The sequence below is a fragment of the Tachypleus tridentatus genome, chromosome 9, assembly GCF_004210375.1.
Source record: "Tachypleus tridentatus isolate NWPU-2018 chromosome 9, ASM421037v1, whole genome shotgun sequence".
Lineage (NCBI taxonomy): Eukaryota > Metazoa > Arthropoda > Merostomata > Xiphosura > Limulidae > Tachypleus > Tachypleus tridentatus.
In genome coordinates, this window is record NC_134833.1 from 112,951,767 (window position 1) to 113,186,180 (window position 234,414).

The window sequence follows — 234,414 nt, forward strand, 5'->3', positions numbered from 1 at the left end:
TTTCAATACTCGCACAAACACACACACATAGTTCACTTTTCTCAAGCCTTATCTGTTCAGTTTTGGATGTTTTTTAAAGCTGTCTGATGCAAAATTAAAACTGGCTAACAACTTAATCACAGTTTAATACCAAATATGCTTATGCCTGGAACATGATGTTGCACAGACGAAGTTTGAGATGTGCCTTTCCAATCAAATTTGCACTGATTGGCTAAAGTTGTGGCTAAACACAGAGTGCCTCAAGCACAGCAAGATTAAGTAAATTTCTGGTTGCTCCAGTGTCCCCAAAGAGCTCACCCTCGTTGGCAACTAGGTCTAATTCAGTCTCTTCTCTATTAAACCAGTAGGTGTTGCTGAAACCACTACTCATTGCCAAATTTCCTGCATCTGCTGTGGTGGTGTTGGCTTGAAAGGTACATGTATATGATGATCCTGTCTGACAACAAGACATAAACATATACCACAATTCAAGCAGGTACTCCTTTCATTACATCAATAGTACATTCAGGAGTAGAACGTCGGCTACAATGGTGATGTACAGTCATGGCACTTGGGTTACAGAAACTCTGCTGATTCAGTGGGAATAATGCTTCTAGCATCATGTGGTATTGCCACATTTGCTGCAGTGAAACTGGTGTGAGCAATGGATGAACGTGTTTTTGTCGCTACGTGTTTTTACAGGTTCTGAAAGTTGTTTCACAGCAAGGCACACGGCTGCAGTTGCCAGTGCTGCTGACCTCCTATTTTGCTCTTGCATGCAACTTGATATGACCACCCGAATTAATATCACCGTTGGAATTACCTCTGTGAAAGACAAAATGTCTTCAGTCTCATGTGGAGCCACCTGGTTTTGCTGAATATATTATTGGCAAACTAACTTGTCAACACGCACCTCTTTATGGCATTAAGAATAAATAATAGGAAATTCCTTTCTTTGATATCTCCTTACATTGTCCACAAATGTTGGCAAGTTTCTCTTGTAGACCTCACGTTAAAGTTGTAAAATTGACCTTATAGATTGCTAAGCTTTATACATTGTTGAATCTGTAGCAAAACGTACTAATAACTGTGTTTCTTTAAGTCATTCATAGTCCAATTGTTTTAGGGCCTCGAAAACTAGACTGTCTGAGTTTAACATCAGGCATCATACCACTTGTCCCTGAGCCCATCCATTCCAAGTAATATGTTTACTTGAAACATTTGATGAAACAGTTTAAGTTTTCCTTTGCTGCTTCCTAGAATACCAACAGGTTTATCTGCTTTATCTCAACTCTGCCTGACGCCCACAAGCTACAAATGCTCAATACGCTACTGAAAGTTATCCAGGTGTTCTCACAAGTTCATCTACTTCTTGAATTCCAGAGGCAGATATAGTCTGACACACAATAACACTGCCATCATTACATCTTGAACTGTGGTACTACACTTCATTATCATACCCCATAGTTTCCTTAGCCACTAGGTATTGTATCAAAGTGTCATCAGAATACCCTGCTACGCTTCTGGCAATCTTCTATGCATTCTCCATTATGTTGAGATGACACCTGCTTTGTATGCTGGTATTGTGGTTAACTGGGCCAAACGTCATACATTGTGACCTTACATAGCACCTTGCATAAGTACTCTAGAGTTACATAGAAATAATTCCAATAAATATTAAGCCCCAGAGACCATTCATTATCATTATGACTCATCTCTACTACCCTATTCTCTTGTACATGTGGTATAACTATTCAAAATAAACTTCACAATAAGAAGTGATTTAGCCCTGGCACCAAAGCGTTTCTTTTTAACTACTCTCTGATATTCAGGTGCAATCTGTCCAACATAAAATCCAATAGTTCCCTCAAAATACAGGGTCAGGACATTTCAGCAAAGAATAAATTGAAACTGAATGACAGAGGAAAACAAGAAGATAATTTTTTTTTAAAAGAAAATTCTTTATTTACAAACCATGTTATGCCACCTAACCTGATTGGCCGTCTTCTGTCTCATTTGACTAGTGAAACTGAGCACTACAAAAATGAAAAAAAAAAAAAACAAATCTAGAGGAAACTACTGACCCATAGAAATAATCCCAATAAGGAAGTTTGAGATCACGTGCACCTATAGCTAGATAGCAACCACAAAGAACCAGGCCTACTTTTTCTTTTTAAACTAACAAACCTGAATTTTTATTTCAAAGAGTGAAAAGTTGGAACACTTCATAGGTTGCAAAATGATATATAAAACAAACATATTCTCACCAGCATAAGGCACAACACCTTTGAAGCCACTGTGGTAAAGTAAAGAAAATTAGGTATCACACGAGTCCACCCACAGGTTACATACCTCAATCAGACGCCTTCCTTGAATGTTGTATTAGGACAGGAGAACAGATTTTTGTATTATCTATTTAATAAAACTATCATCTAAAGAGCTAATAAACAACACACACACACATTATCTTGAGATATAAGATCAAATTTTGCAGTAAGTAGCCTTTACTTGTGTAAAAGGATTAGTGCACACGCGGGACCTTTAAATACAATGTGAACGAAACATCCTAGCTACGTGTAAAAATTGTATGGTATTTAGGGAAGCATTACTTGAATATAACGAAATAAAGCTATGTTCCTAATTATTTATGAAATTCATGACTATTTCACTTATTACTTATCAAAACCTTAAAATGTTGAAGGTTAGTTTTATTGATACATCAGCACAATATGTTGAATGTTTTTTGTTGTTGTTGAAGAAAATTGTTGTTATGTCTCTGGTTGTGTTTTTGTTTTAGAAATTCCCTAATGTTTTTTCTTCTTTAATTTTGCTTAGCTTGTTAGTTAAAATCATAACACTGATTTTTCTTATTATTATAACCTTTCATTTTTAAAATGGTATGAAGTAATAATAAATTTTTATGTTTAATTTTTTATTTAAACTAACAAACCTGAATGTTTATTTCAAAGATAGAAAAGTTGGAAATCACTGGTCTAATATTCCTAACTGAAATAAGATACTGATTTCAACAACTGCAGTTTCAGTCTAAATCCAATACTATAAAAAGTACTAGCAAAATGTTATCCTATATTAATTCACGTTTTGTGTTTGTGAAAATATTTGTTCAGAAACCTCTCCCACAGTTTTGGAGCTGGCAGGACAAAACGTGGCAAGTGGACTTGAATTTTATCCTTATATATATATGTGTGTATATACACATGTTGTAGGATTCATACCAAGAAGAGCTAAATTGTGCTCAGAGAATCATCTAGCGATGAAAGGGTCTGCACATAGATTTATAGGATCACTGAACAAGAATCAGGCTTCAGATATTGTGTTATTTGCACCAGTTTGTATCCTGAGGACATCATGTTTGAAAATGTGTTTATATCTCCACCAAAAGCTGGTGAGACAACACGGGCATATGTGCTTAGATACCACAAATTGGTTCTGATGGGTTTTATTTTAGGACCCTCCTCTTAAGGTGTTTGCAGAAGTAACTGGGGATAATAGAGAAGCTTGATCAGAATATTGGAACCTTAGTGAATCGTGAAGGATCCTTGTAATCCTACGTCAGAAGGTGGGTACTTTTATGTTAGTGGTGATAATTATATAATTTATTTAATTAAAAATATTACATAACAATTTATTATGTAAATTGCAATCCAGATTGGCATTTACAGAAAGTGTCATTTGTCAATGTAGCAGTAACATGTTCCCTCATGTGAACCATGCATCACTGGTGATGTATTTCATTGACAATGAAGACTTACGATTGAAATATGCTTGTCACAGTCCTTTAGGACAAATACTATTTGAGTTTAAAAAATGTAAAGCACAAAGACACAACACCATGAAAATGGGAGACCTTCAAAATTTTCCATTGGAGTAAAGAAGTTCAAAGATATCAGGACACTAGAGGGCTTTCAAACAATACCCATAAACATAAATCCTCTATCTCTCTAATCTAAGTGTTTTGACGAAGATTGAAATATTTTCACCAATGGAAAAACCAAAAATAATTTGAATCTAACAAAAGTTCACAAAAAAATCGATGACCGTTTTAATGATAAAGATAGTTAAAGTAATTGTTACAATCTTGCTATATTTACATTTCTGTTTCGCTTCTTATGGTCATCAACTTTATTTAGGTTGTATTTACTTCTGTAGAAATTGACTGTTACCAATGGAAACTCAACAAATTATTGTATGTTACTGGTATTCAACAACACATAGGTTTAGAAATTGATTTTGTTTTTATTAGAAGCATATTACTTTCTGCCTTCGCTTGTTTCAATTCATTAATTCTCTCTCACATTCTCTCATTCTATTCTTTTTAGCCGCTGTACAGCGGCTCATAAAATAGCTCTGAGTTTTTGTATTTTTTCCAAGTACAAACTTTTAACTCAAAGCTCCGTTGTATCTTGACCGATTGGAGGTCTAATTACAGTTTCGGGCTCAGAAGGTCAAATCCTTTCAAACTACCCAAGATCAAATCGATTAATTTAATCTTGTCTAAAATAATCTCAGTTTGAAAGTAGGCTGGTAGAAATTCTGATGAGTATTAAAACTTAACTGATTATTGCTGGCGCACGAGAATATGGTTAAGGAAAAAGATAAAATGGTCTCACAGATGGATTTATTCTAATCCTGACTAAAATATTTTGATGTGCCGCAGCTACTGAGAATTCCATCTTGTTTTTTTCTTTCATTGAGGTCCCGTTGTTTTCGTTCCTTTCTAAAACCTATGTCTTTTTGGCTTTGTACCCATTTCCTGTATATTAGATCATGACGTTTCATAACCACAGAGGATTTTGAAGTCTCCATATCCACTGAAAGTAGAAAAGTGATGATTACAACAGCTAAATCCAATCATTTTTTAATGATTTCGACTATTGTAATTCCCTAATTCCTTAGAGATTGACCAAATGTCGGTCATTTTCTCACATTCTATCAACTCCAACCGATGTTACATAACAATAACTAAAATCACAACAATCCCATTCGATCACCTATCTGTAAGGTTCCCTGATACAACTCCAAAAAACTTCCGTATCTTTAGCCTCCTTAAACAGGATAATGAAATTCCAGCTCAAAGTCTGGGGTAGTTTTCTCAAAATCTATGATCTAAAACTAACTGCATCGTTCCTTACAGAAACTTCTTAGCATGGAAATTTCAGTAAGTAGTGCATTGTCATGAACAAAAGAATTGCTATAGACGACAGAATAAATAGTTTCAAGGTCATTAAATGTTTAAAATGTGAATGATCGTTAGTATCCTAAATATCTTGAAAATACAATAATTTGACTTTTTCTGATGAAAGAATTATTATAAAAGTCAAGGGCATTTAACAAGTAAAGCACGCAACAATTTGTTATAGAAGACAAGTTAAACATTTAAAACTATCTTCTGACTGGTTAGTAGTTTATAATACTCAAAAAATATAACTGTTTTTAACCTTAGTTCTTAGTGCAAATTATGGAGAATTTAACACTAATATGTGTTATTTCTATGATGTAGTTTGCATTGTTTATTTTATTCTATCATTCTATGTTATTTTGAACCTAAAATCTATAAAAGCAATGATGAGTAAAATGTTTCATACTAGTCTAATCAGTTTTCCTCTTTTGTTTTGTTAATATTTAATATATTTTTCATGACTGCTACTAAACGTTTTTTGCATTATAAAGTGAAACAAAATATTTTAAAAACGCTTTAAAATAAAATGTATTGAAAAATATTATTTTAACAGTTAGATATCCTTCCAATCAACGTATTTGTATACCATAAATTTGATAATACCTCTTAAATATTGCCGATTGAAATTGCATCTAACTTACTGAAATGTACTTGCTATATCTACATACAATTTCGAAAGTTTGGTCAACCACAGGTCGTGGTATGGATATAGAGTTAGTTTTAACGTGGCATTTCTAGCTTCAGTATAAAAGAAAGCAAAAGTGAATTTTGTTTGTTGCCTTTTTTTCATTGCTAGCAATATTTCAACGAAACAGAACGGTCCACCGCAGCAGATAATAAATGTGCAATACGAATCGTTTTAGGCTTCAAGACCAATGCTTGCTCTTAACAGGTAGATGATATGCTCACACTAGTATACCAGCCCCACTTTCTCACTTGTAACATGGTTTTGTTTAATTGTCGTTTATGCTCTGTAAGACGTTTTTGTTTTAAGCCTAGGAATGATTTTTAACAGCTGTGATTGAGCATAAGGTGATTTTGTGCTCTCTTCTCTTTATATATTAAAAATTAAAAAACAGTTCTATAAGCTTTATAAATCTATGAATCTTTCTATCTATACATTTGTAACGAAATAAGTTGTTCAAGCAGAACATATTGAAACTCACTTGAATTCCCATACATCTCTTGTGAAAAGTCTAACTAAAAACTGTGATCATTGTTCCGATTACTCTTTACGTTTTCCTGTTTTCACAAAAGACTAAAATTCTAATTTTAAATATGCGTTAGTATTTGTTATGATGTTTTTATAAACTGGAGATATGGTTTGAATTCAGTAGTTTAACTTCATATAAATTTGGTATTTTTTTATATATTGTTATTTGAGAGTATTAAAGATGCCCATGAAGCTAATAGACAAACTGACACTGTGAATGTACTAAAAAGGTTATCAGAAAAAAACCCAAAAACGTTAGCGGCTTATTTTGTCATTTTTATTTGTTTTCATATAAATTTATATACCTATATATATTTAATATTATTACGAGTTTTGAAGATTTAATGTTCTCCTTTGAGAATATTCTAATTGTACTTGATAAAATAAGCTCTAATTACACAGCTTTCATCTTCCCATTTTATCCAATCACTAGTGTATATCTAGGTAAACAGTTTTATCGGGAACGTTACCCGGACCCTCCCTTCAGACACGCTTCAGCCTCTCTGTCTAGCTCTACTAAGAAAAACAACATGTTTTGCGTTCATAAAACACTGCTTGGGTTTCAAGACGATATTTGATGTAATAGAATAAGGATTTAACAATATTCTATTCCACAGGCTGTTTCCAAAGCTACCACAGGGGCTAGTGTCGTGCACCTGACGTTAACAGTTGCTTAGCAACTACTATAGCTTCTGTTTCCTTGAACGAAGCAAACATTCGAGCTGGTTGTGCTGTCATAGCTGTCTTTAAAAGATTCGGAATTGTAACTTGGTCGCGTCGTCGAGGGAGAAACAAGTAATAGTTTACCATGGTGTGGTTTCTAATTCCCAGCTAGAAAAACTGCGCCCAGCCATCACGTGTGGACGGCTGGAAATAACATTCTCACTTGTGAGGGTTACTGTGTTTGCCACCTGTAAGTCGCAACAAAACAGAGGGAACCTCACGTAAGTAAGGAGTGAATTGTAACCTTTTCATCACCACATTTTCTGTAGTTCTTAAAATCAATAATAAACGGTGAAAAATAATTATTTGCTGAAACCCAAGGCTATATCTTTGGGCTATTTTTCTTAGCATCTATAATCTTTAGTATCTAACACAGTTCTTCTTATAAGAATTTTTATTAAATAGCATCAAAGTCCATGTAATGAAACCTGTCATTCACATTTTCAGTAGATCTGTAAATGAAAACAGACCTGTTAACAACTATCTGTCTTTACTTGTATAAGTTCATTTCATAAATAATTAGAACATTTTATATTCCTCTAGTCACAACACGGGATATTTTGTGTTTTATATTACGTTCATATGTGTTTAAAACTGAAAAGTTTGAAACTAAATATGATAATTGTAATATATCTATAATTTTATGGCTTCCCTTGCTTCTAGAATGTTTTATTTTCCACTTTTTCTGTGTGTTAAACCAACAACCAACAAGTTTAAGACTGCATCTTTATTGTTAGCTAATTTATTGAAAGTTACTTTTATTAAAGGAAAGTTGGACTTTCGTTTGTTGACTCGGTTCATCACCAAATATCATTTACTTATGTACCTTACTAAAACCAGTTAATGTCTCATTAATTCACGTTGTTGTTAACCATCTTGGTGAAACAACAATTTTATCCTGAAATAAGTTTTGTTTGTGCAAGGGGCTTTGAGTTGGATAAGTTTTAAAACTGGTTACTCTCTGTTTCGCTGAATCCACTAAAACAGCAACTATGTCGTTGGCTATCCTGATAAAACAACAACAACTTTGCGTGAGATAATTTCTTCGTATACATTGACTCTAGAGTTTATTAACAACAATGGTTCTAGTTATTGGAGAAACAGTTTTACTCGTAGCTCAATAACGTTTGCCTGTTACGAAGAGTTGCTCTATTTATCAACAATTACAACCATGTAATGTGAATGTATTGAAACAATGGTTTAAAACGAAAGTACTGCGTTTGCGATTTTTTAAAGATTGTTTTTACATCTTTTTGATAAAACATGTTAAGGAAAATATGTTTGAATTTCACACAAAGCTACACGAGTGCTATCCGCACGAGCCGTCCCTAATGTAGCAGGGTAAGACTAGAAATCAGCTAGTCATCATCATACAGTCTTGAGTTACTATTTTACAAACAAATATTGGGGTTGACCGTAGCATAATAACGCCTCATGGCTAAAAGGGCGAGCATGTTTCATGTGACGGGGATTCGGGTCAGTGACCCCCAAATTACGAGTCGAGCGCCCTAACTACTTGGCCATGGCAAACAATTATAGATGTTATCTTTATTATTAGAAGTTGTCTTATTTTTCAATAATTTGAAATTAACTAAATATAATGAATTAGATATACATTTTTCAAGCTGTTAATGAAATTTATTCAATTTTTAGAAAATAACGTAACATCAGACATTTGTTTAAGCCAACCTGACAATTAAGTTTTATAACATTACTGATGAGTCTCAAATCCAACAAAATGCGTTACCGAAATAAAAACTAACGATTAAACTGAGTAGCGCCCTCAAGTTCAAACTGTGTTAGTTCAGAACACTGGAAAAATGGCGTTCTCCAACGACTGTTTCCCTCTCGCTAGTACAGCGGTAAGTCTACGGATTTACAATGCTAAAATCAAGAGTTCGATAGCAGATAGCCCGATGTGGCTTTGCTATAAGAAAACACAAACATACCAACGACTTTTTTTTTATTTGCTCAAAATAAGTTATATTTGTGAGCCGCTCACACATACCTAGCTTTGTTTCCTCATTGTCCAACTTATACTTCAGGATAGTTATTTAATGCATTTCGGTGGACCTATATATCCTTTACCGCAAAACATTGAGGAAAAGACCATCTTATAAATGATTTTAGACTATAAAGTTTGGTAATGTTTTTGCGTGTGTTTCTGCCATCCATTTGTAGTCCCTTTAGTAATTACCAAATGTATGTTATTTCTTGAGTGTCTTACGGTAATAAGTTATTAAACCAACCAAGCGTTTGTAAGTTTGTTTTTGAATTTCGCACAAAGCTACACGAGGGCTATTCGGGCTACGCGTTCTTAACTTAGCAGTGTAAAGCTAGAGAGAAGGTAGCTAGTCATTACCATCCACCGCCAACTCTTGGGCTACTCTTTTACCAACGAATAGTGAGATTGACTGCTACATAACATCACCCCCACGGCTGAAATGGCGAGCATGTTTGGTGCAACAGGGATTCGAGCCCTCGACCTTCAAACTACCTGGGCAAATCAGGCCATGTTTCTAAGAATCTGCTCAAAAGACACCATCAGTTTGAGTATTACATTGCGCTAGTAATTACTAATCACAGTATTCATACTTCACTGACAAAAAATTAGAAAAAGCGAGCATTTTCTTAAGAAAAATTATTTTTCTGAGGAGTAGTACACGGGCAAAGTATTATGACTGTGCTGATATAAACTGTAATGTTTTTTATATATTAAAAGTGAAACCCTTTACTGTGAAAAATAACACTTTTTAAGAATTCCATTTTTAGCACTATATGTACAAATTACATCATACATGAATAAAGATATAATCAAACCCTCACGTACAGTTCTAATGAAGGTCACAAGGAGATTATTTAAAATTGTGTTCTATGTACATACAATAGTTATTTTCTACTTATTTGAATCTTGAATACGCAAATTGTGAAATATTTATGGGTTTTTGTTTGCGGTGCTATTTTATATTTGGCACCACATCGCATTTATTATTTCGATCGCATACAAAGATAGATACACGTCCGTTGGTGTAAGATAATTTAGGGTTTTTTCTTTTTGTTTCAGAATTTCGCGCAAAGCCATCCAAGGGTTATCTGCGCATACCCGTCTCTAATGTTATACTGTAAATCTGGAGGGAAGGCAACCAATCAACAGAAACTACCGCCAACTCTTAATTTTTCTGATCGAACAATGTTCACCACTCTTAAAACGTTGTTGCAATAACGAGCATTGAACCATAAATCCTCTATTTCTCAGTCTTGGTACATTAACCACTACGCCCCACTTGGTCCATTATAATTATGAGATGTTTAAGGTAGTAGTACTGTAAGTTTATGAAAATATTTAGTGTTTAATACAAATGAATCCTTGTGATTACCACGTGATAGTTCATATAAGCTTCAACGATGTTGATAGCTCCTATTAAAATATTACCTTCCATACTCTTATTATATAATTATTGTTTTAATTAATGTATTATTTTGAAGAATGTTTAGCTCTTAAATGTAGAGAGTCGTAACAAATTTCAGAACAAAATGTGGAAACCTTTATATATATATCTGTTATATATATATACAGGTTTTTGATTACAGGGGAAATTAGTTCTCGGTTCTCAAATCCGTTGAAAATCAATTTAAAATTCTAGATTTGGTTAAGCAACAAGTGGTAGATACGTTATTCCCAGGTTTTTCACTTCAAACATTATTAGTTAAATTCTAGACTTGAGTTTAAATTATTTATTTTCCAAAACTGTACGTAAAATACAAACGATTTTGCTGCTGTTTATATAATGAACAAGCAATAAAGGATAATTGAAATTTATAATATAAAAGCTATAAGATGACAAAATCACCATCACTTCCAACGTTCATTTTTGGGCAAATCAAGCATCTCATGGTCGTCAAGGGATTTCGAAGGTAAGTGATTCGTCATTAAACCTAAATATACAGTGATTTTACATGGTCTTGTCTCAGCTGCTGTTTCGAAACGAATTACGGGGTTAATGCCATTCATAGTGCTTATGAGATATGCTTAGGCCGCAAATTGAACACGCTTATGTTCCACTCATCTGAAAAGACATGAGGTAAAAAGAAGAGAGATAATCATAGTAGTTGTTGCTAATTGGCAGTATTTTAAGGTGCCATTAACAGAATCTTAAATCGTTCCAAGCCAATAGTATAAGTGCTCCAACAGCTCTACAGTTATAAGCAGCATTAACAAACGATGACCACATGTTGATTGTGGCAGTCGTGGTAATTGGCCCGAGACTGAATTAGACGTTGAAGACGTGATTTCTGCATGTTAATCTAAAAAGCTTGAAACAGATTTCGTGAGTCCGAACGGCATGTCAGACTTTTAGTGAGTATATTCAGCTTATGACTAGGCGCCAGCCAGTCTAGAATGATTTATAAGCTTGTCCAGTGGAATAACAACACAAACAAGTTGCTCTTCATCCTAAATAGAGGCAGCAGACGAATACTCCATTAGAGAGAGTCCTAAGTCTCAATCAAACGTGACGCATACTACAATGGTAGAAGAATGGTGTTGGTAAGAAAAAGCATTGAAAGACGTATTGGTTTCTACACCTTTAGCAATGGTACCACTAATGCTACACTACATTCTATGATCTTTTGTTCTGCACATAGTGAAGTTGATCCTGCCTTCAGCCTAATAGGTAATAACACCTGCCTTTAGCCTAATGGCTAATAACGCAAGCCTTTAGCATAATGAATAACAACGCCTGCCTTCCACAGCGATAAAGCGGCTGACAATCCTTGAAGAAAGGCAGGTTGACAGGAATGACCTGCACGTTTACCAGTATTTAATCTCATCTAGCATGAGCAGAAAGCGTTTTGGTGACATCACACCAAATACCAAAGATGCCCTAGAACAAGAGGTCCCCAACCTTTTCTATACCGCAAGCCACACTCGGAAACTAGATGCGATTCACATTGTCGGCTCACTGGCTTATGTGACCGGATTACAAGAGTTTTTTTGGTTTCATTCTGTATTCAGTAACAAATTATTGGTTTATTTTACGTGACTCGCTGTTTCAAGCCACCTCAAGCGGCTACTGGAATAACATGACCGTCAGCTACATACTGGGCTCCCCCGCTTTAGAAGTATTTCTTTCAGAGAAGCTCTTACAGACATCTCAGGACATAATCAACACCCTGGAATCATGCATGCAGCATCAGTATGAAACTGCTCTTACTGTTCATGGCGATCATTCATTACACTGAAGTGAAATGACATAAACTCTAGAGAGGTGCATTTATCTCTCCCAAATGTTCACCTACAAACGAGCGTAGGTTGAACGACTAGTCTCTTTATTTCAGTTACAAGACAAATCACATAATGAGAGAAGTAACTGACATCATTTTTCAATAGTGGCCGTACCTTGTCGTAACTAAAATGTTGTAACTCACATTTATCCCCTAGTCGCTTTGTTCAGCTTATTCCATATTAATTTGCAGTGTGTTTGTGAACTTGTTTGTCTACAAACTTTCCCAAAGCTAGTAAGACCAAACTTAACAGACGTAATCGGAGTAATTCAGGGTATGTCTTTATCAGGTGTAATATAATAACATTACTAAGAAGGAAACGAGGGACTGAAATACACTTGAAATGGTACCCAGCACGATGGAGGTCGAGGAGTAGTTTTTCATGTTCGCAGAAATCGAATCTCTCATAAGATATTGTGTTCCTGGCTTCCCTTGAAATCTCGGGAAAATTAGGAAGATTCATTAGTACATTAAATCCTTAGTGTAATATGAGGGGGGTTTGATCTTCGCAGCTGAACACGGGTATTGACGTTAGAGATATCAGTGTGAGTCAATATAATAAAAAAGAGTATTTTTTTACATTACTTCAAGTAATTTGTCACATTGTGGGTGTAAAAATATATTTATCACTAATTGCAAACAACAAAACAATAATTCGTTCTAAAGATATCAGTATACAATAGAACAATCCTTCAGCTGGTGTCACTTGACAAATCAAATACATGTGGTTAATAGTGCATACAACAAGATGTATCAGTGATAAGAACATCGGACAGACGAGAGAAATATTAAAACAACATAAATTCAAAAGATTTAAAAACAGAACTGGAAAACTTCCTACATAAACAATGGGAATTTTATCTATTAAGAACTAGACTACTCACGTAGAATATTAGCCACGTAAATAATTGACTAAGGACTAGACTATCCAAGTAGATGATAAGAAAATTAACCTCGTAAATGATGGACCAAGGACTAGAATACTTAATGCAGCTGATAAGGATACTAACCACATAGATGATGGACTAATGAGTAGACTACTCACACAGAATATTAATCACGTAAATATTGGACTAAGAACTCGACTACTCACGTAGATGATAAGAATATTACTCACGTAAATGGTGGATTAGGTACTAGCCTACTTACCTAGATGATAAAAAGATTACACACGTAAATGTCAGGTTAAGGACTGGGCCTCTTATCTAGACGATAAGTAGATTATTCATGTAGGTTATTGGAAGACAACTCACGTAAACAATTGTAGGACTAGTCCTGTAACCATGAGAGGACTATCCATTTAAACGAAACATGAGAACAATGGTACACAACAGCAATTTGAAACCGAACAAAGGCACTCAACAGAATAAATACGGCAACCTAAAACCGAGTGACTAGGTGCAATAATTATGAAATTTTGTATACCAGTTTAAAATACTACCTAATTTTACACGAAAGTTATCTACATTTATTGAAAATAGCTTTAAATCCTATTAAACAGAAGCCACTCCTGAAAAACTGATTCATTGGAACCAGATTAAGAAGCTTATTAAACTTGTCTTGATAATAAAAATAAATCAGTTAAGTTTGTCTTTAAAGAATGAAAGGTGATGAGGAAAATGTAAAGACACATGAAATGCATTTCCACCGAGTTAAAACTGAACTGTGATACTAACAAACTGTTCGCTACATTATAATTATGGGTGCGTGTTTATCTTATAGCAAAACCACATTGGGTTATCTGCTGTCGCTACATTATTAACACAGTTACTGTCGAAATCACTTTTTGAATTTAAAATAATAATAAGTGTATTACACGACTTATTATTACTGTTATGTATAATATTAATTTTATAAGCGTAAAGTATCATAATTCAAACACGTAAAACTTTAAGAACAATAATAACAACAATGTCATTTCCAAAACTAGAAACACAATAATATAGAACAATTTGATATACAATCGCCAGTAAAGCAAAATGATATACCTCAGCACTTACGTAGTTTTGTATAATACAAACAAAAATACCTGTCCCCAGTGATGGGAAATTTTAACTTAATATCTATTAGTTTAAATTATTTTTTGGACTTTAACAAGGTTAATGGTGTTGCACTTTTGGTTTCACTTAGAGCTCTGAGCTACTTATACCTCCCACAGGTAAAGGTAATTGTTGAGCATTTCGGTCATGCTAAGAGCCGTTCAACAAAAACGTAGGGTAAATCTGCTGTTTTGTTCTTTAAAACGCTTCAAAGTCTATAACATTATTTAACGAAGCTGTTAGGAAAATCCCATCTAATGTTTTTCGTAAAATAGTGCCCTACAATTTCTTAATGTTATAAAAAAGAAACGGTGGGAGACATATAACTAAAAGTATACAAACCATTTCTTCACTTCATTTCTGCATTCTGTACAGTATTTTAAACAATTTCAAAACCGCATTAAAAAGTTTTGAAACAACGGAAATCCACATAAGTCATCAGACCAAGAGCTGTCCACAGGTTAGCTGGCCGGACTGTGGAGCTGCGATTGACAGCTATGAGTGTCATATACAAATTGCGATTAAATGCCATCGTTCGAACACAGAAGAGTACCCAAAGAGTTACCTTCACAATATACAGACTCAGTACCTAACTTTTTCCATTACAGCCCCGGCAAGCTTACAGGCTGTACAGAAGGTGTATGTATCACAGTTAATCTCTTGGTTGTGACTGACAGCTGGATAAACTATGAAATATCCGTTTGTTTTGTTTGTTTGTTTTAAAACAAACAAACAAATCTTCTATAGTCAATGTTACGTCATCCAAACATCAGTTTCTTTGTTTTTTGGAATTTCGCGCAAACCTACTCAAGGGCTATCTGCGCTAGCCGTCCCTAATTTAGCAGTGTAAGACTAGAGGGAAGGCAGCTAGTCACCACCACCCATAGCCAACTATTGGGCTACTCTTTTACCAACGAATAGTGGGATTGACTGTAACATTATAACGCCCCCACGGCTGAAAGGGCGAGCATGTTTGGCGCGACCGGGATGCGAACCCGCGACCCTCAGATTACGAGTCGCACGCCTTAACACGCTTGGCCATGCCGGGCCCAGAACATCAGACGTTGTGTATAATTTAACGCGCGATACAAAGAAGAAAAACTAATTAAACAGCATATCTTGGATGTAAAAACAGCGAACACGATCACATAAACCAAGAATTAATGTACTTAATAAAATTACATCACTCTACGAAATGTAGTGAGACACCCATGAATATAATAACACCATGTAAATTTTATGCTAGTTTAAAAGCAGCCTAAATATCCCATTTTAATCTCTATACTTTTTTTTGTCAAAACTTTTAATGGCATGCTGAATATCTAACCCTAAAACTGTATAAGACGAACTGAATTATTATTATTGCACAAATTAATGCTAATGTTAGTATATACATATATATAATGCATTTATCAGCAGTAAAGAAAACTCGATTTTTCTTTCCCAAGTTCTAGTTTTATTGGAAACCATTACGAATTAAAACTAAGAGATGGAGAACTAATACTGGTGAGCTTTTTATTTGCTTTTATCATCTTTCCGTTGACGTACAACGACAATCACTATTCTTGAACTGAAACATCTGGAAATAAATAATTCAAAAAAGCATGGTTTGATTTATTTGAAAGACTGAAAAAAGACTATGGATTATATTACGTGTGAGTTTGTTGAAACTTGATAAAGATCAAAGGTCTCGTCTGTGTCTTCTTTGGAAAACATCGATGCTGCAGTTGTTCATAAACTGTTCGAAATATTCCAAAGGTTTCGAAGAAAATTGAAACCTTAGTGTTGAAGCAGAACGTTTTCATAACTACAGGTGTGATTTTATGAATTTCACGCAAAGCTAGGCGAGGGCTATCTGCGCTAGCCGTCCCTAATTTTGCAGTGTAAGACAAGAGGGAAGGCAGCTCGTTATTACCACCCACCGCCACGAATAGTGAGATTGACCGTAACGTTATAACGCCCCCACGGCTGAAAGGACGAGCATGTTTGGTGTGACGGGAATTTATAACTACAGAACTGAAGATTTACCATAGTAACAGTTTGGTTTTTGACACCCGATATCAGCTTATTCTGGAGTAAGAAATTTAATTATACTTAAGTACAACCTTAGCTCTTGACAAAAATAAAAGAAACAAAATATAAATAATGATTAAAATTATTTTTGTTATGAAATGTTAAATTCTTGTTTTTAGTTTACTACGAGTTTTATCATTGTTTGTTTTGTTGTTTTACCGATATTTAATACTTAGCGTGTCAGGCTGTGTTTTGGTAGATCCAAGGTTGAAGCCCGGAATATAAAGTTACGTTCGCTTTGCTCTTTCACATCTGAGAGTCAAATCTGTCATTCGGTTAAGAGTAGTCAAGTAAACAGCAGGTGCTACTGACTAGTTTCCTTTTCTTTGTGATCAGTTGTGAATTAGGGAAGCTATGATCAAACGTTGAACTCTCCAACATGGCCGTTTAACCCGTGTGTCGGATATGGAGCTGTTCAAATGGAACATACTAAATGTCAAACAGCTGAAAGAGTGTTTTTAACTGCGATGTTCAAATAATGTTCTTTTGTTTCCTGCTCTTTCAGAATCAGCACCCAAATAAGCCACACATTTAAAAACCTTATCTATCTAATGAACATACTTATGGCCAAACTGATCTTGTACGATTAGCTGGATTAATAAAATACTTTAATTCAAAACAATACCTCGTAAAACTAAATCATATAAAAAGTTCTTCAAAGTGATGAGAAATGTTTATGTTTTTATATTTTTCCAATTCTAGAAATGTACGACTCATCCATTGTTTTACATTAGGTATGAACTCAAATGTAAGGTCCTTCTTCCACGTTTAGCTCTGAGTACTTAATAAGAGTGATGGCCAAACCCTCAGCGTAGTTGATGTTGTTTGTGATTAAGCACTATCTATGCTTTGCCCACCACAGGTATCGAAACTTAGATTCTAGCGTTGTAAGTCCACAGACATATCGTTGTGCCCCTGGGGAGTGGCGTGGTTGAAAAGAAACCACTTTCTGAACACCATCGGGTTCTTATGACCCCGAATTCATCTTAAATTCAGGACCACAAAACGTAAACCGAAATATGTACAAAGTTAAACTGAACTAAACTTGTGTGTGAATGGTAGGGTCCTGCTGACTGACACTTCCTCTGGTCAGTAGTTCAAATCTGAGGAATAGTGATAAATTACGTCAGTAGTTCTGCCGTTAACAGAAATTCAGTTAAATGGTATAAAGTTTAAGCCTATTCCTTCCCGACATTAAAATGTCGTATTCTTGAGAAGTACGATATGTGAGAATAAACCCTTAATTCAGCATTGTTATACTTTATTAGTTATACTTCATTGTTATACTTTATTAGTTATACTTCATTGTTATACTTTATTAGTTATACTCACTGTTATACTTTATTAGTTATACTCATTGTTATACTTTATTAGTTATACTTCACTGTTATACTTTATTAGTTATACTTCATTGTTATACTTTATTAGTTATACTTCACTGTTATACAGCGGTCGAAGAAATAATCAAAACTAAACACTTGAACAAAATACTAATTACTGTCGTTCCTCACTGACTAGGCGGCTAATCAGATAAATCAGATACTGAGTATTCTTATATAGTGTTGAAAACAGCGTTAATTTAAAAACCGCACAATACCAGTATTAGTGTCCTAACTTTACTGAAGCTAACTTCAGTGTTTGTTTGTTTGTAATTGTGCACAAAGCTAAACAGCAGGCTATCTGTGCTCTGCCCACCACTGGTATTCTTACCTGTTTTAGCGGTGTGCTACTAGGGGGGATTCCAGTGATCAAAAAGCATTAATGTCACTAGTAGTGTCATAACACTGTTAAGGCCAACACCAGCGATCCTGCTTACTAATACACAGTAAACGTTTCAAAAGTGTCCAAGCCGATACCAGCAATTATGGTTACTAATATACAGTTAACTTTTCAACAGTATTAAAGCTAACACCAGCGATCATGGTTACTAATATACAGTTAACTTTTCAACAGTATTAAAGCTAACACCAGCAATTATGGTTACTAATATACAGTTAACGTTTCAATAGTATTAAATACAACACCATAAATCATTCTTACTAGTATACAGTTAACGTTTCAACAGTATCTAAGCCGACACCACTGATCAATCATTATTACTATTATAGCTACTGTTTCAACAGAGTTAGCATTAGTGCTCAAGGAAAGACATTTCTAAAAGTATCTTTCACACAGACAAAACTCATATGTCTCATAAGTTCAGAAAGAAACAGTACTGTCCTAAAATTATTGAAATAAATAAATGTTGAAACCAAAATGAACTTACAAAACAAATGATCGAAATAAGTCTAATAACATGATATAAATTTGCATATAATATCTGTATGGCGACCGCTTCGTTCGCGTTTGGACATGACGTGTCTTTATAGTTAGCTTGACCGGTTCATATCTTGTTAATATAGAACGAGCTCTGAATTTTGAGACTGTGGGTGTGCTCTAAGAGTGACGGCCAGATTCCATATTCAGTCAGACAAGAGTTTGTTTGTTTGTTTGTTTGAATTTCGCGCAAAGCTACTTGAGAGCTATCTGCGCTAGCCGTCCCTAATTTAGTAGTGTAAGACTAGAGGGGAGGCAGCTAGTCATCACCACCCACCGCCAACTCTTGGGCTACTCTTTTACCAACGAATAGTGGGATTGACCGTCACATTATAAACCTCCCACGGCTGAAAGGGCGACCATGTTTGGTGCGACTGGGATTCGAACCCGCGACCCTCAGATTACGAGTCGAACGCCTTAGCACATTTGGCCATGCCGGGCCTAAGACAACAGTAGCCAAGATTTAGTATTGGTTGCAATTCACTCAATCCCTTCAAACTGGTCTAACGGTTCAAAACTGGAGGAAGCCCCCTGTATAGCTTTACATGAGAATTCTAAGCAAATAAGTTATGCAGCCTTAACGTTCGATTCAGCATCGAGTAGTTTCAAATAACACACTGAAACTATGATGTAATATGATATACTGAACATTGTGAACTTCATTATTATTAAACAAACTACTTTTCGGGACTGTTTCTTAAAGCCCACACTCTGTTTTGCGCAATATTTCTTAACATCTACTCTAGAATATTCTATTATACACGCCTTTTAGAAACGGTACTCCGACAAAAAGGGGCGTGTCGCAAGATGCCTTGTGTTTCATTATGATTAATGATAAATGGCTGAAATACGAGTCACAGTGAATGATGTATACTGACGTAATAGCTAAAATGCTTGATTTAGCTGTCAGAAAAACTGCTCAGATATTCAAGTTGCTTTGTTGATAAAATAGTTAAGGTGTAACAGACAGATAGACAGACGAACGGACGGACACAGATAGATAGTTACTTGAAAGACTGTTTTCCATGGAGGATCGCGTATCTGAAAATCAACTGTATTATCACAGATCTGGAATAAAACACAAGCATTGAGAAGAGATGGTACATGTGAGTATGTTTTGCACTCGTGTAAATATCAATTTCCGTAACTGGAAGATCGCGATGTTGGTCTTTCAACGAACACATAAACAACACGTCAGCAGAAACGTATTAGACGTTTGTAGTCAGCGCCAGTACTCCTTTGCACAGGACGTACTGGCTACTACAGCCCATAAGTTCGAAATTACACCACGATCCCCTATAAAGGCAGACGTTCAGCATGAGCAGAGCGACGCCACTGATCTCGTTGTCTTTAGCCCTTCCCAGAGTAAAGTCCAACCAAGCCGAACATTGTTAGATTTAAGTAATGGCTCAGAGCACTTCTTTCGGTTTGTGTTCACCTATTTCCTCTAACATTACATCATACTTTCAGGCAAAATCAGTTGTTTTATTGAGGACAAGAATAGTGGACCATCAGCTGTAAAGAAGAAAAATAAGTTCCAACAATACTTTGCAAATAATATTAAATATCCACAAAACTCGGATGCAAAATGTTAACACTATTATTAATTACTATGAGTAAGGCCTCACTTTTTCACAGGTTCATCAAACAGTATTTTATAAGGAAAGAATGTTTATTGAAATACAGTTTATTACGTCACTTTTTACTAACACAGGTGTTTTATTCGAAAGATATCTATTCCTTGTTGTTAATAAATACTCTCAAGCAAATAATAGGTTTCCATTTGTCATGAATAACCAAACTCAAGTTAAGAGTGAATTATTCATCTGTGAAAAATAGCCATTCACAATTTAAAATGAAATTTCGATTTGTTTTAAACTTAAAACTGTTTGCTTGTCAACTGCGAGTTTTGAGTCTTTTTTTTTTTTTTTTACAAATAACTGTTCTCGACTTAATAATAGGTTTGTAAATAACTATTTCAAAAATAACAACCGGATTTCTGTCTATTGCAAATAAACAGCATCAAGTTTATAATGAGTTTTCTGTTTTTCTCGGATAACTGTTTACTAGCTAATAATGGATTTTCCATCTCTTAAAAATATTTCTGGTTAACAGTGATATCCATGAACTGTGTGAAACTGTTTTCAAGTTAATGTCTTTTCTATGTGACGTAAACAACCATTTTTAATTAATCGTGGGTTTTCTGTTTATTTTAAATAATTTATTCTCGTATTATTGTTTGTTTAGAATTTTCGCGCAAAGCTACACGAGGGCTATCTACGCTAGCCGTCCCTAATTTAGTATTGTAAGACTAGAGGGATGGCAGGTAGTCATCACTACTCACCGCAAACTCTTGGGCTACTCGATTACCAACGAATAGTAGGATTGAACGTTATATTAAAACGTCCCACGGCTGAAAGGGCGAGAATATTCGTTGTGACGGGGATTCGAGCCCGCAACCCTCGGATAACGAGTTGAGTTACTTAACTACCTGTCCATGGCGGGTCGAAAAATAATTATTCCCAGAATTTAAATTACTACTTAAACTAATTAACCGTTTATATGGTCATTCTAAAACGAATAATTGGAGTTTGCGAGTGCTGAGGGCTGTACGTAATTATTTTTAAGTTTAATTGTTTTGTGTACTTAGCATAGCGCAAAGATTGAAACCCGAATGTTAGCATTAGAAGCTGTCTAGGTTAACGCTGATCTGGTGGGAATTTGTGGAGTATTTCCAAATTATTCGTTTCTTTCGCAGCCAGTAAATGTTTATTCTTAAGGTGATAACGTGTTTTGTGCGTGTTGTTGTCAGTAATCCTTCTCAAGTTCACAGTGTTTTTCCATTTATCTATTGAAAGTTATTATTACCAAACAGGAAATAAGGCACTCGACTCATAATCTGAGGGCCTTGGGTTCGAATCCACGTCACACCAAACATGCGTCCTCTTCCAGCCGTGGGAGCGTTTAATGCGATAGCCAATCCCCACTATTCGTTAGTAAAAGAGTACCCCAAGAGTTGGCGGTGGGTGGTGATGACTATCTGCTTTCCCTCTAATCTTACACTGTAAAATTACGGACAGTTAGCGCAGATAACCATAGTGTAACTTTGCGCGAAATTCAAACCAAACCTGGATTAGTTCTTGGGTTTTCCACTTACTTGCACTTTTAACTGTTATAATTATTCATTTCCAATTTTCTACGGACTTTTTTATCCGTTGTAAGTAATTATTCAGTAATAGTTCGTTTCCATCAGTTATATGTAACTTATCCAAAAATGATACTACTACTATCACAGAAACTTTCAAAACTTTTTTATTCGATTCGAAAAATAGCATACAACCGAAACTTTAAATAGTTTAAACAGGGCAAACATCTTATCTGTGTATTAAAAATCACATTGAGCTGGAAGTTTTCATAATTATTTGTTCTTTACTTCGTTATAACAGCGAATTTTTTGCGTTTGTTCAAATATACACGAAATTGAAAGAAAAAAAGAGTAATTATTATTTTAGTTTAGCAAGTAGAATATAAATAAAAAAGGAAATATTCTATGTAGTATGGTTGCACATGTTTTTTGTACAAATACTTATTACTAGTAGCCAAAATGTGTCACATTCTTTCTAGACATGTGTGGACTGTGAGTGTTTTGATCGCTACCCACACGGATTCGCTTATAAGCAATAAAGTAAAAGAAATTTACCTTGTCTGTCAAATGTTATATCGTATTTTCATAAACATATAAAAACATATACATAGATTTAATGGTGTTTGGAAATGAGAATGTTATTACTGTAGAATTATCAATGAGGTTATATGAACCCCATTATCTTGCGAAGCACGTTTTTTGTTTTGTTTTATTTTCAAACTACTTGTACACCAAATTGCTTGCGGACTCAGAACTTCGTTGGTAATAAAGTTTCTAATAACACCTGAATAAATGAAAAAAACTTAATAAGAAATACACCAATACTGCGACTAATCCCATTAATCACTATTGAGTTTCTCGTGTAATTAAATGGAAAACAAATGATCAGACACAATCTTTTAAAGTTCTTTGTAACAGATGCAACGTAAAAAACGCTAAATATGATGCAATATATGAACTTCAACCAGAATTTCAGACCGAAAGTGGACACAATATAAGACTAATAGTTCAACCAAACAACACTCAACTTAAAGGAGGTTATTCGGTAAATTGTAAAAAATTATTATAACTTCTGATATAGAAAGTTATTTAACTTCTTTTCAAACCATTTCAAAACTCAGGGGCACAGACGTTGAGAAATACAAGCCAGAAAGATAATGCTGAGTTACTTAGAAGATCGCTACTTCTATTTGCGGAATGTGGTACGACTTAAGGAATTATACATGCATACCTGTTAGTAACAAAACGGAAAATAATAGCTTTAATATTTAATAGGTATTTATAATTCTTAAATAGTATTCAATGAAAGTTTTTCTCAAGTGTCATTTTTAGAGAGAAAAATACATTTCGCTTGCCCCAAGTACAATTTTGGAAATCTTGAAAATTCTACCAATCTAATGACTTTAAATATAAAGCATAATGGTATGCACAAATTATAGTGCAACTTTTATTAATCTCAGTTTACCGTTTCACCAATTACGCTACATGTGAAATTTAAAACTTTCCTCAAACACCGTCTTAAAGTTGAGGATACATACGACGATTTGAACAATAATTTTTAATGACAAAATAATAATATTTATTCAGTACGTTGTTCAAGCTAGTTGATAAATTGAAACATAATCCTAAAGTTAGTTTAGCTTGTTTGGTTTGAATTTCACGCAAAGTTACGCGAGGGCTATCAGCGCTAGCCGTCCGTAATTTAGTAGCGAAAGACTGGAGGGAATACTGGTCATCACTACCCTTCGCCAACTCTTGGCTATTCTTTTACAGACGAATTGTAAGACTGACCGTCACTTATAACGTCCCCACTGCTAAAAAGGCGAGCATGTTTAGTGCGATGATGGTTTGAACCCGCCGCCCTCAGGTTGGGAGTCAAGTACCCTAACCGTTATAAAACTGTCAGTCAATCCTACTATTCGATTAAGAGTAGCCGTAGCGGCGGTTGGTGCTGATATGCTGCCATCTTTCTGGTCAACGGGTATAATTTTTGGTCTGTTCCCGGCGTTGGGACGCTGCACGTTTATTTTGGACTTATAAATGAACACAGACGAGTGCTATTCTGTCTTTAGCAGTGGCAAGCACAACTCAACGTTAAGTTCGAAACAGTGGGTCGTATTAGTACATCAGTATTTAAGCAGCCTTCTGAGCACACTGCAGTAAGATCAACACAATATATTAGTCATTCGAAATGCTGTTGCTGCTAACAGATATTAGTGTAACCTATCGTCCAAGGTCAGGGAGTCCACAAACATCAGTGGACACTTGTGGAGGTACTGTACATCATTGAAATTCCTGATGCAGGAAGCATCAGTGATACAAGTTCCTGGAATGTTGCAATTAGGTTTTTTATCATGGCCAACAGAGCGAGAAAGTTTGCACATCTCCCTTCATAACTGTCCCTTAGTTTCTTTTGTTGTATAGCTGATTAAAGCTGACCATGGAACATCCCATGAACAGGCGAGACCAAGTTCATTTTCCACTGTTATATTCATTATCCACAGATGTGTAACCTGCACCACAATTGAACAACCCTTTCGTTCCTCAACGATCATCCTATGATATAGTTTCTGAGTCATTTTTCTTTGACGTATTTTCACGTATTTTGAAAATGTCAAATGCCTTTTAAAATAAATATCGATCATAGGATCTCAGTAAAGATAATATAATACAGGTTGTCGATCGATATGCAAGCCATAATATTTGGTCTATGACTTATGCCCCATTTTTAATCTCTTGCAGTTCAAAAGAATTAGGTTTTAGTTTTGGTTCCTTTCACTGTGTGACTGGTTAGTAGGAAGAAATGCAAAAACCATATCCTAAATAGACAATAAATAACAAAGAACAATTTTTTTTCATTTTTGGACATGTTTTGAAGTTTTCAGTTTTCACCTTTTACTTTTCCTCCTTTGTCGTCTCTAGATTTTTGAAGTGATAACTTTCAGAACAAATTTACCAAAGAAAAATGAAAATTTTATTTTGCCATATTGTGTACTTTGTATAAATATATATAGAGGGAGTAAGAGAGATAAAGTTACAGTGACTACGAAACTAAAGTTTTATAATATTCAAGTTTTCTAATAAAATCAACTTAAATTAATTAGAGTTTTATGAGTTTTTTTTTAATTCGGATCTAAAAGGTTTCAAAGATTATACTTATTACAGATTCCGCAGATAAGGTCAATAGTTACTTAGCAACTTATAATTATAAACTCTGGAACATTCGCGAAGGGTTAATAATTCTGCTGTCCTTGCTAGAATTTGGGTTGGGTATGTCCTTTTGGTTAGTTTGTCGGTCTGTGGACGGAATTATCTGAAACCCGAAACTTTGTTCCTCTGAACACGCTGTTGTTCGGACAAAGAAATCCCTAACTTGAAAACAATGTTAGTTTATCTCTGTCATTTTATTCAAATGAGCTAGTTTTCACTAAAGTAGAAAAGCATTTTGTGTTTTTGTAGGATTTCTATTTCAATAAGTTTTGTTGATGATATAGAATCTATAAGAAAGACAGTCATGAACGATTAATATCAGAACCAGACGTCACCTGTCAACAACAGAAACAAAGACTTCGACAATCTCATTGTCAAGTGAAACAAATGTAATACGTGTAAGTTTTTCATGCCACGAAGCTGTTTGATGGTGTATCATACGAAAGTATTTTTAAAATTGCTTTTGAAGAGATTTATGCAAAATCTTGTTAGTTTGTTCCAGATTTTTTGCGCAAAGCTACACATAATCCTTTCTCCATAACTGTCCCTAATTTTGAACTGATAGACTAGAGAGAAGGTAGCTCTTCAGCATCACCTATTGTTAACTCTTCGGTTAATCTTATCTGACAGCATAAGTGAATTTAAACGTCACTCTTATAACGTATCCACAGCCCTAAAGGGCGAAGCGCAGATTTTTGCTTTAACGGGGCGTGAGCTGTGATCCTTGAATTTACAGTCTAGGCTCGCTAACAAGTTGGCTACGTCCAACGGAAAAATCTAAGTATAAAAATACACATTGGCTAATTAACAGAATGATTTTGCTTTGTCTGTAAACATTCAACGTTAAGTTCGAAACAGTGGGTCGTGTTAGTACATCAGTATTTAAGCAGCCTTCTGAGCACACTGCAGTAAGATCAACACAATATATTAGTCATTCGAAATGCTGTTGTTGCTAACAGATATTAGTTTAACCTATCGTCCAAGGTCAGGGAGTTCACAAACACAGTGGACACTTGTGGAGGTGCTGTACATCATTGAAATTCTTGATGCAGGAAGCATCACTGATACAAGTTCCTGGAATGTTGCAATTAGGTTTTTTATCATGGCCAACAGAGCGAGAAAGTTTGCACATCTCCCTTCATAACTGTCCCTTAGTTCGTTTGTCGTATAGCTGATTAAAGCTGACCATGGAACATCCCATGAACAGACGAGACCAAGTTCATTTTTCACTGTTATATTCATTATCCACAGATGTGTAACCTGCACCACAATTGAACAACCCTTTCGTTCCTCAACGATCATCCTATGATATAGTTTCTGAGTCATTTTTCTTTGAGGAACTAACACTCCGAGCTTATGGCATGCAAAATGACTGGACAACGTAATAATTATCTAATGTACACTTGTTTCATACAAGAATCCTAAAGACGTAGATGTGCCTATAATGTTGTATCCATGCACAAAAGTGTCTATTGTGTGATCAAAACACCGTTAACAGAACCTACTGGTGATAAAGAGATTCTCTTTCCTAACTGCCAAAATATCTTGTACTTACTTCGGATGAATATTGTTTATAAACTTTCCTGAATATTTGGGCCTGTTGCCGTAATTTTCAACTAGAATATGCCATGAGAGAGATTTGGGCAATCCTTAAGGAAACCATTCTCGAGGTAGACAAAGTAACTCAAAGTTATGATCTCAGTGTTAAACAATTAGTTCTATAGTGCCATTTTCAGAAACCAGCTGAATAGCGCTGAGTAATTATCACTTTTGCAGTTTAGTTCTATGTTTGTAAATAATCATAGTTACGACTGTTGGTCATCCCAATTAGATATTTTCTAGAAGGAAAAAAGTGAGGAAAACAAATACAGAAACAACAGAGATAAAATAGATGGCTTGCTGTACGTATATTAACTCAGTAAATAATACGAGACATCATACAATAAAGATTGGTTGATTAATGATAGATAATTTGCTGTTCATGCATTAACATACAAGAAAATAATTTTAATATCTGGAACTAAGATCTGTTTTATTAATAACTAAAACAACTGTAGTCTATTATTTTTCCCTCGTTGATTTTTCCAATAAGCATTTCACTACACAACACATAAATATATATGTGTCTGTACAGTATCCAATTAAATGATCACACGTCTTCTTTTACCGACTGATAATTTGATTTGCCGACTGAAATTGGATGCTCTGTGATACTTTTGAAAGTTTTGTGATGTTGTTTTTAATAAACAGAAGTACCTGAGAAGCTGTTTGAAATGAATTATGGCAATTTTAAATTGGAGAGTGTGTGTCTCTGTGCTTTAAGGTTCCATCACAACTACATAAACCAGAGTGGCCTGATATGCAAGTATTGCAGTTTTTTCTCAATGAAATTACTTGAATTGACCTGCTGATGTTTCGTGGAGTAATTATAACCGAGAAAAGAAAAAGGAATACCATGTGGAATATCTAACGTATTATAATTTATCTCGGACGAGTCTCCGATTTATTTTGTTACGTGCACCACCTATTAAGATTTCAAATAGCCGGAAAGTTAATTCAGTGTCGATATGTATTAAGTTTGTGATATTTGCCCACAAGATTGATACACACAGTTTTGTTCCTTAACACAAATGTTTTAATATACAAACAACAATACAATTTATAATGACGCTTATTACAAATAGCCATACGCCCCCAAGTGGCAAAGTGGTATGTCTGCAGACTCACACCGATAAAAATCCGGGTTTCGATATCCATGGTGGACAGAGCACAAATAGCCCATTGTGTGGCTTTGTACTTAATTGTAAACAAACAATTAGTTATTACAAATAATTATTCTTATACAAAAAATTTACAAACTCACAAACAATATTCAGTCTTCTGTCTGGTCTGGAACTGAATATTTTATTGACGGTCAAAGTCCATGACGAGCAATTAATTTTATGTTGATACACTTCGCTTGACAGGAATGCTAGCTAGCTCTATTCTTAGCACGCGAGTTTTCCCGACGACAGTATCTAATGTCTTCGTAGAGATACTAACATCAGAAGTTAATTCACTGAAGTTTGTAGTGTTCGAAATCTATGAACATTCATGGTCAAATATCTGTAGTTTCCCAATTAATAAGCGTTTATTACAATTATAACTTCCGAGGCTTATATCATACTGACTGTAGCGAACAAACAATATTATTTTACTATCTCATGGCGCATCGATTTATAATATTTAGGCAAAGTTTTAGAATGTTCTACTGGCAACAATACTTGCAATCACTAGTATTATACATACATCGTACATTGTTGATTCTTATGCTCGAGAACCTTCTACAAATTTAGAGAACAAGCGGAACTTGCGCAACACACATTTAACAATATACGTTACATGCATCAAACTGAAACAATCGTAGATATTAACATAAATGTATAACAGCAAATCCGTTACAAAGTTCACAAGCCTAATAGGTGTATTTAACGTTTCTAAGTTTTTACTGCACGAAGACAAATGTATAACTAACAGAATGGTTGATTTATTTCCATTTTTCATCCCGGTAAATGCGGCATTAAGACAACAACAAAAATAGTGAGTGAATATCTGTAATTGAATACGAACACAGGGTGCTCAGTTTTTATATGTTATATGTTAATCGAAACCAAATGTACGAACTAAGTACCCGAACAAGTTCAATTTCGGTGCCTTTTTTTAATAATTTAAACTAGTCTGAATTTTGTTTAATCACTCAGTACCGCAGTTGAATAGACGTTTCTTGATCCCTCATGAACGTACTCGAACTTGTCAGTCTGTAAGTCACACAGTTTGCTCTACGGAATGTTCCAAACTCCTTACTTACTTGATAACCAGGATGTAAAGAAAATATTATGGAGATCATTTCTGTTTCTCATAAATTAGTTACGTCACCTCCATTTTATATAAATTAATTACATTATTCTTGGTTCCTGTTACAAATTATGATTGTAAGTTAAAACTTATATTCGTTTCACAGGTATTCAAAAAACGCAAAAATACATGTAGTTGCTATAATTATTGCAGGTACTGACAATTAGCGTTAATAGTTTTTAATTTTTGTCTAATAACCTTAACATCTGTGACTGGCTTGACTGCAGCAGATGTATTTCTGCAGGGTTCTCTAAAATATTGTCTCAAGAATAAATAAAACGAAACTTATCTTATTTGTTGCTCTTAAATTCTTATGTCATACTGTGTCGTAGCCTACATAATTCTTCTCGTGATTCATGCCATTCGCACGCTTTACTGACGTTACGACACTACATATTGCAACGTTAAGCGCTCCTTATGTGACGTAATTTTAATGCCCTCTGACTAAGACAAACAATACATTAATGTATTGTGGTGCGAGTGGTTAAGACAGGTGACCCCTCCAGGCGGCCTTCGAACTCCTTTAGCAAAAAAAAAAAGGTATCAACCTCATTACGATAGCCACATACTAGTTCTCAGTTTTTTGTAGTATACGTATGTCCATAATATAACATAGTTTGACTTTTCTCAATTAGTCTTATAAAATTCCATTATGTCTACTGTCATAATTTTATAGCTATATGTATGTATATTTCCACTATAATTACTGCTTAGTAGAAATAACGCCTCCAAAATGATACCGCCTCAGTTATTTTTTTATGGTGTAACTTGCAAAATATTAATTTACCACTTTTTAAAATGAATTCCATTACAAAATGAAATGTTCTCTTAGCATGGAAATTTAATAACGACCCTCGGGAGGCCATTGCTAGTTGTCCTTGGACTGTATTCGTGTAAAGAAAACAGATAACAGAATTTCCATTAGTTTAATGAAGCTCGAGTGTCGCTGCACGAGTTTGTTTCCATAATATAATTCGTTCTCTAACCTGGCTTTGAAATGAAACTGCTTCCTTAACAATCACATCCATGTGCAACATTCCACATAATTTTAAAGTAGCGCTTTTATACTCTTGTCATTAGGATAATACCAGAATGCACTCACATATGCAGAGGTCGATTTTGTTTGCTTGCTTATGGTTAAGCTTGCAGTTACATTATGGGTTATATGTGCAGAGGTCGATTTTGTTTGCTTGCTTATGGTTAAGCTTGCAGTTACATTATGGGTTATATGTGCAGAGGTCGAGCCTTAATTTTTAACGATATAGACCCACGAACTTGCTACTGGGCCACAAGGGCGCACGGAAACCAAAACTATAATTTTATGACGTAGATATTGGCACTGTTTATTAGCTGCCAAACATTCGAAATGCTACATGTTCACTGGTACAGCGTTCTACCAGTATTATTATCCTAATGTTATTTCTTGTTCCTAAACAAGGCTTTTTTTTTAGTGAACGAGTTCTTTCTTTTATTGTCAGGTAAAAATAATGCAAATTCTACTCCCTCAATGCAAAAAAATGTTTTAACTCCCAAACTGAAAATTGTACAGCTTACACGGTTCATGAACTAACGATAGCCAAGTTATAGGCCTAACTCACAAATGGAAGCCAATAGTTACTCATTTATTAAGACATAATAGTCACTAATTTGTTAAAACCTAATAATTACTCGTTTATTAAAACCTAATATTTACTCATTTGTTTAAACCTAATAGCTACTCATTTGTTAAAACCTAAATGTAACTCATTTGTTAAAACCTAATTGTTACTCATTTGTTAAAACTTAATAGTCACTCATTTGTTAAAACCTAATACTTACTTGTTTGTTAAAACCTAATAGCCACTCACTTGTTAAAAACTAATAGTCACTCACTTGTTAAGACTTAATAGTTACTTGTTTTTTAAAACTTAAATGTCACTCATTTGTTAAAACTCAGTTGTCATTACTTGTTAAAACATAACAGTTACTCGTTTATTAAAACCTAATACTTACTCTCTTGTTTAAACCTAAATGCCACTCATTTGTTAAAACCTAATTGTTGCTCACTTGTTAAAACTTAATAGTCACTCACTTGTTAAAACCTAATAGTTACTCACTTGTTAAGACTTAATAGTTACTTGTTTGTTAAAACTTAAATATCACTCATTTGTTAAAACTTAATTGTCATTACTTGTTAAAACATAACAGTTACTCGTTTATTAAAACCTAATATTTGCTCACTTGTTCAAATCTAATAGCTACTCATTTATTAAAACCTAAATGTCACTCATTTGTTAAAATTTAATTGTCATTACTTGTTAAAACCTAAATGTCACTTATTTGTTAAAACCTAATTGTTGCTCACTTGTTAAGACCAAAATGTTGCTCACTTGTTAAATTTTCTCTCGTATCTACAACACAAAGCAAACCAATTAACAACTTGTTAAGTCAAAAATCGAATGACAGTACTGTAACACAATTACTAACTAATGAATGGACCAATTAACTCGCTGATATTTTTTTCATGTTATTAAAACCATTTTCCCCAAGTTTCTCGAAAGTTCAAGACTTCACGTCAAATCAGCTTAGAATATTTTCAAATGTAACGCTTTATCATTACTTTATGCTAAAATTCTCTTTCTTAAAGAAAACGTCTAAGCTACAATAAATTAAATCACAACTCACAACATTTTGCTTCATTGTCCAACATATTAATCTCCAGATCACGTCCAGTCTTAGTTATTTTTGCATTTGAGCTTGTGCAAACTGCAACTCCTGTTTTTCTCCATAAATTACTTTTAAAAACAGTTGATTATTTCGTATCTGTTTTTAATTTTAATTAATTTATAGTGACATAAAAACAACTTCATCAACTATGATACTCTGGATACTGAAAGGTTAGTGTAACTAATAGACACAAAACGGCAACAAAATCAATCTCTTGGTCCATGATACTTCACAAAAAGTGCAAGCGTTAATAACAACAACAGTGTGCATGAACAGGTTTTAACAAAATACTTAACGAATATGTTTGTGTATGTTTACATGTTACTATTCGTTTGACGTAAGTGAAACGAGTTCTAACCCTATACTTCTTAATCTATTTAACTATTCATAGTTTCAGTAAATAGCGTGAAGCTCAATTAATTATCAAGTTCACTTAGTTTACATTAGTTTTGCAAGTGAGAATCCTAAATATAACGCATTATCTTCGAATGTTGAACAGTTGATCACGCTTTAGGAAGATTTCAAACTTTACTGAAATAAAATCTCCATATTCCAGACTTTACTGAAGTAAGCCTCGGTATTCAAAATTTATTGAGATAAACCTCTATTTCCAGATTGTACTGAACTAGAATATTTATTATTTAATGTACTCGTCGAATAATTCGACATTTTAAGCAAACAGTTCAGCTTCCAAAGTTCTGCTTATTTGGACTCACATAAATTATTTGAACCTAATAACCTTAATTAATCAAGTTTAGTAGACTATTGTCTCACAATTGAGTGGATTAAAACATCATGATAAAGATATACATATATAACTTTTCTTAAATGTCCGTTAAGTTTTCACAAAGGTTTTACTGGGCCATGGAGAGACACAGAGGCTATTAATTGGTAACATTATGATTATTTTTTTTCAAATGGAGAGTTACTGTTATTAAAGCGAACATTACTGTTGTAGTACTAAACAACTAAAGATATTTGAACATTGGAAACTCACAGACATGATATGTGTTACAAATTTCCAACTTAACTGCATATGTTATTTTTATATTTCTATTAACTAGCTCATCACAAAATCCGAACGAGAAGTGTGTAGGAATGACATTTCACATTAAATGTATTACATTGCACGTAAACAACATTTCTGGTTGTTATAGTCCAGTCCAGTTTTCTAGTTCTGTTATTAGAAAGTGAGTTGTAGAAGACAAAAGAAAAAGGCATAAAATGTTATTTTTAACATGCTTCTAGTTTGAAATCCGCAATGGATAAATTAAGAAGAATACGGAGAACTGTGATATTAATCACGTTTGTTTGTTGTTAAGCGCAAAAGTTACACCACACATGTCCTCCCTGTCTTAAGTATTCGAACCAAATTTTTAGCGTTTTAAAACCTTAGACTTATCGATGAGCCAGGGAAGAGAGAATTTATGACAAATATTATGTTTATTATTGTTATTTTAGTAGTTTCTCATGTAATTACCTATTCACACAATAAAATTCTTATTAGTGTTTTTCTAGCCTAAGCGGCTTAAGCCTGTATAGTTTGATGGATTTTAATATATTTTTTTCATATTGGTACTTCAGGTACTTATTGTCTTGTAGTAGTTTTATTGTGCCATTGTATGTGTTACAAATCATTACGTGTATTTTTTGGGCACAGTAATAAGTATAATTACGTAATATAATTTACAGCCACATAGTTTTGGTGAACGTGTTACCATCATTGTACGTGCCTTGGTGATGGTAACACGTTTTAAGTTGTTATTCTTAACTACAGATCTTTGTTTTTACGAAAAGGGCTAGCATGAGGGCTTGCATATGCTACCAGACTAATTTACTTGTCTGGCATAGCCTGGTGGTTAAGGTTCTTGACTCGCAATCTGAAGGTGGCAGGTTCGAATTTCCGTCATCAAACATGCTCGCCTTTTCAGCAGTAGGAGCGTTATAATGTGACGGTCAGTCCTACTGTTCATTGGTACAAGAATAACCCTGGAGTTGGCGATGGGTGGTGTTAGCTAGTTGTCTTCCCTCTAGTCTATCACAACTAAATTAGGGACGGTTGGCGCGGACAGACCAGGTGTAGCGAAATCCAAAACAAACAAATACACTTCTTTTCTTCTTAGTTGGGTCTTAACACCTAATAACCTTCACAGGAATCAAGTTTTTTCATTAAAAGCGTTGTCTAGACTACCTCTTGTATCTGTCGCTGACACGGGCGGCTCTCAACTTAGGTGAATATGTGAAGAAAGGTCTTAATCCTTAGTGAATAAGTTGTTTATGTAATACACTACAGCCTTCGCTAAAATGATTCGAATAATGTGGAAAAACTAAACAAAATGTTTAGCTTCTGTTCAAGTAGAGACATAAGAAAATACTGATTGACTAGAAAAGAACTGAGAGATATTTCTACAACCATATAGCTCCAGAACTTAGAGATATTTCAACAAATAAGGCTTCAGTGAAGGTGTGGTTGATTAGTACATGCACAATGTACTTATTATACTCTACAACCCACTTTCCTGCTTTTCATCGGACGAAACTGACGTAACAGGTGTTTAAACACGACTTAAACATTTTCTACCGCACTCGATGAAGTACTTCAAGTACCTGTGCGTAAACCCATTGGCCCATAATTCGAGTACCTATGAATTAGTAGAGTAAGCCCAATGGTCCTTAACTTTGACCCTGTTGACAAGAAATATATTATGGGTTTCTTACTACAGTAGTAATTGAGTTAACTTTAAAAAACAAAAGAAATATCTTAACGAATACATTTGCTTACTTTGACGTCCTCTGCGTGCGTGTGCGCGCGCTCTCTGGCTTTCAACAGAAATCGACTCGGATATATTTAATATTAGAAAGAGTAAACTCACCAACCACTTCGTATCCTAAGGAAACAAGTAAATCGTATCGTGCAACGCTTTTCGCGTGCCAAAATGTTTTAGCGTGAACCAAAGTGATCAAGTTTGAAGATCGCAAAAAGTAATAAAATACTTATTTTTGATTATCTGTATTATTAGAATGTTTTATTAACACACACGCTTAGGACGATACTGTCTTTTAATAGCTGTATATTCACATTAACGTAGTTTATTCATGTTGCCGAGTTTGTTTTTCGCACGTAAAACACCAAAACGTTGAAAGTTAAAATAACGTACAACGGTCACATAGGTAAAGTCAAGGTTCGCGAAGGTCACTGAGATAAGGTAATTGTTTATTATAATTCGAAGTCTAAGGATGTAGACGTTACGGAAACGTTTAATATACGGATATATTTTTTTCTCTTTCACTTTTGACCCCCGTTAACAGCGGTAAGTCTGCAGAATTACAGTGCTAAAATCAGGGGTTCGATTCCCCTTGGTGGTCACAGCAGATAGCCCACACACTTTCACTTTTTTTGTTTAGGATACTAGACTATTGATGTTTTATTTGCGCAAAACTACATAATGGGTTATCTGCGCTATGCCCACCACAGAGAATTGAACCTCTGATTTTAGCGTTGTAAGTCTATTAACTTACTGTTGGACCTAGGTGGAAGAAAATGACCTAGATACAAAAGAAAAAAAAGGAGCACCCCCCTCCATGCAAATGCAATTTCAAATTATTTTTAAACTGGTTATATAAGTTTCCGTGAAGTATCCGTATCTGTATGTATATTATTTATCAATCCAAAAACGTGAACAGCACAGAAAGTCATGAGTATAATAGTTTATGTACTTCTTTGAAGCGCGTTGAAACACTTTGATGAGGCGTAAAATGGAAACAAAGTACGCCCCTTAAAACAAGTGTGTTTAATTATGCACGAGAGAAAGTAAGTGTCTGTTATGACCATTCGAAACAGCCTTATTGTTTCGATATATTGTTTAACAAGCAGCAATGGTGACACCCTAGCCATGCTAAGGATAAACTTCAACATGTTGTCATGGAAACAGGAGAGGCTAGTGCACGGTTGTCATGACGATATGTTCACTATATTACATAGGTTATTAATGAATAACACTGTTAAGACGAGTTTGTAGGCGAACTAATGGTAGTACATGTTAAGTGCATTACTATGACTGAGAGTAACGCTTGAGAGAGCAACTGGTAACACTAACAAGAACATTGTTTTCACTCCCACTTTTACAATACCACAGATCTTTCTTTTCAGAACCTAACAGCTACTGATGAAAGTGCAGACGAGAGAGTGATCTGATTAACGTTAGTCGAATGTTCTAATACTGTCACACGCAACCTCAGCTCAGCAGAGTTGCCCTGGCTTGTGTTTAATTTAGTAAATGAAACAGCTCCTTGTGTGCCACACCAAATATGAAAGGAAATGTTTAGTGTCAGCGACAGAAAGTCAAAGAGTAACTTGTTTACTTGAAGTCAAACTTAGTTAACTTCAGATTTTTTTTTTCCTTTTTCTTTCGTCCTGATTTTTAATATCGTTTTCCAGAAGCATTATATATGTTTATATTTACTCTGTTGTCTGTGTCTTTTGCCACCCTACTCTAGAGCTATATTTGTAGGCGAAGACCCCGTAAGGGATTGAATGTTGTCGAGTTTAATTCTGGTTTAGGGTTCCAGGTCTCCTAGTTCTTTCTAGGGTTAGGAGTTAAACGTTGTGTTTCATTTTGCAGTTTTAATTCATGTAATGAAACTAATAGTGCTCTTCTATTAAAAACACATAAAATATGCTTTGGGCACACAGAGAGACATATAACGGTTCCAATGACGACACCACGAGCCAGGTGAAGGTACAGCTCTGAAAAATCACTTCGTCAAAAGTTTATTTTTATTCGAATTTGGTCATCCACGCATTGTTATTTCTCAACTACTACAGAAATATACTAAAATTTTCTAATGTTACATATCCAACATCAATCACCGTGAACAAGGAAGCTGATCTCCTGTCTTTCCCTAATGTAATCCACACCGTAAACTTAATCGTCTTCATTATTAGAAATATGAAGACATCACTGGATTTAAATTACCTAATCAGTATCCTCAAATATTTTAATCCAGATCTTTTAGATAAGCATAAATGATAGCATGAATTAGAATTATTGTAAAATAATGCTTACCTGTAACAGGTAGACCGAATTATGATGATTGCATGCTCTATTAGTTAGCGCGTGCTCGGACTATGGATCTAACAGCTCGTGATTTTTGTACTGTTGCTACAAAAACACAATCAGCTATTTGCGGCTGTAGGTGCGCTTTAAGAATGGCAATCAAATCCCACTATACGGTGAGAAAAGAGCAACCAAAGAGTCGGCAGTGGCTACTGTTGACAAGCTAAACATTACACTGTGTAACCAATTTTTACCTTTTCTTGTTCCTGGGCAGAAAGTGTTATTTCTCAATTGCTTATGGCTAAAGTAAATGGAAAAGATCCATTTTTCTCTTCAAACTTTGCTTTTGTGACCTGGGTAATGAAATTTTTAAATTTACCCATTTTCCACAACATTCCATGTAGATTCAGTGCTGAGCAGCTGATAGAGAATTTTCTCGAACTTACAAAAATTTTCAAGAACTTTCTAGAATTTAGTAGAGGCCTCAAAGCTGTGCTACTCCATAACGGGAATAAGTATCCGTCGCTTTCTCTGGCTGATTCGGTGCACCTCAAAGAGGAATACAACAGTGTCAAGACCTTGCTAGAAACCTTGAAGTGTGATAAGTATGGCTGGGAGATTATCGGAGACTTCAAAATGGTGGCATTCCTGATGGGTCCCAAGGAAGCTTTACCAAGTTTCCCCGTTATCTTTGCCTTTGGGACAGCAGGGACACCGTAGCGCACTACAACAGGAAGCATTGGCCACAACGGACCGAGTTCTCTGTGTGGAGGCACAATGTGAAGTGTGAGCCACTAGTGGACCTCCAGAAGGTGTTGTTCCCACCATTGCACATACAATTGGGTTTTATGAAACAATTTGTCACAGCTCTTGATAAGGAGTCTGCAGCCTTCAAGTACCTTCGAGACTTCTTCCCTAAGCTGTCTGAGGCAAAGGTCAAAGCTGGTGTCTTCGTTGGACCACAAATAAAAAAGATCCTGGAGTACACAGAATTCTCCAAGAAGCTCAGTAGAAAGAAAGTAAAAGCTTGGGGCAGCTTTGTCGCAGTGTTTCAGGTCTTCTTGGGCAATCATAAGGCTGAAAATTATGTGGAACTGGTTCAGGCTTGGGTGAAGAACTATGGAAAAATTGGCTGCAGATTGTCCCTGAAAGTCCATATCCTTGATACTCATCTTGATAAATTCAAGGAGAACATGGGAGCATACTCAGAGGAGCAAGGCAAGCGCTTCCACCAAAACATACTGGACTTTGAACGCCACTATCAAGGAGCGTATAACGAAAACATGATGGGAGACTATGAAAGTGATTTACATAACAGTCGCAAGTCTCGAAAAATTACTCACTTCTAAACATTTTTGTATAACTTTAGTATATATACATGTAAATCTTGATTCATATGTTGTTTTTTCAGACCTTAGATAAATGAAATTTTCCCATTTTTACATAGAAAATAGGTTAATTTCTAAATTTCATTATCCAAGTCATAAAGGGAATAATGGCCATTTTCTGTACTTTTACAACATAAGCTATGAAGAAATGACACATACTATCCAGGAACAAAATTTTTGTTACATAGTGTTATACATGGCTATACGCAAGTAACCGTTTGTATAACTTTGCACAATAATTCTAAAATAAAGAAAGTTAGAGTGATAAGTACCGTAAAGCTTATAACCTGGTACTAGTTACGGTTTGGTTATCACGTGAACAAGTGCCTTTCATATCACAGGGTATTTCAACTAATATACAAACTTATTTAAGCATGTTTTTTTCCGTGCGTATATTTAAGTGTGTGACAGATTTATTGCTCTTAATAACAGCTGATGTGAACATAAAATGTAGTAATACGTTGTCCTGGATATAAGTCGTGACGTCACACGTTACACGTACATAACGTCAACTTATTTGGTTTTCGGTGAATTGCAGAACAATTAATACATCTAGTGCAATTCTACCATGTGTAGCTTACGGATTGAACGTTATGTTATAACCCTTTCAAAAACAGAATATTTGTAGGATGAGATTGTTTAAGCCAAAAGGCACAATATTGCGAATAAAAAAGCAACCAATATTCTTCGTAGAAGAAGAAAACGTCTCGCGTGTAAATCATTCAGGAAAACAAGGGTTCCAAAACTACACAGAAAAGAATACCTTATCCGCAAGGGGAACCTCCGACTGAACCGTCCTTTCCAACGAAGGTGGACATATCTCCTAGTAATATTAATAAAATAATAATAAATGATTTTGAATTCACGCTTCGGAACGAACGGCTATTTTAATTAGTCACAACAACTGATTCACGTAATTGAAATACTGGAAGCTGACACATAGTGGAAGGTCTGTAAAAAGATTGTGAAAATGCATGGTTTAAGACCGACCTCGCCGTCCTTCAAATGTACTTGCTACAAGGAAAATGTAGCATCAGGAAACAATGTGTAGACATTACCATCAGATTATGCGCGATCGATAGTAAAGGAAGTTGTTCCAAGGACAGCACAGAACCTGAAACATCGTTTTTATAAATTTCGGTTAACTCTCTCTGAAGAAAATTATAGTATCTTGTAAAATCAAGTTTGGTTACTCTCAGCTGCAAAAATCGACCATTTGCGAAATCACTTTCCTCTATTAATTTAGTGATTTTCTTTCTTACACCCTTGTGCAAATTAATTGAAACAAGACGGAAAATTACGTTTTCTTCGATTTTTTGTGTTTTATTTCTGAGAATCCAAAAATTACTCACAAATTAATACATGATATGACCGCCTTTATTTTTCAGAAGATTATTAATCCGCTTTGGCATCGAGTCCACGAGTTGACTGCAATCTTTACTAATTTTGGATCGCGGTACCACACCTCAATTATGGCCTCAATTAGCTTATCTTTCGTAGTACAGTCTTTCCCCCGAAGTCTTTCTTTACAAATCGCCCAAAGATTTTCAATAGGATTTAAGTCCGGAGAGTTTCCAGACCAGTTCAGCACCTTTATTCGCGTTGTAGTCATAAAATTTTTCACAAGTTTCGATGTGTGGCACGGAGCCAGATCTTGCTGAAAAATTCCAGATCCATCTGGAAATATCTTTTTCAATTCTGTAACGACTCTTCTCTGCAAAACTTCGATGTACTGTGGTCCTCGCATTATACCTTCTACGATATGTAAGCCTCCGATGCAATAGTAGCTGAAAAAACCCCAAAACATCTTCTTCAAGGGATGTTTTACGAACTGATTGATGTGTGATTCTCGAAGTTTCTCACCTGGAGATCTGCGAACATGCAGACTTATTTGACCCTGTACGAAGAAATGAGTCTCGTCACTGAATAACACCTTCCTCCATTGTTCTTGCGTCCAGTTCTTGTATTTCAGACCCCATTGATACCGTTTTTTTCTTCATTGAGTTGGTAAGAAGTTGTTATTTGACTGGTCTCCTTGCCCTTCTAACGCAATTTCAAATGGCGTAATATTCCTCAAAATTTCGTCATGTATCTCAAAAATAGATCGACCGTACTGCAAAACATAGCTAATGATACCGTCTGTGTGAAAAAATGACTACTAAAGGAAATCAGCGGGTCCAGCGAGCCTACACCGGCCGCCATGCTGAAAATATTGTAAATTGACCATTTGCTTCAATTAATTTGCACAAGGGTGTAAATGTTTCAGTTTAGTGATAAAACAGAAATGTCAGGTGGTTATAGTATCATAAATAGGACCGATAGTCATATGGCAGAACAGCGATCTCCCGGGGATTATTCTGCTCTACTTCAACCCAACGACACACGCGCCCTCTACAACTCTATGAAACACATGTAATATGTATGTAAATTACCAATTCGCTTTGTTTGTTTAGTCGGTTTCTATGTGATGGCTGTGCATATTAAAACCAAAAATACCATATAAACTATCTATACATCAGTATGAAAACCGTAAAACCAAACATTTATACTGTATCTGAACGTAATGATACCTTATTACAGCAAAATCATATAATTTTATTACCTAAATTGGAAATTTACCTGTAATACTAAATGCGAAGGATAAATTAAACGATAAACGATAAATAAGTTGGATATATGGGATATTTAACCTGAGTGGCACGTGGTAATATACATAAACTAAACAACTAAAGCAGAGATTCTTAGATTTAGGCATACCTTAATATTACAACTACTAACCAGGAAAGGGCAACCAGTCAACCATCCACTTATCGCAAGGCTACTCTTAACCAAGCAGTAGGACGTACGACCGCAATGAAAGCATAGAACGCCATATTTCGGACTCGAACCTTGGACTTTCCGATACGTAACATGTATCGCTAACCATAGGCCACAGCCGGCTAAATAAACAAATATGATATAGATTTGATGTTAGCATTTATTTACTTGTTTTCTATTATTTTATTTACAAGTTCATTGAAATAAATAATAAATGAGAGTTTGATATGGTAAATAAACATCGTTAGAGAAAATACTATAACAATACAAGTAGCTGTGCTCTCTCAGTATTTATTGGTAGGTCAATATGTGCTTATAGACTCACATGTTACAATGTATGTTAAACATATCCATACTCACTTTCTTAGATTAGATATTGATAATGCATGTTTATGTTTATTTATGATAAACTTCGCATTGTATTTTATACAAAAAAGCCTTGAATATTAACTGAAATACGAGACTGTGTATTAAAGTTATCATTATATATTTTAGTTCTATACAGTATTTCAATTGTATCTCATATTTCTTGACCAGTTACCAACTTCCAATTTATGTAAGTCATTTACAACAGAAAAATACAAGTTTTGTTTAGCAAACGCTTCAATACTTATGTAATAATGATATTGCTCTCATGTTTCTTTGAAATTTCTGTCAAAGTACTATATAGTTTCACAATAAATGTAATAAATACTACTGAGGACAAACATATAATAAAAATAGTTTCAATTTCAATGGAAAACTAGAAAAAGCACTAGAGATAAGGTTAGTGAGACACCCACAGCCAGGTTAACTTTCATCAAGAAACTGCAAATCTGATTGGTCAGACTCATCCAGACAAGCTGTGTATCTTCACAAGACAGTACAAATCTGATTGATCATTCACACCCAGAAAGGTTTTCATAAATTATAAAAGTACATATGTTGACCTGAAGATGACCTAAATCAGGTCGAAACGTTGTTCTGTATTTTATTTTAATTAATATTGCTAATAACCATACCAGCCACCTTGAAAATAGTCATTTAGTGTGTTTCTTTTTCCTCCCTCCTTAATTAAAATATGAAAAAGTTTAGTGTTCTCATTATCTAGTAAATGGTTAAACACACCCAGATAGACAAGGTCTTTTCACAAAGCACCACAGATCCAGTTTTGTTACACGTAACCAAACACTCGTGTTTCTTCACGAAACAGTAGATACCAGGTTAGTTGGAGAAACCCAGACAGATTATGGCTGTTTATTGGTATAAATTTACTCTTTAACATACATATCAAGAATGTGAACTTTTATTTATTATAAATTTGCATAGCAGGAATGTGAACTTTTATTTATTATAAATTTGCATAGCAGGAATGTGAACTTTTATTTATTATAAATTTGCATAGCAGGAATGTGAACTTTTATTTATTATAAATTTGCATAGCAGGAATGTGAACTTTTATTTATTATAAATTTGTATAGCAGTAATGTAAACTATTATTTGGTATAAATTAACACAACATATATAGTAGGAATGTGAACCATTATTTGGTATAAGTTCACACATTACACACATAGCAGGAATGCAAACTATTACTTGGTATAAATTCACACCTTAACGTACATAGCAGGAATGTAAATTATTATTTGGCATAAATTCACACCTTAACGTACATAGCAGGAATGTAAATTATTATTTGGCATAAATTCACACCTTAACGTACATAGCAGGAATGTGAACTATTATTTTGTATAAATTCACACCTTAACATACAAAGCAGGAACGTAAACTATTATTTGATATAAATGATTGTTCAAACACGTGATGTATGATCTGATGTGTATAACAAAACAGTTCTCTTTGTTAGTTCAAAGTGAGTTTACTTACAAATTAAAACTAGTTATAATCAATGATTAACAATCTAATACATATGAACCGCTATGGATGTTACACCAAAACATTTATTGTAGTCAAATTCAAAGAATTTAAAAAATGTTTGCAATACTAGTACAAACTTATATTGTTTAGAGCTCTTGTATTCACCGATGGCACAGATTTATAGTACACATATTTAGCAATGGTACAAACTTATATTGTTTATAGCACTCTTATTAGCAAGGATTCAAATGTGCAATGTTACAATACAAGTATTAGCTAATAGTACGAGCGTCTATTGTTTACAATTTATTTATCCAGCAATGGTACAAATTTATATTGTTCACAACACTGGCATTTAACAATGATACAATCTCTTATTATTTACAACACTCCTAATAAATATGGTACAAAGCTATATTGTTTATAACATCCATATTTAGCGATGATGCAAATATAGAAGTTTACAATACACGTATTTAGCGATGTTCAAGCTTATGTTGTTTACAGCACTTATATTTAGCAATGGTTCAAACCTATACTGCTTACATCATTTGTAATTAGAAATTAAAAAAAACAACAAACTTGTGTAGTTTACAGCATCCACAAAAGATACGGCACAAACATATATTTGCCAGAATGGAAAGATGTATTGTATGCAAATAAAACAATAATACTGACAAACACTCTAATACACTTTAATAGAACCTCAGAAACAGTTTAATCATTTTTTTCAAATATGCTTGTTCTTAAATGCAGTATTTTAATTCGTGATGACGAAAGACCCACTTGAAGTAAAAATGTATTCAAGACGTCTAGTATGGGTATTAAAACTTTTATTACAATAAAGTACATAACAACGTTTTGACATTAGGTCATCTTCAGGTTAACCTAATACTCCTACCAACCGTCTTCAGAATAGTCTTTTAATGTCTATTTTTCCTACATCTTTAATTAAAATGTGAATAAGTTTATTGTTCTAATTGACCAGTATTTCACTGAAAATGATATCAAGTTTAATTTGGGTTTGCCTTCCTATAATTGTATAGCGTGCATAGATTGATTGTAACGGTACATTTCTATACCCTTATCAGCATAGATTATTAGCGTCTGACCAAGCGTACCCCTGGTAGTTAATTTTTGCAATAAAATAAATCTGTTTATTATGTAGTACACGACGGTTAAATTTGATATTCGTTTCATGTTTTTCTTGATCATAGGCTCTCAGCCGTATCGTCTATGGTTCCTTCTGGCGGTAAAATATTTGTTGTTGTTGAAACTATACATTCGCGCTCTTTCCGATTTCTTACTCTCACGTGTCTCAGTCGGCACTAGCTTTTGTTTATTGAGTGTGTTTACAGAGTCGAAATACCATTACGTCACCTTTTCTTACTCTCAACGTGCAACTGATTTTTGTTTTGGTTTGGTTTCAGTTTCGTGGGAAACAATATCCAATAAGATACTGATTGCACTCGCAACCAATAGCATGAAAGTAAGAAGAACCTATTGGCTTCCAGTGATGCTTCTTTTGGCTGGAATCTGAAACCGTGCTGAAACCGGCCGTTATTGACATAATCAGTGTACATATAAAGAGATTGCATCATCTTCCTGCGCCGAGCTAAGATGCTCGTTATAAACGGACGTTGCCAGTAACTCTTAACCAATCTACTCGCCATCAGACAAATTCGGTATCAAGTCTAGGAATAAGCACAGTTAAAAAGTCACTTATTGTGCGGATGTGTTTTTCATCAGCTTTGCTGAGCTGACTAAGTGATTAAAGTCAGTTTGGTCGAGAAAGTACACAGACGGATAGTTTTAATCAAATAACCTTCATGTCACTTAGGTAAGAAGAAGAAACAACAACAAGGAACGCCACGTCCATTGAGCATCACATTTCTCTGTATATGAACGTGCGATGTTTCCCTTCATTAGAACCCCGCGTCAGTGTTCAAACTGAATTATGTGCTCTGAAAGGTTTGCGCTAGAATGAAGTGATATTCTATTTGAGTGACAGGAGTACGAGGAACCGCGGTTTACAACTTGTCGATATAACACTCCTTAGATGTAGACAGCCAACTCTCTAAGAGGAAATAAAAACCATTACAAAACCCTTCGTCAGCACTTTTCTAAGAAAAACTCATCTGGTTCCGGAGTAAGTATCAACTCTCGTCTCCTATCATAAAATAAACTCAAATCCATCCCCTTCCATATGTTTGATATAGGATAAAATGTATACCATAAAGAAATAGTAATAAGTACTATTTTTTTCACAATGAGCACACATGTATTATATATATTCTTTTTTGTGTGTGGTAAGCAGTTCGAGAGAATTGTCAGGAATGTTTGTTCCTTTATTAATTTATTGGCCTCTTAAAGTCTCCAGTTATAAGGATGGCAGCAGATTTTATTTATTTCTTACTCTCTTAGTCTCGAAAGACACACTTTAAAATTGTTTTTTATTTATTAACCTCAAACGTTTCCACTAATAAGTATATCAATATTGTTTTTATTCAATCAATATATTCAAACGTCTCCAGTAAAAAGTAGGACAACATTGCTTTTTTATTTATTAGTCTCTAACGTCTCCAATAAAAAGTATATCAACATTGTTTTCTATTCAATAGCTTCAAATGTCTTCAGTAAGAAATATGTCAACATTACTTTTTATTTATTAGTCTCTAACATCTCCAATAGAAAGTATGTCAAAGTTGTTTTTATTCACTAGTCTATAATGTCTCCAATTAGAATCATTTCAACATTGTTTGTTCTTTATTAGTCTCTAACGTCTCCAATAAGAAGTATGCCAACGTTGTTCTTATTCACTAGTCTCTAATGTCTCCAATTAGAATAATTTCAACATTGTTTGTTATTTATTAGTCTCTAACGTATCCAATTAGAAGTATGTCAACATTGTTTTTATTTACTAGTCTCTAATGTCTCCAATTATAATCATGTCAACACTGTTTTTATTCACTGGTCTCTAATGTCTCCAAAAATAAGTATGTCAATATTTTTTTATTCACTGGTCTCTAATGTCTCAAAAAATAAGTATGTCAATATTTTTATTCACTGGTCTCTAACGTCTTCAGCGTGACGTATGTCAACATTGTTTGTTATTTATTAGTCTCTGACGTCTTCAGTGTGAAGTGTATCAAGATTGCTTGTTATTTGTCTATAACTCTTCAGTGAGACGTATATCAACATTATTTGTTATTTATTAGTCTCTAACGTCTTCTGTGAGAAGTATGTCAATACTGTTTTTATTCACTGGTCTCTAATGTCTCCAAAAGAAGTATGTCAATATTTTTTTTATTCACTAGTCTCTAACGTCTACAATAAGAGGTATGCCAACATTGTTTGTTATTTATTACTCACTAACGACTCCAATGTGAAGTACATCAACATTGTTTGTTATTTATTAGTCTCTAACATCTTCAGTAAGAAGTATGTCAATATTGTTTTTATTCACTAGTCTCTAATGTCTTCAAATAGAAGTATGTCAGCATTGTTTATTATTTACTAGTCTGTAATGTCTCCAGTGAGAAATATGTTGACATTTTATTCTTTATTCACTAATCTCTAAAGTTTTCTTTGAAAAGTGTATCGGTATGGCTTCTAAATTATTCACTTTTCTATTGGAGGATCGACTTCTGACAATGCAGACATAACAAATGTTTCTTAATCCCTGAGGTGAGATGTAGAAACTAAAAATGCAAAATTTATCTACGCAATCACAACTTTCTCTAAATGTAGAAAGGTAATCAAAGAAACTACTAAGATCCTCTCGCCTATTTACACAATAGAACTAGGTTTTTCCACTATGCTTTCACATTAAGTTTTTCGTGGGAAAGATTGCTGTAATATAGATCATGCTATACTAAACTAGAGAATATGGCATTATTGTTATTAGTATATAATACCATGTTTTTCTCAGTCTAGGCTAGAGTTATTTTAGAGATTGGTATCTATTCAGATTTTAACACACATAAAGATATCTTCCCAGTGAAGGCACCACATGATGCTCTTTTTTTTTCAAGTTTGACACTGGATGTGTTGAAATAAAAAATGTTTCACTCCATTTAATTCGCGTCAAGTCTATTCCTTTGTGTCAAAGTCAGTAGAGGTTTAGAAATTCGAATGTTTTCCCCACAATACATTTTCTCGTTGTGTTAAGCTTCCGTGATCCTATGGTTCATATCCAATCAGTGAACCAGAGAATAACATCCAGTAAAAAGAATGTAACTACTGTTTTTAGTCACTTAGTTTCTTAAAACCTACTATGTAAACTATTTTATTTTATTTATTTATCTATTTCTGAATTTACAGTGATAAGTACTGTTTTGTTGATGATATTTTTAAGCTGAGTTTCTGGAATGGTCGTAATTTTCCGTCTTGTTTCAATTAACTTGCACAAGGGTGTAGGTCAGTTGTATACAATTAAAGTAACCTTTATTTAAACCAAAACACTCCTTTACGGGACTTGAAAATAAATCATGTTGGATCTACTCTATCAAGACTGACTACATTTCACTTAGTCGAATTTTAACGTTAGAGCAACTAACACTGATCTTGTCACTATTCATTTCCATTCAAACGTAGGAGGAAACTGTGACCTCGAGACCTCACCTGACAACAATGGAGGGCACTGCTGTCGATCTTTATATACAAGATACAAATTTAGAGCTGTACCTTCATGATCAATGTGTATATCCCTAGTGGAATGACAGCTAGGACGAAATTAATTCAATGACTTTCTTTACTGGGTCTTATGCTAAAACTGTACGTAAAATAAAATGTAGAAAATGCATGGTATGCCTCATACCCCTCACTCACCCTTCTGTCGGTGTGGTCCACACATATACTATCGTCATCACCGTTTCAACTTTCGTTTGTTTCTAATTGGTACCAGTTATCATAAATAACGCTTTTAAACTAATAAAGTACAAAATACTATTACATAATGTTTCTGCGACAAATATAATCAGAACGAATTAAGTTTCAACAATAAAAACTAGCGTAATTATGACCTAAATTTAAGGCACCCTTTTGAAACACACAAATTATTAAATTATTATCTGCTGAACAAAAACATGAATGGATATAAATAATTTGGCAAGAAATTCTGCTTTAGTAAAACATTAAACCGGTGATGTTATAGTATCTGTGTATACCGCACAGTGTAGTATAAATATTTGTAGACAGCATGCTATAGTAGCAACTCTCTCTCTCTCCTTTGGCCCGGCATGGCCAGGTGGTTAAGGCACTCGACTCGTAACCGAGGGTCGCGGGTTTGAATCCGCGCCCCACAAAACATGCTCGCCCTTTCAGCCGTGGTGACGTTATAATGTTACGGCCAATCCCACTATTCGTTAGTAAAAAGGTAGCCCAATAGTTGATGGTGGGGTGGTAATGACTAGCTGCCTTCCTTCTAGCTTTACACTGCTAAATTAGGGAAGGCTAGCGTAGATAGCTCTCGTGTAGCTTGGTGCAAAATTCAAAACAAACAAACAAACAAACTTCTCTCTCTTATAGGCTTTTCCTCAAAGTGTAATTAATTAATTGATTTTAACTTTAAAATCAATCAAATTTACTAATTCAAAGGCAAACGAGTACTGTAACCTTTTCGCACTCTTGGAAAAACATCTAACACACACAGCTCAACCGTTTAACAAAGAGCTTGGTTTGGTTTGAATTTCGCGCAAAGCTACACGAGAGCTATCTGCGCTAGCTGTCCCTAATTTAGTAGTGTAAAACTAAAGGAAAGGCAGCTAGTCATCATAACCCACCGCCAGCTCTTGGGCTACTATTTTACCAATGAATAGTGTTTAGTAGAGAACATTCGCTCTGAACTTCGGCTGTTTTCGTAGTTGCTTTGATATTCCTCACCTCATCTCCTCTGACTGGATGTTGGTCAGTCGATGTTGATGTCACGCCATTGTACCCAGTAATAGTGGTAACATCAGGTTTAGTAATCTAGAACTTAGTAAACCCCAAGATGATCGCTTTGTGAAAGCTTTATTTGTTTGTTTTTGTGTAATCTTCTTACTGGAGTTCTAAGCACATCTAGAAGTACTGACGCTTGGTCGCATCACATGGGATATTTCTGGAGCATTTCACGGGAGTAAACAACAGTGATAATGTCTGCTGCTGGACTACCTTGAGGCTTAGCTTCTCCAAGTATATCTCTTTGGTGTAGGCCAGAACCTAGAAGGGCTGCTCATTATTAACCTAAGAGATATAATGAGCCCTCCAATATCCAATGCATCAGCAAGTAATACATCTTCAACCATGTACTCAGCTATGATAAATGTCAAGCTGTCAAGTTTCAGGAACAACATCATTGTAAAAGAAGTCCTGGTTTTACTGATTTCATTGAAGTGATCCATTACAGAGAATAAAAGTAGTTATGGAAAGCTGACAAAATATAACGGAGACCCAGTAATCATTTAAAACTTTAACCTGTTCTAAAATCCTTTTCAAGATTGGAAAATAATGATAAATCATATCTTGATCAAGTGACATTTGTATAGGTCTTGCTTGTACTAGGCTCTAGATCTTCATAGAAGATATATCCCTAACGCCTATTTACTTCATGGTCCCCAACCTTCAATGCGTCTGGTTATCACATGGATAGAGTTTTGTTCCAACAGAAAATGACAGGGTGAAAATTGCAAAACTTATTTTTTTACCATTAAAATCCACAAATATCATATTGTTTCTCCTGATGAACCTTTTTTCACTTACAAGTTTTTTTTAGCTTCCACAAAGTTTTAACAATGACACTGTTATTTTCACATCTATTAGTAGTCTCCAAGCATGTATTTTATGCATTATAACTGCACCTTACATTAAAACATTTTTTTAAAATATTCCAAAAGCTACATGTTTATAATATTCTATCATAACTAAATAAAACACTCAGTATGTCAAGTTTACATTTGTTATGATACATAAGTTACCCATTAATTAAATATGATCCAATCTGTACTACTCTGTCATTATGAAAATTTAATACTTGATATATATTCTGATGTTAAATTCAAAACATTTCCAGTATTAATGAAAATAACAGATGCACTGCAACACCAGAGGTTTTCTTGCCTCTAACTCCAATGTTTCCTCACCTAGCTAACCATGAACAGCCACTTGAATACTTTCAATTAATTTCTTATCATCAGTTAAATACACAAATGTGAGATGTATCATTGTTTTCCCTGACTCAGTGGTCTCAACTTCTGATTTCTGGTTGAACCAGTGAACTAGAGGTTTGTCTGTAACATAGAGGCACTACTTAATGATGTGCTCAGTACTATTTTGTGCATCGTTTGTCCACTGTAGCTTGTATATCAGTGGATTAACCTAATAAAGTATAAGACATATTTCTTCAGCCAAATTCGAGCTTTTCTTGTGGCATCATTATGTGCCAATAACAGATTCACTTTCCATGCTGGTATATCCAATCCTTTATCATCTTGTTATAGTATTTCTTCTTAATTTAGCAACCTTTCCTTATTGTTTATGTACTAACTCTTGTGTATCAACTAATGCAGATCTTAACTATTCCACATATTCTTGAGGACACTGTGAGACATCTGCATCATGTACTCGGGAAGCAAGATTTCCTGTCCAAACACGAGTGCGTACGGTGAATAATCACAGTCATATTTCCATCAAGACAATACCAGATGTTATCTCCAAGAGAATGACAAAGAACAAACGTACCAAGTATGATACCAACTTGACACAAAGCAAGAAATAACTATCACAAACGAAAAATTTAGAACAATTCTACAATAAAGTAAAAAGTTAGAAAACGTTGGTTTTGCCTACATAATATATTTGTTTATTCACTATAATATTTTAAATTATTCAATGAGAAGTATGTTTGTATTATGCTTACCTGTTTACGTGTCTATTAGCCGTCCCCCGCCGGTACAGCGGTAGGTATGTCTTTGGATTTACAACGCCAAAATCAAGAGTTCGATTCCCCTCGATGGACTCAGAAGGTAGCCCAATGTGGCTTTGCTATAAGGAAACACACTCGCACACACTTGTATATTAGCCTTTACTTAAAAAATCTTAAAACACTTAAAGTGTGGATTTTGGATATGAAGGCAAGTAACATTAAAATCTGGCATGTTGTTCTGACACAGTTTGTGAGTTATTGGTAGTTAAATGGCTTATTAATAACAATCTTATAAAAATTACTTCCCTTTTGAAAGGTTTTAGAAATAATAGACCTAATTACTTAAGGACGTTGTAGGTTTGGTTATCAGCATTAAGCTAATACAATGGGTTATCAGCTCTCTATCCACCACTTGTAATCGAAACCAGAATTTCAACATTGTATGTCTGGAAACTTTCAACTGGCCCACCATGGAACGAAATTACTTATGAAAATATTTGTTCACGACTTTCATGGCTTGCGATCTTTATTTACACATTAGTTGATATAAGGCCTAGCCATGAAAAGTGAAAATAAGGTACTCCTAAGTGAATTTTGTGCAATTCTTAGGGTTTTTCACTAGATAACTATTTTATATAATTTGTTACGTTATTTATATCTTTCTTTAGATTACTTTCTTGTTAGTGATAATAACAACTTAAAGGTAACTATCATTTTTCTGTTAAATAAATAATTATTCACGCTAGTTACCTGTTTTTAAAAAAGTTATAAAATTAAATATTCCACAAGTCGCTAACTTATATTTTTAAAAGCAGTTCACAAGATATTCATTGTTTTGATTATGTGCATCATTTCAAAATATAGTTTTATTAATTAGTTATATCTTTATCAAAGCGTGTTATACCTCCAGTTGTCAACAAGTGAAATTTCTCTATGCGTGGTCAGCTCTTGAACGCGCTAATCATTCTAGTTATCTAACTGTCGCTGTGAATATATATTTATTCCCCCTTAATTAATATTTTAGGTGGTGATTCGTTTCGGACTGTGTAGGAACCTGTGCCTGCCTTCACTAGTAGTTTCTCGAACTGCTTTCACAAACTTTTACTCAGTAGTTAACAGCCACAGGTAAAGGAAATTCGTTACAATTAACAAATAAAAGTACCCTTTTTTTTTTTTTTTTTCTTTTAGATATACTGGAAGTTCTTAAACAGTTATAATATTAACATTGTTCATCTTTTCCTCAGAACACCGGAAACTGTATCCGTACATTTTTAGACATTGACTATCAAAACATTTCATTTTTCTACACCGGACACTGATTGAAGAGGCTACTTCTATTCGGAACTACCACAAGCGGACATCAGTTGCTTGTCCAAACATCTCGACGTAAGGCACCCCCTAGATGTCCTTGGACAGTAGAAGCGGGACGGAAGTCAGTTTTGACCCGTCTACCCCTGGAAACAAGTTCGGTCACAGCCAGCCATACATCTGGAGTTCCATGGGGGCTAGCTTCTCATTTTTGTCCATTTACCAACGATTAATTCGGATGATTCGCAGAGCATGGTCAGGCCGAATACGTAAGTGTATATCAATTCAATAAATACTAATTTCTCTATGACGTAACAATACGTAATTAATATCATTCTCGCATTTCTCCTGAGAAGTGAAACCGGTTTAAATAAATATATATTGTTTGTTTGTAAGCCCAAAGTTACATAACGCGCTATCGGAGCTCTGCTCACAACGGGTATCGAAACCAATTTTTAACGTTGTAAGCCATTAGACTTACCGCTGAGTTCCCAGTTAGGTTAAAGGTTAGTTTACGGACTTACAACACCAATATTCGGAGTTCAATTTCCAATAGTAGACACAGTATATAGTTCAATGTGTCGTTGAGTTGGTCCCCCGCTAGTACAGCGGTAAGTCTACGGATTTACAACGCTAAAATCAGGTAGCCCGATATGGCTTTGCTATAAAAAAAAACAGAAACACACGCTTTGAGTTGAAACAAACAAACAAACTTACCTCGAGATAACTTCATATTATATATGTAACATCTAAAGCTTTACAGCTCATTTATAATGTATTCACATGGCTACACATTTGAAATTAACACTCGAAAGCTAAGACCATATTTTGCTACACGACATATTGAAACTATCATAATTCTGTAGAGATTAAAAATGGTGAATAAGTCTTTATCAGCCGTCAGTTTAAAGAGAAGTGGCCAATTGAAAATTTATCAAATGTTGGCAATTCCTTTCCTCAACCCCACCTTTGCATGAGCTCTCATGAAGTATTATCGGGTAGCGAAATCACTGGCCGCTATTAAAAATTTAAAATAAAAAACTGTGAGTTAAATGAAATGCTAAATGATGTATTTACATATAGTATCAATTATCAAAATGACATTTTAAATAAACCACGTGCTAAAAACCGCAAAGGAAACACAAAGAACTTCACCAATGAAAAAGTCGTAAATCACTAAACAATCACTGATTGTTTTTTTGCCAAAGGTAAAATTTAAAATAATCGCGTTCTGTCCGATATAAACGTTTTTCGAAGCGTTTGTTTGTAGTTAAGCACAAATCTACACAATGGGCTATCCCTGATCTGCTCACTACGAGTAGGAAGATCTGGTTTCTAACAGTTCAAGTCCGAAGACATACCGCTGCGCCACTGTCCTCTTTGCAAAATTAATTTTGCTTTAGATATATAGGCCTGGCATCGCCATGTGGTTAGGGCACTCAAATCGCAATCTGAGGGCCACAGGTTCGAATTCCCCTGCCACCAAACATGCTTGCTTCTTCAGCCATGGGAGTGTTATAATGTGACTGTCATCCCAACTATTCGTTGATAGAAGAGTTGCCCAGAATTTAGCGGTGGGTAATGATGACTAGCTGTTGTCTCTCTAGGTTTTCACTGATAAATTAGAGACGACAAGCTCATACAGACCTCGTATAGTTTCGCGTAAAATTAAAAACAAGCCAAACCTTATCACGTCATTTACCTAAAATATGTATGTTCCTTCCCTATACGTTCAGGAGTGCACACTAGTAATTACTTGTATACTTAATTACGATTTCCGTACAGTAAGCAAAAATCTGCTTAATTAATTAAAATATTATCGTAGAAGATAACACACATAATGCATACAGTTATTTAAGATTCAAATCTATATCGTGTCAACAATATATAAATCATTTTAGTAATACGTGTGATATAAAATCACAATAGACTGAAAAGAACTTAGTTCAGTAAATAAAGTTGTGCGTTAAAGTATTATCAGTTATATTATGAGGTTATATTATTCACGTATTAGTAGCAAAATTGATACTCTGTCAAATAAGGTGTTCTACACCGTAAGTTCATTCAACTGTAAGATTTAAGCACCAATACCCCACGTAATTATTGGTTGTTGTTTTTTTATTTCGCGCAAATCTAAACGAGGGCTATCTGCGTTAGTCGGCCCTAATTTAGCAGTGTAAGGTAGAGAAAAGGCATCTAGTTATCACCACATACCGCGAACACTTAGGCTACTATTTTACAAACAAATTTGGGATTAACCGTCACATTATAACATCCCCACAGCTGAAAGGGCGAGCATGTTTGATGTGACTGGGATTCGAACCCGCGACCCTAAAATTACGAGTCGAGCATCCTAACTACGTGTGCATGCCGGGTCTTTTAATCATTAATAAATACTTCTGAGTAAAAGTGAAGAATATGATAACGTGTTAACAACACTATACCTTCTATATCCAGTGTCGACGAGACCTTTCGATAACATCAGGATATTTCAAATCGGCTGTAATACGAGAGACATAGTAGTGGATAAGATGCTATTTGCGAACTTGACGAAGTTCTTTTCTTGTGTGAGAACACCTCACATTAGGTTAAGGATTATTTGCACCATATTTTTATTCATTTTGATACCATATATATTATAAAGTTAAAAGAGTAACTGCCAAGTCCCACACTTAGTCAGATGTAGCCCAGGAGTTAGCAGTTCGTGCTGTTGACTAGCTAGTTTCACTATAGTCTATAATTTGAAAATAAGGAATAGCTAAAATAAATGGTCCTTTAGTACCTTTGTACAAATGTCTCAAAACAAGCAAACTGACGTTTTGATTTATGCCTTCATCAGAAACAATTTGTTGCATATATAGGAGTAGTTAGACTTGTATTTTACTCACCAATGGATGTCGTCTTAATAGGAATTGCCAGGCAACAAGGAAAGGGGGAAATGGCTAAAGACGATGACGTCACCAAATCTTGTGAAAGCCTCAAATAAATTTCGTAGCTTCAGACAATGTTCCATAGAACACCTGGCTATTTCACTTTACTTTCAAAAGTCAATAACCATTATAACATATTCTATGTGGACCCTAATGTCAAACTAGCTAAACTTTGACTGTTTGGAAATACAAATATCCTCACGTATCAGACCCATACAGACAGTGAAGGATGATGAGCTTATTGTCTCATCACGTCATTAATGGGTAGAAAGAAGAGGTGGAAAACCTTTATTAAAATATAAGTCATTTAGAATACATTGTCACTATGTATTTACACTATATTTAATATTGAAAATAAATGGCTCAAACTTTGCATAATCATATAGTTTCTACGTAGAAGTAATGTTCACCAAACTTTAACTGGAGTTTATGTATGTTACTGAAATTCAAAAGTCAGCAAACATAGTTCTTTCACATTTCATACTGGTACAAAACATTAAATGTGTATTCACGATTTCTGAAGGAACATTTTACGTTAATTATTGCATACTTTCACTGAAGTTCAGTGAAATGTTCAAACAATGTCATTCAGCTTAGAATAATTTATGATATTCAAATAAATGTGAAATGTACGAGATTCCATTATACAGTAATGTTTAGAAATATGAAATATACGAGAATTCGTTATACAATACAAAGAATTATGTGCTACAGTGATAACTGATTCCAAGTAGTGTTGATAAACTCTTGGACAAGTGTAGTCTACAATATATTGTCTAATTGTTACTATAGTATTAAGAAGCTTCCATGTACATGTTATACTTGTTCACTGATGCTTCAGACTTGGAAAATGTAAATTTTCAAAACTGACAAGGATATTTTCAAACATTATTACGTTATCATGTATTATCTTTTTCACCTAAAAACTGATACCAATCTCAACTTTATGTATGCTATCCTACTTAAACTTCTTAGTTTAACAGAGCAGTAAATCAAGTAATCACTCTTTAACTATTTCAAATAGATAGTTCCTCACGTGGATTTTAAAATTGTTATGGTATCACGAATTATCTTTCATTTACACTTTATTGATAGACCATCAGTTATATAAAAATCATAGGTTACAAATCAGCGGTCTGTAACTTTTTTTATACGAACACTCAATTCTCATCATGAACTAATATACTGACTTTAGTATATATAAGTAACATCTGAAACTTAAGTATAACACATACTGAAACGAAACTTCAAAATAAACTGATATTATTTACGTGAACATCTTCGTTTATACATTACTAAACTATAAGTATTTAACTTAATCTTCACATAAATTAAACATCTTAGTTTATAAGATACTAAATTATATCTATCTAGCTTAATCTTCTCATACATTAAACATCTTAATTTATAAGTTACTAAACTATCAGGTCATCCCTTAAGTAATGTCCGATTTTAGGTTCAGAAAATAAGAAAGGATTTTAAACGCTTTTAATATTATTTAAACAATAATGTATGTTCCGTTATTATTAATTACTCCCTGTCAACGATTCATAAGCTTCTGAATGCCACTTCTACAAAATTCTGGGGGTTTAGTAGACAAGAATGTAGAGAGGGTAATTTTGACATATTCATGTGTTCCAAGCTCTTTTCCATCAAGATAGTTCTGCAAACTTCAGAAGAGATGATAATCAGATGGGAAAGGTCTGGAGAATAAGGAGGATGTGGAAGTTTTTCCCAGTCTAACTCTTCAATCTTTGCAGATGTGATTCTTGCTGTATGGGGCCGTGCATTACCCTGGTGTAACACAACACCTTCGTGATTGATCAAGGCAGGCCTCTTTTCTTTCAACGCAACATTCAAACGCTCTAACTGTTGACAATAGAAGTCTGATGTAATCTTTACATTGAGTGGCAGCGACTCAAAGTGGATCACACGAACAATATTCCACCAAACGCTTAACAAAACTTTCCTAGGGTGTAGGTCCGTTCTGGGCTGTGTTTTAGTCAGTTTACCTGCACTGAGCCATTGTCTGTGGCGCTTAACGTTTTTATAAAATATCCATTTTTCATCTCCAGTTATTGTTCAAAAAAGGTGAGTTATGTTCACGAGAGTGCAGAGAAGTGCAAATGTCACTCTTGCTCTAAATTTGGATCCTATCAGATCATGGGGGACCCATTTTCCAAGTTTTGACACCTTTCCAAGCTGTTGCAGATGACGGTGAACTGTTGAATGTATTGAATTAAGCTTCTGTGTTAGTTCTTCAACTGTTACAGCACAGTATTCATCAAGTGCAGCCCGCAGTAAGTCATCACTAAACACAACAGGACGACCTGAACGTGGCACATCATTTAAGCTGTAGTCACTTGATCTGAACTTCTGAAACTATCTTTGACATTTTCTTTCATTGAGAGACTCTGCACCATAAGCACCTTGAATGTTTCTGCTACACTATTGCCTTTTTTAAACTCATAAAGCATTATATGTCTAATATGCTCCTCAGACACATTCATCTTCATAAGAGTTTATTTAATTAATGATTTGAAAAAGTGGAGTTGGATTAGTTTCTTTTAGTTGTCTAAACATTTTTATACACGTTCTGCTACATATTTTAATCATTAAAGCCATCTACAAAAACAAAAATGATAATATACTTTCTGTATTAAATTTCGGACCTTACTTATGGGATGACCTGATTTGTGTATCTAGCTTAGTCTTCTGAAAGATTAAACATCTTATTTCATAAGTTACTAAACTATATTTATCTAGCTTAGTCTTCTCATCAATTACTTTTCATGAATATCATTTTTAATCACATGTTCAAATCATTGTTTATATTTGTTTCTTCATACCTTGAAGTTACATCATTAATATACACTGTTGGCGAAAATCTTAAGGCCAATGAACATAAAGAAAAAAATATGCATTTTGCGTTGTTAGACTCAACAACTTATTTGAATAGAGCTTCGAAAAATGACGATAAGAAAAGGGAAAATAAAAATAAAAACTTTGTTAGCATTTCATAGGGAAAATGTGAACACTATGAAATTAGCCTAAATACCAGCTGGTCAAAAGTTTAAGACCATACCAAAAAGAAGTTCTTAATAGGGTAGGAAATGACCAACAAGAGGTCTCAGTACTGAGTTGCAGGGCCGTCATTGCGAATAACTTCAAACATTCGCTTTGGCATGGTCGATATAAGCGTTTGCAGAAGGCTGGCTGGAATGATATTCCAAGTGGTGAAGATAGTTTCACAAAGATCATGCACTGTTTGGAACTGACGTCCATTTCTATAAACTTCCCTTGCCATCCACCCCAAAACATTTTCAATGGGGTTCAGTTCGGGCGAACAAGTTGGATGGTCCAAAAGAATCACGTTATTTGCCATGAAAAAAGTCCTTTGTCCTACGGGTATTGTGGATTGCAACGTTATCCTGCTGAAAGATTCGGTCATTTCCACACAAACGAGGGCCTTCAGTCAATAAGGATGCTCTCTCCAACATGCCAATGTAGCCAGCCGCTGTTTGATGTCCCTGTATAACCTAAAGCTCCATTGTTCCATGGAAGAAGAAAGCACCCCAGATCATGAGGGAACCTCCTCCACTGTATTGTGTAGAAAATGTCTCCAGTGGGATATCCTTATCGTGCCAGTAACGTTTGAAGCCATCTGGACCATCCAGGTTAATTTCTTCCACTTTTCTACATCCCATGTTTGATGCTTCTCAGCAAAGTTTAACCAAGCTGTTTCGTGGTGTGGAAGGGGGCGTAGTCTTTGAAGACGTTTCCGGTTTTAAAGCCTTTCTCTCGTAGATGCCGTATTATTGTTCTTGAGCTGCATTCTGCGTCCGTAAGGGCCTTAATCTGGTTCGATGATCGGCTGATATCTTGTCGGACAACCCGTCGAATCCTCCGGCGAAATTTTCTTGGGCCGACCACTTGAAATTCTCGTTCCGTATCCCCCAGGGTCTTTTAAGAAATTTGCAACAGCAGTTTTACTAAGCCCAATCTCACCAGCGATGGTACGTTGAGAGAGATCTCGCTTTTGCAGCTCGACAATTCTGCCACGTTCAAAGTTTATCAACTTTTTAGCCTTTGCCATGTTTTTACCAAATGTAACACAGGAGATGTCAGTGGGAAATGTTGACAACTCTTGTACTTTAACACAAATCACTAAATTTCGTTACGTGTTCACCGATTAACGCTTCGTTTCAGTATGGTCTTAAACTTTTGACCAGCTAGTATTTAGGCTAATTTCATAGTGTTCACATTTTTCTTATTAAATACTAAAAAAAAAAAAATATTTTTAATTTTCCGTTTTCTTATTTTCATCATTCGAAGCTCTACTCAAATAAGTGGTTGAGTCTGACAACACAAAATGTATATTTGTTCTTTATGTTCTTTGGCCTTAATATTTTGGTCAGCAGTGTAAATAAGTAAAATCACATATTTAATAAGCATGATGAAACAGTTATGAACAAAACTTCAAGGTAAACTATTATTCTATTTACGAAAACAGTTTAGTTTATAAAAGACTGACTTACAGCTCAATATAACTATACATTTGGTATATACTTGTTCAAGCGTGCTTGAAGTCCTAATAAATGAAACATGAGGGACATTCTCCAAAGCTATAAAAGTTTTTGTTTGTTTTTATTTTAGAAACTGTACGAAACATATGATGCACTTGAAATCCGTAAATGAATTGAGTGTTCATCGTGAGCTGAACATTAGACCTTGACACTCACATTACTTCTTGTTAAAACAGACTTGTCTCACCATCCGTTACCTGTAATATATGTAAGTAGAGACTGTGAAGTATCTGCCAAAGATAAATAGATAGCTATTATCACGAATACCTAAACATTGGAGAATAGTTAAATGTTTGATCGTATGACTGCATAAATAAAACATTATGACTATTGGTTTCACTTTTGTTTCTTAGTCACATGACCACTATTTCAGAAAAACAAGTATTATGACGTCTCCACAAAATAGAGACGAACCAAAAATTGTATTTCCGTATCTTTCAAACTTCTTATAATAAAACAAAATAATATATATCTTTCAATTCACAGTTTATGAATCCATCATATTTACTGTCTGTCATTATATAATAAACTTTGAAAGCAAAACAAACTGTATGCCCACTCTACATGAATTCTGACAATGACGAACAGATTCTGCATGTCATTGAACTTAAGAATCAGTAAAACAAATTTATATATTCTTACATTTTACATGGGATCATAGAAATATAAATGTATATTCATAGAATTCTCAAATGTTGATGGTGAATAGGAAATTATTTTATACTTCTAATTTATTACTTTCTGGTTTTTGATCTAGAACTCACATATTGGTCGTTCATTATAATTTTACAAATATAACTCACAGATATATACATAGCTTAGCTCCTTGAAAGTGTAAATCTACACATGTAAAGAAATATCAGTATTGTCCATCTTACAACTTGGATGCTTAAAATCAGGGGTTCGATTCCCCTAGATGGACTCACCAAATAGCTCGATGTGACTTTGCTATAAGAAAACACACACTTACAACTTGGATTGTGTTCTTCAATTTTAATTGAGGGACAAAATCCTCTGATAAGTTGACAGCATAATAACCTTTGATATTTTCTTGTCTTTTATCCTAAGAAGCTTGAAAGACACGGAAACAGCATTTCTGGTTTGTCTGTCCATTTTGTAGAAACGAATACAATACCTGTTTTTTTTTTCAAGTTGTTTACACTTGAATAATGAACAAAAGTGAAACCACAGTATTTTAGAAGTCTTTACTTATATATATTACAGATAACAGATGGTGAGACAAATCAGTTTTAAGCTGTACGAAGAAGTAATGTGAGGGTCAAGGTCTAATGTTCAGCACTCTCTGAACAGTCAATTCATTTACGGATTTCAAATGCATGATATGTTTTGTGTGGTTTCTAAAATAAAAAAAAAACTTTTATAACTTTGGAGAATACCCTTATGTTTCATTTATGGGGACTATTAACATGCTTGAACAAATATATACCAAAGGTATAATTATACCGAGTTATAAGTTAGTATTTTGTAAACTAAGATGTTTTCGTAAATAGAATAATAGTTTATCTTGAATTTTTGTTCATAGCTGTTTCATCATATTTGGTAAATATGTGATTTTACTTACATATATTAATGATGTAACTTCAAGTTATGGGGAAAGAAATATAAACGATGATTTGAACATATGATTAAAAATTGATATTCATGAAAAGTAATTTATCAGAAGACTAAGCTAGATACATATAGTTTAGTAACTTATAAACTAAAATGTTTAATTTATGAGAAGACTAAGCTAGGTGCATGTGGTTTAGTAACTTATAAAGTAAGATGTTTTCGTAAATAATGTATTAGTTTATTATGAAGTTTTGTTTCAGCAGGTGTTTTACTAAGACTGAGATCTTAATTACATATACTAAAGTGTTTTTTTGTATAAGAAAATCACAGAACAGAGATTTGTACAAGTTTTAAGTGAAAAGATAAGTTATATATGGAAATGGTCGATAAACTAGATGTTCTAAGCCTATTAAGTGAAATATTGCATGACTAGTTTCCTTTGAATCATTTATTCATTGACATAGTGACACGTCTTTGGTATGATGTTTCATGTTAATTAGTTTAGTTTACATATGTGACAGCGAATTCAGTTACGGATTTCAAAAGTATGATATTTTTGTATAGTTTCTAAAATAAAGAAACTTTCATAACTTTGGAGGATGCTCCTTATGTTTCATTTATGGTGACAAATGTCATGCTAGAACAACTATCGAAAAGAGGTATTATTATGTTGGACTGTAAGTCAATGTTTTATAAATTAAGATATTTTCATAAATAATACATCAGTTTATCTTGAAGTTTTGTTTCAGCATGTGCGCTATACTTAAGTTTAAGATTTCACTTACATTTACTAAAGTCAATATATTAGTTCATGATGAGAAGTGTTTGTTTGTTTTTTGAAATTCGCACAAAGCTACTCGAGGGCTATCTGCGCTAGCCGTCCCTAATTTAGCAGTGTAAGACTAGAGGGAAGGCAGCTAGTCATCACTACCCACCGCCAACTCTTGGGGTACTCTTTTACCAGCGAATAGTGGGATTGACCGTCACATTATAACGCCCCCACGGCTGAAAGGGCGAGCATGTTTGGCGCGACGGGGATGCGAACCCGCGACCCTCAGATTACGACTCGCACGCCTTAACACGCTTGGCCATGCCGACGAGAAGTGAGTTTCATATAAGAAAGTTACAGACCACTGATTTTTATATAACTGATTATCTATCTATAAAGTGTAAATGAAAGATAATTCACGATACCATAACAATTTAAAATCCACGTGAAGAAGAGTCTGTTTTAAACAGTTGAAGAATAATCATTTGATTTATAACTAAAAGTTGTTTTTTTACCATTATAACTGTCAAGTATTTTTAGGTATCTCCCCAGTGATACAGCGGTATGTCTGCGGACTCATACCGCTAAAAACCGAGTTTCGATACCTGTAGTGAGCAGAGCACAGGTGGTCCATTGTGTATCTTTGTGCTTAATTCAAAACGACCAACCGACGACGACCAGCAGTGAAAAGTACGTTTAAACAGGAAAGTGTACATAAAGTCCGTGGAACTATACCCCCTATCTCCTCCCTCATATTGCGTGGCAACGCATACTGAGGCGACGGCATCCATCAGACAGTAAAGTAAATTCCTAACTATTACAGGTCAACAACAGCAGTGGTTTATATATTAACAGTTGTAGCATTTATTTTTAAATATGCTCTACAAACTCTAAGAAACGTCTTCTTATATTTTTCTCAAAGAAGGCTCTTTATAACGCAAACAAAATGAATAAAAATAAATTGCATTATATGCATAAAAGGAGAATAACTTTATTGTTTTTCACATCCTTTGTGAAATATCCTTCCATCAGGCACTCCAACAAAGTGTTTATATTCTTTGTTTGTTGTTCACAATTGCTGAGCCGCTAAGGAACAAGTTTGTTAGAACTCATGTGTATTGATCTGTATAACCCATATACTGAGATCTGTCACCGTAAACACATATGTTATTTAAAATATTACCGTATGAGAGAGATAGACAGACAGATTTTATGGATGGAAGGAGAGGCGTAAGGACTACTGTATTAACCTACAGACATAGTTGTTCAAAGAATAAGATATGCATCACTAGAAGGGTTATTAATAAGTAATAGCATTCAACAACAAAAAATAGTGCGTTCTACGCGTGTTGTTGTAGTAATTTATTAAAGAAGGTTTCTAAAACCCTAGAACTTCCAAGGTATCGTGACAAGTGAGCCTTTTTCTTAACTTACAGTCACGCAAGTAGCTTTTGTACCTAAGACAAATCAGCTAAATAATTCAAAATAATCGTCACAGGTTCCCACCGAACTGATATACTGTGAAAATGATCGTCAAGGATTTTGAAAGGATTTATAGCTTTTTTCTTTCTGTTGTTGTTTTAATAAATTATCAGTAACTTTCGGGTTAAGACACACTAACTGAATACATTACGGATAAAAATTAACTCATTAAACAGGCCCCACTTACCACTTTTACGGACTTACAACATTAAAATCCAAGTTTCGATTACCCACGGTAGGTGCAGCTGACAGCCCAATATGGCTTTGCTATAAAAACAGAAATAAATGAACACTTTAAATGACCCAACTAATTCAGTACTCTCATCTAATTAACAAAATACAGTGTCATAAAACAGAAATTAACAACGATAAGAATGTGTTGATTTGTAAGGTGAATGCCCTTGCTGCGAATGGCATTTTTGGCCGTAATCCCAATAATATCTTACGAGGTTCGGCCTGTTAGTCCTCAATCCGCATTACTACGACAACAATGCCAAATGATCTTCAAGATAAGAATAAAAGAAATACATTAAAATTAATAGGTTATATAATTTAAACAGTTAATTTATAGTGTTAATTAAACTAATATTAAGTCCAATATGGCTTTGCTCTTAAATGAGCAAATAAACAAAATCAATGAAATATTAAACATTTGTTAAACCAGTAGAAAATAAACTGTTGTAAGAAACCACGTGATACTGGAATCATTCGTTTATACACATTTAGCGACCTTCCAAAAGTATGTATCCTCGAGTTGAATCAGCAACAAGGAAAAAGTTTTAAAATACTAGCTGGTAAAAAAAAAAGATCAATTTCATTAATGAGTTATTTTATTCTTTATTAATAGGCTACGTTTCAATTGGGGAAATCTTTTGATCAAACAAGGTAACGTTTTTTGTTTTAATAACCTAACTGTGGTGGAAGAAATCATTACGACGAATTTAAAATATTTTCTTTATATCAGGTAAATACTGTCTAACAAGTAGTAAGTGAAATTCTGTAACAACCAAACCGGTAGAAGAGAGGTTCATTTAGATCTAAAATTACACTTATGGTATCATGCATATACTTTTAAGTCTGGTTGTGTAAAACTGATTTTTGGATTTAGTGTAGTTTAATTAAAACCAAGTTTATTTTAATTGTTCATACTTCTTATTAATGTTCACACGTTAATGAATTGAAACTACTGTTTTCTCTTCTTCTCCACTACTGTTATGTATTTTTGGTATAGAGTTGTGCTTATAAATTCGTGAAACTATTTCTGTCAGATTAGATTTCATTTAAAGTATTTAAAACAATTCAGATTCTACAAAGCATGAAATCATATTTTTTTGCCAAGATGTGCTTGGTGACTCAGCAGTAAGATCCATAACTCTTAACAATAAAGTTCAGAAACTGATCCATGCAGATACTTCATTAAACAGTTAGAGGCTTGATATGGCCTGGTTTGGGCACCACATGACTCATAATCTGTGAATCACAGGATCGAGACGTTATAAAGTCATAGTTAATCACTATTTGTTAGTAAGGAATAGCCCAAGAGGTGAGGAGGGTGAGGTTGGCTGACTTCCTGTCCTACAGTCTGTTACTTCCAAATTAGGAACGGCTAGTGCAGATAGTCCTCGAGTAGCTCGACATTCAAAACCAAAGAAACGAAAATTTGTGCTTAAACAAATAGTACTCTCGCGTTTTCCTTGATGAATTGATTTGCACTTTGTTTTGACAACCTAAAAAATGTTGCTATAGTTTCTTTGGTCTGAATACCCACTATCTATTCATAAAGTAATTGCCTACAGTACTAAATCACTTGCCTAAGACTCGTAATAGAAAGATTAAATCACTTCGGTAAGTTTAAGGCCAAGTTATGGGCCCATTAAAACTCATCCTTAAGCCTTCTTTTTGTTTCATTTTTTTTTTAAAGGAAAGTATAGTTTAGTCAAATTGAGATCTCAGTATTTTCTTTTTTCCGGATATAAAGAAGTTCTATTCTGTTATGCAAAAACGTTTTTGTAATAATTTTGCCATAAAATGATATATTTCCTGATAATATAGGTTCTAGTGACGTCTTGTGGGCCTGAGAGGTAAAAACTTTGCAAGAAGCATAACTGTATTTATGAACTATATAAAAGAACTGTTTATAGTTCAACCATAAAAAAAAAAGTCATGTTGAATGTGATCGAAAAGACGTCATAATGGCGACAAATTAAACATTTTTGGGTCTGCTTCAAAAACATTTATAACAGAAGATCGATACGAAATGTTCAGCCCTGTGGAAAAGTTACTGTCAAAATAAATTAGCAAAATAATCACATTTCCTACTACGGTCTTAAGGTACATCTGTTCTTACTATAAGTTCACATCTTTACTATTTAACATAACCAGAGATGTACTTTGAATTTCATGCAAAGATACACAAGGGCTATCCCCACTAACCATAGAGGGAATACAGTTAGTCATCACCACCCACCAACTACTGGGCTACTATTTTACGAACGAATAGTGGGATTGAAAGTCACATTATAAAGCCCCCACGGCTGAAAGGGCGGACATGTTTGGTGTGACGGGGATTCGAACCCGCGACCCTCGGATTACGAGTCGAGTGCCTTAACCACCTGACCATGCCGGGCCTCTATATAGCCGTAACAATGTTCGGTAAGATTCTTTAGAAATGGTATAATTTAAATCGAAATATGTACCTGATTTTTAAAAATATAATCGTATATGAATAGATAACCAAGCATATGTAGCAATAAAAAGATATTATTACTTCTGTGTAAAAAATAAAATAAAAACTGCTTCAAACCAACAAAATCAAGTATTTCTAGCTTCTTAAACACAATACATTTGTTGCTACAAATATTACAAAAACATTGTTAACAGAAGATTAAAAACATGAATCACATTCACCATTTGTTTGAAAAACAAGGTGTATTTTGTTTGTTAAAATTGATAAGAACCGGTTAATTAACTAATTAACCAGATATTCTCCTCACATTTGAAACAATTAAATAAAAATTAAAACAAAATTTGGATCATTAATCATTTAAAAATGAAAACGTATAAGTTTGAGAAAACTAAGTCTCTTTTTCTACTAAGCATTTGTGCTTTTTTTCTAGTATAGTGGAAATAATAAAAGATACGATAACTAATAAGCCACAGTTTATATTGTAAAAAGTGGCACACGTAGAAAAGATTCGTTGTATTCAAACATACAATGTTCAGTTAGCGGTTAATTAATCTACAATAATGGAAGACTATTGTAGTAGGCCACCCTTTCTGTTACAAATCTTTCTAAATTTTCTGAGAGAGAAATGACTCGGCCTTTAGAGTGACGGACTGTGTATTGGAAAGTTCGATTCTCAGTATACCACTGAACACGTTTCACACTTTTAGTTAGGGGAACGCTATAAATGTGACAGTCAGTTTCGCTATTCACTTAAGAACAGCTAATAATTAGATGATGAGTGCTGCCCTCTACCTGATCGACATCTCTATGTTAACCCTCCAGTGATTGACCAGTAAATTAAAAGACTTATGTTGCTAAAAACCGGGTTTTGATACCCAAAATTAGGATGTTAATTAAATTACATGTACTGCTGGAATTAAAACTACATAAGAAAATATTACACACGATGCCCACCAGTAACACAGCGGTATTTCTGCGGACTTATAACGCTAGGATTCAGGTTTCGATACCTGTGGAGGGCAGAGTACAGATAGACCATTGTGCAGCTTTGTGCCTAACTTCAAACAAAATATGTTACACACAATAGTTGCGCAAAAAAAACAACTTGTATTTGAAATTTCGTATTAAACATTTCTTAATGTGAAATAACAGTAATCAGGAAACGATTCCACTCACTAGGAATATTTTTAAAAACAGGTGTTAATACATACGCGGTATTTTTCTAACTTCTACTGCAACTGCGTAAAACTTTACTATATCAATACTCACATATTGAAATGTTCAATATAAAAGTACACAATTTGCTACCTTTCCATTTGTTTACATTTTATCTATCTATCACATTGCATTTCTCTGTCCATCTACCTAAATCCATTTATTTTTGTCTTTCTATTTCTTTTAAGAATAAGAATAGGAAGCATAAGCTATAAATGGTGCACGAAATTTTTGACGAAGGAACTCGAGAAGCTCGTGAAATTATTGATCAGTGTGAAAAGAAACAGGTGGATCAGAGATTGCAATTTGATCCTAAATAAAGTAGTTTATTTCGTATGATACGTGTATCTTCTATATTTAGTGTTGAATTACTGGTTAACCTTCTACACTCACCACATACCAACTAGCGCAAAACCCAAGATAATTGGTTGAAAAAGAATAACAAGGCGTAAAAAAATATTGTACTTTAAGCTCAAGAACCGTTGTGACTTTTTTGTCGTTCCAAACAGGTTAGTGTTTAAACCATACAAGTCTATGGTCAAAAGTAAAAGAAACATGCTTTATTAATATTTATGAAGTTTTTAACCCACCATTTGGTAGCCTAGATTAATTCAGCTGTGTGAATAATGTTAAGATATTGTACACAATTTATTACTCAGTGGACCAATTCTCTAATGGTGATAGTATACATTTATTTTTCTTTTCATGAAGGTAAAACCACTAGAAACCAGGTTTCAATAGCCGTGGTGGGCAGAGCACAGATAGCCCACTGTGTAGCTTTGTGATTAATTCCAAACAAACAAACATAAAGGTAAAATTGATACTATAATCTGTGAATAAGTAAAATTGTAATTCATAATACAAGCCACAGCGGAACGAAGGATTTATTAGGTCTCAACGTCATAGATTATATTTTGAGTTGTGCTTTTGGTGAAAAAAAAAAAGTATTTAATATCATTATACTGTATTAAGTTTCTATCAGAAAAACTTCGAATCGTTCAATAACTTTGTTTCTAAATAGTAAGACCTTCCCTTGAAACCTAATTGTAGCTCAATTTAAAAGTACTTGATAGCAGATATTTAAGACATTCATTGATAGGTTTATTTTTTTAAAAAAAAAAGAAGTAACTTTTGTTTCCAAATGTTTCAATTTTACTTTCTTTAGAGAAGAATGGATAAAAACTGTTTCCTTTTTTTCTCTCTTATTTACTTCAAAATAGCGAAAAGTAAAACGTTCTTAACGAAGCACACACTCAAACACGTGACTATTCAGTTTTGAATTAGCTTATGCGTTATCTTAAGTAAGAAGATAGCAAAACATTCATGACTGAAACATTTAAAGGTCACATGGTGTACGTCTCTGGTAGATTGTTAAAGCAGATTATTGATGACGAAAGGTAGCTTGGTGGACAGTAACGGCCTATCGTTGAGACACAAATATACAGGACGATGTTTCGAACGTCTTCCTGAAGACGAAAGGCGGAACACTTTCAAAACTTCGTCCTGTATAACTTGTTTCTACAACAGATAGTTGCTATCCATTAAACTAAACTCTGGGATATTTAAGTCAGGTGTTATTGTGTTAGTTAGTATATCTATCATACAAAGAATATTTAAATCGCGTATTACTGTATTAATAATTTATCATACAAGGAATACTTAAGTTAGTTATTATTGTGTTAGTTAATAGATCTACCATTCAAGAAATATGTAAATCATGAATAACTGTATAAACCAGTAGAGTTATCAAAATATTGGATTAATTTTCATGGTTAACGTCTCTCGGTAGTACAGCGGTAAGTCTACGAATTTACAACACTAAAATCAGCGGTTCGATTCCCTGCGTAGATTCGGTAAATAACCCGATGTGGCTTTGCTTAAAGAAAAACACTGGCATGCTTCATGACTAAACAATAATTAATAACACTAAAAAATTTGGGTAAAAATGATAAAGAAGCATAAAACATAATAATTACTGTTAGTGGGAAAAAACTAATTAAATAAATTTCTTAAGCGTGGTACCCGTGATTTTCATTTGATATAATTGTATATCATTTAAGAGTGTTAAAATTCAGTCCTGATGCACATGCTCCAAACATTTTATAACAAGAAATGAAAATATTCTCTCTTAGCGCGGCATGGCCAGGTTGTTAATGTAGTCGTCTCGTAATTTGAGGGTCATGGTTTGGAATCCCCGTCACACCGAACCTGCCCGCCCTTTCAGTCGTGGGGGCATTATAATGTGATGGTAAATCCCATTATTCGTTGGTAAAAGAATAGCCCAAGAGTTGGCGGTGGGTGGTGATGACTAGCTGCCTTCTCTCTAGTCTTACATTGCTAAATTAGGGACGGCTAGCGCAGATAGCCCTCGAGTAGCTTTGGGCGAAATTCAAAAAACAAACAAACAATCTTCTCTCTTTTGAAGGGCTCCCCAGTGACTCAGCGGTATGCCTGCGGACTTCCATCGCTACTTGATACCCGTAGTGGGCAGAGCACAGATGGCCCATTGTGTAGCTTTGTGCTTAATTTAAAAACAAAAAAAAATCTTTTGAAAAGGTTGCTGTCCTTTCTCTGGTCATTTTTATTTATTGCCAATTCTTCTGCACTTATTTACAAGAGATGAAACTGGCGGTATAAATGAAATTATACATGTTTTAATAAAATTTGAAGGCATGTTTGTACCAGTAATAAGTAAAGTTTTACTTTAATTTTGTTATGATATAATATGAAAGTAAATATATTGGTAGGATTTAACATATTTTTATCCCTCTCCCAATCCCCACAACATGTTTCAATCAATTTTCGTTTGACATGTCAATTTTATGACCTGTTGTGATATTAGCATTTACATTTGACTTCTAGTACTGAAAGTCGAATTCAACGATTCTTTGGTAAAACTCGATGTATACACCGAAGTGGGCCGAATAAGACCCTTTGGTTTAACGTGGTAGATGATGATTCGAATTTTCATACTTTCTACTTTGTCACCGTTAAATATATATATGTTTATTCTCCTCGCATTTTGTGTCCAAGGATCCATTATTAGAATGGTATTCATATCCTGCTTTTCGATTACACGAGTTGACGGCGGGTGGTAATTGTACAGCTATCTTTCCGTTACTTTGTCATTTCCAAATTACAGAAAGCGAGCGCAGGTAGTCGTAAATTAGCTTCGCGCGAAACCCTACAATAAATAATAAATGCACCAACTTTGTTTGGGCTACGTTACAGACAACTTGTAAAATGTACTCAACTTTTTTGCACCGTGGTTTGTATGGTGTATGAACATAAGATAAACAATTTATTATGGAAATTAATAAACAGATAAAACGAACAGTAAATATTTGATCAAAAACTGGTACTCTTTGATTTTCTTATATATTTGGCTTTAATATTAAAATAATTTTTGTGTAAACTACAAAAATATAATAATACTGCAAAGGATCTTCACCAAAAGTGGTATGGAGGTCCATTAGGTCCATGCAGGGTACATAATAATTTCCTGTTATACGACTTTTATTGGCGTTTTTGCATTTTTCACCAGTACTTCGCCCTCTGTTGATGGACCTTCACGAAATTTGACATAAAAATTTGTCGAGTATATGCAGAGAAATATACAAGCATGTGGTTTCACGTTGTGTTCTGTATTTTTTTAGTGTGAGTTTTTCATTGTTACATATAAGAAAGAAACTTTATGTCTCACTGAACTTTCATTTATTGTATATTTATACAACTTCCATCCAGAGAACAAGTGCTGTAGCTAGTATATTATAAACTGGGCGTTATTTGAAAGAAAACTGTATATTACACCTTGTAAATGTGTAGGAAACTCACAATCGATACAGTTAACCAACCACCAACGTGACATTGTTCCCTCGAAAACACTAAAGAACAATAATTTAAAATGGACCAATAGCTCGAGCTGCAATATATTTCAACTATGAAAAATAAACACTAAACGATTTTTGCAGTCAACTCGAGCTATTATTCATAAGTAACGATGTCCAGGATATCAATCTCCGATTATGCCAGTGTAAAAGTGGTGAAAGCAAGGAGCTTGAAATTAGTTTACTGTATTTACACTATCCTACTAAATGTCACGAGACACTGAGTTACGAGTCAAACATATCTTTATTCCAAGAAATTAAAAATGTGTTAGCCTGCCTTTGGCCTTAATGATTGCTTTAATGCGTCGTGATGGTACTGTGTTCTACTCTTCCTCTAAAGCGTTAGGAAAAGGGCGGTCTCAGCCTTTTCCTAATTCTGTGTTCCAGTTCACACCACGAGAACCACCCCAGACCTTGATACCGCCACCTCCAAACTTCGCTACTGGCACAACACCCTCAAGTAATAAGTGTTCTCTTGGTATTCTTCATACTCTGCCACGTTCATAAGAGTGGAAGAGCGTGAAGCGTGACTCGTCGTTCCACAGGACTGATTTCCATTGATCCATGGTCCAGGTTCGGTATGTGTTGCTCCATGCCAATCTACAGTGCGCATTTGTTTTTGTTATCGACAGCTTGTGAATTGCAGTCCTTCAATGAAAATTCATAGGATCCAGCTCTCGACGTGTCGTGAAACACTAATAGTATTGCATGTGGCTGATTGCATCTCTAAACAGATTCTCTAGAGTCTAACGGCGAGTTGGGGTAACCAGCCTTTTCAAGGATCGTCGGCTCCTGTCAGTCAATATTTTTTGGGAATGTTTAATTGTTCTGCTGTAGCAGATTTTTCCCAGATGACATCCAACTGACCTGGCGAAACTCCACCAGCTCTTTCCTTAGACTCATCATTCGACATACAAATGCAAATTGAGTTCTGAACGCCCCAATAATAACATTTATAGGTCAAGTTGTTTATATATTTTTCGCCACATCCATTCTCCTACAATCAGAGGTGTGTCCTATAACTTTTGGTATGACAATATACGTTTTTGTGCGCTAGCGATACATCGCTTATACCTGATTCGATTTTATTACTTATCAGTATCTCTACCAGCCTATCCTCAAATCGTATTTCTTTCAGGCGCGTTTATAGAGTAAATGAATCTATAAGATCTAGAGCGTGGCTAACTGTATCAATCAAAAAGGTTTGCTTTCCTGAGTCCAAAACAGTAATTAGATCCCAAATCGGTCAACAGATGACCAAGCTATGAGCTAAAATTTCATACATGAAAAAAAGCAAACAAACTCATTGTCGTCCTATAAACCGCTAAACGGAGACTAAAAATACCCTCATAAGTACGATAAGCGTCATAAATCTCAAACGTAAAAAATTAATCATTTATTGAAACGAATATGTCAATCTGTTGATAGTAAAAACCCTTAGGTTTCAACATAAGTAAACATCCAAACACCGAGTTAACCATTAGGACCTCTCGCACATACAAGTAACAACAAAAACGATAGCATAAATGCGGAATACGACCCAATTATAATTAGCGTGTCAAATTGTAGATCGAACGGTCCAGGGTTCGAGCCACGATGTCACTGAACATGCTCTGCAAACCAATCCTGTTGTTTTTTCAAAGCTGAACAAATCATTGTAGATTGCAATTTATTTGTTGATGTTCGTATCAATTAAATATAATCACATATTTTGCTGCAATCAGTAAATATATTATTGATTTTGCGAAATCTGCTTTAAAAACTATTAAGTTTTGACCGTAATTTTCCTACAAAAGCATGTAGTACACTATATTTGCACATCTCTTAGGGTATCTAGAGATTAGCCTTCTGAAAAAGGCAAATTTTCATACTGCGTTATTTCTTTATCAGCTCAAACTGCCCTTTAGTTAGTGACAAAATATGTGCAAAAAATAATACCCCGAATATAAATGTGTATAACTTGATGAAAACCAAAAGTTTCCAAACATCGTCCTCCACACGTGTTTTTACAACAGACATTTGGCATCCATTCCAGATTACTTGCCATAAATATTCTGCCTAAACAATCTATCAAAAAATAACTTGATAACATTAAATATATATATATAAATTATACCCGGCTTATCTCTATCTTTCGATTTGTTAAACAGTGATCAATTACATCAAAATAGTACCTCAAACAATAACTTGTATTGTGCTAAAGAAAAGAATTTGAGAAATTTCAGTTATTAATTTTAGTAATTCTATGTCGACCACGTTAAACTACTTGTTAGCAACAAACGTGCTTTTCAAGTTTAAAATATGCTTTACCGTAGTGGAGTTACATTAATATTTGTAAGAGTGGAGTCAGATTTCAGCCGTTACTCAGAACATTGATGAAGGACTAGCAAGAACTAACAAGGATTTGTTTGATTGCTTGCACCTGAAACCATAATAAATGAATTTCAGTGTAGCAATCGCAATATTTTGTGTAATGCGGATATACGAAAAGCATATGTAAAAGTTAAACCTTAAATAATTTTGCACATGCCCAGTATGGAAATGTTATTCGTGCGTAATGTAGTTTTAAAATATTTTGTAAAAATAACCCTTTCTAGTAAAATCAAACTGTTTATTAACTGCTTTTAAAGTAGTCTTTTCTTCGATCTTTTCTGTATCTTTCATCTCGGTTAGAGTCATCTAAGAATTCTCAAAATTAAATTTCTGTCGTAGTTAGTTAAATTTGCGTGTATGATGATTCTACTTCCAGTACTTGACCGACAGTTGTAATTTATTTTTCTCATTTCATTCCACCGCCATAAACTTGTTTACTGTAGTGTTGAGGCGATGCCTGCGTGCACGAGAGTAACGACCTTACGTTATAACACATTTGTAGAGGAAATCATAGAGAATAATTTGATCTTAGCCCATGATCCTTACCGATACATCAAAAACTTTGTGCAAGAAGTCCATAAATATAGTGGAAAAGGTGTACAGCATACACTGGTAGTGTCATAGAAATGAAATAGAAACTCCATAACCTGAGCGCTTTCGAAAGGTGGACCCTTCTTCTTCAGGGGCAAACTAGAAGTATCATATATACTATTAGGTTAAAGTTAATTATTACATAAAACAAAGGCCTGGCATGGCCAAGCGCGTAAGGCGTGCGACTCATAATCCGAGGGTCGCGGGTTCGCGCCCGCGTCGCGCTAAACATGCTCGCCCTCCCAGCCGTGGGGGTGTATAATGTTACGGTCAATCCCACTATTCGTTGGTAAAAGAGTAGCCCAAGAGTTGGCGGTGGGTGGTGATGACTAGCTGCCTTCCCTCTTGTCTTACACTGCTAAATTAGGGACGGCTAGCACAGATAGCCCTCAAGTAACTTTGTGCGAAATTCCAAAACAAACAAAGCATAAAACAAGCATTATGAACAAAGTAAAAAACAACCTTACCAATGTCTTATGAAGACAATGTTTGTCACAGAGAATCAGTACGTCTGTAACTCAGCGTAAAAGTAGTACTTAAAGCTAATAACTAGCGTTTGTACAATAAGTAAAGTATACGCTATTATTTATTTGAAGTTATTAGTTGGGTACGTTTAATATATTGACACTTTTTGTATCTTAATATTACAGTATTGTTACAGAGATTATGTTGCATTGTAAATGTAATGCTTGTATTAAAGACTAAGCCGAATCTCCTATGCTGGTCGAACCTCATGAGATATTATTAGGCTTACTACCTCATTGACAGCGAGAGTGAGTATCTAAGTGATAAACCAATGCATTATAATCAGGGCGGCATATAAAGGTAGTTAGGGCGTTCGACTCGTAATCTGAGGGTCATGTGTTCGAAACCCCTTCACACCAAACATGCTCACCCTTTCAGTCTTGGGGCGTTATATGTACGGTCAATCCCACTATTCGTTGGTAAAAGAGTTGGTGGTAGGTGATGACTGCCTTCCCATCTAGTCTTACACTGCTAAATTAGGGACGGCTAGAGCACATAGCTCTCGTGTAGCTTTGTGCAAAAAAAAACAAACAAACAAGTATTACAGTTTTAACGACTGAGAACTTAAATGCAGTATATTCAATCAGCCATGTTTGTTACCAGCTTGTTTTATTTTTGATCGAAGTAAAATGCCTCTTGTGATCGGAAGTTTTTGATTATTGAAGCTAAACTCAGTCACTTACGTCTTACCAATTCTCATTATTTTGATAACAGGGGAACGAAATTTAGATTTATTTTATTAAAGGAACTGTTTTCCTCCTCACTGTTCCTCCTCAATTCGAGTACAGAATAAATACTTGCTAATAACTTTAACGTTTTTGTAATTATAATTTTACCATATTTCGAACAAAATGTTATAAATAACTAGAGACGAGCAGGCTAAACATATACAACCTACGCAAGCATAAAGGAAGCCAGATAGAAATAAAAAGTTACAGCAAACGTCAAACTGACTCACTCTGCCGTTGAAACAGTAAAATTATCTGTTAACTTAAACTTGGCCAAGGTTAACTTGAAGTGTGTTATTAATGAATTTAATCATAATTGATTAAAGTGCCTGAATGCTGTAAATAAGTTATTAACAGAAATTATTAACAATTTTTTATCGTGATGGTTTACGTTACCTTCTTGGTTGCTTCACCGCCGATTCAGTAATGAAGTAGGTGGCGCGGCTAATTCTAAAAGCCTTGCAATTAATTGTTCATAAAATATTCTTTGATCTGAGAAAGAAAAATGACTAAATCGAATACGTATATTATATACGTATATTAAAGTAAAAGGAAAAATACATTAATATAATGATAATGCCAAGTGTATACTATTGTGATACAATTATTTCTACTCGTAAATTTTTATCTGAGGTATTATTTCTTGACAATAATGAAAGTTTATTTAAAAGTTTAATTTCCGTAATTTGTCTGGCTCTTAGTTGTTCAACCACAAAATAAATTAACAGTTACTATTTTTCATTTGATATATTTAGATTCCAAACGTGTTTTTCAGAAAACCCAACAGAGGATTTAGAGACGACAGTTGTGCGCTGTAAACCTGACGGGATCGAAACTCTCTGTCGAACGACAAAGTTCAGTAAAAAAGAGTTAAAATTCATGTATCAAGGATTTAAACAGGTTAGTAGTTGGTGCAAGAATGATTTTTATTCTTTAAAAAAAAAACGAAAAGCATTAAACGGAAAAATATCATTTAAGAACTAAACTAATTCACATAGAATACTTTATTCCTTTATTCTACCATAAACGTAAGAGAACCATAAGAAACATTTTGTTTCACTAGAAAATATAAAGTATTCACGTGAAACAGTTGACTTTACCAAAAATCAAGGTAAAATATTTCTACAGAACTGTTCACTTGTTGGCTTGTAATAAAATACAAAGCTACACAATGGATTATCTGTACTATGTCCATCAAGGGTATCGCAACTTGGTTCCTAGGGTTGTAAATCTGTCGGAACGCATTTTTACCAAAAACACAAAAGGTGCAAATAAATAAGTTTATTTTATTATATATATCTTACAGAAAATTAATACTGATAACGTTAAGTAAACAAAATCAAAAGGAAGGACTGCGTTAAAAACAGCAAATCCAAACCTTTGACTAATTATATTAGTTTGTTATAACCTAACAACAAGCCGAAACAAAAATAATAAACAAAAAACACTGCAATAATTGAAAAGATCCCAGGGCATAAGCTATAATGTGGGATATAAAAGTACCCTAAGTTTTGGAGGTGACTGCGGACGTAGAACCCGCATTGCGGTGGGGATACACCGTCTATCGGTCTTAAATTCCTTAATAAAGGAGTACCAATAGATATAGAATACAAATTAGGAAAGCGAAATGTGGATGCTCAAGCTCACAACATTCCACATCTATATCACCCTTCATTGTCTACAGACAGTTAAGAGAAGGTGACTGCTCTCCAAAGTAAAGAAGAAAAAAATAATTGAAGAATAAGAAAAATAAGGTCCTCTCATTTGGGGGTAAGTAAGTTAAAAACTTACCACTTGAAGTTAGCATTCCAGTCCCAATTATGGTAGAAGGGCACTAGCTGGTAACCTAGTGAACGAATTATACTAGTGTGAAGAGTCCCATTCAGTTATTTAAATAAACTAGTATAGCTTCCAATCACCACCCATTTATTAAGTCTACTGTGACTATCATGCTCTAAAGAAGCCTTTATATGTGACAAGGTGTAAATCATCACAAAGTAGTGCCAAGTTGTTAAATGACCTTATTCACAACTAAAAATAGTTATTAGAAATTTTCATTTCTTTATATTTATTGAATACATTATTATATTTGTTACAGAATAGTTTAATAATTTTATATAAATTTTCTCTATTAAATCCATTAACTATTAATTTTTGTATCAGTATTTCATCATTACTGATAAAATATTGTAATATATTACAAACTTTACAATATCTGAATAATTGAGAAAGTTATAATGCTTACAACAGAAGGGTATGGTATATTACTATTAAAAAAGGGTAAACCATAAATTGGAAAGGCAAAATATTTTCTTCTGAAAAATATTTACATTGACACCCTTATCAATTATTTTAATTTCTAAATCTAAATAATATGCCTCAGTGTTAGATATTAAATTATTTTCAATTTTTAATTCTGCTGGATAAATAGTGTTAGTAACATTATTTATTTCAGGATTATTTATATTAATTAAATCATTTATATATCTGTAAGTTAAAGTACTATTATGAGAATAGATTTATTGAAAAGTGCTCAAATCCAGATATAAATTTGCTATACAAATAGAATAGTTAGCTCCCATTACGGAAACTTAATATATCTTTTATGTTTTGGGAACTAAATTTTCTTTCTTTAAGTTCTATAAAAGGATAACAGAAGTGTTCTATTAATAAATTTAAAACAAGAAATAAATATTTTAATGGCATTGTGGTGTGCAATGTGGTGAAATCAAATGTTTGAATATTATTTATTTGTTCACAATTTTTTAGATATTTTAAAAATAGTTTGATTATTTTTATTATCCCAAAAGCATGTTTTTTTATTATTAACACTTAAGTTTTTTATTTTATCAAGTAAAATTCAATAATTTATTTAATAATATAGCAATTTTTTTGCAAAACACTTTTAATTACTAGAACATCTAGCGTTTTCTTACGAAATTATGTACTGTTTTTCCAGCCCATTTATTTCATTATTTATATGTATGTGTCTTAAGCTCTAGTTGTTGTTTTTAAAAAAAAATATGAATAATTTGTTTGTAGGTAATCACAAAGGTATACAACGTACTATCGGTAGTCTACCCGCCACCTCTATCGAAATCCTGTTTCTGGCGTTATAAGCCAGCAGACATATCACTGTACCACAAAGTGACATTTTTATGAATAATAATTTGAAGCTTCTGTTCACTGAGATGAAGTGACTATATTTTGTAAACACCGAGCAATTAACACTTGAACAATGTCATTTACTCACCTAATACATATACAAATTAATTTATATACTGCGACTTGGTCAAATTTCAACGCTGTATATTTTTTTTAAATATTGATATACTAATAGCAGGGGCCTGGCATGGCCAAGCGCGTAAGGCGTGCGACTCGTAATCCGAGGGTCGCGGGTTCGCGCCCGCGTCGCGCTAAACATGCTCGCCCTCCCAGCCGTGGGGGTGTATAATGTGACGGTCAATCCCACTATTCGTTGGTAAAAGAGTAGCCCAAGAGTTGGCGGTGGGTGGTGATGACTAGCTGCCTTCCCTCTAGTCTTACACTGCTAAATTAGGGACGGCTAGCACAGATAGCCCTCGAGTAGCTTTGTGCGAAATTCAAAAACAAACAAACAAAAACAATACTAATAGCAAATACATATGTTAATAGTAAATATAATCTACAAACTTCCTAATCTTACACCAAGTTATACTGAACAATAACAGACCCAAGCACTTGTTGTAAGTCGACTCAGAACCCATTGGTTATAACAGTGAATTATACAAACGAAAATAAGAATGTTCTCATATTATCAGAAAATATACTCTTCAAAACAAGAAACGCAAAAGGGATATTTTTGTTATTTTAAAGAGAAATATATGTAATAACGTTACAAGCTCAGAGTATGTGATGTTACACGTGTTAAGGCACTGATTGTCAGACCAAAATGACAATAAAAATTGTGCACTTTGAAAACGGAAGTAAAACATCGGATTTTTCGCCAAAACGCATGCGTGTCCAATAAATTTGTTTGAGAGATCTGCATGTTCTGCAAGTGCAACATGTGCAAAATCCCTATAAAAGTGACGGGTTCTCGGTTTCCATAGCTCAGTGTTAAGCTACCGACACGCAATACAGTTACGCCAAGACTGACTGAAGCACAACGCAACAACGCCATTGGTCGCATGGAAGCAGGCGAATCTCGATCAGATGTTGCTAGAGCTGTGAATGTCCACCCAAGCACCATCACAAAGCTATGGAATCGTCACCAACAACATGGATCAACTTGTGACCGTCCACTATCTGGCAGACCTCGTGTGACCACGCCCGCACAAGATCGCTACATCCGGTTACGTCACCTTCGGGATAGGACCACCACTGCGACGTCTACTGCCTCAACCATACCAGGGCTGCGTAGGATTTCCGATCAGACCGTACGCAACCGTCGACGAGATTCTTAGGCCCCATGTGCAACCCATCATGGTGAACGTCAACGACGTTTTTCAACATGACAACGCCCGTCCTCACACAGCCCGACTCACCACTGTCTTCTTGAGACACTACAACATCAACGTTCTTCCCTGGCCCTCCAGATCACCAGATTTAAACCCCATCGAACATCTTTCGGACGAGTTGGACCGATGTCTGCGACGGCGACAACCTCAGTCGCAGACTCTACCTCAGCTTGCATCAGCTTTGCAGGCTGAGTGGACAGCCATTCCACAGGACGTGATTCGTCACCTCATCGCTTCCATGGGCAGGAGATGCCAAGCAGTTATTGATGTTCACGAGGGGCATACTCGTTATTGACGTTGAGTGACGTTAAACTTCACCTAGTGAGCGTGGACTTCGCCTTTGCAGACTTTGGATGTTCAGCAGTGAATGTGCAAAGTTTCACACATGTCATACAGAACTACCCGGAATAAACTTGTTAACAATTTGTCTCATATTTTGCGTTTTGCGTTTCTTTTTTTGAAGAGTATATTAATTATTCTAACTTCTTACTGGTAATCTGTAAGTCGGAATAACAGGGAAAAAAGTATTAATGAAAAGTACAAGGATTTGACGTTGAAGAGATTTTAGAAAGTCTTTTTGTCCGTTTAGAAGGGTTTGGTTGTTTGTTTGTTTTTGGAATTTCGCACAAAGCTACTCGAGGGCTATCTGTGCTAGCCGTCCCTAATTTAGCAGTGTAAGACTAGAGGGAAGGCAGCTAGTCATCACCACCCACCGCCAACTCTTGGGTTACTCTTTTACCAACGAATAGTGGGATTGACCGTCACATTATAACGCCCCCACGGCTAAAAGGGCGAGCATGTTTGGCGCGACGCGGGCGCGAACCTGCGACTCTCGGATTAGGAGTCGCACGCCTTACGCGCTAGGCCATGCCAGGCCCCGGTTAGAAGGGAACAAACCCCCTTCTCAAACTCTTCCCACCCGTGGGATGCTCTTCTTTAGCCCTTCATTTGCACTCCTCTTTTAAAGTGGTGGTCAATCCCACTATTCGTTGGTAAAAGAGTAGCCCAAGTGTTGGTGGCGGGTGGTGATAACTAGCTGCCTTCCCTCTTATCTTACACTGCAAAATTAGGGACAGCTAGCGCAGATAGCCCTCGTGTAGCTTTGCGCGAAATTCCAAAACAAACAAACAAACTATACTGCTTTCATTACTATTGGCCCCCCCAGTGGCTCGGCGGTATGTCTGCGGAAGTACAACGCTAAAAACCGGGTTTCGATACCCGTGGTGGGCAGATCACAGATAGCCCATTGTGTAGCTTTGTGCTTAATTCAAAACAACAACAACAACATTAATATTGTCTAGATTTAAGTGAAATATTCGTAGCCGTTTTCTCTTTAGCGACTTGTAAAATTATTGTCAATAATAATAATGGAGGCTGTTATAAATATTTTCAACTAGTACAATTGTGTTTCAATGGCTTCTATATTTGTACGATGTTTGAACGGCTTAGAAGAGCTAAAGTTGGTAACAAAGGGCAACTTAGAAAATTTTAGAAGATGGAAATTTCGACTTTTAAGAATGAACGAAGAATTAACCCTTCAATCTTCACAGGAGTTTGTTCAGTATCTGTGAATAGATTTTGGCACAGTATACATAGGTGTTTTTGCTGTAGACTTAAGTGGTCGAATGACTTTGAAGAGAAACTTGGCGAGAAGCGATAACAAAAACTGGTAAAATCTCTCTTTCTCTTTGAGGATGAACATAAAAATAGTTCTATGACTTTTGTAGAAGTTTTTTAGTATGCTTACCCAAGTTGAATAAATTATTTATAGATATTTTTGGAGGCTTGTGAAACAAGAATAATTTAAGTAATAATAATGTGGAGAACAAATAGATCAATTTTGAATTTTGTCTAACGATTGGAAAATAAACATTTTGGTTATTATGAATATTTTTTAGCCATTGATATGAAAGGTCTTGAGAAACAAATATTCTTTTAAATGTGTTCTATTAGCTTGTTTGTTTGTTTTTGAATTTTGCACAAAGCTACTCGAGGGCTATCTGCACTAGCCGTCTCTAATTTAGCAGTGTAAGACTAGAGGAAAGGCAGCTAGTCATCACCAACCACCGCCAACTCTTGGGCTACTCTTTCAACAACGAATAATGGGATTGACCGTAACATTATAACGCCACCACGACTGAAAGGATGAGCATGTTTGATGCGACCAGGATTCGTACCTGCGACCCTCAGATTACGAGTCGAACACCTTAATCTACCTGGCCATGCCGGGCCTGTTCTGTTAGTATTTTTATGAAATTCCACGCCGAACCCTATTATGAACCACTATCGTGATTAATGATATTATCCTCCTGTAAAGCGAACGAAAATGAAGTTTAACCTTTACGTATTAACTGAAAGAATGGAAAATAAATGGCAAAAGTGAGAGAAAATGCATCTTCATACGTAGATGCAACTGCTATCAATAGATCCTTGAAAATGATTTAGATGTTTGTTATATTTTGTCTTTTAATCTTCAAACAAATATAAGTATTTGATTTTTTAAACTTGTTATAAAACTTTACATGAGAAAAATGAGCTCTATCATACATGTCATCACCACCTACCGCCAACACTGGGGCTACTCTTTTACCAACGAATAGTGGGATTTACCGTCACTTTATAACACCCACACGGCTGAAAAGGCGATCATGTTTGGTGCGAAGGGAATTCGAACCCGTGACCGTCAGATTACGAGTCGAACTCCTCAACTCTCCTGGCCATACCGGGCCATTTCGACAGGACATTGGTTTGTCTTCCCACACAAATAACTCACTTTATTATAAATCGTTTTTTGGCAGCTTGTTATTAATCGTATTTTGCAGGAATGCTTGACAAGTACATCGAATATGCAAGATAAATTTTATTGCTTTTTCTGCAATTTGTTTTTTTATACAGAAATGAAAAGAGACTTACAGTTCTGTTTGTGTTTTCATATAGCAAAGCCACATCGAGTTATCTGCTGTGTCAAGCGAGGGGAATCGACCTCCTGATTTTAGGGTTGTAAATCCAAAGACTTACCGCTGTCCCAGCGAAGGACATTTACAGTTCTTAACGATTACTGAAAAACAAATTACTCAAAACTTTTATTGCCGTATAAAGAATAAAAACTTTATCAAGCTTTCAGACTGACAACATCTCTTCTTCAGAGGTATACATAATAATAATAATAAAACGAGAGATAAAATGATACGAGATTTAACGAGATTCGTCGTATGCTCTTCTCTGCATTGTATTTTCGACTTTCACTGTGCAACGTAAACCGCTACCTACTCACTAAAGAAAATTTCTGAAGACATTTATGCCAATACCTGGTGTTTTTATGTTTGTTTCATGACTGAACAAAATACGTATATTTCTAAGGTTGTACTATAGAATTATATTTAACATTTATAGTTAGATATATAAAATAATTAATGTGGTACTCATTACGCTTCTAAAATAATTTGCCAATTTATTCATCCTTGTATATAAATATTTAGAATCACCACAATTATAAAGTGTTAGAATAGACGAAACGAACGTGAACTCCTAATAACTTTTTTGTTTGCTCAACGTTTCGATTCCACGTCTTCATCAAAAGCTTTTGTTTTCTATAATGTACTTTACAATTCAAACTAACACCACTCTATTCCTAGAATGTAACCGCGTGCAGGAGTGTATGTACTTTGCTATTGATATTGCATGCATTATATTCCACCCAGCATTATATATCTAAAATAAAAAATGTAAAAACTTAAGTGTTTTACTTGGTTATCAAAAACATACAGGTAATTTTTGACAAAATGTTAAAACAAAAGGTGTTTTATTTGGCAATGAAAAACATGTAGAATGTTTTAAGTGTAAATATGTGAAGCGTTTTCTTTTGTTATAGCCCCCCGCTAGTACAGCGGCATGTCTCCGGATTTACAACGCTAAAATCAGGGGTTCGATTCCCCTCGGTGGGCTGAGCAGATAGCCCGATGTGGCTTTGCTATAAGAAAAACAAACAAACAAATTCTTTTGTTATAAAACATGCAGGTAACTTTTTAATGTCAATAAATGCTCAAAAAAATCTGACAATAAACAATAACTTTCTTCCAGAAATAATATGCCTTATTAGCGAAATTAGTGGGATTTGAATTTAACATCCAAAAAGTAAAGAAACGTCTTATTTGCTGACATCTTGTAAATAAAAACTTAATAGGAAGTTAAATGGATTTGGTTATGTTCAACGATATTTTTTAACCTAATTTTCATCTAAAATTCATATAAATAAAGAAAAATGTTAAACTTATATTTCCACAAAACTCTTAAAGAATAATGCAGTGTTTTATTATGAAGTTCAAAGTTTGTCTCAGTTGTCATCATCAAGTTTTAATAAAGAACGGAGTTCATGTCATAGACAGATATGTACAGAATTTTTAATATTTGCATATGACAAACATTTGGAATACTTGGCCCCACTGGCCTGTGCCACTCTAAATTTATTTTGGTGAGGCCTAGCATGGCCAGGTGGTTAGGGCGCTTGACTCGTAATCGAAGGGTTGCGGGTTCAAATCCCCGTCGCACCAAACGTGCTCGCCTTTTCAGCCGTGGGGACGTTATAATGTAACAATCAATCCCACTATTCATTGGTAAACGAGTAGCCCAAGAGTTGGCGGTGGGTGGTGATGACTAGCTGCCTTCCCTCTAGTCTTTCACTGCTAAATTGGGGATGGCTAGCGCAGATAAGACTTCGTGTAGCTTTGCGCGAACTTCCAAACAAGCTAAACCAAAATCATTTTATTATGGCTTGTGTTTGAGATTGCCGAGTTCTTACGAAGATTGTTTTATTTTAAAATTTATCATGCTGAATTTATATGTATGACCATTGTTGAGTTAAAAACATCAAAGATTCTGTGAAAGTAACGACTTGAAATTACTTTTCTGAAGGAAAAAAGCAGTCAAAATCTCAAGTAAAATGTAGAAGTTCCCATAATCTCTAGCAAAGCGTGCGCGTTCTGAGCTTATTAGAATGTATCGTCTGCTGCTGTACTGCTGTTGTTTGAGCTGCCTTCATTCGAAGCGGGATAAATCGCTTTTAAATTTGATTGAATAATTTAAACTTAAAACTTCTTTGTCGTTGGACTAGTATGTATACTTTATTACTGTGAGAAGCGATTCAGGCAAACTTCTAGTAGTTTTGATCTTGAATTTTGTTGGTTTTGGTACCGCAATCTTAATGTGGTTGAACTTATTTTTAGCTGACCTTGACCGAATTAACTTATTAGTTCATTTCGGACTGGGCAATCAAATAAACTTCAGCGAATGAGGGGTATGGGTTTATCTCTAGGTTTTCTTCTAGTACCTCATTTGTCTTACTAGTTGGTAATTAATTCATATTATCTATCTTAAAAGAAGTGTTTCTAGTTTAATATTTATTTAATAAACCACTCACAAAAATTTTATTGTTTTTTTTGTTTGTTTCTACTTTTAGGCTTGCCCAACAGGTATAGTAAATGAGAACAGGTTCAAGGATATTTATTCACAGTTTTTTCCGCAAGGTGGTAAGTTTTTGTTATTTTAATCTTACTACGAACTATAATGTAACAGTGGTTTCTCTTTTATTTTATATAACAAAACCAAATTTAATTAAACTAAACTACAGGCTGTCAACTGTTAAAAGTAATTAAAAGTCGAGTTTTTAGGTTTTAATATTTCATTGGATTCTTTCACTAATATAATTTAAAACGTTTACACGATTAATATCTGTAATCTGTTAACTGTTGCGAAATATTTTCAATTCAATAGATAAATATAAAACAATTTTTTATGTAATTATCATTTGTTGTTCAGTGTTTGCAATGGTCTTTACATTTTAAATTATATTATTGTTTGATTATTTTTTCTATTTGGAAGTTCATTGAATGAATCTCGTTTTTGTTTGTCTTCCAGAAGCAGGCCAGTATGCTCATTACGTGTTCAAGGCTTTCGACCAGGATCGTAATGGTACAATTAGCTTCCAGGTTAATACCAATTGTTTTTTTTATTTTGATTTAATATAAAGTGTTAAAGTCCATCTTTTACAATTACAGATCAGAAAGGAAAATTGCTTACGCAAGTTAAAAGTAAAAAATAACGGTCTTCAGTACCGGATCCATAATAAAGCTCATCTGTGTGCACATAAATATGCTGAAACTAATAACAACAATAAAACAGGTGTCAAGCAGCCAAAAACAAAATATGAAAACACATTGCACTCACGCATTCTCGAACAGGGTATTTAGTTAAACTTTTTTCCCAAAAGTGTGTGTGTTTTCTTATAGCAAAGCCACATCGGGTTATCTACTGAATCCACCTTCCCCCCAATAAAGGATCATTTTTTATAAAATACGATAATCTAAGTTTAATCAAAATGCTCCAACTTAATCATAAAATCAATAGTAAAACTAGTAACATCATTTACGTCTGTTTATTAGTTATTGCGATACTCAATCAGAATATAAATCTCTATTATAAGCATTTTTGGTGAAGGCATAAAATAAGGTCACTTCTTCAAGAATGTAAACAAAGAACACAGTTTGATTTTAAATAGCTCTTCCTTGGACATGATCCAAGTGGATAATCCTACTATGGTTGTCTTACTATTTGTAACTTAATTATGCATTTTTACAGAGAAATTCAAGGGAAATAATTTCAGAAGCAAATCAAAATTCCGTTGGTAAATTGCTATTTGACGAAAAACAAAGTAGCCAAGGTCGTTATATTCATGTAATTAATGATCAACATACTACTTATGTTCCAGTTCTTAAGCATTAAGAAGACAAGCGACTGATTTGTTCTTCGTGCCCTTCCAGATATACAGATCCCATTTACATTATTACCGCAATTGTTTAATCCGTTGAAATAATCGTTACACACTAAACCTGAGTAATTAATTTATGGGCGACAAGTCCCCTTTAGCACGTTTCCCATTAATAAACTGTGATCTGATTACCCTGCTGCTTCGAGCCTCACGGCTGTATGTTTTGATTAATATACTTCATTGAACTTATTTTAAAGGAGTGATGATTCTAGTTTAAACAAAATGAAACAATTCATATTTATTCTGTTTAGTGTATTTAACATTATCAATTTAAATTCTTTGTGAAAGTGTTTTTAAAAATTGTTTTGTTAGTACGCCATCTGTAGTTTTATAAATTAAATCAGTAATGGAATTATTGATACAATGGCTTTATGAATTCTCTAGTGTCTAATACGTTTAAATGAAATACGACAGCCACCTAAGTTCTTAATTCTGAAATAGTGCTAGAAAATGCTCAGACTGAAATGTCTCGTATCACTACCCTTAGTTCCTACAGCATTAAGTATCATTTACCTATCTTCTGCTACTTAACACTTCATGTATCAAACTCCAACAAAAAAGACGTTTTGACATGTCAAAATATTGTCAAAACGTTTCTCACGTTTCATTAATATAATTATTTTATTATTTTTAATTAGTTTACACGATGGGCTGTTTATATGATGTAATTACAAACTTCCTTTATTAAAGTAACGATTTTAAAAGTAAATAACTTAATTTCACACAGAAGTTTTATTGTTGTTGGTATATTAATAAAATAATACATGATAAAGATTTGTGTATAATATTTCTTTTCTTAACTGCATCTATCGCTTAAAAATAATATTTTAGAAATGCTTGTACCTAAGTTGCTTTTTAAGATATATTCAAAGACAGTCTAACTACATATGAGTAACCAAACGACAGAGAAAAAGTAATAGATGAAAAAATAAGTACTCTAGATGGATAATTAAAACATTTTAATACTTTGAATTACTGATGTAAAGATTAAAATATGTCATACAGACAAGTGGAATAAAGGGAGTGTTATAAATTCATCTGTTAAAAAACTTTCCTTATAGAAAATTTCACGAAACATGGCTTCTTTACTTGTTATTTTATACTTTATTTTTTCTCAAGGACTTTGTGGTAGGCCTTTCGGCCCTAACCCGAGGATCGACGATGGAAAAGCTTCAGTGGACTTTTCATTTATATGATATTAATGGTGATGGTTGCATCAGTCGTGAAGAGATGGCAGATATCATAATTTCTATTTACAATTTAATGGGCCAGTTTGCAGAGCCCTCTATTGACGAGACTTCGGCACGTGAACATGCAGAAAGAGTATTCCAGGTAATTATTTAATCTTAAAACCGAGAGTCATAGCAGTATCCGGCAAACCAGAAAACTGTGTTACATTTATGATAATTTAGAAACAGTATTGTAGTTTTCGAATAGTACAATATTTGTAAGCTCATCAATCCACTTCCTGTAGAGAAATCTTCATTTAAGAATGAGTTATTTCGCCCTTTGGTGTCAAGGTTTTGATAAAAGTTTGTTGTTTTTAGCAAAGTAATTTATTCATAGAAGATCTGCTTTTAGTACTAAACTAGTCAATATCGCTGGAATAATATGTTAAAAGTCATGCTTACCATATTGTCATTTACAAGGTCAAGATTGACAGGTGTGACGTTCTCGTGAAATGCAAATATTGCGAGTGCAATAATGGCGTGGTTCCTGTTGTAGTTACAACACTTAAGGTAAGACGTTGTCCAAAAACGTTAGAATCCAATCAGACAAGAAAACTACGAAGCTGACAAAATAAGAATAAAATGCCTTTTTCTTCTCACTACAACTACTTCCTCAACCAACGAAAGCCGTTAGATGTTTCTACAAAGCGCGCAGTGTCCTGAATGTCATGAGCATGTTCAAAACTATTCTTACAGTGTCGAATCAATGTAATGGCTTTGAGCAAAAGTAGGCTTGCTTTGGAAAGACTTTATAAACGCCTAAAGAACATTTTGAGAGTTGCATTGCATTTTTCTAGGCAACAGATAAAACCATAAGCTTATGATAAGATTGAAATGAGTTATCTATCTATCAAATCTTCTTTTGTTGAAAGAACAATCGACTAACGATTTTATAATTAAGGAACATTAAAGATAGATTTTACTTACTTTAAAAAATGTGTTGAAGTCAATATAGTTTTTCAGGTAGAAATCCGAAGTTGTAATTCAATTTTGGTTTAAGCCTCCAAAATTTGTGCCTTACTGTAATTACTAATAAAAACAAACTTACTATATAAAACTTTAAACTATGTAAATCAAACTCGAAAAACTGCCAAGCGAATGATCTGACATCATGTAAACTATTAGTCTGAGATGTTCAGTTCAGTGGTAGGAATAACAATTACATCAATCAATTCCTCAAAAACTAGTGCACCAAAACAACTTTAAATATGGATCCATGCAAACATCACACCTTCCAACTTTGTACTTGCAACTTATACCACAGTATAGGTGATTGTGATTCTCACACTATGAGAATGAATAATAAACAAAGAAGTAACTGGGTCGTAAATGCAGTCATCAGAGTTAAAGCTTGTTGCATCATAAACATTTGACATTTGTAATTTTAGTATGCATATTACAGTGTCATTCAATAGGTGGCGGAGTCGGCATTAAATGCTTCATAAAGTTCAGTAAACTCGGACAAGTAATTATTCCAACATTTCTGGTAACTGAGTTTGGATTATTTTGTTTATTTTATTTAAGGCACTGTTCTTGTATACTAATAACGTCTAGATCTTTGCAAGTAATGCCACAGTAAAATAATTGGTTTGTGAAGATGTGAGTCTTAGTTTTTCTGGCCCGGCATGGCCAAGCGCGTTAAGGCGTGCGACTCGTAATCTGAAGGTCGCGGGTTCGCATCCGCGTCGCGCCAAACATGCTCGCCCTCCCAGCCGTGGGGGCGTTATAATGTGACGGTCAATCCCATTATTCGTTGGTAAAAGAGTAGCCCAAGAGTTGGCGGTGGGTGGTGATGACTAGCTGCCTTCCCTCTAGTCTTACACTGCTAAATTAGGGACGGCTAGCACAGATAGCCCTCGAGTAGCTTTGTGCGAAATTCCAAAAAAACAAAACTTAGTTTTTCTATGGTTTTGTTGCTGTTTTGCATTAATATATGCTAGGTAATTATACTGACAGGAAAAGCAGAATACTTATTTTAAAAAATAGATATTCAGTGTAAATTTTGTTTATGTGCCGTTAGGCTTAATAATCGTAGAAAACAGCGAGATATGTATGAGCGTCGTTTATCAGTCACCCCTATTTACTGTTCATTGAAATGTCAAGATCGATATACGTATTATTTTGAATAGAGAAATTTATATATATGATATATATATATATATATATATATATATATATACACAGTAAAAACCTATTCCTTGAGCACGTGCTCATTATAGGTAGAGTGATTCGTCTAAATGAAAGTTACCTTGGTAATAAGCGCCATCCTTTGTAGTAATTCTGTACTGATGGGCTTATCAGTTTGACGTGGTCTATACTCTATAGTATTCAGACATAAGTGACATTTCTTGTTTTTGGTTTTCACAATACAGAATGTTAGTTTTAACGATTCTTTATTAATTACTAAAATTCTCCATTCTTTCATCATTTAGTTTGTGTGTTGTTGAGTTGAACTTGGTGTACACAATCGAAAAATAAAAATGGCATATCAGGTTTTATGTATGTGGCGGATTCTGTTAGTGTGTGTTTAAATCGTTGCATTATTCAAAGGCTAACTGGCGTCTGTCTGAAAAACCTAGGTATATTGATCACGTATTATTTTTCACCTTTTATATACAATAAACTCGCGTCATATCATTTAACAAAAAATAACTTTTGTAAACACTGATACATTTAATTTGTTTTGCTTTAATAACTACTTTATTAAAACTTTTGATCAATTTCAGCTTTTTGATTTATTTGCTACGTAGTATAGTTATGGACTGTTGCGTTTTATACTAAGTTGTCAAGGCCCAGAACAAATTACCAAGTGAACCTTCCAAAAGGGTAAAGAAGTACTCTGGAGTGGTGTTAAATTTGTGGGTTGACTTGGTTCTAAATACTTTAAATCTCACATTCTTGTTTCTCCATGTTTGTGAATTTATCTTAGTGTATTTTCTATCTTTTGGCAAGGCCCAACACTAACTGTTCACTGTTTCAGTTCTCTTCCTAACTTGTGTCTATACGATAACAGTACAGTTTCCTTTTTTTCAATAGACAACACGATATTTGTGTTTTGTTCAAGATTATTAATTTATTTCTCCTCCTTTAATGTTAAATTTTGTTGCGTCTTTATTGTTTTTAATAGTAAGTCTAAAGCTTAAGACTTTAGTCTAATTATGTATTCCACGTAACCTATTTTTCGATTACACTAGTAATATCAATAGTTTGTAAAGTGAAGTAGTGGCAGTTTAAACATTGAAATGTTTGATAAAAAGCTTGTTAAGAGTATTCGAAAGCTTTTTTTTTTGTCACTTAAGTTAACTGCAGTTTCATTCGAAACTTTATTTAATTCGTTGTCTGGGCTATACATCAAATCCGCAGATATTTTTACAGCTTTAAATGTAAGTTACTGTGTTGAGGGATGCATTGTTAGGAGAGAAACAACACAAGCCTAAAACTTTGGAGTTACCATGTGTAAGATCTGAACAAAGAAGACTCGAGTACAGTTGATTCGCAAATTAATTTATTTTCTAACCTTGTATTAATATAATGCATTTCACAAATACACTCAGCTCTTTATATGTAAGTATCAATCTTTATTTCTATGGGTGGACTTGGTCGAGCTCCAAGCCTTTTAGTTATGTTTATTTGTTTTTTTTAATTTCGCGCAAAGCTACACCAGGGCTATCTGCGCTAGCTGTTCCTAACTGAGCAGTGTCAGACTAGAGGGAAAGCAACTAGTCATCACCAACCACCGCCAACTCTTGGGCTACTCTTTTACCAACGAATAGTTGGATTGACCGTAACATTATAATACCCCCACGCCTGAAAGGGCGCATATTTGATGTAACAGGGATTCGAACCAGCGATCCTCGGATTACGAGTCGAGTGCCTTAACCACCTGGCCATGATGAGCTTCTTTTAATTATGATACTCGAATCATGGTTATGCGGTGATTTGCAAGGTAAATTAAGATATAATTTAGTTTCTCAACTTAACGAATTATGTGATGTCATTTTCAGACTCGGAACGTGAGTAAACAATTACGGGAAAAATTTATATAAGAATATACTATGTTTATCTTTAAGTTTTACTCTATGAACAAGCTTTTCATTTGCATGCTACAAAAGTTTATTTTCAGGCTTAGCTATATTATTATAATTCTGCAATTATAAGAATACAGGCCATAACCGATATCCCAAGTAAATTTTAAAGGTAAAAATATTAGTAATGCAATGTTGTCTTGAAATGAGCCAGTCGTTTTTCAGATATCAGATTTGAATACATAAATTAGCAATTGCATTAAATCTGTTTTAAATGTTTCATTTCAATGCAATACTGTTCATCTGGTCGACGACTTCTTACTGGTAACGTCAGCATGTCGATGCACTAAAAGTTACTGAGCGTGAATTTAAACGATGTGAGGACGCCACCCAATTTTGGTGAAAATTCAAAAATACGTCACAGGTTAAAAAATAATAACAATAAACTTTACATACAATTTATGCAAGCTAATATTCAACTCACAAATAAATATCTAAGGCTTTTGTTTAAAATTTTTTGAAAAAATAATTCATACATACAACTATTATTTTTCTGTTTTACAGAGATTGGACCTCAACAAAGATGGCGTTGTTACATTTGATGAATTCGTGGAAACGTGCTTAAAGGTGCAATAAAAATTTGTCACTACGTATTTTGAATTTAGTTCATGATTTGGTTGTTTTAAAATTGCTTTTACTTGCACAGTGTATTACTTAGCCCTTACTGAATAATTTCCGTATCATTTTAGAAGCATAGTTAATGGTGTTCTAATGCATACTTACTGAAAAAATTTATTCCACTTATGAATTTGTCAGCTATATCTCCAGAGTAAATTATTTAATTTTTTTTTATAGATTAAGATTGAAAGTACACCAGTCTAGTAAGACGGTTAAATGTGATTTTTAGAATGCTTTATTAAATTATGATTTTTATTCTTGCTTTTAGGATTCATGAATTATTGAAACCAGTTCTTGTTTTTCATTAACTTAGTTAAGTCACGTGTGTTATGTCACACAAGCAATATAAATATATGGAGTTCCGCTGGAATTACGTTACACAGATTTTAATTATTACTTGGCCTTTGAAATTAAATGTTTGAATAATAATAAATAAATAAAACTGAGGCTTACAAATATCGGTCTTAATTTAATCTTTTTTTTCTCTTTTTTTCTTAACAGGAGATTTAATGTGCTTAAGATACAGTCGGCTTTCCATTATACTCTCATCAACAGATTAATTGCCGAACTCGTTTCGTTAAAGTCTATCCTTAATATATTATTCAGGAGAACCTCTTTTATAAATAATTTTTCTCATCGCTCCCCGTCGCAAGTCTCTTAACTGTAATATATTGCCATGCCAGGTTCACTGAGAACATGATTATGTTGCGAATGTTTTTTTTTTTTGATATAATGGAAAGCCGTTGTATCTATCACGCAGATTTTTGTGATTTTTAAGGTACAGGTTAGATTAGGCGAGTGGAAGAATTCTAAAAATAGAACTTATATAGAAAACATTAAAGATTGGAATCGTGCAAAAAAAACGTAATTTTTATTTTGTTTATCAAATGGATTTGTACCAGTAATAGACGCGCGCGCGTGTGTGTGTAAAAGAGCAACACGTGTTTTCTTCACCCTGTGATGGTAGCAAGAATATTGTGTCTATAAGACATAATTAACTGCCGTATATTTTATAGAGAGATTATCTATCCATCCTTACCCTTTCCACCAAATTGATGCTGGGGTTACTAAGACAGAGTACAGTCGAGCGCCATTAAGCCGCGAACCAGTAAACCACGAAATCGCTTAAGCCGCTGTAGCAAGTCTTGTGAGCGAGGATTATCGCGGCTCACCGCTAATTTAAGAACGTGTAAAAACGCGGCTTACGAATTTAATCCTGGCTTTATAACTTCAAGGGGATATTTAAAAAGGATTTGCTTTAATTTGGGAAATAAATAAAATATATTACAATAGAAATCGACCGTTAATCTACCTTATCCGCTCTCTATGTCAGCTTTATGAAGGCCGCCATTGTTACCGAATCACACCTCTCCATACATTAAAGTTAATCCGCGGTAAATCCGTGAAAAAAGTGATCAATAATTAAAGTATTATTTTTATTTCGATATAATGATCACGCAATGGCCCGGATGAGGCTCCTCGGCGGAGCTGTTGGCGACTTCGGCTTTTCAGTCACAAAGGTTTAAGCCGCGGACCACTTAAGCCGCGGTTAAGCAGGTTGACCCCAAATACCGCGGCTTAACGGCGCTCCACTGTATTTGTATATCAGAAAGACTGGTATGAATATTAACACTTAACCTGAAGATGACCTAGGAACGTCGAAACGTTGTTTTCTCCTTATCAATAAAAGTGTTAATACCGATACCAGCCGTTCTGAAATACATTTTTATTTCAAGTGGGCTTCTCATCATCAAGAGTATTTGTATAATTTTGCTTACTGTCAAACAAACCAAAATAACTATTATATTTTTTATTGGCACTACTCTATCCTAAACTGGCTGCACGCATTTACCAAATTTTATAAAAGAAGTAAATTTGTTATTATTGATAACATAATATTCTTATCTAGAACGTTTTATATCTCAGCTTTAACTGACATTAACTTCAGTTTGTTTCCGCGTAATTTACAGAGTTTTAATTGTTTTAACTCGTTTGTTTCATTATTTTTAGGATGAAAACATCATCAAGTCACTTAACCTACTTGATACCGTTCTTTGATGAACGAAATGCCATTTATAACGCTATAGCGCTGACTTGTACCGCCACCTACTGGACAGGTGTGGCATAATTTCCTGCTGCTTTACAGGAGCTCAGGCTAATAATGAAAGAACTAAACTGTGCCAAGACTGGACCACTGCAGTTTATTCTTCTTTATATAATCGCAGAACACACCAGGTGTTAAATACTTTCATATTTTTCTGGATTTTGCTTACATTACGTAATTACTATGGTACTTAACAATTTCCATCGTAAAGCACTTCTTACCAACAACTCATCTGTGTAACATCATTGCTTCACCGTCCACTCTTACGTATGCATGTACTTAGTCTTAAGCTTTTATGCTTCTTCCTCCTCTTTTTTTTGTATAGACGTTTATGTTTATTAAGAGCTGTTTGTTAATTTCTATCAACTACTTTTTGCCAAAAAGCTACTTAGGTATACAACCCTTTCATCTAAGATTTTAATTATTTGTTTCTTTTTGATTTTACTTACTAATAAAATATATTATTTTATTACAATTTAAAGCTTTTACTTTAAATAAGTTTAGCGTTTATAAGAGGATCGACGTTTCGATCACTGGTGGGATCATTATCAAGTAGTGATCGAAACGTCGTATCTATTCCAAAAACTAGTTTTTCTTACTGTAAAAGCTGTAAATTGTAATAAAATGTAAGATTCTAATTGAAAATTGTGTTGATTTGTTTAGAACTTTATCAGCCCGACTAGAACAAATTTATGTTTTCTTAATTTTTGATTTAGTTTAATTTTATTTTTAATTGTTGCCCTCTAGTGATAATTGGTTTAAATGCTGGCATGCCATTACGCACTGAAGAACTGAAAGGTATGTGTTTTAATATTATTAACATTATCAGTAAAGTTTATTTATTTTTAACACCATCTAAGTTTTTTTTCCGGTGAACCAATAGTTAATATGAGTCAAATAAGATTTTTATCACGTCATACATCAACAGAAAATACAATAGTAACGACATTTAGTTTTAGAAACTTCGCCAATATCGTTTCTCTTTAGTGTATTGATAAACAGCTTGTTTTATGTTGTGAAATGTATTGACAATGTCCAATGGCAATATTGAGTCTAGTAACAGGTGGCAGTTCATGCGAGAATCTTTATAGTTTGATATATATGACTCTGTTCCGTTACAAGTTTACTTTTTATGTGTTTAAACTTGAGTTATTATTTAAAACGTAGACACCAGAATGTTAAACATATATGCAGTAAAGTTATATTGGCGGCCAAGAAGAACGTATTATTAATCACCTTGCGAAACGTGTTAAAAAACGTAACGTTTTTCCGATCAAATATTAAATTTTTCTGATTACAAAATTTTAGTGAAGTAGATTTTGTTCGGAGCTATATTGCCTCTTTGCTAATAAACTGACAAAAAACTATTATTTATCAAATAATAAGTGAAACTTATAAGTACATTTAGTTTTACGAGTGTATTTGGAGGAGCTGTAGTGTTATGAAGTGCACTGATGACCCAAAAGTTAATAATAGTACTGCAGTAGCTTGAAGAACGTCAGGAAATACATCACAGAATTAAACCTGAATTATCTGACTTGAGTTTAAAGAAAGATACCAGACATATTATCAAACCAAAATTAAAATTAATCTTTTTTCTGAAAACCAAAGTGACAAGTGCACAGGCTGAATGAGATGCGCTTTATTAGCTTGAGATTTGTAGCTTGTTGATTCGACTTTACTCATAGTAACTTTTTTTCTAGACTATGTAATACTAAGCATAGTATTACATAAAACATTGTGATGTCATCCCTCTCAGTGCGTATATATAACTGCGTAACTGATGATCATTCCAATAACAAAATAAGGAGGGTGTGTCCTCAAAGTATCGTCCTACCCATTAAGATCACTATCCATCTTTACATCTTACATTCTACTAAGCAGTAGTATTTTCTAAAAAAAAGCACAAGTGATACAATGTAGAAATGACCTACAGCAATATTAACTAGAGCGAAAGGAATTTAGTTACTTTTGACCAACCTTCTACTATTAAAACAGCATACATACACAGAGAGAGAGATAAAACCGTGTACGTTAGAATATTTTTTTGAAAATTCTTAAACAATGACCTCACTAAACTTTGCACACTGCAGAGTAACAACAAGTGAAAAGGCAAGCGGACGTCTATACTTTATGCTTGGGTAGAGCTTGACCTTACTGTGTTGAACCTTTTTCTTTACTTGATTTTTTCTCCGCAGAAAGTGGTGGTAACTTTAAGATATACATATGTTTGAAAGTAAAGATGAAAGTTAGAAGTTTAAATACACTGATTCTCTACTGTAATAATTCTGTGATAGCTTAGATTATACGAGATATTAGTTGAAGATATGGAGTGTTAAAGATAAGAGGTCTAGTCAAATATAATGTTTTTATGTATGACAACAAAACTGATTAACATTAAATGCAGAACATATGATAATTTTAACTAACAAAAAGTTAAAAGAATAACTAATTCGTCTTCAAGGAACTTTACCTCCATTAAATTCAAGTGTGATTCTGTCAGTGTAAATCTGCACAATAAGAAGAAATACACTAAAATAAAGCTATTATAAAAAATAATAAAATGTTAAATTGAAGGGAAAACATGTTTTACCTCGTGGAGATTTAATTAAAATAAAACTTAAAATGATTTCTGTTATATTTTAGCAACTTTATAAGGCATAAATATTTTGCGTTTTTAAACTTTTTTTTTTAAATTACATTGCTTACATATTTCACTGAGTTTGTAGTATCATTTTAATTATTTAATCTTAATGATCTATATTTTTAAGGTTATTCTAACAATTTGTAATGTGAGCTGCTTTTAAAAAATCATAAAATACGAAGAGAGATCGATTACCTTTCCTTTTATAAAAAACTTAAGCCTTATTTGAATGAAATACCTTGGCTTGACTGATATTTGGTTGTCTTGATATGTATATCGCTGAACTTCTTTATTCGGTACACCTTCTCACGTGATCAAGATGGATTCAGTTTTGATCGCAAGATGCAACGTATCTCTTCTGAACGTCTGTAGGTACATTAATTTTGTACTAAATAGAAGTTAATAACGAATTTTTAAAACTTAATAACCTAGAAAATGCGGGAAAAATTAATGTAGGGATTGTATTTTATATAAAACGTGGAATTGTGTGTTTGTGAATCTTCAAATGAGCACACCTAGCGTAGAGAAAAAAATTAATTTTATTCGTTCCTAGTAAGATACTAACTTTGGATTTTAAAAAGTGATTACAGCGATTTAGACTTCGAGCTGTTTCAGAAATCTTCGTTTTTGGCTTCAGAGGAGGAACAGTTTTTTGTTACAACTGAGAGAATCTAAACATAAAACCTCACTTTCTAATAAGTAAAAATGGTATAATAATTACAGTAAGGTCGGCACTATGTTTTACAAGTTATACACTGCTAAAAAGGAGATTATGTATTTTGACCAATACTGAAAAAGAAACGTGCATCTAGTGATAACGAGAGTACTTAACGTAAACGATAAAAGTAATGTAGTTTATATGCTATGAAAAAAACGCAGCCGCGATTATGGTTCTTGAATAGTGTATTTCGAACTATTATTTTCGTATTACTGTTAGACTTAATTTATGTTTCAAAGGTGCGAACTTGTTTTACATTTACTCTCTCTACACTGATTGGCTGCTCTGATATTTTAAAAATTTGATAGGTTTGCTGTCCGTTCGTGTATATTTAAAAACCTAAAATAAATAAAGACAGCACTGCGTTAAAGTTAACTCAAAATACTTAGAATTAGAAGTAAATGCTGATTGTAATAATATTTATACAGTAAATAATTAAGAGTTATTCAAATGTTCGCGTTTTGTATTACGTGAAATGATTTATTTATGTTTGTTTTTTATACACTGGATAATATTATTTAAGGGCACTAATACAGTGATGTCAGTAAACCAAAACTCGTCTTTTTATTAACACGCTTGTAAATATAGCTATCTGGTACGAGTGGATTAAAAATTATAACAAAAACATTCCTTTAAACGAATATAATCTACATTTTTGATTTGGCTTATGTTTATTGTATGTATCTAGCCAGAATTCAATGCGAAACGTATATGTAAGGTGAGAAAATATTAGTTTTGCTTTAATAGGCTTTTTGTAAACCCGATGAAAAAGTTTCTATGCGTTACACTTTAGCTAAAGTACGTGTATTGTAGAAAAAGAGGCAGCTAATTTCGTATTCTGCATAAGCAGTTCTTTCTCTCGGTAACTTCGAAATGTTGCATAACAAATTGTTGTACGTTCTTGTAATCGCATTCTTCACTTTGCCGTACCAAATTTTTTACTGGTATTACAATTGTAACGTCTTAAACCATATTTTCTTCTGCCTGTGGTGAAAAAATTGCAGGACGTGCAGCATTGTTCTTTACAGTATTTTTATACGTGGAAAACTATGTGTCTGACATTGTATTCGATATAGATGTTCACAGCATGCTGCATGGTAATAAAAGTTCACAATGAATACAAGTTTTGTCTATCTTTTTTCTTCAAAAATGTTAACACTAAAATCGCACTGAATCGTGATCATTCAAGTACTTGTATTCGTTCACGTATACCATTGTATCTGGCAGATTAACCTTTATGAAAATGTTTATAAATAAAGAAAGGTTAGCTGTTTAAGAAACTAATCAACTAGTAGCTATCTGTCTGTAGGTTATGATTTCAAGTTCGTAAACTTCGAGATTTAAGACTCAAATAATAAGTGATAAAAACTACACGAACTTATTGTTTCCTTTACTACAAATGATTGAAAAACATCCATAACTCCCGATGTACCTTACATGTAAATTTTAAATTGTTTCCAAGTTCGTTTGTTCTACAAAAATTATCAGTTTTCTATCAATATGCACCCACAAGAATTATTTTACTCCAATCCGATGCAAGAAAAATACATTTATTCTTTAATTTCAACTTTCCATTTTCTTCCACTGTATTGTGAGCATTAAAATACTTCAGGTCATTAAGAGATCGGAGTATCTAGGGGTTTACATGCAATCGGGGCCTGGCATGGCCACGTAGATAGGGCGCTTGACTTGCAATTTGAAGTTCTCGGGTTCGAATCCCTGTCACACCATGCTCGTCCTTTCAGCCGTATGAGCGTTATATGTTACGATCAATCCCACTATTCGTTGGTAAAATAGTAGCCCAATAATTAGCAGTGAGTGGTGATGACTAGCTACCTTTCCTCTAGTCTTACACTGCTAAATTAGGGACGGCTAGCGTAGATAGCTCTCGTGTGGCTTTGTGTGAAATACTGAAACTATTGACTTCAAAGTGTCAGTTATAAATGAGAATAGTTAGATATAAAGGGGGGGATGAAGTCTTCTCAGTTGTTGTTTTTTTTTTAAATAAACTTTCAGATAAGCCATAACTTGTTATGAATTTTCAATGGAAATAAACTGTACACGACCCATTCGAACTTATAGTTATAAAAGTTAAACATAATTTTAAGTAATCGTATATGAAATATTGAGAATTTAACCCCTCCATCTATATTTTCATAGCTGTATTCCTGGTATACCAAATGATCGATAGGAATGAACGCGCCCCCTTTCCCCGGCATATCATATGAAAATTCGACTATCGACTCTCTGTATATCGCATGACACAAGAATTACAAGACAAGTATTACATGTCTATACTTATTTAACGTACCTGAAAACTGCAGGAAGGCTGAGCAGAAGATAAAAGATCAAACGTAATATGTTCTTTAAGAATACGTCAAAATTGTTCAACCAATTTAAACGATTCAACGTGCACAATACATACCGACTTGTATACATTATTATATCCAGAACATCCGAATTTGTATCAACGAAAAATCCGAAAAATGTTGTCACACGAGAGTTTTGAACATTTGATGACTAAGCAGTTAATTCCAATAAATTTCAAATTAGTTAGCTCTACTCTATGTGAAAACAAATATGACCCTCGTTTACTATCGCCAGTTTATCCAAATATGATGGACCTCACCATTTACTCACAAGATTTTTCGATACGGTCATATTCTAAATGAACCTACGCTAAATATATTTCTCAGCCAATTTACAAACGATAGCATTTTATAAAATGTGTGTTTGATAGCAAAACCCTGTCCATCAAAGGGAATCGAATCCTTGATTGTATTGTTGTAAATCCACAGACTTACCGCTGTCCCATAGGGGTATTATAAACTAACTAGACAATACATAAATTGCTCATACATTTCATTTTAAATTACAGTTACATTTGGCGCCCGTAAGTAGCCAATCAATCTTTCCATGGTTATGTAGACTTGCAGGCTTTCGTTACTTCTGGCATTTAGTTCAATAAATGAATACAAGGAAAGGTTGGGCATTATGCTCAGTAATTCCGAAAAAAAATAAATGTGATAGAGAAAACAGATAAAACACTTTTCAATCAGTGTTTTTTAACTTTGCACAAAAGATTAGTCGCGTTAGATTCAGAAGCAAGAGATCTGAAACGCTTTATTTAATGTATAAAGGCACAGTAGGTTTCACCCAAACAATGGATATCGTTTCAGTGAAGGCAGCGAGTCATTTAACATAAAAAATATTTGTTTTTTCTGTCCAAGTGTGCACTCCATAAAGCTGTTATTTGGAGCAGCTGAGGGAGAACTAAAGAAATGGGTCAACAGTGTATAAAGCACTTATGCTCAAATTCATAGCTCATCAACTCTCACCTTAAAAAAAATAAAAAGATTGCAGGGTTTATAAGTTCTGGCAACGTTTCAAACTACGTACATAAACTACAGTTTAAAAAAAAAACACTTGGCACCGTTCACTTTTTAATATGATTAATTCTAAGCTAATTTATAGCAGAAAATGTTACTATATTAAAAAAGAGGAAAGACATTCTTGAATACATTACATTTAAACATCTAACCGAATGTACACGCCTCAAAGAGCGAAACTTAGGACTAGGTGGAGAGTGAAAAGTTCCGTAATACAGCATGAACACGAAAAATAAAATGAAGAAACTTGCGAAATAAAATGTGAAAAGTTTAATATAAATAATAAAAAAAGAAGTTACAAGTTCAATATTCTCTGATTGCTGGGGTTTGGTATTCACTTACATTAATTTATCTTGGGTATTCAATGATAATTTAGTACAATCTATTACGCTTATCGACTGATTATTAAATTTCACTTCACTAATAGTTCTAAATGATTATCACTCATCAAGACCCTCAGTGGCACAACGGCAAAACTGAAGACTTATAATGTAAAATCGGTTTTCGATATCCATGATAGGCACAACAAAGATAGCCTATTTTGTAACTCAGCGTATTTCTTCTAGACATCGACGTAGAAATATTTTATTTGGGACCACTTACACAATTTGAGAATCAGCGTCAAAACTACAAGAGAAATAAATGTCTACTGCTTTTACTTGGGTTATGGCCGTCCGGCCTTTTGTCAAGTGTTTTCGCGACTCTTCCAGTAAAATTTATTACATAATTACGTTCAGTTTCTCACTAGTCGGAGTTATTTTTGTTTTTAAACTTTCAAAATTGAGTAACGAATATTTGGAAGTTTATCAATTTATAATAATGCCCAAATGTATTCATTTGCTAAAACATAACGTTGATAACAGTGTACGAGATTTGTACATATATTTAATACTGAATTATAGGAGCACGTTATTTCTACCTTATTTCTCTTACATAAACTCTTGACCACTTAATTTTAAACACGTTACTTCTATATTTCTACCATCTTGACCACTCAACTCTAGCAACACGTTATTACTCCCAAATTTATATCAAATTAGCTCTTTACACGTCTCCTATCGACGTTTAGTATGTCTTAACAATCTGACACTCATAATCACGCATTTCACTATATCATGTATTAATTGGAGTATTAGTATTAGGACCAATATCAATTTGAGGGCGTTACTTTACGACCTGAGACATTTCCAGATTCTTGAAATCTTACTTTGTTATTGGCCTAATATGTTAATCATGCAAGCAACGTTCGCGCCTTCAAACAAGTTTGTCTCTGCTTTCCAAGAGTCACACCTTATTGGCTAAGTTCCTATATGCTTCTTTGTCATAATTCAGCAGATTGTTTATTTTCCAGTTTGATGTACAATTATTAACAAAAACCTGTGTAGCTGTGCTCAAAATGAATCATATTATCACCCACCCAGCTTAATCAATCTCGTACTTCACCATCTATCACTGTCCATTTGTTTCTTTTCTTCAGGGTAAATATTGCCATTCTGTAAAATATGTTTCTAAGTGTATGGTTTAACAAATTTATTCCTGACCGACTTATTTATGCAAATATTTTCTACCCAAACAGGTTATTTATAACCACCTAACATCCACCCGTTTATACTCTCGTCTCTACGACATATGCACGGCAACGGTCACATTCAAACTCTCTCTTTCTTAACCAGAAAATGACGTAACACATACCGCAACTAATCACAACAATCACGGGATACTTGTTAAAAACATAAATTCACAGTTCTAAACATCAACATCCAAGGTGTACTTGCTTCCAAGAAACACGAGATCGAAGACATAATAAAAAAATACTAACCCTGATATTTTTATTCTAAGTGAAACCTTAATTTATCCCAAGAATAGATTCAAAATATGTAACTACACATCAATAGGAAAAGATAGAACAAATAATCAAGACACCAGCAGAGGAATTATGCTACTATACAAAAACAACCTTTCCGTTACTGAAATCAAAATAAACAGTAATAGCGAAAATATAATGGTTGATATCGTCTTAGAAAACCACTCAATAATAACAGTAGCAGGTATTTATTGTTCACCAACTTAGTGCATTGACATAAACCTAATCCACAACATCTTTTCCCACAACCAAAATACAATTGTAATAGGTGATCTGAATAGTAAACAAAAGAACTTTGGATGTAAATCCACTAACTCAAACGGCAGACACCTATGCATACTACCTATGCGACAAATTGAAATGATATCTTAGAGATCTGTCTCACCTCTTTTAATGTTAGACAAAAGCTAATAAATGTTAATGTGGGAAAAGATGTTGACAGCAATCATCTTCCAATATGGTGTGTATTCAATCTCATCCCCATAAAGATAAAATCTACAGACAAAACAAATCTGATTACAAAAAAAAAACTAATTGGCAGGAATTTCCAAAAGCATTAAACAACATACTACCAGATAAAATTAATCATACAGCCGACAACAAATCTGAAATTGATAGTTATAGTCAATTGTTTGTTTGTTTTGGAATTTCACACAAAGCTACTCGAGGGCTATCTGTGCTAGCCGTCCCTAATTTAGCAGTGTAAGACTAGAGGGAAGGCAGCTAGTCATCACCACCCACCGCCAACTTTTGGGCTACTCTTTTACCAACGAATAGTGGGATTGACCGTAACATTATAACGTCCCCACGGCTGAGAGGGCGAACATGTTTGGTGCGACTGGGATGCGAACCGCGACGCCTTAACGCGCTTGGCCATGCCAGGCCATGTTATAGTCAAATAATCATGGAGTGCCTACTGAAAGCAGCTACAGGCACTGTACCAAAACAACATACAACCATAAACAATGCATGGAAACAACTATTAACAATGATAAAACAACGAAAACATTTAAGAAGACAGCTCATTGCAACAAGAGAACAAGAAATAAAAACACAAATTAACAACATTAGAAATAAGATTAGAGCAGAAATCAAACAGCTAAAACAAGAAAAATGGAACAACTTCTACTCCCAAAAATGAACAAACTAACCCTAGAAAGTTCTGGTTTCACCTAAAAAGATTCACAAATGCACCCACGACAAGAAAATACCCAACACTGGAACATAACAACACCTTAGCGCAAACCAACAAAGAAAAAGCAGAAGCCTTCAGACATCTATTACGTCAGAGAGATTCTTATGGTACAATGAACAGGTGACTATATTTTATTTTTCATGACGTTAGGAATATTGCATCAAAAAGCAACCATCTGTTACATATCTAACGTAACATTATTCACATTTAAGTCCTGATAAAGAAGTAAAATTGCTACATAAACCATAATTATAAGAATCACATAAATTCCCACTGAATAAAAACTTTTACAGCCTTAAAGCTCTCAATAAATAGAGAGCTAGCAAAGTTTCTTGAAAATTTTTTTTTGAAGCAGTTATTATCTGAAATTTGAAAATTTTTTCACCGTATCAATACAAACTTTTACTTTATTCAACTTATTAATAGCCATACAAGTATCTCTCCTATTAGCTCCATCTTTTTTTTTTTTTTTCAGAAAAAAGGTTTCCTAATTGATAGTAAATTTAGAACCTCTTTACATTATATTGGATAAATACAACTGACAAATCTTCTGTTAATGTAGTTTTGGGAAGTGTGATCAAAATATGGATTACGTTTTCTGTGAACTCCACCTGTCATTTTTATTTTTAAACAGAATTTCAGGTTTGATACTGAGTCTTAAGTTGAGCCCTAAAATGTCACCATAGAAACGAAAACATAAGGAGAAATTCAGAGAAAATTAGCCTACTCCATCAAATCATCATATAAATCACTTGCATAACTAAGGCAAGTTTATTATAATAAATACAACGTTAACATTTTAATTTATATTAGGGAAACCTCCCAATTACTGAATATTTTAGTTGACTGGAACATTCTACAGAAAAAATCTATAGCAGTATTAAAATAAATATCTTGAGGTTTCAACTTAAAAAATTAGGCTTCTAAAAATTAATGATCCACTTGATAGTTGTTAACTCTATGATCACAAGTGTGGGTCAAAGCAAGCAGACCAATGCCTTGTAAAGTCTGGCACTGGACATAATGTCAGTTACCACAATGTTCTCTTCCCCAACCTTACTAATTTTGCAAAATTTCATGTTAGAATATAGGTTAATACCAGATATAATATACAGGGAAACTAAAAAAAATTAAATATGCAATTAGATTAGAAAGTTTAAAAATGTACATTGGAAAAAGTTCTTTTTTTCTTCATATATGAACACCACAATCTAATCTGTCAAGCCAACTTCATCAATTCACAGACACATCTTTAATACAAATACGTTATTAAAACATCTAGTTTTTTTGTCTACAAAAGACTTGTATTATTCACAACCAGTTGTTACCTTTCATGATTGTACATCTAGTTAATTTGAAATTATTATCAGTATTTCTTCTTCAATGGACCAGCCTTGTGCACATTTAGTTAAAAGGGGTGAATATAAGACTATGGAAAATGCTGTACATTGGAGGTATTATAGAAAATGGTTGAAGTGTTCCCTTCGTGTTTGGCATCCTTTTCAGGGTACTGAACATAAAATGGAAATTGGGAAGAATTCTAGAAGTTCTTAAACAAACCTATCACTTACACTGGTTTGTACCTTTGGCTTTAACTGATGCTTCTAGTTCATTCTGGTATACTTGTTTCTCTTTCATTTTATTACTAATTTGTTAAATTTTTAAAACTTGGTCAATTTTCTCTAGACATCGATAGTATACACAATAAACACCCCAGATGTACACCCATTCACATCTAACTTTCTTTCTGAATATTTATTTTTTACATACAATTAGCTAACTGTTTAATAATTAGTTCAGGTTTCAAATAATGGATAATCAAAGTTTGTTCAATGCATTATACAGTTTTATTGTTAGCTTCACTAAATAAAAGTTTGAAAACTTGTACTTTCTAGTTGATTTTATCTGTTTACTTTTTCCTGGTATTTCGAGATAGATGTACAAAACTGATTTGCTACTCTAGTCATTAGAAGTGATTTTTATATGCCCACACAAATGGCAACTTATTGAACCTATATAGCTCTGCTCAAAATTAATCAAATGATTACCTATCCAGCTTAATCCATCTCTTACTTCACCATCTATCACTGTCCATTTGATTGTTTTCATCAAGGAGTAAATATTATCATTCTGTAAAATGCTTTTACGTGTATGGTTTAACAATAAATTTATTCCTGACTGACTTATTTATGCAAATATTTTTTACCAAAGCAGGAAAGATTTATATTAAAAACATGTATGAATCGGCCAGAGTAACATATCGAACCCATCTTTGGATTGTTGGTGTAGTTGCCACATTTACCACCTTCAAAAAATTGATTCGTAGTCCTGAACACACAAAATTAGAAACTTCAAACTCCACAGCTATGGGTCCAAGTTGAAGAGCATAAGCCTGATTCTGTCTGGCATCTATAAGCTATAGGAAAAAACAAAAGACAGCTTAATAATCCAAAAATATGACATAATATTTAACACTTTGTTTTCAACAATCTAAATATATCAGACTTTGCAATTTTAACAAAATTGTTAACAAGGATATGTAAAATATTCAGAAGCATTGAACCAATAAAGTTAACAAAATAAAGCCTACACCAGCTTTACAAATACATCCAACAAAAAACACTACTGATACTTGTAGCACATTTCAAGTTAAGAATGTATTAAAATGTACATGTTAATTCTATTAGTTTTTACTCATGTTCACACACACACATATTCAATAGACAGGGAAATCATTTCTTAGTAGGAGAGTTGAAAACCTATGCCTACAAATATGTTAAGAAATAAATAATAGAAAATTAGTTAGCCTTATATTGATAATATCTATTTTCAACTTCATACCTTTCTAGTACACATTAAGCCTAACTTTAATCAAATCTAAGCTTAAAATTATAATTACTTTGCAATAGTTTAAAAAAATTCCTAAAAATATTTTTATTGCAAATTTTTAAATGGCATTATCTTAAGAAAAACAAATGCAGCATTACTACTATGTTTTAGGAAAATGTTTTCATTCTTTAGAACCAACTATTGAAAACAGTGATTTCTATAAAAATACATTATTTAATTCCTTAAACTTGAGTGTACTGTGCTGCCAGCTTCCAGACAAAATATCCCAGTTTATCCATTGGACACTGACAGCAATCCAATAAAATTTATGTCTCTTTGACTGAAAACTAGTCCAAACCACAAAATTATTCACAAATTTAAGAAAATTGAAATTTTTAAAGTGTGATGGTAATTACTGGGAAATCATAAAAATAATTCCAGCAGAGCATTCAATAAATTATGGGCCTAAAAGGTTAATCCAAAACAGTAGAGCATAGAATCTATATTTATTTTGAAACACAAAAAAATTTAAATGTTATATTCATAATTATATGATTCAACTTCATTCTCTGAATCATCATACACATTACCCATTGCTAATATAAGCAACTGGAAAATCCCTAAAAAAAGCCCTTATATTTGGGTTTAAGTATCTCATCACACAAATATATTAAGACATATTTTAAATAAAACATCACCATTCCAGCATCATATTTTGTCCCACTGTCCTGAGATGTCTATGTATTAAAGGCCCAAAAAGGTCTTTAGGAACAACCTTAATCTCATACCTCTAGTAATGAACACCTCTCTACACATATTGTGCATCTGTTTATGACTGCATAATTATTGTTCAAAAACAAAATCTTTTTAGACCACTTTTAACAGGAAACTTAATATATTATCTCTCACATTTGCAAATAAGAAGTTCATTTAAGCTTTCTATGGACATGAGTTACTCAAGTTTGTACAAACAGTCTCATTTATTACTTTCTGCAATTCATTTACAGCTTTCAGACAATGAAGAACAAGAAAAACTCATTTGCAATACTTTAAACCAGTTTTTACAGAACTAGTCAGCAGTGCTTGCAAACAAGCATTATATTTCTCATCATCCATTCAACAAAAAGTAAATGTTAGATTTTCTATTAAAGAAAACTCATAGATAAAGAACCTCATCTTGTGACAGCCTTATATATATACATTAAAATGCCATTTAACAATAAGAATTCACCTGAAAATAATCAACTTTACAACTACTAAAAATAACGTGCAATGGTTATATGCAAAGATACAAACAATATTGGTTTTTCATCATCACATCAATGTTGTCAGAGACACAAATAACTTTATTGCTCATTGCCAATATATTGTATTAGCATTTAATGAATGTTGCATGGAGGATTTAACCATGAGCCTTTTTACTTAAAATATCAGTGATACTATTCTTGGATTTCTCTTGAGATTGTCCATCCTCATTTCCACCAGTTGTCATTGACTGATGAGTCAGTTCATTGCCACATTCCTCTGAACATTTACATGGACATTTTTCTGTGAAGTCATCCCTTCTTTTCACACAAACTCAGTTATTCTTATGTTCCAACACATCTCTCATGCAAATCACCATGGGTTACTTCTCCATTAATAGGAGAGCACTCTATTATGTAATGTGTGTAACTCCCTCTATGTGCCACTACTGAACTAACACTTTGAAGTTTGGCAGAAGACATGAGCACTGGAAGATAGTATGGAGGAAGGGTGGGAAATGTGAGCAGATGGATGCACCTATCAGAAATAAATTTCATTTAGGAAAATTATAACTTCCAATTCAGTATTCTCCTTCCACTCACAAGATTAGCTTGAATCCCACATTGAAATGGAGGAAGGACTGGTGTAAAAAAAGCACAGGCATATCCTCCAAAAGCATCCAAAAGATGCCCCGTAATAGAGAGGATCAGATGATATTAGAATTCACCACATCTGAGCCAAGGATCTCTTCACCATGAAAAGGGAAATGGTCAGGAGAGCCAGACATGATAGAACTAGTAGGAAACACATCCACATTAGAAAGAATGGTGTAACAATGAGAGAGCAAAAATGCAGAATTGCTCATTTCCATGATGAAAGGTGGGTAACAAATAATGTGCCTATGGTGTGCAATGTTAGGGTAAAATGGACTACACTTGGTAAGTCAACTACATCCAAAACTTCACTCACTGGGTACCAACATCCCCACAAGGGTAAGATGAGACTCATACTGTCTTCATCTTGAATTGCAGAGTCCAGTGGGAACCTATTAGAAGACTCAAGCAAACTATAGGGTGGCCTAATGCCACATATCCTGAAATGTGCTATCTGGAATCTGAAAGAAGTCTACTGCATGCACTTAACACCCACTACCATGAAAGAAGTACAGAATAACCCAGGTTATCAACAACCTTATAACAATGATAGAAAACCCAGGACAGAAGTGGAAATATGCCACAAAGACCTTATGCAACACAAAACACAGAACATGCACTGAGTGGGGAAGATGGACAACCCAAAACCTGTGTGAGGACTTATATGATCTGTTCACTTAATCTTCAAAACCTCACTCACTAAGTACTGACATCCACGTGAGGGTAGAAGGAGGGCACCCAATTAGAAGGGTTAACTATATTTGGGTATCTCAAGAATGTGATTATCAACCATTCTGAAGATTTATAACTCCCTCTACACTGGAAAAACACCATCACCTACTCTGAACTGAATAGTTATGGTCGTTATATGAAACCCATTCATCAGTTTGCTTCTATGGCCAACTATAGGGCTTGGAACTGGTAAGTGGCAAGGACTCTCGTACTCTACTGGAAGAAGTCCAGAGGTACAGCAACACCAAAGACAGTGCAATGGGTGATCACAAAACCATAGTTTTAAAAGCAGACCACACTGATTTATTTAATATAGGCAGGGCAGGGATGGGTAGTCCCCTTCTGCTTCACCCATTCTATCCATGGATGGTGCAGTCTAGGTTGGGCATATTACAATTCAAGTATCATAAGAGATTTATACTCAAGTGATCTTGTTAAACACCCCATTTCCACAGTAAGCATACATAGCCATGGAATTATAGGAATTAACATGGTCTACAGTGTGGACTTGATACAAAGATGTATGTAAATGGTTGTTACCCTCTAAATGGAACCAATTCAGAATACAGACAGAATACCTGGTCAGGCACTACTTGATACAAAGCAGGATTCAAAGTGAAACTGAAGCAGAGATTCCTGACAGAAAAGAAAACGTTTGTGAGGACCTCATGTCACAGACATGCCAAAATCTGTAGAATAGCTAAATAAGGTAGCTAGAGGTTGTAGATACCTTAAGGTAGCAAAAAAGGCAATGTGATGTTAAGTAGTGGGAGACAAGCATGTGGAGTCATCCAGATGCCTGAAAAGAGAATCTCATCCAAAGGACAGTGTAGGTGAAAGACAAGAGAGGAGGTAATGTGACGGATTTGAGGAGAAAAAATGTTACAAAATCATGCTAGAAAGGAAGTAAAGAGGGATAAGCCAACTGGATTAAATAGTGAGCCCAGATAGTCAGGGTAATCAGTGAAAGATCACAGAAGGAAGAAGATAACCAGGGTATAAAAACATGGAAACAAGAACTCCAGAAAGAAACTGTGTGAGCAATATAACAACAGAGAGCATGAACAGGACAAAGTAGCCTTTCCAGATCTGGAAGTAATAGATAGATAGGGGAAAATATGACTAATCTTCACAAGCTGTAGAAGTCTTGGGAAGGAAATAACTGTCCAGATAAAGAATAAGGTAGGAAGAATGGTACAAAGCCTGAGTAACATAGTGGGCAAATATATCCAACCTTAGTTATCTGTAGGCCAAAATGAGGGTGAAATACACTTTCAAAGAGAGAGGAAACAGAGAATAAGTAGATATGGGTTTGAATGGACGAAAGTGAGGGCCTGAAGGACCACATTAATGTCCCAGTCTGGCAGTGATGAACACATTGGAGCCGCTGAATCCGGAAGGAACAGATCAACATGGAAAGAACAGGGGAAGCAAAGACAATATGGAAGCAGGAAAGATGGAAAGTATGGGATAACACAACCAAAACCCAAAAATTAAATAGACTGATAAACCCCTTTCTGAGAGTCATGCAAAAAACTTGAATATACAAGCATCCATCAGATGAGAAGCCTCGAAACCATGAGTCAATGCCCAGCGACAAAAAATGCTCCACTTCCATTGATATATCACCAAAGAAGAAGAGTGAATTGAACAAGTTAAATGTGAAGCTACTCTGCAAGAGAAACTGGGACTCCTTGCCAAGGTCCTGATAAAAGCCAAGAATGAAGATGGAGGATGGACAGCACAGGATGGAGCACCAATGACTGAAGTTGACAGAACAAGTCAGAATGGAACGGGAGAGGAATGGGAGGTGCGACTTGTAGTTGGAACAATTTTGAGAACCATGGTTGAGTAAGCCAATAAGGATATGTTTGGTTTCATACAAAGCTACACAAGAACTATCTGTGATAGCCATCTCTAGTTCAGTAGTGTATTACTAGAGTGGAGGCAGCTAGTCATTACCACCCACTGGGCTATTCTTTTACCAGAGAATAGTGGTATTGACCATCACATATAATGCCACCACAGCTGAAAGGATGAGCATGTTTGATGTGACAGGGATTCAAACTTGCAGCCTTCATATTGTGAGTCAAGTGCCCTAAAACCACCTGGCCATGCTGGGCTGCCAGTAAGGAGCAATAAGGACTTTGCACAGAGCAGTATCGATGAAAGAAAGTACCCAAAGAAGTAAACAGAAGAAAGGATAAACATAAAGGAACTAATGATGCCAATTTTGACTTAAGATATCTACCACCATGGCTTAAGGATGGAGAACATTATACCAAGATCTAGATAATATGAGATTGAGGGTAGTGGCAAAAGCATTGATATAGGGTAGTTCCAGATGCTGACAAAGCCACTGAAAGATGGTAGGATGCAGGGACCATTCTATGGGGTAAACATTCATGTCGGGAAAGACAACTGGCTATGAGATTGAAGGCACCAGGCGCATGACATGCCATCAAACACATGATGTGTGTGGGCCTAATAAGAAGATACAGTGTGTGAAAGCACAGGGATTTGTACCTGGTGCCAATCTTGTGATTGATATAAGCCACCATGATAAAATTGTTGGTATAGATTATAATCAGCCAGCAGTGGGCAAGAGGAAAAAATGATCCAAAGTTCAATAAACAGCCAGACGTTCAAGAACACTGACTGAAGGGAACCCTCCTCTACAGAATAATGACCCAAAAACTCCTGGCAATCCACCCAGTTTGTCCCAACAAACAAGGAAGAGGAAATGGTGATAGAAGTATCCAAAAGATCCAAGGTAAATACATGAAACTAATATACCATCTCTCAGTAGAAAAATTGTACATTGATGTGACTACTCAACCAAAGGAATGTTGAAGTAGATGTTAGAAATGTCTACCCTGGCCATCCAAAGGCCTACAGAAAACCCACACCAAAGAGAAAGGTATGTTTCCATGATGAAGTGGAAAGTGCATTCAAATGGATTGAGATGGGACAAACTGATGACAGGATATTTATCCCCAGTCTTTCTGGGAAACACAAACAGTCAATAATAAAATCTCCCCCAAAGCTGGTGCAGCTGGTTCAATAGCCTATTGTGAAAGGAGGTCCTGTACTACCTTTGACAGATATCGATATATCAAGGGATTCTGAAAAGGAAAAAAAGCAGGAACCAGAGACAGTGGAGGGAGGAGGCAACATATTCTTCTGAAATCACTCTGAGAACACAGACAATGGCGATGAAAGGTTCCCACAAATGAACAAAATACAAGAGACAAAGCCCCATTGGGTCCATACTGATCCCGTAGTCACTGGTACTGCTTTACCAAATCATGAGTCATCAAGTAAATCAATGAATCACGACACCACGAGGTTGCAACAGGTTGGAGAAGGAAACAGGAACTAGTAACACATTCAGCCATGAACATATGACCTTATTTAAGGCTGTGATAAACGAGCCACCAAGGTAGTTAGGGTAGTTTGTTGATGGGCAACTCCCAAGATTTTGTGATGGAGACGCATTCAAAAGAGAAGGTTAAGATTCATAAGAAACAGGGGTAAGGGATAAAATTTCACATACCTAAGAAATAAAGTTGAAATAAAACTGATGAAGAGCAAGTTGAATCCTCAGGCAGTGGACAAGAAATCACTGCAAACTCTTGGGGGGCAAGACAGTCAAAATTATCATCACCCTGGCCTGGCTAAAAAGGCTCACAAGGAAGTGGGACAAAATGAGGCAAGAAAATGTGGTGCATGTACTGTTCAATCTCCCAGGAATATATCTCCCAATGGGTCACCCACACCCATGGCCAACAAGACGGTATCAGATACTGGAAAAGAACCTGAAGAGGTGACAGTAACCCCAGAATTCATTAGCAGCAAACACAAGAAATAGCATGGAAAAGTTAAAAGAATGCCACAATTTGGGAATCTTATTTTGAATTTATCAAAAAATAAAAATTGCAAAAGGGAAAAAAATCACTTTGAGTAAACCTGTAAGAAAGCAAAAAAGGAATATTTGAATGCAACAGCTGCAAAAAAAGTGATAGTTCAGTAGTGTGATAAGAGTGCTCTCCTATTGGTGGAGAGATGACACATGATGATTATTATGATATTATGAGAGGCATATTAGAGCTTTTAACAGAAGGATGATGAAGGTTTGTCGCATGTTTTTAAAAAGGTTTGCAAGTAGAGGACAGTAACAAAAGAGAAAAGCTAATCTTTTGAGTACCATATTGGAAGAACTTGTTCCAGAACAGGCATTACTCTTCCTTGTATCCAAGTCCACATACTGCATCATACTGAGTAATGTTTATATTTTTGTCAGTTACAACACTAATGTAATGAACTGAGGAAAAAAATTGGGTGAAATTACACATTCTATACAAAATATACAGAAAACCTCAGTATTAATTATATTATTGATAAGTTGTTTGTTTACATTTTTTTCTGTGACTTTCATATTAATAAAAATCCTGTAATTAATAAAGTTATAGACCCACAAGCAATTTGGTACATTAACAGTTCAGAAAAATGAGTGAAAAAAACAAATGGGTCTCATGTCACCAACATCATTAATTCTAGGGTTAAAAAGTTTTTGTTGCTTCATCTTTTATTTATATCTTACAGAATACACTTGACATAATATTATTTACACACATCAGTTAAAACACCAATAATTGGTTATATATAATCAGCAATCAAGTAAAAAAATTGTATTAACAAATGATCAAGATAACAGCTAAAAACTGAAACTGAAAGATCTGTATTTTGCACACACACAGTATATAATACAACTATGTAATGATTTCAAATTAAGATTTACTTTAAACTTTGCCACAATTTCAGCAGATCCAGGAAGTTTTTTGATGTTCCAGGTGACTATGTGTTCAGTTTTAGAGAAGTTGGCTGTATTATCCGACATACTGAATTGCTGCATGACACTAAATCATAACAAAAAGAAATATTAATTCTGTACAAATTAAAACTTTTGTTGCTTTGCATAGAAAAACTAATGTCTGACCCAAACTTCAACTGCTTACAGATATTTTTAAAATTACTTTGTTATTAAACTTATAACAACAAAAAGTGATAGCAAGAGAAGATTGCTAACTGAACCGCAATGCTTCCATGAAAAAAAAAAAAGGATTAACTTAATTATCACAAGTGGAAAAGCATTTCACTTTTACATTCATTTTATGAAAGTTGACAAAAATTCATTATGAAAACCTCTTTCAAAACCAGTCACAGGAAAAGATGGGAATTTTCAGATTTTGTTTACAACAGCAAACTATTCAATTTTAGCCAAAAAAAAAATCAGCTTTCAACTTACAAATAAACAAAATGCCCTATACTGTTTTACGATCACACCAACATCTATGTAATACTAGCTTCTGCACTTACTAAAATACAAGTTATGATATTTGTTTACTACAAAGCTACATAATGGGCTTTACATACTCTGTCCACAGTGGATTTAGCATTGCAAATCCATAAACATATCTCTGACCCATTAGGAGAAGAATTTGAGAAGAATGATAAGCACTTAATTAATTAAAAATGGTATTTCTATTCTCAGCAAGCACACATTTAGTCCTTCTTTCATTCATCATTTAGTGAAAAGTACAAAGAAAATTCATTTGAAGTTTTATAGTCAGTCATTCTAATTTACTAGTTCTATTTCTGATTTTATATTTGCATCTAAGTCTTTGTACTGATAGCAGTTCTAGAATTACTAAATAATTTCTATAATAAAGATAAAAGTATCCTAATAATGCTTCTTATTAAACATCTTATAAGATGTAATTAAAGTGACATTTCTCCAATGAAAAATCCACCTCAAGTCATAACAGTGCTTATTATACCTCTTATGACCTGTATTTAAAGTTACATCTCCTTACAGATGTATCTATCTCAAGTCATAACAGTGCTTATTATATATCTTAGGAGCTGTATTAAAAGATACATCTCCTAACATACAATTCAGCAATGAACAAAAAAACTGTGAAAGGGATTTTGTAAGCAACCATTGAGCTGCAACAAAACTTATATATATAGTCACCTGATTTTGGACCATCTGTAAAAGTGTGAACAGAAGAATGGCTCAAAAGATGTTTGGAGAAGATGGTACTTCTAATTGGAAGTATCTGCATTCTTGGGATGACTCAAAGAAAGGTCACTAGTGGGGATAGCAGTGAACCATGGCATGATGGGCTGATCATTGAAGTAAGCAAAGTCGTCCAATGACAGAATCAATTCAGTCAACTGTGCCTGAATATGAAGACCAAAAGGAGGAATGGCAGACCATCTATTTCAAAAGATCGAAGAACACCAACGAAAAAATACTCAACGTCAAGTGGGATGCTGCAGTAAGGATCAATGCTTTATAACATATTGTAAAGAAAGTTGCTAATGGTGGGGATGAAGAAGAGATTCATGGAACTCTAGACTGGCAAAGTGTGAAAAGCCTCCATTGTTAAGCCAAAGCTCTAGATGGTGAAATAGGGTCCAAGATTTTTAAGGTGTAGGGCCTGACACAACTATAAACCAGAGATCCATAGTCCAGATTAGAACATAAGAGGGTATAATAAATCTTCAATATTGAACATTTATCCACTTCCCTACAGGCAGAGGAGAGGACATGGAGGATGTTTAATGCCCTTGTAAATTCCACACAGAGCTGCCTGATATGAGAAATGAAAATAAGGTTACAGTAAAAAATATACCCAAAGAACTTCAATTCAGTAGCCACAAGAAGATCATTATCACTGAGATAAGATGAGCATTAACCATCCTCCAGTTAAAAACAACCAGGAGAGCAAATAGGCAGAAAAGTGATAGTGCAATATCTCACAGTGAGTGTCATGAGTCCCATTTAAGTACTGCCAGACAGTGAAGAACAAGCTTAAATTTCACCAGTGCAAAAGGGTAATTATATTCATAGAGACAATCAGCTTGAGAGGAAAGAGACAATAACTCTGCCTAAGACTTGATGGCCAAGAGGGCAGAGGAAGAAAGAGAAGTGCTGGAGAGATAACCAAAACTCACCCCAAGAGTATCAGCAATGCTCTATACATCAGCAACTTTATGGCCATTTGAGAGCAATATGGAAAATTGATGGGATGCTCATTTCCACTGACCCTCCAAATCTTGTCTCAGATGACTATGGAACTGGTGGTAGAAAAGATGTTGAATGTGAACTTAATCCAAGATTCCTTCTAGCTTTGATGTCTGACCTTCTGAGCATGGCATGGGCCTACTGGATTATTTGTTTGTTTTGAATTTTGCACAAAGCTACACCTGGGCTATCTGCACTAGCCATCCTTAATTTACCAGTAAAAAAACTAGAAGGAAGGATGCTAGTTATCCCCACCCACTGCCATCTCTTGGGCTACTTTTTTACCAACAAATAGTGTGATTGATTAACACATTATAACAATCACACATCTGAAAAGGCAAGCATGTTTGATGTGACAGGGATTTGAACTTGGGACCCTCAGATTACAAGTCAAGTGCCCTAACCACTACCCATGTTCATCACATAACTTGTCATTCCAATATAAAAAAAACTGCTAAACAGTGACAGAATCAGCAGGTCTCAGAAATATTTCCTGTAAAGGAATCAATCAAGGCTTTAATTACATTCAAATTAAAAGGGAATCCTTGACAGCTCACTGTATCAAAGTTGGTAAAGAACCCTTTTGTTTGTGACCACAATGTTTTTATTTACCAAAAAGAGGTCTCTTGACCTACACAGATACTGCCCTGAGATTTCTGTTAGAGAATGGAGACTCCAGAAACTGAGGGTATAACCAAATAATGGTCCTGCACTTTAGGGCCAGAGGAGATGTGGCTCAGCAGCCACTTTATACAACAGTGGAGACAGAGACAGGAGTAGATGTTAACTTGTCAAATCTAGCATTCACAGAAGGCAAAAGACTCTTTACATGGTGTGAGAAAGAATCTAATGAAAGCACAGAAAGATCTATTTGCACTCCCATTGTAGCTGTGGAACAAAGTGCAGCTGCATACATCCAAGATGGAATGGAAGATAACTTCTGAGCTTCAGGGTAAGAAATGTTGACAAATAAACATTGTATCTCTTTTTCTTCCACACACTAGGGGCTAGTTGACTTTTGTAGGCATCATCATCTTTGCCATCATAACAAGAGCACATTACAGAACCACAATAAAATGCCTTTGAATATACAAGTTGCTGATACTGGAAACACCTGAGAGAATTAGAAATATAATGTCATATCTTACAGTTCATATAACCTGCTTTGACAGTGGCAGGTACGTTTGGTGAAATAAAAAACAATACAAGAAAACTGATAGGCAGCATAATTCCTTCTTTATGAGTAGAGAGATGTCCCACAGCAAAAACACCTTGGCCAGAGAAACTGGTGAGGATTTTGGACTCTGGGATGTTTCATAAACCCCTCTCAACGATCATTCCTCAACAGGAATTCAAAGTAGCATGGTAAGTAACCTCAACAGGTACATCCCCAATGGTCTTTGAATTCAGGAGTTCACTGTGATTTGATGTAAATGTTTCTACCAAAATGTTCCCAAAACATAGCTTCTTCACTGACTTTGGAGAAACAGCAAACCCCTCTAATTCCTTTTGAATAAAAAAGAGACAATTGTGCTAAACATTTGTATGATAAAGAATATATATAAAAACATAAGGTACAGGTGTATAATAAGGTGGAGGCTGCTGTTTAGAGTCATCCAAATGTAGTCACTTTCCTATCAACATGTGTTTATTGAGGACACTGGGTATAGGATTCACATAATATTGAGAAATTTTAGTGCCCACCTACCATAGGAGATGCACTACAAAGATGAAGTGGAGCATTGTGGATATGCCAGGGTTCTATGGGCAATATACACAAACACCAATATCAGAAACAACATCTACCACACTCATAGAGAACATCCAACAACAATACTTGGTTGACTCTAGCCCAACAGGAACAGCAACTGACCCTAGGTGAGTCACCCCAAGGCTGCCCATCTATAGGATATTTAAGGCCAAAGTGGTGTGTTTAAAAATACCAATGAGCCATCAATGACACTCCTCAACCATAAGGATCATCTATCACCTTTCACAGGACACCATGCATGGCAAACATGTGGATGGATGTTTAGATCCCAGAGGAGGTAAAATGAAAATACAGAACCATCTCTGAAAGGTCCCTTCACCAGGTACAGAAATCCACCTCAAGGGGGGTGATGGCAAAGGCAAGTTTTAATAGAAATTGTCACTTTTGAAGTATAAATTATAAATCAGTATCTGGAAATGTGTTTTTTAACTTTAAAATATCAAAATTTGAGACAATTTCATCACTCATCAAGGTTAGTACATAAACAACTTAGCAAAATAACTGAGTGCATATTTTATACCAGAATACATTCAGTCTTTTTCTTAACTTGATAGTTTGTTTAATTTTATTATTTCTTTTAGTTTTATAAAAATATAGTTTCAATTATCGTATAGTGTTATTGATTCATTGGATTATTTGAGGATCACATTCCAGTATTTTACAAAAACAACATTGCTATGTATATTTTGTCTTCACCAACAAGTGGTCCTTCATGAGAACTTGAACTTGTATATATTTTAATGTTATGTTCAAATCTGCTTCTCAATATAACTGTATATTCCTTATACATTTCCAAATTTCATAATCAATCATCACCAAACTTGACACAGTGATAAAGAATGATATGAAAAAGGTCATGAGAGGGAGGGGCATCATTTTTATCTTTTATATAGTCTCTACTCTTCAGCCAACAGCTTTCTTGCTTTATCTCTTGAAGCACAATTCAGTTATAAGATTGTAACTATTTTTGTGTTCACCTGCATCCCATAAAAACTACCTAAATTAATTTCAAACTTGAGAAATTAGATAGGTATACCATTCTTTGACAAGTTTAAATAAAATATCTTAGTTAAACAGTTAACAAAAGCCTCTATTCTTTGTTATCACATTCAAATTACTATGTAAAAAAAAAAAAAAAAATTGCACTCACAACCAACAGGTCTGTCTTTAAAGGTGAACCTAAACGAATTTTACAATCACACATACCTGGTAGTTCTGGAAGGTACAGGAAGATGTACCTTAACGTTTAACGCCTCTGTGTTCCCTGGCATTTCAGTCTTCAACTTTAAAATGACATCTAGGTCACTAACAAAATAAACAACTTCTAAGAAGGTGATGAAATATTATACCCTTATTTTTAATATAATTATATTACAATATTAAGGTTTTGACATAAATAAACAAACTATAATCTGTCTCCTTAACTTTAGTTGTTTATTAAATATTTTCATAACTCATAAATACAGTAGATTTACTATCATAACAAATACCTAATAACAGTTGTAAAACATAATACCTGTTTAATGAACCTTATAAAGTCTTACAAAACAATTTGAGCTTTAGCCTTAAGCATCAATAAGAAGAAAAATGTATCAACATTTATCTACCAAAGTGTAATTATTCATTCTTCTGTCTTTCTGAATATACTTTTAATCAATTAGAAACTGACAGATTTTTATCACTCCAAAATTCATGGTAATCATGTATGAGCCTCCCGCAGGTGAATTGAGGTAACTTAATAATCATGATGGATTTATAAAATACAGTTGTGAGGTTAAACGCACTTTGTTAAAATCATTTACATGTATGAATACAGTGGTTTACTGTCACAGATAAAAATCTTGGAACTATACCCAACATGTTTAACAACTATATATATTTGTTTCATAACAAATCCTAGTCATATGACAGTGCTATACCACAAGAATAACTTGTGACCAAAGATGATATGTCACATGTCACAGCTCTTTCAAAAAAAAAAAAAAAAAAAAACAACTTCAAATAGTGAGGCTCTCACACAATGCAGAGCCACAGAGCACATAAAAATATATTTCAGTGTTTTCTTTGGAAACAGAAAAATGAACAAAGCAAAATGTTTATCACAACAACATGCTCAAAAACCACACCTCATCTCAATCGAGCAACACTCATCCACAAAATGAAGACAATTATTATAAAAGAGAACCTTCCAAGTTAAAAAAGCATTTGCAATATAGTTGGGCATATATCTTGGTGTCATTAATAAAATAACAAAAATAATTTCACATGCTACAAATCAAAAGATAGCCACAGAACTTGAACCACAACACTTTAATTTGATCACATACTGTCAAGTCCCCAAATGCATTTCCAAAACTCTTTCATACCTTTAGTTAACCTGAATTTGATCTGAGAAGCTAATGGCCACATACAGTGGATGGTCAATGGAAAATCTGTCAAAATGAGTAGTGTAACATTAACTTCAGCTACACTATATCAGGACATGCCTTCAATGATTATCCAAATCAGAGTTTATAGTAAATCTCTGTATTATTGACTTTGAAAATTATCTTAAAAATATATATACACAAATCGTTTAGTGGGTTTACTATCACAAGTTATCATCAAATGGATTTCATAGTCCAATCAATTTCTCAAAATCCTTCATACCTTTGCATATACTTACATAACATTACCTTCAACAAGATTTTGAGATTAGTTGTTTAAAGTTCATGAAATGCTGAAAGAAAGGGGAAGATAGGTGTTTAACAGAGGTTTAAATGAAGACAATTATAGTGATAACATAACACATCATCACATTAACCTTCTTTATTGAAATCCTTTCAGTAAAATTTTGCTGTTTTTGTGAAACAGTTCACACCCATCTCCACCTTTGTTTCTTTACAAATGCACTGCCTAAATCATCAATAAAAAAACAGTAACATGAGCAAGAACTTTTTATTTATGATTCTGACTTTAACATTTGTCAATGTTTATAAGAATTTCACAGCAAATTTGTGTAAATATTCTCTAGAATAATTATTTTATTATTATTAATCATATTGCAACAGGCTTGTGTATTTTACACAACCCTCCAATAATGTATGACCTTGAAAGTACTTAAAAGTATCCTCATGAAATTTCACAAACTTTCAGTAAAATTTAAAATTAATTCATTACGTGTTTTTACCAAAACTTTGTCTATAATTTATATGATATCAAAGTGATGGCCTCTCTGAATTAAAAGTGATTTCCATATTAAGAATTACAAATACTTCAATCTGAAATTTTTCAAATTTCTTTTGTGTAATTCCTAGTACCTCCCAAACAAAGATCAAATATTTTTTGTTTTGTTTTTCAGAAAGATTTTAATAATTTACCAGTTATTTTCTATAATATAGCTCTATAAAGAGTTGATCCATTTGACCAACATGACAGCCATCATAAACGAATCATAAAATAGTTCTAAGTTACGATTTTTTTCTTTCTTTCTGGAATGAATTTAGATTGTAACAAGAAACCATAATAATTTATTTTCTAAGTAGATTAAAGCTTGTAGCAGTATATATCTATTTATTCTTAGTTTTATTGACTTTTGAACCTTGTATAACTAACAATCTTGCCATACAAGTTGTAAATTACTCAGCAGAGATGTTGTTCACATTACCCTAATCAGTCACATGTGTGGGCTACTCACAAACAGCCTTGTGAAAATTTTTCATTACTGTTACTAACTTTCTTTATTTTACATAATTAACTTTACCTAACCTAATAAGTTTCTAATTTTTATATTTTAGTGACTTTTATGATAACAAAGAAATGATACACGTGATTTCCTTCTTTTTTTTTTTTGCTGTCAACTATCAAAGAAACTTAACCATATTTTTTATATACTAATGGTACTACTACAGTAAATAATTTCTATTTATTTAAAAAATACACTTAAGTACACATAAAATGCTGAATATGCCCTATCACTATCACAATTTTTCTAGCTTTCTAACTGTAGAAGAAAAGTGGTTAAAAATTTAGCTATGTTTTCTGTGAGAATAAAGTTTAAACTGGAAATGAAATAAACAATTCTATGCATAGGAAACAACACAACATAAAAAAATCATTTGACAGATTAAAACATTCCCTTTCTATTGGTTATACAATATTAAGTCTCAGAGAGAATTACTCCCAATATGTGAAAGAGAATATGTGACAGGTAGGCATGGTAGAAAGGGTCTAATTTTTCTAGTTTATGGCTCTGGCAATAAATAAGATTGAAGGCTATATACTTTTTGGATGAGTAATAACTGAGCAATGTACATTGTTAAATTACATACTTCTTGAAGTGGTGGTAAATCAATGTTTTACATCTAAAACATTTTCTGTTAGAAGCAACAATGTATAAATTTAGTTTGACTGCATGTTTAAAATATAATTATGTTTCTAATCTAATCAATAAAGGCAAGTTAAAATGGTAACACATACCCTGTGCAATTAACAACTACCTGCCATGACAAAAAATTCAATCAAAAATACAGAAATCTAAATGCTGAAAAATTACATCAAATCTTTTCTCAGTCATCAACATCCGACTATAATGCATGACAATAATTAATCCAATTATGTCAGTCAATACAACATATAGTTATCTTTTCTTCCCCTTTGTTTTCACAAACATTTTCAATAACAGCCAGTGTGTGATTGGTATTGACATGCTCTCAACAAGGAAATCAGATTGAGCATGCTGATTAGCTTAACCGATATTGTCTGTGTAGAGTTCGAAACACATGCTGAGTTAGTTTCTTGATAACATAATTGGCTTAAATTGCAAGTTTGGAAACCACATGTAAAGCTAATATGTGTCACCTTTAACCCTATTATAATGGATCACAGGTCAATGACCATTTTATCATTTTTCTCAACTTACAATAAAAATTTTATTGAACTACTATTTGATGAATTTATGTCAATTTGTTTGGTTTCAAATTGTAAATTATAATTCACATTTTATACATTAGCTACTTTTTTAATTTAAAAGCAAATATTCAAAGAACACACCTAAATATTGATTTTTGTGTGACATGGTATGTTAAATGCAGCACTGGTTCAGATTAGATGTTCATGATGTCAAAATACTACATCTATAATTTCGTATGAATTAAGAACTTAAATTACCAATATTGACAAGCTAGAATATAATAGGAGAACATCAAATCTTTTCATTTTGCCGAGGCATGGCTTATATACAGAATCAAACACAATGACCATCATAATCAAATCATTTTTGAAAGCAGCCTATCATATACACTTTTTTCAGTATAGGAAGTGAATAACCAATCAACAGTGTAGATTGTTCCCCTAGTGGTTTTCTCAGCCATTTTAATCTATTAGAAGGCCTCCTTATTCTTTCAAACTTATATTTCAAAGATGTAAGCTGTGTTTTTAGTCTGCTTGAAATTTCATATTTATTTAGACCTCAACATGACTTAGTTATTAAGCTTCGTAAATCATAGTGTAATTTTATGGTATTGATATGGTTTGTTTTTTTTTGTTATTCAGCTGTATATATAAATCCTTAAAAATATTTTGTTTCATATCTTCCATGTCCAAAAATGTAAAAGGCTTAGCAACCTATGCCAAGCAGCAACCACATTCAAAGACCATTAAAGTTGGAAGAAATAAGTTCCTTTACTTTTTTATTTACTGTTCTATATTTTAAAAAAAATATGTTAAGTAACTTATTTCTAAATATTCATAATGTATAATAATTAAAATATTACTGTATAATACAAAATACTACTAGTCCACTAAAACACAGCAAAGACAGGGTCACTCTGCAAAACCTAAAGGTCAGTTTTATATTATTTCATACAGTAATATGAGTGCACATGTGCCGTGATGATATAAGTGATGTATTGTTAGTCAGGCATGAGCAGAAAGTCAATACAATAAAATGGTAAACATATAACGTTATGAAACTTAAGCTATTTAGACTGAACATTTGTATTTTTGTGTTAAAATCTGTAGTCATTCTAATATGAAGAAAGCATAATTTATATTTATTTCCCAATTTTTTTATGATACAGTTATGAGGTTGATGAAGTTTACAGACCTCAAATAGTTAGGGTTGAGAAAATAACAGACAAAATATAAAGTCTTACTTAAAACAAACGTTTGAAATGTAATTAGCAGGTTTTATAGATTACATAAATAATATCCAAGATTTCTGAGACAAATAATAATTCTTAATCATAATCTGAAAATCATTTCACACTCAAACTAGTAACAAAACAGACTCAGTATTTTTACAAACAAATCTTAAAATATTTCATTAAAAAATCTGATATTCTGTGTACAAAACATTTGCAGTCTTTATGGAAAATCCACCAAATTTTGTGATGATAAACACAATGCAAATTATAAATACTTAATGTGTATATGAACTCATAAGTATTATACCAAGCCCATCATGAAAGGGTTAATACATTGGGTGAGCAACTGTGCTGAAATAAAGGTGACTCAAATTTCATTGTGGTAGAAAAACAGAAAAGAGAAGTTCAAAGTAACTTTGTCTGGTCACATGACATCTGTTACCAATGTTATTATCTCAAGTTTAAGAAAAATAAACCAAAACACTTAACTTGAAACACCCACACTTCTCTTATTATTTGAAGTTTTCACAATTATTTCAAGTGGTCCTTCATATCTCACATGTACTCACTAATTCTCAATAACTAATCAGTTAAAAAGTTTTACATCAGGGCTGCTTAGGACTCGTTCAAAATAAATAAGACACCTACAGTGGATTAACTGTATAAAAACATAAGTCATGTTATTATCCAACAACCACTTGATAATAAAAATATACTAACCTGGTTGCCGATTCCTGTACAACACTAACAAGTTGAAAAGGAAAAACTGGTGGAAGAGAAGCATCCACAGTATAGTTCATCACACAGAACTGGAACAGATAGTAACGAGGTATTAGCCACACATGACTAGTAATCCAAGGTATTACTAAAACAGCATTATTTGTCTTTCTAGAAAACATACATAATGCAAGACATTTTATTTGTTTGCATATGAATTTAAACAAGTCAATAAGTAAGTATATTTTGACACCAAAATTCTAAACCATTAGGAAGTTCATCAATTATTTTAAAGAATATAATTGGCATGACTTACAAGTCTGCAACTGTTAAGTAATAACAAGTGTATTAACTTCACTAAAAATAAGTGCAAAAATAATTAAGATGCATAATAATTTTAGTAAATGAAAGGGCAAATAAAATATAAAGTACATGTGGATCAACACAGAAATAAAACACAGGGAAGAAACAACAACAAAGAAGTGAAAAAATGAAAGAAATAAGTAATTCAACAAAATAAATAACATGTCAGTCAACAGAGGAAACAACAGACACACAAATTCAAAAAGAAACAGACCAAAAGCAGATGAAAAGAAATAAGAGAAGCATAATTCAATAAAAAAACAACAGACAAATAGATCAAAATAGCAAACAACCCTCAAGTGATGAAAAGACAAAACTAAACATAATAAAATCAACAGATAAACAAAAAACAAGTAGATCACAGAAGTAACAACTCTTAAATGGTTGAAATAAGAAATTGCATGTGAATCAACAGAAGAGACAACAGACAAACAGATCAGTTAAAGAAACAACTGAGGGGTAAAAGAATGTAAGAAAAACCAATAAAAGAATGAAAAGGACAACAGACAAGTAAATCTAGAAATGAAATGAACCACAACTAGAACAACAGAAAACACAGTGCATAAGGGAAGTTTTGTTTGTTTGTTTGTTCATTGTTCAGCCAAAAAGCTACTCAATGTGCTATCTGTGCTGTGCCAACCACAGATGTCAAAACCAGGATTTTACCATTGCGTATCTTCAGACTTACATCCGAGTCACTGAGGGCACAGCATTTGAGATGATATAAAGTTGATAAACAGAAAAAATTACAATCAAGTGAATAAAGAAAAGTAAAATAGTAACGCTACTAGGTTCATGTCTAAAGTAAAAATGAATAATATACCTCTCCTTGTGGAGGTTGAACAAGTAAACTGTGGTTGGTATAAAAATCCTCTTTCTTCACGTTTTCATGAAATGTGCAAGAATCCAAACAGACTCCTGTGTTATAAGCTTAAAAAAAATATTTGTGTGTTTAAATAGTTGCTAATTACTGAAATAAATCTAGATCTATTTTTAAACTAATCACAGTTTTTAAAATAAATAACTATTCACACATATACTAAAATTTTCAAGTTTGGATATACTTTTTTAAAAAACATTAATATTTAGCCACCTTAGAGTTCAAATAATATACTTTCTTAACTGAATATTTAAATCTGTTACTTACTTCTGTTTATGTTATGAAGAAAAGATTATAAAGACACCTTTGTTACCTGTAAATATTTGTGTTAGAAAATTGTTGTTATTGTTTATTAAGTTTTATATAAAGCTACTCTGTGGCTATCTCCATTAGTAGTCCCTCAGTTTGAAGTGATAAACTGAAGAAAAAACAGGTGTAGTAACACCACTCACCACCAAATCATGGGAAGCTCTGATCAAGTTATAGGATTTGACCATCATTCTTTTAAATGCATCACAATCACAAAGTGCAGAGCACAGTTTTACCATCTGGTGGTAACAAGGTGTTGAAAATTAATACCTTGTTCACTTTTAAAGAACTGTATACAATCTGCATTATATATTTAAAATCAAATTACCAAACATACAACAATCCAAATATTATTATCATTAACTGAAATTCACTGCATACAAGCACAATAAGAAGTAACAATGAATATTTATTTGAATAATTGATATTTTTGACACTCAGAGAATGGAGTTGCAACTATTTTATAATTTTTTGAACAAAGAGGAAAGTATTCATTTTTGATCTTTCAATTACATCATAAACATATAAACTACAATCAAATGGAATCACTTTTACTAGATACCATGTACTAACCTCCTGCTTTATTAAGTTCTTTAGTCACGACCAGGTCTTCATTAAGTCCAATCTTCACACTAGCTTGTGATGGCAAGTTAGTCTTCATCTCTAGAGCCCCATTTAACTGGAATCTCTTTACATTTCCCTGGAGAATAATAAATAGGACAGAGTATAAGTGGCTGCAGAAGTTATAAAAACAAAAAATTACAGAACTGCAAAATGTTCACTGTCATAAAATGCATGTAAAATTATTTGTTTCATGAAAAGATAAGGTACAAATTTTTATATTTCTTCAAAACCTAAAAAATATATAAAACAGATTTACTGAACAACTAATTTATCAAAGTAATAAAGATAAGTTACAAACTATGATGTAAGTACACAAAATCTCATCACCAAAAACTAGCACAGACTGAAAGATGTTTGAAAGTAACATACAACAAACATTTTGTATTTAAAATTATATAATACATTCTTCCTTCAGGAAACCTGTAGTGAACCAGTAAAGAAAGATGAGATCAGTTATATACATGTATTATACACCATTAGATAATCAATGTCTCATAAATGAGTGATGTAAATAACTACAAAACAAAGATTCCAAGTAAAGTTTAAATAAATAGTGAAAGAAACTTTGTAACAATTATTCAGCATTTTGACAAGTTTTTGTCATCATCATTTTGTCAAAACATTGTACATTTGTAATAAAGTTTCTTTCTCTACCCATTCAATTCATCTTCAAACTTTATTTTCTAAAAAGTGGGTTCCTCATCATCAGACTTAAAAACTCCATGTGTTATAACCAAGTGCCAACTAGCCTTTGATAATGAGTAGCATTATGCAGAAAACAACAGATAAAAAGGTCAATGACTGCTATTTTACAATCTTCTTACTAGAAATGCATGTTGTACCACTAACAAATGATGTAATACAAATTGTTATCAGACTATACTGATGTAATATTACACAATACTCAATAAAATCAGATATTTTTTATCATAAAGGACTAAATCTCTCTTCAGAACCCACAGTATTGGTATTACTGTGGTATAATATTACATCTGTTACCTTAAAAAGTGCATTACCTTTGGATCAAAAAGAACTACCAATCTCTCCACAACGTCAAGGAAGATCTCATTCTGCCGACAGCCCTGTTTATGAAAAACATTAACTATGAACTATTTTTTATTTTCATTAAACTGGTCACTTAAATCAAACCTGAAGCAAGAAATTAAAATGAAATGAAAAACTTTCCAATCATTTAATTTAATAACTGACAATACATCAACTATAATTTACATAGCATTTAATGAATTAATTTTCTTTGTGTTACTGATCCATAAATACAAGCTCATATTCAGAAATCTATTTTCAAAGATTTTGTTGAATCTTATAAAAATAAAATATATAACAACTTGAAATGAATTTCTGTGAGAGATTATAAAATACAGTAATTTAAACTAATTACATCATAATGGACATGTTCTACAACTGAATTAATTCAAGAACAAAGAGAGGTGAAATGGACAGCAGTTATATAGTTCAAGGTGATATATGTAGAGAAAGTCTTGGACAGTTAATCTACAAAACTATCTCAGGCAGATAAGCCCTCAACTTTCGCTATTGGTGTCATTCTGAAGTTGGCAGTTGTTTTCATTTCTCCTGTGTTTGCTCATCATAAATATTCTGCTGAAATTATTTATAAAATAAATTATTCAATAGTCTTTAGTTGATTATTTTTATTTTCCTATAATTTTGATGTTTTTATAAAATGGCAGCTACCCACTGAAGTCCAACAAATTCTTATGGATTATAAAATATGTATTAATTGTTCAAAATAATGCAGTAGTTGTTGCATTACATAAAACAGTTACTTAGTGATATAAGTCCTTACTACCAATAGTTTGGTATTCATTTTTATTTATTTATCTCCAGTTGTGCTTGACAAACTACTTTTTCCAAGATTTGAATTAGATCTTCTCCATCAAACAAATGAAGAAAACTTAAGAATATGACTTGATACAAAGGCAACTTGCTATAAATTAGCATGTAAGGTAAAACATTTCTTAAAACCTGAAGAAAGATGAATATGTTATTTATTAACTAAAGCTTAGTTAACCAAGGAACCAGAGTAGTAATTAATTAAAAAACGAATGTAAATATTTTAAAAATCCTCATATGTAGGTTAAAAAAATATATTTATATCTGTATTATAAATTACCAAAAATATTATCATCAGCCTAATCAGGAACTTCCAAATGGGTCTTCAAACTAATGTTAGGTTTCTTGTTCTAATTCATATTTATTTAGTTTAATGTATCTTTATTATAACTAATACATTTTTTCTTATAACAAAGTTCATTTTATGATTATTTTTATCAAGACCTCATTTCTTGAGTGTTCCTTCCTAACGTAAAACAGTTTTAACTAGTATACAAAAATATATTAAAATATTTATGTTACAAATGATTATTCATGTTTACATGCAACAAACAACTAGACACAAAAATAAGCTGAATGATAATAGTATTAAATAATAAGTCCATAAGGTTATAAATTTAAAGAGAAAGAATACCTTATTTGTTTTTTTATGAAATGCATTTATATGAGATGTCACCTTTGGCCTCAGCATGCTGACAGTCGATTGCTACATAATGTTCTGTCATTAACTGTACATTCTACTCTTTATTCTTTCAGACAGACTTTACTTTCATTGTTCATTTCAAGCAACAATTTTGAGTAACTTTACTTACTCTAAAATGGAGGCCTATGTCTGCATTCTTCTTTAACAATTGGACATCACTATAAATCATAGCTTTAAGCTTCTCAGTGTCTGTCATCTGGATGTAGCCACCATTCTGGAAAATACATAACCTTCTACACCAGTCACTGACTTAGAAATATATACTTCACCCAGAATATTTTGGAATTGGCTACAAGCTAATATATTCTAAACTGAATAGAACTATGATAAAAACTCTTGAAACATGTTATAGTACAATTAGTTAGCCTCTTACTATTCTGCTAATATTATCTGGAATAAAATTTCAATTTAATGTTTTGTGTTTACCTACTAGTAAAGTACATTTTATTACAATTTACAGCTTATAGAGTAAGTAAGATTAGATTTTGAAACAGGTACAATATTTTGATCACTGATGCAACCATTATCAAGTATATATGTTTTTACAGTGAAGAATATTTTAGTATTTAAATCAACATTTAAAACCTAACAATGTATTTAAATTTCAGAACTGACTGTAATTACTTATTCATATTAATATCAATCTGTGTGAATTTTACAGATTATTTATGTATGGTTGCACAAAAAACAACACAAAGATGAATTAATATAAATATTAATATTTGCATTAGCTTAGGAATGTGTAAGGAAATAATGATCAGATATATAGAGATGACATGAGCTTGACACTAACAGAAGAAATATCAGAGAAGCTTTATTAACAAAATCAAACAGTACCACAACTAACAAATACCCAGGGACGTGTTCTAGTAGTATGATGTCCTGTTCAGAAAAACTATGTTTGTGTTTACTCGTATACATGGACTGATGGTGTTCTTTTAACCTAACCTTCAAGTTACATCCTGTTTCACCTATGTAAAAGGCTGGACAACTTTTATACTCTACTTTATAAATGTTTCCTGGTGAGATGGATTCATTATACAATTTTCTTAACATATGTTTAATTTTTATTCAAGGGGTAAAAATGAATCTAGATGTTATGTTAAAGTTATATTTATGTACTAGTCTTTTCAAACTTTCTGATAAAGGTACACTAATATTTTCAATATATGGGATAGTACAAGTAATTAGGTTTTCTTTGTTTTGTGAAGCATTTGAGTTTTTGCATTTGTGAAATGTCTTTTGTCTGGGCTTTGAAAATTTGTTAATAGTTTCAGAAACTACCTTAGTAGAGAAGTGGTTAACGTTAATGAAATATTCAATTAAGTGTGGAACTTCTTTACCAATGATTTCTGTGGTGTTTATAGTGTATGCTAAAACACTAGTTTATAAATTCTTAATTACTTTTATTGAGAAAAATATGTTAAAAAAACATAAAATACCCTAAAATATAACATCAACTTTTTAATACATTTTAACATAAGCACAACAGGTGGACTCAGCAGATGACTCAATGTAACTTTGCTATAAGAAAACACACTCACACACACATAAACAAAGCATTCAGATATTTGAATCATTTTAAAATTTTAATGAATGCCTATACAGCACCAAAGATAAAATTTATTCTAGTTTGAAAACATACACTTCATGGCATCTTATGGTTTATAAGGATATAAATAAATTTAAGGTTTTTCATATACCATCAGTTCTAGATTAATGATCTAACTTATGAACAATGTTTTGTCTAAAAACCATTATTCAGTCACAAACTTTACCAGCATCCCAGTCATAATTTCATGCACTAGAACAAGATTTTTCTTAATTACATGTTCAGAAACACCTCCACAAAAATCCTTTAGAATATGATGGAGCCTGAAGAAAAAGAGATAGAGAACACTGAAAACAGTTTTTTACTAAAACAATTTTTCTCTTAAAGTTTCTTATTATATGTAAAAAATCTAGAAAATATTGAAGAAACAGCATTGTTATACATCTATTTTTAATCCATGATTTTAAAAATAAATAAGATTTTCTGTGAAAAAGTGAGATAGATTCCTAACCCTAATTTGCAAAGAGTTAACAAATATTAAGTCTTATTTCATACATGACAATGTGGTATAGTTTTGAAGGCACATCAATTTTCAAGTTTTATCTCAGAAACATTAATGGACCACAAAATAAATAAAATAACTTGAAGGTCAACAAATAGATGTTTTAATATTTAAGCAAGGCTTACTAAGTATAGATATAAGTAAATTTTTAATAAAAGTCAAACTGATGCTTTTTAAATCTGAAAACATATTCATTCAATCTTATTTTTTATTTAACTTTTAAACAGTTATTTGTAAAAATAAATACTTTCATATATAGTAAAGCCACTAAGGCTACTTACTACTGTATCTAAATTTGAGCTGCTGAACAGAGGTAAGGCAGCTGGTAAGCAGCATTCACCACCAACTCTTCAGCTATTAACTTACCAATAAATAGTAAGGCTGACCATAACATTAAAATACCTCTTGGCTGAAAAGGCGTGTTTGATTTGACAGGATATCAAACCAACAACCTTTAATTCACAAGGCAACCACCTGAGTCAATAAGCCATTTCTGCCAAGAGCATTATAATGTAATGGTCAATATCCTATTCATTGGTAAGAGGTTGCCTAAAAGTTGACTGTTGGTGCTGCCAGCCAGTTAAAACAGAGAAGAGAATTTAATCTTAGTAGCTTTTCCAATAGGTAAACACCAACTGAACTCACTTATGAATTAAAATATAATACCACTTATGCTGGCAGGATTGTGTTTGACCATACCACACTGTTATTTTTGTATATAACTCATGAATATTATGGTGTGGCCTTGTTATATTATATAACTAGCCACTGATGTTTTTCATTCATGTTTACATTGCTTGGAGTAATCAACAATGGAGCTTTAACTTAATATTATGCTTAGTTATAAACCTTCTGAAATTTCTCAAAAACTGAAAATAAAGTTCCTCAAACGTTTTCAAAATAGCTTTCAAAAAATGACAAATACTTTAACTGGCAGTTTTATTTGTAATCTAAAAATAACGGTGAACACTATTACAATATAACATGAAGTGCTGCTACACAAGTTCTTTAATATAGTAGTTAAACGTCTAGCTCTACACTCACTTATCTTCAAGCCCTAATACAACCCCCAAGAATTATGATACACAAAAGGTGGTGTTCCGACACCCGTTGTTGTTATGCCAAGCTACACAATGGGTAACATGCACTTTGTTCACTGCAGGAAACTGAATCCCTTAAATTCTTAGTCAGTTAATTATTTTATGTTTCACAGACTAAGTTACACAACCAGTATGTCTTTTTGAGAAAAATGAGGTTGCCAAGTTTGGGTGAAGTAATACATAAATCATTGCAGTGATTTAGCTTTTTATTATACTTAGATATATCTTCAGCAGCTGATTAATTATAAAATAACATTAAACAAGGAAATAACAATCAAAATGATAAAATGTTGTTTTACTTTCATTAGTCAACTTTAAATGTGTGAAGAATCCTTTTGTAAAAGTTACTCTATTCCAAAATATTTGCACAAGCTTTTCAATGTGACACGTTATGAACTAAACAGCTGAAAGTTATACCTCATGACAACAATCACACAATAAGAAGCATGAAAAATCAGTTGTCTTAATAGTTATCTCAATAAATTGTTTGTTTTGCTTTTATTTTGTGATTCATGTATTTAAATTTATTTTTTCATAACTTTATTTTAAAGGTCTCTATACAATTATTTAGGTATATTATGTTAAATGATGTAGAAAATTTCATCATATAATTACAATATCAACACTAAACAACTTACAGCTCACTTTGTGAATGTTTTTCTGGTACACTTATTGTAAAGTTAACTTCAACAGTTTATACTACTTGCCTTGTGTGATTTCATGTCAAGCTAATATAATTCCATACTGCAGTTTACACGATTGCTCTAAAATTTTCAAGTTACTATAACAGACAGCTTACCCTGACAATAAATAGGTATTACATTCTTCTGCACTGAATAAAATCCAAAATGTATCCTATTTTTAAAACTGCAAGTACATGTAAAGTACTTTATTATACAAATGGAATATATTAATTATTATAAAATGTAAACTTCAAAAATAATTTTTTCCTCTTATTTGTTTAAACTGTTCATGAAAAATAAAATTATAAAACTGTGCTCTTATTATAGAATTTCATGCCAAACATAAAATTTCTCATGAAAATACAATCACATGCAATTGCAAACTTTGTAATAAGAAACTAAAAAAAACATCATTTTTTAGCTTGTTACAGATTTCATATAAAGTTGCATATATGAAATAGTTTCATGTACAAACAGTTAAAAAGTAAAAATAAAATAAAAATTGAAGTATTAAGAACTTTGATTTCAGGCCTCAGCTATAAATAAGTAAACTCTCTTTACTGTTGAAGATGTGAAAATGTAGAGAATGAAGATTGAAAGTTAACATTTTTACTAAACTGAAAATGTATTTCTGATAGATATTTACCACCACTCACAAAACAAAACCAACTAAAATCCCACACTGATCAAGTGGTAGGTAGGTATTTCATGTTTATCGGCACAAAGCTACTAGGCTATTTGTGCCTAACAAAATGTAGTACACTATAATGGTATATGGAAATGAAGGGAGAAATACATAAAATATGTAAAATTAAGACCTGCTAGGAAGACTGAAGCATTAAGTTCAAATTTGCTGTCAGTCACCTGAAGTTGGCCTTTCCAGTCCTGGATTCAGGTCAAAAGAAAATTAAAATGTGTGAATGAAATCATGCTAAAACAGTATATATATATATATATATATATATATATAGTCCAATAAAAACCTTAAATTAAGTTAAAAAGGCCAATGGCTCTTACAAATGTAAAAACATGAATGAGGTGGCCAGTATCACCTATGACATTGGCTAATGTCAAGGGCAAACCTACCTTAACACTCCTACGCAAAGACGTTTCTAGTCCTGATTTCTCCAAGCCCGTTCCCCTGGCTGTGGTTTCGCTAGATAGTAGATAGGGACAGTGGGAATCTCGTTAATCCATTCATTAATGGATTTAAATGGCAATTTTATTTAAATACAAAATTATTAGCCTAATATTAATAACCTTTCAAGTTGCTCTGGGGCCTATTAGGCCCCACTTTTCGTAGGAGTGTTAAAAATATGTTTAAAATGGCATCGTTGTTCTTGGTTGTAACAATGGCATGATAATAAAATATGTACGATTGTGACCCGAGTGCCACACAGACCACACATTGGTGCATCACTACCAGATAAAAGGAAGTGGTGAGTTAAAAAACTGTGACCAATGCACAGCCTAGCCAAAACAACTTCCTCCATTTGATCTTTACAGAAACAAGATGGCCAAAGAAGGCTTGATTTGAAAAAGCTTATTATTTTGTTGCTCACTCCAGGTTGAATGCCAACTGGTGTATAGTTGGGTTTTGATTAGTGGACCATAGTCCATGTATGGAACAGGGGTGGTGGTGATGATAGAGTCATAGCAGATGGACTTTGCCGCTCTGTCAGCTAGCTCATTCCCACGACTATCAACATGACCTGGTATCCAAAAACATTGGACAGAGATAGATGAAAGAGAGAGATGGGCCAGTTTGTTTTGGATATTGATAAGAATAGGATGGTAACTAACATGGAATGATATCAGGGCTAACAGACAGCTGAGTGAATCAGTATAGATTGTACAATTCATATATTGCATAGTTTCAATATGATTCAGGGCAAGAGAAATGGCATACAATTTGGCAGCGAACCCAGAAACTGTAGAGAGGATTCTGTGTGCTACAACTGAACTGTAACAAACCATGGCAGAACCTACAGAGTCACCTGATTATGAACCATCCAAATATATGGGAATGGATGGATTGTTTGAAAGATATTCAGCAAATAAAGAGTGATATTTCCAATCGGGAATACCAGCCTTCCTCAGATGACACAAAGACAGGTCACAGTTGGGGATAGTAATTAGCCATGGTGGAAGAGGCCAAACTGTTGATACTGCTATGCTATTCAAAGATATATCCAATTTTTCTGATTGTGCCTAAATATGAAGGCTAAAAGCAACAATGGCAGATTTTCTTTTCTAGAAAAGTGTGGCCTGCTGAGGATGGAAAACACAACCCCAAGTAGGATGCTGTGGGAAAGAGCAAAATTTGTAAGCATACATAAGAGACAGTTGCAAACAAAAAATTTACAGAGGGGGTTCATGGAACTCCACATACAGACTTTGGACTGGAAAAGTAAGAAAGGCCCTAGTGAAAAGTTGAAGCCCCTGATGGTGGATAGGATCCAGCATTTTAAGTACTGAAACTCTGACAGAACCATAAACTACAGACTCATAATCAAGTTTGTACTGGATAAGGGCACAATAAATTTTAAGCATGGAGTATCAATCTGCTTCCCAAGAGGTGTAAGAGAGGGCATGGAGGATGTTCAGTGCTCTTATACATTTGACATGAAGTTGCTTGATATGTGAAATAAAGTTTAATTTACAGTCAAGTATAAGACCTAAGAACTTTGCCTCAGGGACAACAGGAAGTACAGCATCATCAATACAAAGTTCTGGATCTGGATGCATACCCCAGTGGTGGCAGAAATGTACACAAACAGTTTTAAAGAGAGAAAGTTGAAAATCATTTGCTGTGATCCACTTAAGTATATGACTGATTGCAGTTTGTAGTTGCCGCTCAACAAACCTCATGTTTGATGACTGACATGAGATGTGAAGGTCATCAACGAAAAGACCATTTGCAACTGGATCAAATGGAAAACCAGTAACGAAATGATCACCCTTTAGGAAGCACCCAAAAGAAAATCATGGGTGTCAGAAGAAATTAAAAACAATATACTCATAACAGATTGCACCACTTCTGACCCATAAGTGGCCACCCTGGTGTCAAGTGGCTACTGTGCAACAGACTGTAAATGGAAGTTCAACCTCAACCAATACCTGACAGCATCTGAAATTGTACATCAGATCCATGAAGAATGCCACTGTCCTACTTTCAGTTTAGTGGCACTGCATACAGTTAGGAAAACAGGCCTCTATGGTTTACCACCCAAGTGGTTATAAACTGTTAACTGGTAAAGACCCCATACTTTACTAAAAGAAAGAGGGAGAACATTCTTTAGGGAGTCCAGAAGAGAACAGCACTAGAGACAGTACAATGGGTGAACACAATACCCTAGGTGCAAAAGCAGATCATGTTGATAGAAGTGATCAACCAACACAAACATCAGATCAGTGGTAAGAAAAGCCTAATATGACAGATCATCAAAGATGGGTAGTAATCCCCATCTGTTTTACTCATGTTAGTCTTCAAGTGTACTGTCTAGGACAAACATATTTATGAAACAAAAGATCACCAGGTATAACTACTAGCATTTGTGTGGAACGCCCTACTATAAGTGTGTGAAACATGACCTTGTGGCATATTACTCTATTGCATGTTGATGCATAGATGACACATTGAATGGATTCAATCAACCCATACCACACTGTACGACTTAAGATCATATACTATTCTGGATTTAACATTGAGTATGCCTGATCAGGCAACACTTGCCACAGAGTAAGGTCTAAATCAGGAATAAAGGCCCCTAGAAAGAAAATGAACAAAGTACCTACCATTCATCTGGAAACAGGGAAGTGCAAAATAACAACAGTAAATAAGCAAAAACCCATAGAGCAGGAAACAGCATGATGGAGATAGAGCAACATAAAGGTATATGGAGTGGTCCACATGCCACTCCTGATGACATCCTCCAAGGAAATACTGAAATGCACAGTTAGAGACATGGGCATGTGATGGATCTGATGAGAAGAAACATGAAAAGCCAACAATCAATCCAACAAAAAAAATAATATGTCAGGTCAAATAACTCGGTAATGCATCACATAAGGGTAATAGGAAATATGTCATGGGAAAGGTTAAAAGCCTATAGAATAAGCAAGTGGACACAGGAACAAGGGAAGGGAGTGGTGCATGTTATAATACCATTGTAAAGCCCTTATCATGCAAAGCAGGTGTTCAGGATCAGAATGATCATAAAGGTAGGTTATGGAGAGGAGGAAAATTTGGATGAAGTAAGTCCAAATAGACATGTCTGAAACTGAAACACACACCCGTAAAGCAACTGTCTGGATGTAGAGAGAGGGATATGGATATCTGTACTGAACACACCAGCCTTCGTGGTCCATACAATTGGAGTAAAAACCCAATAAACAGATAATTATGACTCCATGGTGAACTTGAGAATGATAAACCACTGATGACTAGGTGCAAGTCTCCAATCATTTTGAGAACTACAAACAGATAAGATAGTGCTCCTTATATGATAGCACCCTTGTTGAGTAAGTTCAGAATCACCTCCAACAAATTCTGGCAAGGAACAGGACTCTGAAGAGGAGGGAGCAAATGGGATAGTAAGACAATGGAGAAGGCAAATGAAAATGGAGGACCAAACCTATAGATATGACTTTCAGAATCCATAAATCAACCCCAAAGGGCCTTTAAACATAGGAAAAGTACACAAGTCTGATCCCCAAAAACAGTCACCAATGTCAGACAAGTAATTAACTGTGAATGTTAGATATCTAAGAATTTGGAACCAGCAAGGAGTTGGAAGGTGAGGGGCAAGAAACTGGGATTTGAATAGGTTGATTGAATAAATGAAAAGCCAATGAGGAGAGGAAATTATTTAGAGGGGCTGATTCATTTCTGGTCTCTAATAAGTCAAGAAGACTCCCAAATCCCTCTTAATATAAAAATGTGTCATCCACAAGTCACACATGGAAGTGAGTATCATCAGAAAACTCCTCAGGAGAATGCTGAACAGTCTTGGCATAAAGGTGAATGGAAGATAAAGAACAGAGAATGGTAGTCTAAGTAAGACAGAATAGAGGAAGATTGTGGTTGGGAAAAAGAAACCAAAGTATTAGGGTACAATCCACATAAAGACATAAAAAACTCCAAACACTGCAAGTTCAAACAGGGGAAGATCAAATGATAATAAGCAAAAGCATGAGGTCCATAGTACGTGAGAGTCAAGACACACTGATCCTCAAATACAAATGCTCTCCAAAACAACTCACATGAACCCAAATATCCAGGGAAGGAGGAAACACTAAATAACAACTCAAAGGCTCATCTCTAAGAAGGGCGAGAAGGGAACCACAGGAAAAAGATGGCAAAAATAGAACATACTTGATTGATCTAATCCACAAAAAGAGAAGGAGGCTTGGATAAAATTTATGCTGTCACTGGCAATAGTACAAAATGGGAAGAAGTTTATTATGTAATAATCATAAACATGCAAAGTACAGGAAGACACATTTTAAGGTGCCATTTTTTTTCCACTTTGCTTTATCACTGGTGACTTATTTTACAACAGCTATTATCAATAAGTTGTTATTACCCAGATTCACTATTGAGGTATAACCCCCAGTGACACAGCACTATGTCTGCTGACTTACACTGTAAGAAACCAGGTTTTGATACTCATGATGGGCAGAGCACAGAGCCCATTACACAGATTTGCACTTAACTACAAAATAACAATTACTAAAAGGTATGTGTCTGAAAATCGTGTGATAAAAAGAAAACATTTCTACTTACTAAATACATACCTTTAGGTTTCACCTTATACATAACACTCTAGCAAAAATAAAAGTCAAAATTTCAAGAATCTGCTAGTCTAGGAATGATGTAATCTTTCATGATCTTTATAGGAGTAGCATTTTTACTAAATTACTAATCTTTTAACCCAAATTACCTATCAAGAAGTTCCACAGCAACAACAGTAGAAGTAACAGCTGTTGTTAGAGCAATATAAAGTAGTTTCTCTCTGTGAATAAAATAACAATACACTCCATTCTTTTCCTATAAAAAGTAATAAATGTTTAATCAGATCAAACTAATAAATATAGGTTTAACATCATATATTTCTTGATCTTTTATGCTAGTTAGTTTTTCCAAAATGATAGATGAAATGAAACTCCATTGTTCAACTACTAAAACACATAGAACACACCATAATGAGCATTTACTATAAAACAATTATGAACACTTACTGTAAATGCAGTTAGGGGTAATTTGAGCACTTCACTTTTTGATTAAACAAATTATTACAATAGATCATTTAGTGAGTTGGGCAAATAAATGGCAGATGGGTTTTGCAAGATGGGTCATCATAATTTGAGTTATAAGTATAATATGGATTAGAGTAACCTTAAGAATGTCAAGAAAGACAAGGATCTTGGTGTGATGGTTGATCAATCTCTTAAGCCACCCAAGCAATGTGCTGCTGCTAGTGGTAGGGCAAATTGGATTTTAGGTTGTATGTAAAGAAATATTGATTACAATTCTAATTAGGTTATAATTCCATTCTATAGGTCACTAGTTAGGCCACATTTGGAGTATTGTGTTCAGGCTTTGGCTCCTTACCTTAAAAAAAGACATTGAATTCTTGGAAAGGATTCAGAGGAGGGTTATTAAAATGGTGCCTGAGATTTAGGGGTTGTCATATCATGAAAGATTAAGACTCTCAAAATTGCTTTCTCTTGGAAAAGAAGAGTTAGAGGGGATCTGATTGAAGTGTTTACAATTGTAAAAGTATTTAATAATGTTGATGTATCAAACGTTTTCACACTTTACAGCAAGAATTACAGAACTAGCTAGCTCAAATATAGATTTAGACAAGGTAGAAGCTGTCTTCAGCAAAGAAAATTTTATTTTTCAATGCTTTCAGATGTTGTGTAGGCAGTAAATTTGAGCAAGTTTAAAAGGAAACTTGATAGATACATGAATGAAAAAGGATGGTTTATGATTTTTTTTAATTTAATAGCTTTACTTTGGCTAAGAGGATGGGTCAGCCGAGATGGACCAGCAAGTCCCTTGTTGTACCTAAATATCATGTTACATTATTATGTTAAATTAGAAAGTTTCACAACAATCAACAGCTTTAACATATGGAACACTCCTGTTGGTGTTTTATAGTATTCTTCAAGTCGAAAAATAAAGTTTAAAGAAATAATACACCTTAAGCAAAAGAAGAATAAATCATATTTTGTTCTTACATGTAATGGAACACTGCATTTCATAATTGAATTATTATTTGTTACAAAATCCCCACATCCTCCAGAAATAATCTATCAAATGAAAACTTTGACACCCATACTTGTTCTTTGAAATATCAAAAGGATTTAGGCTATCAATAATTATCAAAATATTATTATGAAAGCTTTGTAATTAACAGCTAATTAAAGATTTTAAAGTTTCATGAAACATTAGTAACTTAAAACTACAGAAGTCAAACATATTTTAGAGATTAAAAACAGTTTAACTAGTTTATTGTTATGCTTTATGTCCTTATAGAAATACAGAGAAAAATATACAAATAAGTTAGTAACACTGCATGAAAATGAAATTAGCAAAAAGTACTACAGTATCACAAAAACAAAACTGTTTTGTTAATTTATTCTGTGAAAGTAAAGAAAGTTATGAAATATGTCAGCCACACTATATCTGCTATATCCAGTATCACAAGGCCTTTTGCCCAGTATCAAAAGTTCATCACACCAGCTCAGACATGGTAAGCACAGTAGTGGTTGAGACATTTATGATTAACAGCTGTTATGGAGTGAACTAAAATAAGTTGGCAAAGTGTAACATCCTTATTAATTGTAATGAGTCATTTACAAATCAGAATAAGGGTAAGTATTAATAATACAATATAATTTCTTTATTTTAACACCAATTATTTGTTATCATCATTATTACTTAGATTAATTTTACTCTTCACTTCAAAAGAACAAACAAACTATAAAACTAGTATTATTGTCCCAGAGTGGGCTAAGTGATCACAGAGTCAATAAAAAATGATTACATTACTAATTCTAGAAAGTTTTTGTTTACATGAAAGTCACATTTACCAACTAGAAAATCTTTTGTTTTTCATTACAAATTTACACTCATGTGGTATTAGTTTCCATTAAATTGTGGTGTGAAGTCATAAAATTTTAAGCAATGCACTTACCATAACAGGTGGCAGACATCTTGGCTTAGATGTAACAATCTCATGTATAAAGCTTTTTAAACACTCTTCATTCACGTCATTTTGATCTTGATAACAAAAGAGCTAAGTCTTTATTCAAATACATGAAAATTGAGTAAACTCAATTTAAATTATGAAACAAAACATTGGCATAGACATTTTTGAAACTTAAGTCATAATAATAGTACTAAAGGAAATAAATATTTACTTAAATGTAATGACTCAGAATGATATGAAATGTAAAATGTACACTATCTTAATTAATGTGTAAAATATAATAAAATATTTAATGTCATTATTATACATATATAATCTGCCAAACTGTGAGAGGGCGTTAAAACATACTTTAAAAAAATCGCTAAGAATCCTGAACGTTCACGGTCTGGGTAGATTCTTTGGCGTTCTGGCTGTGAAAGCGGATTTTTTGGGGAGGGCTCCTGTTTCTACCCACACTTAAATCTGAGGCATTGAATCTCTAGATCCCAACCAGAACAACTTGATCCACTGATCCTTGCCCGACTCCAAATTGTGCCGTCTTGAGTTGATGTTACGTTTCGTTCGGCGTACTCTCTTGATAGTTTGATACTGCCCCACCTCACTTTTTGACCTCAAACAAACCAAATTAAAATGAAAAAAAAGGAAAACCCTCATGCACAGATAAATAAATAATCTTCCACGGGCGGGGACGATGAGGAACTACAACGTTCCTGAACACGCCTGTTGGGGAGAAAATTCTTCAGCCTTCTCTCTCTCTCTTAACTAAATCCCTGCCATGGTTTTGTTGTTTCTGAACGTTGAAAATAAATTTGTAAGACCATAGGTGACTGAAGTACTTCCTATACCACTAAGAATGAGCTTAGTAATTTTATTGTCAAATCTATAGTTTTAAAGAAATAAAAAATAAAAACAAGTATGAAAAAGGATACATTTTTCTGTAATGAGTAGATCTCCTTTAGTTGTAGAAATACTTAGAATGGAAAAATACATAGTTTTAAAATTATTTTATTATACTGTTAAACGAACAACCGTTCAGCTTTGCTAAGTTGTTAGCATTCTTTCATTTAAGCTTCAGATGAGTTCTGAATAATTTCTTTCGACATTTGCCACACACACACACACACACAAAAAAAAGCTATGAATTTCACAAATACTGATATTGGTCTAAATCTTCGACTGACATAAATGGTTGTTGGATCACTGTTAGTGTTATGAGGAACGTGGTGGATTAAAACTGAACTACTGGAAGTAAAAATAATACGTAAGTAAATAATATTTATATATTCTCTTTAAATCATTTGCGTCCGCCTCAGGAAACCATTAACTCACATGAAGTATTGTTATAAATATATATGTCTTCCAGTGGCTCAGCTGTAAACTTTATAGTTTGTAGTACTGAAATTCGGGTTATGATGCCCGCACTGCACAGGTAATGCATCGTGTAACTTTACGATTTAAGATTTATGTTTTTGGCAGAAATTTAGACCAAATTAAGTGAAAGCAACTTACTAATTTCTTGGGTAAATATGCCAATGTATCTAGGGACCAGACAGGTTATTCGGTTGAGCAGTTGTGGCTCAATAATAATATAAAAAAACAACAGGCGATTCACATATAATAAAGAGTTTATTTATTTTGAATATCGCACTAACTACACGAGGAATATTTGCACTAGTCGACCCTAATTTAGCAGTGTAAGAATAGAAGGGAAGGCAATTAGTCATTACCACCTACCGCCAACTCTTTTACTAACGAATAGTGGGATTGACTGTTACACTATTTCGCCCCCACGGCTGAAAGGGTGAGCACGTTTGGTGTAATGGGAATTCGAACCCGCGATCCTCAGATAAGGAGTCGAGTGCCTCAACCATCTGGTTATGCCGAGCCATAATAAAAGAGACTGCTACACTGACTACGAATTCGTGGTGCACTATGGAGATCATTAGCACTATGCAGAAGGGGGTCGTATTCAGTAGCAAATGTCAAGAAAAAGGAACATCCGTTAAGGTTCTGAGTTTATTTTAGATAGATGGTTGTTGTAATTCATTTTTACCTTTTATTTTGTACTGTGAATAGATGAATATCTTGATTTGTTAGTAAACTTCTACCGGTTCATCAAACTAGTTCTGGCATTCAGATGCTGACAAGTAAACCTCGAAGATAAAACTGTGGATGAGAATGCTTTTAACTTAGAAGAGAATTTATATGGTTTACCTAACAAGTGGCCAGACAAAAAAAAAAAAAATTGTATTGTAGCGTACAAGTTCGTCACAAAGAAGGAGTCAACACACAAAAATGCAATACCACAGTCTTTAATTAACAAGCACAATACACTAAAACAAAACAATTACAAATGTTTGTTCTGAATGTGTGTTTGACTGGTAAGATAGAGAAAAGGACATATAAAAGAACTCTTTATTGGTTTCTCACTAGTCTCATTTGAGTTCCTCCCCGTAAACTAAAAGAAAGTGAAACTATAATATAAAATAACCCCACACTATTATATTTAGGGCAATACACTCAAAATCTTTACAAAACCAAGAAGTTAACAATGTCTTAGCCAAATTACCTAAAATTTTGATCCGAAATCTTAAAAAGAAGACAAATTCCAGTAAAAAGTCTGTTTAACCCTGAATAATAGGGTTTTTAATATCAAAAACTAAAACACCGTAAACAAAAACCAATAACTTTCTTACATCAAACTACTTCAGCCTTTAAGTCACTCACACTTATACACGAGGGGGGATCCGAATCTTTACAAGATTTGTCAACAGAGAAAAACAAAACAACAAAGGCTGGCTATTGTGAGACATCATTAGTAAAATAACAGCTATATTTTTTTAAACAAAACCTATTTAATGAGCAGTTAACGTGTCCTAGCCCCGTATGTAGCGAGAGTAAGGAAAATTTAATTGAGTAACTCATTGCATCCAAACTGATCTGAAAGAAAACTATTAGCTAATTACAGAAGTAACAGATACCAGCCTGTACTAAACGTTTCCACTTCTCTGTATACGAAGGAAGCAGTTTTTAATGGTTATGCAACTCAGAATATTGTACAAAGAACAATTTGGCATTCAAAATATGCCAATGTTAAGGCATGTCCCCCTATCCCCAAGGAAATTTTTGAAAACCAGGTTATCAGAGATTGGGCTTTGTACTAGTTTTGCTATAATTTATGGAAATTATTAATCACATGTAAGTATTTCTTATAATTCACCAAAATTGGTGCTCACTGGCACTTACACTCACCATAGCTATAAGCAGATTATACATGTAATTTATTATGCATTGTGATAATGATTTATACACACTACTGCAAGTCTATTTACATATCTAGAAACAACCTTTGAAATGCAAGTTAAAGTTTAAAAAGCCTAAAAGTTATTGTAACAAGATGTTTTTTTGGCTGCTGCCTGGTCTGCTTAAAGTTTTCGTTGATAAATTGAAAACCAGAAAAAATAATCTTTGGAAAAGAAACGATTTCACTTGGCCAAAAACAAATTTCTCAGTTGTAATCGATTTTGCTATCTCTATCAGTACGGATATATAGTCAACTGAAAATAACAGGCATACTAATAACCATTATAAGTTAGCCATAACACAATGTCATAGTAATAAGACTAACTAGTCTTTGTAGGTGTTTATGATATGTTAACTCTGGTGACAACTTCTGCAATAATACTATGAATCATAGTCTAAGCCTGGCAACCATATTTTAGTTTACCTTTATATTAAAATAACCAAGTATATTTGCTTTCGCGAGCGTTGATTTCAACTTTTCGAATGATTCTCGCTCTTCTAAGCTAATATTAGTTCAGTCTTATTGTGTGAATAAACACAATGGCTCAGGAAGGGAAATTATAATAATAGTATTGATAAAGTAGAATAAAAATGCCATATAAAGATTAATTAACAAAAAATGTTCAGTATAAAAAACTGAAAATAAAAAAACTTGGAAAATTATCATAAAGAAACCACATCACACGTAACAAAAAATATTAATTTGTAACACAGGGAACTACTTAATATTCAAAGATCTATGTTTCCAGGATAGTTGTATTATATCGTGCATGTACAGAGAATAAACTTATTACTGCAATTGGGTTATTCTAATCCAGTTCCCTCATTTCAAAGAAAATATGAATCGTGAACACAATTGTATAACATTCTATACAGATTTACTCTGATTTAAGAAAATATTTAAGAATGCCAAATACTAATGCATGATAATCCCATAGACAAATTTAGAAATTAAAATCTTCCTACTGACCTATCACTACAAAAATGTGAGTCAACGACTAAGATTTATTCACTGAAAATGAATTAGTTTTCACTCGGTAAAAATTATTACTTCCTTACGACGAACATAAAAGGTTACTCCCTAACATTGCATTTACATTCAGTTTTTTTACAGAATGTATTAATCTAGTTAAAACGTTTGTAAATCCAGGCTTTTAATGAATACCACACTTTAAAGTTATTATTCAAACTAGCTAAACGTCACACAAAGATAAACTAATTAACAATTCTTAATGGCTTTTAGATTAGAAATAGTAAGATATAACTATCAGTTTTCCTTGACAAAAACTATTATATATAATGGAATATTGCCCTTAATTAGTTTAATTTTCAATAAACAATAAATAGTTGACGTTCTTTCTTTGTATACATTTTTCAACTTAGTATCTGAAATAAAAGGTTCTTGCTTTGCAATTTTTACTGACGTGGTACCACAAAGATTCAGCAAGAGTTTGTTACATTTAGTTTGACTGAATTTAAGAATTTATGTTTCAAATTAACATATCACATCATATTTTTTAGTTATTTACAACTAATGGAATTTTTGTTGACGTTTGATATAGTTATATTAATACCTTATTATTGTTCACACTACACATCTTAAACACTTTACTGACATTTTAAGCTGTTGTTCTCCATCTAACGAATTGTAACTATTGTATTGCTTGTCAACTAATAACAAGTGTACTTAAAATTAATCACTACCAATCTATACTCTTTTTATAAACTGATTGTTGTTTTCGGTTGCACACACTAATTTACTATGAAATTCGAAAACATAAATTGCTTCAAAGTCTTTGAAACAGCATAAATCAGTTTATGAAGGATGATTTCATAACATTATTCTTTTGAAAACTCCCAAGTTTGTACCAAAGTCAATACCCTAGTGGTACTAAACTTTGAATTTAGAGTTCCTAATAATATTACTCATATACATCCATGAACAGATTTTTAATCATTGTGGTATTCAACTATTGTGCTAAGTTTTTTTTTGGATACTGTGATATTGGCATTTATAAAAATAAATGCCACATTTTTGTAATGTGACTGATTTCTTTTGAAGAAAACTCATTAAGCACATGCTGTTACCAACTGGTAATGTATCAACAATGATTTAACTGATGCAAGTTGAAGATCTGGCTCTCATCAAACATGTTATGAAAAATCATGTTTACAACATGCAATGTTTTCTTATTTTTTATCAAAATCTAAAACGTGTGCACTAGAGATTTAATCTGTCATATTATTAAATACAGTAATCACCTTTAAATAGTTTATGTTAAAAAACAATGTGTTGGATTTCATTGCCAAAATATTCCACTACAGTTCCTACAATCAGAGACCTGACATGAATATAAACTACAAATCAACTGCTGTATGCTAGTTTACTGAACAACTGTTATTTTGTAACCATAATTCTGAGTTGAAACATCTAACCTGAATACTTTTATTATGAAAGAAATTAATGTATGCTCTTTTTGTCTTTATCCAGTTTTCAAGAGATTCTGCAGCACTTAATAAATACTTCTTTCATTACAAATGTGTATCATACAGATTTGATTCACAAACACAATGACAAATGTTCAAATAATCTTTTTAATGCCCTGAAAATTTATGTAGACACTTAACAAATATTCAAACAACAACACAAGACACAACGAACATGTATCACTAAGATGCAGACTTTGTCAACTTATTATATTCTTCAAAATTTTCATGGTTTCAGATCAAAACAGTATTTTGTTTACATGTTTTACATGGCTCATAATAAACACAACAGCGTTTTAATGATGTTACAAAAGCTGATAACTAGTCAGTTAATTGTATATTTTGATCAGTTTTGTGCGTATTAACTTTAAGAGTGAAAATTTTATTGGTTTTTGTAAATTGGTATTTTTGTTACAGGCAAACCGAAACTTAAAGATCTAAGTATTTTACTACTGATCTAAGTGATTTCTTATAATATTCTCGGAGAAAGAACAGAGAAGTATGTGCAATAAATGAGAGTTTGTGGCTCTAAAAATACAGGTATGATGAATACTTTAAAGATATTACACAGTATTGAAAGTTTTTAGATAGAAGTAGTGTATTACAGACAAGATTTTATGCTGTATGGATTTTATATCTATGAATATGAAAGAGTGAAATGAAAATTTACTGTAAGACACACATAAGAATGGTAGAAAAATTCTAAAGAAAGAAAACAAATATTTTATTCATTAATGAAATTACTGTTTCATCTGTACAAAACATTTACAGTTTCAACTTGTGATAAAGAGCCTAAATTTCAAGTGTCGATACTGAAATCTTAGCTCCACAAAACGAGATATCACATCATCATCTTCAACTTTCACATTCTAGAAATCTGCCTCAGTTTTGATAGTGAGAGTCAGTGGTAAGGTTGACTCATGACCTGGAGGAGGAGGCTCATTGTTTTGTAAAGTTATCAAAGATTCCTGTGGTGTCAAGCTCACATTGGAGAGAGAAGATGTACCCTGCATAGAAATAAATACTAGTGATCACAGCACCAATAAGACATCTGTTTATGGACTGTATAGAGTAATTAAAGTATACAATCACTACTTAAGTTCTATGTGAGGTAAAATAACTGATGTAAATTCCACACAGTAAATTAATATGTAAGAAATAAACTAATATTACTTGATGATCTAAAAACAATGATTAGTGGTAAAACATAAAAATCACAATCAAATGTACCTTTCTTTTTTTTACTGACAAATAGTATTGAAAAACAACATAAAACACATTTCTATAGCTCTAGTGTTATAATACAAAGTCATCATGCAGTGTTTTGTGGTGCAATGAATGCTTTTAATACAAATTCTATGCAAAGAGACATAAGCAAGCTGACCTTATAAGTTTCAGATAGTTAAACATGCATGTCTAACTTCATGGGAGAAAAATTCAGATAGCTTAAAAATAGTTCTAGGTACCTTCTAATTTCCATAATATGTTATACAAACACATACAATTCAAAGAGAAAAAGATATAATAATACATTTCACAATAAACAGACATGGAGGTCCTATATATGAATGAGATTAAGGAATTCTACATAATAATATAAATACACAGTTTCAAAATGTTGTTATAAAACCTGCAAGACTTGAGTCTTGGTATAAAATATATAAAAGTTTAAATACTTCTGTTTGTTTTTTACAAAAATTCAGTTTTTAATACAGGAACAGATAAAGAGCAACACAGTTTTCTGCCATAAGTTTTCATGGTCTGTATTTGTGTGTTGCTCAGCCAACACAGAATCATGAAATTTTTTCAAGGTTATTCTGATGTTCTTGAATTCTTAACTTTCAATTTCTAACAGTCTGGATAATTTATATTTTATCACAAGAACACTGGGTCTTGTAAACATCATATTTATGAATGTTCAGTTTTAAAACTAGATATTTTCCTGTAGTCCTTTTTATTTTTTGGTATACATTTTTAAAGCATTTCTCTTAAAGTAACTACCAACCAGTCAAGTTCTTGTTATAAAGTAGAAATATAACTTCTTAATAACGTATTGTAAAGTATGTATCTTAAAAATTGAGATAACAATTAAATTTAAATACTACCTTAATATGTTACTGTTTTATATTAAATTTATTTAGTAAAGATATACTCTCTATGTTAGTTTAGTATAACAAGATGTTATATTTCTGGTTTGAACATAAAAGTACATTTAACAATTAAAAGCCTGTAATGCACTAATACTGTGTTGGTAGAAGAAGCCATGTTTTTAATAATGTTAAAAAGTATTTACCAGAACTGAATTGTTCATTTTACATTTTGTAGCTATATAAGAACTATCTACACTAGCCATCTGCTAGTCATTACCACCCACTGACAACTCTTGGACTACTCTTTTATCAACAAAAAGCAAGACTGACTGCAACATTACAATACTCTCATGGCTTAAAGGGCAATATTCGGTGGGACATGGATTCAAACTCATGACCTTCAGATTGCAAGTCAAGTTACCTTACTGCCTGGTTATGGCAAGCCACCATATTTTTTAAGAACTATATTTCACACACCAAATTCAAGGTGTAGTACAAAAATGGCCCCTAATTTTCTCTACTTAACCAAAAAAAAATGAAATTAAGTGTAAAAAACCTTAACTATTTTAGAAACATTTTATAATGAAAATGGCAATATTAATTTTTGCTCAAACATTAACAAATAACTATTTGTTATAATTATAATCTTGACTACATATTTCTTTCTCAGCTATTACTGCTGTAAAACATATCATTTGATTTTAATTAACACGACTTACAGGTTCTTCTTGTTGTTGACCTTCTGAACCAAACAAAATATTCATGATGGCCTGAGGAATGTGAGCTTTCTGTAATAACAGATAAATCAAGTTGTTGATAAACGACACTTCAACTGTTGAAAATGAAAACATATTACATAATAATAAAAACATAGTTGTTAAGAGAAATATACAAGTCTTGTTTTAATATTAAAGATTAATATCTACAAAAATAAATCAACAATTTCTGAAAATGAAAACATTTCTTTAGGAATACAATAATTAGGCAGCCCATATTGCTATAATCTTGGAGGTCCAACCATGCTCAGATGAAATGGATAATTTTGCTTGAATTATTTATCCAATCAACAGTAACAGGTTCCTTATACTGAAGAGATTAACATCAGCACTGTTTACTATTTAAAATTTAATGATCTTATGATAAGTAATCTTAAAATTAAAAAAATATAGAACAAAATTTAAAGTTAGAATGTACAAGTCACTTGTTCTTAAACACAAAGCACAACTGACTGTGTATTGTGCTTATTGTACAGAATATATTCTGAATTTTAACATTACAGTAGCTTACCCAGTTACATCAAAGATATGTTCCTAGAAAGTACAAAGTTAGGCAGATCAATGTAAATCTGACATTATTTTCCTACTCCTGGAGATTGAATGTAGGATATCCAAACTTAACCTAACCCAACATAAAGACATAAAAACTAGAAAAAAACTCAGCAGAGTACATATCTGTGTCATGTAATGTTAATCATATTTAGTTTTCAAAAAATAAGAAAACTGTGTCCATATTTTAATGTTAAAATTACAAATATATTTCTTCATCTCAAAAACCTCCTAAATACATTTCAAACATTTTTATCAGTAAAACTTCATAGCTTATGTAGTATTTTCTCTATTCTCTCTCTTAAATGTAAATTATCAATTTGATTGACTTCATAATCACAAAAAAATTAAATTACCCCCTTGTTTTCACTTTAGAATGACTTCAAATTGTAATATGAAACTACATTCATTTACTGTAAGTAGCTCTAAGTTTGTAACAGCATATATCTATTTATAATTAAATTTTATCATTTATTGCCCTTTAAACCATGTCTAACTACTATCTGTGTCATTATAAGTTTTAAACCACTCAGAAAATGTGCAGCTCATGAGGTACTACAAGCTGCTCAAATGTATGCTTTGTGAAATAATTTTATTATAATACTATTATTATCTATTTTAACTAATCTAATCTTAACTAGCCTAAAATGATCCCTATTTTTACATTTTAGTTATTTTTATAATTATACATACAGAATAAATATGAAAAACAAGAAATAAAACACTTAACCAATCTTCTTTTTTCTTGCTCTTGATTATTGAAGAGTTAACCCTAAATGTTTTATAGTAATGCCACTAAAGCACTTAATAATTATTTAATTAAATATTGTACCAAACTACACAGGTTAAAAACATGCAAAAAGTAGACATATTCTCAATCTCTCAACATTTTTCTAGCTTTATAACTCTGTGATAAAAGTTGTTACAAGTTTATCCAAGCTAGTTGTTAACTTTCTCACAGGAATGATGCTGGTACCCTGAGTGAACCTGACATTTACTTCTTAGGAATGTGATGTCATACATCATTTAATACATGAAAACTTTGACTTTCTATTAGCTATACGTAATATATAATTAAACATAAGAAGCACTATTTACAAATTATGAAAGAAAATTTGAAAGGTAGGTGTGGCAGGAGGGGTCTGATTTTCTATTTGATAGCTCAGTAACTAAGCAAGATGAAAGACTTTCTAAAATTTGGTTTATCTGAACAATTATTATTTTATGGAGAGTGATCTACATTTAATTTCACACTTTTTTTAGGGGTGGTGGATAAAATAGAGAAGATCACATGCTAAGAGAAAATGTGTGTCACACTAGGAGAAATTCAGAATTTGTTTATAATACTGCCTAGCAGAATTAAGAACTTAAAACGTATATACTATTAAAGTATGAATTATTAGCTATGATTTTATGCTATTCTAATTGATAAAACATACACAAAAAGTAGTTTAGTAAAATTTTGAATGTAAGACACTAAAACTTTGTGTCATGTGCAATAAAGGATATCTGTGGTGATAGGAGTAAGAGGTATGATTTTTTTTCTTGACCTTGATACTCCAAAAATAACTTCTCTTGGGTTGGTCACAGTACAAACCTATGCTACACTTACACCAACTTTTATCTGCATTCATACAGTCATTTTTGAGAAATGGTGCTAACAATTACATACAGGTTTGAAACACAATAAAGAGCTTTTATATTTAAGGATTTTTTGGCAAATTTTATGCAAACAAAATCACAGGGAGTATTGCTCAATACTGGCCAATAGGATGGACAACATGCAACTGTGACCAAAGAAAGTGCAGGAAGTCTGGCTTTAACTTGACTCCAAAGAGTAGAAAAATACCTGCACAGAGCACCACTTGTTGCCATAATAACAATATAAACCAAGGCTCATGGTTTGAATTTTTTGTTTTGGGCACATGCTAACAAAAATACCATCAAACTAGAATTAACTTATTTTGGATAATGTTCTCTAATTTCTTAACAACTTTATCTCTGATCAACATAAATGGGAGAACTCCTGTATAACCCTTCAAGTTTATCTCTGTGGAACTGAAAAAGCCCTAAAAAGTGTAAAGAAACAGAGAGTATGTTTTAATAAATATATTTTTAAAACATCTATAAAGGAAGATGGAAAAAAAACAAGACAAATTACAGCCTTTAGACAAATTTGCTTGTCATCATAATCAAGTGTAATAAATATGTAACTACAGAGAGATGCTTAAAGTGTTTGTAGACAACCTGGTGGTCAGTGAAAGAGAGAACATGCTGAAGAAGAGGATCTTGGAGTTCTGGGCTTGTTTCAAACACATTAAGTAGCTGTTGGGGTGGAAGCTGTAGCAGAACTTGGAAAGACTGGGGTTTGGTTCTCTGACAACACTTGATAAATCCTTCCCATACTTTTTTCTGTTTCCACACCTATAGAATTAGAAGAACATGAAGTTAAAATGTACAGCCTTGATCTATTCAGCAAAAATAATGCCAGATTAATGAAAGTGTTTTGATGTGAACCTTATGTTTCTTAGTATAAAACTAATAAATATTGGATGAAATGGACTTTTTAAAAAAATTAGAAACACAAATAGTTCAAACACTCTCAAGCTGTGAAATTTTTTTTGTTCATTTCATAGACATTTCTCTCCCCCAAATTCATATTTGAATTCTAGTTTAATACTTTTATAATAACAATGTGGATATTTTGAAACAACCAAAGCAATGTAGTTATAAATGCACTCTATTCAATCTTTATCACAAATTTCATATTAATAATGTACTGTTTCTATTTTGTTTAGTCAGTTAACTGACTTTCAATACAGAAAACAAAATAATATTATTCTAATTACAGTATTTTACCAGGATCATAAGCATCATCAAAATAAAATAAAGAGTAAAAACTTTTCTTGATAACAAATTGTTAACTAAACAACATTTGAATGTTTCTTAATTCCTCTGGTTTCTCAGCTTTACTTGCTATTTCATCTGCACTGGCAAACATCATTTCAATATGTTTTTGTATCTCTTTCTCACTCAAACTATTTTCTAATTATTTCAATCTTTAAACCCCTCTCTTACTGGTCTATTTGTTCTCTTTTCTTCTCATCAAGATACATACAATACTCCTGTTTATTACTGGCCTCTGTCATCAACAGCTTTTTGCCCATAACAAAATGTATTAGATTAATAGTTTACCTGACATGATCACAAATTACTCTTCTTTGAAACATGTTTTTCGTTTCAACTTCTTTGTTAATTGAAAACAGAAATTGTTCAGAGAAAAAAATCTCAAACCACAAGATGTCAGCTCCATCTGTTTTGTGATCAAAGTTTCACATTCCTCATTGACCTCTCCTGATAAGTGCCATACTGATGGTGAGCTTTGTCTCCATCTACTTGAGATTAAAGTTTTTAAATTCCTCCCTGATATCTCTTACCCAAGTGCCATAGTAACAGAGGGTTTCATCCTCACGTGAGTTGCTAATATTTAAAATCTTTTTATTTCCTGGATCAAACATGCATGGTTTTAGTGAAGCTAGAATTATACACATTCATGTCTTGGCTGAACCTGTCAAGCAAGTTCTTAGTGATAGATGACAAATTTGGGACAACATACAGCAGTACTGAATTATCAGTTTCTTATATTTAAAGATAGATGTAATTCAGGTAGCAATGCCCCCCAAAAATGCTAGCTTTGCAAAGTAAGCTAGTAATGGACTGCTCTGTACCTTACAGAATATCCAATTGTCTGGATTTGGTGTCTTTTAGCCTGTATCTACACTTTGATAGAGGTACAGATGTGTGACCACAAAATAAGTGCTCTGGTATATTTCATGCCATCTAGACTTACAGAATTTTACAGAAAATGCTCCTCTCTTTTTTCTTTGATGAAACCATATATTTGGAATGGAGAGCAGTGGAACAGATTACAAAATCTTGACAACAATTTTCCAACACTAAAAATCTGCACCATTTATAAAGACCCACTGATCTTTGTGCAGACCACAACTTTTAGCATTGAGCATAGACTTGTAATCTTTTTCTACTCTATTGTTTATAAGACAAAATAACTTGTAAATGATGTGCAAGGCTATCCAAAGAATTCATTCCTCATATCTTCTGCTGGAAAATGGTCAAAGACTTGTGGTAATAAATAACTTGTACATGAAATGCATTGTCCACAGTCCACAAGACTGTTGTTAAAATGCACATTATACAAAGGTTCCTTGTTTAGCTGTTAAATAAAATCAACTGCAACATTTCAAGTTACAGTTTTCCTGCAATGTATAATCCAAGAATGCCACATTATTCACTTTTCACTATCATGTATTGGTCAGTGTACAAGTATGCTTCCAATATCTTTAACTGAGAGTAACAACAACAAGAAAGTTCACTTAATCAATAATTTTCAGTTATATGACAAATTCTACAGTTTTTATCAGGACAGTTTTATAGTCTGTTCTTCTAGGCATTAAAATTAAAAAGTCCAAATTAAAGAGCATTCCAGAAACTCTGAAAAGTGTACAAATCATATAAACTATTTTTTGACAAACAAGTTTGATATTAAAAAACTAAAAAGTTTAAACATGACAAAAGTACAGGCTTCAACTTCTGTCAGACATTTTTCAACTGAGTATGCTACTTCCTTGTATTCTTTTTAAATGCCTAAAACCCATAGTTTAGGAGAGAAAAAAAGTATTTAGATAAAAGTAGTAAATTAATTAATTATGATTACTATAACTCTCTCTAATGTCAATGTCACATGCTGGTTACAAAACTGAAGAACAATGTATCTGTTCAAGAACTATTGCTATCTAATAAAGTATTATTGTATCAAAACATCTATCTGTAAAATAAAAGAAGTATTAGCATTAGAAATTGATATTTACATTAGATATTTAGTTGTAACAAAATATTTGATTTACCTGTTTCAGAATCAACCTCTGAAGGATGTTCATAACAAAGCCAATTAAACGAGGATAGAGGGACAAGGACTGAATCACTGTTCTCATTAACAGTGTTGGAAGTGGGCTTTGTTCCATTAACTGCTGCATAACAACAGCCAAAACCTCCTGGGTATAGATCTGCTTCTGGGCAAAGCACAGGCCTGTAGCTAAAACATTGAAAGATATAAACATGAATTCAAGTAGTGTTTTATTAGGCAAGAGTTGATAGCTAAAACACTTATAACTGAGTTGTTTTAACACTGTATACATCTCTCCATTTTTGACTGGTACTTTGAGTTGATAATAGGTGGCATATGTACAACTGCTGAGAGGGTTCACCATTTAGATTAGTTCTTCTCATGCAAGAGATCCCAGGTTTGGTCCTGCTTACCGGAAGTGCCAAAAGTTGAACTACCATAACATTACATTTATTCAATGCTATTACTATTGAAGCTTTGTACCATATAAAAGAAGGGCCCCATAAAATGAATAGTAGAGAACAATTATGTTGTTTTTATGGCACTCTTGTTCTTAGCAGAAATTCAAATGAAGTTAATCTTTATGGAACTCTGGAAAACCACATGATAAATGTGAAATACATAGACAGTTCCTGTAATACAAAACAAATAACTAACCTAAATTTATATGGTCAATAATAAGTTTTAGAAAATAATTAAAGTTACTGGTTAGGCTGACAAATCATTTGCTCATTGAAATTTCTTTTAAATTTTTCTGAAGGGGTTAACAGTATATAACAAACATGTTGTACTACTACTAAAATTAAATGATTTGCAATGTCAATAGTAATCTGTATGAAGTACATTTCACTAGACCAAAATATCAGCATTTGCAGATTTGTTTTTGTTTGTTTTAAATTAAACACAAAGCTACACAATGGGCCATCTGTGCTTTACTCCCACCACAGGTATCGAAACCCAGTTTATTGGTGTGAATCTGTAAACATACCACTGTGCCAATGAGGGCTCCACTGATAGAAGAAGTGCATGAGGGTAAAAACAATGCTTGGAACATTTTTTTTTTTTTTTTTTTTTTATGTTGTCAAAAACTAACAAAACTATGAAAATACGTAACAAACTGCTTTTAAAAAAACAAATAATTTTGGATTAATTTAATAGAATAGCCTATAATTGATATTAATATCATTTAACAAACATTTTTTTTTTGTAACTAAATAACTGAAATAAGCATTCCAAACAATATATACAGTAACTAATCTCAGTTCACAGAAACACGTTTATCTAAGTTTTGTTTCAATATAGAAAAGGTTCTTGTCTGTGTACATCAGGTAAAGTAAATAAAGGGATGGGGGGGGGGGGGGTTTAACAGCTGTGCATGGTTTATAAGAAAAAAACTAGGTTTTATAGTAGAGAACAAAGGATTCTAATACACAGTCTACAAAAGTTAGGAACAAGCCACAAACCTGGGTATATTTCATAGTATAACAATCATGACATTCGCAATAACCTTCTTGTGTTATTATGTCTGTTCTAAAACCATAGAAGTATTCTTACATGAAGAGGTATCAAGTGAGGATGTTTAAGGTTAGTAAGTGAAATAAGCTAGGAGTTCTGCAAAGGCAAAATACATAGATAACGAAGACTTTTGTGTACTAGTAAATTTATTTTTACTCACACAAATGATAGAAGTATAATAACTTAGCTGTACAACATATGATAACTGTTAGAAAGACATTAAGCTTGATCAAAAACATAAGTTGATAAATAACAAAAAGAAATAATCAAAGAAAATAAAACAAATTAGAACTCATTGGATATATAAAATAAAACTTTTCTGATCAATAATATTAGAATAAGCTTGGTTTTCTTTGTTTTTTCATATCATTTAATAGTAAAAAGTTAGTATTCTTTTGACATACATTTATGTCAATTATACTTTTACTGATTAAATAATCTTTTGATAAATTTATATGATTTCAGGCACACAACAAAAAACAATCTAAGATAAAAGAAATTATATTTTGAAATTACTTTAAAAACAGCATTTAATGACAAAAGTTCTGAAAATTCACAATCAAAAATATAATACAAATACTAATCCAACTTATGTTAACTGAATTTAATACTACTGGAATAAGAATTTTAATTGTGAGAAGAAACCAAACAAGGTTGACATAACTTACTCTGATAATCCCATAAAGGTTAATGTTTTTGGTTTTTTCCCAAGTTTAATAATGGTTATGATATGAATTTTAATAACTCAGATTTTTTATTACATTAGATTAGGATAATAATAAATTAAATCACAAACCTTTAATAATGGTCTTCATATCACATTTTGCAGGGTCAATGTTATGTAGAGCAATTAAGAGCTCAGCTGGTGTTAGAGGGCTGGTAAAGCTAGTTCCTGCATCAGCTGTAAAGGAAAATTTAAAAAGTGTGTTTTCTTGTTAAAATGAATTATTTAAAACCAATCTAGAAACAACTGCTGTTGGAAGTGTGAAAACTTAAATCTTAATTTTTCACTGGAAAGATCAATAAGAGTCCAATATCCAAAGAGACACATAAAAGATAATGATCTGTAGGAACAGATATCACTATTGAAAACATTGAGATTTTGTAAGGTGGAAACAAAACTATTTCAAAGCCTATAAAACAATCCAAAATAAAAAAAAAATATTAAACATAGGAACAACTTAACAGATCACCCAAAGTTTCAACTCTGCCTCAAAAGTTGGAGGAAAAAATAATTAAATAGTTGATATCCAATTTCAAAATTATAAAAAACAAACAGATTAAAACCTTCACAAAAATTACTTTATGTAAAAGTATCTGTACTTTATCTAATTACAAAACTTTATTTCATTCCTGAGCTTCTAACACATCAGTCAGAAAAAAAACAATAAAAACAGTGTTTCACTGGTTGCCAGTTCTCATTAGAGTCCTGTTAAAAAATTATATATAAACTTTTTACATCATGCATGGAGAAACATGTTTTGTGATTGTACAAAACATTATAGAGATATGCAACCCCAATGTCACCAATCATGAAACCAAACAATCAAACAAAATCTGTCAGCTGAACATGACACACAAAAGGAATGCCATAAATCCTCACGAGTTATTTACAATTATTCAGAAAATGGTTTAAAATTATTGTTGCTTTTTTAAATATGTATGTTCATAATCATAATTTAGGGCAAACGGTTTTTCAATACAATGTCCACAGGTTCCCTTCAGGTAGTCTGTATATAGGGTACAAAATTATGGGAAAAAAAAAGTGGCAGCACAGTGTACAGTCCCATTGGGGTCCACAAGATAAAGTTTCAGAATCATTTCATTTACAGTATGATAATAAGCATCATCAAATGCCTTTATTGAAAATATTCAATTCCATACATTCTTAGTGACAGTTTTTAATTAAATTAAACTGTGAATATAGTCTGATTGAATATCTAAAAGTATAACTGCAAAGACTGCAAATATTAAGCCTAGGTAACAACAGTTCGATGTTTTAAGTAATTTTGGATAAACATGAAAGCAATTTCCAGATCACACACACACATTTTTAAAAATAATTCAAAGGCTGAATCTACAACTTCATAATACCTAGGTATATACTTCCAAGGCTCCAACTAAATTTCTCATATCCTAGGACATACTTCAAAGGCTCCAACTAAAATTCACTTATTCCCAGAACATACTTCAAAGGCTCCAACTACAATTATCATTTACTCAGGACATACTGAAAGGTTCCAACTAAAATTCTCATATACCCAGGACATACTTCAAAGGTTCCAACTAAAATTGTTACAAACCCAAGATGTACTTCAAAAGCTCCACCTACAACTCCCTCATATTCAAGACATAGTTCAAAGGCTCCATCTACATCTGTCAAACATCCAGGCATATACTTATATTTTGTAACTTTAGAGAAACATAATTATGGAAATTAAACTTTAATTTTTATAGAAAGTAAATTCAATCACATTTTTCTTTTAAGCTGATGATATTTCAGTCACTAGGATCAAGTAAAGCCATCTGAATGATCTTTTAATTAACTAAACTTGTACAAAAATTAAAAAATTACCTTCAGATGACATTACAAGTAGTACCACAAACAACTCACCATGTGTTCCCAACAATCTATTAAAAACTTCCTTGACTACAATGGGATTTAATTTGATGAGCTTTGGTAAAGCAGCAATGACCTCTTTCTAAAAATATAAATGGTAAAATAGATGACTGTTAGTAACTGAAGACTTAAACTTTTATCAACCATAATTAATTAGAAACTAAAACATTACACAGAAGAGTATAGACATTAGTTTTAGCTTAACATTATTATCAGTATAACAGAGTCAATTCAATAAAAGGTGGTAAATGATTTTATGATGTTATTTTACTGGTGATTGGTTGGTTGGTTGGTTGATTTAGTGTTTTTGGCACAAAGCAGCTAGGCTATCTATGAAAAACATCTGGTAAAAGGTAAAATTAAAGTAAATTTAGTAAAATTCATAAAAGGAAATTAAGGTAAAATAAAACAAAGTTTAAAAAACATAAATAGCATAAAACCAATGTTTACACCAAGTCTACAACTCTAAGAGAAAAACTACAGTAATAGAAGTTGTAAAGGACTTTCTGTAGCATAATTGTAATTATCATAACCTTCCAGGAAGACTAACAGGCAAGTACAAAAACCACAATCAGTCACCTGAAGTTGGCCTTTCCAGTCCTGGTTCTGAGTTATTTGATGTTATGGCCATTTTCAAAAAGTAAAGTAATAAAAGTTTGAAAAGACGTGTAGCAAAATTTTAATAATAACTTGCCAGGATGACTAACGGGCAGTTAAAACGGATAGTTCAAACAGCAGCGTCAGTCACCTGAAATTGGCCTTTCCAGTTCCGGTGTCAAGTTATTTAATGTTATGGCCATTTTCTAATTTCAAATCTAACTACATGGACTTTGATTTGTAAAAGGGGAACCACATTAAAAAAGGTTTAATGTACGAATTAAAAAACTTAATGGCTTTTAAAAAAACTAAAAAATATTACTAAGATGGACAGTGTCACCATCACCAATAACACTGTTTAACATTATGGACAAACCTTGGGACAGAACATGTTTAAAATGGTGCCACTATTGAAGGTCGTAACGATGGCAAGAAAGTAAAATGTGGCTTATTGTGATCTGAGTGTTACACAAACCACACACTGGTGTATCAGTTTCAGATAAAATAAAATGATGAGTTAAAAAACTGTGACCAATGTGTAGTCTAGTTAGAACAACTTCCTCTTTCCGATCCTTACGGAAGTAAGACAGCCAAAGACCAATATAAGGTTTTATTTGGAAAAGCTTGTTTTCGTATTGCTCACTTCAAGTCGACTGCCAGCGGGCACAGAGCCAAGCCTTGAATACAGAACTATACTCCATGTATGGAACAGGAACAGCAGTGATAGTGCCAGAGCAGATAGATTTAGCTGTGGTGTCAGCGAGCTCATTCCTGCAAATATCAACATGGCCCAGTATCCAGAAAAACTGGATAGAAGCAGATGTTAAAGAAAAATGGGCCAGTCAGTTTTGAATATCAGTGAGAACAGGGTGTGAACCAATGTGAAGTGATTCCAAGGCCAGTAGAGAACTAAGTGAGTCAGTATAAATAGTGCAGTTTGAGTACTGCTTAGCTTCTATGTGATCCAGGGCAAGAGAAATGGCATACAGTTTAGCAGTGAACACAGAAGCTGTAGAGGGGATTCTGCATGCAACCACCAAACTGCAACAAACCATGGCAGAGTCCAAAGAGTCACCTGATTTTGAAAAATCTGTATAAATAGGAATGGAAAGATAGTTCAAAAGTTGTTCAGCAAATAAAAGATGGTACTTTCAATTGGGAATATCTGCTTTTCTCAGACGACTTAAAGAAAGGTCACATTTGGGGACTTTAATAAGACACGGTGGGTTGGGGTGACCAGTGAATACAGCAATGTTATCCAAGCAGAGACCCAATTCATCCAACTGCGCCTGGAATACGAAGGCCAAAAGGAGCAATGGCAGAATGTCTGTTCTGAAAAAGTATGGTGCACCAAGGAAGAAAAACACAACCCCAGGTGGGGTGCCTGGTAAGGAATGAAGTTTCATAGCATATAGTAAAAACAGTTGCAAATGGCAGAGGTGCAAAGAAGGTTCATGAGACTCAATGTATAAGCTCTGAACTGGGGAAGTGCAGAAATCCCCAGTGCAGAGCCAAAGTCCTTGATGATGAATGGGGTCTAGCATCTTTAAGGCTGAGGGTCTGGCAGAGCCATAGACCAGTGATCCATAGTCGAGTTTCAATCAAATAAGAGCATGATATATCTTTAGCATAGAACATCAATCCATTTCCCAAGTGGTGATAGAGAGGACACAGAGGATGTTCAGTGCTCTTGTACATTTGACCCATAGCTGCTTGATGTGTGGTATAAAGGTCAGCTTATGGTCAAAGATAAGCCCCAAAAACTTTGTCTCGGGAACCACAAACACCACAACTTCACTGATACAGAGTTCAAGATCAGGGTGAATACCCCATTGCGGCAAAAGTGCATACAAACAGTTTTAGAGAGAGAGAAATTAAAGCCGTTTGCTGTGGTCCACTTCAGTAAATGATTGAGGGCAGGCTGTAGCTGCCGCTCAATATACTTCATGTTTGACGACTGACATGAGATATGAAAGTCATCAACATAGAGCCCGTTTGCAACAGTGAGAGGGAGTCATTCAGTGATGGCATTAATTTTTATACTGAAAAGTGTGACATTCAAAGCACAGCCCTGAGAAAAGAATGGGAAAGTGTCGAACCCACACAAACTTGGAATCTCCTGTTCATTAAAAAAGTTTTACTAAAAATGGGCAAATGGCCATGTAACTCATATATATGGAGGTCTCGAAAAATGCCATACCTCCATGTTGTATCATAAGCCTTCTCAATGTCAAAGAATATTGATACAAGATGTTGTCATTTGTGAAAGGCTTCTCTGGTTGACGTTTCAAGTCAAATTAGGTGGCCCATGGTGAAGAGCTGTCGTCAGATCCCACACTGGGTGGGCAAGAGGAGGTTGTTTGAACCAAGGAACCAAACAAGATGAGCATTAACCATCTTCTCTAAGGTCTTACAGAGATAGCTCGTCAAAGCAATTGGACGGTAGTTTGAAGGAATCTTGGAATCTTTCCCAGGCTTAGAGAAAGGTAGGACAATAACCTAGTGCCAGGCATCAAGAAAAAACATTCTCTGTCAGATCCAGTTAAACAATCAGAGAAATAGCAAGAGAAGCAGGAGATAAATGGCATAGTATGTCATGTCATATGGAACATCATCAGGTCCAACTAAAGTACTGCTAGACTGAGTTCTACCAGTGTAAAGGAACGATTATAGTCATAGAGACAATCAGCTTGATAGGAAAGAGGTGATTGTTCTGCCCGAGTCTTGATGGCTGAAAAAGCAGAAGTACTAGATACCCAGCAAAAGCTTTCACCTAGAGTACCGGCGATGCTCCAGGAATCAGCTACTTCCTGGCCATCAGAGAGTAAGATCGAGAGGAGGACAGAATTGTATTGCTCACTTTGGAACTGGTGGTAGAAGATATGCCGGTTATGTACTTAATCCAAGATTCCTTCTAGCTTTGATGTCTTACCCCCCGAGCATGTGCATGGGCCTGCTAGAAAGCAATGAGGTTCGAGAGTGTGGAATATCTATGGAAAGAATCACAGGCCAGTTTTTGAGCATTCCATGGCATGTGGCAGGCAGGATTCCACCACAGATGAGGATATAGTAGAAAACGTGTTGAGGTTTTAGAAATACATTGAGCAGCTGCTTGTATAATACAGTCAGTTACTGCTGCTACACAGTTGCCTATTAATGGCTTACAGATGATGGCAGGATCAAGTTCTGCAAGAGCAGTGAAAGACAGCCAGTTTGCATGATCCAGCTTCCACTGGGGTATGCAGGTTGGGTGGCATTGACCACAGCCAGTCTCTCTCAAAATTATAGGAAAATGATCACTGCCTTGTGGATTATTGTCAACCCTCCACAAAAAATGGGAGAATAATGAAGGGAAGCAAATTGAGAGATCAATAGCAGTAAAGGACTGACTAGGTGCAGGAAAATAAGTAGAAGAACCAGTATTGTAAAGAGAAAGGTTGTGATCAGAGAGCATACGCTCTACAGAGCGACCCCTCCTATCAATATCAGCATTTCCCCAGAGGGGATGATGTTCATTAAAGTCCCCCAAGATTAAAAAAGGAGACAACAACTATTCAATGAGAGCATCAAGGTCTGATTGATCATATGTCTCTCCAGGCAACAGGTAGAGAGAACAAACAGTGATGGTATGACCCAAGGAAACACAGATGGCTATGGCCTTCAAGGGTGTGTTGAGTGGCAAAGACAGGGTGGGCTACATGCTGATCAACCAACAGTGCCACCCATCCATGCACTCATCCATCACACAGCCTGTCATTTCTGTACAAAAAAAACTGCCAAAAGGTGACTGTTTCAGCAGGTTTAAAGAATGCTTCCTGTTAGGAAAAACATACAGGATAGTATGAAGCAATCAGTGTTTTGATGTCACCCCGATTAGAACATAAACCTCAACAGTTCCATTGTATCAAGGTGGCCTTTTTAATTTAGTGTAGGCAAATTTGGTGGAGAACCCTTCTGTTTACGACCATGTCTTTTTTTCTTATTGTCCTTATTCAAAATAGGCCTATCAACCTCCATGGATCCTGCCCTGGGTCGATTGGGCAGGTCTTTGCTGTTGGAAGGGGACTCCAGTGACTGAGGACACAAACGATTGTTTTGCATCTTGGAGTGGGAGAAGATGTATCTAAGGAAATGCCTGTACCCAGACACAGGATGTGGATCTTGGGGTTTATTGGAATGTAAGTAAGGGACAGAGATGGGTGTTGAAGTTCATTCATCAACTTTTTTAACCATGGAGACCAAAAGGCTTTTCATTTGTTTTGAGAACAATTCTTTTGGAGGCACAGAAACATCTGTCTGCACTCCCACTGTAGTTGTGTAATGAAGTGCAGAAGCATATGTCTGAGATGAAGAGGTGGACAGCAATTTTCGAGCCTCAGGATAAGTACTGTTATGAACTGTTTTCAAAAGCTGCACCTCTTTTTCTTCCAATCATTTTGGGAAAGAACGAAAGTAGGACATTGCAATTGACACAATAAGGGTTCATTTCACACTCACAGGCATCATGGTCCTTGCCACCACAACGAACACATGTCAGGGAACCATGACATGACGTCTGAGTGACCAAACCTCTGACACTGGAAACATCAGAGATAGTTTGGAATGTACGGCCATACCCTGCAATTAAGATAACCTGCCTTGATGGTGGCAGATGGATGTGGTGATGTAAATGTCAGAACAAGGATAGTGGTCGGCATTGTATTTCCATCTTTGCAAGTGGAGATACGCCTCACTGCAGAAACTCCTTGAATGGAGAAACCGACGAGAATCTTTGACTCAGGGATGTTCTTCAAATCCCTCTCAACAATAACTTCTCATGATGAATTCAAAGTAGCACGAGGTGTAACCTCAATAGGAACATCCCCAATCACCTTTGAATTCAAGAGGAGTTAACTGTTGAGATGTTTCCACCATTATGTCACCAGATCAAAGCTTCTTTACTGACTTTGGAAAGCCAGCAAGTCCCTCTAGTTCCTTCTGAATAAAAATGTAGGATAAGAAAATGAGGTTCAACAGGTGGTACAGATGTTGAAGATTGCTGCCAGAAACTTCAAGATGTCATTTACCTATGAACTATTTTTTTCTCTATTTTATTTAAATTTTTTTTCGAGGATCCATAATGAAAAAAGGGAAATTTTGGTGCCCACTGACCCCACTCACCACGGAGCCCTACGAGGGGCGCACTACAATGTCAAACAAGGACACTGCAGCAACACCAGGGTTTCGTGAGCACTATACCCAAACACCAGCATCAGGTACAATGTCCACAACACCTGTTGAGAACTTCTAACACTGGTAATTGGTTGACCCTAGCCCAAGTACACCAGCCAACTGACCCAAGGGGGCCACCCCATGACTGCCTATCTATAGGAATTCAAGGTCAAAGTGGTGTGTTAGGGTTGGACCCCTCAACCACCAGGATCCTCTCCTCCCCTTCACGGGTTGCCATGCACAGCAAACACGTGGGTGGATGTTTAGATCCCAGAGGAGGTAAACTGAAAGAAAAAGAACCTTCCCTGGGAGGTCCCCTTACCATGTTCAGGAATTCACACCTCGGGATTTACTGGTGAATAAACCTTAAAAATCATTTTTTTTTTACAAACCCTGATTATTCCTGTAACATTAACATAAATTTATAGCATTATTAAAATCACTGATGATTTATTCACCTAAAAATAAACATTTCTTTTAATCAGAAAATTCTTATAAATACATGCAAACAACATTAAAATGAAATGTGCCAGTTGTAATTATGACACTGCCTCTGGATCTTGTTTCAGCAAACTCTTAATAAATTATAATTCCCAAGTGACTTTCAGGCTTATACTTCAAACAATGCACAAAAGTAGTGAGGATAAAGCACCTTCTGGAATAGTAAGTATTTTGTGGTTTACACACAATATACAGCAAACACTCTATTTTAATGAAAACAATATTATATGATATGTTTATGAAGAAACGTAATCCTCATATTTCCTCCTTGTCTGTATAGTAATCTCCACTGGTGGGATCTGCATGTTGATTCATATGTTTTGTCTGTTGCAACACACATTGTGATCATCTGACCACTAAAACCGGATAAAAATCATTCATGTTGTATTAAAAAATACACAGGGAACCCTTAGTATAAATTAGTAGAACTCACTGCAACATCACAAATTTTGTCATTTTTTTATGTAATCAATATGTTATTATAAATCTTGTAACTAGCAAAGTTATGGACCTACAAACAAAGTGGTGCATAAACATTTTAAACAATTTCATTAAAAAAGAAAAAAATGGTATTCATATATATACCATTGGTTACTTTAGAGTAAGTTTTTACTTTTTTACTTAATTATTCTCTACAAGTAGGTCTACTACAAAATTATTAATACCTGCATTTTAACAGGGTCAAACTGGGTGTATATAGTGCACTAATTCATGATCAGAACACTCATTTACTTACTTTACTAAGTCCATTGAGAACAGGAATGAGGAACCGAACATCTGGGACACGTTTGTGATAAAGATCACGTACCCTGGCTACCAATTCTGCAGAAGGAGGGGCTAGATATATAATGTACAAAACAAAAAGATCAAATTTAATGTTTGTCATGTGTCAAATTTGATAGAATAGATGTTTTCAAATATTTTTAGTTTATCAAATTATAAAATTCCACTTAAATTTAAATACTAGCTAAGTAAATTGTGACCACACTCAACAATGTGTCTTTTCATGCAGAGCAACAGAATCTTACCTTTATCAGTTAGAATATGTATAATCCTAGTAACAAGAGTTTCAGCTCCTTTCAGACAATTTTCTACCAACAGTAAAAGTTCTGGAGAGTTCATCCCCATTCCCTTCACCTAGTGACAGGAAAACATAACAATTATATTTGAAATATAATAATATACAGGGAATGGACGAAAGAGAGAGCCTTCTCCCCATAAATGTTAATTTGTTATATCTTTTATTAGATAAAAGAAAAATATGCAAAACTACATGTTTTTAGAATGCTCTCAGAAAGATTAACATGATCTGAAACCTTAATTTTAACACTGGTTTTTGCAAGCAACTAAACGTTTTTTTTTATGATTTTAGTTTCATTTTCTCATAAAAAGTGTTGTGCACCTGCTGTAGTTTGTTAGATCTCATTACAATTAGCCTACAAAATAATCAAACAAGTTTCTCTGCAATTGTGGAGACATTAACAGATATCTTAGAAATAAAAGAACAGATATTTTAAAATAGCCGATATCAATCTCACTGATAATTTATGGGCTGAGTTAAATCGATTCAGGTATTTATGAAAGCCAGTGTTTAAATTAGGGTTTTAGATCATATCTGAACAGATCTTATCACGTGTATTCTAAAAATATATAGCTTTACATATTTTTCTGTTATCTAATAAAAAATACAAAAAATTAACTACATTTTTAAGGGTTTCCACTTTTGTTTGTTCACCACCTGTAGGTATTTCAAAAAATGTCATGGAAAACTACAGAAACACATCTGAAAGAATGAAACAGATCAATCTCAATGAGCTTGAATTACCCATTTTTGGTGAAACTTACCAATATCATGGATTATAAAACCATACTATGTCTAAATAAAAAACAAACATATTTATTTGTTCATTCTGTTAGATATACAAGGACAGTTGCCTAAACTACAGAAAAGTATTCACTACCAGTCTACCAATCACTCTTGGCTTCCAATATTTTCCCAAACAATCAAAATATATGTTGCCCTGAATACAGGCAGCATATCTTTTGTTATAATCAAACATAGAAGTAAACTCATAGATGCTTACTTAATTAAAAATAATCCTAATTTAAAGTGTCCACCAATGCTGTTAGTCTTCTGACTTTTAAGAGAATTTTCTTCAACTGATAACAGATAAGAGAATATAACCAAATAAATTTCAAACATAGCAAAAACATTAAAAAAAAAATATTTAAGCAATTTGGGTATTTAAATCTTAAAATTACTGCATTACAGAAATAACACTCAACTGCCTACTCAATTTGTTTTTATTTCTCAGACAGTAGAATAAGCTATAAGTACATGTAGCTAATAATTTACAAAAATGAGAAAAAGTATCTATTTTCACACCATTATTTCCTAGAATTAAAATAATGAAAAAAGAAATGCACAGATACAACAAGAACAGTCCTACACTTAACCATGATTCAATGGAATAAAATAATATTACCAGAAGATAAAAATAGTCTCCTTCATAATTAAATACAGGTAGTTTTTTCAATCATGTATTATAAAGTTATTTTCCTTGTGTAAGAGCTAACAAAATATTATATATATTAGTCAATTCTTGGATGTTAATGTATCAAAATGTATCTTTCAAGAGAATCAATAAAACATGCATTTTCAGAACACAAATCTTCCTTTATATAAACGTAATACACAAAGTTATCAGGTTTCTTGAATTATGATTTAACCCTTAAACAACACGAATTTTGTAGGTAGCAGCATCAATTGATAATGGGCACATGCATTTTCAGAACACAAATCTTCCTTTATATAAACGTAATACACAAAGTTATCAGGTTTCTTGAATTATGATTTAACCCTTAAACAACACGAATTTTGTAGGTAGCAGCATCAATTGATAATGGGCACTGCTTTAGGGTTAAGTAGATTTTGTATCCTAAGATTTTACAGATTATAAAACTTAAAAATACTTATCTGTAGAATTTAGCTGTTCACTTAACATATTACTATATCTGAAATACAGCTAAAAAACCAACAAAAAAACAACTTCAGTGATTGAGCTTCCTCATGAGAGCTAACCTGGAATTGTGGCCACTAACTGAAAGATTCATAGTTATTTTAACCAACATTTACTTTGGTGAATATCTAATTATAAAGAGAGAACTTACAGGGGCTTCCAGAGCTCGTAAAATGGTCCTCTTAACATCAGCAACAGTTCCCACATACACTGAAGCCAAGCTAAAGATTCACCAATACAATAAACAACATAACACGTGTTATTTATACCCACATTCCAGTAAAGTACAGTACACAAGACAAAGTAAAGATTAAAATCTAATATTATTGAATTAATGCTTGCTTTTTTCATAAATATTTCACTGCATTAAACACTTCTTTGTAATAACTAAGAACCATTACAGATATTTACCAAAACTTTACATCAGGAATTCATAATAATTTTATTATTAACACTGAACACTGTGAACAGTAAACAATGCAACAATCACATCATTAAAACAAAGGTAAATAGAATAAATATCTTATAATAATCATAACAAAATGAAATCACTTATAAATTATTCAACTTGAAGCCCAAAAAAACTGTATGACATTGATAAATGTGTAAAGGTTTTTGTTGTTCCATGAAAATGTGTCACATAGTTGATAGTCTTCATTAAAACTAGAAGTTTTCAGTGTTTTTGTTAGGTTTTTGTACTCTTGAGAATAGACTTAAACATTACAGTTACTGCTACCATTGTATTTTCCTAGAATATCAAACAGATTTCATATTCTGAATTTCTGTACAATTTTCTGTGAAATAACTGTCACCTTAACAAAAAGATTCCATGCTGTATGGGTGAATAATATTTAAAATTATCCTTCAGCTGTATTTAGTGACTTATTCACTACAATTGTTTTTATACCAAATTTGTATGTTCAACAATATAAAGTGTACATATATAGGTAAAATAATGCACAGAATGCTAAGTTTGGTTTCAAATACTACTTTACTGAATAATATACTTATAACCAATTAAAAATATGTAACAATTTGTATTCATTGCAAGATTTAATCCAAACACTCTTTACAGATGAACATTTATAAAATGTGAATAACTGTTAAGTTTGTTAGCTTTTTGATTTTTTTCTTTTACAAGCGACAACATAGTTATGTGTCCAAAGTTTTTGATAACACTGAAATTCAATACATTATTACACATCAGCAATCAAAAATGTTAATATTTATTTCTAAACAAAAAACTATCAATAATGGATAAGTTTCAGTTACTGCTGTGAAATGCATAAGCATAATTTTTTACTAGTAATATACTTGTGAATACCTACTCATGTATAAGCTTGTGATTAACAGGAAGTAAAGTTAGGTACAGATGGAGCCACTGTTTTGTACTTTCTTCACTCCATCCTGTTGGAATTGGAAGTAGAAATAAAATTTATGTTTTAAATATTACATTAAGATTAAACATATATCTAAAAACTTTAATAAATATTCTAGCCAAAAGCAAAATATTTCCTACACAATGTTTGACTGTCACCAATCTGACTGTCAGACTGACCATATTCAGGATCAGAAAAATATCTTACCAATTAAGAAATAAAATTATTAGAAAATATTCAAATAATATGCTTTAGTTAAATTTAAACAGTTGGTTGTTTCTCATATTTACATAAAATTATCTGTGTTAGTTAGCCCTCAGTTTCAAACTGAGGGGCTACAAGAAAAGCAGCTAGCCATTATCACATTCCACCAACTCTTAGACTACTCTACAAAATTGTAGGATTTGACCATCACCATTATAAAATGCCCATCCAAATATTCAAAGTGCAAAGCACCATTTATTTATTTTTAGCAAGAGGCACGATCATGAACACTTAAACAGAAAGGCCAATTTAATCAACATACTATATCCAGCTGCAGTTCCATCACTATGCCATATCAAGCCCAAATTTAACTACTATACCATTTCCAGACCTAAATTTCATCAGAAAGTCATAATCAGCCCAAATTAAAGAGAAAAACTTTGTTTTTTAATGAAAGCCAAAATGATGAAAATTTAACAATTATATAAATCATCATTGAGTGCCAAGATGAAAATCCTAAATTATAAGTGTAAGTGTCCAAAAAAGTTACATAAGACACTGAAGATATCAATTAGACAATATTATGAAATAAAAAGCTATCAACTTCAGAATATTGGGACTTCTTAAGGAAAACCTTTTTTTTTGTCCAAGAAGTCTTGTTTTTCATGCGCTTTTCTTTTTCTGTTAGTGGTTTTTATTATTATAGCCTTTCACTGTCACTCTTCTTCAGAACTGTGCATAGTACAATTATAAACAGCACTAATTACATTTCTAGGAGCAACTAATGGATGATGCTACAAAAGTTAAAAAGTTAACCCTTTCTCTCCAGGTATCCTTTACTATACATGACAAAGTTTTTATGTCTTACATCCAAAATTTTATTTAACCACATCTTGTTTATGTTAAAGCAATTAGTATAGCATAAAATCTTAGCTAATATTTTAATAGTATGTAAGTTTTAAGTTCCTAATTCTACAAGAAAATACTAAAATAACATGTCATATTTTCTCTATGATCCTGTATTTATTTTTTCAACCACACCTTGAAAGAGTAACAAATTAAATGTAAATTATACACTATAAAATTGTCACTGCTCAAGCAAACCATAATTTTTATAGCCTTTAATTTTGTTTGGTTACAGATCTAGCAACAGAAAATCAGACCCCTCATGCTACATCCTCTCCTTCAGGATATGTTTATAACTCCCTCTTTTGCAACTATACATGTATACATGCTAAGCATTTACACCATAACTTTTAGTGGTAGCCTTTTAGTAATTATTTCAAGTTTTTTGTATATAAAAATTCTGATTTTTTAATAAAGTATTTTTATTACAGATTTGTTTCTGAACACATTAAGTCTGTTTTGTTACTAGTCTGAGTGCAGAGTAATTTTGATGTCATGATAACAAAAAACTAATCTTTGTCCTAAAAATCTCAAATATTATTTGTATAATCTCTAAAACCTCTTAAATACGTTTCAAATGTTCATTTTCAGTAAAACTTTATATTTTGTCTATATTGTCTCTACACTAACTATACAGTGTCTGTAAATTTGAATGACTTTGTAACAATCATAATACATTAGGAAATAAATATAAATTATGTTTTTTCATTCTAGAATGACCACAAATCTTAACATGAAAACGTAAATATCTAGTCTAAATAGTTACAATTCACAGCATTATACATACATTTATATTTATTATACTGACTTGCAGTCATGTCACCATATCCAATAATATAAAACTGACCTTTAGACTTTACAGAGTAACCCTATTTTGGCTGTGTTTAAGTGAATTAGTAATAATTTGTAACATTATATATATATATATTATTTAGATTATTGCTATTTATAAATACCTTTATTATAATATAGAACAGTGAATCACAAAATTATCTCTTCTAGCCATGATCTTTGAACTCAGTTGTTGCTTCTTGTAGCTTCCCAAGTTTTAAGAAATTTGGCAATGGAGGATGTAAAATGAAACAATTTTTTTTTAGGTTTTATATATAGTGTTGAATAACTCAAAAATCATAATATACTGAAAACTTTATGACTGAAAACGTTTTGTGACTAAGTTAAACTAAAGACACAAGTTACCTTTTTGATATTTTGGTTTGAAAGAACAAAGTGGCCTTCTAACACATTAAAAAAATGTCTGAAAAACTACTATGAAGATATTCTAAGCTGTTTATTGGTTATTCCTATGTTATATATAGAAGTGTAAATAAGGAACCATTTCCAAAAATAGAAAGAAGTGAACAGGGCCACTGTGTTTGATTCTGTATGTAAACCATATCTCGACAAAATGAAAACAAACGAGGTTCTTATTTTACATTCTAGTTTGTTAATATTGGTAATTTGAGTTTCTAATTCATACAAAACTACAGACTTCTTGACATCACAAAAATCTAATTTGAACCAGTGCTGCATTTAACATACCACATGACACACAAAAATCAACATTTAACTCTGCATATTTTAACATTTACTTTAAAATTAAAAGTTAATTCACATATGATAATAAAGTTTAAATTATAATCTACAATTTTATACCACATTTACTGACATAAATACTTAAAATAGTAGTTCATAAAATCTTAAATGCAAGTCAACAAACACAGTGACATGGCATTTGACCTGACCTGTTCCAATAAAGCTAATTATATATTAATATAACTAACAAAAAATCAAAGTCTTCATCTATGAAATAACATATTGCATAACACTGTGTTCTGAACAGAGTGTAGTCAATTTCATTCAGAATACATTCAGTGTTACAGTAAAAAACGTAATGACTAGCTTGGATTAACTTGTAGCAATTCTCATTGTATAGTTAGAAAGGCAGAAAAAATAAAAATATATATGAGTTAGGGGAAATTGTATACTTTTTGTAGGTTATCAGCCTATGTCCTTTGGAGCACTATTTAATTAAATAAAAATTATTTAGTACATTACTACAATCAGAATAAAAAAGGAAACTTCAATGTCCTTGACAATTCATGGCATGAAAAAAGAAGACTGGATAATTAATTAATTTCTTGTTTATCATATTTATTCAACATATACTATTATAAAAGAAGCTGAAATATAAAAAAACAAAGTCCTCTTTTTAAGTTAGTTAAGATTAGATTACGTAAAATAAATAATAATATAATAAAAAAGTTTCATGATGCACATGAGAAGTACATGATCAATGCAATGTGACAGTGTAATGTGAGCTACACGTCCAAGTAATTTACAACTTATAATTAGGATAGTACTTACACATGGTTCAAAGGGCAATAAAACAATAATATCTTAATTATTAATAGATGCATGCTGTCATTAGATTAAAGCTACTTAGAATAAACAAATAAAGTTTCATGTCACAATTTGAAGTCATTCTAGAAAGAAAAAGAAGGTAACAGATTTATTTCAATTTTTTCTGGTGGTTATAAGATTGATCAAACTGACCTATCCCATTTTCAGCTAGGGTAGAGAAAATAACAAATATAAAGTTTTACTGAAAAAACAAAACAAATAGATTCAAAAAACATTCAGGAGGTTTTAGGGGTAACACAGAGGAAATGTGAGATATTTTAGATAAGAAAAAGTATTTTTTATTTTAACATGAAAATTACTGTGTACATAGACTCTTTAAACTAAAGATATGTCTGTGAATATATTAGGCATTTGTTTTGGTTTATCAAAATACGCCACTAAGAAAAATACAATTTTTTCACATGTAAAAAACAGAATATTAACAGAAACACTGCCAGATTTTGTGAAGATATACACACTGTATTGAAAGTTAGAACTATTAAATACATAATAACTTTAAATGAGTACAAAAAGATCATGGGGTTGGTCAAACTGAACAAACCCATATTGAAAGAGTTAATCATCAAAAACAGCATCAAGTTTAAAACATTTTAGAAAAATCAATTATGATTCAACATCTTGGGTAAGAGAGAATATTTTTTTAATGCTTTCCTTCACATCAGAGAATAATACACATCATCATAAAGAAACTACAGAAGAATGAAACCTTACCTTTCCTTTGTGAATCAGAATACGTTATTAAAGGTGGACAAGGTTCAAGTAGACATTTAAGACTGTCTAAGGCAAACCCCTGAAAACAAATTTAGATATACATGTACATACTGAAATTTACATAACTCACTTATCTTATACAGTTTTATATACTCTCTCATGTTTAATTTTTGAATCACAACCATAAATCTAACAATCTGATTTCCTTACACAAACATCACAAAGGATAACAAACAAGAACAAATTGATTAAGAGATTTTTTTTAGTGCTGCATTCTGTTTTGTCAACTGCTACATCATCAACTGAAAATATAAGACTCATAATAGTTTTATAATTCTTTGTCCAAAAAATAAGGTGTACTATAGTGTGCATTCAATAATTATAGTAGTAACTAATACTTAAATATTACTGTGCTGACAGCCAAGATATATAAAAACTGACAAACCATAGGATAGTTAAAACTAATACCCAAGTAATACTGTCCTTACAATGGAGAACTGTGAAAAATGACAAAGAGTAGAAAGCTTAGCTTTAAGTTCGGCATTTCAATATAACTCTCTTTAGTGAGTAAATTTCATGGAAAACTAAAATAAAAAATAGGTAGTTGTCTAAACTATATATATGGTTCATAATCCTGTTGACTCAGTTTTTAACATTTAAGAAAATTCTAACATCACGGGATGATGTGCAACTCTTTATAAAGTTATTACATTTACTGAAGAGCAGTTAATAAAACATAAAATATTAGTAGGTGTCATTTTTTTCATACACTGTTTTTAACAGTTAGTGAACAAAGAAATATAACCAAAATTATACTTTAGTGATTTAAATATGTATACATTTCAAAATGTTTGATTTGTAAACACATGATGTAAGGGTGACAAGCAAACTGCAGACTCCACAGGATCTCTAACAGAAAGCCTACTTCAGATGACCTTCATTAATTTTTACAGTACCAGAAATACAAAACTACTAAAAATCTAATGTTTAAAGGTCCATGCACAAACAGTCACAAGAACAAAAACTATCAAACATTTTAAGGAACACATAAATAGAAAGCATACCAACATAAAATGTTGATGAAACATCAAAAGTCTACACAAGTATTCTCCTTACTTACTTCAATAATAAACCTTAATTCTCCCCGTTCATGTAGAAGTTTGGCTGTTTTGACTGCTTGGTTCCGAACTTCAGTACGTTCATTGAGGGTTAAATCAAGAAGAACTTTTAAGAACATTTGGTGTCTGGGTGGCCTCCTCTCCACAAGAGACTTTAAAGTTGCCATTCCTACAGAAACTGTTGCCTAATAGAAAGAATACTAGATCAAGCCTAACACTTTTAATGTTTACTATGAACTTGCCATATTTCACTTAGTAAATTCAGGATTACAGTAAACATTATTACATACAGCTTCAGTGATGTGGGAAATGGCCAAAAAACTGATATAACACACAAGTTTAAAAACTGAATCACATAAGATATTTGAAACTAAAAAATGTTCAAATTTATTTTGAAATAACATATTATACCTATGACATATTTTTGAATTTTTTTACAATAAAACATTTAATATAAACATACATTATTTGAAATCACAAAATCCTACCTCTTCCTGGCAAAATGTTTTTAACAAAATAACTGCACTTTCGGTGAACAATGGAACTTCTAGGAAAAGTCTTCCAAATAAGCTAAAGAAAAAAGTTTAAATGCATAAAGCAGTAGTTTATTGATAAACACTACATGATTCAGAAATTTTCAGATGGTATGCATAAAGCTATACAAAAGGCTGTTTAGGTAAAGTCACCCTCAATTTTAACTAACACATCAAGTGGAAGACAATTAATTAATAGCACACACTGTCAACCCTTGGACTACTTGTCTGACCAAATAGTGGGATTTGTCCTCGGCTCTTACAGAGAGCACCTATGGTCACAAAGTGAAAAAGTATGCTCTGCATACAAGTGATTAGCATGCCCTACCTGATTCAAATTATTTCAAAACATTGAATTATAAAAAAAACTGACTTTACTACTTATACATTAACCATAAATGTGAAATGTAAAGGTTCTCCAGGAGAAATAATTTGACTAATACCATGACTGGTTCTGCTAGATAAGACATTATGAGTGGTGTTACTTAATATTTAGCTGAGAATTTATACTCTAAAAGGCGAGTTAAACCAAGTCTTTTAATAGAGTATCTGTACTTAGAATTATTACCTGTCCTATGATTGACATACAACCAGAGTTAAAATATTTACAACTGAAAGATTAAATTTTAGAATTTTGAATAATTAAGTGTCCCAGAGTTCACTTAAAATTATTGTTAAAACATTTACAACACAAAAGTTATGAGAATAGGTTTTATAAACATAAAACTTCTATATGGGAACAAAAAAACTTTTATTAGCATAGCAAGGGCTTTTACTTTGAAACATATAATTTTCAATACTTAACCTGCTTTATAACTAAAGAAAAGCATATTTAAAAATAAATTACAGAGATTAGTTATCTTATATTGATGCATTCAAGACATGCATATTGAAAGTTAATATTTTCTTATACTGAAATATGTATTGCTAATAGATATTTACCTCCATTGACATAATAGTTTTCCTCATTTTATGCTGCCCTCTATATGGTCAATTTTTGATAATCACCAACCTAATGCTCCCACTTACCATCATGTTTATATGTGGTACAAGTTGCACTGTAATATGCAAAGGAGCATGTGACAGTCCACCAACAGAAGTGAAATACACACTTCTAGTGCAGCTAACCTGCTCTATATATAGTTTTATCATTAATTTGAGATTAGCCAAATAAGATGCTCTGAAAGTGAAGAGGATTAGTATGAAGTGTAAGTAGAGAGTAAGTACCTATTGGTTTGGTTTGGTTTGTTTTGAATTTTGCACAAGGCTACACGAGGGCTATCTGTGCTAGCCATCCCTAATTTAGCAGTGTAAGATGAGAGGGAAGGCAGCTAGTCATCACCACCCACTGCCAACTCTTGGGCTACTCTTTTTACCAATGAATAGTGGGATTGACAGTTACATTATAATGCCCCCACAGTTGAAAGGGCAAGTTTGGTGTCATGGGGCTTTGAACCTGTGACCCTCAGATTACAAGTCAAGTGCCTTAACCACCTGGCCAGGCCAGACTATGGTACCTATTGAAAATACTTTTTAAGTGTAATGAAATGTTAAATTACAATATAATACCTTACATCTTACGTTCTTCATATTGTAAAGCTACTTTTACTGTATGGTAATGGTACCATACACAGACAAGTAAGTTATTTATGCTCTCTTCAAAGTACAAAAACAAAAAATTTGTAATTTCAATAAAGAAACAATAAGATAAATTTATAAAATTTTAGACATGTACTAAGACAAAGGTAAATACTTTAATTTCCTTTCTTTATAAAAGAAAAGTTTTAACAATAAAAAATTGGAGATTTCAGAAGATAAAAATTGATGCAAATAATAAATCACATGATATGATTTTTTTGTCATATACAGAAAGCTTTTGGCAATTTGACTCAGAAGTTTCAATTTGCAAACTTTGAATACTGGGCATCTGAAGAAAAAAAGTTGAAGCTAAATAATTCAAGTTGATGTTAAAAAGTACCTTAAAATTATAAAAAATAGTAAAAAAACAACAAAAAAACTACTTACATGTCACGATCCTTTTGGTCAGCTTTCTCCAATAAACCACTAATTAGTGAACTTAAACAGTTGTTATAATCACCAAGTGTAGGTGTTCCTGGTAACTGTGAAAGTTGATTGAACCCTTGATATGTTGCATACTCTTCATACAACCACGTCAGACCAATCTCAAATCTGTTGCGAATATCTTGAAATATAAACTCTTCCAGCACTGCAAAGAACCAGTGAAAAATATAATGCTTTGAATCTAAACTGATCTAAAAATACCTCTGAATAAGCTTTTATTTTTATTTTAAAAACAAAAATAGCTACTCATAATAACAGTAAATGTTTGGTTCATAATAGTATATAATGCATATTTGTCTAGTTACCTATATACACTGCTAGCCAAAATCTTAAGGGCAATGAACATAAAGACAAAATATGCATTTTGTGTTGTTAGACTCAACCACTTATTTGAGTAGAACTTCGAAAGATGAAAATATGAAAAGGGAAAATAAAAATAAAAACTCTTTTAGCATTTAATAGGGAAAATGTGAACACTATGAAATTAGCCTGAATACTAGCTGGTCAAAAGTTTAATACCATACCAAAAAGAAGCCTAAACAGGGTAGGAAATGCCCAACAAGAGGTCTCAGCAGTGAGTTTTACAGCAGTCATTGTGAACAACTTCAAACTGGTCGATATATGTGTTTGCATAAGACTGGCTGGAATGGTATTCCAAGTGGTGAAGATGGCTTTACAAAGATCATACACTGTTTGGAATTGATGTCCATTTCTATAGACTTCCCTTGCTATCCACTCCCAAACATTTTCAATGGGGTTTAGTTTGGGCGAACATGTTGGATGGTCCAAAAGAATCACGTTATTTGCCATGAAAAAGTCCTTTGTCTTGCAGGCATTGTGGATTGCAGCATTGTCCTGCTGCAAGATCCAGTCATTTCCACACAAGTGAGGACCTTCAGTCAATAAGGATGCTTTCTCCAACAAGCCAATGTGGCCAGCTGCTGTTTGACACCCCTGTATAACCTGAAGTTCCATTGTTTCATGGAAGGAGAAAGCACCCCAGATCATGATGGAACCTCTTCCACTGTGTCATGTAGAAAATGTCTCCGGTGGGATACCCTTATCGTGCCAGTAATGTTGGAAGCCATCTGGACCATCCAGGTTAAATTTTTTTCTCATCAGAAAACAAAATATTCCTCCACTTTTCTACATCCCATGTTTGGTACTTCTCAGCAAAGTTTAACCAAGCTGTTTCGTGGTGTGGAAGGAGGCGTGGCCTATGAAGACATTTACGGTTTTCAAAGCCTTTCTCTTGCAGATGTCATCTTATTGTTCTTGAACTTTATTCTGTGTCCATAAGGCCCTTAATCTGGTTCGATGATCGGCTGGTGTCTTGTTGGACAACCCGTCGAATCCTCCGGCGAAATTCTCTTGGGCCGACCACTTGAAATTCTTGTTCCATATTCCTCAGGGTCTTTTAAGCAATTTGCAACAGCAGCTTTACTACGCCCAAGCTCACCAGTGATGGCACATTAAGAGAGACCTTGCTTTTGTAGCTCGACAATTCTGCCACGTTCAAACTCTGTCAATTTTTTAGTCTTTGCTATGTTTTTACCCAATGTAGCACAGGAGATGTCAGTGGGAGATATTGACAATGCTAATGCTTGAAAACAAATGACTAACTTTCGTTACGTGTTTACTGATTAACGCTTCGTTTCAGTATGGTCTTAAACTTTTGACCAGCTAGTATTTAGGCTAATTTCATAGTGTTCACATTTTCCCTATTAAATGCTAAAAATGTTTTTTATTTGTATTTTCCTTTTTCTTATTTTAATCTTTCGAAGCTCTACTCAAATAAGTGGTTGTGTCTAACAACGCAAAATGCATATTTTTTCTTTATGTTTATTGGCCTTAAGATTTTGGCCAGCAGTGTATATATTGGACTACAGCAAACTAAGAAATGTTTAGACAAGTCATTAGATAAAAGAATCTCCTTCTGTAGTTAAGCTAGACTTGACATTTAGAAGTTTTCTTCTCACACTAAGTTTACTATTCAGTTCAAATACATACTTACTAATTAGATGTGTATAAATGATTGAAATGTAAAACCTTATTTTGTTTGTAAAAACCATTTAAAAATTTAACTTTACTTTGAATGAAAGAGAGAGTGCAACAGGAAACAATTTTTAACAACAGAAAACTGCATGAAAATAAAATTCTACACATAGTTTTTAAAGTTATACTGTTATGAAGACTACTTCATGATCCAACAACAGAGAAATACAGAAAAACTATAACAAACAGAATAAAACTGGCTTACTTTCAGCTATTTTTCCCCGGAATTGTGTTGCTAAGCTGGCTAATACTCTTCTGCGAACCTATGTTAACATTAATATATTTTTTTTACATTTATCATATGATGAATCAATGTTTTTTCTAGTTTAAAATAATATAGTCTTTAACTGATTTTTTTCCCAAAAAAATTAATTCAATAATGATAATATCTAATTTTGCAATCCTTCTAAAGAAAACCAAATCTAAAATATTATTTAGAATAACAGATAAGTACATGAAAAAACACAAAAAGACCACTTGTTTACATAAATAGTGGATAATTCTGAGGTGATGAAAATTGCGACTCTTAAATCTCTCAACAAAAGCCTGGTCAAACTGACCAACCTCTTGGCCACATTGTACTTATTATAGTTTTGATACTACTATATTTTATTACAGTATGTGTATTTTCACAAAGTTTGACAGACTTTCAGTAAAAATTAGAAAGTCTCATATACAAAAAATCAGTTTTAACAATGAAATACTTCTACAAAAGATTTATGTCTGAATATATTGAGTTTCCTCTAACTAGTCTAAGTGTGAAATGACTTTCATGTTAATATTAAAAATACTTTTCTTAATCTCAAATTTCATTTGAATAATCTCTGAAACCTTCTGAATACATTTCAGTCTTTATATATTATCTGTGTTCTCTCTACCTTAACTGTATACAAGGTTGGTCAATTTGACTGACACCCTAATCACCAAGAAAAACAAACAAACCTCATTCTTTCTAGAATGATTTCAAATTGTAACATGAAAGTAACTTTGTTTATGCTAAGCAGCTTAAATTCGTAATACATTAATTCATGGATAAATTTTATTATTCTATTGCCTTTTGAATGGTGCCTAACTATTATTCATGCCATTATAAGTTGTATTTCACTTTAGGTACATTCAGCATGTTAGACAATTACATTATGTTATACACGAGCTATTCCAAGCTACTTGTATGTTTGCCTCATGAAATTTTTTATTATTATTATTATTTCTTAATTTAACCTTAATTAACATAAAGACATATTTTTATATTATAGTTACTTTTATAATAATAAATAAAAAACACACATGAAAAAGAAGAAATAAGGTACCTAAACGGGCCTATTCTGTTTTTGCTGTCAACTTTTGGTGACACTTAAGCTTGCTTTTTTATACTAATGGTATTACTGCACTGAATAATTTCTATTTAATTAAATAATACACCAGAGAATATAGCATATTAATATGTGAAAAGCAGACTTTCTAACTATATGACAAAAGCTGTTACAAATTCATTCAAACTAGTCTATGTTTTCCCTGTGGGAATGAAGTTTGAATTGTCAAGTGTTTGTCAATTGTTCAGTTAATTTGACAATTATATGTACAAAAAACAATGTAATATAATATGTCACTTGATAGATTAAAACCTTGGCTTTCTATCGGTTATAAATAATATAGTATTAAATGTAAGAGATACAATTTACACATCCTAAAAAGAGAGGATGTGGCAAGAAGAATATAATTTTCTATTTTGTAGCTCTGTTACCAAACAAAATTGAAGACTATAAAAATTATGCTTTGCCTGAGTGAATACAACATTAAAATGAGTAATTTATGTTAAATGTAGTACTTTTTCAAGGGGTAGTATATAAATTAGAGAAGAGGAGGTGCCTAGAGGACAAATGTCACAACTCTCACACTAGGTGAAATTTAGGATTTTTTAAAATATTGACTTATAAAATTAATAAATTAAAAATTGTGCTATTGAAGTATGGATTATTAAATGATTTTATGCTATACTAAATGGTATAACAAAAAGCAATTTCATTAAATTTTGAATGTAATTCACTAAAAATCTTGAGATATATGCAGTAAAAGATGCTCATGGACAGAGGGTTAAAACAGAAATTTATCTTTTATAGTTCAGAAAATCTGAAAACAAATTATATAAAAATTCAAAAATTTACCTGACTAACACCTCCTTCAGCTGCATTTCCTGTAAAAAAATAAATAAATGTTATAAAACAATGTTACATTGAAACAAACACCCTTACTCATCTTCATCTACATTTTACATCCTGGTAAGTTAGTAAATGTTGTATCCAAACTTACATTTCCATTAAGGAATTTTTAAATAACTGAATGTAACTACTGTACAAAGGATTAAATTATGAAGTGTTATGTTAATTCATTAACTAGATGGATGCTACTCAACATGCAATAAAGTTGAACTACAAATTAATACTTACTAAATTTTCAAAATAATTTCCTTTTTAACTGCATCAATCAGATAAAATATGGTTCAAAATTGAAGGAGCAGTATGAAGTCCCATTAAAAAGAGGTACGTAACACTTACAGAACAATATTTTCATTCATAATAAATCATTCTGAGTAAAAAATTAGCAGTAACCTGATTGACTTTTACTAGCACTTTCTGTTCAAAGTTTTATCACATTTACTTACTAGATCAAAATAAACATAAGTGTATTTCAAATTATTTAAAAATCTAGCTAGAGATCTAAAGCAAATTAGCAGTCTCATCTAAAAAAATAACAGAAACAATAAACTTAAATAAATGTTTTTCCTTAAAATTTTGAATTCAATACCTGAAAGACATATCACTATAAAGATCATTTCTTATGATTAATATTAGAATAACTAAACTGGGAAAAAAAATTATTAAACTACAAGTAAAACAAATCAACTGGAACCATACATGAGCATTTTCAATAAAGCATTCAAGACAGACACTTTTAATTTTGAAGTTATGAAGTTTCCATTTCTAAATATAAATCTTCCAAATAAATTATGTTGCAATATTTACAACTCACAGCTTACCACATAGAATTTGTTCAACTTCACAAGATTTTGAGTACAAGGTTTTTTTTCCTATCACTTTCCTAACTCCATATTTGCTCACTTTTATAATAATTTCAACAGTTTTCTTGCTACTGATTGAAATAGAATTAAAAACTTTACAGTTTATCACAACACTTTCAAATCTATCATGTACACATTTTCATTTTTAGAGTTTAACAGTAATAATGAATAGCCTTGGTTTATTGAACACCTTTACCAGTTGTATCTTCTGTCAGTTGAAGCTCTCAATACAACAGTGAATAATTATTGACTGGTTACAAGAGCAACAAATTATCTGTTGCCAAAAATCACCAGTCAAAACTGTTTTGTTCTACTTCCCCTCTTTTGTTTTAATTTTACTAAAATCTGATCAATTAGTATTGTCACATAGCATATTTAACCTACATGTAAATCTTAAAAAGTATGGGGTTTTATAGAATACTTTGATCTCATTTTAAGAATCAGTAATTAATTAATTTTATAAATATAGCAGCCCATGATCATATCAATAATATAACTGTATAACCTCAGCACAAAATTTGCCTAGAATACTGACAAAACTTTTGACAGTGTTCATAAATAAGGCTTAAATGAATCAGCTGGTTTTCACTCTGCAGGAAAAAAACTGTCATCTGCAAGGTTTTGCTGCCTAATACCTCTGCAGCTTTTCATTCATGAGTCAAATGAAATCTTATGTCCAAAGATAAAACTACATTCATTTTATAAATCTGAGTAATTTGTTTGTACTTGAGCCTTAGTGAACCAGTTTTCACTGTGCTTCAAAAATCTGCTATTTGAAATGTTCTGCTACACAATGCAATGGTGTTGACAACTGAGTAACATTTTTGTAATTAATTACAACAGATTTCAAGGCAACACTGAAAAATGTTTCAAACTGTATGATGCACTCTCAACTAATCACAGCAAATAATTCATGCTAAAAGGAAATATTTCCTTATACAGTGTAAAAATTTCATTATTAGTTTAGTTTACAGTATTTTCAGTTAATTATATCAGTTATCACAGTTATTTCTTTAAGATTTATTGTTATATTTTTTTATCTTATTATCACTTATAATTTTCAGTTAGTTCTTTGGGTTTAACTTTCACATATGACTTCCCATTGTGTGCCGTTTAAATAAACCATGTGTATAAGGTTTATTTACAGTCAGATTGGTTTTTAATTTTCAGAAACAGCTCACAGTGTGTTTCATAGCTCATTTTTGTTGTATTTAACCTGGTTATTTTTATTAGAATATTGTATTTTTTGCTATTCATTAAACTATTTTGTTGTTATTTACAATATTTATTTCCAAAAGCAGTAGTTTTCTGCAGTACTATCCAACATCCTGCTAGCTCAGGGGTTCCCAACCAGAGGGTCGCGACCCCCCAAGGGGTTGCAAAGCCTTGGCAGGGGAGTCGCGTAGCCTTGTCAGAAGTAGCTTGGGATAACATTAATTTTATTTCATCAATTAAATTTTCATGTTGCGAGTGCCAAAAGGTTGGGAACCCCTGTGCTAGCTGATCATACTTAAACAGTACTCCATAACTCACAGTAATTTAAAACATATGTTAAGCTTTGTCACATTGTTAAAGTCATTAAATTGGCTCTCACTGACCACTACATGTTATCTTTGTTGTTGCTAAGCACAAAGCTATGTATAATAGGATATTTGTATTCCACCTACTAAAAAAATCAAAACACACATTTTAATGTTAGAAGCCCTGAGGCTTTCTTCTGAGTTACTTAGGTGGCATATACTGATAAGAAGGATAACAAAAACTTTGGCATATAATAGTGTTAATCTTTTAAACGAAAAATTAATAGTATATGGAGCAAACTAGTTTTTGTTTTGTGAGTCATATTCTGTTCTTTCTTTAATGTGATTGATTAAACAATATTGATGATACCATTTAAATGGTATATTTTTTCATTTTTTATTTTACATATATATACTTTGCATTCTATTTCTAATTCTACAGTCTATAAAGGTAACTTGCATAATGCTAACAGAACAAAAGTTCAGCTGCACAAAATATTATGCACTTTAAAATAAAGAAATAAGAAAACAGCTACTTTACATATTTACAAAAAACTCATCTCAAATATGACATTGCTAGAATTTTAATAATGCATACAAAGATTTCACTTATAGCTAAAATATTATATTGAGTTTCATACCAATAAAACTTTAATATTTTTCATGGCTTTTTGTCTATCCATACATTACACATTTCCTATAGCTTGGTTGAATTTACTGGTAAATGAGTTAGAACCACTCCATCTTGCTAAAAGTTATAAAGAGGTTAACATTTTCCTAAAATGAAATATTTCCAATAATACTTACCTCCCCTGATATTATAGCTATATTTCAATCTCCAGGGTTTCCACTCTCTGCTCATCTAGACATTGAGAATATTTGCTCCAGTTTGTTATACCCCACTCAAATACCTCAAGCAAACTCTAAACTGCAAATTTCTCCACCAACTCCAATTCACCCTCTATCTAGGCACTCTAAATAAGCACCTCATCCTGCTAATATAATCACTTTTTTGACATGTAAACCAGCTTTTGGGAGGGGGGTAGGGCAGGAGAGTGTCAAAAGAGGTAAATATTAGTAGAAATACATTTTCATTTTAGGAAAATGTTAACTTCAAAAAATACCATCCATTGACACTATGGCTAGGATTCCACACTGACAAAGTGGAGAGGCTGGTGCAGGCATGATTCACACAGAGAGCATCTGTAAAGAACAGGAGAGTACCAAGAAAAAATTAGCACAAGAGTGGGGGAATCATACTACATCCAGAACAAGTATGCTCTTCACCTAGTTTCTACATTAGAAGTGTAATAGAATGAGTGATGATCAATATATCCCAGCCCCAACCAGATAGCTGAGGTTCAACAACTCAGGTTGGAATTAAGGATTATGGTACCTGTATCCCAGGTTGGTGGCTAGGGATACTGGATTACAATGTTATTTATAGATATATATATATATATATAGTGTGATTGGATCCCAACCTGGAGTCAGAGTGATGTGTTTCATATCACCAAAACCATGATGAAAAAGTAAGCAGCATCTAAGTGGACAAACTTTCTCCTCTTCCTGAAGAAATCCAAAAGACAACATGCCAGGCTAAGAATGATGAAATAACATATGCCACATTCAATCAAAAGAACAGAACTCATCCAGACTGGAATTATAAACATTCATCCTCACTCCCAAACCAAGTGGAAAAGGAGTGTTCCACTTGTCCCTGGAATTATGGAGAGGATGTGGAACCTAAGCTCCACCAAGAACCTAGGATGGAACCACTTCAAATTTGGAATTATGAGGAGACAGTGAACCAACCACCTCCCATGACCAACAGACTAAAACAATACTGACCAAAGAGAAGGGCCATGCATAACTTTAGTGTCAAATCTGAGCCAGAATTATGAGTAGGTTCATATGGAGGTTGATGCCACTCCTACTGACATCTGAGGAACAACATACATGGACACTAGTAGGATTCCAAACTTCCAAGGGTGGAGGAACACACTCTAATACCTTGAAGGAAAAAACCTCTGTCTGTGATCCCAGCAACTGGAAACTAGGAGTGGTAAGAATTCCTGAGCTACACTAGAAGAGTCTTTGGGAGTAAATATGCATTGGGGAGAGATGAAGAACAGTTCTCTGGAAACTGTGCAATAGGTGAACCAAGTTCCATTCATTTTTAAAGGCAAACCAATGACAAGTTTCTTCAACCTGAAAGTTGGCAGGCATGAGCAGGATCCCCTTTAGATTTATTCCTGACTGTCAATGAGTGGCAGTCAACAGTAAAATGATACCATCCAGTATCCACCTAGAGGGTCTGATGGAACACACCCCATTTTGACAGAATTTGTTGCAACTTGTATTAGTTATTGTGAAAGTGGTTGCTAGTGTAGAACTGAGAAGAGAAAGTATACCCATCTAGATAATACTCACCACAGAGTGGGATCCAGTGAAAAATAAATGGACTCTGAAAATAAGAGTATATGATTAAGGAAAATAGTATAACTGATATGGTAAAAATAGTTATAGGGGTAATCTAAAACCCTCATAGGAAGATACAGATCAGATAATATAAGGAATGAGATAGGAAAGTATTAGTAGTAGTCCACATACCACTCTGCATAATGTCTTCCAAAGGACAATTGAACTGGGCAGCTAATGACATAAAGATATGACAAATCTGGCGAGATGTGACACAAAAAAGATTCCTCTCTTGTACAAATAATCCATTATAGACCATGTAAATTAACTTGGGCAGCCACCTTGTGAGGGAAGTAAGAGATAGGTCACAGGAAATAGAAGGATTCAAATGAATTGGTTCCTAATACTTCAAAGTGAGTTAGTATGAAACATTACACTTAATGGCCTTGAAAGGACATAGCAAACAATAAGGATTGGATCAGTCATAAAGGTGTGAACTAGCTGGCAAATGGATTGATGAAAAGGATCTTTCCCCTTCTCTGGTTGTCAGAGTCTCAGGAAGAAAAGACCTAACAGGGTAGAACTGGACAAATGTGGAATGATAGAGTCCTATACATACGGACTATAAACAACTCTGACCACTGACGTCCACAAGCCAACAAAAATAAAATTTAAGAAAGAGGTAAAACAGAGAACATAAAGCTACGGGCTGAAACAGAGGATTACTAATGCATGTAAAACAAGTGCAAAATCTAGATTCAGTAACTGAAAGGGTCATCAGAACAGAATAATGCAAAAGGATTTAAACAGACCTAATAGAACTAGGGATTCAAAATCTGCTAATAGTTAAAAGGCTTAAAAATGGTGGATGAGGATGCCTCATTTAAAGCCACTGTAAATGAAATAAGCCCCTTTTCAAATATACAATTTAGAAAGCAGGATAAGATAGACACTTTTGGATGAAGAGGGTTTAACTTCCTTTGTGTATACCACTGACAATAAATATTCCATTTCTGTTGACAAATGATCCTGGTTGGCCTAAAGAGAGATTCAGTTAAATACAGAGAAACCTTAGAAGTTAAACTCTTATGCCTGGCAAAGGACCACATAACTTCTCGGCACTAAGATTGAGCTTCTGAATACATGAGTGAAGAATGTGTGATCAAAGTCATTGCAACAAAGAATTCCAAAGTGGAAGAGGTAGAGATGGACATTTCTGCAGATACTGAAAAAGTGGGAACACTGAGTTGGCTAATAAGGTGCAACCAGGAGAGCTCCACAGAGAGTAGAATGAGCCATAGTCAGAACCTGGGGCAACAACTGAATCTGAGGAAAGAAATACAGATGTAAATCTGTCCAATCCTGTATGAATGCATCTACTTCTAATGCTTGAGGATGAGGTGTTGAAGACCAAAACAACTGCAGTTGAGAATTCCAATGATTAGCAAAGACATTGGTCATTGGAGACTCAAAGCAAGAGCAAATCTAGTGCAAAAAGTCTTGTGGTACAGCATCCATTATAGTTAGGTTGAGAAAAGTGACCCATAATTAAATTCATCATTCCTGAAACATGACAAGCTAGAAGACTGATATAATGGGAATGAGCGCAAGAGGAAATATCCAAGGTACCAAAAAAAAAAGGCTTCAGAATGTGTGCCTCCTTGATGAAAAATCTGAGATACAATTGTGAAGTTGTTGGAACACATCATGACAATGAAACATTGCCCAAGGAACTGCAAGAAGTTTGAAAACGTTGATACAACTCCTATTCTGTTCAAACGCCTTTGAACTCCTGACCTTGAAGATAAACTCCCCATTCTTGAAAAGATGCATCTGTGAACAGATGGATCTTAGGATGAGATGATAGAATGAGTACTCCAATAGTAGTGTCACTTCAATCCAACCATTATTTGCAATTGATGATTTTGCTCCTGAGTAATGAGACAGTATGATCCATTGGTGATAAGCCAAAGTATGCTAATACGATGAATGTAGAGGTTATGCTATCCCATCATATACCTGAGCTGCAAAAGACCCAGCATGAACAGCAATATTATTAGGAGGAGGAAAAACCAGATAGAAGCTAAAGGAGTAGAATCAAACCTAATAGGAGAGATCCCCAAAATGCTATTAACCAACTGAAGAAAAGATGCTGGTAGTGACTGCTCAAAAGGATCCTCTGTCAAGGTTAAAGTGAGTTGAAATTCTCACCAGTCATTCCTGGGTAATTTGCAAAAGCTGCCTCAGAACGCCTCTGAGAGACACCTTTGGTCTGCATGTCTCCATCTTGCTATGGATCATATGATGTACAGCCTTAACTGAGAGTCACACCTCGCTTCATTATTGACAAACACTTGCTATCATAGGTGGAAAAGAAGACGTCTGGTTGATCTCTGTAGTGGAAACATTAATTCAGAATTAATACCCATTAATAATTTTTTCTTTAAGTATTATTCTTATCATTATTAAAAATGTATAATTATAAAATAAACAGTAGAAATGCCAACTGCATTCAAATTTGGAGCATAAATAATATATAAGCACAACACTCCTGTTGATAGAAACTTGTGCCTAATGCTTTGTTGCGAAAAAGTGGTTACATTATCATAACAAAGTGCTTATATGCAGTCACTAGACAGAGGGTGCTTTGAAGTTGACAAGGAAATTTAAAAATTTGAATTCCCTTAAAGCATTTAAGAAGGGTATAAAAGCCTGGAGCAAGCATTCATAATGCGTAGACAAGCAAAGAGTGGAAACCTCAGAGATCAAGAAATATCTTTTGTGTCAGAAGATGGTATGTTTTATGTTTTGAAATGAAAATTTTCTTTAAAAATCTCTTCTTGTGATAACAACCCAGATGCATTTTTAAAAACCCAATTCTATCATTTATTGAAACAAAAAATTCTTACTTTCAGCATCTATAATTCGACCAAAAGCAGATACGGCCATGTTTTCCTTCTGTTCCTGAGATAAAGGCTTAGTGATTTCTGCCAGATTTAACTGTTTCAGACGTCTTGCACCTTTTGACTATAAAAACATTTTCCTTTATAAATAAGCTACCTTCAATTAAACCTTTACTTATCGTAATGAAAATATTACCTACAAAGTTTATTCATGCTAAATATAAAGAAACTTGATGACAAATACTGTAAATCAGAGGATTATGGAAACCATATTTTTATGATAAAAATTTACTATACTTCATACCAAAATTTGCATGTCAAAACATTTTGAAATTTAAACTTAAAAATGAAAAAGGTTTAAGCAAATTTTAAGCAATTTTAAATGTAGAGTTCTTACAAAAAATATTAAATCTACATGGGAAATTAAATAATTGTTAAATATTTTCTTAACTTTTAACCTTAGTTTACTACCTGAGTTCCTGTAGGAAGAAGAGTAAGTGGGGTTTTGTTTTTTTTCTTTAAAATTCGCCGTCCACCTACAGAGCAAAATATAAAGGCGGCTATAATGTACATGCAATTTTACAAAACAAAATACTATAAAATTAAGTCACTTGTAAAAAATCAAATGTATAAAATGACCAGCTCATTTAATATTGTAGAAAACTTTGAAATGATAGAATTAAGAATACTGAGGTTATCTTAAAATGTAATTAAAGTACACAAAATAAAAAGGTACTTCATGAAAAGTTATACTTCATTTAAACTTTACTTAACACTGAACACTGGGTTGATGTAAGTGTCCAGTAGACTCAAATGACTATCTAGTAAAGTGTTTACTATTTCACTACAGGCTCGGTCAAATTGACCAAGTCTGTGACTCTCAAATTGACCTTTATAATTTCCATATGACAACTTCTAATATGTTTCGTGTATCTTCATGAAACTCTGCAAGCTTTCAGTAATCATAAAGTTATTTTTTGATGAAAAACATCTGAATTTAATGAATATTTTCACTAAAAATTTCTCCATGAATACATGGAGTCAAAGTATTGACTGCTCTGAGTCCAAAGTAATTTTCATGTTAAGATTAAGAATAATTCTCTTAATCTCAAAAATATGAAATTTCACTTGCATAATCTCTAAAATTTCCTAAATAAATTTCAAACTTTTTTTTTTAAAGTAAAACTTTATATTTTATCTGTTATTTTCTCTACTATAACTTTATACAATGCAGGTCAATTTTAATGTAACTCACTAAAACCTCGTAACATATGTAGAAAAAGATGCCAGAAATGAAAGTGTTTATACTAAGAAATTTATAATCTCATTTCCAAGTTAATAGAATAATATTTAATATTTTTTTTCAATTAGTTTTATGTACCAATCAGTCAATGCATTAACACTGATTTATATGAAAGTGTGTTTACATAAATGGACCTGATTTTTATTCTTGCATATTTTTTTTTAGTTTCAAAGGATCTTTAAAGTTTCAAAAACTGGAACTTTTTATTTATGCTTAGATATCAAAATTGATTTTCAAATAAATATCATACCTACTAAAGTGGCAATGTTATGTTTAGGAGATGTTCCTCCATCATCATCTTCTTCAGGCTCCTAAAAACGAGATTATGTTACCACTCTTTCAACTATAAGTATGCCACCTATTTTAAAAGTCTTTCAGTAATGATCATATCTTTCTCAAGTGTTTTTTTAATAAAATACTGTACTTATTTAAACATCACAGAAAAATCTGTTCACTGTTTTTAAAAGAATGTAATCTCACACCTTCTTAACAAATTTAGTTCATAAATAAACATTTCTTGGTTACTCACAGTTACACTTAACATCATCTCTTCAACACCTTTTCCAATTCCTGCTGCAGTCATCTGTGTACTGATAAGTCGAGCAAGATGTTTGATTTGGCCTTCAGTACCTGCGACTGAAATGGGAGTGTAAGAAGCTTGGAAATGGGCTGGCATGGTATCTGGCAGTGACAGCTGTTGGTTAAATAATGAAATTAGACAAGGTAAATTATCAGAATAATTTTGATTATGCATTGATAAAATAATACTGAAAGCATAGAAATTCACACTTGTGTGCCAAGAAAACATTTGTGATGAAACAAGTCAATGAAGACTATCTCTTAACATAATGAATAAAATGTTACCAAAAAGTATCAAAAGAGAAGTTTGAAATACTGTTTATCCCATATCCAAGAACCTTCAAAATGTGAACTTTTCATAACAGCATTAGCCAGAGAGGAGTTCAGAACAGAATCTTGTTTCTCAGTAATGCATGATGTTCAAATATTATCCATGTTTTAAATACATTTTAAACATCATCTGGCTGTGAATACAGCAGTATTAATCAGCTTTTACATGAACTTCGTTTCCCAAGCACAGTCAACTAACATTTTTTCCTAACTGCTTAAGAATACTCACCATGCTAATCAATACTAAATCTGTTACGTTAACAGAAACAAGACGAGATACTAAATCCTCTGCTGTTATATCAATAGCAGTGTTGGTAGCTGCTTTTGAAATCCTTAATGGTTTTTCTTCTTCCTCATCTTCCTCCTCCTCATCCTCTTCCTCCTCTTTTTCTTCTTCCTATAACACCCATACAAGTGAAAATTATAACACAATTTATATTTTACAATATTCCATGTATAGAGCTGTTTTTGGAAATACAAGGGATATTTTTCAGATCAAACCTAAACATATGGTGAAATAATGGTTACATTTTAACTTACCTCTAATCTAAATAAGTAACAGAAGGCCTTCCTTCTTATAGGTTATAATAATTATTCTTCATGTTCCATAACAAAACATAAAAATTACATGGTTATTTTCATAGTTTTCCTATTATTAATCAATAGTGTATTCAAATTGTATGTAATTTTAAGTCTGTGGTAAACATTTTCTTTATCCTAATCATTTTAATTTTATATCAAGCTTTGTTTTGTCAGTTTTTATACTCTTGATGACATGAATTAGAAGTACACATTTGTTGGCCAGCTTATGTATTTAACTGCAAAGAACTATTTGAGTTGTGCCCATCTCAAGGATCAAAAACTCCAATTTTTAGAATTAAAATCCCTCAATCTTATTGCTGAGCCATCAGGTGATTTTTTTTTTCATATAAAGCTGATAAAGAAAAGTTGCTCAAAATGTTACTAGATATATTTATTTCTATTTCAATGCAGTTTGATTGCTGTAATATACATAATATTCTCATGGCTGAAACAAGCATGTTTGGCGTGATGAGGATTCAATCCCGTAACCCTTAGGTTATGAGTCGACCACCCTAACTACCTGGCCATGCTAGGCCAAAAAATTCAGAAGCCCACATGTGTGGATAAATTACTGATATGTACCATCTATGATATCCGCTGAAAAGAAATGATTATTTATATGTAAATTACGTATTGTGGAAAACATGCTCATTACAATTACACATTGTTGAAACTACACTCATTACAATTACATGTTGTGGAAACTACGCTCATTACAATTACATGTTGGGGAAACTACGCTCATTACAATTACATGTTGGGGAAACTACGCTCATTACAATTACATATTGTTGAAACTACACTCATTACAATTTTCATTTTCTTGTAACTTTGTTGCTCTCCATCATCATCTTGATCTCTTCTCTGCCTTTTTCCAAGTTCCTCTGCTCCTGGCATATTCTTTGTGATCTAAAACAAAGAAAATATATTCACTTGTAGAAATGTTAATATACCAGTATTTTCTGTACTGTTAATCTTTGATGCAACACGTTCTCAGAAAACACAGAGTAACTGAAAAAGGGGGAAAATGTAATAATATACTGGAACTGTGTTTATATGCAAGAAATTTATACAATTAAAATTCCATAATGAAAAAAATACACCAAATCTGCTTAATCCTCTAAACAGGAGCCTGGCTCTTCTGCATGTAATGAAATTTATACAGTTTTAAAGAATTACTTTCAAAATTTAATTAAAGAACTTTTTTCATTAACTCTTTCCACATGCAGTCAGAGAATTTCAACAGCTTTATATCTATAAAATAACCATCAGTTTTCATACTATAACTTTTATCGTGGTAAATGTATATTCACAAAAAAAGCTTTTTTTTTTTAAATCGACCACTTTTAGAAAAGATTTGTCTGTGAATATATGGAGTCAAAGTGTTGACTGTTCTGAGTACACAGTGATTTTCATGTTATATATGGAGTCAAAGTGTTGACTGTTCTGAGTACACAGTGATTTTCATGTTATATATGGAGTCAAAGTGTTGATGTTCTGAGTATACAGTGATTTTCATGTTATATATGGAGTCAAAGTGTTGATGTTCTGAGTACACAGTGATTTTCATGTTATATATGGAGTCAAAGTGTTGATGTTCTGAGTACACAGTGATGTGAATATATGGAGTCAAAGTGTTGATGTTCTGAGTACACAGTGATTGAATATATGGAGTCAAAGTGTTGACTGTTCTGAGTACACAGTGATGTGAATATATGGAGTCAAAGTGTTGATGTTCTGAGTACACAGTGATGTGAATACATGGAGTCAAAGTGTTGATGTTCTGAGTACACAGTGATGTGAATATATGGAGTCAAAGTGTTGATGTTCTGAGTACACAGTGATGTGAATATATGGAGTCAAAGTGTTGATGTTCTGAGTACACAGTGATTTTCATGTTATAAAAAATACTTCTCTTCCTCTGAAAATTTTGAAATTTCATTTTTCTAACCTTTAAAAGTTCCTGAATAAATATCAAACCTTTTTTTTTCAGCAAAACTTTATATTTTCTCTATGGACTCTTGTCGATGTGACCAACCTTTTAACCACCATAAAAATGTGAGGTTATGCAAATTACCTTTTTTCTATCGAGAATAACGGTAGATTATAACATGAACTTACATGTGTTCATCCTAAATAGCTTAAGGATCACAACAGTCTACATTTGTTTCTACTTATCTTATTATTTTATTGGCCTTTGAACTGTGTCTAACTAATAATCCCATAAGTTGTAAAACTCACTGAATGTGTAGACCACATCACCTATTGAATTTCATATGCAAAAGTTACTCACATTAATACCTCATGAAGAATTATTACTATTTTTCATTATCTCAACTAAGTTAACCTAGTAAGTTTCTAATTTTTATATTTTAGTTACTTTTGTAACAAAAATTAAAAATACATATGACAAACAAGAAATATAGTACTTATGTTTGACCTTTCTGATTTCTTGCTGTTGGTTGCCAAAGAATTACAAGTTTGTGTTTTTTATATATAACTGATATATTTAACTACTACATTAAATTTTTTGCAGTTAAAAACATTAATTAATAATATGCAAAAACAACAACATTATAATTTAATTAGTATTCTAAAGCAAAATCAAAACATCTGTTAACTATTTGATCTGAACAACATGTAATGAACTTTCAAACTGAAGATAACATTGACAATACTCTATACTAGAAACAACATAGCATTATATGTCATTTGACAGATTAAGACATTGCCTTTCTATTGGTTATACATGACAGTGAAGAGAATTACTAATAATCTGCAAAAGAAAGGATGTGACAGATGAGCATGTCAAGTGGATCTGATTTTTTAATTTATGACTGTAAACAAAACTTGATGGTTATACACAAATTAGACTTAGCCTTAGTAATATTTGTATTATAATGGGAATTTATGCTAAATTCTATATTTTAAAGAGTAGTGGTAAATATATTTGAGAATGGGAGAAGACAGAACAAATATAATGACCCTCACACTAGAAAAAACTGATAATTTAATGAAATATTTCTTTCAAGAAATTAAAACTTGTATAACAATATTTGATTTAATAACTACATTTTGATGCCAAGTTTATTTATACACATTGATAATAGTTATTTAAGTGTGTATCTCAAGATGGCTGGTATGAATATTAAAACATTTATTAAAATAAAATAGAACAACGTTTTGACCTTCTTAGGTCACCTTCAGATTAACTTGAAAATGAATTAAGGAGGTTGAAATGTTGTTCTCTACTTTATTTTAATAGAAGTTTTAATACGCATACCAGCAGTCTTGAGATACATTTTCACTTAAGTTGGTTTCTCGTCATCATAAATTATTTAAGTAGTTTAAGTTTTGAATATAACTCTGTAACTGGTTATGACTAGCACTTCGACCTTACCATACTGAAAGGTTAACATGTGTCAGTATAATTATTATTCATATTTCTAAATCATCTAATTAGTTTTATTTTCCTAATTTTAAAAAATTCTCAATATTTCAGTTTGTATAACTTCAATATCATAGCAACTACACTGTCTGACTTATTTTAAGCACAATCTACTATAAACAGTACAATAAATTCACAACAGACAACCCACCCAAATATCCTTTACTTTCAAGGCAGCTTTTAAAACAACATGCAACTATCTAACACATTTACAACCAAAAGAAAAAGCTTAGTTTCACTTTCATGTTATCAACAATCCTTTTTAAACTGGCACCAAAAGGTGTTCAACTAGAAAACGATTTGATTTGTTACACATTGGTATGTTTATTAATACTCAAACAATTTGATGATTTTTTTAGCTTAAATAGCTTAGTTAGAAAACCAGTTGAATTATAGTTGTTATTGGGCTTTATGTTTAATAATTTATGTATATTTTATGTTTTAAAATGCATATTTGAAAAATAAGCTAATATTTCTGTGAACACAGAGTGACAAAAAATAAATAAAGAGTCCAAAGCTTTCAATAAGGGTATGGAAACCTGCTATTGTGAGGTGTTGCTCTTCAGGTGCGCACACACACACACACAAAGAGAGAAAGAAAGAAGGAAAGAATGCAAGTCAGGCAGTAAAACTATCAAGTTAAAATATAAGAGAAAATGCAGATAGTTGAAATTCTAAAAATAATGAAACCAAAGGTATAGCAACAAATAATTCATGTTGATGATTTAGCTGGTTAGTGTAAGAGAAGAGAAAATAACAGATAAAAGACAATTTTTTATATTAAAAACACTTCTAACATTTATTTAGAATCATAAAGATATTACACAAATCAAATATGAAAACTGTAAGATGAAAAGAAATATTTTTATACTTTGCATAAGAATCACCAAGCATTCAGGTTGACTCAGCAAAGGCTTCAGATATTTGCAGATTATTACTATAAATATTCAATTAAAAATTCTGATTCTGTGCACAATAGACTTGTAATGTTTGCTAAAAGCATGTTTAATTTTATGAAAATGCACTAAGTAAATTCAAAGTTCTAATATAAAATTGTCACATTTTCCAAGCCCATGTAAAATGACCAATCCATGCTTGAAGGGTTAAACACTAACCTCTTGTTGAGTTGCTCCCAAGTCTGTAAGTAATGTGCTGATTTGAGGGTGATAATCAAATGAGGCAGGATGCTTTAAAAGAGTTAATAACTGAAGCTAAAAGAAAAATACCTGATATTAAAATAGCGAAACAAGTAATGAAAAATTTCTTTGAACAGCACTTACAGGTAATATAAAAGCTCATATTTTTAAAATAATCCAACTGCATTATGTTGCATAAGTATCAGAAAGCTATATATATATATATATATATAAAGCATAAACTTTTATGTCTTATGAACAATCAAAAACATTTGATTTAAATAAACCCCATTCTTGACAAAAAGAGGCATACAACATAATACACAGTAAAGAAAATATTTCTGGTCGTCTTACTCCAAAACGTTTGCTGTTATTATGTTCATAAACTTTATACAATTGGTAGTACTTAACATAAAAAACTGGTTTGTATTAACCTAGTTTAAATGGTTCATTATCTAGCAGATATATTTCACATACCTTGAGGTGTTTTCTAACACTGCTAACTTGTGATTTTGCTAAAGTTGGAGGTAGGTTAGCTGAAAAAAAATCATTACAAAAGTACACAATAAGAATATTTTAAGGACAATGCATTAATAATTTTTCATTTCATCCCAAAATAAAAATAATTACTAACAATAAAATATTAGTAAATAATAAATATATCATTTTTTCCACTTCAAAAACATGACACCTAATACATGACCAAAATTAAAGTGTCATGTTTAGATGATGCAGAAATAAATAGAGAAGTTCTGCATTTTTTGTTCTTCATATCTTATTCTTTGTAACAAATTCATAGATCAGTTTCTTAGTGCAGCATTTTTCAGCATCTATGCTGTGTTTATTGCTCAGTTATCAAATGGGTGAAGCATCTCAGCATGAGAAACCTTCTGGAATTTGAATTTTATATTTCACTCAGTTATTACAATTTCAAATATTTGTAATTATTGAAAGATAACTGAATACAACTGTTCTTTTGTTCAGCTGTGAGGGTGTAATAGTACTCAACATAAAAGGCCTCAAACATCATAGAAAGTGTAAAAACTTAAAACAACTCATACCGTGGAGAGCCTCAAGAGCCTGTACAACCTGGCTCATGAACCTTGGTCTTTGTTTGGCTATTAGGCTCAATGTCTGCATACATGCCATTAAATTCACACTAGAAAACAAAAAATGAAAAAGATATAAAACATACACACTGTGAACATGTGTGGGTAACATCAGAGGAATGTTTTGCAATATGAAATATGACATGTACATTAATAACTGGTCGGGTATTTGAAATCATTAAAACCAAAACATCCAATGTTTTTCAAAAACAGAAAAGTTAATGACTCATATTAAAACAAACAAACAAAGCATATATCATGTTAATAAGGAATCAATGTTTATATTCCATCACATATATAAGTAACCAATAAGCCATGTTCATACAGTGTTAAGTAATTTCAGTGTATCCACTTATTATACAAACATTATTTCCATCATTACATCTTTTTGTATAAATATGATATTACTGATGATCCAGGACTTTCTAACTTTTTTGTTACAAACTTTGTAAACAACCATGGCATATGTTATATTTAAGTATTAAACAGTTTTAAAATTATAAGGAATCTGTTTAGCCTTATAAGTGACAGCTAAGCTTAAAAAAATACTTGCAGCACAAAACGAATACATAACTTTTAATTTACCAACTTACAATGTACAATAACAGATGTAATTGTATTTTTTAATCTTGATATTGTTATGATCCCTTTCATTGTGAGTAGATGCAGGAAAACTTAGTAAGTACTTCGTACATTTAAATGGTATCTAAATGCTTCTTATATACAGGTGAGCAATCACATCACAATCTATGGTAGTGACACAAGAATGCCTCTTTCTACTGATGATGATCTATGGTTTGATGTTCACATTTATGGACTACTGTCCTGCAATAGTTTTCATTGCACAACACTTCCTCAAAAGATGAAGATCAATGTGATACCCTCTCCTCTAGAAATTTTACAAAGTGCATTAACTATATGAAGGCAATAGCTTCCAAGGACTGTTTCAGCAACCACAAAGTACAGAAGTTCATAGGAGATTCTTGCAAATGATAGAGCACATATTTCTACTTGCAGTTATATCTTTCAGAAAAACTGGCATGCCAACTTGAAAAAAATGGCTGAGAGTTATACATTATAGGAATCTTGCCTGGGCATCCAATCAATACAAAGTTATTTCCTAGCCACGTACCTGATTGTACTAGAATTTACCTTGGATGTTTTCTCAACTCTAACTAACCATTAATAAATGTTATCTGTAACCACAATAAGTTACTCGGAAAAGCATTCATGACATTTTTTTAATGTGGAACAATTAACAGAAGAATAGCCAAGTGTCTAGACTTCTGAAGACATTTAATAAAGATAAGTTGTTCAATGCGATGATATACTTCTATTTGTCACCTTTCAGTTACCACTTATGCAGATTTTGATATTTGGCCTTCTACTTGACTATGAACACAGCTCTCCTGTCTCTTTTACAGCATATATCCACAAGAGTTATCTTGTTCAAGAATTGTTTCTTACAGATAGCTGTAATGGACCTGTGTTCTTAGTTATTCCTGGTGACAACATGCTTTATCTTAAAAACATTTCTCAGATTTATTTAGGAACTTGTTTATTGGATGTTTTGTTTATATGGCTATGTACTGCTGGTGTAATTTAGCAGTTTTTTACTGCTGAAATAATAGTATCAAAGAGAACTAATAAATACGGTTGCATAAATTTTGACTGAAATTTTAGCTTGTGACAATTTGCTATTATCAATTTTAGAAAACAACATAGAATAATTATAAAAGAAGAAATAGTTGCTCAGATAAGATAAAATAGCCTCCCCATTTCAGAAATGGTCAAATTACATCAGTACAAGTTACCACCTCTTCCCCAGGAAGAATGCAACATGTGTAAGCAAAGGTAACTTGTCTCCTCCAGTTAAGGAGTTAAAACCATCACTTCAAGTGAATTGAAACAAACAGGTTAAGGTTTTCATCCTGTATAGTCACAAACTAAGGGAATGGCCAGAGACAAAGTCACTGAAATTACCATAAATTGTAAATAACCATCTGTACATTAAGCCACAAAACTGACCAACAGAACTATTGATTCAAATAATTTTCATAGCAAGAGCACTTTATATCCCAAAAGTTATATGGGCAAGATGCATAATACAAAAGTAAAAGTCTTAAATCTCTAAATTATATATTGCAGACAACACAAGAGACTTATAGCTTATGCTAAACAAGATTAGTGATAATAGAAATCAATGGGTTTTTATACCTAGATATATGCTGCGTGCCATGAAATATCACTAAAGTCTCAAACATCTGCCTTGCTTCTTCTTGAAGCTTCCGAGGTCTTGCAATTTTCAAGGTAAGAGGAATATCTGACAGTGTGACTTCTGTTTCTTTGCATGGAAAGTCTGGATCCTGAAGAAATTATACAAGTTGTTTTTTCATTTTACACAAAAATTATTACAAAAGTTGTAGTCTGACTGACATTGTGTACCAATTTTATTTATTTTTTTCTGAATTAAATCAGGAAAGGAAGACTACATATCATTATACTTTTATTTTTACATTACTTTCTTCAAAATACAGCATTAGAAATAATAGTTTTAATCAATAATTCTTAGTCAGTTTATAGGTAAAATACAAAACATATTTCTTACATTCTTTTCAAAGCATTATAAATTTCTCATGACCTTTTTATGTTCATTACAAATTAAAAATCATTAAATATTCCATGAGAATACTAAAAAGAGGCTTTAGCACCATTATATAGAGATCTAAATAAAAGCACCTACTGGATAAGTTTGAGTTATAACAAGCATTTCCAGGAATTTCACTGTGTGTGTTCTAACCCTGAAATACAATTAATGATAAGAATCCTACATATGCACAAAGTCATATACAAATACAAGCTAAGATAATGAAATAAAGGAGAGAACACACAAATTTATAATGATCTTATATCCTTAATTAGCTCAATGACACACAAGAGAAAAATAGAAATACATAACAGTATGGTTAATTTAAACAGATTTAGACCATAACTCCATACAACCCATCAACAGCTTTATAACTTCTATTTTTATTATGAACTCTACACAAGTCTTTATTTCTAGAACCTGGCTGGGTCATAGTGTGTAAAGTTTTACTCTCAGCAAATGTCAATAAACTTGGCAGCAAAATGTCCATTTTAGATATGTATTTTATTCCTATTTAATTTTAATATTAACACAAATTACTAACTTATATTATAGACAGTGCTGTAACATAAATAAATTTTGTTCAATTCAATCTTCTTTTTATTCTGAGATATGAATTTGAACATCAAATCCACTTGCTACACTCTTCTATCACAAATGGTCTTTCACGAAAATAAAGTCAATAATTTTCTGACATTTGCTATCACAATGTTAGCAACCAACAGAAAAGATTTTTAATTTAAAGCTTTACAAATAAGACTTGCTTGTTCTGATGACAGCTTTTAAATTATTTGGCTAGGTTCAAAGTTGGCACCACTGAGTTCAGATCAACCAAGTAAGGTACTTATAGCTTAGTTAGAAAGTCAGTCAAATTACAATAGTTACAGAACATTGTATTCTTTGTGAATGTTATTGTTTATGTTTTAAATTCAATATCTAAAACAAATAAAACTTCATTAAAATACCAACAAAAACCTTTCACAAAATATTATGGTTAACTTTTATTGAAACTTCAAAACTTCTACTGCTAAAAACACAAAACCCATACATAAGAATTAAATTTTTCAATACAAATTTCTTTTTTGTTGTAAAACTGACATAGAAATTAGAAACTTGTTATGTTAGATAAAAAACAAAAGATAATAAAAAAATTTCTAAGCAAGGTATGCACACTCTTGTCTTGTGTAATTCAACATCTTGAATTATGCACTTTGTGAGATATAAAAGACTATAGTGAAAAAGTAGTATTATTAACTGATTTAGTCTGTACTTATAATTCAATGGTATCAAGGCTATAGAGATTTCAAGATGGCCTAGTGACAGACATATAAATATGGGGGATCAGAAGTGCAGAAACAGAGGGAAATAGTAAAGTCACAAGAAAGAGAAGACTGGTCAGAGAAAAGATAAAAGTAAAGCTAACCATTGCAGAAATTAAAGTTTTAATGGTTAATATGTTAGAATGAGATTAACAATTTTGAAAGAGATAAGGAGAATAAGTTGTCTCTTGAAAGGGTGTTCTAAAGTAATTGAGCCCACCTAAGTGGACTTTGACATAAAGCAGTTGATAATTGGAAGTACAGAACTGTAGTAACTCGCACAACAGCACAAGTAAATTATATATAGATATCACTGTGATGTATATAATAGAAAAATAGCTTAGCTTGTCAAACAACTTCTAAGCAATTAAATCAGCCTAAATGGACTTCTGACAAGAAGAAAAGAACTAAACAGTGTTTCAGATACAACTACAATCTCCACAGTCTAAAGAATTTTTGTATACACGTTTTACGTGTTTCAAGTGTGTGTGTGTATACATATATATATATATATTATTTAAAAAAAAAGAAAAAGTGGAGTGTATACTGTTTATTATTGAATTTATCATAAACAAGTCACAGACATCAACTGTAGAAGACTCCTTAGTCAAATACACCAATATATTTACTTTAAAGTAACTTCCTAACACACTCATAACTTGATTTAGGAACCTACCAGGTGAGTTACAGGTTTGTGAACACAGATTTAGTTGTCAGACATGACTTAAAGATCAATAAAACATTTGAATTAATTAAGAGAGATGTAAACTACTCCAAGCTTAGCATTAACTATTACTCTGTTACAACAGAGTAGTGCTAGAAATAAAAAACTAATTTACATTTATTTCTTACTTTTCAATTTTTCATTTAACCTTACATCACTTGTTTTACCATAGTTAATCTTTCAGTGAGGAAAATAACAGAAAACAAAGTCTTACTGAGGAAAAAAAAAAGATATTCATTTAAGTTCCAGAAATTATGAAAATAAAATATGAAACTGTAAGATGAAAAAAATATTCCTATTCTTAACAAGAAAATTACCTCACCTTTCAGTCTGACTCCATAAGTGCACAGACAAATCTTTAGTAAAAATATTTTGTTGCATTCTGATTTTTTGTGTACAACATATTTGTCACTTTTACTAAAGGTTTCCCAAATTTTGTAAAGAAATACTTGGTATATTTGGAATCATGGTAAATATTGATATATGTTTACTGTGCATGTCACAAGGTTTTAGTAACTTACACTCAAAATTTAATTAATGTACTTTATCTTATACCAATTAGTATATCATGTATTTGTTGCTAATAATACATATTTTAATAGTTTATAAATTTTAGGTTCTCAATTTATTAAAGCAATATTAAACAAAATCCAAATATCTTCTAGTGTGAAAAATGTCACATACTTTCTTTAGGTATACTTCTGTATTTTATTCATCATCTCTCCAATAAGTATGAAATTTAATGTAAATTATTCCCTATGTTATTGTCAATGCTCAGACTCCTTATACAATTAATCTACTCACATAAAACTTCAGGCACTTCTGGTCATATTTTGTTTTGTAACAAAGCCACCAAATAGAAAATCAGACCCCCCTCTTGCCACATCCACCTGTCACATCCTCTTTCAGGATTTGTTAATAGTTCTCTCTTACTATTAATACTATGTTATGTATCACCAACAGAAAGCCAAGGTTTTCATTTATGAAATATTATATTACATAATTTTCTGAATAGAGAATTATCATTTTCTCTGTTAATACAAGCTTCGTTCCCTAAAGAAAAATAACGTTTAGCTTGGATGAGCTTGTAACAGCTCTTTTAGCATTGTTAGAAAATCAGAAAAACTGTGATAGTTGTGGAAAATTGCCTGTGTTTTGCTTGTTATTATTTTGTGTTCTTTTGTGACTTATTCAATTAAATAAAAAAGTATTTAGTACATTACTACAACTAGTAAATATCATAGGGTTAAGTATCATTGACAGCTGACAGCAAAAAACAAGACCTGGGTAAGTACTTTATTTCTTGTTTTTCATGCTTATCCTTTATTAATTATTATAATAATTACTAAAATGTAAAAATGGGGATCTCTTTAGGTTAGATTAGGTAAAAAAAAAAGTATTTCACTAGTAGCTTGTGGATAATGTAATTCGATAGTGTAATGTGAGCTCCATGTTCTCTAAGTGATTTGCAACTTATAATGGCATGAATAATAGTAGTAGCTATGATTCAAAGAGCAATCAAAGTGATATAAAACAACACTTAAGTATAAACAGATGTATACTGTTATGATTTAAAACTCCTTAGGAAAAATAAATGTAGTTTCACATTACAGTATGAAATCATTCTAGAAAGAAAAAAAAAAGAGTAACTTAGATTTACTTTCATTTTTTTTATAGTTACAAGGTTGGTCAGTTACGAGGATACACTTACTACATTGATAATAAGTAGTACCAAAACTATAAAGAATTTAAATGAGTGCAACAAGGTCATGTGATTGGTCAAACTGACTGAGTCCATGTTAAGAGAACTAACATCATAGTTTTCATATTACACTGACATTACCTATAGAACCTTCTAAATGAATATAAAGTTAATAATAAAATTAAAATACTTTATCTTACCTACTCTACTCTGAAACTAAATGTAGTGAAATCCTCAAAGTACAGTGAAATGAAAAGTTTAAAAATGGTAAAATCAAAAACTATTTTTATATAATGACTATAGGGTGTAATATACAATTACAATTATTTATCCTAACAGGCCTTAATTTCTAACCTTTTTGCATCAGCTTTCTTTTTCATTTTATTAGCCATATTTGAACAATCGTTTAGTGCTGTAATAAGAAATAAATCTCCTGGAGGGAAAGAAGAAAGCTTATGGGAAACAAACTATTAGGCTATATCATGTAATATCAAAATATATGCATGTATTAACAACATTTATCAGGATAAATGTTTTTCCTTTTTTAATGCTTTGTTGGCTGTTCACAAATTATTTTGTGGTCTTTCAAATACACATATTAGGACACAAAAAAGTTGTAGTTCCTTTTCCTTAGCAAACTACACAATAAGGTATTTACATTCTGTCTATCTAAAGAACTAAACCTCAGATTTTTGTGTTTAACTTTAGACTTCACTCTGAAACATAAAAAAGTACGTTAAGCACCAGAAATCTATCAAAATTTATCTGTCTTTCTAAGTAAATAACTCATGAAAAGATTTAGAAGGAAATTAATTGCTACTCAACACAACAATTTTTCTTGTAGTTGTCTCTGACCACTAAAATATAAATGGAGGAATGTATTCCTGAATGCTGTTCTTTCTATTTATTTGTATATATCAACAAACTGAAGTGATAGGAGGTTCTAATTACATTTTCTGGTCTGTCAATACCTATAGTTTGTGTTTTTAATCGTTTGGACATTCTGAAAACGACAAAAGGTTTGGAAAAAAAAAAAATCTGAAAATGGAGAAATCAAGTTGCCAGATGCATAATAACATAAATTAGTCTTGGCTGATTTTTTTTTCCAGTTAAACAAACAAACGTATGCAATACTAAACTTTTAATGACAAATAAAAATTTGATGTCAAGATTATTAACATACACTGATAACAAAATTGATTAAATTTTGAAAGCAACAATGTAAAAGCATCATGACATGCACACTATGATCCACCTATATACAAAATATTGGGTTAAAACTTGTGCATCAAGGCACTAGTATACATACAGATATTTAAGCTACAGCATTATAGTTCTTATATGTATACATATATACTTATTTTTATGTTAACAAAAAAAACTTTGAAATACAACCTTCAGGCAATACCAAATGGCAATAATTTCTGTCTGAAACTGTACAAAAACAAAATACACAATATGGAAAAGAATGGAAAATTATTAATACAGGTGTATAAGTAACAATTTTGGATACACCAAACATATTAATAAATGAACTATTCTACATCTTATTACTTAAAAAATACCCTGCTTCCCTCATATTTTTTCTAAAAAAGAATGTGAGACATTACCCATCATTTTCACAGTCTAATAAAGTGACAATTCTGGACTTTAACTGGCACATGTAAGTCCACGTGGATTCCATAATATCATCTACAACTTTTGCCTTACATAACCACTGAAAAAATATAAAAGTTTGTACAAAATGGTGACTAAAAATGTAGTGAACATCAATATCATTATGACATATCTAAATTCAAAGACATTTGTAAAAGGGTTCAAATACAAAAACATTCATTCAAATACATGTTTTTGAGATTAAAAATATGCCTTACTACACCATGTATTTTATATTAATAAATAAATTGTTAGTTGTTACAAATATATGTTTCCAAGAAAAGGTTTTAAAAAGTGTGGGTCAATTACTAAAAATCCTACACTTTAGATATTAAAGTGGTAAAGCACAAACTGGTAGAGCACTAGATTTCTACTTACACAATTCAATGATTGTTCTAATTAAATAATCGTAATATATAAGTACACACAGATGTATAGATAGATAGATATAGATAAAGATGAATAATTGATGTTATTTTAAAACTGGAAGAATTGTTATTTTATTATATAAATCTTAACACTTTTAACAGTCTAAAAATGTTGGACCAAACTGATTATTCCAACAGAAATATGCATGTTAAATTTTTAAACCTAGAACTCTGTATACACAAATAAATACATAAACTAGTTACATGTTAAAGTAAATGGCACAATGTAAAGTTCTGGAATTATATATAGCCTGGAACCTATAGAAAACATGATTTAATCTATTTCATTTTATATCCTTTTTTTATGGTGTTTTTTATGCTTTAAAAAACAGTTTAGGATTAAATGGGTCATACAATTCTGTAATGTATTTTACATTCATAATGTATAGCCTCACCTTCAGAGCAACTTTATATAGTCGTGTAGCAGCTTGAATGACACGTTTCTGAATAGCTACCGATTCATCTGAAAGCATCATGTTCAAGTTGGCAACTACTTTAGGAAGCACATCAGGGTCCTTCTTGCTAAAAAAGAAAAGAAAAATAATGTCCTTAGCAATAAAATTTGTGATGGAGTGAGCAAATAAAAACAAATATAAATTTAATTTTATGACCATTAACACTATGTTACTTGTAAAGTTACCACAACACTACTGTTTCAGAAAATATCTTTTTATATAAGCATTTTTAGTGTCCATATAACTTTTATTTAGATTGCAATTAATTATGGTTGTCACACCCATTTAAGCAGCTTAAAATTTATGTTCACTGTTGGTTTTAATTATGCAACAATGAGTCCCTTCAATGATTAGTGTACTTACACCATCAGAACAACAAAGAATTCTAAACATTAACACTCCTACGAAAAGACATTTCTAGTCCTGATTTCTCCAAGCCCGTTCTCCTGGCTGTGGTTTCACTAGATAGTAGATAGGGACAGTGGGAATCTCGTTAATCCATTCATTAATGGATTTAAATGGCAATTTCATTTAAATACAAAATTATTAGCCTAATATTAATAACCTTTCAAGTTGCTCTGGGGCCTATTAGGCCCCACTTTTCGTAGGAGTGTTAAGTGACAATTTTTCCTTTGCAGTACTTGAATGAATAATCTCTATACTTAAAATTTTATTTTATGCATGAAAATAGGTACTGCTGATGAATGAAATTAATATTTAAGCTATTTATTTCTGAAATCTATGACATTTACTAACCAATTAGAATGCATCATGAACCATAGTAGTAATTTTTCTTGAAAAACAGTAAAAAACAATTTGGTGAATGCAGCTTTTGCAAGCATGATTCTTGTGTCTGAATATGAAATGAAACAATTAAAATGTTTGAAAATTTTTTATACTGTTTTACACTAAGATTGTATACATCTTTAAAAACTATTTCATACACATAGTTTCAACTTGTTTTATTAACAAAAATATATCTTTTGTTCTTTTTCACACAAGAGTAGTCACAAAGTTACCACAAATTAAGCAATCACAGGTTTCCTGCAAACTTTTCTTACTCAACCAAGTATCCCATTCATACTTCTGTGTCAAATGTAACTGGTAGCACATGTTCTTCAATAACTAATGAGGTCTCACAGTTGTCTGCATATACTAAATAACATAAGTAAATACCAAGTAAAATAAAATACAAAACAGAACTTTTCCACTTACTTAACTTTAGCAGCTTGCTTTAACTTTTTGGTATAAAACTACTTAAATGTCTGTCTAGATAATATTTTCCTGACCCTAAATTGAACTTATACATTAGAAGGAAAGCAATTGATCAACAGCACCCACAACCAACTTTTGAGCTACTCTTGTCTAACCAAACTGTGAGATTTATATATAGCATAATAATGGCTCACGAACCCTCAGATTTACAGTCTGAACACATTAAACACTAGGCCACACCTGAACTAGTTATTAGGCAATCTATTAAAATTCACTAAATAAATAAATAAAATCCTTCTATAAATCAGAGGCATTCCCTTCACAGCTAGCAACATCCAAGGCTTCAATATTATCTGCAAATTCAAGTAATTTATTGACTATTCTTTCACCTATTTCACTGATGTAAAAAAACAAAAAAAGCAAAGGTCATAAGATTGAGCCCTGAGGTACCCACTTGTAACATTAACTCAATTTGACTGAACTCCTTCTGTAACAACCCTCTGCTTTCTTCCTTCAGCCACTATTCTATCCAATTTGCTAATTTATCCCCCACACCTATATGAAAAGCTACATATCAATTTGTTGTTATCTAGCACCTTCTCAAGTCTTGTTGTTCTGCTTATATTTTTTTATGCCTACAATATACATCCACATCTGATTAACAAATTAGAAACATGAATTTTAGATACTGGCAAGCTAGAATTTAAATGTAGAACTTCCTACCACTTTCATTTGCTGAGATAACAATGAATCTAGCAAATCAACTAGATTGGCACCTCCTCCTACTTCATTCTTTCCAAACCTCTTGTTTAGTTCCACCTTCTTTTCTTAAAGATATTTTTATAACCAATAAAAAGAGCATGTTGTATTTAATGGGATTCTGAACGTTGTTTTTAAAAAGTGTGGAAGAGAAAATAATAATTTTGTTAAGACTGTTGAATAGTGATAACCAAGTTGTTGTTCCAAAGAGAAATTAAATTTTTAACACATAATTATATTTTTATCATTATTTTTTGTTAGTAGAAATCATTATTTTCAATCTAATTTTCATTCACTTAAGCATTTATGAGTAAATATATAGTTATATATGTAATGTATGGTAGCCAAAATATTAGCAGAGTTTGCAAAAGGTAGGTATTACAGTTAGATTTGTACTTTGTAGGGCTACGTTGTTAGGCCTACTGAGCTTGTATTTTCCTAATTGTCTACACTGAGGCAATGTAAAAGGAAATAATTCAACATTAGAAACTTTACAACTTATATTTTTCTTAAAATTTAAAAATTTGCAGTAAAGGAAAGCAATGAAAACCACAAAAACCTCATCTATATAAATGTATGCAAATATTTACTCACAATGTACATTCAAAAATTGAAACATATATACAGATATCAAATTGTTCACATTCTTGAAGAGATGGTATACAACTGTTCAGGAATGTGAACAACTTTTAGAAAACACATACCACAGAAACTATAAATCTCACTAAGAATGTCTTTCAAAGAAGATGAAACTTATAATGCTTGCAAAACTAAAAAAGTATTATAGGTAATACTTATACCTAATTTTTTTTTGGTTGTTGAATAAGTGCTGAAAAGGGAAATGGGATTTTACAAACTAAATTGTAAACACCCCAACATGATTACCAATATTCAAAGAATTGCACTATTTATTGTATCAGTACTAAACCACATAAAAAAGTTTAGACAACTTCAACGTACAGTATTGTTACTCTGGAAAAGTCTTATTCTGATGATATATACACAAGCTGATAAATTACTCATCACATTGTCGCCATAAATGTTTTCACTGATTCTAAGTGCAATGTGATTACCCTGAATTTTCCAAACAATTATTACATTAATTGGGTTCAGTTGACTATCGTTTCAGGAGTGTTTGTTGCCTTCAGAGGTATTGTATTATGGTGATTTCATGTAAACAATCTACTAAAACAAGTAGTGATTTTTTTATTTATTTTCAGCGTGGTTATACTTTAGTTATTGACAGTTAAATAAACAGAAAAAGTAAATGTCAAATGTTTAGCAGATCAAACTCATAAGAGAAGTACACTGAAACATCATGACTAATAATAACAAAAAAAACAGGTTGCTCCTTTTATTTCTTAGGAAGAAAAGAATGATCAGGATAGAGAAGATGGGTATAGTGATAAAGGATAGGTGAAAAGTCAATGGCAGACAAATTAGATTGGCAACATCTGCAGACCAAGAGAAGGAAATAGGTATTAATGGAGAGATGAAACATGAAGTATGAGAAAAGTTGATCAAGCAAAGGTAAAGTTAGGGCACAGAGGACCACATTAATTTCTCATACCAAAAATGTAGAACACATGGAAAGCCTCTAAATCCTGAAAAAATGTATGAGCACAATGAGAACAGAGAAAGTAAAAATCCTACTGTAACTGGAAAAATGGAAGGTATGGGAGGAGACCACCTGATATCTGGAAAGCAGAAGACTGAAGACTCATGGTCAAAGAGCTAGGTTAGAAATTCCAACACCCAAACCACAAAAGACTTATTGACAGAAAATCTCCTACCAGCAGACCAACACTGGAGAACTTTCCACTTGCACTGGTACACCTCCATAGAAGATGGATGTATGGAATTAGCTAACAAGGAGGCAACTATATATGTGAAGCTAGATCTTCTTGCCAAAGACCAGACAAAAGCCAGGCATAAAGAGGCAGGACAAAGGTGATTAAGATATAGAATAGGGCATTGAAACTGACAAATAAGGGAAGGAAACAGTGTAAGAGGGACATATAATGAGATGATTAGATATTGTAACCTTGGAAACCAAGGTTGTTCTGACCAATAAGGAGGACCCAACAAGATGTAGAGTGTAGCAGAGAAATTACCTGATGAAGCAACTGGATGGGAGGGTACACATAAAGGTATTTGTGAGACCAATCCTGGTTGAAAATATGAACAGCCAGAGTCTATGCATGTGGTACAGGTGACCAAAAAAGGAGCAACTTAGTACTGAGGCCCTTGGAAAATGCATTAAATTGGAAAGAACCCCATAGAAGGCAAAGGTTCTTGAAAATAAGCAGATCTAATGGCCTCTTTGTGGAATAGATTCAATGCCAGTTTGAAAGACAGATTGATGTAATGCCCAATGAACCACTTAGAAATTTGAGAACACTGATATGTAAAATAGTTTAATCTGCAAACCAATGGCCCAAAGCTTTATGGTGACTGACCCAAGCCACCCATCCCTGAAGGAAAGCATCCATCAACATTTGAAAGACAATCAAAGGCTAGATTGAAAGCACTTGGCATGTGATATGTAATAAGATAATATGATATCCATGGGCTCAGAATAGAATACCCAAAGTCAAAAAACAGATCTATGAACTAGGTGCCCCCTTGATTGGGGCATTGAAGTGCCATCAGAATGTGGAGGTAGTTATTGGAGAAATCCATTTTTGTCATCCACAACTCTAGGTAAAATGCTCACCTTAATGTAAGAAAGGACTCCATAGTGAACTTGTGGAGTGTAATGAAGCAGTTCAGGCATGGTAAATTAATAACTGGTCTCCAATCCTGGTTTTCTTGGGGACCATGAAAAACCATCAATAAACACCCCTGTGGGATGATGAACTGGTTCAATAGCCTGCTGCAACAGTAAATCTTGAAACTCCTCTGACAGATGTTGACATGTTATGGGATCTTCATGAAGAGGAAAGAAAATGGGATAAGGAGAAACAGACGTGGGGAAAGAAACTCGAAAGCAAAACCCTCTGAAAGAACCTGTGTCACCCACTGATTGTTGACAAAGGAAAGCCAACAGTCAAGGGTTTCCAATGGACCCAAACCCACCAGGTAGTCACCGGTACTGTTGGTAATAGGTAGTACGTCACTGATGACCTCAGCGAAAGGAAGTACGAGGATTTGAAGAAACGGGTAATGGCTGTCAAAATGAATGACAGGAAACAAGAACAGATGGCATGAAAGTTTCTGTTCAAGACACAATGAATCATAGGGTGGATTACTGGTGGGCTAATGTCACCAGTAATTTAATATTGTTAGGGATAGTATTTAAGAAGTAATACCTAAGAAAAGAAGCAAGACATAAATCCTTGATAAGTGGAGGGTAAATTGACATAAGCCAAAACTGAGTCCTGACTGAAAATGTCCCAATAATAAAGAAACCATATATTTAATGCAAGAGCCAACAGTAATATGTGAGTTATTGTGGAGAAGAGAAGGTGAAGAGTATCCATAGAAAATCTCTCAGGATTTCTGTGAAGAACTTCTAAGAGTAATTAACCCAGATTCTATTTACACATGGAAGGTTAGTGTACATCAAAAAGTATTCAAGTTACAAAGTCCAGACATTAAAATTTTGTGAACTTGTGCACAAAACTAAAATAAGAATTAGAGAAATTAAACTTGAAAAACATAAAACTTCAAAATAAAATGTAAATTTTAATGCTAATTTTATTGACATATATTAATCATAAGATTGTTTAACTGAAATTTGAATGTAAAAGTAAAATCTTGTGACATATGCAGAACAAGTGTGCCCATAACCATAGGGTTGAGGTCAGATAATTAAAGTTAACATTTTCATGAACTAAAGACATATCCAAATAGACACTTACCTCACAAAACACTTTTTTAACTAGTACCCTCCTCAGGAACATAGAGGAACCCAAATATTTTTGTCTTCATGATGGTGACATTGGGAATATTACATCTAGTCTACAGTATAAACAGCAAACCCAGCTTAAACATGTGGGAAACCATATATTTCATCCATTTTCAACAAGCACCAAATTCACCAGAAACTGGCATCCAGCATAAGGTGTGAATACGAAGAGGGACTCCAATGTGGGGTGTCTCCCCAGTCCAAAACGTGGTGGCATTGCAACAGGAGAGTACCAGCCAAACATGTGAAGCATTATGGGACTGAATCATCTTGAACCAACATCTGACCCAACTGGGAACTGATACCCAGAGGTAATGAGACAAAGTGTAAGGGGCAGTCCATATACCTGCACTAATGATGTCCAGAGAAAGACAGATATTGGCAAACAAGGACATCTTCAGGAAGGGAATGTGATGACAAAATATTCAAAGAAAGTAAAGAATGTGTCAGGCAAATGACCTGATGAATCTAACCTACAAGGATACAGAGCAAAAGATAACATGAAATGGCAGGGTTCAAAGTAATAAACAAATGTACATGGGAATCATGGAAGCGATCAGTGCATGTCAGATAACACACCACTGAAATGCTATGACTGGACATAAAAGGTAATCTCGATTTTAATTGTCATAAAGATAGGAGATAAATGACAAATAAGTTGAAAATGGAATTACCCTCTTAGGTTGAAAAGAACAGTTTGGAAAAAGGAGAATATAGGAAGAATGGAACAAAACACAGTGAATGTTGATTGCAATATGCTGTAATAATAGCAACCACATGCCAACAACAACAGGAACAGGGAGATCAATGACAGGTGATATAACAAACAAAATGATAAAGGTTCAAATGGAGAATGAGTAAGAGCATAAAGGACCACACTGGAATTTCAGTTGGGAAGTGTGGCAGGAAGGAAAGGACAAGAAACAGAAAAAGAACAAAATAACCAAGACAGGTCAGGAGACTGAAACACTGATGCAAATTTGGTAAACCAAAAAGTGGTAAACAAAACCACATGGTTACCAGCAACAGAGGAAACCAATAGGCTCCTGTCATAAAGTCAAGTGAAAAATGACAACAAATGAGCAACAGTAGTAACAAAAGGATAGTGATCCCAGCACAGAGACCAAGCATGGCATGTAGTCCACTTACACCAATAAACTACCAATGAGGATGGGCAAACATGATGAGAAGTCAAGGAGGCAACATACCTGAAAACTCCACATCTTCTGGAGAGGGTCCAGACAAAATCTACATGTGAAGGTGGAATATGGGTAAGAAAGAATAACATATGATGAAGTGGAGCTGATGAAGGAGCATGAGAAACAAAGGGATAAGGATGGGTAGTAACACAAACAGTGTGTGTGTGTTTTCTTATAGCAAAGCCACATAGGGCTATCTGCTGAGCCCACCAAGGGGAATTGAACCTCTGATTTTGCATTGTAAATCCAAAGACATACCGCTGTACTAGCAGGGGGCAACACAAACAGCTGTTGTAGTAATGGAAATTACATGATGCAACTAACAGAACTTAACAGAGTGTGTTCTGAGCTACTGAAAGCACATTAGGAAGGAGCCAAATAGGAAAACATACATATAAGTACTGTTTGATCAATTCTGGCTGAGAGTATCCACTGTGTCTGCCTAAGAATGATGAACAGGCAACCAGAAATGGGGACCTTTGGTATTGAGAGGAGGTACAAAGGCATCCATATTTCAGATATCCCAACAAGCACCACCAAGATTCAGAGACCAATATGTCAGTAGCAACTTATCAGGTCAGGATAACTGGTTTGCTACCAAATTCATGGCACACAAAGTATGACACACCTGCAAAGAAACAGAACCTCTCATGCAGAAAGAGATGAGGAGGAGACCTTGTAAACTAGCCATTCCATATCTTGCAGACAAAAGGAAAAGACTGTGCCCAACTAGAAAAAAGAAATTGAAGAACACAACCAGATGAACCAAAAACTGGGTAGGTTTGAGGAATGACTTCTCCATTTTGATGAGCCAACCTACCCGAGCCACTTCCTGAAGAAGAAACCATGTATGGAGTGCAGAGTCAATCTGCGAAGATGCCAGCAGTAGCCAGTCATCCATATAACAATAGAAATGAAAGCCTCAAGAATGAAGCAGTTGTCTAACAAATGCAAAACTTAGCAAAATACAGAAGGCTCAGGCTAGGCCAAATAGAAGGGCCTAAAACACAAAAACACACCCATGATGAATAAATCAAAGGAAATGTTGGAATGCTGGAGAGACGGGGAATATGCAGATAAGCACCCAACACATCAACTTTGTCATCCACAGAGCTGGAGTGTAAACCCAAAGAAGAATTACATACAACTCCATGGTAAACTTGGAAACCATGAGAAAATGATTCAAAGACAAAAAAATCTATTACTGAGTTGCAGTCTCTGTATTTTTTAAAGTGACAAGTAAACAAGAATAAAACACCAGACAAAAAAAATCTCCTCATTCAATGGCATCCTTTCCAATGTAAATCTTGAACCTTAAATAAATACTGGTACTGAGCAGGATCCTGCAAAGGGTGGAAGGAAATTAGATGGAGAGAGAATGGTGGAAAAGACAGTAAATGAAGGACCAGACCTTGAAAAACAATCTTCAAAGCCTAGAGACTGACTGTTAGCATGCCCCAAACATGGGTAAAGTAAAATAGCCTGGCCTACACTGGTCCTGATTCAAGTATGAAATCAATGATACTGAGTGCCCTGAAGATGACAATGATCAACCAACTGATTGTGGAGAGTCAAAAAATAAGCAGCAACAACTGGCAAAAGGGTAAAATAAGGGTGTATGATACTTGTACAGGATCTGTAAATCAAGGACCAAAGAGGAAAGTGAGGTATCAGGGTCCAAACTCCACAAAGGAATAACATTTCTCAAACACTAAGAGTGTAAAAAGGGATAGCTGGTTTGATGAAATGCAAAAAAATGATTATATGACAATTATATGACACTCAGATTGGGTGAAGGTAAAAAACTAGACATTGAACCAAAACTTCATCACCAAGGAGGGTAGGGATAGAATCAGAGGAAAGAAAAACAAAACTGAACATACCTTATTTATTATGTCAACAAATGGAGGAAAAGGAGACCTAGACACTTTCCTCAAAAAGACACACAACTGTGAAGCACAACCAGAAGAGGTAAAAAGACTCTCAAATTTTCGTCTTCCTTGTCAGATACAACAGGTGAAAGCAAGACAAGTTACTTCTCATGTGGTGGAGGTGACTGTTGAATATAATAAGAAAATTCACTACAAATCATAGAAGTCATGTAACTTCCCAATAACTGTGGGTCCAACCCTGAACATCTTGTCAGTAATCCTGCCCATGCAGGAACAGTAGTAACAGTTGTAGCTACTGAAAGCTGTGAAACACAAACTAGAAAAAAAATTGCACTAAAGTCAATGATCCTAAAATTCTCAAACAAAAACATCTTAATGGTAAGACTACCAATTGAGACGTAGTGCTGCACTCTTATTGGTGAAGGGTTACTGCTTGATAAAGTACATGTAGACATGCAGAAAGAAGCAGGAGTTACAAGACTAGCAGCAAACAAAAAAACTTGCACCAACAAAGGACAGTACTAATTGAGAAAGCTTTTTGTGAGAAGAGGTATGATATTGTATCAAATACTATTATTTTGTGGTAACAACTTCTAAGCATTTAGAATATCTTAAAACTATTCCTCAGTGTTCACACTAGCACTCATATTCCATGAGTCCTGAAGAAAACACAGAGGCCCCGCATACTTTTACACAAAACAAAAACATCAGAATCTTCAATTTTCTCAGTTATTACTTCCTTCATGTAGTAACATTTAAGTTTACTACTTTGCATTAATTTGTTCATGATGTTTTCCTGTCATTTCTTGTAACAAAGTCCTTCTTGTACAATTTGAAGATAGATGGCACAAGATCCAAATCAAACTAAACCACCATAAAGTGAGATAGAACATTTTTGTTGCAACACCAAAGGAAGCACTATGAATTTTGTAGTTTCAAATTGAAGAAGTGAAGACAAGACTTCAATTACATTGAAAGCTATACTTGTCATGAATAGGATTAAACAACAACCTGAAGGTAGATTTTGTATGCATCCCTTTGACACATTATAAATAAAAATCTAATGTCCCTATTAATAAAATTTGTGGATTAATGTGAACATTGGTTTCTGAATCATAAAAACCCTGAACCACACAACTTTCATTATAAAGTTTAAGAATTCTGATGACATACTGACAAAAAGTAAAGAACACGTAATTGAGCATTTACAGATCTTGGGAAAAAGTAAGAAAGGTGAAGTTAAATGTTACTACTATGTTAAGTAAGTTATTGTCACTACTGTCAAATTATATAACACTGATCAAGTTATCTTACCAAGCCTCTTCCACAAACCCAACAACAACTTTTCTCACATCTGTACTTTTGTCATTTTGGAAAGCAAGCATTTCCTGTAGAAATTTTAACAAAGAAACAATGTTATAAATATTCCTTTGGAACAAAAAAGAATGCAATGCAAGATGCTTCATAAAATAATAACAGACTAAATTAAACATGAAGAGAATATAACAAAAAAAATATTAACTCATGCTTGAAATAAGTACTTCTAAGAATAACTAAAATACCTTGTGGATTTCCAGACTGAAAAGTAATATGCAGTTTATAGGTGAAAAGATTTGCCAAGGATTAAAATTAATCATGAAAATAATTTCATACTTTACATTCATATGGAATGACCAACTGTCATGCTATTTCAGAGACTGATAAGCACAGCACAAACTACTGAGCTATCCATGATACAGTACAGGTAAAAATGCATTCCAAAATATAAAATTCCTACATCTAGGGAAACATCTCCCACTATTCATGCACTTTGAATTAACAATGTAGCATTCTTTTGACAATACTTTTATAATCGTTCTACAATATATAATTTCACAATACAAGTATGACTAGTTCTAAAGCAGGCCTGTTTCACTTTATTAATACAACTAATATAACAAGTAAAATCAATATTGGTTATTAAGTCTAACTGACAGTTTGTCACAAAGTTACATATAAAGATTGTCATTTTAATGATACTGAGTTTAGAAACTTCTGAACAACTAAAATGAAAACATTTGTCAAAATACTTTAATATTCCTTGCCACACTTAGTAATTAGTATGGTCAATTGTATCTTTCCTAAAATATTTTACTTACATCCAAAAAATTGTCCAGTAAGTTTGGCTCTTTGTGAACCACAAGCTCCTGAACTTGGCGCAAGTTGGTAACTTTCTGACTTTCCCATGATGAAGCTGCTGCTTCATTAAGTAAATTAACAACCTGAAATAAAAAATTACATTTCCTATGTTAAACAATAAAAACATATATGAAGTTTTATTTTCAAATAAAACAAAAATTTAACACATTAAGAAACCAAATGAACACAGCCACAAAACTATGCTCACCCAATAAAATTAACAATGAAACCAACAAAATAAAACATTTCATCAACATCACAAAAACCATTGAAAACATTTGCACACACCTAGCTCAACAACAAACAAATAATATTAGGTTGAGGAATAATTTGTGAACATTTTTAAATAATTTCATTCAAGCATTACATGCAAGACTATACAATACTTCAATGCATGAACACATTACACCCAAAACATTTATTATGATACTTTATTTCATGTAATACCTAGGTATATAGTATGCATTGTTTTAAACAAAATTGCAAGAAATTAAATGCGAAAAGCAGATGGTGTCGAAAATGCTCAATTTTGTCCACTTGACATTCCATTTAATGAGCTGAAAATGAAAGCAAAAATTAAAGACATATGAAAATCAAACACACCATCTATTAAAGCAAAAAATTATCTACCAAATGACATGAAATATTTTGCGAAAGCGTTTCATTTATGAATATATTTTTTTAACTTGAAAAAACGCTCATGAATTATTCCTCAACCCAATAATAAATCCCAATATCAACAAACTACAAAACCTTACACTGCTGCATATCATACAATTCCAACATCAGCAAAAAAATTACCAACTCTTGGAAAAAACTTGTAACAAAACATTCCAGTAAACACCAAATTTATTCAAAAACCAGGTACAAAACTAAATTGACAAATACAACACCAACATTATATACAAAATACAATGCAACAACTGCCACACCTTCTATATTGGTGAAACAAGCAGAAAAATGGAAACCAGATTCAAAGAACACAAAAAACACTTTCACACATTTTTGAACACTGCAAATCATACATAACTCTTGAAAACACCCAAATACTCAGTAGGAAAACAAATATAAATCAATGCAAACTCAAAGAAGCCCAACTTACATAACAACTAAAACCAAATTAAACCAATATGAAGGAACACCTTTATACCTATACTAATTAATAACCTAACATCTAATTGCAATGCCCCCTACAATCCCATACCTGTTTACCCTCTCATTCCTAAGACATGTGCCCAGCAATGGTCAGTTGCAAACTCTCTCTTTGTTAACCTGAAGATGATTTAAGGTCAAAATGTTGTTCTCTGCTTTATTTTGGTAAAAGTGTTAATCCCAAGATACATTTTTACTAATTTCCGAACAGCTGGCTCAAACTTTATATAAAGATATATCTCCATATACAGCATTTATTCAACCAAAATTACAATCAACATGGTTATTTTTAGTTACAGTTGCAATTTAGACAGTTTGTTTTCTAATAGCAATGTCACATTGGGAAACCTGTTGTGTTCACCAAGGTGAATCAAACTGCTGATTGTGGCAATGTAAATCAGAAGACCTACAGCTGTCCCATTATGGGATGGTTTAAACAATTCTCAAGTAGTAAATACTACTTACAGGTTAGATTTCAAAAAATTGTTTATAAATTTAAAAAAATATTTATATACTTTTGTACTAAATTACTCATGTAGCTTAAAATTCTCCCTCTTTAAAAGAAAAAGAACATAACTATATTTTTATAAATATATTAACTCACCCTGTCATATGTTGACTTGGGTTGTTCGGGTTCCAGATTCTCATCTTCATCCATAAAAAACTGGGCAGCAGTACTTCGCCTGCTCTCTGTTGAAACAGTTCTCCTCGACATTTGTTCTTTCTTCCTTTGGTTTCAAGAAATAATCTGAAAATAGCATTATTACTTTGTAATTTGTGTAAAGATATGTTCACTTACTGAATAGATTTTCTGAAACACTTGATAAAAAATTATCATTAAAATAAGCTAGGAATGTGCATATGAACATAAGAAATGGAGATAGAGCTATTGTAATCAATGAAATCACTAATTAATTATAAAATATCAAACCTCAATTTAAAACTTATATACCACAATTCATAAACAGACTGCCTGACTTTTTTTCCTAATGGACTAATGCAAAAATCTCTGGTATAGATTATCACAACTGTTTATAAACTAAGTTTGTTTTGTTCTAAAATTATTTGGATTTTATTCATACAATGGGAAGTGTAGGCATTAAAATAAAGGTATTTTTCTAGTTTTAAAAGTCAATATTTGTTTGCAATACACAACATGTAAACTACCAATGTTATTAATAACAGCTGAAAAAACATGTCAACATGTAACATGTCAAAAATCTAATTAATCAATCATTATATAAGGATAGTGAAACTTAAACCTAGTATCTTTCACATTTACATATCTATCTACATCTGCCCTTGACACAGATGCTTATTCCTTAAATGAATCAACAGTTAGAGTCAAATATAAAGATGGTAAATGCATTTCACTTGAACAAAATATGACTTCAACTTAGTAACAAGCAATGAACAAAGAAAAACTTAGCATTTTAAATTACATTCCATAAAAAATTTCCAAAAGTTTATAATTTTCAAATAACACAAAAAAGTTTTACACTTTTTATGTTGAAAAAAGAAATAATGGATTTCTTCATACAACAAACCATAAGTGGGGAATGCATATAAAAAATACTTAGTATAATTTTACTCAGGCTTTCACAGTCTTAACACATATAGCCAGTAAAATGCAAGAGACATTGAATATGGTTTTTAGGTTATAAATCAACCCTATTATAAAGCTTTGAAATATATTTTGTCCATAATTGTTCATATAAATAATATTACAAGTTGTTATAATGTGCAATGGTTGTGAGATATACATTTCTTTTAACACTTTTCTTAGAAAAAGTAGACTGAAATGATTGGCCATTGCTTTTAGCAAATTTCTGTGCACATGAAAAACCTGACAGTTAGACAATACAATTCTTGACAAGTCACATTTTTGCAACATTTTGTCATAAACTTATACATAAAAATGTTTTGTACAAATATATAGATTTTAAGTTAAACATTCCATAGGTAGTTCCTCAGCTTTGTAGGCAAAAAAAAATTTTAGCTTCATTTCATGACACTTATGTTACAGAACACAACTTCAGTGTTCAAACTTGTAGCAACTGTAAGCTTATGGGGTATATTAATGAACTGGGATAGAAAGTTGACATGCACCTGAAAATAAATTTTAATACATTATCCTCATATTTGTATTAATGTACTTTCCCTAATAACCTAAAGAATATGTTAACAATGGTGAGGCCTCTCCTGTATTGTGTGACGTTTGTCATTTTGAAAACAAATCAAATCATTGAAGTAACATTTAAATTGGAGCAGTCTTTAATACCACAGCCAACTGAGCTTTACTTGTGATAGTGTTGTATAACAGTCACTTTTATTACTATGTGATCTGTGAAAACCAATCTGTTTCAAAGGCAAATTTTCAGTTTATTTGTAATTAAAGAATTATACAGTTTTTGTAAAAGCATATCATAAGTGGTCCACTACCTTATCTTAGATTTTTCACAGAGCCACACATCTGTGCTAGCCATTCTTAATTTTGAACTGATATACAAGAAGTACGGCAACTAGAAAACAATAACCACCTTCAACACTTAAGCTATTGTAATAGAATAGTGAGGTATAGGTGACAATATGAAAATAAAACTGGTCTATTTTGTATGTATTTCATAAATAGAATATTTCTTATGAAATAAAGGACAGTACATCTTCCATTACAAAAAAATGTTATATCTGAAATGTGATAACACATTATAATAATTTGTAAATAATAATAATAAACCCACTAAAAGAGTTTAAGAAGGTAATTGATCAATTCACTAAAACTAAAGGAAAGACCTCAAAATTTTATTTTTTCCTCAGGAATGAATGTGCAAGGATCTAAATGTCCCTTGTTGTTCCTAATTGATCTTAAAACTGAAAATATAGCATTGGATTATACAATCACCTATTGTATTTCAACTAACATTCTGTGTCCATTATGCTAGGTATTGGATATAACATTACTACTAACAAAAACACTGGCACACACTGATAGTAAATGATAATGTTGTACATTTATAGAACTTTAAAAACTAAGTGTAAATGTGCTACAACGTAGATCTACTTTTTGTCTTCTTTAAAAACTATGTATTTTGCTTCTATTGTATATTGACCATCGTATCTTTTACTTGGTTACTTCATTTATCCTCTTTTTTCTACTAAATGATAAATCTCTAAGCCTCTAGAGTTTTCAGAAACCTGGCAACTCAGGTTAATCTATGAAATTACCACAATTACTTCAAACAAATTTTGATTAGAATTTACAAAAATTCTTAAATTTTGCAAATTGTATGTTGTGTCAAATACACATAAGAAAGTAAAGAATATATGTGGTATGCCAATACTATACAGTTGGTACTGACAAAATACTTCTTCCAGACTCTATACTAAAAAAATTAGAAAAAAAAACCTATCCTACAATACAGCTTACTGTACATGAGAACCAATTTCTTGCCTATGTTACAACTAGAATTATTAGTTAAAAGCTTTGTAGTAAAGCAATACAAGCAACTTACTAATTAAATTTGAAATGATAATAACAACAATACAAATCTAGGGCTCGTCACCTATTAGTATTAAGTCCAATACTGATCTAGAATCTTGTCCAGGCACTCTATAGATTAATGGTGTCAAATTGTATAATACCTAATTACCTTGCCCTAATATTGAGACTATGTGATATATCATATAATAAATATTATTATGACACATGAGCAACTGGTCTATGTAAACTGTCATACTATTATTAGCATTTACAGTTAGATCGTCGTATTGAATATTTAGTTTTAGACATTAGGCTTAGTTTAGGCCCTAACTGAATAATTTATAACCCCACTGATTTTGATGAAATGAAGGATAACCTCGAAACGAAATCTTGCTTGGATTAGCACACGAACTTATTCATTAATATTATATTACATAACACTCATGCACATAAACCTATATTCTAAATATAAATGATATTATCAGTATTTTTACGTATCGCAATTAAATTTTAAACCACGTCGAATTGCCAGAAGTACTAGGTCTAACTCGATCACACTATTTTTTTCTGTTTTTGTCTTTAACTTACCAATCACAATATTAAAATATTATATATAGTTTTATATTATCTCTCTTTTACTTTGTTGTTAAATTAAGCAAACATTTTTGACATACATTTGTCACAATATACATCAACAGCCCCAATCAAATGCGGCTTGCTATATTTCTTTTAACACCTATGCATAACGTGGAAGTGTAGAATAGACAAACGAAATTGTTTTGCATTTAGGGCAAATTCATAAAGAATTCTATCTTGTTAGCTGTTACATTTTCATTCTGCTAACTTCCAAGAAAAAAGTAATCAAAGAAAACAAAATTTTCTGAAAATTTAATAAAAAAAATATAAATAATATTTATAATATTCATTTAACTATAGGAAATAGAAAATGTATTTAGTATGTCCTGAACTGATATCACTAACAATATATTAATATTATCTTGCAATGCTACGCTTATTTTAATCCTATAAACATTATCTTACAAAACAACTAAGATCTGGATACTATTCATAGCAGAAAAAAGTTCACTCACGTTCCAATGGCAAAACGGTATGTCACAAGCCTCACAACGCTAAAAACTGGGTTTCAATTCGCGTTGTGGGCAGAATACAGATAGCCCATTATATAGTTTTGTACTTAATTCCAAACAAACAAAATTCAAGGGACTTTTTTAAATGACAAGCAATGTGGTACTACTTCTTCAAGAAAAGTTAAGAATGGGTTTGCTATTACAATTCTGCCTTTCATTGTTGAACAAAATTATGAAATGTTTCGATCTTATACAAGACATGATTTGAAAACAAATAATCGATAAAATTAAGAATGCAACACCGAAAACATTTAATGAAATTTTGAATTTTAGCAATTTATGTTCACTCATGACTTCTAGAATGAGTAAATACGTATTATATTATGTATTTTTCATAGGCTATTTCAGGTGAACTATTTAATAATATATGTAAATTACAGGTCTGCACATGTGATATGCAAATTATAATCAGTGTTTTGTGTATCTTCTGAAACTAGTAGACGAGCTTTTCATGTACATTTCTCATTTTAAAACACCGTACATGCATGTTTCTAACAGCAGATGTAATCGTAAGTTTACAACTTTCGTCGTGGAATGTGGCTAAATCATTTTTGTTCTAACTCTTACTCTCCTATACGTTACATGCACCTTCTCGTGAAAATAAATACTTTAACGTACATATAAAAGACTGCAAAGGTTTGACAAATACCCCAATTATTGGGCTCTACACCCTATGTAATTTTACATAGAATAAAATTATCAATGGTCTCCCATTAAGACCATGGGCCCTGAAGGTGAGTCCCTCCTAACCTCTACCTAATCACTTCACTCCTGACTTATACAAAGTAATTCAATGTACGTGATAGTTAACAAAAATCCGAATACTTCACTTCAGATACACGGACCGATTTACTGTATTAGCAAGAAACAACTTTCTATCTATTTTACTATCACTTTGCATTTATAATCTATCCTCAAATTTAGTAGAGTGCTTGATGTAAAACCATTAGATCTCTCTTGACCTATATTATTAAATCTTTGGATTTCCATGTCACCATTACGAATAGCAGCTCCTCTAGCTAACGACTTAATTAAAGCATTAAAAAATACATCATATAGCACTGCCTCTTCCTAGATTGCGAAGTTCCTTAAACAAGCTAATATAAAAATAAAGCTCTACATTAAACTGTACATTCGTCATATTTTTAGAGTAGTTTTCTTTCTTGAGACTCATAGTGTACAGATCAAATGATGTTTTGTCCTTCGTTACTTCCTGTCCTGTTGCTAAGGCAATTCTCTCAAGATAGATGGTTAAGTGAATCGACTGGTGACTCCAACCTTGATTAACCTTTGGAAGTAGTCTCAACAAAAAGTTTATATTCTTCAGTAGGGTGAGTTTTTACTTATCGATGGTATAATTATTGTACTATCTGATATTATGGGAAGTTCAATTTTTGGTGTAATAATTATCATGTAGTGCAAAGAAGTTTTCTAATCACAGACTGTGCAGCTAGCCTAACCTCTTATGCATATTTCAGTATGAAGTCATTTCCTAGTTTGCACTCTTCCTTGATGCAATTTACTTAAAGAACACGAAACATAAATAAGTTTCCTACTCTAATGATAAGTTTCATTTTTCTTTTGTTGAAACCTTATAACCTCTTGCTCATTACATTCTTAGTTCTTTTTCTGCGTATCTGAATGCAGTTTACCACTTTTCATTATCAAATTGAGTTGAACTATAGGAGCTGTAGAACATTAGAGATCAGCATTCTACACATGTTTTCCATCAATAGGTCCATGAACTCGTGTAATGGTTTCATAAGACAATAAAATTCTTATTTAATTTAGAGCAGATGAAAAGTGCTCCATAATTCCAGCTAATTCCTGTTTCCTGATGTTAAGTAACCTTTTCTTTTATTTAGCTTGGATTGAATACTCATCTTTGGGATATTATCTGTTTGATGTTTTATCAATTGTTTATTCCTTAGAGCTTCAGTTACAATTACCAGGTTTCCCACAACTATAACGTTTCGATCTTTCTTCTAGCCTTTGGTAGAAGCTCTCATTCCCTACAAGCTTTGTCTTCTATAGTTCCAAGTAAAATAATCTTTCAAAGTACACTTATTGCCTTGTGAATTTTCTCCCCATTATTTGCCAAACCAACCTTTTTAATTCTTCTTTACCATCAGTGTGAATTGAAGTTTCAATATTATTCAATCAGACAGTCATATAAACTGTTTTTTGTTTGTTTGTTTTTGGAATTTCGCCCAAAGCTACTCGAGGGCTATCTGTGCTAGCCGTCCCTAATTTAGTAGTGTAAGACTAGAGGGAAGGCAGCTAGTCATCACCACCCACCGCCAACTCTTTGGCTACTCTTTTACCAACGAATAGTGGGATTGACCGTCACATTATACACCCCCACGGCTGGGAGGGCGAGCATGTTTAGCGCGACGCGGGCGCGAACCCGCGACCCTCAGATTACGAGTCGCACGCCTTACGCGCTTGGCCATGCCAAGCCGCATATAAACTTAAATGGTGCCTTTATCAGATTATTTGCAACTTTAATGGGTTCAAGTTCTATCATCAACTGAAGAGCTTCATTTAATAACGCACATCTACTTTTGTATAAGTTACTTTTCGTATTCTTGTTTGTTATGATATTTATAAATTAGTCACGTGTTGTTGCATCTATAAATTGGCCATGTACTTCTCTAAACCTTCTTCTCATTCATCTAATATCTCTTCCTTTCTTCATACCTTGTTCTGGAATAAACAATAGGAACATATATAGCATATACATACCAAGAAGGATAGTGCTATAGTGTTTTGTATACAGCTACTCTTTTATCAACGAACAGTGGGATTGACTGTTGCGTTATAACGTCCCACACCTGAAAGGACAAGCACTTTTGGTGGGAAGGGAATTCGAACTCACAAATTGAATGTCGAGCATCATGTCAGGTCACGTTTTTTGAATAGGTGGATTAAGGCGTTCCACTGGTAATCAGAGGGTCGCGGGTTCGAATCTGCGTCCCACCAAACATGCTCGCCATTTTAACCGTGGGGCGTTATAAAGTTACGGTCAATCCCACTATTCATTGGAAAATGAGTGTTCCAAGAGTTTGCGGTGGGTGGTGATGACTATCTGCCTAATTAGGGACGGCTAGCGCAGATAGCCCTCGTGTAGCTTTGCGCGAAATTCAAAAACAAACAAACAAACTTAAAAAACGATATTCAACAAGGATTTGAGTAGTACAACACTTTACAGTCGCCTAACATACTCAATAAATAGTAAACTTAGTCAAACTTGTCTGATTTTATGATTATTTTATATTGTTAAGTCAACATAATGAAAAACTCATCTTTATAAATATTGCGACTCAATAACACCAAAGAATATCTATTACAATAAAAGCATTTTAATTTTAAACAAGAATCGAATCTCTATACAATACCTTTATTAAATCGTTAATAATATCCAGTCATGTGACTTGTTTGCTTCTTACGTTATGTATATTCCTGTGTTTAGGTAAACTAATTGAACCTGATGTTAACAAAACCTTTTCCAAACATTATCAGCAAGTTGTTCTCCCTCTAGTCAGCAGTTCAAAATTAGGGGCAATGCTAGATAGACTAAGTAGTTTTATAGTAACAAAGACAGAACAAGTAAATTTAATAGCAAGTGGAATCAAATCCAAAAGCCCACAAATCACAAAGCATCCTAGCACTCTCCCATCTGTCTATTTTGTAGCTTTGTGCTTAACAACAAACAAACATAATGGCAAATTTCCAGTATTTGATTATTTTTCTGATATGTTTGTTTTTGTTTTGTATTTTTAATTTGGCGCAAAGCTACTCATGGGCTATCTGCGCTAGCTGTCCCTAATTCAGCAGTGTAATACTGGAGGGAAAGCAGCTAGTCATCACCACCCACCGCAAACTCTTGGGCTACTCTTTTACCAACGAATAGTGGGATTGACCGTCACATTATAACGCCCCCACGGCTAAGAGGGCGAGCGTGTTTGGTGCGACGGGGATTCGAATCAGCAACCCTCGGATTACGAGTCGAGTGCCTTAACCACCTTTAACTTAACCACTTTTGAATTAACACTTTTTAATTGTCATTTTGTTTTTCGCTGTTTTGCATGTTCTTGCGATGTGTCATTTTTATTTGGTATATTTTCTTAAACACAAACAATGTGATATGTAAAATATTATGTTTTATACCTGCTTTAGTGACAAAGGAATTCTTAAACGTTTTCGATTACCGTATTTTCCGCCTAATAAGCCGAATTTCTGGCCCTAAATTTTGGACCTGATTTTTGGGGGTCGGCTTATTGGCCGATCACTCCTTTCGGAAATTTCTTCTTCTTAGGAAATGTTTTTCTTTTGAAAATTACCATAGGCGGTAATTTTGTCCCATACCATAGGCGGTAATTTTGTCCCATAGAGGGAAGGCAGCTAGTCATCACCACCCACCGCCAACTCTTGGGCTACTTTTACCAACGAATAGGCCATGCCAGGCCCGTTAAGACTGCAGTGAAACGTTGTTTCTAGAATTTCATTGGTTACCTAATTACAGTGAGTGGAGCTAATAACGAATGACATATTGATTCCATCTCTGTCTCAATACGACACGTTCTGCTTTACTACAGAACGCCAATGATCACACACAACATGCATGCTGACGCTGAAACGAGACTAAGAAATCATTTTGAAGAAACTTGTCACTTCTTAAAAATGGCTTTGGCTTATTGGGCGGTAATAAGCAAAAACCCTCATTTTCAGAGCTGAAAATTGGCCTCGGCTTATTCGGCGATTCGGCTTATTAACCGGAAAATACGGTGTTTTTGTACACAGTTTTAGCATAAACTCGTAATCCAGAAAATCGTTAAGTTTGGCTTATTCTAGTTCTTTTGTTCCTCCGTTTTTTATATTAGATGGTGTATACTGTGCTACAATAGCTGAGTTGAAAGAATTAGCATTATAATGTCCTTTGCCAATTAAATTGTTGTTGAAAAAATGCAACAGTTACCTCACGTAAAGAGAGAACAAATGTCTTAAGGTAACGCTGTCGATTATGAAAAAAGAATCAATTCACCTGTTCAATTCAAGTACACTTTCTTACTTTAATTATACTAAGAATCCAGCGATTAAAAACTTGCATTATCATGATGAGCTTCACAAAGATCATTCTTAAAAAAAGCAAGCTGTGGCATCAAACACACTGTAGTAGAAACGACTGTCATTCATGTGGGGAGGTAAATATGCTGTGCTTTCTTTCTTTTATTTTTTTATTTATTGAACAATAAAGGTTGTTTTTACTTTATCAGTTTTATGCAATCTCATTACTTTACACGCACACCACTAAGACTCGGGCGGATTACCTGGTCAGATTTAATCTCCTTACTTCCCGAAAGAAGTTGCAATCAATAGCAATTAAAGCTGAAATGCCGGAGAAAATCAAAATGTATCGAGACAAATTTATTTATGAATTTTTTACCAGTTTCTCAGCTTGTTGGTTTGATAGATTATATGCTGTTACTATTTATTAACTTATTATTATTATATGTTTTTTTTTTGCTTTTCATTTTAAATTTGTGATGCACCAAACATTTTTGTGACGCTGAGAACAATTACCGTTAAGAATTGTTTCATTTCTTCTTCTGGTGTCTCACTTCTTCATTACAAGATGTATAGACGTATTATCACTCTTTCTATGTTTTCTTAACACCAGATTTCCTAACTGTCAAAAAATTACTAAGATAATAAAGTGTTTTTTCTGAAGCAAGCGTAAAAGTAGAAGATGTAAATAATCTTCGTAGTTTCCTGTATCTTTCTATTTCCTGAACAGAACCTTGTTATAAAATTCAAGTGAATTTTCGCCCAAAGAAATATATCCTGATTTGCATACTATAAGGAGCTACGGTCTACGAAGACAATGAGTGTTTGGTATAATATACTTTATACCAAACTGATTCATTACAATTTTGCATAAACACTTATTAAACATTATCAGCCCGGCATGGCCAGGTGGTTTAAGGCGTTCGACTCGTAATCCGAGGGCTGCGGGTTCGAATCCCCGTCACACCAAAATATTCTCCATTTCAGACGTGGGGGCATTATAATGTAATGGTCAATCCCACTATTCGTTGGTAAAATAGTACCCCAAGAATTGTCGGTGGGTGATGATGACTAGCTGCCTTCCCTCTAGTCTTACACTGCTAAATTAGGGACGGCTAGCGCAGATAGCCCTCGTGTAGCTTTGTGCGAAATTCAAAACAAACAAACAAATTAAACATTAACGTTTTGAGCCCTTAGTTGAATAGAACACGCACTAATAACTACTGGCATTTTATTCATGATATTATATGGTAGGTCATGCAGCGTTGTTATAGATTGTCTCTTTAGTGCGCAGTGATATATTAAGCTGTGTCCTCTTAACTTGAACTTTGGAAGCAATTTTAAATTAGATATAACACTTGAATCATTTATCTCCAGATGTGATTGTAATCGTTGTAGGTATTGCACGATAAGTCAATTTACTGGAATAACTCTTTGCTGAAATTCTTTTGTAATGACTCAAAAAGTTTGAATAATATACTTTTTAGCCTTGTTAAATATTCCAGTAGCACTTTCTTTTACATTTTTCTCTCTTTCAAATTTTTTGTCTTGTTTATGAAGAATGTTGAGGAATGAATTCATGTTAACCTTGTGAAGACTGAATTAATTGACGTGATATGACTGCTGCTTCAAACAATGAGTCATATCATGTCAAGGTATTTGTCTTAATCATTGAAAAGTAGCAGAAGTATTACATAATGAAAATAGTAACACCAATTGCCACAATATACTTTTCGAGGTAAAGGATGTCTTCTCTGTACTTGGTTTGTTGCCAACTGATTGCCATTATCCACTCTTAACATCCAATTAAAAAACACACATTTTAATCCCAACAAACAATTCAATGTAGAGTTACTATTTGGCAGTGGATAGACATCTTTCTTTGTAACTTTTTCACTTTCTGGTATTCTATGAAGAACCTTGTGAATCCACCCTTTTCTTCTTCTTCACAAGTGCAATATGAGATGCCATAGAACTAGTTAGTTCTGTCACCCACTGCTCTTTCATGACTTCTACCTCTTTGAAAGTCTTATCAAGTTTTGCAGTGGGAATTATCTGGCTAATTTATTTATTGGGGCTGCATCTCGTGCATCAGTCTTGTGAGATGTTTTACTTGTTTAGTCTAAGTCATAAATTCCACTGGAGAAGGTGTCTTATATTCCATTAACAAGTTAGAGAACCAGCAGCCTTGATCAGTTACACCTCCACAGCTCCAGCCATACAGTCCTTGTAAGGAAGGTAAGAAGTTGTCATCATGTAATGGTCTAAAATCAGATTCACTTCATCATTTTTTAAAAGGGACTATTTCTAGTGTTCTTTGTACAGTCCCACATCTTGCTATGTACCATCCATGTTTGTCTTCAATTTTATATTTTGCTGTATTCATAATTAAATTGACATATTTCTTTTGAAGGTTCACAAGAGTTATTTCTATTGTTATTCTACTGGTACATAAAATGTTTGGTTCAACTACAGTCTAGTCATTAGATATAGATTTATTTTTAATAAGTTCTCATAAGAGTACCTCACTTTTTGGTGGTATAGTGATTGCTCTCCTCACTGTTACACAATGGCCATTCTCTGATGTAGTAATTGCCATTTGATGTTCAGGGATTTCCTAATCTTGTACTGGTAAGTTATTTGAAGCTAGTTTAACTTCTCATCTATATCTTTCATGAAGTAAGATTTCCATCTGCAAACAAAAAATCAGAGTAAAGTGAACAAATCGTAAGAAGTCTTGATATTGCTGACATTCAATATTTCTGCTAGTTAACTTTGTTTACTGTAGGTTTTGTTCTTTGACTGTCACACACAGTAGTATTATTTTCTAATTTTCAATATGCACGCTGGGGAGCATGTTACTGGATTGAACTATTGTAGAAATATAATTTGATCGCCATACTGCAAGGCTTATTATCAATGATTTCGTTCATTCTTGGACAGATGTTTCAGCAATGAACACTGTACGTCATTTGAGGCACATGTTGGTATTCTCAGCTGAGCTTTAACTTATAAGTCCAGCTAATTTTTTCTCGACTTCTCTTGAACTCAATGGCTCATCTTTGAGGTATTGATTCTTTTGTGTCTTAACACCTGTTAATTCCTCAAAGTTTTGGCCATAATTGTCAGGATTCCCATACGTATAGCAACTTATTATTCCTGTTATTATTTAGTAGGCAAATTATATTCCAAACCAGCATTTGTTAGTGATTTCTGATCAAATGTCCTTTCAAGTTACTTTTGAAGCACTTATTATTTTGCTGTTCATTCCCACCAATATGTGTAACTATTTATATAATTAATTCATTTAACACATCCTATATTATCTTCAAAGTGAATTGATGTTTCAATTATTTGATGTGATCATCCCATAAATGCAAAGCTTTCTTTAAAAATGTGCACATGCTTTGCT

General features: G+C 33.1%; 3 protein-coding genes across 15 annotated transcripts; 1 reads left to right on the plus strand and 2 right to left on the minus strand.

Moving 5' to 3' along the window:
* Window positions 1–6,918: 6,918 nt before the first annotated feature.
* LOC143226078 (Kv channel-interacting protein 4-like) lies at window positions 6,919–99,377 on the plus strand. Of its 6 annotated transcripts, XM_076456538.1 has the most exons (10): window positions 6,919–7,336; window positions 44,331–45,049; window positions 51,828–51,928; window positions 52,048–52,380; window positions 76,231–76,355; window positions 85,410–85,479; window positions 85,868–85,938; window positions 87,897–88,109; window positions 92,596–92,658; window positions 94,720–99,377. In XM_076456538.1, the coding sequence occupies exons 4-10, from the start codon at window positions 52,206–52,208 to the stop codon at window positions 94,765–94,767; spliced, it is 765 nt and encodes a 254-aa protein (XP_076312653.1). In that variant the 5' UTR covers window positions 6,919–7,336; window positions 44,331–45,049; window positions 51,828–51,928; window positions 52,048–52,205; the 3' UTR covers window positions 94,768–99,377. The 6 variants fall into 6 exon arrangements, with proteins under 6 accessions (XP_076312653.1, XP_076312655.1, XP_076312654.1 ...); XM_076456540.1 differs by lacking the exon at window positions 51,828–51,928; XM_076456539.1 differs by lacking the exon at window positions 44,331–45,049.
* A 5,638-nt stretch (window positions 99,378–105,015) lies between these two features.
* Window positions 105,016–143,863, minus strand: LOC143226077 (AP-4 complex subunit mu-1-like). Of its 4 annotated transcripts, none has more exons than XM_076456533.1 (12): window positions 143,588–143,844; window positions 142,644–142,729; window positions 140,382–140,488; window positions 132,318–132,414; window positions 130,649–130,753; window positions 128,981–129,046; window positions 127,914–128,040; window positions 126,975–127,081; window positions 125,792–125,880; window positions 120,153–120,251; window positions 114,884–115,001; window positions 105,016–107,039 (listed from the first exon to the last, which is right to left on the minus strand). In XM_076456533.1, exons 1-12 carry the CDS (start codon window positions 143,646–143,648, stop codon window positions 106,845–106,847), a joined length of 1,257 nt encoding a protein of 418 aa, XP_076312648.1. In that variant the 5' UTR covers window positions 143,649–143,844; the 3' UTR covers window positions 105,016–106,844. The 4 variants fall into 4 exon arrangements, with proteins under 4 accessions (XP_076312648.1, XP_076312650.1, XP_076312651.1 ...); XM_076456535.1 differs by lacking the exon at window positions 143,588–143,844 and adding an exon at window positions 143,007–143,570; XM_076456536.1 differs by lacking the exon at window positions 140,382–140,488 and having other exon boundaries at window positions 143,588–143,863.
* Window positions 143,864–149,151: 5,288 nt separating this feature from the next.
* Sym (symplekin scaffold protein) lies at window positions 149,152–226,040 on the minus strand. 5 transcript variants are annotated; one of them, XM_076456591.1, is made up of 33 exons: window positions 225,879–226,040; window positions 221,911–222,054; window positions 220,115–220,237; window positions 219,291–219,364; window positions 208,942–209,068; window positions 208,073–208,179; window positions 202,814–202,871; window positions 202,288–202,436; window positions 200,023–200,120; window positions 199,439–199,497; window positions 198,941–199,036; window positions 195,188–195,286; window positions 194,025–194,192; window positions 193,416–193,580; window positions 193,137–193,197; window positions 192,055–192,119; window positions 191,590–191,707; window positions 183,826–183,854; window positions 181,866–181,923; window positions 179,549–179,750; window positions 177,479–177,560; window positions 176,993–177,175; window positions 175,873–175,951; window positions 171,580–171,658; window positions 170,403–170,472; window positions 168,260–168,368; window positions 167,968–168,068; window positions 160,917–161,004; window positions 159,099–159,203; window positions 156,789–156,976; window positions 154,111–154,287; window positions 151,258–151,326; window positions 149,152–149,455 (listed from the first exon to the last, which is right to left on the minus strand). In XM_076456591.1, exons 2-33 carry the CDS (start codon window positions 222,019–222,021, stop codon window positions 149,318–149,320), a joined length of 3,435 nt encoding a protein of 1,144 aa, XP_076312706.1. In that variant the 5' UTR covers window positions 222,022–222,054; window positions 225,879–226,040; the 3' UTR covers window positions 149,152–149,317. The 5 variants fall into 5 exon arrangements, with proteins under 5 accessions (XP_076312706.1, XP_076312702.1, XP_076312703.1 ...); XM_076456587.1 differs by lacking the exon at window positions 225,879–226,040 and adding an exon at window positions 225,462–225,600; XM_076456588.1 differs by lacking the exon at window positions 225,879–226,040 and adding an exon at window positions 225,376–225,531.
* Between the last annotated feature and the right edge of the window lie 8,374 nt (window positions 226,041–234,414).

Excerpts from the sequence above, each read along its gene's own strand:
- LOC143226078 (XM_076456543.1), top strand. The coding sequence starts at position 52,206 with ATGTCCTTGGACAGTAGAAGCGGGACGGAAGTCAGTTTTGACCCGTCT. Across the intron at positions 85,480-85,867 it reads ACAGTTTTTTCCGCAAGGTG|AAGCAGGCCAGTATGCTCAT; the intron begins GTAAGTTTTTGT and ends TTTGTCTTCCAG. Across the intron at positions 88,110-92,595 it reads ATGCAGAAAGAGTATTCCAG|AGATTGGACCTCAACAAAGA; the intron begins GTAATTATTTAA and ends TCTGTTTTACAG.
- LOC143226077 (XM_076456533.1), bottom strand. The coding sequence starts at position 143,648 with ATGTATTTTTCCATTCTAAGTATTTCTACAACTAAAGGAGATCTACTC. Across the intron at positions 132,415-140,381 it reads GCTGTGGAACTTCTTGATAG|GCTCCATCATATTCTAAAGG; the intron begins GTAATTTGGGTT and ends CTTTTTCTTCAG. Across the intron at positions 107,040-114,883 it reads AAATTGTGGCAAAGTTTAAA|CTTATAGATGCCAGACAGAA; the intron begins GTAAATCTTAAT and ends TTTTTCCTATAG.
- Sym (XM_076456591.1), bottom strand. The coding sequence starts at position 222,021 with ATGTCGAGGAGAACTGTTTCAACAGAGAGCAGGCGAAGTACTGCTGCC. Across the intron at positions 194,193-195,187 it reads GTTACAAGAAAATGAAAATT|GAAGAAGAAAAAGAGGAGGA; the intron begins GTAATGAGTGTA and ends TGGGTGTTATAG. Across the intron at positions 191,708-192,054 it reads TTCTTCCTACAGGAACTCAG|TCAAAAGGTGCAAGACGTCT; the intron begins GTAGTAAACTAA and ends ATGTTTTTATAG.